We start from the raw sequence: 288,358 nt of genomic DNA, 5'->3' as shown, positions 1-288,358 counted from the left end.
AGCTTCTGAAAAGCATCAAGTTAGATAAGTCACCAGGACTGGACAAGATGTACCCCAGGCTACTGTGGGAGGCGAGGGAGGACATTGCTGAGCCTCATAAGTGGGGACGGGAGAGGTTCCGGAGGCTTGGAGGGTTGCAGATGTTGTTCCCTTTTTCAAGAAAGGGAGTAGAGATAGCCTAGGAAATTATAGACCAGTGAGTCTTACTTCAGTGGTTGGTAAGTTGACAGAGAAGATCCTGAGAGGCAGGATTTATGAACATTTGGAGAAGCATAATATGATTAGGAATAGTCAGCATGGCTTTGTCAAAGGCAGGTCGTGCCTTACGAGGTTGATTGAATTTTTTGAGGATGTGACTAAACACATTGATGAAAGTAGAGCAGTAGATGTAGTGTACATGGATTTCAGCAAGGCATTTGATAAGGTACCCCATGCAAGGCTTATTGAGAAAGTAAGGGGGTATGGGATCCAAGGGGACATTGCTTTTTGGATCCAGAACTGGCTTGCCCACAGAAGGGGAAGAATGGTTGTAGACGGGTCATATTCTGCATGGAGGTCAGTGACCAGTGGTGTGCCTCAGGGATCTGTTCTGGGACCCCTACTCTTTGTGATTTTTATAAATGACCTAGATGAGGAAGTGGAGGGTTGAGTTAGTAAATTTGCTGATGACACAAAGGTTGGAGGTGTTGTGGATAGTGTGGAGGGCAGTCAGAGGTTACAGTGGGACATTGATAGGATGCAAAACTGGGCTGAGAAGTGGCAGATGGAGTTCAACCCAGATAAGTGTGAGGTGATTCATTTTGGTAGGTCAAGTATGATGGCAGAATTTAGTATTGATAGGACTCTTGGTAGTATGGAGGATCAGAGGGATCTTGGGGTTCGAGTCCATAGGACACTCAAAGCTGCTATGCAGGTTGACTCTGTGGTTAAGAAAGCATACAGTGCATTGGCCTTCATCAGCCATGGGATTGAGTTTAGGAGCTGAGAGGTAATGTTGCAGCTATATAGGACCCTGGTCAGACCCCACTTGAAGTACTGTGCTCAGTTCTGGTCGCCTCACTACAGGAAGGATGTGGAAACTATACAAAGGGTGTAGAGGAGATTTACAAGGATGTTTCCTGGATTGTGGAGCATGCCTTATCAGAAAAGGTTGAGTGAACTTGGCCTTTTCTCCTTGGAGCAACGGAGAATGAGTGGTGTGCTGATAGAGGTGTACAAGATGATGAGAGGCATTGATCGTGTCGATAGCTTTTTCCCAGGCTGAGACGGCTAACAGGAGAGGGCATAGTTTTAAGGTGCTTGGAAGTAGGTACAGAGGAGATGTCAGGGGTAAGTGTTTACGCAGAGCGTGATGAGTGCATGGAATGGGCTGCCGACGCGGTGATGGAGGTGGATACAATAGGATCTTTTAAGAGACTCCTGGATAGGTACATGGAGCTTAGAAGGCTATGGCTAACCCTAGGTAATTTCTAAGGTAAGGACATGTTCGGCACAGAGGGCCAAAGGGCCTGTGTTGTGCTGTAGGTTTTCTATGTTTCCATGTTATTTTTGGCTTTTCTATACATTAACGAATTAATTCTACACATTAAGGTTCCTTAAGGTTGCTGTAGTCAGGGGTGGTAGTGAGGATAAGCTCTCACTACCTATTAAATCTTCCCAATGGCATGTGTCTCAAATAGCCTCTGACAACCAAGTCCAGCTTCTGGCCTTCATGTGCGGCTAGGCTACTCAGCTCAGTGGAACCGTTTCTACTGACGAGAGAAGGGGCAAAGATGGGTTACTGGCACCCTAAAACCAGTCGCTTTGGGCAGATGGGGCTTGTCAGCCATGGTTGGCAGCTCATCTAGGAGAAGGAAAACTCTAATCTCAAACTTCTGCTGCCTTGTGGCTATACCCACTTATGGTGAAAGCTTTGGAAGTAAGCCCTGAGGAAAAATCCAGAGCATGACTCCCTAAGACAGCCTTACATTGAGTCCAATGCTGACTGGCAACTCCTGCAAATGCTACCGGTGCAAACTGTATCAGTCTCTGCTGTTCCTTTGGATTCATCAGCTGTGTGGCGAGGGGGAGCCTGCTGCGGGCAACAGCTTACTCGCCATATTGTACTGCCCCAGCTTGCCTATCTGTAAACAGCTGCAATACTACGTCCATGGTCAACCACGACCAATGAAAAGCCTTACTTTCTGCACATTAATGGTCAGATATTTCTGATAATTTTTGCCAGTATTCAGCCGTATGCAGGCACAGCCAAGTCCAATTCTCTGATCATTTTTGATACTGCTAACTCTGCAAACAAGTATTGTGAAACAAATAGCAAATACTATGGATTTTGAAATGTTTGCTTAGTGTGACTAGATAGACTCCCTGCAGTAGCATGATTTTGTTTCTGTTGGGCACAATTACTTATGGTGTGGCTCAGTGATTACATAGAACATAGAAATTTACAGCACATTACAGGCCCTTTGGCCCACAATGATATGCCGACCATGTAACCTACTCTAGAAACTACCTAGGATTTCCCTAGCACATAGCCTTCTATTTTTCTAAGCTCCATGTATCTAAGAGTCTCTTAAAAGACCCTATCATATCTGCTTCCACCACCACCAGCAGTGCATTCCATGTACCCGCCACTCTGTGTGGAAAAATTTACCCCTGGGTACCTATTTGCAAGCACCTTAAAACTATGCCATTTCAGCCCCGGGAAAAAGCCTCCGGCTATCCACATGATTAATGCACCTCATCATCTTATACATCTCTTTCAGGTCACCTCTCATCCTCCATCGCTCCAAGGACAAAAGGCTAAGTACACTCAACCTATTCTCATAAGGTACATCCTCCAATCCAGACAACATCCTAGTAAATCTCCTCTGCACTATCTCTATAATATCCACATCCTTCCTGTAGTGAGGTGACCGCAAATGAACACAGTACTCCAAGTGGGGTCTGACCAGGGTTTTGTGTAGCTGTAACATTACCTCACAGCTCTTGGACTCAATCTCATGGGTACTGAATGCCAACACACCATACGCCTTCTTAACAACACTGTCAACCTGCACTGCAGCTTTGTGTGTCCTATCGACACGGACCCCAAGATCTTTCAGATCCTCCACACTGCCAGGGGTCTTACTACTTATATTCTATCTTCAAATTGGACCTACCAAAATGAACCACTTCACACTTATCTGGGTTGAAGTCCATCTACCACTTCTCAGCCCAGTTCTGCACCCTATTGATGTCCCACTGATCAATTGATTTTCACTAGCACTCCACTTTCTTCCAGATGATTCAGTTCCCACTCAACTTTGCTTGGCTTGAACTCATAGTAGACCAGCTTTACACCTGGCTTGAGATGAGTGTGTAAATTGTGCCCCACTAGGCCTGTGTAGGTGTCCTCAAAAATGACAACGCACTTTCCAGGAATGGCCTTCTGTGTTGGAAGTATCCTTCCATTTCATCTTGTGTTATCTCAGCTAGTACTTTCCTATTAAAGTTGGGATTGTCTCGTAGGTGCTACAATAAAAGTTCACTGTATTCACTGTCCACTGTATTGCACTGTGCATGCTCTTTGCCCAGCCAAATGTTCGTAAAACCTCACTTGGGCAGGTTTTAATTTTGGTGGTGCTTTTCTTAAACAGTACTTAGGTTAACTTACAAAGTGATTATCTGCAATGAATTAAATAGAAGGTACACGTTGCAGGCTTTACATGCTGGTGGTAGAGGAAATGAATTTTCTTGGCAGTGAATGGGCTGCCAAACAAATAAATAATTTTTTTCTAAGATAGTTCTGAGATTATTGAGAGTTGTTGGCACTGCCCTCATCCAGGCAAGTGATGAGTACAAAAGAGCATGAACATAAGAATTTGGAGCAGCAGTAGGTCATCTGGCCCACTGAGTCTGTTTTGCTATTTCATAAGATCGTGGCAGACGGAGTTCCACCCACCTGCCTTTTTCCCATACCATTAATTCCCCTGATACACAAAAGACTATCTAACTGTGTTTTAATTGTGTTTAGTGAGCTGCCTCTTCTGATCCCTGGGCAGAGAATTCCACAGATTCACTTCTCTCTGGAAAAAGCAGTTTCTCCTCAACTCTGTCCTAAATCTACTCCCCTGAGATTTGAGTACCGTAGGATTAATGCAAGAACTCTTAGGATGGGAAACAGCTTCTGCCCCCAGGCTGTAAAACTACCACACTCCTTGCCACCACCTAGGTCTCATTATCTATGAAAAGCCAGTAGTGTTTTGCTCTTTACTTTTTAATTTGCATCATAAATGTCCCTTATTATTTGTTAGTTTCTTTGTGGTAATATTACTTTATGTGTTGTGTGTGTGTGTGTGTGTTATATGTAGTGTTGTGCACTTTGGTCTGAAGGAACGTTGTTTCATTTGGCAGTAAACATGTGTATGGTTGCATGACAATAACTGAACCTAAACGAGGTTATATCCTCTAGTTCTAGTCTCACTAACCAGTGGAAACAACTGTGTTGCCTCTAGTTATCTATTCATTTCATAATTTTATATGTTTCTATAAGATCCCTCGCATTCTTCTAAATTCCAGCTAGTATAGTGCCACGTGACTCAATGTCTCCTCGTAGATGAACCCCTCACCTCCAGAATTAACCTGGTGAACCTCCCTTGCACTGCCTTCAAAACCAGTATATCTTGCTTCAAGTAAGGAGATCAGGAATGCACACAATACTGTAGATGCTGTCTCACCGTGCCCTGTCCTTCTGCAGCCTAACACCGCCCCACCCCCCCGCTCTTAAATTCAATGCCACTAGCAATGAAGGCCAACATTCCACTTGCCTTCTTGATAACCTTTTCCAATTCATACACAAACATTCCAAAGTCCCTCCGCACAACAGCATGCTGCAATCTTTCACTATTTAAATAATCTGATCTTCTACTTTTCTTCCAAAGTGGATGATCTCAGATTTACTCAATCTTTCAGACCATTGCTTACTCACTGAACCTATCTATATCTCTCTGCAGACTCTCCACATTCTCTGCACAATTTGCTATTCCACTCAATTCTGTGTCATCAGCAAACCTTGATATGCAACACTCCATCCCCTCTTCCAAATCATTAATGTATTTCATGAACAGCTGTGAACCCAGCACCAAACTCTGCAGAATTCTACACACCACTGACTGCCAAGCAGAAAAAACACCTGTCTTTGCCTTCTATTGGTTAGCCATCCTCTACCCATACTAATACATGAACCCAACTCCCTGCATCCTCATCTTATAAATAAGTCTTTTATCTAGCACCTTACTGAATGACTTCTTGAAATCCATGTATACGAAATCAATCTGTTCCTCTTATCTACTGTGTCTGCCAGACAGAACCATTTCTATCTAGATGTCTCCAGAGTATTGAACCATGTTACTGACTTGTGCTTGTAGTTATCCGAAGATGAGTCATTCATCACAGGATACCCAACTTCTGTGGCACCCTTGCCGTAACCAGTGCTACAGGTACAAGAGACAGATGGGATAGGGAAGTGGTGAGTGGATTACTACATTACTGCACAGTCTTTTCACTGCTAGATCCTATGTGCTCCCATCAGATACCTCTCTGGGTAATTCTCTATCTGACTGGATGATTATGAGGCAGGAATTCCAATGAAGTGGTCATATCTTTATTTGACCTGTCTATCAGAACTAGCTGGGTCTGATCAGAGCCTTGTCACTAGGCCTAAAAAGATATTGATATTGGTACTGCATTCCAATCCTGACAAAAGACTGGGAGGATTTTGCAGACTCTTTCAGTATTGAGAATACTCCTTTAGTTCTTTGATCTCTCTGAGAGTAAGTCATCCAAGGCTTTGACATGTTAAAGAAGCAGGAATCACTACTGCACATTCAGAATCAGAATCAGGTATAATATCACTGGCTTATGTCATAAAATATGTTGTTTTGAGGTAGCAGTACATTGCAATGCATAATTTAAAAATATATATTATAATAAGAAATATATACAGTATATATATTACATTAAGTACATATGCAAGAAAGAGAACAATAAAAATAGTGAGGTAGTTTTCATGGGGTAATTGTCCATTCAGAAATCTGACTGCAGAGGGGAAGAAGCAGGTTCCTAAACATTGAGTGTGTGTCTTGCAGTTCCCGCACCTCCTCCTTAATGGCAGTAATGAGAAGTGGGTATGTCCTGGGTGATGGGGGTCTTAATGACAGGTACAATTTTTTTTAAGGCATCGTCTTTTGAAGATGTTCTCAATGCCTGGCCTGCTGAGTTCCTCCACTATTTTGTGTGTATTACTTTGAGTTCCAGCATCTGCAGATTTTCTCTTGTTTGAGGTAATGGGGATTTAGGATGATTGTAGAGACAACTGGATAAATCGGCAAAAAGGTAGTTATTTACCTGAAATTGGAGAATTCACTATTCTTGCCATCAGGTTGCAGATTACCAGATGGAATGAGGTGCTGCTCCGTTAGTTTGTGTTTAACCTCACCCTGACAGTGTCAGAGGCAGAGGGCAGACATGTCCGTATGGGAATGGGGAGGGGAATTAAAACAACTAGCAGCCAGGAGCTGCAGAATATGACAGCAGACAGGTGTGGCCACCTGTTCTCACTGATCTGGAGGAGGCCACATCAGAAGCAATGGGTGTTTACAAACAAGGTCAGAGGATAAACATGTACATGCCTGTCTCATCTGGAAGGATTGCTTAGAGCTCTGGATGCTGGTGAGGTTGGAAGAGCGAAGACAGGTATTGCACCTCCTATGACTACAGGGGAAGTACCTGAGGAGAGGGAGGGATGAGTAGACAAGGGAATCATGGAGACAGTGATCCCAGCCTAAGGCAGTGGGGTGGAGAGGGAAAATATTGTAGCAGGATCAGGTTATACCTGACAGATTACAAAGGATGAGGAGCTGGATAGGTACGCCAAGTGGGATAATATATGAATGTCATTCAGAGTTTCAATGACGTTATCTCTTCTTTTGAAAAACTCTAGAGAAAATAGGCCTACTCTACTTGTTCTGTCATCATATGATAGCCCCACCATTCCAGGACCTGATCTGTTAAATCTTTATTGCATTCCCTTTATAGCAAATATATCTATCTTTGGGAGAAGAGGCCAAATTTGTAACAACACTTCAGGTAAAATCTCACTAAGGCCCTAATATTAGAGTAGACCATACTTTTTTAACCCAACGAAGAGAATATAAAACTTAACTTCGTAATTGCCTATTGCACCTCCATGTTGGTTTTCTGAAATGTGTGGACAAGAACATACATGTCAATGATCTCCAATCTCTCACCATTGAAAAGATTTGTTTCCTGCCAAAGTGGATAAACACACATTTTCCCACATTGAATTCCATCTGTGAGTTTTTAACTCAAGTTAGCTTGCTTGTATTTCTTTGAAGGCTCTTTGCATTTGCAACACTACCTGCATCCCCATTTATTATTTTGTCAGTAGTGTTGGATTCTGATGTTTTTCATTCATGGTTCTTCAGAAGTCAAGCAAGAGGCATAAAATGTGTTGCTTCGTGATCGCTTATTAAGTGCTAAGAGAACAAAGGAATTGGAAACAGAGAGTAGCAAGAGTATAGTAAGTTAGAACAAAAAGGAAGGAAAGACTAAAGATGGGGAGCCAACATGCTCTCCTCTTCTTATACCATAAAGACCTTCCATTCAAATTTGTAGATAAGAGTTAACCAATCAAATAGCCCCTATATAATAGTAGAGAAGTTTTCAGAAAGAAACAGAATTGTAACCACATGGGGACACACTGAACATATACATACAGTGACCACTAGGAAGCATGCCAAACAATTACATATATACAGGTAATTATATAAAATACAAGCAAGCATAAGGTTAAGCTGCAAAAAAAATAACATTTATGTAATCTAATCCAATATTAGCACTTAGTTTGTTGTGAAATGATTGACATAGATTGTGAATCATTGGATCCATGTACTGCTCCCTCTAACCTATCTATTGTCTTCCATTTGTTAACCAACTCGCAATCTACATTAGGATTTCATACAATGCCAAGTGTTATTATCTTCCTCTGTGATCTTATTGAATGTCAGACCAGGCTCAAGGGTCTGACCGCCTACTCCTGCTTCTTTTGTTCTTACGTACAAGATCCTCTACTGTTCAAAATGGAGTCTGTAATATGGGGTCGGGTTTCCTAACATTTATTATTGTAGGAGACATGATTAGTGTTAATCAGAAAATTCCTTGCTATCAGAATTTGACAATCAGGGATACCAACAACAGTCCAGATGGTGTACATGAAGCAGAAGCCCCTTTATTATGGAGGTGAAGACTAAATTGTGGAGAATTCCCTACCAGAATGGCCCTTGCTTGCTCAGAATTACTTATCATAATCTACGAGAGCAGCATTTTGAAAAGGTTCCTCGAGCATTCCACACTCTCCTACATATCTCCCGTTTCACAGGTTTGTCCAGTTTTGCCTTGTGTTGTTCAAGTATTCTCCAGTGATAATATTTATGTATGGAAACTTTCCCCCTTATGTTAGGAATACAAGATGGAAAGTGTCACAGAGTATTAACTATGTTCCCATTCCCATGTTCCCTGTTCTGAATCTCAGGGTTGTACATGGTGACGTATATGTAGTTCGATAATAACATTTACTTTGGACTTCCTGAGGCTTAGACAAGCGTGTTATGAAGCATATATTTCAAATGTCAGAAATCACAGCCCTGGTTTGAGTATTTGATCCCATGTGGATGATCTTTAAACAACCTGTTGTAGAGGAGGAGGGGAGGGCAGGTTGTGGGATCTCATCAGATTGCTTCTGGCAACTCCAATAGGTCCAGGCAACAAGCTGCTGACCAATCAGAGGCTTTGGTCCTTTCTGATTGCCTGCCCTTTTCCCAAGGTTTTGCTGGTACCTGGCGTCCCAGGAGAGTGAATCAAAATCGGGTTATCACCAGGCTGTGTCATGAAATTTGTCAACTTAGCAGCAGCAGTACAATGCAATACATGATAAATTCAGGAAGAAAAAATGAATATATATATATATATATATACACACACGCATATATATAAAAAATCGAATATATATATATATATATATAGAGAGAGAGAGAGAGAGAGAGAGAGAGAGAAAGAAAGATATTAAAAATAGTGCAAAAATATAATATACAAAGAGTCCACTGGTACACTCGAGGCCTTCCACAATCAAGTACAGGAGCTGGTTACCCGTCGTGGTTAAGGAAAACAACGGAAAATGTTATTTCCGAGAAATATACTTTAAAACAACCCTTCTCCCCTATCCCACTAGAAAAAGAACCTAAAAAGGGGGCTTGGGTGGAAAACGAGGTGGATTATACTCGGTGAGGTACAGAGCTGCACCTGCACCATTCCATCTGAACGTAATGGAATGAAATATGCCGTGGAGCAAATATACGACAGCAGGTAGCGCACAGAGCGCCAAACCGCTCTCAGCACCTGCCACACACGGAGAGGCCCCGGTCCTCGCCACTCGCGGCCGAGCAGCCGCGGTCAGAGCCGCAGAGGGAGGAGCGTCGTCAGCTGACCTCGGGCGAGGGGCGAGGGGCGGAGGGATTACCGCATGCTCAATGCTATCTACCGCCGTATTCTGCTGACGCCCAGCAGTTTCACTCCGGCTGCCGTGAGACAAGGTGTGGGCTGCTCCGGCGCAAATGGCTGCACCCCTGAAAGTGTGTATTATTGGCTCTGGAAACTGGTGAGTCAGGTGACGGGGTCGTTACCGTGAGCTACGGTTTTACCGGTAATGTAAGTCACTGTTGGAGAAGGGAGATAGGCAGACATCGTATCGTTTGCGTTCAGTTTAGGGATGGTTGCTTTTTGTCTATGATCGACTGTCGGATTTTATTTTGACAGTATGTGAATTTATCTTCTCTTGGAATGGGGTCATTTAACTGTACCGAAAATTCTAACAACGAGTTTCCCCATTGCATGCCTTACATGGGGATAATATATTTTAATGTACTTGGCCAACTTTGAAGTGACATTTTGACATTTAAAGTGCAGGGTCAACCTTTCCCTCGGTGTAATATTAGCAGAAAGTGAAATGAAGCCTTCAGCCATCATGTCGGGATTATCTTAATCAGTGGGCAACATTATTAGAATTAGAATCAGGTTTGATATCATTGGCATATTTTGTGAAATTTATTGTTTTGCAGCAGCAGTATATTGCAATACATTAGTAAAAACTATAAATTAAAATTATATGTAAAAAGAAATTTGAGTTAAATAGTAGTGTAAATAGAGTGAAAAATACAGAGATAGTGTTTGTGGGATCATTGTCCATTCAGAAATCTGATGGTGGAGGGGAAGAAGCTGTTCCAGAAACACTGAGTGTGTGTTCAGGCTCCTGTACCACCACCTCCTCTGGTAGTAATGAGAAGAGGGCATATCCTGGGTGATGGGGGCCCTTAATGAAGGATGTCACCTTTTTGAGGCATTGCCACTGGATGCTGTGTGGGCTGGTGCCTGTGATGAAGCTAGCAGTTTACAACTTTCTGCAGCTTTTTCTGATCCTGTCCAGCGGCCCCCTCCGTACCAGACAGTGAAGTAACCAGTTAGAATCCTCTTCATGGCACATCTGTAGAAATTTATGAGTGTCTTTGCTGACATACCATTTCTCCTCAAACTTTAGATATGTGCAATATAGCCTCTGTGGTGCCTTCTGTGTAATGGACCAATGTGTTGGGCCCAGGATAGATCCCCAGAGATTTTGACACTCAGGAACATGAAACTGCTCACCCTTTCCACTTCTGATCCCACGAGGACTGGTGTGTGTTCCCTCCGCTTCCCTGTCCTGAAGGCCACAATCAATTCTACTACATGAAGGGTCTAAGCCAATTTACAGCCATGCATACAGTGTTGATATAGCTACCCAAAGTTGTACTTTATTTATTCTAACTTAGAAAATGTCAAGTCAAACAACTCGATTATTATGAATTATGGGTGTGAACCTGCATTTCGTTGTGCTTCTGTGAGTTCGTCGAATCACTATCCCAATATCGTCAGTATTGTCAACAGTCTCTAAGTTGCAGGAATGATTTCATTGCATTATCTGACTTGCATCTGTTTTATCAGGTTTGGAGCTCTTGGTTTGGGACTGGATTTGTATTGAATTATGACATCCACACTCCTTGTGCCTTTCACACTAATTGCCCTGGTGATTTTTGTTGTATATCTCAGCTATCTTCTGATTCAACCATTGAGAAAAGGAGATGGACAGGTTTAGCAGTACAGTAGAAAAATAAACTGGCAACTAATCCCAAATGCCAGAATTTTAGAAACTGATCAAGAATATATTATATAAAAACAACTTTGTCTCTATCTATTTCTAATAGTAATAGCTTGATCTTTTCCCCAAAGGGAAATTGAAATGTGAAATTTTGGCAAAGAGGGGTAAAACACCAATAGACTAAAGGCTAGAGAAACTCAGTGGGCCACGTAGCATTTACGGATGGAAATGGACAGCATCAGCAGTTTCTTGTGCAGACAGTGGTTAAACCATTGCTAGTGTAACATGGGTGTAATGAGTAAACAGTGAAAGTAGCTCGGCAGCACCCTGCCTCATGAAATGTAGATGTTTAATGAACAGGCTAACAGACTTGGGATTTATTATTTGGGGAGCTTATTGAATTATTTTTCAATGCCCAATGCCACGTCAGCGGTGGAGAGAATCAGGCAGTTATTTACAACACTCAAGTGTGATGAGCCAAATTACAGGTTTTTAACGATAACCTTAGCTGGTTACATTTTCTGTCAATAATTGAAGCTCAACTGTCTCTTAGCTCATTATATAACCTAAAAACTGAAATAACATTCTTATTCTCTATAAATCTTTCTGCTTGATCTCTGTTTTGATTTACTTCAGTTACATGCAGCTAAGCATCACCTTGAGGAAATGGTAAATTTGTGTAAACCAAGTTTGATAATTATTAAAACACTCCACCAAATATCTTTGGTCAGACTATATGCACACTTTATTTAATTTTGTATACATATTACTTAGAATAGCAAGTTCAAATTTATCGTCATGAACATAATACACAAAATATAAATGCCCCAAAAAGTAGGTTTTTGTAGCAGCAGAGTAGTTCATTACAAATACCATTGCTGTAAAATGGAATATAGTGATTTATATGTTTGCTTCCTTACATGAGGAATTGAAACTTTCTAATCTGGTTTGAGGACCGAAGGGTGTCTGCCTGAAATGTCAACTGTACTCTTTTTCCATAGATGCAGCCCGGCCTGCTGATTTTGTGTGTGTTGAGGACATCCTTTGGTTGTATTCTTTCACAGTGTCTGTAGAGAGTTACCATTCATACACTTCACCGTGTTGGGCAGAGTAACATGGATGGTTGTGAGCCAAAAGCATATGTCGGAGTAACACACTTGAAATGCTGAAGGAGCGCTGGAACTTCACATGTGAATCCATCAATGTTTCTAGTGTGACCTCCTCTACATCGGTGAGGCCCGGTGCAGATTGGGGGATGGCTTCATTGAATGCCTTTGCTCCACCTGCTCTAACAGTCAAGATCTTCCATTTCAAATTTCATAGGAAGTTTATTATCAAAGCATGTATATGTCACCATATACACTTCGAAATTTCGTTTCCTTGCAGGCATTCACAGTAATGCAAAGAAATACGGTAGAATCAGTGGAAAACTACACACAAAGACTGATAAATAACCATGTGCAAAAGAACACAAACTCTGCAAAATAAATTAATAAATAATATTGAGAACATGAGTTGTAGAGTAAATCCATAGGTTGTGAAGTAAGTTTAGCGTTGAGGTGAGTGAAGTTATCCACGCTGATTTGGGAGCCAGCCATTTTAATTCCAGTTTCCATTCCCACACTGACATGTCTGTCCACAGCCTCCTTTACTGCCACACTGATGCCAGACACAGATTGGAAGGTCAACATCTTGTACTTCATCTAACTTCTGGTAACCTCTCTTCTCTGTCTTTTCCACACATCTTTTTGTTTTATCCTTCTGGCCCCTTTACCCCATCTCTTTCCCTCCCCTTCCTGCATAACCTGTCCATCACCTGCATCTTTCCCTGGTTTCCCATCTGGTTCCTATTATTCCGTGGTCCACTGTCCTCTCTCTCTTCTTCAAACAAGAGAAAATCTGTAGATGTTGGAAATCCAAAGCAACACACAAAATGCTGGAGGAACTCAGTAGGCCAAGCAGCATCTATGGAAAAGAGTAAACAGTTGATGTTTCTGGCTGAGGTCCTTCACAAGGACTGGAAAAAAAAGATGAGAAGCACAACTTGGAGTATTTGGTGTCTCTGGGTCTGTCCGCAGTGGAGTTCAGAAGGATGTGGGGGGGGGGGGTTGCGGAAATCTTATTGGAAACTACTGGATACTGAAACTCTCAGATAGAGTGAATATGGAGAGAACAGGAGAGTCCAGGATTCAAGGGCACAGCCTCAGAACATAGGAAGATCCCTTTAAAACTGGAAACCGTTATTCGATGTATTCCAGGTTTTTGATTGGTGGGGGGGCTAACTGTTACAATGAGAAAGTGGGGGAATGGGCTTTAAAAAGTCAGCCATAATTGATAGGCCAAATGGCTTAATTCTGCTCCTATATCATTTGAACATATGCTCTTAAGTTTAAATACTTTTTTGATATCAAGCCTTTGATTTGGTCAACAACAGTGGTGTTATTATCAAACTTAACTATGTTATTGGAGCTGTACTTCGCCTCACAGTCACGTATAAGATCAGTAGAGCAGGGGGCGAAGCACATAGCCTTGTGGTGCTGATGGTGATTGTGAGGAGGCGGTATTGCCAATATGAACTAACTGGGATCTGCAAGTGAGAAAATCGAGGATTCAGTTCCATAAGGAGGTATCGACACCTAGGTCTCAGACTAGGGGTAGTTGTTTATCAATTCTATTGTATTTCTTTGTTCTACTGTGAATGCCTGCAAAAAATTGAATCTCAGGATAGTATGTGGTGATATCTCCATACTTTGAGGTTAAATTTACTTCAAATTTTGAGGAATTCAACTATTTGACCATGTTTAGAACAAAACTGTGATCCGGTCTGGAACAAAGTGGTCTGATGAAAATCCAAACTAAGCATAAAGAAGCAAGTAGCTTATTAATGAGGAGGTGTCATCTATTTGTGCAGTTGATGCCACCTTCTATCACTTTGCTGAAGACTGGGTGGTAATCAACTGGATTTGATTTGCCTTGTTCTTGAAGAAAAGTTTTCCACATTGAACATTATTGTAAATACCCAAAAAAAAGCTTGATTAGAGGCACAGCATGTTCTTGGAGCGCGGGCTGTTCTACCTACACCTGGCATGTTAGCTGGTTCCATAACATTTGCTGTATCAGCACCCTCAGCCATCCTTTGGTGAAAATCAAATTGGCTAGAGAGTGGCATCTGTGATATGTGGATTTTCAGGAGGAAGCCAAGATTGTGATTGTGAATTTTTGTTTCTTGCCTTTTGGCTGCCTACATTTTGAGCACTCACGTCATTGAGGACGGAGAGGTTCTTGTCAGCTGTTTAATCGAGGGCCATAACTTATGACTAGACGAGGTAGACCTGCAGGGCTTCAGGCTGTTCTGGGGACATTTTATTTGCAAGTATACTACTGTGCTTAGTCACCTTAGATTTTTTTAGTATGAATTTTGTTTTAAATTTTTTTTTTGTCTTCTGCATTAGTGTGTCAGTAGAAAAGAGCAAATTTTAGATCTCCAAACATCCATTTTCCAAAAGAATTAAATGATACAGAGAATATTCCGTTAAAGAAAGTAACATATGAAGTAATGGACCACTTTTCAAATAAAAGCTTGATTACTTTGTAGGTATGTAGCCCAGTGTATGATTAAACAAAGATAACAAACAGGATGCTAATAATCAATGAGCTGAATCAGAACTGATTAACTGAAGCAAGAATGTGTGGAGTAGGAATCAAACTGGGGCAAAGGACAACCAAACCAAAAGGTGAAGGTGTGGCAGATTTAACACATTTTCAAATAATCAATTCATATACCATGGCAAGAGTGAACATAGCAACAAGACACAAGGTGGTCATCCTCCATCAACAAGGTCCCTCCCAAAGCAGAAATTTCATGGTAGATAGCAGTTTCAAGATGTGCTTACCAAGCTCTTTTGAAGAAGCACACTGGTTGGCCGCAGAAACTGAATGCAGCAGACAAGAGATACATCAAACTGAGGTTCCTTCTAAATTAGAAGTCCAGCGCTGTTATCAGCTCTGAACTCACAGAAACCACTGGAACCCAAGTGCACTGCTGTACAATCTGGAGAAGTCTTGCCTGAAGTGGTCTTCATGGAATAGTTGCTGCCAAAAAGCCATTAATCTGAAGTGGAAACAAAACCAAGAGCCTCAGCTACACACAGAAACACAAGGACTGAGGTGTCGAACAATAGCAACAAGTGCTCTGGATTGACAAGTCAAAATTTCATATTTTTGACTCAAGTGGGCTTTGTGGCTTGTCGGTAGACGAGTGGGAGAGCACCACATGGATGAGTGCAGCCACCAGTGAAGCACGGCGGAGGTTCCTTGCAGGTTTGGAGCTGCATTTCTACAAATAGAGTTAGTGATCTGGTCAGAATTAATGGAATCCTCAATGCTGACAAGTAGGTGCAGATACTCATAATCATGAAATACCAACAGGAAGGCATCCGATTAGTCTCAACTTCATTCTGCAGTGACAATGACCCCAAACATACAGCCGAGGTAATAAAGAACTATTTTCAGCACAATGAAGAACAAGGAGTTCTGCAACAGATGGCATGACCTCTACAGAGCCCTGATCTCAAATTCTTTGAGGCTGTCTGGGATTACCTGGAGAGACAGAAGCAAGTGAGACAGCCAGAGTCTGCAGAAGAACTCTGGCCAGTTCTCAAAGATGCTTGGAACAACCTGCCAGCCGATTCTCTTTTAAAACTGCATGACAGTCTAAGAAATTTGATGCAGTTTTAAAAGCAAAGGGTGGTCGCGCCAAATATCGATTTGATTTAGATTTTTACTGTTTACTGCCCTTTATAGTAACTTTTTTGATACAGTATTTAGAAACTTTTCATTATTTTTGAAAGCATCTTTGTTACAGATTTTCCTTTCGTGAGCCTAAGACTCGCTTACTGTAGATGCACAGTACTGTAGATGAAGACGACTGAAATTTAATGTAAATGAGGCAAAGGTTTGCAGAATTTATAACATATTATCTTCAGTGCAGGTCAAATTGCTGCAATTATCTGAGTTACATTTAAAAATGAGCATTTAAACAGTGGCAGACCCTCTCTTGCAGTTGGTTGCTGCCTGGGGATCTATTAATTACCAATCTCAACAAGAAAAGAGTGGATTGTTCTGGCAGAAAGTCAGTGTAGACTCCAAGCATTGAATGATATGACTGTATAATTTTTGACTAATTGCTGTCATTTTTCAACCTTCAGGGAATAATAAGGAAATATAATGAACTTGCTTCTTCCTGCTACATGAACTAATATTAAAGCTTTAAGGGATTTTGAATTTAATTGTTTTAATATTCTAAAATTGACAACCTTGCCCTATTAAAAATTAGCAAAAATTCCATTAAATTTTGTAAAAAGTAATTTTGAAGGTATGTTTAGATTGACAGATTTAAAAGTACTTTTCATGATGTTTTATTTGCAGTTGTAATAATCATACAACCAATTAGCACTTGTTAATTTTTTGAGGTATTCTTCAACTCCAAAAATTTTAAAGTAAGTTCTGATGTTGTAGGCTTTCCATTTGAATTGGTTCATGGCAGCATATGCAGTTTAGCTGATTTTGCAAAACAACTGTCTTTGTATTTTCAGGAGCCGGCTGCTAAAATCTAAAGAACAAAGGGCTTAATGTTATTTATCTGAGAACAGCCTTCATTTAGAAACTTCCAAGTTACTCTTCTCTGGTTGAATATTTCTGATACTGGAATTATTCCTTTTGACCACTGCACACGTATTAATTGATTTTGTTTTATACAATGCCAAACTTTAATTTTCTATTTGAAACATAGCCAAGTGTATAACTGCAGTTTGATAACTGACCCTCTTTTGAACAAGTTTACCATCAACTTAATGTAAATTAACTTTTTTGTACTTTCTGGTCACTTGGAATATTCGGTAATCCTAAGCAAAAGCGGCTCTTTAGGAAGAATAGTCGCATGTGTTTGCAATATTATAATAAAAATAACTCAGCAGCTACTGCAGAATTGTACTGAAATAATTTAATAGTTAAAATGAATTGCTGAATGTTAAATTAATATTTTAAGTGTTTGTGCATTATAACTAACAGAATCTTACAGCTCACTTTCCTCTTAAATCTGGCAAAGTTGTTTTGTTTCCAGTAATGCATCCAGAATGTGTTACAAAATCTGTAAGTGTAGCATATTAGTTTGTAAAATTGATTTTTTATTATCATATGTACCAAGATATAGTGGTAAATCTGTTTTGCGTGCCGTGCATACAGATCACAACAGCATAGTATTACAGTAACAGAGAAAATGCAGTGTAGGCAAGCAGTAAAGTGTAATCCATAGTGAGGTAGTATGTGAGGTCAAAAGTCCATCTTATACTAGGAGACTGTTCAACAGATTTGTAACAGCGAGACAGAAGCTGTTCTTGAACTTGGTGATACAAGCTTTTATATCTTCTGCTTGATGGGAAGGGGGATTAATGAGAATGTCTGGGGTGGGTGGAGTTTTTAATTATGTTAGCTGCTTTACCCAAGCAGCAAGAAATGTCGACACAGTCCATGGAGGGAGGACCGGAGCTCTGATTACACTGGAGCTGATGTGAGAAGCTGCTTTATGTACTCTGTTACACTTAACCTATCAAGACTCTGGGGTTTGCAGCCTACCTTCCTAATGCCACTCCTCATATTTCCTAATGGTTATTAACCTCTCCAGTTTGGCAATACAGAGCCTGACCCCAGCTATTACTCAGTAATGAAAATCACTCCTGCAGATCTCTTTCTTTCTTTCTTTCTTTTTAAATCTTTTTATTGAATAAGTATACAAAAAAGTAAGCCATATAAGCACTAATACACTGTTAGAATATAATAAAATTACAGGAGATATTAATACAAAAAAAAGATACAAACAATGTAATTTAAACATAACATACTAAGGTAACATAATAGTATACTAATTTTTATATATATATACCAATAGAGAAAAGGGAAAAAAAAAACCCAAAAAAAACCCACCGTGCAACTAACTAAAAGCAGAGCAAAGCAATGGGCTAACTTGGAACCAAGCAGAGTTAAAAAAAAAACTTAAAACCACGTCCTCAATCCCGACCTCCATTAAAAACAGTAAAAAAAAAACAAGAAGGGTATATAAATATGGAGCAAAAAAAGAGGAGAAAAAAAAATTACGTTAAATGAAAATATTGAATAAAAGATCTCCAGGTCTGTTCAAATTTAAGTGAGGAATCATAAAGATTGCTTCTAATTTTCTCCAAATTCAGGCATAATATCGTCTGAGAAAACCAAAAAAAGGTAGTTGGAGCATTAAGCTTCCAATGTTGTAAGATACATCTTTTCGCCATTAAAGTAAGAAATGCAATCATTCTACGGGCTGAAGGAGAAAGATTACTGGAAATTTTAGATAGTCCAAAGATAGCAGTAATAGGGTGAGGAGAGATATCTATATTCAATACCTTGGAGATAATATTAAAAATGTCTCTCCAAAAAGTTTCCAGAGTAGGACAAGACCAAAACATATGAGTTAAAGAGGCTATCTGCCACGGACATCTATCACAAAAAGGATTAATATGAGAATAAAAGCGAGCTAATTTATCTTTGGACATATGTGCTCTATGAACAACTTTAAATTGAATTAGGGAATGTTTAGCTCAAATAGAGGAAGTATTGACCAGATCTCATAAATCATAGAACATAGTAAGATACTGTGACTCACTTATAAGTGTACCATTAATTTACAGTGCACTATATATCACACCTTAACTGTAACTGGTTTACAAAAAATATTAATTTCCACAGCACTCTTGATTTTTGATTCCACAAATTCTCCAACAGCCTTACAATGGTTAATAATTTCAAGTTGTGTTGTATTCTTCTTTCCAATATGTTTATTATTAATTTTACATATAAGAATACAGAGTACAAGAAAAAAATATATCGATACATTATACTAATCGCATATAAAGACTCCTTATCATACAGATACTTATACAAATTATTTAATTCGTAACATTGAAATGTAAACATTTTAATTATATTAAAAAAAATCTAACCCACTACCAAGACCAAAGCTGATTAGTAAAGAAAAAAAGGAAAAAAATATTATTAGTCATCATCTGTGCTTTGACAGCAAATCAAAGGTTTTGAAAATAATTCAAAAAAGGTCCCCACAATGTTTGAAAGTCTTGGCTAGATTCAGAGATTGAACATTGAATCTTCTCTAAATTTAAACATGACATCACATCATGTAACTATTGAGCGTGAATAGGAGGGGCTGCATCTTTCCATTTAAGCAACAGCGTCCTTCTGGCCATAAGAGAAATAAAAGACAAAATGTGCAAGTCAAATGACTCCAAAATAATATCCTTTCCTCCAGCAATACCAAATATAGCGGTCAAAGGATTAGGCTTAAAGTTTACTTTGAAAAGTATCGAGAAAGTTTGAAATACTTCTTTCCAATATTTTCCAAGACTCAGGCATGTCCAAAACATATGAATGAGTGAAGCTTCTCCATTATTACATTTATCACAATATGGAGATATAGCTAAATAAAAACGAGACAACATATCCTTAGTCATATGGACCCTATAGACCACTTTAGATTGTAGGAGAGAGTGGTGGGCCCATAACGATGAAGTGTTAACCAATTTAAAAATTTGATTCCAAGTTTCCTCAGAAATTGAAGTCTGTAAATCTTGTTCCCAAAGATTTTAAATTTTATTTAAAGGAACACTTCTCATTCCCAACAACATATTATAAATGTTAGATATAGATCCATTATAAAAAGGGTTCAAATTAAAAATTATATCTAGTAGATTCTTATCAGGACTTTTAGGAAATGTACTTATTTGAGACTGTAAAAAATCTCTTATTTGTAGGGATCGAAAAAAATGAGTTTTGGGTTAACTATATTTAGTTGACAGTTGTTCAAATGAAAAAAGACTTCCCTCTACAAACAAGTCCTGAAAGCATTTAATACCTAATCTATCCAATTCTTTAAAAGTCACATCAATCATAGAGGGTTTAAAAAAAAATTAGAAAAAATGGGACTCAAAAAAGAAAATCTCAATAAGCCAAAGTATTTTCGGAATTGTATCAGAATTCTCCTAGTGTGTTTAACTACCAGATTATCAGTTAACTTACTCAGAGACAAAGGAAGTGAGGATCCAAGAAGAGAAATAATAGAAAATTTATTGACAGAGTTAGCTTCTTTAAAAAAAAACCCACATCGGACAATCTCACGATTAATGTAATATAACCAAAATGTAAGATTTCTTATATTAACTGCCCAATAATAAAATCTAAAGTTTGGTAAGGCTAATCCTCCATTCTTCTTATCTTTCTGAAGATGAATTTTATTTAATCTAGAATGCTTATTCTTCCATATATAAGAAGATATAATAGAGTCAAGAGAATCAAAGGAAGATTTAGAAATAAAAACAGGCAATGCCTGAAAAAGATATATAAATGTAGGTAATATATTCATTTTAATAGAGTTAATTCAGCCAATCAGCAATAACAAAAGAGGCGACCAATTTGATAGTATCCTTTTATGTGATTCAATAGGGTAAGAAAATTTTCTTTAAATAGATGCTTATAGTTTTTAGTAATTGTTACACCTAAGTCGGTAAATTGGTTTCTTACAATGTTAAAAGGAAGGTTAGAATTTGTTGGTATCGAATTATTGAAAGGGAAAAGCTCACTTTATGTAGGTTTAATTTATAACCTGAGAACTGGCTAAAACAGGAGAGTAAAGAAAGCGCATGGGGTAACAAAGTCCCAACATTAGAAATAAATAGCAGCTGATCATCAGCGTACAGCGAGACTTTGTGAAAAGTGTCTCTCCTTAAAATACCGGTGATATCATTACATTCTCGAAAGGCAATGGCTAAAGATTCTAAGGCCAGATCAAAAAGCAAAGGGCTCAATAGACAGCTTTGTCTAGTGCCACGTTGAAGCTTAAATGGTTTGGAATTATTAGAGTTAGTGATAACCCTAGTGGAAGGAGCTAAATAAAGTAATTTAATCCATTGAATGAAAACGGGTCCAAAATTGAATTTTTCTAAAGTTTTAAATAAATAATTCCATTCAACCCTGTGGAAAGCTTTCTCAGCATCTAGGGATACCACACATTCCGATATCATGTCAGGAGGAGAATAAATAACATTTAGTAACTGACGGATATTAAAGTGAGAATATGGATTTTTGATAAATCCAGTTTGGTTATCAGAGATGACAGATGGTAAAATATTTTCAATCCTATGGGCCTAAACTTTAGATAGGATTTTAGTATCAACATTAAGTAAAGAAATTGGTCTATAAGAAGAGCATTCAGTTAGATCCTTATTCTTTTTAAGGATAAGCGAAATGGAAGCCTCATAAAAAAGATTGAGGGAGTCTGCCCGACTTGAATGAATCCGAAAAAACTGAACATAAATGAGGTATAAGCAGTGAGGAAAAGATCTTGTAAAACTCTCCAGGAAATCCACCTGGACCTGGTGTTGTATTCTTGTATCAAAAGGAACTGGGTGATGTTGCAAAAAGTAAGCCTTATTGATAGAGTCAATGTGGCTTTTTTCCCTTGAGGAAAATGTTTGGAGGCATTTTTGCAGTTTGTATGTTACAGAGGGAATTGTTGCACGGACCCTGGTCTTGCTGTCTAATATGATTCTGCTGGAGTTTGTTCTGTACAACATAAAACTACTTAGCAGCAGTCCAAAATAAATAACCATGAGACTGCAGCTTTTACAAGTTGTCTTCATGATTCCCTGCCTTTGTACAAGATTTGGGAAACAACATTCTTTGGTTTGTATAATCCTCAATGATTAAGGTGCGGGTTGCACCTATGGCATTGATATCTAAAGGCACGAACAGCAGTGTAAATTAAAATGATCATGTCACATGAGTTCACATCAGAAAGGGCAGCTATGGAAGTTAAGTGATAAAACAAATTGGAAATAAAAATGATAGGGTCAACCATGAAATCATTAGATTGTCGCGCAAATTTATCTGGTTAATAAATGCAATCCAGAGCTGGACTTGCACTGAAAATAGGTCACAACTTACAAAGTAAATGGCGGGGGCCTGGACAGTGTTGTAGACAAGGACGTCTAGTGACATAATTCTCTAAAAAAGTGGCAACACGAGTAGGCAGTGATTGGAAAAAGACATTTGGCATGCTTGTCTTCAGTGGCCAGGGCATCAAGGACAAGAGGATGTCATTTAAGATTCACGATTAAAGTTTGTTTAATGTCCTTTTATACTTGAGAGTTGAGAACAAAATAATTGTTAGTCCGGATCCGATGCAGCACAATAGATGAACAACACAATAATAATAAAAATAACACAACTAATATAAATACATAAGGTGGTTCTATACATTGATTGTATGTCCATAAAGTGACACTAGGCACAGAAGTGTCTGTACATAAGGTGGTGGAGTGGTCTATTGGTTAGTGGTTGGAGGTATTGCTTAGCCTTACAACTTGGGGAGATAACTGTTTTTGTGTCTGGTGGTCCTGGTGTGGATGCTACATTGCCTCCTCTCTGGGTGTAGGTCAAATAGCCCATGAACAGGGCGATGCTTTATGATGTTATTGGCTCTTTACTGGCACCTTTATGTACATACTTGTTTCCTTGATGGCGGGTAGGGCTGGTGCCGCTGATGCACTGGGCAGTTTTAACCACCTATTGTGGAGCCTTCCTGCCTGTCGCGGAGCTGCTTCAGTGTCGTGCAGTGGTGCAGCTTGTTAGAATGCTCTTTACTGAGCATCTGCAGAATGACATGAGTATCGATGTGCATAGTCCAGCTCTCTTCAGCCTCCTCAGAAAACAGAGGCATTGGTGAGCTTTCCTGACTGTAGGATGTGCTCTGCGACCATGAGAGGTTGTGTGAGATGGGCACTCCCAGGCGTTTGAGACTTGTACTTTCCACTGTGGCAACCGTACTAGTGGCTGTGTTGGTAAGACCTCACTTGTGAGTATTGTGCTCAATTCTTGTTGTCCAGCTATAGGAAAGATGTCCTTAGGCTGGAAAGAATGGAGAAATGATTCATGAGGATGTTACCACGACTGGAGGCTTGAGTTTTCAGGAGAAGGTGGATAGGATGGGATTTGTTTCCCTGAATTGTAGATTCCAAGTATATAAAATCACGAGGGATGTAGATAAGGGTGATGGTGACACTCTTTTTCTCAGGATAGAGGAGTACAAAACTAGAAGTATAGACTTAAATTGAAGGGAAATATTTAAAAGGGACTTGGGGCACCTTTATCATCCAGAGGGTGATGGGTGTATGGAATGAGCTGCCAGAGGAAGCTGTAGTGGTGGGTACAATTAAAAGGTTCAAAATGCATTTGGATAGGTACGTGGATGTAAAGGTTGGAGAGGAATATGGGCTGAATGGAGGCAAAATACAACTAGCTCAGATAGACATCATTGTTAGCCTGAATGAGTTGAGTCGAGGGTCCTGTTTATATGATGTATAACTCTGTGAAGTCTGTCAACTTTAGCCATATTGGTGACTCCAAAAATACTTGTACAATCAATTAAACTGTTTATGTGCACGTGATTAGCCCCCTTCTCAAACGTCCCAGGAAACCCGGCTTGTTAGCCCGTCATCTACAGCCACTGGATCCCCCAGTGATAAAAGCCGGCATCCAACAACTTCGCACGGCTAGGATGTATACAGCTTTGGTCCCCCCAAACCCCTGAGGTTGGGACGTCTCACGCACCCAAACCCCGGTTCGTGTGAATGCTGTGCGACTTGCTGCCCCTGGATTGAAATAACAGATCGTAAACTGCATACAATTTATAAAGAAGTATATTTAAGAATGTCATTTTAAATAAACAGTTATTAAATGAAAGAAAAAAAATAAAGGGCCATTACTCTTAAACAGTCAAATGTGTACTTAAGTTGGAGCTCATCTTGAACTTGTCTGTCACTCACGTGCCTGACCCTCGGTCTGTGTGAAAGCACACACCACTTTCTGAATGTCGCTGGAAATCCATCTTGAACAAACGGGTCCCCCATGGGAGGATTGGTTCTTCCTTCTTGAAGCCATTCAGCTGCACAAAGCACCTTGTGCAACAGGGACGGCATCCTCAGCCATCTTCCCCCACCCCGCCCTTCCAGCTTCCACCGACAAAGACCCAGTGTTCTCCAGAACCTTCTCCCAATTCCACTATCCCGATTGATTGTCAACACATTCATAAGTTGAATAACAAACCTCATAGCTCAAGCTCAAACAAGCTGAAAGCAGAACAGACCAGTCTTACAGAACATGATTATGCTGCACATGATCGCATACATTCAGTCTCGTGTATGGTCTGCACTCTATAGTTGGTTTGTGACTAGATCTATTGTATTATATATTCTGGATTGCATCCTTCTTGCTGTTATCTATGCATTAGCCAATTAAAATAAAACTTCAAGTGAAGCTGATGGTGTCTAGAAATTTTGAATTCAGTTGGAATGATTGAATTTGCTGGAAATGTGAATTGGAACTCAGCAAGTCAAGCAGCATCTTCTAGAGAGAGAGAGAGAGAAAAACAGCTTAAGTATTAGGTCAATGACCCTTCATTAGAAATCTATCTCTACTTTGGTTGTTTCTTAAAGCTCTCTATTTTTGAGTCTTTCTTTTCTGATCTTTACTTTGACTCTCGGTAGATATTCGCTCCTCGTTTCTACTACTACCTCTGACTTTCCATTTTAAAGACTATTCCCACATTTCTTAATCTGAAGTGACTCTTTTCAATTGGACAGGTTGCATTTCCAGCTATTATTAAAGCCGTGCCTAACGTTCCACCAAAGGATATTAACAGTGCTGGAACTGCCTCCATGTTGCAATGCAAACGTGCAACCCAATCTGTTCTTCATCCAATTCATTCAGCAGTTTTGCAAATAGCAAGTTCCTTGTGGACAATGAGTCCTTTGCCTGAAATTGTGCGCAGTCCCATTGTCTCTGCTTTTAATGACTTTGCTAGACCCACCCTGTTTGTTGCTGCTCATCTTGCTTGTGCTGTCTTGCAGAGAAACAACTGTTTTCCTAACACTTGTGAACTTTAGTTCACTCTCTTCTTTTAACCTTCTGAGGTTATTGATTATCAGAATACAGAAATTGCCTCTGAGATAACTCATTCCAGTCCACATCTCTGGCCATATTGTCATCTTGCTCTACTACTGTGTTTCTCAACATAACAGTTGTCTGTAATCAATACTAGGATGGAAGGAATATTGCTACCATTCATAGCACAATTACTGTTCACTTGTGATCATAGTGATATACATATGTGCCTAGTCACTGTGATGCACACATCTGTATGAAGAAGGAATTTCATTTAGGAATCCACTTTTCAGAATCTGAATCAGGTTTAATATCACTGGCATGTGTCATGAAATTTTTTTGTCTTTGCGGCAGCGATGCAATGAAATACATAATAATAGAAAAAACTGAAATTACAATTTAAAAAATTATGTATGTTAAATAAGTAGTGCAAAAAAAATGTTTTTTTGAGAGGTAGTGTTCATGGGTTTATTGTCCATTCAGAAATGGGAATGCAGAGGGGAAGGAGCTGTTCCTGAATCATTGAGTGTGTGCCTTCAGGCTCCTGTACCTCCTTCCTGATGGTAGCAGTGAGAACAAGACCTGATCTGGAGATGGGGGGTCCTTAATGATGGACGCCGCCTTTTTTGAGACATGGCTTCTTGAAGATGTCCTGGATACTGTGCAGCCCGGTGCCCATGATGGAGGTGACTAGGTTTACAGCACTCATTTACTGCCATGAAAATTCATCGCAACCTTTTAGTCTGTCGTTCAGTGGCCCTTGAGTTCCTTTCATTTGCTGCTTGCATAAGCAAATGAAACATGGAACTGAAAGCAGAACTCCCTCTACTGAAAACATTGTGTGAGTACAATAATATATCAAACACCATATCATATGATTGAAATGATTCCTTAAGTGTACCCTATACATCCAAATAGGCCTTGTAGGAGGTTCATTTCCTCTTGGAAGGTCAGCTTGTTCTAAATGAAAGCAAAAATAGCAGATTGATATCCGTGGAAAGAAACAGAGTTAATGTTGCCAGCTGGTGATGTTTTATCATTAAAAATGACCAATCGGGTACAGACTGGGAAGGCTGGTTATCTAAAAATGTTGTCTTTAGGGTTGTAATGTGCTGAGTTTGGACGTGAGAGGTTATTCCATGTATTGGAAAAGTATGGGAGGGAAGGAAGGGGGGTTAGAGGGGACGGGGAATTGAAGGAATGGGCAACGAGAAGCTCAGAGCCCAGAGGAGACCACGTTTTGAGCACTTTAGAAGAGCACTACTTCACTTGGGACAAGTATTTGAATCTCTGAATGCTGGGAATACGAGCAGTAAAAGGGCAGTAAGTGCACTCAAAGGAGGCATATGAAGGGAAATAATTGGTGGGATTGGAAGAATGAACAGTTCCTTTGGAATACTGTAAAAGGTGAAGTGGTGAAGATGTACGTTGTGGAGGAAATTATGGAGAATGACCTGTTGAATGTAGTTTGCTGGGGTGAACAGTAAATTAAAAGGTTATCCTAGATGGAGGAGAGAGGGGAGAGAGCAGAAGTGTGGGAAATGCAACAGATTGATTCCGAGCCCTGTCAAGTATGGGGAAAGGCAAACCCGAGTTCAGGAAAGTGGAAGACGTCTCTGAAGTGCTGGTTGGAGTCATCGTCCAAGCTGACGTGATAGAGACAGAGACCCTCCGAATGGAATGGAGCTCAGCAGGTTGCCAGCAGAACAAAGAGCAGTAAACGAGAAGAAGCAGAGGTCTAGTAGGAGAAGGAAAGAAGTAAAGGATAAAGATGGCGTTCCAATGTGCTCGACTCTTGTACCCCATAGAAAGGAGACATTCCATTCAAATTTGCAGATTAGAGTTAACCAATTAGATATCCCCTATCCAAAAAAGGTAATACTGGGAAGCTTCCAGAATCATACAAAGAACTGTAACAGTAAGGGACACGCTGAACAATCAAAGATGCATAGTGTGACCACAATGTGTGAAAATAGTTACATGAATATAAGTAGTTACAAGCAGGCATAAATTGTTAAACTGTAAAGATAATATTTTTTCAGACTAATCTAGTGGTTCCCAAACATCGATATCACTCCCTGCCCTTGGGATGATGGGAGTTGCTAAGGGGGCAATAAAAATTGTGGTTGGAGGTGGGGGTACGCTCAGCAGCAAGGAGACAGCTGAGGGATTATAGGCTTAATTTAAGAAATATTGTATTTGATTCTCAGTGCCTCTGTTTTTTTAGATTATGAGAACACAGTCCTCTTTTATTGTCATTTAGAAAGGCATACATGCATTAAGAAATGATACAATGTTTCTCCAGAGTGATATCACAGAAAACAGGACAAACTAAAGACTAACACTGACAGAACCACATAATTATTACATATAGTTACAGCAGTGCAAAGCAATACCATAATTTGATGAAGAACAAACTATGGGCACGGTAAATAAAATCTCAAAAGTCCCCGAGTCGATCGACTCCTGAGTCCCCGATAGCGGCGGCAAAAGGGAGAAACTCCCTGCCATAAACCTCCAGACACCGTCAACTTGCCGATGCCTTGGAAGCAGCCGACACCGAGTCCATCCATCCAAAAACTTCGAGCTTCCGACTAGCCTCTCCGTACAGCCTCCTGAGCGCCATCCTCTGTCGAGCGCCTTCGACCTCGCCCTGGCCGCTAAAACACGCAAAGCTGAGGATTCCGGGGCCTTCTGCTGCGGAGATTCCGATTACCACACAGTAGCAGCGGCAGTGAAGCGGGCATTTCAGAAGTTTTCCAGATGTTCCTCCATGCTCTCACTTCTGTCTCCATCAAATCAGGATTGTGCATGGTCCCCTACTTGACAGATAACAGACATCACCACCGAAGTGGCCGCACGCGCTGCCGTTGCGCCGCCATCTTCTCCTCCTCCATCTTTGATTATAATGATCATATAATCACCTCATGTTAATCCATCATTCTCTTAGACTTTGCTTGAAGCACTTTATGGTTGTTGAAAAGCAATGTGACACTTGTGTATTTGGTATTTCATGAGAAATCTGGATTGGAGAAATGGTGTTATTTTCTGGGCTCAGACTGCACATTATTGCTGTTTCTACTGTAGTACAGTGTTAGCTAATACGATTCCCATACTGTAATCATGCAGTGTCATAATTCCTGTGAATTAGGGTATGGATTCCAATGGAGTAAAGATCAGAATATGCCCTTTTGAATGGTCTTGCCTGGATCTCTGTAGCCCATGGCCCAGCCAAAATATCGCTGCCTCACTTTATGTAAGATCAGGCAGTGTCAGGTTTTGCCTGAGCTGCTATGATGTCATAACTTTCTCGTTTATTGATACCAGTGATTGAGTTTGAATTTAAACAATAGGCAAATTGACCATGGTCACTAGTCCATATTGAAAATGGCACAAGTAAACCAAAAGAAAAATGAAGTGTAGACAGTATAGTGTGGAGTATCTGAAATATGGATTTATACTGGCACCAAGCAACCAACAGCAGACAATGTGCCTGTTACGTGAAAAGTTTTTTTTTTCCGATGTGGCAATGAAACCATCCAGGCTCCTTGAACATTTGAAGAGAATGCACTCTGATAAAGCAAACACAATCTTGGTTTATTTTCAGTCAATTGGTGAAAATTTTCAGAAACTGAAAACACTTTGAAACATGTTTGCCAACACTTCACGACAAAACTGTGATGGTTTGCGTGCTTCTTACAACATTTCATTGCACAGTGCTAAATCTGGAAAGTCCCATACAATTGGAGAAGAACTGATTCTGCCTGAAGTAAGGAAGGTTCTGAGTACGGTTTTGTGCAAGTCAGCAGACCAAATAATGAAAGCGATTCTGCTCAGCAACAACCCTGTTCAAAGACAAGTAGATGAAACATCTGAGAATGTGGAAGACACATTCTGCAACATACAGGACAACAGAATTTGCTCTGGCTGATGAGTCAGCTTGGCCAGGCAACAAGGCTTTGCTTCTTGGTTATGTTTGCTTCATAACAGATGAAAGCTTGGTTCAAGAGTTGTTATTTGCAAGGAGGCTAGAAACAGATATGAAGGGGAGTCAATAATTTGCGTTGAGTAATTTTTCAAAGAGTTGGACAGTTTGCTCACCAACATTCTTGCCTGTGCAACAGATGGGGCTCCATCAATGACAGGATGCCACTGTGAGGTTAATAATTTCTTGAAAAAAGCTCTACCTAATATATTTATGTTTCACAGCCAACTGGTTGTAAAAACCTGAATGATTAGCTGCACAAATCGTTAAATACTGGTATCACAGCGGCAAATAAAATTGTTCCATGCTCTCACTTCTCGACTATTTCGAGAGCTTTGTAATGAGAATGATGAGCAGTTTGAACGCTCGCTGTTGCACACAAGTCAGATGGCTCTCAAAAGGAAAGAGCCTGTGCCATCTTAGTGCTTTTTAAAACTGATAAAATTATTTGAAGACTCGAATGCTTCATTCAGCAATCAAGAATATTAGGCATGAAGTTGCTTATTTGTCAGGATTATTAGCAAAGTTCAATGAAATCAATCCTCAAATATAAGGAAACAATGTGAATCTTATCAAAGTCAGATAAGCAGATGGAGTTCAACCCAGATAAGTGTGAGGTGGTTCATTTTGGTGGGTCAAATATGATGGCAGAATATAATATTAATAGTAAGACACTTGGCAGTGTGGAGGATCAGAGGAATCTTGGGGTCCGAGTCCATAGGACACTCAAAGCTGCTGCGCAGGTTGACTCTGTGGTTAAGAAAGCATACAGTGCATTGGCCTCCATCAATCGTGGGATTGAGTTTAGGAGCAGAGGGTTAATGTTGCAGCTATATAGGACCCTGGTCAGACCCCACTTGGAGTACTGTGCTCAGTTCTGGTCGCCTCACTATAGGAAGGATGTGGAAAACATAGAAAGGGTGCAGACGAGATTTACAAGGATGTTGCTTGGATTGGGGAGCATGCTTTATGAGAATAGGATGAATGAACTCGGCCTTTTTTTGCTTGGAGTGACGGAGGATGGTAGGTGACCAGGTAGAGGTATACAAGATGATGAGAGGCACTGATTGTGTAGATAGTCGGAGGCTTTTTCCCAGGGCTGGAAATGGCTAGCACAAGAGGGTACAGTTTTAAGGTGCTTGGAGGTAGGTACAGAGGAGATGTCAGGGGATAAGTTTTTTACACAGAGTGGTGTGTGTGTGGAATGGGCTGCCGGTGATGGTGGTAGAGGTGGATACGATAGTGTCTCTTAAGAGACTGCTGAATAGGTACATGGAGCTTAGAAAAATAGAGGGCTATGGGTAACCCTAGGTAATTTCTAAGGTAGGGACATGTTCGGCACAGCTTTGTGGGCTGAAGGGCCTGTATTGTGCTGTACATTTTCTATGTTTCTAAGTAGTCTCCACATTTCTGTGTACAAGTTAACCCTGTTGAAGTGCAACATTGGCTTCATGACCCTTTCCAGTTTCCAAACTTGCCTGAGTTGGAAGGAAAAGAATGCAAAGCAGATGATCTTCAAGTAGTTGATGATGATCGTTGTGGTTCAGCAGTGCCATTTTCTTTTCCTACGTCTCTTCCCAACTTTCATAATTGCTTGCAGAATGAGAAAGCTGTTGTACGGAAAATGCCCAATGCCCTTGTACAGAAAAGCCTATATAAGGTAGTGGATACTGCCCAGCCACCACGGTTAGAGCCCTCCCCACCATTGCGCACATCTACCCAGAGCATTGTTGCAGTAAGGCAGCACCCATCATTGGGATCCCCACCATCCAGGTCATGCTCTCTTCTCACTGCTCCCATCAGGAAGAAGGTACAGGAGCCTCAGGTCTGGTTCAGGAACAGTTATTACTCCTCAACCATCAGGCTCTTGAACCAGAGAGGATAACTTCACTCATCTTCACTCGCTCCATCACTGAACTGTTCTTACACACTATGAACTCATTTTCAACAACTCTTCATCTCATGTTCTTGATACTTTGGTTATTTATTTGTTGTTATTAATTTTTTTTACCTGCTTTTGCATTTGCAGTTTATTTTTTGTTTGCACATTTGTTGTTGTCCCGCTGGTTGGGTGTGGTCTTTCATTGATTCTAGTGTGTTTCTTGTATTTACTGTGATTGTCCACGAGAAAATAAATCTCAGGGTTGTATATGGTGGCATGTACATGCATTGATAATCAATTTACTTTGAACTTCAAGTGTACTGTGCCCACCTGGGTGAGCTGCATAAAGACATGTCAGCGAGATTTCAGGATCTTCTCTCGATCCAAGTTCCAGATTGGGTAATAAGTTCAATCCTGAACGCTTGTAATGAGGAATTAACAGGACAGATGGAGAAGGAACTACAAAATAACTGAGCCAAAGCCAAGGTTCAAAAAATCACGTCAAGACTTTTGGTTGCAGAAAAGAATCTGAATGCTATCCTGCACTATGGAAAAAGGTCAAGGTGTTCATTATTGCCTTTCCAACATAATACTGGAGGAGTACGGTTTCAGTATAGTCATTCAACTTTTTTCAAAGCAATTAAACAGACTGCCAATTACTGAACATGAGACTGCTGAGTGACATTCAGCCTGATATTGAGAAGCTGAAATCGCTGCACCAAGCCCATCCATCTCATTGAAAGGTGAAAAAGCAATGAAGTAATGAATAGTTGGACTAATAATATATGCTCTAAAATTGTTGATAAAAGTAGTTTTACAGTAATTTAACAAAGAAATAATTTTATTTATAGCTTTAAATAGTTTTGACTAAGTTTTGCAATTATTTGTTACTGCTTTGAATTTGTAGTTTATATTTTCTTACACAGTGCATCGTAAATCAAAATCTTTATAGTTTTTATGTAATGGCAGGAAAGGGAGAGGGGGCTGCTGGGGATGTGGTCTGTGAGCCAACGTTGGTGGTAACCCAAAAAAGTTTGGGAACAACACAACACAATAGTAGTGTGCTCGCTTGAGTTGAGTATGATGTGCTCCCAAGGGGTTATTTCCTTAATGGAGAATGCCTGTGCATGACGCTGTTTAAGATGCAGAAGCTGATGCACAGGCAGTCCCCGCACAGTCCTTGACAGATCGGGGTCAGTGTCTTGTGGCATGGAACACAAAACAACTGTGGCTGCTTCACTGCTGCTGCCTTCCTCCGCTTTCACTGCCATTGTGATGTCATCAACTACTGCCAGCTCCACTGTTGTGATGTGTCATCATCTACTGCCAGCTCCACTGTTGGCGTCTTAGTTGGATCGCTCTTTGTCTGGAACCTCTCCCTTGACCGTCCTGCCATGGGTGACCCTACCAGGAACTACGTTCCAGGGGGCATCACTCTTGGAATCTCAGGAACTCACAAGCCGCTCCATTACAACAAGATGACAATCTTCGTAGAAGACTGAAGACAATATTTAAAATGTGGTCTAACCAGAGTGTAATGGAGCTGCAACATTACCTCGCAGCCCTTGATTTCAATTCCCCAACTAATGAAGACCAACACCCCATATGCCTTCTTAACCAAAAATCACACTGATCTCACATGTATCAAGGTCCCTCTCACTGCTGATTACCCTCACTCTAAGTATCCTGTTGTTCTTCACATACATGTAGAACGCATATAGAATGTGTATATGTGTAGAACATGTATAAGGTTTTCCTAATCTTACTCACTATGGGCTTCTCATGTCCCCGTCAAGCTTTTCTTAGTCCCTTCTTAAGCTCCTTCCTGGCTACCTTATTAGTCTCAAGAGCGCTGTCTGATTTTTGCTTCCTAAATCTCAAGTATGCTTCCTTCTTGCTCTTGACTTAAGTGTTCCACTTCTCAGTGGGGCAAACCTCTCCAGAACCCAATGCAAGTACTCCCGAAACAACCTCCACATTTCCATCGTGCATTTCCCTGAGTACATCCGTTCCCAATTTATGATCCCAAGTTCCTGCTCAATGGCATCATAATTAGCCCTCTCCCAAGGAAGTACTTTGCTATGCCATCAACTATGCTAAAGGTCAGCGATCACTCTCTCTGAAATGCTCACCCACCAAGAGATCTGTCACCAGACCAGGATCATTGCCGAGTACCTATGGCCGCTCCTCTAGTCAGTGTGTCCGCATATTGTGTCAGGAATCCTTCCTGGAGACACTTAACAATCTCTGCCGAGGTTGAAGACACCCATGGCACTTTTCAAAAATCTGCCTCCTGACCTGCTCCCCAGTGCCCCTGTTGCTTTTCGGTTATCTAGAGACTCTTCCCAATCCCTCCTTGTTTCTGATTCACCCACACTGACTCAGTAGATGGTCCCTCCATGACTGTCCTTCCTTTCTGCAACTATGATACTGTCCCTGATTAACAAAGCCACTCCCCCACCTCTTTTACTTGCCCCCCCCCCCCACCCTGTCGCTTTTGAAATATCTAAACCTTGGAGCATCCAGCAGCCATTTCAGCCTTTGTGACAGTCAGGTCTCTGTAATGGTCACAATGTCATGGTTGAATGTACTGATCCATGCTGTTAAGTTCATCACCCTTGTTCCTGAGACTTCTCACAGTAAAGCAGACACATTCCAACCCATCCAACTGACCACAGCTACTGCCTGTCCTTCCTCACTGTCTCTCTACACATTGCATCTACATTTACGTCATCTGCTTCAGCATCTGACCTATCCCCTGGCCAGTAAACTCTCCCCAACCTACACAAAAGGACATTGCTCCCTTGAAGTGACAAGGGAACCTGCGTAGGCCTTAAACAAGAACTGTTGCACAAAGATGTAGGCATAATTTGAATTATGTGAGTAGTTAGAGCAAATGTGTGGACTTAAGGAAGCTGTTCAGTGTGAGAACAAGTTCTCACAGGTATGGAAGTTGGTGATTGGTGGGGCCTCTGTTTGAGTGCGGAAGTCATCCTGGTATGGCACGTTGGTCCGTGGGGGTTGGATATCCATGATGAAAATCAGTTTGCTGAGACAAGGAAACTAAGGTCTGTCGAAGTGGCAGAGGACGTCACAGTAATGTGTGTAGGAAGAGATTAGACTAGAAAAGGGTCAAGATGTGGAGGTCTACTAGGACTGTCTGGCTTGTGGGTCTCTGTAAGAAGGTATAAATGGACTCAGGAATGCTGGAGTCTGGAGGGAAGAATGGAGAAACTGAAGTCAGTGATTGTATGGGGAGTGGATCTTCATTGGTAGATGAGTTGTCAACCTTTGCCAGGTTTGGGTCATTTTGCCTTGGTACCTCCTTTGGTGGGCTTGATGACCGTGTGGGACTGTTGTAAGTGGAGTGCTGCAATTTCCAAATGCTGGTGGGTTAAATGAGTTTTCGGAATGGAAGTTATAATTATGAGGGAAATTGCACTTGTCTTTTTCCAGAAGAGTCTGGGGCGTCATTTGATTTTAAAAGCTGGAAGATTTATAGTTGACGTTAAGTATATTGACATAGAAATCACCTGTGTATGGTAGAAAACTGATGTGGGGTTTGGTCTTTATAACATTTTCACCTTCTACAAAATGTCATGTTATCATCTTACTTATCCATATATCTCTGTCCTACACTGCTTGTCTTACAGGTGAAAGGTTTTGAAAGCAATGGATTATGTGCAGTAGTAGTGTGGAAATAGAGGGAATTATCTTGGTTTCTATGTTCCTACTAGATTTAATTAAAATATTCTGTAATCTTAACTGTTCCATGACTTTCTTTTTCCCCTTCTCCACTTTTCCTTTTGGTTTTCTCCCTTTATCCCATTTCTCTTGAAGGAAATGAATCATTCTACTCTACAGTTCTACCTGTGGCACCGCCGCTTCAATACCTTACCCACGCGGCCATTCTACGTGCGAGACTGGACAGTGAGTATTGCCCGACCATTTGACTGTGAGCACCATCACAGTCAGCTCCTTCTTGCCCAGTGTCCACACACTTAATAGCAGTAAGAGAACTTGGGCTAGTTCTGTTTCCCTCCCCCTGCACTCCAAGCAGTTTTGGATACCAAGGCCAATTGTAGATCTCCACTGAACGCCTAGCATATCAATGCCACACTAGACCTGGAATGTTTCTGATCTTTATGGCCCAATGCTGCCATGTAAAGCTTTACTGCACTGATGTGAAGGGGGATGAAGAACTTTTGTGAATTGCAAAGGAAAAAGGATCAATTAAATTCAGAGATTGCATTGTTTAATGCATTTACGTTACTGTTTTCTCATCACCACACTTGCCTACCTTTTGTGTTTTTTGGTCACTTTACATAATCTCTGTATTGAACAAACAGCTCTCTCAAAATTGCATAGAGGAGGTTGATAATGCAGCTGAAAAGACACTTCGTGTTTCTCTCTCTTACATTAGTTTCTATGTTTTCACAGGGGCTCTGCAATTGCGAAGATAATTGGAAAAAATGTCCAGAAAATCCCGAAATTTGCTAGAACAGTCAATATGTGGGTCTTTGAAGAGCTGATTAATAACAGGAAATTAACTGAAATTATAAACCAAGAACACGAGAATGTTAAATATCTGCCTGGATATAAACTGCCTGAAAATGTGGTAAGGTAATATTCAGAGAGTATGTCACTGATGAATTTGTTTTTATTTTAGTCTTGCTAATACATAGATATAGAAATTTACCGTTGTTATCCAACTTCCAGTATTTATGCTAAATTTTTAACATTACTGAAGGGGTGCTTCATAGTCGTCATGGACTCATTGGGCCAAAAGGCCTGTTGACTTGCTGTCTGGATGTTTCCAAACAGGATGCCGGTATGCATAACCCAGAACAAGCAATGGACCATATATTTAATCAGAACTGAGAAAAATTAAGAGAATCTACACATTTTAAGCAACACACACAAGAACTCAGTAGGGTCAGGCACCATCTATGGAAGGGAATAATCTGCCAATGTTTCGAGTCGAAACCCTTCCATCAGTTTACTTGCATTTCATTCAGTTTGGTATACTTTATTCACACTCTGTACTGGAAGGACCAAGTGCAGAATGCATGATGCCTTTGCAGAATACCTGCATTCAGTCCACTCTGAGCTGCTGCTTACTAGTCACTTTAGTTCTTCTCCTCACTCCCATTCTCATTCTGAATTATATTAAAAAAACTCGTAAGAAACTGGAGCAGGAGCAAGAGTTGGCCACTCAACTGCTGAGCTGCTACACCATTCATGACTGACTCTATTTTGACCTCTGCACTGTTTTACCACTCTCTCTTTATGCCTCTCCCCTCTCTTGATTCCTTTGCCTTGAATATATTTATTGGGTCTTCATCCACAGCTCTTTGGAGCAGAAAATTCCAAAGAGAAACAGCCAACTGAGAGATGAAATTCCTCCTCACATTCATTATTCTGAAATCATGCCCCCTACTTTGAGATAATTCCCACGGGGAAGAACATCTTTTGAGCATCCACCACGTCTATCCCTCAGAATCTTCTGTTTCAGTTAGACCACATTTCTAAACTCTAATGAGCGTGGGTTCAATCTGCTAAGCCTCTGTTCATTTTACCTCAGGAGTAAACCTTCCCTACACAGCTCCAATGCAAATACAGTATATCTATCTTTAAATATGGAGACAAAAACTCTGCACAGTACTTCACATGCAATCTCAGCCAGCATTCTGTAAAGGAAAGTACAGAATTCCCTCTGATACTCGCACTTCTGCTCACACTTGACCCCTGGCATCCAAAACACCTCATCTTCTGCCTGGAAACAGTATACTGAAGCTGTAGAAACTTGATATTGAATTAAACGATTTCTGACAACTAGCCTTTCTTATTAATTCTCGCTCTCTCTTTACAAATGTCCACGTATCTCTGCTTCATTTTGTCTCTATGTTCTCTAATCTTTCTGTCACCTTCTAAAATAATTATATTTTGTTCTGTCTCCTATCACGGATATTCCATTCTATTTTCTCTATGTGTCACTTTCTCCAAAAGTGTAAACGGAAAATACTGGGAAGGCTCAGCTGATCAGACAGCATCTGTGGAGAGAAAAAGATCTAACATTTCAGGTTGAAGGCACTTCATCAGAGAACGGATTGTGAGCTGAAGTGTTAATTCTGCTTCTTTCTGTACAAATTCTGGCTGACCCTACTAAATATTTGCAGTATTTTATGTCTCAATTTCAGATTCCTAGCATCTGCAGTTTTTCTTTTCCATTTATCAAGGAAATTAATGAGCAAGGTGCTAGGGGAGAAAGTGGGGGAAAGAAACTGATGAGATGAATCCATGATCAGCTGGCATAGACTCAATGGCCAAACGGTCATCAGCAATTCAGTCACAGTTCCTTGTTTGTATGCACCAGACATAGTGAGGCCACATCTCTCCCGCACGTCTAACTGACTCTTTTCAGTCGGTTTGCTTCCATATGCACAAGTATTGGTATGCATAGGTGCAATAAAAAAAGCCTACTTGTAGCAACATCCCAGACACGTAGGATCGTATAAGCAGCATTCACAATAACAATACCTAAATTAAATTAAAGAAAGAGCACCACTAGAACAATCAAAAATCACAGTCCATTTTTAGTGCATAGTGTTGTTAACCTCTAGTGATTTGGGCCTTTACCAATTGGTTCAAGAACTGAATAACTCCTTGGCCTTAGATTCTTGTAGAGCTTTCATTTATTGAACTAGTGCTGATACGAGTTTGTTGGGAGACTAGTGATCAGATATTTCACATCCTATTTAAAATGTATTTTACTGGGCATGTCACCTGGCATGCTGCATGCAGTAGATCTAGTAAGTTGTGGCTTTGCACACTCATTTCTGCTTATAAAAGGTAGATCACTGGATGGGGGGTGGGGGGAGGGTGTGGGGAATGCAGCAAACAACTGAGAATGTCAAGACAAACCAGGAAGATCGACCCATCAAAATTTAATCCCATGTATTGAATGATGGTATTTCAAGCCCAGTATATCTTCAATTATTTCAAGTTCTGATGAGAGCTTGAAAATCAAGAAGCTATACCTGATGGAAATCTGGAATAAGAACAGAAATAATGGAAAAAGTTGGCAGTCGGGCTGCAGTTGTCCAGTAAAATATCATATTGTAAATGGGTTATGAAACATCTAACTATTGTGGTAGAATGAAAAACATAGTTAACATTTCAGGGTGAATGCCCTTCAGAACTGGGAAGGATATTCAACCAGAAGTGTTAACTTTATTTTATTTCCACAAATTTTACATTTTACAAATTCTTTGTTCGATTGCCCAAATATCTTCCAGCCTTTCTGTTCTTACTCTCCACAAAAGCTTGTTCACATGAAAATTGAACACTTTTTTTCTTAAAAACAAGAGATTCTGCCGATGCTGGAAATGCATGGAGCAACACACACAAAATGCTGGAGGAACTCAGCTTTTGAGGCAGTGTCTATTGTCACGTACCCCGTGACAGGGATAAAGAAACCAGCAGAAATAGAAACCACTTTGGAGTCTCGTATTGCTATAAACTAATAATATTTATTAGTAACTACGCAATACAGTAATATCAAAGTAAATAAATCACACAGGTTAGCAATGATTATATAAAAAAGTAAGTGTGGAATATATATGTATGAAAAAAACCAAGCTTCTTTAAGCCTAGGGGTAAAAGATACAGTCTTACAATGTTGAGTAAAGTTCAGTTCAGTTTGTGGTATGTAGTTGAGTAGTGATAGAGAGAGAGTAAGTTGAGTCTTCAGGTGAGCTGATGCCGTCGATCTTCTCGTCGTCCTCCGAAATCCTTTACAAGTCACCGACTGTGACTTTAACCAGGGGAACCGGTTTTCCTGTGGTGGAGCCATCACCCCGGCAAGGGTGGACACATAGACAACTCCCCACCAGTCAACCCCTTCTTCACCGCTGGAATAGCAATTTGGAATCGATCCGCCTGATCGATCCTCCAAAACCCACTTTTTCTGCGGGCACAACAGTGCTCATTCAGTGTTGAGGTCATGTGTCTGAGGTCTGTATCATCTGACCTCCTATTTATTTCTCTGTGCTGAGCATCACCTGTCACTCAAAGAGTCCCTCCTTCCTTTGTCTGTGAAGAAATGCACAAGCATGCAACAAGTCCTTGAAGAAATATCAACAACCTGCCGAAAATCATGACGTCGAGTGTCCATTAAATAACACTGCTTCGGTCACCATAGCAACTTACGAGCTGCTTGGTGCTGCCTCCAACTCCAAACTCAGTAAAAATCCAAAGTTACTTCCGATGCCTTAAAGTGACAGTCCAACCGTCAATCTTCGTCTCTCTCTCTCTCTCTCTCTCTCTCTCTCTCTCTCTCCTTTCCAAACAAACCATCAATGATGAATGTCTCTCTCTGTCTCTCTTCAAACAGTTAATAGGGGCACTCCTGGATCCCCTCACACTATGAAAATGAATAACACTTTTTTTTCCCAGAAATTTCTTTCTTTGTCTGAAGATGTGCCAAGTTTTGTTTCTGTTTTTATTTCTGCACTGTGTTTGTATTTATTATTCTCCTCTGCATATAGCAATGATCAAATTGGAGGTGAACGGGTGATGTGCTCCATGACATTTAATGCTGTGTGAAACAGATTTGCTACATTCTGTACCAACAATTGCTATTGAGATTCACTGCTCCATATAGATCCTCATAGATCTTGTTTTTTGTAATGTATCAAGCTGATTTATTATTCCATAAGCTATTAGATTTGAGATTTCTTGCATTTCCTTTTGAAGAATTGCAAGTTTGATTTCTTTAAAATTTGAATTTTGTGAACTTTCTGTCATGAAATTCAAACCACCTTGTGAGAGGTTGAGTTAAATAAGATATTCATTATATTCCATTAAACCAAGTTTTTAGGGTGTGTGATTTATTTAAAAAAGACTTGCATTGATACATTACCTTTCATGACCAACATTATCATCTTTCAAAGCACTTTACAACCAATTAAAAATTTTTGTAGTCTGTTCACTCTTATACTGTAAAGGTCAGTGTGACCTTTGGTGCAGAAGAAATTTAAGCCTTATAATTAAATTCAGTGTCTCAAAGCCATCAACTCAGACTTCTAATCCCAATTTATGTTTTTGAAAATAATATTTTCAAAATCGCACCAATTTCTCTTGAAAGATTGACTTGTTTATTAAGTTGCAGCATCTCATCTTCTGTGATCATTAGGGCCATTCATTCTGGAGAGCACTGCAGCCAAAACCACTCCTATTTTTTTTTTTTTTGCACCTCAGTGCAGTCAGGATTGAGGCTGATTTCAGCTATAGCTGGGGCTGGGCTCGATGAAATTCTCCAAAGGTCGGGGTGGGTACCACACGAAGCAAACTGCAGCTCCCCAGACTTGATCGCTGAACTGTGCCAGAGCAGAGAACAACTTGATGAAGTACTGTTGGCAGAGAGCTGGCGAGCCGCAGATGAACTGCATCTGAGATCTTGGAGAAAGATGATCCAGTATTGTTATTTTAATGTTGTTTTAAATAGTAATATGTTATTACCAGGTGAATGTTAGAGCAGATTATCTATATCTGTTCACTAACAACTCTGGCACCATTATGTTATTCCCTTCAACTCACTGCTTCATCATCTGCCTTCACTTGTTGAACCAGTACTACACAGGAAGTTGAATGTGAAGCTAAACTGTCCAGAGTTCTTTTGCTTGTATTACCCAGGGGACTGTGTGTGGTACCGCCAACAAATCTGATCCTTGCACATGCATTCCCATCTGTGGAATCCATGAGTATAATGAGTCTGTTGTTTCTAACAATGGTCCCCAACCTCCGGGCCACGGACCGATACCGGGCCGCGAAGAACGCAGAGGTGCAGCGGTAGCCGGATTGCACCCAGCACATCTTTAAGAAAAAAGCTGAAATAAACAAGCTAATTAATTAGGTGCCGCCCAGCACGTAAATGTCGGCCCAGATCAGAGGCGACACAATCGGCAATCACCTCTGATCTGGGCCGACATTTACGTGCCGGGCGGCACCTAATTAATTAGCTTGTTTATTTCAGCTTTTTTCTTAAAGATGTGCTGGGTGCAATCCGGCTACCGCTGCACCACTGCGTTCTTCGCGGCCCGGAGGTTGGGGACCACTGGTTTCTGTTATAGTTGAGCACTTGTTGATAGGTTGCAATGAACATGTCTTGATGGATTTAATGTTGTGTATGTATAAATATTGTAAATGTGCACCATCTTTCTGTTTGATTATTTGCTAACTGTCATGTCATTTTATCATAGGTTGCTGTTCCAGACCTGAAGGCTGCTGTACGTGATGCAAATTTGCTAGTTTTTGTTGTGCCCCACCAATTTATCCGCAAATTATGTGATGACATTCATGATCAAGTGCCACAAAATGCTCTTGGCATTAGTCTTATAAAGGTATTTTAATACTGTAAATGATTCCTTCACTCACCTGGTTGTCACAACAGTTCTACTTGAATGTTGGGAGGGAGATTCATTCAGCCAGTGGTATCTATAAACCCAAAATGACTTACTTCATTTGTTGGTCTTCTGTTGATTTAATTCCTGATTAATTCTTCTCCAGACTTCCAACAAATCTGCACTCTTAAAGTTCATTACTCAAGATGGAATAAATGTTTTCAAGTATCTGAATTGGAAAGGAAGCAGGAAAAGTTTTAAAGTATTAAGAAACATAGAAAAACATAGAAACATAGAAAACCTACAGCACAATACAGGCCCTTCGGCCCACAAAGTTGTGCCAAACATGTCCCTACCTTAGAAATTACTAGGCTTACCCATAGCCCTCTATTTTTCTAAGCTCCGTGTACCTATCCAAATGTCTCTTAAAAGACCCTATCGTATCCGCCTCCACCACCGTTGCCGGTAGCCCATTCCACGCACTCACCACTCTCTGCGTTTTTAAAAAAAAACAACTTACCCCTGACATCTCCTCTGTACCTACTCCCCAGCACCTTAAATCTGTGTCCTCTTGTGGCAATCATTTCCGCCCTGGGGAAAAAGCCTCCAACTATCTACACAATCAATGCCTCTCATCGTCTTATTCACCTTTATCAGGTCACCTGTCATCCTCCATTGCTCCAAGGAGAAAAGGCCAAGTTCACTTAACCTGTTTTCATAAAGCATGCTCCCCAATCCAGGCAACATCCTTGTAAATCTCCTCTGCACCCTTTCTATGGTTTCCACTGGAATGGACACAATAAATAGACAGTATACTTCTGTGTAGGAGAAGCAACATATACAAGATCACATTGGCCCTTGTGAATGTTTTAGCCATTATTATCCCCTTCCTCATCCACTTCTAATTTACAGTTGCAGGCCCAACATCACAAAAAAAGCATAAAAATTGGATTTGCAAACACGTAGCTGCTGAGAGAATATTGTGGACACCCAGCATTATCTGGAGTTCTGGGATAAGAATCCCCAGGGGTCAGTACTGAAGCGCAGTGGTTATCATATTGCTTTACAACCATCAGTCATCGAGGTTGAATTCCCGCTGCTGTCTATAAGGAGTTTTCACTTTCTCCCCATGACCACGTGGGTTGCTTCCGGGTGCTCCAGCTTCCTCCCACATCACAGAGACCTGTGATTAGGGTTAGTGAGTTGTGGGCATGCTATGTTGATGCTGGAAGTGTGGCAACAATTACAGTCTGCCCAGCACAATCCTTGCTGATTTGATTTGATGCAATCAACACATTTCACTCTATGTTTCAATGTGCATGTGACAAATAAAGCTAATCTTTAAAGATCTTTATCTTTCTTTCAAAACTTTATTTTCAAAGTCATGACTATCTGTTCTCTGGACTGTTCCCGCTGAACTAAACCAGCATGCTGAATAGATAATAGATTAATATACTGCTATAGTGATGGAGTTACAAGGTAATTTTTAACTATTTTAATAATGGTGCCTCCTTTCTCTTGAGGATTATAAAGTAGCTAATAAATTAGTGTATGATAATTAATGCTTTAAATCTTGCATGTGAGCACTTACTGCACTTCACTTTTTTTCGAAATACATTGGCACAAAATCTTATGTAAAATGGCCAGTAACTAACTTTGCTGCAAACTGTGATGTTACTTTGTAATTAAACAAACAGCAAAGCTATTGCAAAGTTTTCTCATTTTGAATTTGCTGATTATATTTGCTAATTTATTTAAACTTCTTCATTTCAGGGAATTGATGAAGGACCTGAAGGATTAAAATTAATTTCTGATATAATCAGGGAAAAAATGAAAATTGATGTCAGTGTATTAATGGGTGCCAATATAGCCAATGAGGTTGCAGCAGATAAGTTCTGTGAAACTACAATAGGTAATTTTGTTTACTTTTTCAATAAATGTGCTTTAAGTTTGCTGATTTCCTAGTAAAATTAACGGGAATTTGTTATGTGCTGTGGCAAATTGCATTAGCCCTCTTGTTAAGTAAATAGTGTGTACTGTTCTATACTGCAGTAATATTTCACTTAAGGGCTTGTCACCAGTTATTCTATCGTATATTATTCACCTTTTAGGAAAGAATTTTTTTTTTAAATGGTAGTTTCTGAAGAAAATGCTGGACTCCTACATGTGCTGCTTGACCTATCGATTACGTCCAACATTGTGTGGTTTTACTCCATTTTGGAATGTTGTTTGAAGGGTTGTCTGGATTCATTATTTCACATATAATAGTTAAAATTTTCTCCCAATAATATTTACTTTGTACCTAGCAGGTAGAACATACCTGTAAGTGATGCCCAACTAACACCTCAAACTGTGAAAGGTAATCACCTCTCAGACACTTGATCTAAAAAGCACCAGTAGAACCCAGATGTAAAATATGAGTTACTAGATGACCAGACAAGTGAAGCACAGAGTAGAAGGCATTACTTTGACTCTTTGTTTGAGCTGATCTGAACTGGCATGATAGTTCAGGTTGTAATGGGACTCCAGCTATGTGCCCATAGAACTTGATACTTGATAGAAAAAGCGAATATGTAAACATAAAATAAATGAGAATGTTGCATTGTGATGAATTTATCCAAGAAAATGTTATTGGTTTTTTAGTCAAAGCACATGCATGATAAATGTCTGAAGCCAATTAAACCTATTTCGAACAAGACTCAGTGACTTCATAGGAAATGAAAAAAAAATCATATAATTCCAAAATCCAGAATGATTTCAATATGGGACAACTTCTTAACTGCAATTTAGAGATTTTATATTTTTGGCTCTTTCCTGGACTGTTTTGAAAAGGCTCTTTAATTTGTTAGGAAATTAGAAGTCATTAAGTCCTTGAGCCTGTTTAGTTATCCAAGTAGATCATGATTAAATCTTTTTTACCAGCATTTGATCCATATCTCTCAACTTTCATTATAAAAACGTACTGATCTCAGTTTTAAAGTTTTCAATTGATTAACCTTTCAAGGAGAATAAGCCACTGGAATTTTAATGTAAGATATAATGCAATTGATTCTATGAAATATGGGTTCGGTAGCATTGGCCGCAAGCTATATTTGCCAAGTTTGATGGCATTCTTGAAAGCTTTGATTATGAAGCTGGCCAGTTGTCCAACTCACAGTATACTGTCTTTCTGAAGCAGGTCAGCAGAGTAATGTGATAGACTCTTGTGAGAAAATAAAATGAATCACTGATTTTGTTTATTGCAAGAGAGATCTGTGAAGTGACTTAATACTCACTGTTTGCAGCATTGGCTTTTGTTGTTCAAGAAAGGCAGTAGAACATAATGTTACTTGTTTAGAAGAACAAAATAACAGACGTTTTTCCTAATAGGCAGCAAAAATGTAGAAAATGGGTATCTATTCAAGGAGCTCTTACAGACACCCAGTTTTCGGATAACAGTGGTGGAAGATGCAGACACGGTAGAACTGTGTGGAGCATTAAAGGTAAGAAAGCATATTGCAGGTTTTTTTTTAAATAACAAGAATCCTGCTTTTATTTTTTTAATCTGTGTGATGCCCAGTTATGTTTTGGTCTTGTTGCCACTAGGGCACGGCTATGGTCCAGGCACGGGTCAATGGAACTACTAGGGTGAATAACTGTGTGGCATGGACAAGACAGGCAGGAGGACCTGTTTCTGTGCTGGAGTCATAGAGTACCACTAGTGGTTCCGCCTGGAAGCTTACCTGCTGAAACTGTGCCTCACTAGATCTGTTACAAGTTGAGTGATTTACATTCTTTTCAATGAAAACAAAAACCTTCATTGGAGAAAAGTAAATCCCAAACTGTCAGATGCACTTGACTGTCACTTACATGCATAATCTTTACCATACCACCGATGGTTAGGAGCTCACTAGATCTGATTTTTCAGACATTCCAGCCTTTTAGGTGCAAGGATGCTTAGCTGTATAAATGATATTCCTAGCGGATTGTGTAACTGAATTGCTCTTGGTGGATGCGGATGGATTGAATGTGACTTGTCCATTATCCAGATTGTGAGCAAGTAAAGCAGCAATTTTTTTAAGGCATCTCTCTTAATGATGGGGAGAAGTCTGTCAGATGAGTAAAGCAGAGATGTTCTTTGATTCCATGATGTACTGTGGCTTGCATCTATCCTGTGTTCTGCCAGTGCTAAGCCCAGTCTACCAGACAGTGAAATAAGACAGGAGACCAATTTTCTGACTGAGGCTTACCACTACCATAAGTGAAGCACTAGGCTGGGTATAGTCCCAGGCTCCTGTTCCTTCCCTTGTGCCATCCTTATCAGAAGTTGAACTACTCTCCAATATGCTGAAGAACCAGAGTTGGATAGCTGAAAAAGTATAGTCAATATTTGTTGCCCATCCATAATTTCTTTGTTATCTGACAATCCACTTAACATTTAGTGTATTAGCTGTCATTCAATGAATGTGTTCTTGAAAACAGTTTTAAGTTGTATTGAGTTGACATTGTTTGTCTTTAAGCCATTCAATGTGCATATCCACCTTAATAATGGAACTTCTTAAAAACCTGATTATTACTTTGATGAAACTGTATCTGTATAAATTGGCACTATTACTCTTTAACAGAACGTTGTTGCAGTTGGTGCTGGTTTCTGTGACGGGCTGCTCTGTGGAGATAACACTAAAGCTGCTGTAATTCGTCTGGGTTTGATGGAGATGATTGCATTTGCCAAAATCTTTTGCAAAGGAAACGTGTCTGTTGCAACTTTTCTGGAAAGCTGTGGTATTGCAGACGTTATAACAACGTGCTATGGAGGGCGAAACCGTAAAATTGCAGAAGCTTTTGTAAAGACCGGAAAGGTACGGAAGGATTTTGTTGGCTTTTATCTGGGAAAGAAAACATTTGGTAAATTGGTTTATGTACTGAGATATAGTGAAAAACTTTATCATACCAGTCACTTTATGACAAGAATACATTGAGTAGTGCAGTGTAAAACCATAACAAGATACAGAATAAAGTGTTATAGCAACGGGGAATGTGCAGGTCGGCAACGAGGTGCAAGGTCATAAGGTGTATAGTGAGATCAAGAGTCCATACTAACATAGCAGGGAATTGTTCAATGGTTTTATAACAGGAGGATAGATGCTGTCCTACAGCCCAGTGGCATATGCTTTAAGGTTTTTGTATCTTCTTCCCTTTCAGAGGGGGGAGAAGGGAGACTGCCCCGGGCCTCTGTACTTCCCTCTGCAAATGAATCCTCAACTTCCTAACCAGAAGGCCACAATCCATGCACGTTGGAAATAACATCTCCATCTCGCTGACTATCAACACTAGCGTACCTTAGGGATGTGTGCTTAGCCCACTGCTCTACTTTTTCTACACCCATGGCTATGTAACTAGGCACGGCTCAAACACCGTCTATAAATTTGCTGACGATACAACTGTTGTTGGCAGAATTTCAGATGGTGACGAGAGGGCATACAGGAGTGGGGTATATCAGCTATTTGAGTGGTGTCAAAGCGACAACCTTGAAGTCAACTTCAGAAAGGGTAAGATGAGGGAACACACACCAGTCCTCATACAGGGATCAGAAGTGGAAAGAGTTAGCAATTTCAAGTTCCTGGGTGTCACCATCTCTGAGGACCTAACCTAGACCCAACATATTGATGCAACTGCAAAGAAAGCATGGCAGTGACTGTATTTCATTAGGAGTTTGAGGAGATTTGGTATATCACCAAAGATGTTCACAAATTTTTACAGATCTACCATGGAGAACATTCTAGCTAGCTGGTATGTGGGTGGGGAGCCACTACGCAGGATTGAAATGAGCTGCAAAGAGTTGTAAGCTCAGTCAGCTCCATCATGGGCACTAGCCTCCGTAGTATCCAGGACATCTTCAAGGAGCGATGCCTCAAAAAGACAGCATCCATTATTAAGGACCCCCATCACCCAGGTCATGCCCTTTTCTCACTGCTACCATCAGGAAGGAGGTACAGAAGTCTGAAGGCCCACACTCAGTGATTCAGGAACAGCTTCTTCCTCTCTGCCATCTAATTTCTGAATGGATATTGAACCAATGAACACTTCTCAGCACTCTTTTATTTTTACACTGCTTATTTAATTTATTATTATGCATTGCATTGTACTGGCTGCCGCAAAGTCAACAAATTTCACGAGATATGCCAGTGATATTAAACCTGATTGTGATTCTGACAAGTGCAAACAAAATTCACGGAGGGAGAGGCTGATTTCCATGATGCGCTGAGCTGTGTCTGCAACTCACTAATAAATATATGCAGTAGACATGTAAGAAAGATTGATTCCCAGTCCTTAGTGAGTTCCACTGGAATGGGAGTAGATATACTATTATTGATCTATGGAAGGGAAAATTGTCCAGGGCTCCTCCTCTCTGGTTACTTAAGTGCTCTGTGCACAATTAGTTGGACAGTGTCTATCCTCTGAGTTGAGAAAGATGATTGTAAGTATAGCCAAGCAAAAACTGATGCTTCAGGAGGAGAGGCTTTTGGAAAAAAATTCATGAAACTTGTTTAAGCATTTCCAGTTTTGCTACATTCAACTATAATGACATTCATCAAAGCAAGAAATGCAGCCACCAGTATGTCGCATCAGCATTTTTTTCATTACACTACTACCAGCATTTGTGTTTACAGTATATTGTTTTTATTAAACCTATCTACCCACAGGGAATGTAAAGAGACTGTAGAACCACCCAGTAACGTCATTTATAATTTGATTGTATAATGTGTGTTGATTTATATTCATTAGTCATGTAAAAACTGTTTGGTTATGGCATGCAGAAAAGTAAAAAAAAAAAAAAAAAAATTTGGAATTATTTGCTTCTCAGACTATTGAACAGCTGGAAAAGGAGATGCTGAACGGCCAGAAGCTTCAAGGGCCTCAGACATCAGCGGAAGTACACCACATTCTCAAACAGAAGTCAATGGTGGATAGGTAAGTCACATTTATACATTCCTTGCTCATGTATTAGGCTGGCATGCGCGTAAATACTTCTCCCTGTGGTGGATTATTTTCCTGCCATGCCTGCTACTCTTAAAATGCTACATATGGTGTTCTGCTTGGCAGACCATTGTTCTCAAAATAATATTTACTGCGCCAGTTTTTAAATATTTCTCTAAAGAGGGGCTTGAGCTACCAAGCCAATAAAAAGTGAGCTGATCAGTTTAACGTGTCATTCTAACAAGGAGGGCTCCTGAAGTATTTCCGTACACAACCCATCAAATGGAGAACAACTGTGTAGCTGTATTAGGAAGTCACTTAAATTAACACCACAGAATACATATTCTAATAGTCTAGGCCAGAACCAATAATTATTCTTGAACTACTTGAGCTACTGGATGTGGGACCTTAAGGTAGCTCTTAATATTCTCTGCTTATCTATTCTGTTTTTCATTTCCACCATCTCCGTCTTAGACGTTGTAACCTATGCTTTGTCAATTTAAGTGTTAGTTCTTAAATGTTATTAAAGTTGACTGCCATGCCTTAATATTCCACAGCCTAAGTTTGCTCCCAGAAAGAAAAGTACCGCGGATACCAGAAATTTGAATTAAAAATAGTAAATTCTGGGGATACTGCAGATCAGAGAGCAGCTGTGGAGAGAGAAACAGAAATAATATTTCAAGTTAATGAGTTTTCCAGTTTCTAGCTTCATTTGCTGTGACAAATTAACATTGTCAACAAACAAGATGCTGAAGGAACTCAGCAGGTCAGGCAGCATCTGTGGAGAAAAATGGACAACTGATGTTTCAGGTCCTGACCCTTCACCTGGACTTGACCCAAATGTTGACTATCTATTTCCTAACACTACCTCAGGCTATATTCCTTTAATTTTCTCTCAACGTGCTATTGTCATTATGCTTATATTAGTTTATTTTGTCATGTAACTTGTGTATAATTTATGTTAATTTCAGTCTATGTTAACTTGCGTTTGTCACACTTGTATTGTGCTGCAGCAAATAGCTAACTTTTTGAGAGTTTTACAGTGGGCATCTGTGCTTACGACAATAAAATTGAACTTGAAACTTGACTGCTGAATTTCTCTGGCGCATTGTTTGCTGCTGTAGATTCCAGCATCTGTCATCTCTTGTGCCTCCATGTTAACAATTTCCAAGCTCTTCATGGCTTCATTCACCCTGCCTCGGTTTCTCCTAATATGTGTCTGCATGGATTATTAGCCCTCCAACATAAGGCCTTTTCTTGGCCTTCTGTTCACCCTCAACGTGCTTATTCAGTGTCATACTTCTGCCCTTGAAACTGGATGTACATTTAATTCCAGCATAGCTTGTTCTCTTTCCACCTTTCTCAACAACCTCTTCAAAATAATTACATAGGTCTTCAATCCTAACGATCTCTGTTCAGGATGTGCATCCATATTCCAAAAATAATTTTTTTCAAACTACCTGCAGGTATGAAACATTGTGTGTATTTCATAATGAACCATTTATTTCTGCTTGAGGCCTGCCTGTCACACTTTATTCAGCACAAGTACATTTTATGGTATAACTTGCTGGAGTTGCAACCTTGAAAGCAACATCGTGAGGAAAATGAAACATCTGAGATGTTCATTAATACCAGCCTTAAGCTGGAGAGTCCAAGGCTTGGAAATGGCATAGGGTTGAGAATAAAAGCTGACTGGTACAAACAGAGAAATGAAGAAAGAAAGATTGAGGAGAGAGACCATAAAACATAAGAGCAGAATTAGGCCATTCAACTCATCAAGTCTGCCCCACCATTCCATCATGGCTGATCCTGGATCCCACTCAACCCCATACACCTGCCTTCTCACCATATCCTTTGATGTCCTGACCAATCAGGAAACGATCAACTTCCACCTTAGATATACTCACGGACTTGGCCTCCACTGCAGTTTGCAGAGCATTCCACGGATTCACTACTCTCTGGTTAAAAAATTCCTCCTTACCTCTATTCTAAAAGGTCGCCCCTCAGTTTTGAGGCTGCGCTATCTAGTTCTGGATACCGCCACCATAGGCAACATCCTCTCCACATCCACCCTATCTAGTCCTATCAATGTGCAGCAGGTTTCAATGAGATCCCCCCCTGCTGCATTCTTCTAAGTTCCATTGAGTACTAGCCCAAAGCTGCCAATGCTCTTTGTATGTTAACCTGTCAATTCCTGAATCATCCTTGTGAACCTCCTCTGGACTCTCTCCAATGACAACACATCCTTTCTGAGATATGGGGTCCAAAACTGTTGACAGTGCTCTGTGCGGCCTGACTAGTGTCTTATACTCAGCATTATCTCCTTGATATTATACTCTATTCCCCTTGAAATACATGCCAACATTGAATTTGCCTTTTTTACCACAGACTCAACCTGTAAATTAACCTTGGGTGTCTTGAATGAGGACTGCTAAGTTCCTCTGCACCTCTGATGTTTGAATTTTCTTTCCATTTAAATAATAGTCCACACTATTGTTCCTTTAACTAAAATGCATTAACATACATTTTCCAACACTGTATTCCATTTCCCAAAGAGAAACGATGAAAAAATGTTTAAGAAAACAAATGTTTTAACATTTTTATCTCCAAGAACAATTGCCACTTAAGGAAAAGACACTGCACTGTTAAATCGCAGAGCAGGGAAATTTTCTGACAACATTAATATTTATCACATAGATGTTAATTATGCAGTTAATTATGATTTAGCTTCCAATAAATGGGTGAGATTAACCTTGTACTTTTTAATAAGAAATTAATGCACAAATCTAGGCAGTTATTACAAATAATGGAGTGGGGAAGAAAGGTTTAGACGTGAGGTACTGTTTGCACCATCCAAATAACACAGCAGAATCTGAATCAGGTTTAATATCACTGGATATATCATTAAGTATGTAGTTTTGTGGCAGCAGTACAATGCAATACATAAAAATAAACTATAAATTACAATAAGAAATGTATAGAAAGCATACAGTGGAGTCTGGTTAATTGGGACACATCAGGACCAGGACATTTTGACCCAATTAAGTGGCTTCCCCAATTAGTTGACTTCATTGAAATAGTTAAAAAGGTATATCTTTAAAAAAAAGACAAACTGCTGTTTAACTGAGTAACAGATGACATATTTAAATGAAATACAGAACAACTTAGAGCATGAGCAATATTAATGGTGGTTCTCTGTCATATCTGACGATGATAGGAAACTATACAAGAGAGTTTTTAAAGCGGAAAGGCAGTTTCACTGGGGCAGTTCCACTCTTGACCTTGGAAGTCCAGGCCCTGTGGTATGAGTAGTCATCGCAACTGGGGTCATCCCTGGTTACAGGAGATGATCGTGACTTCTGTGCCTCGTCATGCCCTTCGCTCTCCACCTAGTGTTGCAGAACCGCCTTGCTGCTTTTGGATCTCACTGTAGATTTCATCCACCCAATCTGCTGGGCTGGTTTTGCCTGGTTTAGCCTGACTGTCAAAGCAGTGTACCAGGGTGTATGCAAACAGCTACTTGGAGCCACAGCTGAGTGTCCAGTGGGGGAATCAAAAGTAATACTCTTATGATGGTCAATACCTTGAAATTTTTCATGATATCATTACTTCGTTAGAAATGGTTTTATTTTCACTCCTGCCTGTTTCTGGCATTTCCAAGTCTGAATGCTTGAAACTGAAATGACCGAAACAGTCCTGAATTTTCGTCCTACTTATCTCTAGTCAACTATCAGTGACAAGATTCACTACCTTTTGAACACAGAAACATGCAACTATTTAAAAATTGTTCACTCTAAGCATGGTGTAGTGTTTAACAGCCACAAAAGAGCACATGACTGACGCCAGTTAGAAACTGACAACCGACTCCTGCCCCAATTAAGCGGCATAGTATCCCAAATAAACAAAGGAAATCCCAGCTATTTTCTCGATTAGTTTTTGTTCTTTAAGAGTTGTCCCAAATAAGTGCCTGCCCCAATGGCCAAATTAGCCAGAATCCACTGTATATAAAAAAAAAATTAAATTAAGTAAGTAGTGCAAAAAGCAAGAAAAATATAGAGGGGGGGTGGGAAGTGAGGTATGGGTTCATTGTCCATTCAGAAATCTGATAATGGTGGAGAAGAAGCGGTTCTTAAAACATTTGAGTGTGTGTTTTCAGGCTTCTGTAACTCCTCTTTGATGGTAGCAATGAAAAGAGGGCATGACATGGGTGACGGGGGTCCTTAATGGCAGATGCTCCTTTTTGACACTGACTTGTGAAGATGTTCTCTGTGGTGGGGAAGTTAGTGCCCATGATGGAACTGGCTCAGCTTGCAACTTTCTGCAGCTTTTTCTGATCCTGTGAAGTGGCCCCTCCAGACCAGATGGTGTTGCAACCAGTTAGAATGCTCTTCATGGTACATCTATTAGAAATTTGCAAGTCTTTGGTGACATACCAAGTCTCCTCAGATTCTTAATGAAATATAGCCACTATTGTGCCTTCTTTGGTCTGACTGTGGTCTTCTGATGAGGAAGTCAAAGATCCAGTTGCAGAGGGAGGTACTGAGGCCGAGGTTTTGGAGCTTGTTGGTTAGTATTGAGGGTATGATGGTGTTGAACACTGAGTTATAATCAGTAAACAGCAGTCTGACATACTGTGGGTAATGCTATTGTCCCTTTAAATTGATCAGTAGTTTTTGAAAATTTCCAATCCAAATTTATTCTGTTATCCAATTTTATACACGAACAACATCATATATTATGTTGGTGTCATCATTTGCAAGAAACAAAATAGTCATATTTCTTATTGCTGACATGTATTTGTTTTATAGAGTAGTGCAAAGACACAAAAATCTATACATTCCAAAAATAACTAAGTAGCAAAAGAAAGGAATGATGAGGTGGGTTTCACGGGTTCGCAATGGACGGCCCAGAAACCTGATAGTGGAGTGGAAGAAGCTGTTCCTAAATCATTGACTGTGGGTCTTCAGGACCTTGTACATCCTCCCTGATGGTAGTAATGAGAAGAGGGCATGTCTTGGATGGTGAGGATCCTTAATAATGGATGCTGTCTTCTTGAGGAACTGCCTCTTGAAGATGTCTTTGGAGGGGAGGGCTGTGCCCGTAATGGAGCTACCCAGGTCAATAATCCTCTACAATCTCTTGATATCCTGTGTATTAGTGGCTTCATACCAGACTGTGATCCATCATTAAAATGTTCTCCACTGTACATCTATATAAATTTGTAAGAGTCTTTGGTGGCCTCCCAAATCTCCTCAAATTCCTAACAAAGTAGTGCTGCTGGCGTGTGTTTATTGTGATTGCATCAATGTGTTGATCCCAGGAAAGATTCTCTGAGCTGTTAACACCAAGGAAATTGAAGCTACTCAGCCTTTCCTTCACTGATCCCTGCATGAGAAATAGTTCATGTTCTCTTGACTTCTCCTTCCTGAAGTCCACAGTCCATTTCTTGGTCTTGCTGTCGCTGAGTGCAAGGTTGGTGTTGTGACACCACTCAACCGATTGGCTTGTCTCACTCTCTAAGCCTCCTCATTGCCGTTGGAGGTTCTGCCAACAACAGTGATGCTATCGGCAAATTTAAAGATGGAGTTTGAGCTGTGCTTAGCCACCCAGTCATGTGTGTAGAGAGAGTAGAGCAGTAGGCTAAACACACATCCTTGAAGTGCATCTGTGTAGATAGTCAGCGAGGAAGAAATGTTACTGCCGATTCACGCTAACTGTGATATCCCAATATGGAAGTCGATCATTCATTTGCAGAGGCTGAGGTTTTGAAGCTTGCCTATTAGAACTGAGGAAATGATGGTATTTAATGCTAAACTGTCATCTGTAAGCTGTAACAGTAATCTGATATTTGTCTTGCAGTTGTCTAGTTGCTCCAAAGCAGAGTGGAGAGCTAGTGAGATTGCCCCCGCTGTAGACCTGTCAAGGTAGTCAGCAAACTGCAGTAGGTTCAGATGCTTGCTCAGGCAGCAGTTAATTCCAGTCATGACCAATCTCTCAAAGCACGTCACAGTATATGTGAGTACCACTGGGTCATAGTGATTGAGGTAGATCACCCTGATCTTCTTGGGCACCAGGAATTGCTGCTCATTCTGAATCACAATTTAATTTTGGTTACTGTTACTATTTTTCATAATTTCAATATATAGTAGATATTGTAAAAAAAAATTGGAAAGGACCATTATTTATAAAATAGAATTGAGGCGCTCTGTTTTCAGATCTTGTTATGGTTGAGGCAGTTTATAGCTATTTCATGAAGATCAGGAAGGATGAGCTTCACATTAAGATTAGTTTGCAAATAGGTTTCAATTGCCTATATCAGCAGGAGTTGCATCTTCTCACAAATGTTACATAATGGAGCAGCAAGTTAATAAATATTCAAAAACGATAGTGGACAAGTCCAAAGTGGACACTGTGCCTTACCACTGACATATTGCCACTCACCAGAGCTGAGCTGATTGCAGAGCCACTTAGTATTAAGTAAAATGAAAAAGCTGGTGGAGTTACCCTAATATTAAAGAATGGGGTAAATCAAGCACAGAGAAATCATATTTTCAGTTGGGTAAAACTGGAAAAATAGCATCAGCCAAAAAACATTGGGATATAGACAGTCAAGCAGTAGAAGTATAAAAACAGTAAATGCTGAAAACACTCAGCAGGTCAGGCAGTATTTCTGGGGGCGGGGGGGGGAAGGCTTCCTAAAATGCTAAATGTTTGCAGCATTTTCAGTTATCATTCAGATTTTCAGCAGTTGCAATTTTTCTAGTTTTCTAACAGGTTATAATTAAAACTAGTGTAAATCAGGAATTTAATTGTGCATGTAACAAGGGTATTTGAGTGAACTATGAGTGACTAATCTTGGTATAAACTGAGTAAACTAAATCAGCTGTAGAAATGTGGAGAATTAATTCAGAGTGTTTTTTAAGGTACAGTTTTCTACATGTTCAAAAATCATTGAGGGGAGCAGGCTATTTTAAATCTAATATTGTGAAAGAAAAGGGTTAATTGATCTAGTAATTATGGAGCTTTTAGGAAAAGGTAATCATTATATGACAATTTTATTAAAATTTGCAAGTGATTTAGTTCAATCTGAGATGGGACTATAAATCTGAATAAAGCCAACATCAGTTGTAGGGAAATTGCTGAAGAAGATTCTTAGGGATAGGATATATGAGCATTTGGAAAACTTATGGCCTAATTAGGGAGAGTCAGCATGGCAGGTCATGCCTTACCAATTTGAATGAGATTTTTGAAAAGGTGATGAGAGAGATTGAGTCCTACTTTGACAAAATCCCTCATGGGAGATGAATCCAGAAGATGAGGATACATGGGACCCTTGGCAAATTGGCTGTTTGGATTCAGAACTGACTTGCGCATAGAAGACAGAGGGTAGTGGTTGAGGGGATTTATTCAAGCTGGAGGTCTGTAATTAGTGGGGTTTAGTGTTTGTGACGTATATAAATGACCTGGATGTAAGTGTAGATGGGTGGGTTAGTAAATTTGCGGATGATACCAAGATTGGTGGAGTTGTGGATAGTGTAGAAGACTGGCAAAGAATATAGCATGATATAGATCAGTTGCAGGTATGGACTGAGAAATGGCAGATGGAGTTTAACCCAGATAAATGTGAGGCATTGCACTTCAGTAGGGCAACCGCAAGGAGACAGTACGTTATTACAGGCAAGGTCCTTAACAGTATGCTGAGCAGAGTTCTTGGGATCCAAGTTCATAGCTCCTTGAAAGTGGCTACAAAGGATGATAAGGTGGTTAAGAATGTTTGCTTTTATTGGTTGAGGCATTGAATTCAAAAGTCAGGAGGTTATGTTTCAACTTTATAAAATTCTGGGTAGGCCACATCTGGAGTACTGGATACATTTGCGGTCTTCCCCCACTAAAGAAAGGATGTTGAGACTTTGGAGAGGGTGCAGAAGAGGTTTACCAGGATACTGCCTGGTTTTGAGGGTGTGTGCTATCACAAGAGGCTGGATAAACCTGGTTTGTTTTCTCAGGAGTGTCAGAGGCTGAGGGGAGATCTGATAGAGGTTTACAAGATTATGAGAGGCAGAGATAGAGTGGACAGAGAGCATCTTTTCCCCCCCCAAGGTTGAAATGCTTAAACCAGAGGGCATGCATTGAAGGTGAGAGGCGGTAGGTTCAGGGGGGAATGTGAGGGTTAAGTTCTTTTACTCAGAGTTGTGGATGCCTGGTATGGTGGTAGAGACAAATACATTAGCAGCTTTTAAGAGACACTTGGATAGACACGTGGGTGGTGAAACACTAAAGGGGCTGAGGAAGCCCAGTTTTTGAGTATAGTCAAGATGAATAAATATTTAGGTACTAAGGGAATCAGGGGTTATGGGGTTACTGCAGTAAAGGTGCTGAAGGTTAAAATTTGCCAGGGTTTTATTGAAGAGGTTGGAGGGGCCAAAGTGACTATTGCTTCTATTCTTTATGTAAAATTATTGAACCTTCTTCATAAATCAACATAAATCTAGACCCAGTTTATTTTGTGGGTCATTTAAAGCTAGATTGGTTCAAACTTGAACAGAAGTTTAAGTATTTTGATTGGGCACTTGCAAATCTGCATATTTATGTCTTGTGATATGTGTTCCTAGTCCACTATCGGATGGCTTTTCCTGCTCCTCCCCTACTACCTTACCTTGTCCTCGAGTTCAGGTTTAATTGTCATTCCAGCACGCCTGAATACTGCCAAACTAAACAGCATTACTCCAGCGCCAAGGTACAAAACACAGTACCAATAGTCTCACACACACCACATATAAAATATCAATAAAATACGGTCACAAAAAAATATAGTCTAAGACCCCAAGTCCACGAATGTTGTAGAAATACAGTCGGCCCTCCTTATCCACGAGTTCCCCATGCGCGAATTCAACCAACCGCGAATCGGGAAAACCCAGAAGTTCTCTCTCCAGCACTCGTTGTTCGAGCATTGTTCGCCTCGCGTCTTGTTCGTTTGCTACTTTGTTTCTATGAAAAAATGGCTCTTGAAAAGCAATTACATGGTCAAAGCAATTCCTCAAAGGCTAAGTGCTATCTCTCGCCGAGAAATTAGAAATATTAGATCTTTTGAAAGGTGGCATGTCGCATTCCGAAGTGGGCCATAAGGTCGGTAAGAACGAATCAAGCATTCGTACAATAAAGCAGAAGAAGCTGAAATTCGTGGAAGTGTTAGTGCTACCCCACTTAGCCTCTATGAGTACTATTATGAGGGGGTTCAGCAGGAGTTTAAGGCTAGTAAGGGATGGCTGGCTAGCTATGTAAAGCACTACAGCCTCAAAAACTTAAAGATCACGGGAGAATCGGCATCGGCTGATGCCGAGGCAGCTTCAGCGTTCCCAGAGGAGCTACGATGGTTGTGTCTGTACTGAACATGTACAGACTTTTTTTCTTGTTATTATTCCCTGAACAATACAGTATAACAACTATTTACATAGCATTTACATTGTATTAGGTATTATAAGTCAACAGAACAGAAACACTGAGGGCGGCGGGTCCTGTGCTGCCCTGGGTCCTAAAGTCCACCCACACTGAGACAGGTTAAATAAGGGACTTGAGCATCCACGTTTTTTGGTATCCACGGGGAGGGGGGTCTCGGAACCAATCCCTTGCAGATGAGGAGGGCTGACTGTATGCATTTGAGTACAATACAGCTTGTCTTCTGCTGAGTGAACACTGGGGGGCAGCACTGACTCCAGCTTGGACACCGCGCCACACAACATCCAATGGAGCGCACAGATGCCACCTCTCTCCTGGGCAGCACTGCGTCTTGAGGGCTAGTCCTCGCTACTACTGAGGCCGCGCAGCTCCCCCCACCACCCACCAATAAATTAGTGAATCAGACTTGCAGCATTCTATATTAAAAACATGAAACAGGGTCTTGCGATCGCAAGAAAAGCAGCTGAGATGATCGCTCGCTGTTAGACTGCATACTGCCTTCGCACACCAATCCCTCCGATGCCTCTCTGACACAGGCAGCATCACGATTCACACCAAGTCCAGCTCCTTCAGTTTCTCTGCCTTTGAGCAACTCACCAATGGAAGGGTGAGACGAAGGAACACATGCCAATCCTCATAGAGGGATCAGAAGTGGAGACAGTGAGCAGTTTCAAGTTCCTGGGTGTCAAGATCTCTGAGGATCTTACCTGGTCCCAAGTAGTTATAAAGAAGGTGAGACAGCAGCTATACTTTATTAGGAGTTTGAAGAGATTTGGCATGTCAACAAATACACTCAAAAACTTCATAGATGTACTGTGGAGAGTATTCTGACAGGCGGCATCACTGTCTGGTATGGGGGTCTACTGCACGGGACCGAAAGAAACTGCCTAGGATTGTAAATCTAGTCGGCTCCATCTTGGGTACTAGCCTACAAAGTACCCAGGACATCTTTAGGGAGCGGTGTCTCAGAAAGGCAGCATTCATTATTAAGGACCTCCAGCACCCAGGGCATGCCCTTTTCTCACTGTTACCATCAGGTAGGAGGTACAGAAGCCTGAAGGCACACAGTCAGTGATTCAGGAACAGCTTCTTCCCCCCTGCCATCTGATTGCTAAATGGACATTGAACCCTTGGACACTAACTCACTTTTTAAAAATATAGGGTTTTTCTGTTTTTTGCACGATTTTTAAAAATCTATTCAATATACATATAGTACTGTAATTTATTATTTTTTCTCTTTATGTATTACATTGAACTACTGCCTAAGTTAACGAATTTCACGTCACATGCCAGTAATAATAAACCTGATTCTGATTCTGACCTGCAGTACTTCAAGTCCTTAATGTCCAGCTGAGTCTTGTGATTGTAAAAAATGTTTAACAAGGACAATAACACTTTCGGTTGATCCCGTAGAAGCCGCTGCGACCGAACGTATCACCATCTTATCGGAAGAATTGTTACAAACCCATTCAATCTTGTTTTTTTTTGTCATAGGTTCCCTTTGTTCACAGCAGTGTATCAAATTTGCTACGAAGGCAAGCCAGTGGGAGAACTGATATCCTGCCTGCAGCACCATCCAGAACACTTGTAAAATTGCATTAAGGTGGATTACATACGGAGTTCCTTGTGCATGGGGCTAATGCTAGTATTGATGTGTGGATCACCAACTAAAGAGATTGTATTTGAGTAGATTGCTCTGAAGTAGATTTTGTGACATGAATCGGTTATACAGTATTAATGGAGTTTCCATTATATTGCCAGTTAATGTTTGCAATATTGTGGTGGAGGGAGATGAATATTCAGTCAAAAATGCCACAGTGAACAAATGACAAAGTTTTATTAATCTGAGTGCCTATTTATAATGGAAATACTGTAGCTGATGGTTTGTATGTATGTTGGCATGAAGTTCAAGCAAACATTTATGCATAACTAAATTTAGTTATTGGGAATTGTTAAACAACAAATTCAGGCATCAAATAGCTCATGGAATATCAGGTATCACTAACTCTGTAACTTGATAACAGAATACTGTCAAACCTTAAATTTTTTTCAATAAAATGTCAATTTTATTAGTTATTTTTAATATATAATGTGAAAATCCATAATTTTAAGAGTTGTGTAATTAAAAGCATATTGATGTTAACTATAGTTAATTGCACACCTGACTTACTGTCGGTTTGAACCAGCAGCTAAATCACTTTCCCTGGTGAGATACAAATAGACCCTCTCAGATGGGGACAGTTTTGTTACTTTATATTTTGATGCGTCATATAATCTTCAAAGTATCAGTTCCTAATGATAATTCTCTTACCTCTGATCCAAAAGACCGAGGCTTCAAGCAATACTTCAAAGATTTGAGCAGTTAAAACAAGTATCCTTTTGTGCAATATCTATAATGTAAAAATTATAAACAGCTAGCTGACATTTCACCACTTTAGTTTCTCACCAGCCAGTCTGCTGATTTCCTTTCTCCACAGCATACCCCTCTCCCAAGTGAATTTTCTGTCCCAAGGCTCTCTGACTCTCGATTTCCTTTTCCCTTCTCTCTCATCTGTGGCCTCTCTCACCTCTGACCTGCTCAGAAGCTACCATTTCCATTTGAAAAACTGCAGCGTCAAAATGGACACAAAAAAAAATGCTGCCCTGAAGCAAAGGAAAAAATCATTCTTCCAAGATTCCGATTTGCAAAATAGTGCCATTCTCCCTCCCTGCCCCCACTATGCAGCATCCACTGAATTTGTAGCTCAAGCATATGCATAACATATTCTCTTAAAGCATAGCTGGCCGTTTGGCCCATTGTGTCCATTATGGCTCAGAGTAATCCCACTCCCTCACTTATTTCTTTGCAGCCTATATTCTCACATGCGCCAATTCTTATACGTACCACCCCAACTTCTGTTTCTCCTGCCGTATAGCTCTTGTCCACTAAAGACAGTTTGCAGTGACCTATTATCCTATCAATCAGAATATTTCTGGGGTGTTGGAGGAAACTGGAGCAGCAAGCAGAAACCCATAGAGAATATGCAAATTCCACACAGATAGTACTGGACCAAATCCAGGTACAGTAGCTGAAGCTGTGCCATGGTGCTGTCCTGACTGATACTTTACTCTTTTTAAAGCCTTAAGACAGATGCAGGTAAAAGCAGCTACATTACCTTTCCTGGTTTTACCTTGCAGCATGTGACGCAAGGCCCGCCCAAGGTTGGTGGGCCTTTCTTCTGATGTTTGGTACCAACTGATCAAACCAAGGCATGACTTCATGTTTCTCTTGTGGCTTGGACTGGAAGCCACAATGGATTTCCTATCAAGGGACGAGAGTGGGAAAGAGAGATCGATCTGAGTCAGAAGAGGCCAAATCATAGTATCATATAAAAGCAGAACACAGAAATGGGCCCTCTCAGCCCACCAGAACCATGCCTTGATGGTTATGTTTGCTAATTCCGTTTGCCCATATTATGCCTTTATCCCTCTAGGCCCTTCTTATCCAAGTAATTGTAATTGTACCTGCCTCCACCACTTCCCAGATATTCGCCACTTTATGTGAGGAAGTGTTTTTTAAAAAAATAACTTGCCTTATGAGGTAGGTGGTGGCTTCCCTGGACATGAAAATGCCCCCTGCTATGGAATCTTACATTTCCAGTCACCTTAATGCAGTTAATTTGAGATGGCAGTCTGGTGCTTCACATTAAACTAACAGGAGTCTTGTTTGCATAGGAACACCAAATCACAGTGGCTTTGAGTTGATGCAGATCTGTAACAGTCTGTTGGAGCAATGGAATTTGGAAAATGTACTGGTCAGTTTTCACGGCACACAATAGAATGAAAAAGCTGAGCAGACATGATGTAAAATTAAAAAATGCTGATAACGCAGCAAATTGTTGAACTAGGTCAAAGGCAGGTTTTAGAATCTATAAGTGACTAGATAAAATGAGTACAGACATGCTAATTACAGTCACAGTGAGAAACATTTAATAGCATGAAGACAAATTTGGTACGGTAGAAGAAATAGCGATAAGAGTTTTGGCTGCTAGAACTTGTGGTCAGAAAAAGTTGGTGAGAGTATCTTACACAGCTGCCTTGTGAGGTGCTGGGTATGACTTGGAGGAACACTCATTTTACTAGTTTTGATTTGAAAACCATTGCTACTGGGACAATAATTTTAATGCATGCTGTAATAGTTACCTGTCTTCAGGGAAGTGGCCTCATTCTCTGAAAAGAAATGCGGCATTGTTAGTGGCTTGCTGCACCAGGACACAGACTGAAGATTCCTGGGGGCAGGGATGGCTGGCCCTATCTGGCTGCTCCAAGGGCTGAAATCCTCTCAGGAAAAGAACTAGTTGATTTTTTTTTAAGAGAAAATAATTTGTATAAGTTTAGAGAAGCAAAAACAAAACACTTTTTTTAAAACCAAACACATTCAAATCTCTGCAGGAAGTATACTTTTTTGTGAGTTCAAATGCAAATGAACTTTAAAGATCCTTTGCCTGCCTTATGTATGAGGCTATTATTAAAATAGTCTTCACTGCAGGAGTATTGTAAATAAACATGGTCATGGCTATAAACTATGATTGTAACATATACTTTCAGACAGATCACTGGCAACATCACCAGACCACTGAGAACTTGTTAAAGGCCACATTGCCAACCTGGCTTGAATTGCAATTCAACATCAAACCTAAAAGCTGTTTTTTTTCCCCTTCTGTCTGACCAGTTGCTAACGAGATTAAATTTGAAGATGCTTTAAAGTTAATGAAGGTGGTAGATTTGAAAGATGAACCCTGAGATGTGGGAGGATTTAGTTATTCTCACATTTGCATGACTTGTCAGGTTTACAGTACAGGTTTTTCTTTAATAATCTTTTTATTGATTTGGAGAAAACATAATACAGACAAGGGGAGAATTATCTCAAATATATATATCAACAACAATGTAGACAAAAGATGAAATAGATAATATCATAATCATACATAGCAATAAGCAAATATGCAATATATAATAAAAAAAGGACAACTAGTTCTCTTATAAATTCATAGAGAGGAAAATAAACTTTAAATTTAAAATGAAGGGGAAAAAACCCCACTGAACTAAAGAAAAGAAAAAAAATGGGACTGGGCAGTCCATTCAGAGAATACAACCAAGAAAAAAAGGAAAGACTTTCTGATCAAATCTAAAACTTCAGAAAAAAATAAAGTAATTGGAATAGTAATAAATCAAATGAAAATATAAAATAAAAGGTCGCCATATTTGCTCACATTTAGAGGATATATCAAATGTCCGACTCATTTTCTCTAAACTTAAACAGGACATAATGGAGGAAAGCCAATAAAAGACAGTAGGTGGATTCGAATCCTTCCACTTCAATAAAATGGCTCCTCCTAGCCAATAAAGTCGAAAAGGCTATCATACGTTGAGCGGAAACAGGATTATTTCCTGCTTCCGATGGGATAATCCCAAAAATTGCCGTAAGTAAATTAGGTTGTAAATCCAAATCCAAGACTTTTGATAGCATTTTAAAAACACCTCTCCAAAATTATCTAGCTTTATACAAGATCAAAGCATATGAGTTAAAGTGGCCATCTCAATATTACATCTGTCACAAATAGGATCAATATTGGAAAAAATACGCACTTGTTTATCCTTTGACATATGGGCCGGATGCACTACCTTGAACTGTATCAGGGAAAGACGGGCACAAATAGATGAGTTATTAACCAAATGAAAAATATTACTCCATTGATTATCTGAAAGTGACTCTTGAAATTCCAATTCCTAAGCACGTTTAATTTTATCATTAGATATCATTCATGAATTCAATAACCGTTTATAGATTATAGCTATCAACCCTTTTTGAAATGGTTTAAACTGAAAGAGAGCATCTATCAAATTAGGTGGATAAACAGAAGGGTAATTTGGCAACAAACCACATTTAAAAATTGCTAATTTTTAAATATCTAAAAAAGTGTACATTAGATAAATCATTCTTATCCAGTAACTGAGAAAAAGACATTAAACAATCCCCTAAAAACAAATCTGAAAAAGTTATTATTCCTTTGGTTTTCCAAACTAAAAAGGCATTATCCAAAATTGATGGTTTAAAAAATAATTAAGATGGATATTGCTAGAAAGAATAAAAATATTTAACTCAAAAAATCTATGAAACTGAAACCAAATTCTTAATGTATGTTTAATAATGGGATTAAAATCTTGTCTACTAATCTTAGAAAACAAAAAGGAAAGAGGAGCTCCCAGTAAAGAGGCCAAAGAGAACCCCTTCACTGAGTTTTCCTCCAAATCCAACCATGAAATACATTCATGTATATCTGAAGAGTGAATCCAAAAAGTAATATATTGAATATTAATTGCCCAGTAATACACTCTAAAATTTGGCAAAGCCATACCACTATCCTTTTCTAATTTCTGCAACAAGGGTTTACTCAATCTAGAATTTTTATTGTTCTAAATATAAGATAAGATTATAGAATCTATTCTGTCAAAGAATGTTTTAGGAACAAAGGAAGGAACTGCCTGAAATATAAGAATTTTGGTAAAACTATCATTTTAATTGCATTAATTAGCCTATTAATGATACTGTCATAGGCGACCATTTAGAAAGTGTTTGGTGTATTCAATTAATAGAAAAAAACTATATTTATCGAGGTCGTTAAAATTTTTAGTAATTTTAATACCGAGACAGGTAAAGTAATTTTTAGCAATACTAAAAGGTACTTGATAATTTGGATCCAAGTAATTATTAATAGGAAATAACTCACTTATGTAAATTTAATTTATACCCAGAAAAACTACTAAGTTCAGAAAATATAGATAACATAGAAGGAATAGATTTCCTAGGATCTGAAATATAAATTAACAGGTCACCTGCATTTAACGAAACATTGTGTATTTTGTCCCCTCTCTTAATACCCTGGACAGTATTAGAATCTCTAAGAGCAATAGCAAGGGGTTCTAAAGCCAAACTAAATAACAAAGGGCAAGTACAGGTTTTTGTTTGTGGAACCCATAGATCAGATCTCATGTAGACTCATTAGATTGTCGATACTGAAAGTCTAGCTGAACTCCGTTTACCCTGCCCATTAAATCAGGACTTAAACACACAAGTATAATGAAAGGGAAGGACAGTGTCTTGTTCAGAAAACCCTAATTCTATATTTAGGAAACAAAATTGCATACAAGTGGTACCTGTGTTGGTTTAATTGATTACTGAGTGCAAAGATATTATGCTGCTAATTTTTTTAGACTAAGAGCCCACATTCTTCAGTTAAATTAACATCACAAATGACAGTTCCCTACTCTTTGAGCATGGCAGTGCATCAGAATAACATCACTTTCCTTCGGCATTCCAAGGGTAATAATGGGAATGAAATTAGGAACCATGCTTTCGGTCTCATACATCAATTTCTTTCAGAAAGGCTGTATGTGGGAACGGTAGTAAATATAGGTACCAGGTCTCTGACCAAGCATATGAAAACTGAACTGATTAAATGGAGCACTTCTCTTGAGCCTTCGATAGTGGGGGGGAAGGGAAAGTTTTTAATGTCAAAAACAAGCCATTCTATTCTCAGCCAAGATGCTACAAATCTAAAATAGCAACAGAAAATGCTGGAAACAACCAGCATCTGTGCAGCAATAAATATAAAGCATAAATTGGTGACTTCTTTGTGCATGAGGCTTATGTTTATACTTCTAGAACAATTTTATTTAGGCTTCAAACACCTTTTCATTCATCAAACAAGATTTTTCTATAACATATTTGAGAATTGTGATAATCAAAATCCAGTTACGCTTACGTAAAAGCACAGCTCTAGAGGACTGACAAATGTCTCCAACTGAGAGCAAAGACTATTGCTGGAGAAAGTGAATTTTAAAACACTGCCAAATAAGTAAGGTGTGCAATGAATTTGTGATACTGCTAAAAATGAACTAAAAATAAACATAAAAAATTTAAATTATGAATTAAGATGTTTTACTAATGTAATTTCTTAACTTTTTAACACTGCTGGGAAAGACAATGTCATTGTACAACATTGCACCTAGATATGATCATTGTAAACTAATATCTCAAAATAAAGTTCAATTATGCTGATTTATTTTGGAAAACATGGAATTCACAGCAAGAAGAAATTTTCAAGGCCTCTCAAACCATGTAGAGCTCTTTGTAACAATATGATACGTGTGATGACATGGAAGAACTTTTTTGAATACTATTCCATTTTCTCCCATCTAAAGTAATATGACTTGTAATATATGCAGGTATTGTTTCCACTAACTTAATAAGGAATCAATTGAGGAAATGGATTAAGTAGGCATTTCATTTTTCATTTAAAAATGGAAATACACTGAAGTTGGAACATGAACTGGGACAAGAGGAGCAGAATTGATTTTCATCGGGGGAGAAAATGATTCCACATATCTTCATTCATTTTAACCTGACTGCCTCATTTAATCTTGAATACAGGCTGCTTTTGTGGATATGTTTTCCATAATTTATCTTCAGTCCATTTGAACTACCCTGTCCCATTCATGAAGTGAAGTAATTCCATTCTATGTGAGAAAATGAAATATTCTATGAATGGAAACACAGAAGAAGGTAATTTTGCACCCCCCCCCCCCAGCACCACAGTCCTATTTTCATAATCCTTTAAAATGGTCTCTTTTGAACATCGTTATTGAATCTGGCGTTTAGTGCAATGCGATGACAGCTTGGGGTGGAGCTCAGAGTTCAATTCCGACATTATCTGTAAGGATTCTGTACGTCCTCCCTGTGGAATGCGTGGATTTTCTCTGGGTGCTCTGGTTTCCTCCCACAGTCCAAAGATATACCAGGTCGTAGGTTAATTGGTCATTGAAAATGGTCCCATTTTTAGGCTAGGTTTAAATTGGGGGTTGCAGAGGAGTATGGCTGGAAGGGCTTATTCCACACTGTATCTCTAAATAAAACTAATTTTTTTTCCAGGAATGTTTACTACATACAAACAGCTTACTCATATCACATTTTGTTCTTTTGGCACATCTGAAATCTACTATAGATGCCTACTGTAATGTTTTGTACATGTACGCAGTGAAGGATTTGCTAATAAATTACTTGTCATATCCCAATTGCCTTTGCAGTCGATAGTTTGTTTGGGATTTCAACATGTTGCTGTGAACCCAGAACCACTTAAAGACCACGTCAACACTATCTTTTTACTCCAGATTTATAGGGGAAATTGAATTTGAGTTCATCCGTGGCCTTGGTGCCACTTTCAAACCTGTGCCTATGGGACATCATGCAAACCTCTGGATCACTAGATGCTGTTATACCTCTCGGCATCTTGGCCATTTCTTAAGCATTTTTTAAAAAATGAGGCCGAGTTGCTAATTCGACACTCAACCCAGCGTGGATGGAAACCAGATTCGAACCCAGGACCACCCTCCTCTCAGTCCAGTGCTAATGCCAAGACACCACTGGCTGGCGTCTGGGTCACTAGTCCAATACTATATATGCAACTGTATCTCAAAGGATGGGACTAGATGCACAGCAGGAAGTACAATCAGTCACCAGTACTTTCACACTTATACTCACAGCAACCTCAGATTAATTCCTTAAGTTGCTTTTTTATTTATTTTATCAAAACAAATTCTTGATTTGGACACGTTAAATCAAGTATAACCTCAAACTTCTTTAAGGAGAGCAACATCTAATTTTACAAACTCACCAGAACTCATTCCTATACAATTCTATTATTTTCTGTATTTGTCATGTTTCCTAAAGATAGATTTCCAAAAAAGAACACATTCTTTTGATGTTTAACCACTAAAGGTTCAGCAGTAACTGCTTTGTGCCATATCTTGAATGAAATGTTAAACCCTGCCTCTTAAGTGAATGGAAAAGATGCCACTAATGTTAGATGGGAGTGCACTGGATGTAGGACACAGAAAGAGGCTATTTGGCTCAACCATAGAGCCTACACACCAGTCTTTCCCCATCCATTACTGAACCCTGTATTTATTCTCCTCTTCATCTTTTGACTTCTCATCTTTTTCCAGTACTGATGAAGAGTTTTGGCTTGAAACATCAACTGTTTACTTTTTTCCATAGATACTACCTGGCCTGCTGTGTTCCTCCAGCATTTTGTATGTATTTGATTTCCAGCATCTGCAGATTTCCTCCTTTTTAAAAAAAATTCTCCATTACCTTATCCAGCCCCTCTTTCAATACATCAGTAACATCTGCTTTAACCACTTCCTGTAGTTCTTAAGAAAGTTCTCTTTAATAACCTGTGCGATACTTATCTCTCAATCTAAAAGCCATTATTAACAGTGGGTCACCTGGTCCAGTGTTTGCTGCTGACCTCCGGTTCTGTCTGTGTGGAGTTCGCATTTTCTCCCTGTGACCACATGGGTTTTGACTGGGTGCTCCAGTTGCTTCACACATCCCACCTACAGGCTGGTTCATTAATTACCCATTGTCCCAACAGTGGAAGAATCTTTGGGAAGTTGATAATAACGTGGGAAGAATAGTGAATGAGGTTAAAGTAGGATTAGTATGAAAGGATAGCTGACTATGGCTATCTGTAAGAAAAATTACAGAGTTCTACTCTGCATACATAATTTGGTAATAAAATGAGCCTCCATGCTGTATCTCTCCAAGGCTCGATAACTTGAGAAACAAATGCAGGTCCAACAGCATCCGAGGAGAAGGAAACAGTTAATGCTTTTGGCTGATGATGCTTGGTCAGACGGGGGAAAGAGAGAGATAAAACAAGTTTTAAGATGCAGGAGACTGGTGAGGAGAGAGAAGAGCAAAAGTGAATGTCTGTGACAGATTGGAAGGCAGGTGACATTAAATGACACAATGGTGATAAGAGAATGTGGGGGTGGAACATGTGAAGGTACAAGGGATTAGTCAGGAAGTGCAGAATAACTCCAAAATTAGCAATGGAAAGTAAAGTGAATGCTAGAAATCTGAAATAAGCCAGGATTGCATACTTTCTGCTTATTATCACATTACTGGCTTTCCTATCTGCAAATTGGATGTGTGTTTCCCACGTGATACTACAGGGTAGTCAGTTACTACATTTCAAGGAAGCATTGCATTAATTGTAAAGCATTTTGTGACATCTTTAAATAGTGATAGCATTTATACCAAAACTATTAAAATATTGCTAAGGGTTGCACATGCTTTTTAAAGGATGCCTCACTTTTTTTTTCTGCTGCATTTGAAAATTTGAATTCATACCTGCAGTATCTTAGTTTTTTGTCAGACTATATGCCAAATCTCATTCTTCCTACTAAAATGCCTCACACTTTCAAGTACATCTCAATCCTTCCTCAACTCTCTCTTACTGGTAGGCGAGATTACAGGTCACGTACTCTCTCTGAAAAAAGTTCCTGTTTTGCAATGCCTTGGTCTTCAATGAGAATAATGGCCCTGCACACAATCCCTTGAAAACATCATGTATACTGTACCCCCATTCGGTCTGAGAGTTCACACATAATACACTAAATTTATGTTCTCTGATTGATCTTGTATCCACACTGCTCTATTCCTTTTGAGTCATGGATTTCAAAATACTAACGTATCTACTATGTGGACTTTGTTGAACACTTTTTGAACTTCATTTACAAACCAACTGCATTAATATTATCCCATTAACTTTATGCCACTTCATTCCGTAACTTGGTCATCAGCCAAATATACATGCCAGCTGTTACTTATTACTCTTTATTCTGCTGAATGCTAACTTGTGTTGTTTTGGATTGTTGTACCAGAAATGATCGCTTGTCACTTTCACTTTAACCTGATGTAATATTTGCACTTCATTTGCCTCTTCTAGTTCTGCATATCTGAAGATGACTGTAATTTCCACTTTTCCTTCTACTCATGGCATAGGATAAAGGGAATGTTTCACCTTTTATTTGTACTTCTGCATTCCCCCCCCAAAAAAACTTTAAGTCTAACCTATCAGGCAGTAATTAGCTGAGCCCTTATCCTTATATCTGATTGGGAAGCCACTCAGCCCAACAGCCCATATTGGCTCCCAGCACAACAATCCCCATACCCTCTGCCGTTCCTATCATTGATGCTTTGTGCTGTAACCAACACTGGAGATCACTTATGGTAGCTATCTAAACAACCAACATGACTTTGGGATGTGAGAGGAAAGCACAGTACAGTGGGAAAACTTAGAAGGTCACAAAGAGAACTTGCAAACTTTACACAGACTGCGCCAAAGGTTAGTATTACACGAGCTTTGAGGTAGCAAACTAATTGCTGTGTCTTGAGACACAATATGGGCCAATTATTACATTTTGTGGACATTGTAATAAATCTTAGAATGCTTTGGGCTCTTTATATGACCTTTTTAGTTTGATGCAGCTGTATTATTATACAAGTAATTTCAATCACTTTAACTCTGAGAAAATGTAAACTGAACAAACGGAATGTTTCAAAAATTTTTTTTCCACAAGTCCCTGAGCACCACGCTCCCCAGCTCCCCCCAGCTGTCAGTGTGAATGATGTTTGCGTACAAGGAGTCCTCACAGTTGAGCTCATCCTCAGCCTGTGTCCCCAGTGGAAGGCACTCATTAACAGACTGGGATTAAAATGGTACAAGACAAATCAGCCTCAAATAAAGTCACTGGAAGATGAGGCTTTGTGTGACTGGGCAGCACGACAATGTTACAATCATTGCATAAAGGAACAAATCAATATGGAGAGTGCTGTAGAACAGAGGGACCTAGAGGTACGAGTGCATGTTTCCTCAAAGCAGAGATGGGTAGACGGTGGTGAAGATGGCAAATGGCACATTGGCCTTCATTGGTCAGGGCACTGTGTACAGCAGATGGGGTGGTGTATTACAGCTATACAAGACATTGCTGAGATCATACATGTGCAGATCTATACCCAGCTATAGGAAGGATTGCATTAACTGGAAAGGGTGCAGAAAAGATGCTCAGGGATGTTACTGGGATTGAAGGGCTTGAGTTTATAAGAGGCAACTCGATAGGCTAGGGCTTTTTGACTACAGCCTACGCTGAAGTGTGACTTTATGGAAGATGGTGAGAGCAATTGCAGAAATCACTCACAGACACCAGTTAACATAAACTGGTTCAGCACAGACTGTGGATCAAATCTGGGATATCCGTGGACAATTTATATAACAAGTGACATCTTTACCAGGGCATAAGAAGACAAAAACTATTTTTAATTTCCAAGGGTTTTGAATTACAACCTCTACTGACCTGTCAATAAATGACAGACTTGTCTAATTGATTTGCAGTGAATAGGACATATTCTTTTAAATTGGCCTCATTTCTCTCTCCTTGACCTCTTTATTATTATGGCTACTTAAAAACAATCCTAATGAATTAGGATGATTGACAAAATGCATGTATGTATAAGTCATACAAAAAGGAATTGTAAAATAACCGTGGTGCAAGATGCAATAGAGATGTTATTTAACCTTCTGGAGTAGTTAATAGGCTTTTGTTCAGCATGGGAGTAATGAGCACAGCAAATGCACGCTGCAGAGGTACCTTTCAATGATTAATCATATCAAATTCCATAGTAGAGTAGATTGATATTAATTGTGTGAATTTATATTTTGAAGAAAAAGACCAGGATGAAAGCTTCCCAATGTTTGACAGGGTTTGTTCCATTTTTGACTGGTACTGTCCAGAATGCAGTTCAACTAGCTGATAATAATATACAAATTTTGGTAGTGTACAAAAGTGCTAGAGAGTTTGTGAACCCTGTAGAATTTTCTCTGTTTCTGCACAAGTAGGACCTAAAATGTGATCAGAACTTCATACAAGTCCTTTGCTTCCAGTAACTGGTGTGACCTCCCTTGTATAGCAACAATTTCAACTAAACATTTCCGGTAACAGTTGATCAGTCCTGCACATCGGCTTGGAGGATTTTTAGGTCATTCCTCCTTACAAAACTGATTCAACTCTGGGATGTTGGTGGGCTTCCATGCATGAACTGTTTGCTTCAGGTCTTTCCACAACATTTTTATAGGATGAAGCTCAAGACCGACTCGGCCATTTCAAAGCATGAATTTTCTTCTTTTTATGCCATTCTCTTGTTGATTTACTCTTGCCTTTGGTTGTGGGAACGTTACAATGTTGGGGCAAGTGAAAGTGAGGTGAAGTTACCCCCTTTGGTTCAAGAGCCTAATGGTTGAGGGGTAGTAACTGTTCCTGAACCTGATGGCACCAGTCCTTCTTTCTGATGGCAGCAGTGAGAAGAGAGCATGTCCTAGGTGGTGGTGGGGGCCGGGGGGGGGGGGAGGGTGGTCCCTATGATAGATGCTGCTTTCCTGCAACAGTGTTTCATGTAGTTGTGCTCAATGGTGGGGAGGGCTTTACCAGTGATCGACTGGGCCATATCCACTACATTTTGTAGGATTTTCTGTTCAAGAGCATTGTTCCCCAAGAGGGAAGAAGGGGGAAAAGAATATACTGGGTTAGAGGTTTAAGTGGGGTGTCACTTGACTGGAATTCATTCTGCGTTCATATTCCCAATTAATATCTGTATTATTACAGTGCCTGAAACACCTCTGTCACATAATACATGCTACAAAGATTTCATTGTTGCAAATTTGGTGAGGGCAGATGTGATGCCACCTGAGTGGAATAGCCTTTCAATTTTCACAATCTTTTAAAGAAAGGACCTGGAGAAAGACTATGAGCTCCTTGCACCTACATGTGAAGATTGACATGTTAAGCAAGGTACAAGGGTAGTGGACCACTACAATCTAGCATGTAACTGTGTGATTAGAAAAAACAGGAGAGACAAAACTGTGGAACCAAAGGAAAGATTTTTAATGAATATTTCCATTCAGTTTTTATTGGAGAGAATTACAGAAATATGAGTGTTGTTGTCTGTGACCACATATAATTAGCAGGGATAAGGCATTGAAGTGCATTAAGTTAGATACATTCCCAGAGCCTGTCCTGGTGCATTCTCAGACATTGTGGGAAGCTAGAAGAAATTGTGGAAATCCTTGCAGAGATTTTTGCTTTATGTCTGGCCACAGGTCAAGTTCTAGACAACTGGAAAGTGGTTGATTTTTAAAAAAGGGTAGGAAAAAAAAACAAGCCAGGAAACTACAGGCCAGTGAGTCTGACATTAGTAGTGGCTAAATTGCTGGAGGAGATTCTGAGATACAGGATCTACCAACATTTGAAGAGACAGAGTCTGATTCAACACAATTAGTATGGAATTTCTTTCACCAGAGGGTAGCGAATATTTGGAATTCTTTGCCACAGATGGCTGTGGAGGCCAAGTCATTTAAAGTGGATGGGTTGATGGGAAACGTCAACTGCACCTCTTCCTACAGATGCTGCCTGGCCTGCTGCATTCACCAGCAACTTTGATGTGTGTTGATGGGTTCTTGATTAGTAAGGGTGTCAAAGGTTATGTGGAGAAGGCAGGCAAATGCAGTTGAGCGGGGTAATAAATCGGCCATGATTGAATGGCAGAGCAAACTCGATAGGCTGAATGGCCTAATTCAGTCCTGTGTCTTAAGGCCTTACTGTCATAGTGAATGCTGGCCACAACTGAACCCAAGTGTGAAGGAATGACAGACTCTGTCACAGTGAGCGCTGACCGTGACTGAACCTAGGTGCGGAGGGACGACAGACTCCCATGTAGAGACAGAAAACAAGAGCTTATACATCGGAACACCAACAGAGCACTGGTGGCATGAGTGAGTGACAATGTAAAACATCATTCTAAACACAGGGACTCTGCAAAAAAAACTTAACAGGATTCCACATTAAATAAATATAGAAAGTGCAAAACCCGTGCCACTCAAAGGTCAAACAGAAAGCACAAGGGCTTAACGACTCTTGTTAGGACAACAATTAGTAAATACATATGCTTGAGAAACCTAGAAGCCCAATGCTCTACAGCAGTAGTTCCCAACCTCCGGGCCGTGGACCGATACCGGGCTGCGAAGAATGCAGAGGTGTAGCAGTATCTGGAGCGCACCCAGCACATCTTTAAGAAAAAAGCCGAAATAAACAAGCTAATTAATTAGGTGCCGCCCAGTACGTAAATGTCGGCCCAGATCAGAGGCGATTGCTGATTTCACTTGCTCTACGTGATGTTCACTCCTCTTTCCAGAGTGCTGGAGCCTTTAGCTGTTCCATTGTTTGGTCTATTTAAACGCCAGCCCAGACAGGCTGAAAAGTCAGGGTTGTCAGGATCAAGGTGACATGTTGAATCTACACAAACTTCTAATAAAGTATAGGCGCTGTCGTGCTTTCTTTGTAATGACAGTTATGTGCTGGTCCCAGGACAGATCCTCTGACACTTTTCAGAGAGAAAAACGTCGATCCTTAATGCTGAAGAATTTAAAGTTATTGCCCTTCTCCACTTCAGTTCCTCTAATGAATACTAGCTTCTGGGCAGCACCTAATTAATTAGCTTGTTTACTTTGGCCTTTTTTTTAAAAGATGTGCTGGGTGCGCTCCGGCTACTGCTGCACCCCTGCATGCTTCGCAGCCCGGTATCGGTCCACGGCCCGGAGGTTGGGGACCACTGCTCTACAGCATGCCGCAGAGGCCCACAGGGCTCATGACACTTAAGTTCTTATGGTCTTTGTGAGCAGGAAGTTGTGACAGCTCAACTCCCACATAGCTCATCACCCTCCATTTTTCTTTCATCCACGTGCCTATACGAGTCTCTTAAATGTCCTAATGTATCTACCTCTACCTCTACCCCTGGCAGCATGTTCCATGCATTTACCACTCTGTGTAAAAAAAAAGCCTCTGTGTAGTAGAGTATGTTGCAATGCATAATAATGAAAACTATGGATTACCACATGTATGTGTATGTATATGTATATATATATATATATATATACACACACACACACACACACACACATATATATATATATATATATATATATATAAAGTTGTTGGAGATTGCAATAATGAGGCATTCAGAACTGAACACAATATTGCAAGTGTGGCCTAATCAGAGTTTTTTAGGGCCGCAATGTTACCTCACCATTCTTGACTTAATCCCCTGACTATTGAAGGCTAACACCAAGACGGTTATGCTTTCGTTACCACCCAACCAACTTGTGCGACAACTTTGAGGGATCTATGGAAATTATGTTGCAGTTACACAAGACATATTCAAGATGCACGGCACCACACTTAGTGTATTGCATACAGTTCTGGTCACCCTGTAAGAGGAAAGATAATGTTAAACTCGAGGGAGTGTAGAAAATATTTACCCAGATGTTGCTTGGACTTGGGAGCTTGAGTTACAAGGAAAGGTTATGTAGACCAAGACTGTATACACTGGAACTCAGGAGATTGACGGGTGGTATACAAGACGGGCGCAGGCTGTCTTCTTCCCAAGGGAAGGGGTGAGAAAAACAAGGGGGCATCGGTTTTAGAACAGAGGGAAGAAATTTTAAAGTGACATCAGGGGCAAATTCTTCATGCAAAGATGCTGTATACTTGGAATGACCTGCCAGAAATAGTGGTTGAAGTGGCTGGATTAGCAACATTTGAAAGCTATCTCTACAAGTACATGAGTTGGAGAGTCTAAGGGCCAAACATAGGCAGACAAGACAAGTTCACTGGGCAACACTGGGCGAATTGGACCAAAGTTTCCATTTTGTTTGACTCTGTAACTCTGACTGATGCAAATAGTGATACTTTACCAATAGTCAGATTATTTGTTACAAGAGGGGAGGAATTAAGATGAGGGAAGTAACTGTAAAGAAGCATTTCATTATAAATGATTTGTTTGAGATATTCCTTTTCCTAGGTCAACATATTTGAGTAATGAGATAGGGGACAATTATAATCATACAAAAAATGTTCAAAGAGGAGCAATTAAGAAAACTCTCTTGAGCTTAGAAGAAAAAGAGGATGTCTTTATGGGCTATGACAGGGATATGCAAGGATGATATATGGAAACCAGAATCACAGACTCCAAACAAAGGACTGGAATAAGAAATTTATTCATCCAGAGGGCAATGAATATTTGGAATTCTTCTCTCAAGAATCCCAGTCACTGAGTATATCTAATACAGAATCTATTATTAACGGAGTCCTGGAGTACAGCAGATTCAGGTGACTGCACCTGCCTCAGAGAATAAAATGGGTTCCAGTTCCTTGTTGCAGGAGATTTTATGGGTCATCTTCATTCCAAGGAAATTCCTGTTGCTTCAGGCATTGGTCAAATAAAGTAGCAACCTGGGATGTTCCAACTAACCTACAGTATATTATTTGAAAACAACATTAACATTTTACACTTACAATCGCTGCCACATTTTGGATTAACAAAAATGAATGAATGGTTTTTATATTGGATTTCTTGTTTAAAGTAATTTTGATCTAGTAAATTAACCCAATTATTCTGAAGAAGTATTATAAAGCAACAGTGGTTAACAGTATGGTTTTAATTAAACTCTATTTGTACTGCACTAATACATCACTACTTTAAAGGTGTTACATGCCACAAAGTTGCCATTGTGGTATCATTGACATATACATTCAGGGTGGACAAGATTTGACTTTCTGGCTTTCAGAGTCACTTCCCTTGGATGATGCAATGGGTAGTCCTAACAAACTACTGACGAAAAAAAAAATCCCTTCAGTGAATGACATCAAATGCAAAGTTCATCTTCATATATGCAATCACCTGATCATATAATAGTCAAAAAGTTATACAGCTTAAAAAGACCCTTCAGCCCTTCTCGTGCATGCCAACCAAGGAGTATATCTGAGCTAGTCCATTTGCCTGCATTTGACCCATATCCCACTAAATCTTTTCCACCTATGTACCTGTCAAAATGTCTTTTAAATTCTGTGATTGTATCTACCACTACAGCTTCCTCTGGCAGCTCATTTCACATACCCACTGTCCTCTCTGTGGAAAAGTTGCCCCTCAGGTCTCTTCCGTCATTTTTTCTTTCTCAAATCTGTGTTCTCTAGTTTTAGACTCCCCTATACCGCGAGAAAGAAAGACCTTTCATCTATGTCCGTCATGTTTTTCATAATTTTTACTGTGGCATCTAAAGGCAGATTTTCCCTGAGAAAACAGGAACATAATTTCTAGGTCACGCCGGAGGATTTTGTAAAATGGTATAGAGTCGCATATAGAACGAACAATAGAAGAATCACTGCTGCAGGGGTTAAAATATAAAATGTGAAAGCTGAACAGAAATTCGCCAGACTGTATCTTTAAAAAGTGATGAGCAATGTTACCATTTGCAGAGGGGCGTGTAGAGACGGCGGTGAATGCTCTGTTGAGTTTACCTGACGTTATCTCAGCCACCTGGGGGAGTGTGGCCCGCCGGCTGTCCGCGCTGCCGCATTGTCGCTGGGGCTCCGAGGTTCAATACCATGGATTTCCCGCAGCTTTGACTTCGGCGCCCGGCTCCGATTCCCAGTGATACACGGGCAAAGTTTCCAAAGTTAGCGCCGTGTCCTTTCAAAGATGGAAGATCGACCCCGGACTATCAGCACAACGAGCAGCACCTACACCTCGTCTTTCGGCTCGACGGCCAGGAGCTGCGACCGGGCTTTCCTCAAGACCTTTCCCGGGCTGCTCATGATCGCCGAGATTGTAAGTGACGGCGCTCTGCAAAGAGTTTACTTTGTGTTCCGGCTGGGAGAAATCCCTTTGAAACCAGCTGGGCAGAATTTAAAAAGACCAAATCTTTTGGTTTCCTTTGACCTGGCGTGCTTTATAGTTGGTGATAAATGTAAATTTATCTTATTCAATTCCATATGGTGATTGGAGATCGAGAGACATGTAGATTTGAACTGTGCCTGGGGATAATTGGACCAGTCTTGTAGAATAACCAAACCTCCACTTTAGCTCTTTTTTCTCCCCCCCCCCCCGTTTTGAGAGATACACCATTATATACAGTATATATAATACCCGCTCCTACCTTTCTAATAGAATCAGTGATAACACTTCAGTCACACGGCTCTTAAATGCCAGTTTCACGTTGTTCTAATTATCTTTGTTTTTACGGTTTTGGTGTGACTTCCTTCATTTGCCCAATGTAATCTGGAATACGTGATGATATTTTTTGGCGCCGCATCACACCGAGGGGAGAGGCCAATTAACATGACAATTTTCTCAGCAGTTCCTATTCCCAGGACATGTAAAAATAGTCCTACGAATTTGTAATGAGGATGATTCCAAGAACTATGCACACAAGCGTTAAGGTTTTTTAAAATATATTACCGAGAATCACAAATCAGGTCAGAGACTGCGTGCATTTTCAAAGATGTTTTAATGTTGTTTCACCAATTGTCAAATTTGAACACTGGTTTATCTCCCCCCCCCCCTTTAAAGCTATATCTTGTCATTCAAAGAAAGGGGCTTCCCTTCCTCCACCATCAACTCTGCTCTCAAACGCATCTCCCCCATTTCACGTACATCTGCTCTCACTCCATCCTCCCGCCACCCCACTAGGAATAGGGTTCCCCAGATCCTCACCTACCACCCCACCAGCCTCCGGGTCCAACATATTATTCTCCGTAACTTCCGCCACCTCCAATGGGATCCAACCACGAAGCACATCTTTCCCTCCCTACCTCTCTCTGCTTTCCGCAGGGATCGCTCCCTACGCGACTCCCTTGTCCATTCGTACCCCCCCATCCCTCCCCACTGATCTCCCTCCTGGCACTTATCCTTGTAAGCGGAACGAGTGCTACACATGCCCTTTACACTTCCTCCCTTACCACCGTTCAAGGCCCCAAACAGTCCTTCCAGGTGAGGCGACACTTCACCTGCGAGTCGGCTGGGGTGATATACTGCGTCCGGTGCTCCCAATGTGGCCTTCTATATATTGGCGAGACCCTACACAGACTGGGAGACCGCTTTGCTGAACACCTACGCTTTGTCTGCCAGAGAAAGCAGGATCTCCCAGTGGCCACACATTTTAATTCCACATCCCATTCTGACATGTCTATCCACGGCCTCCTCTACTGTAAAGATGAATCCACACTCAGGTTGGAGGAACAACACCTTATATTCAGTCTGGGTAGCCTCCAACCTGATGGCATGAACATCGACTTCTCTAACTTCCGCTAATGCCCCACCTCCCCCTCGTACCCCATCCGTTATTTATTTTCATACACACATTCTTTCTCTCACTCTCCTTTTTCTCCCTCTGTCCCTCTGACTATACCCCTTGCCCATCCTCTGGATTTCCCCCCCCCTTCCGTCTTTCTCCCTGGGCCTCCTGTCCCATGATCCTCTCATATCCCTTTTGCCAATCACCTGTCCAGCTCCTGGCTCCATCCATCCCCCTCCTGTCTTCTCCTATCATTTTGGATCTCCCCCTCCCCCTCCCACTTTCAAATCTCTTACTAACTCTTCCTTCAGTTAGTCCTGACGAAGGGTCTCGGCCTGAAACGTCGACTGTACCTCTTCCTAGAGATGCTGTCTGGCCTGCTGCGTTCACCAGCAACTTTGATGTGTGTTGCTTGAATTTCCAGCATCTGCAGAATTCCTGTTGTTCTCATCATTCAATGTTCTTTGGATGTGACATTGGGTTTGTTTGCCCCTTTCTAACAATGAAAGAAGCCATAGAGTTGTACAGCATTTAAATTGGCCCTTTAGCCCAACAAATCCATGCTGACTATATATACTTATCCCATTTTTGCCCTCCCACACACCTTCACATCAGGGGCAATTTGCAGTTGTGAATTGAACTCCCAACAACTACATGGTCACAGAAAGACATGCATATCCACACAGACAGCCCCTAAAAGTCAGAATCAAACCTTGGTTGCTGGAGTTTTAGTAGTTTCATTAGAGTACCATCTACAAATGCAGGCTACCTCTCAATTGTCAGGAGAAAAATGGCCCTCAGTAGCTCCCTCTCTATCCCCTTCCTCAATCACTTGTGCTTCCTATCAGCCTACCTTTCAGTATTTGACTTTCTTTCACTCACTCATAACCACTAGAAATTTAGAATGGGTGTCACACTTCTGATGACAATGCTTTGCTATTTTCTTCAATGAAGATACAGCTGATAATTGGCCAGCCTGAAATTCTGCATTTAGGGGGTGGATGTTGTAGGACTTTAACTTGTAGGAAGTTAGAATTCAAAAAGCACAATAGGTGTATCCCCTCACCAATAAACCTTGTATTTGCTAATTTAAAAAAAACTATTTGATCGAAGATCAGCTGGTGGCGTAGAGGCATCAGCGTCGGACTTCGGGACAAAAGGTCCCAAGTTTGAACCCAGCCGGCTCCCCTGCACGCTTTCCATCTGTGCTGGGTTACGAACTGGTGATCTCTTTGGAAACTCACCTGGCAGAAGGCAATGGCAAACCACTGCTGTAAAGGTTTCCCACTACGTCAGAGAGGCATGGAGGGAAATCGTCCGCTAACCGGAGAAACTCCGGATGCGACTTACCTTTCCTTGCCATTTGATCGAAAGTTGCTAGAGTTTAAAATAATACTTTGCAACACAGCCTACTGAACTGAATTGCATTTATGTATCAGGGATATCTGGCACACTGCACATGATCTCAATGTACAAACCACGCAAAAGTATTAACATCAAGCAACACACATAAAAGTTGCTGGTGAACGCAGCAGGCCAGGCAGCATCTCTAGGAAGAGGTACAGTTAACGTTTCGGGCTGAAACCTTTCGTCAGGACTAACTGAAAGAAGAGCTAGTAAGAGATTTGAAAGTGGGAGGGGGAGGGGGAGATCCAAAATGATAGGAGAAGACAGGAGGGGGAGGGATGGAGCCAAGAGCTGGACAGGTGATTGGTAAAAGGGATATGAGAGGATCATGGGACAGGAGGCCCAGGGAGAAAGAAAAGGGGGGGGGGAACCTAGAGGATGGGCAAGGGTTACAGTGAAAGGGACAGAGGGAGAAAAAGAGAGAAAAAAAAATCTTACTATCTCTTCTTTCAGTTAGTCCTGACGAAGGGTCTCGGCCCGAAACGTCGACTGTACCTCTTCCTAGAGATGCTGCCTGGCCTGCTGCGTTCACCAGCAATTTTTATGTGTGTTGCTTGAAATTCCAGCATCTGCAGATTTCCTCGTGTTTGAGTTTTTAAAAGTATTAACATGGCCAGGCAGGGGTAATTTAAATTGTGGTGGATTAATGATTAATGATTACTCACCTGAAGAGAGGAGAGACAATGCCCAAGAATACTGCTGGTTTGATTGATGTTGGCAAAAAACTGAGGAGAGAAGGCAGGCAGATACTTATAAGGACAGAGTTAATGAGCAGATGGTGATCTTTATGGATGATCAAATTGGTAAAGACCTAGTAAGAAAGTAGAAAATAAAGGAAGGTGTTGGATCTTACTTTTATTTGTTATAATTATTATAACCATCAGCAGCCTATAAGCGACTTGGTGCAGACATTGGTCAATCTTGCTAGGACTGATGATTGGTTCCCCCCTCTCCTTCCCCCCTCAGGTACAACAGGCAGTTTTGCTGTAAGGAAGGTCACTGCAACATTTTTTCTTCATTCTCTTTGGAGCTTTGACATAATTTGTGCTTGACATACTGTGGATCAGGCATAGATTTTGATCCTCCATTGTAAATAGACACAATTATATTATATCCCACTCTCTGATGGCTTGCTGTTAAAAGTGAAGAAAAACTGCTCTGTCATTAAATAAGGGGAAAGCAATTGAAAATGCTCCTCTGTTTGGAAGAAGTGCTATAAAATCCTGCTATTTTCAGCCCCATGTCTATGAAAAGTGATGAACTGGAATGTAATTATGCTGGTTGATGGATTGAATTGCACCCCTCTGGAAATTCCACGGGGCACTCAATGGCGTAGATGGCACTTGTGCAGATTGGCACATAGAATCCATATGTAATTACGTTCTTCATTCAGTAATGCTCATCTAGAGTATCGCAGGTGAAATTGGGTGTCGTTCTTGCGTATTCCTGTTCAGTAATATGTGCAAGGGAGGCTCCTTGAGCAGGTTCCAGCCCTGTCAGGGAGCTGAACATCATTACACATCTTCTAACTCTTGACTCTCATTCCACCCTCCCCCTCCCTCTCCAGCACCACCACACTACCCCCATACTTGTTCAGCTGCCTCTTACTGAAGCGAATGTGACTTGGGTAAAAAGCCTTCATTGTTGGAATCCTGCCTCTCCAAAGGCTTCCATGATCTACGATATATAAGTCAATGATGTGGTACTCTCCAGTTGCTTACATTAGTGAAGTTGTACAATATTTAATAAGATAAGATAAATCTTTATTTATTCCAAAGGAAATTGTTGTGCAAGGTTGCTGAGTCAGAAATATATACACTCAATGAAGCCATTGAGGTATGAAAAAGAATGCAAAAATGTGCATTAAAAAGTAATAGTGCAAAATACCAGTGTGCAATGAAGCCATATGCTTCTGTACTTAAAGAGGTGGAGTTGTAGAGTCTTATAGCCACGGGGAGAATGGATCTCCTGTGGCGTTCAGTGGTGCACCTCGATGGAATCAGTCTGTTACTAAAGGAGCTCCTCTGTTTGTCATGGAGGGGTGAGAGGGATTGTCCACCATGCACTGTAGCTTCTGCAGCATCCTCCTCTCAGGGAATCCAGTTCCACCCACAGAACAGAACCAGCCTTGCTGACGGGCTTATCGATCTTTTTGTCATCGGCTGCTCGCACCCTGCTGCCCCAGACACTACAGTGTAGAATAGAGTGCTGGCCACCACCCAGTCGTAGAATATCTGCAGCATTGTACTGCAGATGTTGAATGATCAGAGCCTCCTCCGGAAGAACAGTCGGCTCTGTCCCTTCTTGTACCGGGCCCCTGTGTTTTAGTCCAGTCCAGTTTATTGTCCAGGTGAGTTCCCAGGAATTTGTAGTCCAGACGACTTCCACATCCGTTCCCTTGATGGAGATGGGAATGCAGGGTGTTTTCACCTTCCTGAAGTCCACCATCAACCCCTTTGTCTTAGTGATGTTGAGCTGCAGATGATTCAGCCCACACCACTCAACAAGGTTGTCCACCACTCTTGTGTGCTCAGCCTCTTGACCCCGGCTGATACAGCCCACAACTGCCGAATCGTCCGAAAACCTCTGCAGGTGGCTGGACACAGAGTTGTACCTGAAGTCTGAGGTGTAGACGGTGAACAGGACATTCCTCTGAGGTGTCCCTGTGCTGCTAACCACAGTATCTGATGCACAGCTCTGTAATCTCACATACTGTGGCCGTCTGTACAGGTAGTCTGTAATCTAGGACACTAGAGCATCCAACTGCATCCCCCTAGCAGGTCATATGGTGTTAAAAGCACTGGAGAAATCAAATAACATGATTCTCACGGTGCTGCCTGGCTCATCCAGATGCATGTAAGCCTGTTGAAGCTTGCCTTGTTATGATTGAGGACGAAGGAGTTGATTTTATTTGATACCAGATCCACATTTTGCCCACCATAGGTCTGCAGCTGAAGAGCAGAAAGTGTGCTGTACACCCACATGCACTTGCTAAAGCTTCTTCAATATCATTTTGGGTGATAAAGAGAGCGGGCTATTTTGGAATGTTCACCATCTGTTCATAACTGTGCAATTAGAAATCTTATTAAATGATGACCTGGGCCTGCAATATTTGCCATAAGTATTCATCAATACTCATTTACTAACTGTGCAGTGAAAAAGCACAAGAAATATGCTAGTGGAATGGAATCATTTTCAGATGAGGGTTTCATTGGCCAGAATTTCCCCCTGACTGATAATATAATGAGCTTCCTAACAGGGCAGTTCAGACTCCAAATCTTCACTGTTTTGTCCACTACCACATAGGCTAGGTCCTGTAAGGATGGCGGATTCCATCACAAATGTATGACATTAATGAACCAGATGGGTTTTAGTGGTTTTATAGTCACCTTTACTGATATTCTGACATGTATTCATTACTTTTTCTATTTAAATACCCCAGTTGTTGTGGTGGGATTGAAGACATGCCTCCCAAGCAATGGTCCAAATCTCTTGAGTACTATTTTAACTACAATGCTGCCATGACGCTGATGTAGCTGAGTCAGTGGTTTTGGGTGGAGAGAAATAAAGAAGCAGCTTAGAGAAGGCAAATTGAAGTAAAAAATTACCCAAATCTGCCTAAAAGATTGAGTTTTTAAGAAATTTATAGTGTAGGTGAAGATTTATCGATTCAGCAAATAGGATCCACGTGTTTTAAGTGCTTTCTTTACACACCTCATTATCATTTTTCTTTCCAAATAAAAATACTTGAAATACCTATTGCTGAAAATTAGCTTATTAAAGTCCTAATCATTGATATTCAAGACTGGGCAATATTTGTATGACTATGCACAAAGAAATGAAGCAGACTTCCTCACTTTTATTACTAGTGTTAGATTTGACAAAAACCTATATCAGAAAATGCATCCCCAGGGAGTTGTCTTATTTATAGTGTGCTAATTGTTATGGTTGTAATGAATCATAAAAAGTGCGTCACTTGTTTGAAAAGAACACTGCAGCTGTGGGGCTTATTTGAAATGTAAGCAATGACCGTGCACCGAGAATGAACTGGTGATGCCTTAAAGTTGGGGAACAGGGTGGGTTTAGACAAAAGGATTGGAGTACTCTTCATCGCAGAAGTGGAACTGATACTATATAATTATCTTGCTAATATCCACAGGGTTGATATTGTGTATAAATATCAACAACAATTTAAAGGATGAGTGCATTATATTAAATTGTCACATACAGAGATCAAAGTTTTTCAACCTACGACATAGAAACATAGAAACATAGAAAATAGGTGCAGGAGTAGGCCATTCGGCCCTTCGAGCCTGCACCGCCATTCAGTATGATCATGGCTGATCATCCAACTCAGATTCACCACTCTCTGTGTGAAGAAGTTTTTCCTCATCTCGGTCCTAAAAGGCTTCCCCTTTATCCTCAAGCTGTGACCCCTCGTTCTGGACTTCCCCAACATCGGGAACAATCTTCCTGCATCTAGCCTGTCCAATCCCTTTAGGATTTTATACGTTTCAATAAGATCCCCCCTCAATTTTCTAAATTCCAACGAGTATAAGCCTAGCTGATCCAGTCTTTCATCATATGAAAGTCCTGCCATCCCAGGAATCAATCTGGTGAACCTTCTTTGTACTCCCTCTATGGCAAGAATGTCTTTCCTCAGATTAGGGGACCAAAACTGCACACAATACTCCAGATGTGGTCTCACCAAGACCTTGTACAACTGTAGTAGTACCTCCCTGCTCCTGTACTCGAATCCTCTTGCTATGAATGTCAGCATACCATTTGCCTTTTTCACCGCCTGCTGTACCTGCATGCCCACTTTCAATGACTGGTGTATAATGACACCCAGGTCTCGTTGCACCTCCCCTTTTTCCTAATCGGCCACCATTCAGATAACAATCTGTTTTCCTGTTTTTGCCACCAAAGTGGATAACCTCACATTTATCCACATTAAATTGCATCTGCTATGAATTTGCCCACTCACCTAACCTATCCAAGTCACCCTGCATCCTCTTAGCATCCTCCTCACAGCTAACACTGCCACCCAGCTTCGTGTCATCCGCAAACTTGGAGATGCTGCATTTAATTCCCTCGTCTAAGTCATTAATATATATTGTAAACAACTGGGGTCCCAGCAGTGAGCCTTGTGGTACCCCACTAGTCACTGCCTGCCATTCTGAAAAGGTCCCGTTTATTCCCACTCTTTGCTTCCTGTCTGCCAACCAATTCTCTATCCACATCAATACCTTACCCCTAATACCATGTGCTTTAAGTTTGCACACTAATCTCCTGTGTGGGAGCTTGTCAAAAGCCTTTTGAAAATCCAAATATACCACATCCACTGGTTCTCCCCTATCCACTCTACTAGTTACATCCTCAAAAAATTCTGAGATTTGTCAGACATGATTTTCCTTTCACAAATCCATGCTGACTTTGTCCAATGATTTCACCGCTTTCCAAATGTGCTGTTATGTGCTGACATCTATGCTTATCAGCATATGCCAAGCAATAGTAATCCATTTACCAGCATTAGATCTTTAGTAACATTAGATTAGATTAGATTAGATTCAACTTTATTGTCATTGTGCCGAGTACAGATACAAAGCCAATGAAATGCAGTTAGCATCTGACCAGAAATGCAAAAAATAGTGTTATTTACAAAATAACTGTGAATAAAAAGTAAGTGCTACAGCACACAAATATAAAAGTACTGAGATAGTACAATATGGGTGCAATACTGCCTAGTGCTGTGATGTGAGGTTCAGTAGGGTCACAACCTCAGGGAAGAAGCTCTTCCTGTGCCTGCTGGTGCAGGAGCGGAGGCTCCTGTAGCGCCTACCGGATGGGAGGAGAGTAAAAAGTCTATGATTAGGGTGAGATGCATCCTTGAAAATGCTTTTCGCCCTGCACAGGCAGCGTTTATGGTAGATGTTCTCAATGGTGGGCAATTGGGTGCCAATAATCCACTGGGCAGTTTTCACCACACAGTGGAGTGCTTTGTGGTCCGATATGGGACTATTGCCATATCACACTGAGATGCAGTTGGTGAGTAAGCTCTTAATGGTACGGCGGTAAAAGTCCGTCAGTATCCTGGGACAGAGGTGAGCTTTCTTGATGCTCCACAGGAAATAACTGGTCAAATCAAGTTGAGATGTTAAAGGGTTAAAGGGTTGGAAAATGATTTTCAGACTCTTGTAAATAATGGGTTAAGATTGCTGCAGACTTTTGTTTGTTCTGTTCTGAGTAAGCGAGCTCTATAAATTGTAACACGTCTAAGTTGGGCAAAGGTTCGATACGAACTCGCAATCCTTGTATTACCTGCAGGTGTCAGGATGTGGTAATCTAGTTATACTTTGTCTCCAAATATGCAGAACAACGGTTGAAAAATGAGGAATTACCTCATCACGCACATTGTCCCGGTTGTCTAAGTTTGACTGCCATTTAGGGCGATGAAGGGGTCTTTGTCTTGAAATACCACTGTTGCTGGGCATGTGACTATGGGGGTAGCTAAAAAATTGTTTCCTGCATACGTGACAAAAAGGGTATTAAAAACTCTGTATCTGTGTGCTTTGGCAGAGAGACCTTTGGTACGGGCCCCCTGTGTGTGCATAAGGAGGGCTCTCTCTCTAGTAGCGAGCTACTAATAAAAAAACTGTTCCTTTATCCTCCATAGTACTGTGTGTTCTTGAATCGGGTAACAAGTAATAATTAGAAGTAAGGTTTAACAAAGTGCTCATTCAGATGCTTTGTAAATGTGAGAATACTGCTTCCATCACCTTATATGGTGTGCTCCAGATTATGATCATTCACTGGGTGGAATTCTTCCACCGATCCTCTTTATTACTTCTTAAAGCCTATACCCTCTGCCATAGAGAAAGGTTCAGTTAAGTGGTTTCACCTACTAACATCCTCTGCTCCAGAGAAAACAAGTCTCTCCTTATACTTGAATCATTCCATTCCAAACCACATCCTGTTGTATGCACACTCCTCTGTATTATCTGCTGTCCGGTCACAACTTTCCAGCTGTGGCCTAACCTAAGTCTCCTCTTCTCTTATGCTCCACTTTGGTAATGAAGGCAAGTATCTTGCACCACCCTGTCTACAACTACATGTATTTTCAAGGATCTTTGGCACTTTATATAAAGTCTCTTTGTTCTTCAGTATTCTGTAAAGCCCTACTGCTCATGATATTTGTACTACCATTGTCTGATCTTCCAAACTGCTCCAACTCACACTTAATAAGATCAGATTCATTAACCCATTGCCCCATCCAATTTACCAGGTGATCAACAAGATATCCAAAGATGACTTTTGTTGCTGTCAACAACGCCGCCAATTTTTGTGCAGTCATCAAACTTACCGATTATACTCCTGAGTCCTTGTCTCTATATAAACAATGGTCCTAGTAAAAATCCCTGTGGGACACCTCTGTCAATAGGCTTACAGTCATTCAAAAAACACCCTCCACCATCATCCTCTGCCTCATCTTATCAAGCCAGTTTTAGATCCAGTTTACCACTTGTAATGGCCTTTTGGATCAGCTTCCCATGTGAGACCTTGTCAGAGTTTTTACTAAGTTTGAAGTAAATCCTGTCAACTGTGCTGCCCACAGTACACTCTATTTCCTCAAAAAAAAACCCTCAATCTTTCACCAACAAAGTCATGCTATCTGATCAATCTAAGTGTAGATAAATGCCATCCCTCATTTCTGGTCATTTGGTACTTCACCTGCAGCTGGTGATGATTTAAGTATCTCTGTCAGGGCCCAGCAATTTTCTCCCTTGCCTTCCATAGCAGTCTGGAATACATCAGGCCCTGGATTTATCCAGCCCAATAAGACATCAGATATCTCCCATTTTAATCTTAACATGCTCTGTAATTGCATTCTTTGCTGATGTCTCCAGCTACAATATCTGATTAGCAGACATCCCACCTCTCCCGGAAGTTCCGGGAGTCTCCCGCATAATAATAGTGGCTCCCTGATGCCCGCAAATTATACACAATATCATGGAAATCAATTTTTTTGAGAGCGAGCGAGCGAGAGAAAGCAAGAGAGAGCGCGAGAGCGACCACGAGAGAGAGAGAGCGCGAGCGAGAACGCGCCATGGCAGAGTGTTCCAAAAAAAGACGTATGTTCCAATAAAACGTACGTCACCCCAGACTACACTAAAGTGTACCCCTGCCTAATAGGGGTCAAAATAATGACAGTGTTGCTCGCTGCACTGTTTGCAACAGTGACTTTTCTATTGCCCATGGTGGGTTAAGACTGTAAAAGATATGTTGAGGTGAGTTTAACAGGTGTCATTCGTTCATTAGTATAGCTAACATTATTTAAACTAGCTGGCTAGCTGCTAAGGAGCTACTCTATTGCAGACATCCCACCTCTCCTGGAAGTCGATGGTGCTGCCTCCCTGAAATGAGTTTTTGCAGGGTGGGATGTCTGGTTTAGTTAGTGACTATGGATGAGAAATATTGCTATGAGACCTTACCTGCATGCTGTGGTTCCATGCATGCATTGCCCCTTTGGTCTCCAAGAGGCTCACTTTTTCCTTGCTCTTATATAATGCCATGGGACTTTCTTTATGCCAGTGATGCTCTATCCTCTTTAGTTTTACAAGCAGCCCCTACACTTTGTATATATCTGAAGGGCCTCCCCGATTCTCAGTGCTCTGGATCTGTGGTTTGCTTCCTTTTTCTCTATCAAGCTGTACATTTCCCATCACATTCTAGTCTCCAGGTTCCCAGCAGTGAGCAGATTCTGTGGTATGGTAAGGGAAAGGTAAGACTGGTAATGGGATTATTGTTTTCCACCTTGAAAAGAATAATAGAATTGCTCAGTCAAAATAGATTTATGAAGGGATTGTGCTTGACTACTCTGTTAGAGTTCTTTGAAGATGTGACTATTAGAATAGATACGGTTTTACATAGGAGATTAGCAAACAGGTTAGAGCACATGGAATTGAGGATTAAAGTATTCATCTCTATTGAGGATTGGCTGTTGGACAGAAAGCAAAGAGTGAGACTAATCGGATTCTTCGCAGTTTGACAAGTTGTGACTGGCGAAGTGCTGCAGGGATCAGTGCTTTTGTTCCAGCTAGTTACAGTCTATATCAATGATTTGGCTGAGAAAAGTTACAACCATATTTCCAAGTCTGCTGATGAAGCTAATCTATTTGGGAATGTGAGGAGGATATGAGGAGACTTCATGAAGAAATGGATAATCTGGTTCCTCAATGTTACTTAGTTATTCCAAGTTCTAGAGTGGACTGACATGTCTGGTGCTGCTTTACTCTACATTGCAACATGGGGGCCGGGGGGGGGTGGGGGGTGGGGGGTGGGAGGGGGAGCACAGTGGTCTTCTGGTTTCCTGTCAAGATACAAAGAGCAGATGTGATAGTTGGGTGAATTGGAGTAGTTCAGGGGTCGGGTGATAAAGCTTGTTTCCAGTCACAGCATATTCTAAATGATCCACCCAGGTAGTTTACGTATGTAACATTCCCTTACAGAATGGAAATTATTGCCAGACTACCTGAGTTGTTAGCAGGCACTGTTCTTTCATTGCTTCATTGTTTTAATCAGACTGAGTTCCTCCAGCATTTTATATGTGTTTCACTGAGTTCCGTTTCTATAGTTCGTGGAATCTTTTCTTTAAATAAATTTTGTTTGTGTGAAATACCTCAATAAGTACTGCCCAAGCTCCAGCTCATAGGCTGTGCTAATATAGTCAAAGTTGAGTATATTGTCATATGTACAATAACACATTCAGGTACAGTGTAAAGCTTCCTTGCAGCAGCATTCACAAGAACAGCACCAATTAATAATAGGTTATACAAGTTTGTGTACATGAAAGAACAGAATTAAAACCTGGTGGTGTGGAACTTCGGGCTTTTGTGCCCCCTGCCCAATGGCAGCTGCACAAAGGTGGCATGGGTTCGCTGACTGACTCTGCCAGTGAGGAAGTCGAGTATCTATTTGCTTAGACGAGGTACAGAGGCCTGGTTCCTGAAGCCTGGTGATGATTTTGGATGGGATGATTGTGCTGAACACTGAGCTGTAGCTGATGTACAGCAGCCTAATGTTTCTGTCCCTATTGTCCAGAGGGTCCAAAGCAGGGAGTAGAGAGAGCCCAACTTCTGTTGAGGCTATTGACCGTCTGTTCAAAATTTCAGGAGCACAAACTCCTGTTTGTACTTGCAGAATTATAGACACTGGAAGGCAGTGCCTCCTGCAGATACTACTGATGGTGACTGTGATGTATTGTACTGAGTCCACTACTCTCTGCAGCTTCTTACATTCCTGCACATTCAAATTGGCGTACCAGACCATGATGCAATCAGAATACTTTTAACAGTACATCTGTAGAAGTTTATCGAAATGTTTGTTGACCAGCCAAAATTTATCAGAAAGTAAGGATGCTGATGGGCCTTCCTTGTAATTGCATCAATGTGCTGGGCCCAGGACGAATCATTTGATGTGTTAACAAATTTAAAGCTGCTGACTCTTTCCACCAATGCAGACTGGCACATATTTGCCCTACTTCCCCTTCCTGGAGTCAACAATAAACTCGTTCATTTTACTGACATTTGAGAGGTGGTTGTTGTAGGGCCACTCAAACGGGTGTCCTATCTTGCTCCTGTATGCTGACTCCTCTCTACCTATGACTCGTCCAACAACAGTGGTCTCACTGGTGATTTTGCATGTGGTATTGGACCTGTTCGTCTCCACACAGTCTTGTGTGTATAGAGGGGACAGCAGAGGCTAAGGTCTCAGCCTTGAGATGCACCTGGGTTGATGCTGTGAGGAGATAATGTTACCTGTTCTCATTGACTGAGGTCTGCAGTGAGGAAGTCGAGTATCCATTTGCTTAGACGAGGTACGGAGGCCTGGTGATGATTTTGGATGGGGTGATTGTGCTGAACACTGAGCTGTAGCTGATGTACAGCAGCCTGTTGTCCAGATCATCTAAAGCAGAGTTTGAAGCCAGGAGAAATCCCAGCTTCTGTTGAGGCTATTGACAGCCTAATCATAATTTCAGGAGCACGGTCTCTTCGTTGTACTTGCAGAATTGTCAGCACTGGAATGGTTATCTCCTGTAAATGACCTCATCTGTGTGTTGGGGCAGCATGATCATTTTCATTCTGCACCTTTGTCCCATTGTACTGGTTCCAGGAATGGTAGTGCTTTCCTATGAAGAGAGGTTGAGTAGATTAAACCTGGAGTTAGTTTCAGTTCATTCTCACAGTGAGCAGGATGCAGGAGGAACATTTCTCTGGCTGATGAGTTTAGAACCAGGGGTCACTCTCAGAATATGTAACGGGCCAATTAGCGCTGAGAAGAGAAGAAATTTCTTTACACAAAGAATCATTAGAATTTTTTTTTACCCTAGAGGATGGGAGCTGGTCAATCAAATTCATTTAAAATGGTTGATGGATTTCTAGGTATTAAGGTATGTGGGAATAGTGCTGAGATAAATGTAAAGCCATGTAAGTTCTTGATGAATGGCAGCACTGATCCAAAGGACGAAATAACCTACTTATATAGAAATAACCTTCTTATTTCTGTGTTGGGCATTTTGTCTCATCTCTCTGAAGTCTCATGAGGTTGATGCAACACTCACAACACGCTGGAGGAACTCAGCAGGTCGGGCAGCATCCGTGGAAACGATGAGTCGACATTTCGGGCCGGAACCCTTCGTCAGGACTGAAGAGAGAAGGGGCAGAGGCCCTATGAAGAAGGTGGGGGAGGGTTGGAAGGAGAAGGCTGGTAGGTTCAGTTGAAAAACCAGTAATTTGAAAGACAAAGGGATGGGAGAGGGGAAGCAGGGAGATGATAGGCAGGAAAACAAAGGGTAGTAGAGGGGGATACATTAGGCTGCTGTTCATCAACTGCAGCTCAGTGTTCACAGACATCCCACCCTGCAAAAACTCATCTCAGCGGGGTAGCACCATCAATTTGCGGGAGACTCCCGGAACTTCCGGGAGAGGTGGGATGTCTGCACTGTAGCTCCTTAGCAGCTAGCCAGCTAGTTTAAATAACGTTAGCTATGCTAATGAATGAATGACACCTGTTAAAGTCACCTCAACATGTCTTTTACAGTCTGAACCCATTTTGTGTTCATGAGGTTGACTCCTGTCCTTCCCTCTTGCTATCTAAGGATTTCCAGCCTGCAACATGTATGATTTTTAACTTTCCCCTGAAATATCAAAGTGATTAATAACTCAGAGGATATAAATGTTCACTGCGTATGTTGGCAACACAGATAATTTGACCAACAATTTGATAGTGTCTGAAAATATATTTTGGAATACAGTGTGGTTGTGGCAAGGGACATTTGTTCAATGTTAACAAAAAGAGCACACTTCAGATTTGTGCTCAAAGTTATAATAAAATTAAGCTGCAATTTTCCCAAATGATTTCATTAATACAAGCCATATTTCAAGCTGCAGCCACAGTTTGTTCAGTGATGATTAATGTGCTGGGACTAACCAAGAGGCCTTCGTAATCTTGGCTAGCTGTACGCTGCAGTTGTCCCAAAGCCACAGGAGCATTTTAGCATTGATCCAGCAATTAGCAATAGTAAAATCACTGCATTGTATGAAGTAGAATGGAAATAGAATATTACAAGGCAATATTATAAAATGATAGGAGTTATAGTCAAGCAGTCTTAAGCATCTCCTCTCTTTACTCTCAGTTCTGATGCAAGGTTTTGACACAAAACATTGACAATTCCCTTCCTTCCACAGATGCTCTTGACCTACTGAGTTCCTTCAGCATATTGTTTGTTGCTCCAGATTCCAGCATCTGCAGTCTCCTGTGTGTTCAGTCTTAAAGCAGGGCTTTTCAACATTCTGTGCAATTCAGATATTCGTAAAAAATATTCGTAACATCTAGGTCAGAACCAGTGGACATCTGCCAATAAGGAAAGGCCAGAAGATTCCTGCTCTCTCAGCAGTGTAGCAAGTGGAAAGTTGAGATATGTGTGACTCTACCAGTCAAATCTCCTCCTGCCTGGCAAGAAGGTTAATATCAACAATTACTTGGTAAGTGGTTTGGTCAATCCAGCCCAATATCTATGCATGTTGTTGTGTTCAGTCTCCTATTACTACTGATGAGACTCAAGGTCAGGAGATGGGACAAAGCTGGAACTCAATACACGCCTTTATTCAATAAGACCATGCAACTACAAGAATCTCAAAACCTTGATAGTACATCCCAAAGCACGACTACTTAAATAGTTAAACCAAGAATGTTCAAGATGTTGATAGGAACAATGATCAATTACTGAAAGTCATCCCAGGATTGGTTGTCAGTTGACCAGTAGGCATTGATTGGCTCACCGTAATATCTCCCTCTTGAAGAAGATTACCTGTAAGATTTGAACTGATGGTTGATTTCTGCTGGTGATTAGTCCGTCTTAAACACAAAATAATCTGTAGGTACTGGGGTCAAAGCAACACTCACAACACACTGGAGGACTCAGCAGGTCGGGCAGCATCCGTGGAAATGAACAGTCATTGTTCCAGCCCAAAATGTTGACTGTTCGTTTCCATGGATGCTGCCCGACCCGCTGAGTTTCTCCAGCGTGTTGTGAGTGTTGATTAGTCCTTCTTAGTGGTTGCAGCCTGTCACTTCCTTGTTCTGATGTTGCTTGCGGCTATGTTGGCACTGGTGGTTGGTTTGGAGGGGTAAATTGATCCCTTCCAGGAAGAGATTAAGGTTTAGCTCTGGGTTTGATGATCTGCACGACAAACTTGTTGATGTGATGACACCAGCAATGTCCATCTAAGATAACTTCATAGAGCACTTTCCCCATTTGTTTGACAATTTGACCTGGTACCCAGGAGTATATCCCTCTCGCGGATACTTTTTGACCCACACTGCAGTTCTAGGCTTGAATGACTTCACCTGTTGACGAAGGTCTGTGTGGCTGTGTTTGCGCACCTGACCATCTGCTGTCTCAGATATTGGACACTGTGGCAGCATTGCATCCAACATGTGTAGTTTTCTTCAAAAAATGCTTCAGCTGGAGACATTTCCACCCCGCCCCCCCAGGCCTGGATGTGGAATAATTTGACCTATCAGCAAAAATATGTTGAGAGCCTTGGCCGATGCTCCTTCCCCTCTTGATTTCAGAAGTGACTGTTTGAATGTATCGACAACCGTCTCTGCTTGGCCTTTGGACTGTATATAATATGGGAGTGACTCGGATGTGGTAATTCCACTGTTCCGGCAGAAAGCAGCAAACTGCTGTGAACTGAATTGAGGGCCGTTGTCAGAAACAAGTGTTTCTGCAATCCCAAAGCGGCTAAAAATCTGCAGCAGCTGTTGAATGGCAGCTTCTGTCTTGTTGACTTCATGGATAATGTTTCTGGCCATTCGCAATAGGCATCAACCAGGGCAAGGTAGGTACAGCTGCTGATTGAGTTGTACTCATTGACTTTTGTACTCAAAAGTCAATATGTACTCGACTCCAAGATATGGTAGCCTGGTGGCAGAGTTGTGTATTGGCTCCACTTGGATCTTTTGCTACCATAGACCACTGAGTCCACTGCTTGCATACAGATGTGCCTGGCTAATACACAAAGCTTCTTGCCAGGGCTTTCATTCGACTGACCACAGTGGAATTCTTTCAGTACTTTTGGAATCACTATTCTGTCTTCAAGCATTGAGCAGGAGTCCACAGTTTAGAGCAATGTATGATGTCTGTAAAATGGTATGACATTTTCCTCGACCTTGACTGGCCATCTGTCATCTAGGTATCTGGCAATAAGCTGAAACAGGTTCTGCTCTGATCTTGTCAACCGTGACAGAAAGACCTTTAGCAGCATCCAATACAGCCCTCTGGACTTTGCAATCAATTGAAGTTGCAGCCAGGACTATCTCTTCATTTTCGGTAACCTGTTGATTCACAAGTCTGGGGAGGGCACCTGTCTTAACAAGTTCCTGGGTTGATGTGTACTTGATTTCTAAATCATAAGCTAATAACGTAATTGCCCACCTTTGCAGATGGTTCGTTGTACACACTGGGATGCTTTCCTTAGTTCCAAAGATCGACAACAGTGGCTTGTGATCAGTAAGGAGAGTTAAGGCTGATTTATACTTCCGTGTTAAATAGACGCCGTGCCTACGCGCGTCATGAGCATTTATACTTGTGTGTTGGTGTGTCTGCATCGCTCTGCAATTCGGGCACGTCGCGCATGCGCACACAACTGCCCGTGCAAGGCTTCATGGTCATGGTAGTCTTTCTCGGGGTAAACAAGTTTAAAGTGAGCGTCTTTTTTCATAAAAGCGAAATGTGTCCTCCATAATTTTGGAGGTCAGTAAAGCTTTATGGAAAGCATTGTAGCCAGAGTTCCTTCCCTGCCCTTCAGTCGCCCAATAGGAAGCTACTGCAGCGTAGGAGGCAATGCGATGCTACCAGGCAGACCAATCACAGTTGTTGCGGTCTGCGTTGCCACGACGCGTAGTTACATTTTGGGAGAGGTGCGTGTCAGGCTACGGCATAGGAATCCCCGTAGGCTCTGCGTAGGGTTCACAGCTATGCCGTACCTACAGAGTCAATTTGACGCAGAAGTATAAATCAGCCTTTAAGAGTCTGCCATAAAGCATCTTGTGGAATTTCTTCACAGCAAAGATGATTCCCAAGGCTTCCTTCTTGATTAATCCATAGTTCCGTTCTGCTGTGGAACTGGCAGCCTGCATGACAGCTCTTTGAGAACCAGCAGAGAAGATGTGGATGTGACACCTCCCAACTCGTAGTTGGATGCATCCAAATGGCAAGTCTGGGTTGAAATCCGTAAAGAGAAAGTCGGATGACTGCATACTCTTCACCTGATCAAAACACTTGACCATTTCCACATGGTAGCCTTGTTGAGCAGGGCTTTGAGTGGCCCCTCAGGCGGTGCATTGCTGGGCGAAATGCTGAATAATGACTGATCATGCCCAAGAATTATCGTAAAGTTCTGACATCTATCTTTAAGATAGCACTGATGTTTTTCAGCATCTGGGTGATGACCATCCTCATCTATGATGAATCCCAGATACTTGATTGAAGAGATCAGGAAACTGCAGTTTTTTGTCTGAAGTCACAATCCAAAGCCTTGTAGTTTATACAAAATGTGGTCCAGGCATTGGCATAGTTCTGCCAGATCCATGCCCATCACAATGATGTCATCGAGGTAAGTGGTAACACCGCCAATACCACTCAGTGCCAAAAATTGCTGTTGGAAAATTGAGGGAACTGGCTTTACCCCAAAAGGCAGATGGAGGAAGGAGAACAACCGCTTATGCACCATAATGGTGAGAAGCTCCTGTGAATTTTTCACCACTTCTACCTGAAGGTAGGTTTCAGCCATGTCCAACTTCGCAAAGTAGCGACCACTGTTCAAGTTTGTGAAGAGACCTGCCAGTACCAGTAATAGGTACAGGTATGTCTCCAGAGCCACATTGAGAGAGCTGAGGACTTTGTAACAGTCTCACTATATCATTGTTTTTTTGATGATGATTATTGGAGCTGCCCAACATGAGAATTTGATGGCTTTAATCACACGGCGTTTGCAAGTGATCTAGCTCTTGCTTAACAATTGGTTAGGCTCCATATTGTACTGGTCTTTTGGGATAGAAGACTGGCTTTGTGTCTGGATGGAGATGGAGTTCTGCTTGCAGCATACCAAACCTTTCAGAAACACTGCTGCATTGTGCTGTTGCCGTTGTTGTTATGTGGTCTCAGATACTGATGATGCTATGGCATTGACTGACATGATTTGAAAGGCAAATGTCTTCATACAGACCTTATCAGGGATGTTCCAGATGACGTTCAGATCTGGCTGGTCTGCTAGGTAACACTTACCGTTGACTTGGTGTTCAGCAGGTGAATTGATGAGTTGATTTGACTGCTGGTGATTCAAGTGCCTGGCACGTGCATTTGGAGATAATGGGGATGTCTGATGCCATAATGATCTGTATTTTGACCAACGTACCATCTCCTGGGAGTGAAGTCAACTTTGAACATGGCCATTAAACTCCTTGTAGATCTTGATAGCTTTTGAAACTTCTTGTCCTTGTGTTTCACTGGCCTAGAAGACAGTGAAGGACGGCAAAAGCTTGTTTTTGTTTTGTGACCACGGCGTTGGCATTTGCTGCACATGTATTTCTTGTACTGGCAGTTTCTTGCATAATGCCATGCACCACAGTTTCAACAAGCTGTGTTTTGGCCACTTGGAGACCTGCTGATTGATATGTGGGCAATTGGAAACCGCATTGATGTGGTTCTGTCTGATCAGGTTGTAATCATCTTTCAAGTTGATCAAACTCTAACGTTCTTGAGTGGTAGCTTGCAAAGTCATATCAGGGTCTTGTTCAAGTCTGGCCAGGAGCTGTTGTCAAATGTCTGCATCACCAGGTGCTTGAAGTCCACAAATAAAAATCAGACATTAGAACTGTCATTCAGTCACGTGAACCAGTTTGAACTTTTCACATTCGCCATTGATGACTTTGGTAAATCTGATTAAGTCATCGGCATTGTGTTTAACAAGTTTTGGGCAATGTATTGAACATTGAAGGGAGATGACTGTTCCCTAAAATTGCTTGTTATTTGTCAGACAGTTTTGCCAAATAATTGGTCATGTGGGTTCTTAGGCAGAATGAAACTGAACGCTCATGTTCAGCAGTACCTAATTTTCGGAGCAAAGTGCATGTCATCCACGAGTCATCTTGACCCGAAATATACCTTTGTAACATTTGAACCATGATTCAAACGTAACTCCTGAAGAGTCATTGAATTTGAAGTTGGTAATGGATGCAACAACTGACTCACATGAGTTTTGTTCAGTGTTTGACACTGACTTTGGACTTGCTGATAACCTGCTGGTCAAGATTTCGAGTAACTTAAGCCAGGTCACCTCAAATTGTGCTTGCTGCTGTTGTAGAATTGGAGTAAGTCTTCTACTGAAATTGCCATGTTGATATAATACAGCACCTTGGCACTAATTTGTTGTGCTCACTGAACTATAGCTACAGATGAGACCTTAAGCTAGGAGACAGGATAAAGCCGGAACTTAAAATAACCCTTTACTCAATAAAAGCACACAACTACAAAAAATTCAAAACCTCAACAATACATTCCAAAACATGAATATCTAAATAGTTACCCAAGAACATTTGAGATGTTGATAGGAACAATGGCTAATCAATGAAAGTCAGCCTGGAATTGGTTTTCAGTAGGCCAAAAGGCATTGGTTGTTTGGGTCACAGTAACATATTATTACAGAGGGTATTTGAAGATTGAAACCTCTAACCTAGCACAAAATATGTGGTAAATGGGTCAGGTATAAGCCCTGCCCTACTCTATGCTCCAGAGACTCACAGCAAACATCACAGAGCACAAAACTCTCAACTCATTGGAAGAACAAATGAACTAAAATTGATTTCAGGTAGGTATCCCCAGTTCTTCCTCAGTTGGCTACACTTGGCAGGCCAAGTCATTCACGCACCCAATACCACATTCAAGTAGGCAATCTTTTCTCTGTTGGGAGGTGATTACCAGGTGATCAGGGAAAAGGATTCAAAGATGTCGTCTTCAAAATTTCCTTGAAAAATCAACATTTCCAGTGGCTCAAGGTATCCTCTAGCCCATAATTGTTCAGAGGGCAGAATGAACATTTGGGATGGTATTGAGAACCCTGTGGTATGAATTAGTGGTTCACAGAAGCCCTGCCTAAGTGGTAAAAAGAGTGCACCAACTACCTCCCTGCCTTTCAACATTAGCCCCTATTACAGTAGCTAGCTTAGAACCATGACCCCTCCCCCCCAAAAAAAACGGTAGAAATACGTCATCTTAAGAGAATGCCTAAGAAGAATTATGATTTAGCAAATTCTGGGCTGGTGACTTTTCACACAATTATATTTTAATTCATTATAGCTTCAGGAAAAAATGTATTATGTTCACAATATCTAATTTCTATTGCACACATAACTGATTCTGTAGCAAGGTTCCTCATGGACTATGTGTTTAGCATTGAGATTCCTGAAAAGAATATGAAACACAGGAGTAAGAGTTGACAGTTCACTCCTTCAAGCTTGCTTCATTCAATAAAGTATGTTTGTGTTGCCTTTATTGCTTCCCATAGCATCTCCACCGTCTTTAGTTCTCTAGGTATGCTGGAATACATTATTTTTAAATTCTCCATTCCTTCTCAACTCTGACCTCTCTTGGCCTCCTGCAGTTTTCCAATAAAGCTCAACATAGAAGAACAGCATTTTCCAGCCTGGCATATTGCACCACTCCTCAATGCTGAATTCAACAATTTTAAGTCACCAGCCTTTTCAGGTTACGTAGAAACTGGCTAGTTCTGACAGAAAGTCATCAGCTAGTAATATTTTTCTGCCTACAGCTGCTCTTGATTTTCTGAGTATTCATGGCATTATTTTACTTGTAAGCATCGATTCATGTACATTTTGGGATAGTTAATTCCAAAGATACATTTTGGAGTAAAAACAAATTAGCCATATCATAATAAAGAATGGCAACACCCTTGTTGTAAGATCCTGACCCCTGCTGCTAGAATTTCCAACCAGAGAGCAGAATCTTGCCAATATCTATCTTGTTAATGAATCACCCATCTTCACTACTAACCTACAAAAACGGATTGCACTTGCCTGGTGCAGATCACCCAAGGATGATTAAAGGCATTTCCATCCAAACATCCCATCGCAGATAGGGAGAGATGGTCGGATGATGCACAATACATGAAAGTTTCCTTTGGAAATTTCCAAAACTGAATAATATTTTGATAATCTGCTCCTGAAATCCTGATGATTCAATACCTGGCTCACAGGATGATGCTCCCTTTAAGCTCCCTTTAAGCTCCCCAGATTCACTGGAACATTGTACTGTGTGAAGACAATTAAATGTATTGTGATATTTAATAACATCCAATCATCTGGAAAATTTGCCAATCTAGCACCGTCAAAGGCTCAAGCATTACTGCACTAAAAACAATTAAGCAACCAGATTTTTAAAAGTATGTGGTAATTGATATGGTGTATTAATTAATGTTGGGAACCGGACCTTTTTTCAATGATGCACAGTAGTAGGAAATGAACAGAGCTAAAGAGCAGCACCTTTGTACTTGCTAGGGAAGTCCTTAAACTAATGAGAGGCAGTCAAAGAAGAAAGTTATAGACATAGAAAACATAGAAAATAGGTGCAGGAGTAGGCCATTCGGCTCTTCGAGCCTGCACCGCCATTCAGTATGATCATGGCTGATCATCCAACTCAGAACCCTGTACCTGCCTTCTCTCCATACCCCCGATCCCTTTAGCTACAAGGACCATATCTAACTCCCTCTTAAATATAGCCAATGAACTGGCCTCAACTGTTTCCTGTGGCAGAGAATTCCACAGATTCACCACTCTCTGTGTGAAGAAGATTTTCCTCAACTCGGTCCTAAAAGGCTTCCCCTTTATCCTCAAACTGTGACCCCTCGTTCTGGACTTCCCCAAAATCAGGAACAATCTTCCTGCATCTAGCCTGTTCAATTCCTTTAGAATTTTATACATTTCAATAAGATCCCCCCTCAATCTTCTAAATTCCAGCAAGTATAAGCCTAGTCGATCCAGTCTTTCATCGTATGAAAGTCCTGCCATCCCAGGAATCAATCTGGTGAACCTTCTTTGTACTCCCTCTATGGCAAGAATGTCTCTCCTCAGATTAGGGGACCAAAACTGCACACAATACTCCAGGTGTGGTCTCACCAAGGCCTTGTACAACTGCAGTAGTACCTCCCTGCTCCTGTACTCGAATCCTCTTGCTATGAATGCCAGCATACCATTCGCCTTTTTCACTGCCTGCTGTACCTGCATGCCCACTTTCAATGACCGGTGTACAATGACACCCAGGTCTCGTTGCACCTCCCCTTTTCCTAATCGGCCACCATTCAGATAATAATCTGTTTTCCTGTTTTTGCTACCAAAGTGGATAACCTCACATTTATCCACATTAAATTGCATCTGCCATGAATTTGCCCACTCACCCAACCTATCCAAGTCACCCTGCATCCTCTTAGCATCCTCCTCACAGCTAACACTGCCACCCAGCTTCGTGTCATCCGCAAACTTGGAGATGCTGTATTTAATTCCCTCGTCTAAGTCATTAATATATATTGTAAACAACTGGGGTCCCAGCACTGAGCCTTGCGGTACCCCACTAGTCTGCCTGCCATTCTGAAAAGGTCCCATTTGTTCCCACTCTTTGCTTCCTATCTGCCAACCAATTCTCTATCCACATCAATACCTTACCCCCAATACCGTGTGCTGTAAGTTTGCACACTAATCTCCTGTGTGGGACCTTGTCAAAAGCCTTTTAAAAATCCAAATATACCACATCCACTGGTTCTCACCTATCCACTCTACTAGTTACATCCTCAAAAAATTCTGAGATTGGTCAGATATGATTTTCCTTTCACAAATCCATGCTGACTTGGTCCGATGATTTCACCGCTTTCCAAATGTGCTGTTTGATAATCTTTGATAACTGATTCTAGCATCTTCCCCACCACCGATGTTAGGTTAACCGGTCTATAATTCCCCGGTTTCTCTCTCCCTCCTTTTTTAAAAAGTGGGGTTACATTAGCCACCCTCCAATCCTCAGGAACTAGTCTAGAACCTAAAGAGTTTTGAAAAATTATCACTAATGCATCCACTATTTCTTGGGCTACTTCCTTAAACACTTTGGGATGCAGACCATCTGGCCCTGGGAATTCATCTGCCTTTAATCCCTCCAATTTACCTAAGACCACTTCCCTACTAACACGTATTTCCCTCAGTTCCTCCATCTCACTAGACCCTCGGTCCCCTACTATTTCCGGAAGATTATTTATGTCCTCCTTAGTGAAGAGAGGTCTGCCGTGTCCTTGTTCCCCATGATCAATTCACCTGTTTCTGACTGTAAGGGACCTACATTTGTCTTAACCAATCTTTTTCTTTTCACATATCTATAAAAGCTTTTACAGTCAGTTTTTATGTTCCCTGCCAATTTTCTCTCATAATCTTTTTTCCCTTTCCTAATTAAGCCTTTTGTCCTCCTCTGCTGGACTCTGAATTTCTCCCAGTCCTCAGGTGTGCTGCTTTTTCTGGCTAATTTGTATGTTTCTTCTTTGGAATTGATACTATCCCTAATTTCCCTTATCAGCCAAGGGTGCACTATCTTTCCTGGTTTATTCTTTTGCCAAACTGGGATGAACAATTATTGTAGTTCATGCATGCGATCTTTAAATGCTTGCAATTGCATATCCACCGTCAACCCTTTAATTATTATTTGCCAGTCTATCTTAGCTAATTCACGTCTCATACCTTCAGTATTACCCTTCTTTAAGTTCAGAACCTTTGTTTCTGAATTAACTATGTCACTCTCCATCTTAATGAAGAATTCCACCATATTGTGGTCACTCTTACTCAAGGGGCCTCTAAAGACAAGATTGCTAATTAACCCTTCCTCATTGCTCAATACCCAGTCTAGAATGGCCTGCTGTCTAGTTGGTTCCTCGACACGTTGGTTCAGAAAACCATCCTGCATACATTCCAAGAACTCCTCTTCCTCAGCACCCTTACCAATTTGGTTCACCCAATCTATATGTAGATTGAAGTCACCCATTATAACTGCTGTTCCTTTATTGCACGCATTTCTAATTTCCTGTTTAATGCCATCCCCAACCTCACTACTACTGTTAGGTGGCCTGTACACAACTCCCACCAGCGTTTTCTGCCCCTTAGTGTTATGCAGCTCTACCCATATCGATTCCAAATCCTCCCGGCTAATGTCCTTCCCTTCTATTGCATTAATCTCCTCTCTAACCAGCAATGCTACCCCACTTCCTTTTCTTTCATGTCTATCCCTCCTGAATATTGAATATCCCTGAATGTTGAGCTCCCATCCTTGGTCACCCTGGGGCCATGTCTCTGTGATCCCAACTATATCATATTCATTAATAACTATCTGCACTTTCAATTCATCCACCTTGTTACGAATGCTCCTTGTATTGACACACAAAGCCTTCAGGCTTGCTTTTACAACACTCTTAGCCCTTATACAATTATGTTGAAAAGTGGCCCTTTTTGATTTTTGTCCTGGATTTGCCAGCCTGCCACTTTTACTTTTCACCTTACTACTTTTTGCTTCTACCCTCATTTTACACCCCTCTGTCTCTCTGCACTTGTTTCCATCCCCCTGCCACATTAGTTTAAATCCTCCTGAACAACAGTAGCAAACGCTCCCCCTAGGACATTGGTTCCAGTCCAGCCCAGGTGCAGACCGTGCTGTTTGTACCGGTCCCACCTCTTCCAGAACTGGTTCCAATGCCCCAGAAATTTGAATCCCTCCCCCTTGCACCATTTTTCAAGCCATGTATTCATCTGATATATCCTCCTATTTCTACTCTGACTAGCACGTGGCACTGGTAGTAATCCAGAGATTACTACCTTTGTGGTCCTACTTTTTAGTTTATCTCCTAACTCTCAAAATTCACCTTGTAGAACCTCATCCCGTTTTTTACCTATATTGTTGGTACCTATGTGCACCACGACCACTGGCTGCTCACCCTCCCACTCCAGAATGTCCTGCAGCTGCTCAGGGACATCCTTGACCCTTACACCAGGGAGGCAACATACCCTCCTGGAGTCTCGTTTGTGGCCACAGAAACACCTATCTATTCCCCCTTACAATTGAATCTCCTATCACTATAGCTCTCCCACTCCTTTTCCTTCTCTCCTGTGCCGCAGAGCCACCCATGGTGCCATGAACTCGGCTGCTGCTGCCTTCCCTGATGAGACATCTCCCCCAACAGTATCCAAAACAGTATGTCTGTTTAGGAGGGAGATGACCTCAGGGGACTCCTGCACTACCTGCCTACTGCTACGCTGTCTAGTGGCCACCCATTCCCTTTCTGCCTGTGTAGCCTTTACCTGCGGTGTGGCCAACTCACTGAACGTGCTATTCACGACTTTCTCAGCATCGCGGATGCTCCAGTATGAATCCAGTCGCAGCTCCAGCCGCTCAGTGCGGTCTGCCAGAAGCTGCAGATGGACACGTTTCCTGCACACATAGTCGTCAGGGACACTGGAAGTATCCCTGATTTCCCACATGCTGCAGGATGAACAAACCACGGGGCCGATCTCAGCTGTCATGACCTACCCAATACGCTACAGTCGCGCCACCTTCCTTGCTTCAAATAAAATACCGCTGCAGACCGTTCTCCTTTTAAAGGAACTTACCCGGCCTTACCTCACTTGGAGTGAAGCTCGTCCTCAGCCTCTGCTTGCCGAAGCCACTTGATACAAAGCCTTCCTACTCTGTCTCCCTCTACTCCGTCGCCCGCTCCGGCAAACTGCTCTCTTTTAAAATACTCCCGCTGCCTCACAGTCCGACTTAAACGTGCTTGCGCAGTCCTGCCCCGATCAACTGCCGAGGAAGATGATTATTTGACAAAGGTAATGCATTATGAACCATTATAGAGTTTTATTAACTGTTGTTGGTCCATAGGAGATTCACCAGGTTAATTCCTTGGTTGAGGTTGTCCTAACCAAAAGAATCTATACAGTTTAGGTTTATATGCCTATGAGGATGAACAGGTTTAAACTTTAAAGATTGGGGGAGGGGGTTGAAATATTTTGAAATATTTACACTAGTGGGAGAACTACAAACAAGGGGATATTGCTGCAAAATAGAGGCCAATCAGCTAAAATTGGGGTGTACACAACCTTCTTTTCTCAGAGGGTAGTGAGCAAGTAGTTTGACACTTTGAGGGAGAGAAAAAAGGCAAGAAAAATAGTGTGATGAATTACTAGATACATCTAAAGTAGAGACAGATAAATAGTTGAAAGATCAAGAGTTGTGGGGAACTGACACAAGAACATTTGAGGCCTGCGGTAGATTAGCTATTACCATATTGAATGGTGGGGCAGGCTTGAGGGACCTAGTTGACAAATCCTGTGTAATTTTGTTCTATTTTTTTTGTGCCTGTTTTTTATTTCCCTTAAGTTTCAAACAGTTTTCTGGCATATAGCGTCTTGGTTGCTCTTTGGACACTTCTTCCATTTGCTCCATATTTGTGCATAAGCCTCCTTGAACACACCAAATGAACCCTTTTCTCCATTCCCCTGCTTGGCTGGGCAGATAATGCAAATTGCTCAAAATTAGTTAATTTGGCACTTGCTAAGATTTGGTCATGGTCCTGGATGAGTTAACTTGTCACTGCTAAACTGAGCTGTCTGGACATTACAGAGTGCATTTTTATTCAATTGCAGAAGTTTTGTAAGGTGCACATTCCACTGTCAGCACTAACGAATGTGCAATTGTGACTACAATGCTAATTCTTTCCAGTGCTTGCCGTTAATGAAGAACAGTTGAGAGCACTGGATCATGTGATGTTAAAACTTAGAAATATTTGCATAGATGTGCAACACACACAAAATGCTGTAGGAACTCGGCAGGTTAGGCAGCATGTATGGAAAGCATACATGCTGTAGGAACTCGGCAGGTTAGGCAGCATGTTGGCATCAAACGGTTGATATTTCAGGCCAAGACCCTTCATCAAGACTGGAAAGGAGGACGGAAGAAGATGGAGGAAAGGGAAGGGGTATAGTATAGGCTAGAAGGTGATAGGTGAAGTGACATGGGCAGGACTGATGAAGTGAAGCTGGGAAGCGGAAAAGTAAAGGGCTGGAGAAGAAGGAATCTGAGAGGAGAGTGGACCATGAAGAAAGTGAAGGTGAAGGGGCACCAGGGGAAGGTGATAGGCAGGTGAGGAAAAGAAAAGAGGTAAGGGGGAATTGAAGACGAGAGAAGCGGGGGTGGGGGGAGAGGTGTGGAAGTTGGAGAAAACTATGTTCATGACCTCAGGTTGGAGGCAACCTAGACGAAATGTAAGGTGTTGTTCCTCCAACCTCGGAGTGAGTAATTAGTTGTTGTGAAGTGAACCTGGCACTGAACTATTTCACTCAAGATGAACCATTAATACCCAGTTGCTAAGCAGTACTTTTCCACCACAGCTGTGTAACTCCTATAATCTATTAATCGTTAACCCAAATTAATAGGAAGGATGAGCAGGATTTCACTTCAATTATTATCATAAATCTGTATCTGGACAAGGTGTGCCTCTACCACCTGTGCTTCGAAGAAGTTTAATTTAAATAAATGAGTCATTCCTAACCAAATCAGAATGTATTTGTTATACAATTTGGTACATCATAATTGATAACAGCAAAGCTACAAAAAAACAAATTATAACTGCCAGTGCCTTTCACAACAATGAAAACGACTTGGGTGTGAGTGTCTGTGGAGGGAAGAACACCTTCCTTATTAGCATTAAATTCCTCAAACTCTTGGTATAACAACAACTAATGAAGGAATACTTTGCTTTCAAAATCTTCATAAAATTTGCAAATAAAATGGAATCCATTCACTGAGAAGACAAAAATTTGCATTCAAGACTTATCTTTATATCAACGTAACCTCATTTTGTCTTTTACATTTCTGGAAGACACTGGTTATTTGGTAGACTAAAGTTCTAGTACAAGCTATTATACAATTATAAGTTTTTTCTGTTTTTGCTGAAATGTAGCCACAAGACAGAGAATTCATTAAATCACTTTTACCCTCACTGCATTATAATGATTGGTGTTGATAAAGCCTATTAATATGAACACTTATTATCTTCTGCTTGGTTAAACAGTAGAAAATTAGGATGTCTTGTGCTCAGTGGTGGCATGGCTCGAAGGGCATGTTGTATTACAAAATTTTTAAAATATAAACTACACACAATACTCCAATCTGTCCAAGTTCTTCTGCAGACCCCTTGCATCCTCAGCACGACCTGCCATTCCATCTATCTTTGTTTCGTCTACAAGCTTGGCCACAAAGCCATTGGTTCCATTATCCAAGTGTTGACATATTTGCAGGTCTACATGTCATCAGAAACCAATAAAAAAAGGTCCCCTTTATTCTGGTTTTGTTGCCTCCTGCCCATCAGCCAATTGTCTATCCATGCTAATATCTTCCCTGTAATACCATGGACTCTTATCATTTGCAGCACTTCGTCAAAGGTCTTCTGACAATCAAAGTAAACAACATCCACTGACTCTCCTTTATCTATCCTACCTGTTATTTCCTCAACGAATACCAACAGATTTGTCAGGCAAGATTTCCCTCAAGGAAACCATGCTGACTTTGGGTTATTTTGTCATGCACCTCCAAGTACCCTGAAACATCATCCTTAATGATGGACTCCAACTTCTTCCCAACCACTGAAGTCAGGCTAACTGGCCTATAAATTCCTTTCTACTGCCTCCCTCCCTGCTTAAAGAGTGGAGTGACATTTGCAATTTTGCAGTCCTCTGAACCATTCCAGAATCTAGTGATTCTTGAAACATCATTATTTGTGCCTCCAGAGTTTCTTCAGCTACCTCTTTCAGAACCCTGGGGTGTAGTCCATCTGGTCCAGGTGATGTATCTACCTTCAGACCTTTGAGCTGACCAGGCCCCTCCTGCTTAGTAATAGCAACTGCACTCACTTCTACCCTGACACACTCAAATTTTTGGCATACTACCAGTCTCTTCCACAGTGAAGATCAATGCAAAATACTTACTATGTTCCTTTACCATTTCTTTGTCCCCTATTACTACCTCTCCAGCATCTTTTTTTCAGTGGTCCAATATCCATTCGTGCTGTTTTTTTCCCACTTTATATTTCTGAATAAATACTTGATACCCCCTTTGATAGTTTTGGCTAGCTTACCTTCATCTTTTCTCTCCTTATGTTTTTTTTTACTTTGGTTTTTGCATTCCCTTGTCACCCACAGTTTCTACACCCTCCCTTTAGAATACTTCTTCATCTTTGGGATGTATCTTTCCTGTGCCTTCCAAATTGCCCCCAGAAATTCAAGTCATTGCTGTTCTGTCATCATTTGTGTTAGTGTCCCCTTGCAACTAACTTTGGCCAACTCCTCCCTTGTGGCTACCATGGAGGAATTTGATTCCCAGATCCCTTAAAAGGGATGAGGAAGTCCGCATTAGAGATATCTTTAGTATGTCAGAAGAGAGGAGCTGTGCACCAAGAGTGGCAGGAGACTAGCTGGGGTGTGGTTGTTAGGAAGTGTTTGATAGGAGTGGTCCTTATAGTCTTCTCCAGATGTGAGAAACCCCACTCATGGAAGCAGTACAGGAATGGATTTGATGAACATGTAAGATATGTCAAGGTGAGCTGGAAATTACTGAAAACATTTTGTAATCCATTTTGTAATTGAATAGTCATAGTCATACTTTATTGATCCTGAGGGAAATTGGTTTTCGTTACAGTTGCACAATAAATAATTAAATAGTGATAAAACCATAAATAATTAAATAGTAATATGTAAATTATGCCAGGAAATAAGTCCAGGACCAGCCTATTGGCTCAGGGTGTCTGACCCTCCAAGGGAGGAGTTGTAAAGTTTGATGGCCACAGGCAGGAATGACTCCCTATGACGCTCAGTGTTGTATCTCGGTGGAATGAGTCTCTGACTGAATGTACTCCTGTGCCCAACCAGTACATTATGTAGTGGATGGGAGACATTGTCCAAGACGGCATGCAACTTGGACAGGACAGAATCAGGAATTCATTCATTGATCTGCAATAATCAGTTGGGTTTGCCAAATGAGTTGGTGAAGAATATTAAGAAATAGAATAGTACAGCACTGGACAGGCCATTCACTCCAGGTATTGTGCCAATTTATATTAAATATCCTCATCCTCTTCCTGTGCATCATCCATATCCCTCCATTCCCAACATATTCTCTATCCATAAGCCTCAAATTCCACCAAGCTGCTGCTCCCACTACTACACCAAGTAACCCATTCCTAGCACTTACACTTGGTGTTTATTTATATAGATACAGTGGCATGCAGAAGTTTGGGCACCCCTGGTCAAAATTTCTGTTACTGTGAAAAGCTAAGTGAGTAAACAATGACCTGATTTCCAAAAGGCATAAAGTTAAAGATGACACATTTCTTTAATATTTTAAGCAAGATTACTTTTTTAATTCCATCTTTTACAGTTTCAAAATAACAAAAAAGGAAAAGGGCCCAAAACAAAAGTTTGGTCACCATGCATGGTCAGTACTTAGTAACACCCCCTTTGGCAAGTATCACAGCTTGTAAACGCTTTCTGTAGCCAGCTAGGTGTCTTTCAATTCTTGTTTGGGGGATTTTCACCCATTCTTCCTTGCAAAAGGCTTCTAGTTCGGTGAGATTCTTGAGCTGTCTTGCATGCACTGCTCTTTTGAGGTCTATCCACAGATTTTCGATGATGTTTTGGTCGGGGGACTGTGAGGGCCATGGCAAAACCTTCAGCTTGTGCCTCTTGAGGTAGTCCATTGTGGATTTTGAGATGTGTTCAGGATCATCCTATTGTAGAAGCCATCCTCTTTTCATCTTCAGCTTTTTTACAGATGGTCTGATGTTTGCTTCCAGAATTTGCTGCTATTTAATTCTTCCCTCTACCAGTGAAATATTCCCCGTGCCACTGGCTGCAATACAAGCCCAAAGCATGTTCGATCCACCCCCATGCTTAACAGTTGGAGAGGTGTTCTCTTCATGAAATTCTGTACCCTTTTTTCCTCCAAACATACCTTTACTCATTGCAGCCAAAAAGTTCTATTTTAACTTCATCAGTCCACAGGACTTGTTCCAAAATGCATCCAGCTTATTTAGATGTTCTGTTGCAAACTTCTGACACTGAATTTTGTGGTGAGGATGCAGGAAAGATTTTCTTCCGATGACTCTTCCACGAAAGTCATATTTGTGCAGGTGTCGCTGCACAGTAGAACAGTGCACCACCACTCTAGAGTCTGCTAAATCTTCCTGGAGGTCTTTTGCAGTCAAACTGGGGTTTTGATTTGCCTTTCTAGCAATCCTACGAGCAGTTCTCTCGGAAAGTTTCCTTGGTCTTCTAGACCTCAACTTGACCTCCACCGTTCTTGTTAACTGCCATTTCTTAATTACATTACAAACCGTGGAAACGGCTACCTGAAAACGCTTTGCTATCTTCTTATAGCCTTCTCCTGCTTTGTGGGCATCATTTATTCGAATTTTCAGAGTACTAGGCAGCTGCTTAGAGGAGCCCATCTCTGCTGATTGTTGGGACAAGGTTTGTCTGTCTGTCTGTCTGTATCTTGTTTTACGGCGGTTGGCATCCAGCTTAATGGTGCATTACCGCCACCCTCTGCTCCAGAATGTGCACTAGACATACATTCTAAATCCCTTGGGACAAGGTTTGAGGAGTCAGGGTATTTATAAAGCTTTGAAATTTGCATCACCTGGCCTTTCCTAATGATGACTGTGAACAAGCCATAGCCCTAACAAGCTAATGAAGGTCTGAGACCTTGGTAAAAGTTATCTGAGAGCTCAAATCTCTTGGGGTGCCCAAACTTTTGAATTGTGCTCCTTTCCTTTTTTTCACTGTAAAATTGTACAAAACAAAAATAATACACTAATCTTGCTTAAAATGTTGAAATGAATGTTTCATCTTTAACTTTACGACTTCTGGAGATCAGTTCATCTTCTACTCACTTAACTATTCACAGTAACAGAAATTTTGACCGGGGTGCCCAAACTTTTGCATGCTACTCTGTGTGTGTGTGTGTGTGTGTGTGTATATATATATATATATATAATATAATTTTTTTTAATGCCTCTCACATAGTTTATAAACTTCACCCCACTGATCAAAAATACATGTCCTCTGGTCTTTGACATTTCTACACTGGAGAAAAGATTCTGACTGTCTATTCTATCTTTCTCATAATTTTGAAACCCCTATCCTGTCTCCCCCTAGCCTTCAATACTCCAGGGAGAACAACCCAAGTTTGTCCAATCTATCCTTATGTCCCCTTCCCAATTGTGGCGTCTAAGTTCTCTCAACTGGTCACTAGTGAATTTTGTTAGGAATTGGAGTGTGGAGAGTGTGACCATTGTCTACAATGGCGACAATGATTTAGCAGCATCCTTACAAAAAAAAATCCCTGTATCCGGTCCTCCTATTAGTTTGATGTACTAGAAAGAACCAGAGAAGAATGATTTTGAAGGATGCCCTTTATTGTTAATGAAACAGCAGTTAGCCAATGGGTAAATCCTCAGAGGAGGAAATAAAGTATGATTTTAAAAGCGAGTATTTTTCCCAAGTTAATTATTCTATAGATGCAATGTGTATAAGTGCACTTATCTTTTTTTTTTAGTAGTAGTATGAAATAGTGAAAAATAGCCTTAGTCATTTGCTGCTCGATAGTGGAAACTGTCAACCCAGACTGGCCATTCTGAAATGTGTCTGGAGGCCTCGCGTTGCTGATTCACATGAGAATCTATATCAACTGAGCCAAGTGGATGTTAATTGCAATGAATTAACTGCCATATATCCTTGTACTGATCGTTCGTACTTTTAGCTCTGCACTCTGCAAATGGTGTAATAAATACTGTACCTGGAGAAAAATCATTCATGGGCAGTTCCTGACATCATCTCTCTCCATGGAGCTCTGACTGGCAGATGATTTAATCGGCACTGTTCACACTGACTTCTTTTTGTCCTTGGAACAACCATGGATTAGGAGTTTAAAACTGGGGAACTGACCAAACTATTCTTGCATTCACACTGCTAACCACAAAATAAATTCTTCTCTTCAACTCAAAAGAACCTTCAGAACGTTTCAATAAACTTATTTTTTTAAACAGTTCTGATCATTGATCTGAAATGCTGACCATTGTCTAAAGCTTAGATTTTTGAACAAAGTGTTCTTTTAAGGCCTGAATGTTATTGTAGAAGTGATTCTTCTGGGTCAGTGATTGTAAAATTTACTCCAACTGCTTTTTTATTAAAGGGGATATTTTATTGTGTTTTCAAACATCACAGATTTGTATTTCTACATTAAAATAAATTAGGAATAGTTAAAACAGGAAATGCAATGGATGTTAAAAGGTGAAGCTGTTTTCATATGCAGTTCCCTAATTCATTTGTTTCCCTAAACTGGGGAAAATAAACAATGAAGTGCGTTAACACAGGCAGGGCATCCACGAAAAGGAAAATACAGTCATCGTCTCAGGCCAAGACCCTTCATCAGGACTGGAAAGGAAGGGGGAAGAAGCCAGAATAAGTGCATTAGCTGTTAGCCATGGCAGTGTTTATTTCAACCACCATTGCTCCTGACTTTCTCTTTGTCACTCAGTCCCTATACATCTTTCACATCCTCTGTTTGTGCTGTCCTTCTGTGAAACTGAGAGATTCCAGGTTCCAGTGTGATGGCTCAGTTTATTTAAGATGTATTGAGTTGCTGGATTCTTGAGTGGTGATCATTGCAAAATGGAATTAAGGAAAATTGAAAGACACTGAAACTGTCCTCAATTCTCTTGCATGTTCCTCCTCCTTAGAGGGTTCCGTTGCCTCAGGTTCTGAAGTGGTGGGATGCATGGATTCTGTGCCAAGTGGGGGAGGAGCTGTGAGTCAGCTGGGGTGATATACTGCGTCCGGTGCTCCCGATGCGGCCTTCTATATATTGGCGAGACCCGACGCAGGCTGGGGTTTCGCTGAACACCAAGCTCTGTCCGCCAGAGAAAGCGGGATCTCCCAGTGGCCACACATTTTAATTCCACATCCCATTCCCATTCTGACATGTCTATCCACAGCCTCCTCTACTGTCAAGGTGAAGCCACACTCAGGTTGGAGGAACAACACCTTGTATTCCATTTGGGTAGCCTCCAACCTGATGGCATGAACATTGACTTCTCTAACTTCTGTTAATGCGCCACCTCCCCTTCGTACCCCATCCCTTATTTATTTATTTATTCTCCCTCTGTCCCTCACACTATATTCCTTGCCCATCCTCTGGGCTCCCCTCCCCCTTTCTTTCTCCCTAGGCCTCCCATCCCATGATCCTCTCCCTTCTCCAGCCTCATATCCCTTTTGCTAATCAACTTCCCAGCTCTTAGCTCCATCCTTCCCCTTCCTGTCTTCTCCTATCATTTCGGATCTCCCCCTCTCCCTCCCACTTTCAAATCTCTTACTATCTCTTCTTTCAGTTAGTCTTGACGAAGGGTCACGGCCCGAAATGTCAGCTGTTCCTCTTCCTACAGATGCTGCCTGGCCTGCTGTGTTCACCAGCATTTTTTGTGTGTGTTGCTTGAATTTCCAGCATCTGCAGATTTCCTCGTGTCTATATTTTCCTTGGAAATTTATGGTAATGAGACCATGTGCGTAGGGGCATGTTAATGAATGGTTGTTATCTTTCAGGTAGTTAACATTAGGCCGATTATGTCATATATTTCAACGGAGGAATTAATAATGAATTAGACCTTGGCTTCGGAGTATACAGATGTAAAAGTATCATCAGAGTAGTGTAACTCAGTGACCAAGAATGGAGTAACCTTGGTTTAATGTGGCAGTGTGGATCAGTTTCCATTTGTCTGTAGATGAACTCTTCTCCAGCCGGTCCCTGTTGGAGGGAAGATGCAATATTGCGGTGAGGGATAGTGTGAAAAGATGACTGGTGGTTTCTTCTCCCTTGAGTGCAATGGGCATATTTACAAGTTTGCTCAAGATGTGAACAAAGTGGGATTTTGAATAGGGAGAAGGTATAAATTACATTCAAGGGAATGTGGAGAAGGTGAGTGAGTGGGCAAGAACATAATAGAACATAAAAGTTTTTTAAAATTATGAGAGATTAAGTACCAATATTAATCAAAGGTGTCCTTGGGCATAAGTTACTAGAAGCCATCATGGAATTGCAGCAAACTGGTGAATCTTTTGGAATTCCTGACCCTGAACAACTGTGGAGGTGCAGTCTTTGAATTTATTCTTAACTGAGATAAACAGATATTAAGTGGATTGAAGGGATGTGGGCTTGTACAGGAAAAAGGCATTGAAGTAGAAGGTCAAGTTGTGATCTTGAAGGAGAGAGTAGGTCAAAGAGCTTAATAAGTTTTTTTTGCTTCTGTGTTTCTAAGTTCATAATTTGTTGTGGACCCACTGATTAGGATAGAGGTTTGCTATTCCTCTGTAGCAGACATAAACTGTTAGAAGTTTTTTTTGAAAGCAGTCAAATGAGAAGAATTTTTCATAATCCCTCTCATTGATGAAGAATGTTGGAAGTTAGCAAAGGCCATGTGAAGTATTGTTGTTTATATAATCCAGAAGTACCAGCTAAATCAGGGCATCATTTAGCATGCTCTGTTAACTAGATGTATTTTTACATTTGTAGATATTACATTTTTTCCATATACCAAACTGCAAGAAGTCAATTTAAGGACTCTTCATCAGAACTGATTTTTCTTTGAGTTAATATGCCAGTTTAGCAAGCAGTTAAGAAGGCAAATAATATGGTAGCTTTTGATGAAGGTCCCAGATCTGAAGCTAACTGTGTGTCTCCACGTTCACTACTTGAACCATTGAGTTTCCCAGCATTTTCTGTTTTATTGCTGATTTTTGAGAGTATTTGAGTAAGAGATAGATGTTTTTGCAATAATTGAATGGGACTCTAAATGAGACTCTAGCGAGACTCTAGAGCATGTGGCCAAGTGGTTAAGGCGTTCGTCTAGTTACCTCAAGGTCGCTAGTTTGAGCCTCAGCTGTGGCAGTGTGTTTGTGCCCTTGAGCAAGGCACTTAATCACACATTGCTCTAATGTCTGTGCGAGGAGTGGCGCCCCACACAGACTTCCAATCTGCGCCTTGAAAGCATGAAAACGCCCGACGCAGGCCTCTCATGGTCTGAGTCGACGTTTCCTCCCTCCCCCTAGAGAGACTGCAACTGGAATATATAGATTTGCTTTCTCACTTCAGAGAAAGGTGGACATTGGTGATACAATGGACAGAAGTTTGGCCGATTCCCCAGTGAGATGTTTATGTATGAGGAGGAATGTAGCAGTAAAACCTGGTACTCTTTAGAGTTTGGAAGAATGGGAGACCATTGAAAGAATCAATATTCCTACGAGGTCAGGAAGGCCCAAAGATGCTGAGTGGATATCTTCCCTGCCTGGACTGTCTAGAACCAGGGGATATGGTTTCAAAATAAGGAGCTTGCCATTCAGGACTGATGAAAAACAGTTTCACTCAGAGAATTGTGAATATTGGAAATCATTATCCAAGAGAGTGTGGAGCCTCAGTGTTTAGTAACCGTAAAGATTGGTGTTTATAGTAAGAAAGGTAGTCTTCAGTTTTAGTGTGATAATGATGAGTTTAATGCAGTGAATACATAAATTATATATTTAATGTAATACATACATGAATAATGTAAAGTGATGCATTTTGGGAGATTTACTAGCAAAAAGTATATACATCAAATGGAACTACTGGTGAATGAAAGAATCAAATAGAGTTCATTATAAAATCCAAGCATCTCTGAACGTGGTTGCCAACTTAAATTATGAAGGCATATGCAAAGTGAACTTTCATTAACTGGAACATAGAATTTAAGAATTGGGAGGTTATGGCACAGTTGAGTAAATTGTTAGGACACATTTAAAGTATTGTGTGTTGTTCTGGTCAACACACTATAAGAAGGATGTGATTTGCACTTACAGAGTGCAGATGGATTCACCAGATATCATCTGTGAGGAGAGATTGAATAGGCAGGGGTTGTTTACTTTGGAAAGGGGGTTGGATGTGTGTTTGGAATCTGATTTGAGGTATACAAAAATTGAGGAGAGTAAATATGGTAGATAGTGAGAAACTACTCCCACTTAGCAGAGGTATCCATGGCCTGAGAGCAGAGGTTTACGATAAGATTTGGGGAAGAATTTTTTTCTTAATTCATAAAACAGTTGAAATCTGCAACATGTTTCCTAAGGAATTGGTAGAGGCTGATATTCTCACATTTTTATAAGTATTTAGGTGAACACTTTAAAACTGCAAGTCAAATGCTTAGAAATGGAATTAGCATGAAGATGGGCCAGTTTCTGTCTGTACACTGCAATGACTCTTGATCTGCCGTGAAAATAGAGGAATGGATTGTTAGATATTATGGTAATAGGGAATTATGAGATTAGTGTAAGAAACTGGTGCTGAGGTGAAAGAACAGACATAATTACAATTGAAAGACAGAATTGGGCCAAGGAGCAGAATGGTCTGCTTCTATGTACAAGTGTTTGATGTTTTCTGAGAGGGATCAATTTTCTGTATAATATTCATAGAAAGTTGCATTCCCGGAGGCTGAGGGACATCTATTCATCTACTGGTTTGTCACCACTTATGCAGCCAGCAGCAAGATTTGCAAAGTGCTAGTGGTCTGAAGAGGAGAGGAGTTGATGAACTAAATTGCCAAGAAATATTTTGATTTAAAATAGTCTGGTAGTTTTCATTGTACAGTAGATTCTGGTTAATTGGGTTATATCAGGACCAGTACATTTTGGCCCAATTATGTGGCTGCTCCAGTTAATGGAAATAGTTAAAAAGGTATTAAAAAAAAGCTAAACTATTGTTTTATTGAGTAACAAATTATGTATTTAAATGAGATACAGAACAAATTATAACAGTATCAATACTCCTAACAGTACTGTAAAACTATATTAATTCCTAATAATTATTGACAGAGGAATTCATCCAGTGTACACAATGAACCAAACCAGTGCAGAGACTTGGTGCAGATAATGAACTGCCTACGCACAATGCTGTTGATGATTGCACCTTCCAAATCTTCATTTTCATTGTAACATTCAAGATGATTATTGTTACCTTCAAGTTCTTTGTAGTTCCTAACTTGTCGAAGTAGTGAAATAATTTCATTTTCACTCCTGGACATTTCTGGCATCTCCGAGCCTGAATGCTTGAAACTGCAGTGAGCAAAATGGTTCCAAATTTCTTATTGCTTATTTCTCACCAGTTATCAGTGACAAAAATCACTGTTTTTTGAACACAAACACATGCAGTTGATGCTATTAGAAAACTGTTCGCTGTAAGTACAATGCAGTGTCTAACAGTCACGTAAGTGCAGGTGACTGACACTAGTTAGATACAAGCTCCTGTCTCAATTAAACGGCATAGTGTCTCAAATAAATGAAGGGCATCCCAGCTATTTTCTCAAGTAGTCTTTGTTTTTTAAGAGTTGTCCCAATGGGATTTCACTGTGTTATGATAGCTGTTTTCACGGGGAGAGTTTACTGGGCTAATATTCCTGCAGTATATTGTACTTGCAGGCAGAGGGTGCGTCAGAGGCTATTTCATAAGGTGTGTTACACTGACACACCGTGAGAAGAGTAAGGTACTGCAGCAAGAAGAAAATAAATTTGAAATTGCACACTTTTCCAAAACTCTCTTAAAAACAATGAATGCCTGGCTTTCTGTATTAAAGATAAGCACTTAAAATTAGGGTTTCCATTATCTGTTGTTAATACTGAAAGCTAGACATTCATTGTTTTATTATAGTTTTCAGTTTTGTTTTGTCTCCCAGAATCAGAAGCAGGCTTATTACCACTGGCATATGTTATGAAATTAGTTTTTTTGTTCTAGTTCAAATGTCACAGACTATGACCTATCCAGTATCAACTAACTTAACCACCTATTATCAGAGGCAGTGAGTTAATGTTATACTTGCAACTTGTATGTTTGAATTGCATTTCGATAATTTCCTTGCCATCCAGATGGTTCCAAGGGTTTGCATGTCCAAATGCATTAGATGCTCAGAATGAGATTATCGCTGACATATGATGTGAAATTTGTTGTACTGTGGCAGCAGTTCAGCACAAAGACGTAACACTTACTATAAGTTACAAAAATAAATATCGTGCAAAAGAGGAGTAATGAGGTAGTGTTCATGAGTTAGCGAACTGTTTAGAAATCTGATGGTGAAGGGGGAGAAACTATTCCTAAAATGTTGAGTGTGAGTCTTTGGACTCCTGTGCCTGTTCCCTGATGGGAATAATGAGAAGAGTGCTTGTCCCAGGAGGTGAGTCTCCTTAACGATGGATGGTGCCTTCTTGGGGCACGACGTTTTGACGATGTGGGATTGTACCCATGATGCATCTGGCTGACTCTCCAACTCTCCGATCCTGTGCGTTGGAGCGATGCAAGCAGTCAGAATGCTCTCAACTGCGTATCAATAGAACTGTGCAAGAGTCTTTAGTAGCATAACAAAAATCTCCTCGAGCTCCTAATGAAGTAAAGCCACTGGCACGCCTTTTTGGTGATTGCATTAATGGATTGGGTCCAGGATAAATCATCCATGATGACGCCCGGGAATTTGAAGCTGCTTACCTTTTCCCCCAGTGACCCTTCAATGAGGATTGGTCTGTCCCTTTGTTAGCTCTCAGTTATCTAATAAGTGGCATGAGAAAATTGAGCACCATAATTGTTTCTTTGGCAGTTTGAACGGTGAACGACTGCTCAAGCACGTGGAGGTCGGCCATTGAGAACAGCGGGAAGAGTTTAAAAGGAAGACAGATTTACAGGGCGGGAATAGAGGGAGACAGAGTAGGAGGGCTTTGGCGATAAAGGGTCGAGGCCAGGGAGGTTATCTGTTTAAAATAAAGACAGAGAGTATGTGTGTGAGCAACACACATCAAAGTTGCTGGTGAACGCAGCAGACCAGGCAGCATCTCTAGGAAGAGGTGCAGTCGACGTTTCAGGCCAAGACCCGTCAGGACGAAGGGTCTCGGCCTGAAACGTCGACTGCAACTCTTCCTAGAGATGCTGCCTGGCCTGCTGCGTTCACCAGCAACTTTGATGAGTGTTGCTTGAATTTCCAGCATCTGCAGAATTCCTGTTGTTTGCGTATGTGTGTGAGGCCGGTTTTCTGTGCTCGGTGTCTGATGTGGGAGGTCCTAGAGACTCCCAGCCTCCCGGACAGCCACATCTGCATCAGGGAGAGTGAGGAGGTGATAGAGAGGAGCTAAAGGTAGGTGGTCACCCCGGGATCACAGGAGACAGAGAAGTAGGTAACAGTCAGGAGAGGGAAGGGCAAGAAGCAGGTACTGGAGAGTACCCCAGTGGCTGGCCCCCTTAACAATAAGTATTCCTGCTTGAGTACTGTTGGGAGGGGGATGGCCTACCTGGGGAAAGCAACAGTGGTCACGCCTCTGGCACAGAGTCTGGCCCTGTGGCTCAGATGGGTAGAGCAAGGAAGAGGATGGCAGCAGTGATAGGGGACTCTATAGCTAGGGGGTCAGATAGGTGATTCTGTGGACGCAGGAAAGAAACACGGATGGTAGTTTGCCTCCCAGGTGCCAGGGTCATGTCCACGATATCTTGAAGTGGGAAGAAGAACAGCCAGAGGTCGTGGTACATACTGGTAACAATGACGTAGGTAGGAAAAGGGAGGAGGTCCTGAAAATAGACTACAGGGAGTTAGGAAAGAAGTTGAGAAACAGGACCTCAAAGGTAGTAATCTCAGGATTACTGCCTGTGCCACGTGACAGTGAGTATAGGAATAGAATGAGGTTGGAGGATAAATGTGTGGCTGAGGGATTGGAGCAGGGGGCAGGGATTCAGATTTCTGGATCGTTGAGACCTCTTCTGGGGCATGTGTGACCTGTACAAAAAGGACGGGTTGCACTTGAATCCAAGGGGGACCAATATGCTGGTGGGAAGGTTTGCTAAGGCTATTGGGGAGAGTTTAAACTAGAATTGCTGAGGGGGTGGGAACAGAACTGAAGTGACGGAGGAAAGGAAGGTTGGCTCACAAATAGAAAAAGTTTGGAGACAGTGCGAGAGGAAGGATAGACAGGTGATAAGAGAAGGGATGCACTCAGTCCGATGGTTTGAGTTGTGTCTATTTTAATGCAAGGAACATCTTGAATAAAGCGGATGAGCTTAGAGCGTGGATCAGCACCTGGAGCTGTGATGTTGTGGCCATAACAGGGACTTGGATGGTGCAGGGGCAGGAATAGCTACTTCAGGTGCCAGGTTTTAGGTGTTTCAGAAAGGATAGGGAGGGAGGCAAAAGAGGTGGGGGCATGGCACTGTTAATCAGAGATAGTGTCACGGCTGCAGAAAAGGAGGAAGTCATGGAGGGGTTGTCTACAGAGTCTCTGTGGATGGAAGTTAGGAACAGGAAGGGGTCAATAACTCTACTGCATGTTTTTTATAGACCACTCAATAGTAACAGGGACATCAAGGAGCAGATAGGGAGACAGATTCTGGAAAGGAGTAATAATAACAGGGTGGTTGTGGTGGGAGATTTTAATTTCCCAAATATTGATTGGCATCTCCCTAGAGTGAGGGGTTTAGATGGAGTGGAGTTTGTCAGGTGTATTCAGGAAGGTTTCTTGGCACAATATGTAGATAAGTCTACAAGAGGAGAGGCTGTACTTGATCTGGTATTGGAAAATGAACCAGGTCAGGTGTCAGATCTCTCAGTGGGAGAGCATTTTGGAGACAGTGATCACAATTCTATCTCCCTTACCATAGCATTGGAGAGGGATAGGAACAGACAAGTTAGGGAAACGTTTAATTGGAGTAAGGGGAACTATGAGGCTATCAGGCAGGAACTTGGAAGCATAAATTGGAAACAGATGTTCTCAGGGAAATGTATGGAAGAAATGTGGCAAATGTTCAGAGGATATTTGCATGGGGTCCTGAGTAGGTACGTTCCAATTTGACATGGAAAGGATGGTACAGTACAAGATCTGTGGTGCACAAAGGCTGTTGTAAATCTAGTCAAGAAGAAAAGAAAAGCATACGAAAGATTCAAAAAACTAGGTAATAATATGAACCTAGAAGATTATAAGGCTAACAATAAGGAGCTTAAGAATGAAATTGGGAGAGCCAGAAGGAGCCATGAGAAGGCCTTGGCGGACAGGATTAAGGAAAACCCCAAGGCATTCTACAAGTATGTAAAGAGCAAGAGGATAAGACGTGAGAGAATAGGACCAATCAAGTGTGACAATGCAAAAGTGTGTTTGGAACCAGAGGAAATAGCGGAGGTACTTAATGAATACTTTGCTTCAGTATTCACTATGGAAAAGGATCTTGGCGATTGTAGGGTTGACTTGCAGCGGACTGAAAAGCTTGAGAATGTAGATATTAAAAAAGAGGATGTGCTGGAGCTTTTGGAAAACATCAAGTTGGAAAAGTCACTGGGACTGGATGGGATGTACCCCAGGCTACTGTGGGAAGCGAGGGAGGAGATTGCTGAGCCTCTGGCAATGATCTTTGCATCTTCAATAAGGATGGGAGAGGTTCCGGAGGATTGGAGGGTTGCGGATGTTTTTCCCTTATTCAAGAAAGGGAGTAGGGATAGCCCAGGAAATTATAGACCAGTGAGTCTTACTACAGTGGTTGGTAAGTTGACGGAGGAGAGCCTGAGAGGCAAGATTTATGAACATTTGGAGAGGCATAATATGATTAGGAATAGGGCAAGGGCAGGTCGTGCCTCACGAGCCTGATTGAATTTTTTGAGGATGTGACTAAGCACATTGATGAAGGTAGAGCCATAGATGTAGTGTATATGGATTTTAGGAAGACATTTGATAAGGTACCCCATGCAAGGCTTATTGAGAAAGTAAGGAGGCATGGGATCCAAGGAGGCATTGCTTTGTGGATCCAGAACTGGCTTGCCCACAGAAGGCAAAGCGTGGTTGTAGACGGGTCATATTCTGCACGGAGGCCGGTGACCAGTGGTGTGCCTCAGAGATCTGTTCTGGGACCCCTACTCTTTGCGATTTTTATAATTGACCTAGATGAGGAAGTGGAGGGATGGGTTAGTAAATTTGCTGATGACACAAAGGTTGGAGGTGTTGTGGATAGTGTGGAGGGCTATCAGAGGTTAAAATGGGACATTGATAGGATGCAAAACTGGGCTGAGAAGTGGCAGATGGAGTTCAACCCAGGTAAGTGTGAGGTGATTCATTGTAGTAGGTCAAATATGATGGCAGAATATGGTATTAATGGTAAGACTCTTGGGGTCCAAGTCCATAGGACACTCAAAGCTGCTACACAGGTTGACTCTGTGATTAAGAAGGCATACGGTGCCTTGGCCCTCATCAGTCGTGGAATTGAGTTTAGGAGCCGAGAGGTAATGTTGCCGCTATATAGGACCCTAGTCAGATCCCACTTGGAGTACTGTGCTCAATTCTGGTCACCTCACTATAGGAAGGACATGGAATCCATAGAAATGGTGCAGAGGAGATTTACAAGGATGTGGGCCGGATTGGGGAGCATGCCTTATGAGAATAGGTTGAGTGAACTCGGCCTTTTCTCCTTGGAGCAGCGGGGGGTGAGAGGTGACCTAATAGAGGTGTATAAGATAATGAGAGCCATTGATCGTGTGGATAGTCAGAGGCTTTTCCCCAGGGCTGAAATGGTTAGCATGAGAGAGCATAGTTTTAAGGTAACACACATAAAATTTGCTGGTGAACGCAGGACAGGAAGCATCTCTAGGGAGAGGTACAGTCGACGTTTCGGGCCGAGACCCTTCGTCAGCACTAACTGAAAGAAGAGCTAGTAAGAGATTTGAAAATGGGAGGGAAGGGGGAGATCTGAAATGATAGGAGAAGACAGGAGGGGGAGGGATGGGTGAACATTAACTTTGCCTCCAACTTTCACCCTGCCCTCAAGTTTACCTGTCCATTTCTGACGCCTCCCTCGCCTTTCTAGATCTTTCTGTCTCTGTCCCTGGAGACAGCTTATCTGCTGATGTCTACTATAAGCCTACTGACTCTCATGGCTATCTGGACTATTCCTCTTCTCACCCTGTCTCTTGCAAAAATGCCATCCCCTTCTCGCAATTCCTCCGTCTTCGCCGCATCTGCTCTCAGGATGAGGCTTTTCATTCCAGGACGAGGGAGATGTCCTCCTTTTTTTAAAGAAAGGGGCTTCCCTTCCTCCACCATCAACTCTGCTCTCAAACGCATCTCCCCCATTTCACGTACATCTGCTCTCACCCCATCCTCCCGCCACCCCACTAGGAATAGGGTTCCCCTGGCCCTCACCTACCACCCCACCAGCCTCCTGGTCCAACATATAATTCTCCGTAACTTCCGCCACCTCCAACGGGATCCCACCACTAAGCACATCTTCCCCCGCCACCCGCTTTCCGTGGGGATCGCTCCCTACACAACTCCCTTGTCCATTCGTCCCCCCCATCCCTCCCCACCGATCTCCCTCCTGGCACTTATCCTTGTAAGTGGAACAAGTGCTACACATGCCCTTACACTTCCTCCCTCACCACCATTCAGGGCCCCAGACAATCCTTCCAGGTGAGGCGACACTTCACCTGTGAGTCGACTGGGGTGATATACTGCATCCAGTGCTCCCAATGCAGCCTTCTATATATTGTCGAGACCCGACGCAGACTGGGAGACCGTTTTGCTGAACACCTATGCTCTGTCTGCCAGAGAAAGCAGGATCTCTCAGTGGCCACACATTTTAATTCCATGTCCCATTCCCATTCTGATATGTCTATCCACGGCCTCCTCTACTGTCAAGATGAAGCCACACTCAGGTTGGAGGAACAACACCTTATATTCCGTCTGGGTAGCCTCCAACCTGATGGCATGAACATTGAATTCTCTAACTTCCGATAATGCCCCACCTCCCCCTCATAGCCCATCTGTTACTTATTAATTATATATATATTATACTACCGCACCCCACCAGCCTCCTGGTCCTATATATATATATATATATATATATATATATATATTCTTTTTCTCTCTCTCCTTTTTCTCCCTCTGTCCCTCTCACTGTACTCCTTGCCCATTCTCTGGGCTTCCCCCCCCCCTTTCTTTCTCCCTCGGCCTCCCGTCCCATGATCCTCTCATATCCCTTTTGCCAATCACCTGTCCAGCTCTTGGCTCCATCCCTCCCCCTCCTGTCTTCTCCTATCATTTCAGATCTCCCCCTCCCCTACCACTTTCAAATCTCTTACTAGCTCTTCTTTCACTTAGTCCTGACGAAGGGTCTCGGCCCGAAACATCGACTGTACCTCTTCCTAGAGATGCTGCCTGGCCTGCTGCGTTCACCAGCAACTTTTGTGTGTGTTGCTTGAAATTCTAGTATCTGCAGATTTCCTCGTGTTATAGTTTTAAGGTGCTTGGAAGTAGGTACAGAAGAAACGTTGGGGTAAGTTTTTTATGCAGAGTGTGGTGAGTGCATGGAATGGGCTACCGACGGTGGTGGTGGATGCGGAAACGATAGGGTCTTTTCAGAGACTCCTGGATGGCTACATGGAGCTTAGAAGCATAGAGGGCTATGGGGAAACCCTAGGTAGTTCTAAAGTAGGGACATGTTTGGCATTGCTTTGTGGGCCAAACGGCCTGCATTGTGCTGTAGGTTTTCTATGTTTCTATAATACATCTATGTTTACCATGATGTATTTTCCATTTCTGGAGCTTTATCCAACAGCAAAGCTTAAGAAACAGATAAAGAAAATTAATGAAATGGTCATCAAAGCTCTTTTTGAGCAGGAATGTGAACTTTGGCTGCTGCTTTTAATTGAGTCACATTATTGCGTCATTTACTGGTGTATTTTATGCTAGTGAACAGGTATAAATATTATTGTGCAAGTGGTTTACTTTAAAATGACTTAATCCCAACTTGTTGCTTATTCAAATCCAGACCGGTGGGGGGGCGGGGGGGGGGGAATGATAATGAGCCGGGGGCCTGAAATGTGTAGATTTTTTTTAACTGAAATTTTTCTTTCCCCTCCAGGTGCTTGGTCTGCTGGTGTGGATATTAATAGCTAGTACAGAGTATTTCTCTGTTTCTGCCTTCGGTTGGGTGATGTTTGTGGCAGTCTTTTACTGGGTGCTCACAGTCTTCTTTTTAATCTTCTACATCACCATGGTGTACACCAAGATTCCTCAGATACCATGGACAACAGTGGTGAGTGACCTTTTCGATTTTTTTTCCCCCAATTTCTTCAAGGTAATACCCTTTGTTTTGTAGGTGCTGTGTTGAAGATACTGATCACTTTGGGGGTGATAGTTTCATGCTGTTACCTTCCAGCTGTACATTGCAAAAATAGATATCCTCCCTGTAGGAAGTTAGAACAGGTGGTTTTATTGAGCCGATTCTGCCTTCACTTACACATCGGTCAGGAGCAGGATTTCATTTACACAGATCTACGTCGGTCAAGAGCAGGATTTCTGCTCCTATTTTTTCTCTCTAGCTCAGAGGCCCAACTCAATTTTTGTATCCCAATTTCTGTCTTGGTTGAGGCTTGTGTATGCTGAGTACAATGTCACATTTATATAATGTACGTAAAAGTAGTGAAGCTCCATGCAGACAGCAGTAGAATTCAGTGATGAACCTGGGCTGTCAGAGGTTGTACCATTTCCTGGCAGTGCCATTGTGCCATCTCAAAGTAACTATCGTGGGCCAAGAAAAATCACTATTTTGCAGTGTTTTTATGACTTGATTCACAAACATAGCAATAGTAAATAAAACGGCTCACCTGATAGAAAGGTTGTGAGTGGTGGTAAAAATCTTCTGAGGTGTATATATTTCAATGCTAGGAGTATTGCGGGGAAGGCGGATGAGTTGAGGGTGTGGATTGACATGTGGAATTATGATGTTGTAGCAATTAGTGAAACTTGGCTACAGGAGGGGCAGGACTGGCAGCTTAATATTCCAGGGTTCCGATGTTTCAGATGTGATCGAGGCAGAGGAATGAAAGGTGGAGGAGTAGCATTGCTTGTTAGGGAAAATATTACAGCAGTGCTCAGGCAGGACAGATTAGAGGGCTTGTCTACTGAGTCCTTATGGGTGGAGCTGAGAAACAGGAAAGGTATGGCCACATTAGTGGGATTGTATTACAGACCACCCAATAGTCAACGAGACTTAGAAGAGCAAATCTGCAGAGAGATAGCAGACAACTGCAGGAAACAGAAAGTTGTGGTGGTAGAGGATTTTAATTTTCCATACATTGATTGGGACTCCCATACTGTTAGGGGTCTAGATGGTCTAGAGTTTGTAAAATGTGTTCAGGAAAGTTTTCTAAATCAGTATATTGAGGGACCAACTAGAGGGGATGCAATATTGGATCTCCTGTTAGGAAACGAATTAGGGCAAGTGACGGAAGTCTGTGTAGGGGAGCACTTTGGTTCCAGTGATCATATCACCATTAGTTTCAATTTGATCATGGACAAGAATAGATCTGGTCCTAGGGTTGAGGTTCTGAACTGGAAGAAGGCCAAATTTGAAGAAATGAGAAACGATCTAAAAAGCATGGATTGGGACAGGTTGTTCTCTGGCAAAGATGTGATTGGTAGGTGGGAAGCCTTCAAAGGGGAAATTTTGAGAGTGCAGAGTTTGTATGTTCCTGTCAGGATTAAAGGCAAATTGAATAGGAATAAGGAACATCGGTTCTCAAGGGATATTGCAACTCTGATAAAGAAGAAGAGGGAGTTGTATGAAATGTATAGAAAACAGGGGGTAAATCAGGTGCTTGAGGAGTATAAGAAGTGCAAGAAAATACTTAAGAAAGAAATCAGGAGGGCAAAAAGAAGACATGAGGTTGCCTTGGCAGCCAAAGTGAAGGATAATCCAAAGAGCTTTTACAAGTATATTAAGAGCAAAAGGATTGTAAGGGATAAAATTGGTCCTCTTGAAGATCAGAGTGGTCGGCTTTGTGCGGAACCAAAGGAAATGGGAGAGATCTTAAATAGGTTTTTTGCGTCTGTATTTACTAAGGAAGCTGGCATGAAATCTATGGAATTGAGGGAATCAAGTAGTGAGACCATGGAAACTGTACAGATTGAAAAGGAGGAGGTGCTTGCTGCCTTGAGGAAAATTAAAGTGGATAAATCCCCGGGACCTGACAGGGTGTTCCCTCGGACCTTGAAGGAGACTAGTGTTGAAATTGCGGGGGCCCTGGCAGAAATATTTAAAATGTCGCTGTCTACGGGTGAAGTGCCGGAGGATTAGAGAGTGGCTCATGTTGTTCCATTGTTTAAAAAAGGATTGAAAAGTAATCCGGGAAGTTATAGGCCGGTGAGATTAACATCAATAGTAGGTAAGTTATTGGAGGGAGTACTAAGAGACAGAATCTACAAGCATTTGGATAGACAGGGGCTTATTAGGGAGAGTCAACATGGCTTTGTGCGTGGTAGGTCATGTTTGACCAATCTGTTGGAGTTTTTCGAGGAGGTTACCAGGAAAGTGGATGAAGGGAAGGCAGTGGATATTGTCTACATGGACTTCAGTAAGGCCTTTGACAAGGTCCCGCATGGGAGGTTAGTTAGGAAAGTTCAGTCGCTAGGTATACATGGAGAGGTGGTAAATTGGATTGGACATTGGCTCGATGGAAGAAGCCAGAGAGTGATGGTAGAAAATTGCTTCTCTGAGTGGAGGCCTGTGACTAGTGGTGTGCCACAGGGATCAGTGCTGGGTCCATTGTTATTTGTCATCTATATCAATGACCTGGATGATAATGTGGTAAATTGGATCAGCAAGTTTGCTGATGATACAAAGATTGGAGGTGTAGTAGACAGTGAGGAAGGTTTTCAGAGCCTGCAGAGGGACTTGGACCAGCTGGAAAAATGGGCTGAAAAATGGCAGATGGAGTTTAATACTGACAAGTGTGAGGTATTGCACGTTGGAAGGACAAACCAACGTAGAACATACAGGGTTAATGGTAAGGCACTGAGGAGTGCAGTGGAACAGAGGGATCTGGGAATACAGATACAAAATTCCCTAAAAGTGTCGTCACAGGTAGATAGGGTCATAAAGAGAGCTTTTGGTACATTGGCCTTTATTAATCGAAGTTTTGAGTATAAGAGCTGGAATGTTATGATGAGGTTGTATAAGGCATTGGTGAGGCCGAATCTGGAGTATTGTGTTCAGTTTTGGTCACCAAATTACAGGAAGGATATAAATAAGGTTGAAAGAGTGCAGAGAAGGTTTACAAGGATATTGCCGGGACTTGAGAAACTCAGTTACAGAGAAAGGTTGAATAGGTTAGGACTTCATTCCCTGGAGCGTAGAAGAATGAGGGGAGATTTGATAGAGGTATCTAAAATTATGATGGGTATAGATAGAGTGAATGCAAGCAGGCTTTTTCCACTGAGGCAAGGAGAGAAAAAAAGCAGAGGACATGGGTTAAGGGTGAGGGGGGAAAAGTTTAAAGGGAACATTAGGGGGGGCTTCTTCACACAGAGAGTGGTGGGAGTATGGAATGAACTGCCAGACGAGGTGGTAAATGCGGGTTCTTTTTTAACATTTAAGAATAAATTGGACAGATACATGGATGGGAGGTGTATGGAGGGATATGGTCTGTGTGCAGGTCAGTGGGACTAGGCAGAAAATGGTTCAGCACAGCCAAGAAGGGCCAAAGGGCCTGTTTCTGTGCTGTAGTTTCTATGGTTCTATGGTTCTATGGTCCAGGAACACCACTGGGATTGTGAAACGGGCCCAGCAGAGATTGCACTTTCTGAGGAAGCTTAAACAAGCATCATTCCCCAGTAACATCTTAACTACATTCTACAGAGGCGTGGTTGAGAGTGTGTTGACCTTTTGCATCACAACCTGGTACTCCAGCTGCAGTGCTGTCGACAAAAAAGCCTTGCAGAGGGTGGTTAGGGGAGCAGAGAAGGTTATTGGGGTCTCCCTACCTTCTGTCCAAGACCTCTTTCAGAGTCGATGCCTCCAGAAGACACGGTACATCATTAAAGACCCCTCAACCCTCTCCATGAACTGTTTGTTCTTCTGCCATCAGGCAAACGTTACAGGAGCATCAAACCTAAAACCACAAGGCTACTAAACAGCTTCCTCCCACAGGCAGTCAGACTGCTAAATAGCTGCTCTACCTGACTCTGCTTTGGACACTTTTAACTTGCACTGGACATTTATAACTGATTTAACTGACATGTGGCTGTTGTGTTTTACTATTTATTGTTATGTTTATTATTTAGTGTTGCGTTTGTTATGTTATGATTGCACTACCCCTGAGGAATGCTCTCATTCTGCCCTGCAGAGCTGATGTATGGTTAGAATGACAATGAAGTTTTTTGGATCTTTTGAATCTTTGAATCTTGTTTCTTTTTGGTATAAATTTGAGGTTACCGCGGTTTATTTATTTATATAGCTATACTGCGCAGACTTGGCTGTTTTGGCTTTTTGAGCCAAGCCGTCTCAGCAAGCCCATGACCCCGATTAACCTTAACCTAATCGGGGGACAGTTTATAATGACCAATTAACCTAGCCGGTACATCTTTGAACTGTGGGAAGAAACCGGAGCATCCGGGGAAAATCCATGTATTCTACTGGGAGGATGTTCAGAGACTTCTGATGAACTCTGATCATAGGAACGCCCCGAACTACAAGTTCAAGTTTAATTGTCATTCAACCATACATGAATAACCGTGAATGCAGCCAAACAAAACAGTGTTCCTCCAGGGCAAAGGTGCAAAACACAGTTTTGTGTCATACACAACACAAGGCACATTTAGCACATATAAAATAGCAAGCATATATAACGTATCAATAAAATACTGTCACACAAAAACAATAGTCCAAAATTCCAGGTGCATGACTGTTGCCAAACACAATATAGCTTGTTTTCTACCGAGCGAACACTAGGGGCAGCACCAACTCCAGTTTGAACATTGCCCCACACCACCTCCGGTGGAGTACACTGACTCTGATGCCTCTCTCCCTGGCAGCTGTAAACAGGCGACACCGTGGCTTGAGGCCTAGTCCTCAATAAAGTGCTAACTGCTACAGTACCTTTCTGTATTTCATAATTGCCTCAGTAACTTTTAATGTACATCAGAAGATTATAGATTCAAAGATACACCAGATAGATAGCTAAACAAATGGCCTAGTGTGGTATTGAGCTGCACGCCATATTCGGTGAATCCCTTGCACCATTTAAAGCGAACTCCAATGTGATAAGCAACATTTATTTAACCGATAGCATTAAAGAAAACAGATTTAACTGGTCAGGCTTTCTCAGTTGTTTTCTGGGACCTTGTAGTGTAGCTAAAAAATCTTCTATTTGCCAAAGTAAATTACACTGCTCCAATCATAGTTCTTGAAGATGTATAATATTTTAAATTATCATTTATATATTCAGAATTTAACTTGATTGAGTTTTTTTGAATTAACAAAGAAGATTTGAATGCAGGGTGGCAGATGTCTGCACTGACTTTGTTAAGGCATTCGCTAAGGTAGGTCCCACATGGCTAGGCTTGTCCAGAAGGTTAAGGTGCGTGGGATCCAAGTAGTGGTGCTTTATTGTTTTGAAATTGGCCTGGTGATATTTAGAAATCTCTGACCAGAGGTGTACTGTAGAGATTCGTGCTGGGACACTTGTTAATATGTATCACAAGCTACCTGGATGTGAATGTAGTTGGTTTGATTAGTAAGCTTGCAGTTGGCTTAACAGGTGATGGTGTTGTGCATAGGGAGGAAGGAAGGTCATCTAAGTCTATGACACTTACATAGATCAGATGGAAAATTGGGCCGAGCACCGGTGGATGGAATTTGGAATCAGAATATGAATATATATTTTATATTGGTATAAGCTGTTCCTGAATGGTTGAATGTGTGTCTTCAGGATTCCATACCTCCTCTCTGATGGTAACAATGAGAAGGAGGAATGTCCTGGGTGATGGGGGTCCTTAATGACAGGTGCCACCTTTTTGAGGTATCGCTCCTTGTAGAGGTCCTGGATGCTGGGGAGGCTAGTGTCCATGATGGAGCTGACAGAGTTTATAACTTTCTGCAGCTTATTTCGATCCTGTGCAGTGCTACGCACCCGCCCCCCCCCCCCCCCCCAATACTGGATAGTAATGCCGCCAGTTAGAATACTTCCCATGGTACATCTGTAGAAATTTCTGAGCATCTTTGGTGACTTGCCAAATCTCCTTATACTCCAAATGGAATATAGCCACCACCATGCTGTCTTTGTAACTGCCGTGGTATGTTGGCCCAGGATAAATCCTCACGCGATGTTGACACCCAGGAACTTCAAATTGCTCACCCTTTCCATTTCTGATCCCTCTGTGAGGACTGGTGTGTGTTCCCTCATCTTACACTTTCTGAAGTCCACTATCAGTTCTTTGGTCTTACTGACGTTGAGTGCAAGGTTGTTGATCTATTTTGCTCCTGTACAACCTCTCTTCACCATTTGAAATTCTGCCAACTACAGTTGTATCATAAGCAAATTTATAGATGACATTTGAACTGTGCCTAGCCACACAGTCATGAGGGAGTAGAGCAGTGTGCTAGGTAAACATCTTTGAGGTGCACCAGTGTGGATTATCAGTGAAGTGGAGATGTTATTTCCTGTCTGCGCAGATTGTGGTCTTCCAATGAGAAAGTCAAGGATCCAATTGCAGTACGGAGGCCCAGGTTTTGGAGCATTTTAATAAGAACTGTAGGAATGATTGTGTTAAATGCTGAGCTGTAGTTAATAAACAGCATCCCGACTTAAGTATTAGTATTGTCCAGGTGATCTAAGGCCACATTAAAACCAATAAGATCGCAGCAGCTATAGACCTATTGTGGCAAGAGGCAAATTGCAGTGGGTCCAGGTCCTTGCTGAGACAGGAGATGAACCAACCTCTCAAAGCACTTCATCACCGTAGATGTGAGTGCTACCGGGTGATGGTTGTTAAGGTAGCTCACCTAGCTCTTCTGGGGCACTGGTATGATGGTTGCCCTTTTTAAGTGGGTGGGAACTTCCAACTGTAAGTAATGAGGGATTGAAAATGTCTTTGAACACACCAGCCAGATGGCTGTCACAGGCATTCAGAGCCCTTACTTGGTACCCCATCAGGGCCTGTTGCTTTGCGAGGGTTCACCCTCTTGAAAGACTATCTGACATCAGCCGCCAAGACACATGGTCAACCGGGTGTTTCAGGAATCCGCCTAGCTGTAGTTTTATTCTCCCTTTCAAAGTGTGCATAAAAGGTTTTGAGCTCATCTGGGAGTGAAACATCACAGCCATTCATGATGTTAGGTTTCGCTTTGTAGAAGGTAATGGCCAGCAAACCCTGCCAGAGCTGACGTGTATCCAATTCTGCCTCCATCCTTGATCAGAATTGTTCCTTTGCTCTCGAGATAGCTCTCCATATGTCATACCTGGCCTTTCTGTATAGTCCTGGATTACCAGACATGAATGTCACAGATCTGCCCTCAGCAGAATATGAATCTCCTGGTCGTCCATGGCTTTTGATTCAGTATGTTCTCATAGGCACACACTTGTCCACGCAGGTTTTAATGAAATCGATAGCAATGGTGGCGTACTTGTTCAGACTGGAAGGTGAATCTCCGAATGCAGTCCACTCCACCAATGCAAAGCAGTCCTGCATCTCCCTTGTCCATACCTTCTTGGTCCTCGCTACTTGTGCTCCAGTCGGTCCTCAGTCTCTGCTTACACTCGGGGAGTAGAGATACACCCAGAATGTCAATCGTCCTCTCTCTGGCTATCCATCCCATAGGATGATGATGGCTCCTTTCAGTCAGTTAGTGGGGCGGTACCCCACTCCTCAGAAAAGAACAGCATGTGCGTGAATGGATCTTAGGTGAGTAGGGGGTTGCACGGGTCCAGACCCACCCTCTCGACATCCCTTCCCGGATCCAGCAGCATGGTGGGGTCCAAGACGGCTGGGGGAAGTTCTATTGCAGTGAATGGCCAGACCAAGCTTCGATGCAAGGGATGCGCTTTCTGCGCTTCACGGCACGCGTTTGCTAGATGGCCGTTGACCCTACAAGAGGGTTCATCTGCCCTTTGATAGGTCCTGTTTTTTATCCTGCAGGGTGTCTAGCCACCCTCCTCACCATGCAAGCCGAACACACGACCCTGCGACAGGTAGTACTGGGTTACATGGTACCAGTAGCACTCAGACCAGTGACCTGACCAGAGTCCCAAAATGACGGGGAAGGCATCAGGGGTGCTGTTCGTGCCTGTTGATTACGTCGCTCAGTTTGTCTGGAGCCTGTTTGCCCCCGGCCTGAGGTGGGATGTACACTGGTATCAAGATGATGGCTGAAAACTCCTGCGGCAAGTAAAATGGATGACACTTTATCATGAGACATTCCAGGTTGGCTGAGCCGGACTGGGACAGAACTGCCAAGTTTGTGCACCACGAGCATAAAGCATAAGGCATACTCCACCCTCCTCTGCCATTGAAAGACTCAGCAGTCTTGGTGGTGAATTAAGAAGCCAGTGAGCTGGATCGCTGCGTTTGGAATGGCGGGAGATATTGAAGTCTCTGTGAAACATAAAACACAACAGTCCCTGACATCCCTCTAGTACAGCAATCCTGCTCTGAGATCTTTTGATTTTGTTTATCAGAGACCATATGTTTGCCAGCAGAATTGTCAGTAGTGGAAGTTGGAACCCTCTTCTCCTTAAACTTTTAATCCAAAGCGGCATCATCTTTTCTGCTGGTCCTAAAGGGGAACTGCACTTACGAATGGAGGTGGTAAACTGAGATTTGTTAACTTTGAGTACTAATAGACTTTTTTTAATGCCTTAAAACGATGTTACTTGATGTATTGTCAATGGCTGTAGCTCTGGACTTCTGCTGTAGCAGTTTAAAACAGGAATATTTGATGATTTCCGTTGGAGCTGCTCACACAAGTTGCCTTCTTAATGGCTCCCCACAAGTGAATTTAATCCCCAAAAAAATGTGCAGTGAAGTCAAATAGGGAAATGACATGTACAGTAAATGGCGGGGTGTTAAAGAACAGTGAGACTTCGGATTCCGAGTTTATAGTTCCCCAAAGGTTAGATAGGGTAGTGAAAAAGGTGTTTGGCATTCTTGCCTTTATAGTTGAGGGTAGATTGGAGAAGTTGGGACATTATGTTGCAAATGATGGGAACAAAAGTATTTAGCAGAGTGAAGTAAGCAAGTTTGAAAGAACAGTCAGGTGGTGGGGGAGGAACCAGGGTAATGAGCACAGTGGAGCTGATGGGACAGTGTTTATTTCAGTGCAAAGACTGAAAGAAAGTAAAACAGATGAATTTAGAGTCTGGATTAGTGCATGGAACTACGACGTTGCCATCATTACGGAGACTTGGTTGAACAAAGAGCAGGACGAGCTTCTCGATATTCCAGAATTTAGATGTTTCAGATCCAATAGAGAGGGATCGGAAGGGTGAGAGTATTTCACTACTGATCAGGGAAAATGCTACAGCACTGTTTAGGGAGAACATCCTGAAGGCCTTGTCCAGTGAGCCAGTATGCGGTTGCTATGATGGGGTTACACTGTGGCCCTCTCAATAGCCAACAGGAGATAAATGAACAGATATTTAAACAACCTATAGAAAGATTTATAAGCAACAGGAGAGGTGCAATAGCTGAATTTCATTTCCCCAGTATAGACTGAATCTCCCTGGGTGCCAGAGGCTTAGATCAGACGCAATTTATTGGGTGCATTTAGGATCTGTTATGGACACAATCAAGCCAGGGAAAGGGCCATACTAGACCTTGTATGGGAAATGAACTTGGCCGGGTGACCATGGAGAGTACTTCGGGGAAAAGTAATGATAAGTTAGTGAGTTTTGGATAATTACGGATAAGAATAATTCTGGACCTTGATGGATGTGGTTGGGACTAATAAAGTTCAAAGTAAATTTATTATCAAAGTATGTAAGTCCTACCTTGAGATTTGCTTTTATTGCATGCATTTACAGGGGGGAAAGAAATACAAAAGAACTTTGTGATAAATTATACATAAACAGAGAAATACTAACAATCAACATGCAAACGATGACAAACTGCAAATATAAAGTAATACTGAGAACACGAGTTGTAAAGAGTATTTGAAAGTGAATCTGTAGAACGTAGCAACACACATCAAAGTTGCTGGTGAACGCAGCAAGCCAGGCAGCATCTCTAGGAAGAGGTGCAGTCGACGTTTCAGGCCGAGACCCTTCGTCAGGACTAACTGAAGGAAGAGTGAGTAAGGGATTTGAAAGTTGGAGGGGGAGGGGGAGCTCCAAAATGATAGGAGAAGACAGGAGGGGGAGGGATAGAGCCAAGAGCTGGACAGGTGATAGGCAAAAGGGGATACGAGAGGATCATGGGACAGGAGGTCCGGGAAGAAAGACGGGGGGGGGGGACCCAGAGGATGGGCAAGAGGTATATTCAGAGGGACAGAGGGAGAAAAAGGGGAGTGAGAGAAAGAATGTGTGCATAAAAATAAGTAACAGATGGGGTACGAGGGGGAGGTGGGGCCTTAGCAGAAGTTAGAGAAGTCAATGTTCATGCCATCAGGTTGGAGGCTACCCAGACGGAATATAAGGTGTTGTTCCTCCAACCTGAGTGTGGCTTCATCTTTACAGTAGAGGAGGCCGTGGATGGACATGTCAGAATGGGAATGGGATGTGGAATTAAAATGTGTGGCCACTGGGAGATCCTGCTTTCTCTGGTGTACAGAGCGTAGATGTTCAGCAAAGCGGTCTCCCAGTCTGCGTCGGGTCTCGCCAATATATAAAAGGCCGCATCGGGAGCACCGGACACAGTATATCACCCCAGTCGACTCACAGGTGAAGTGTTGCCTCACCTAGAAGGACTGTTTGGGGCCCTGAATGGTGGTAAGGGAGGAAGTGTAAGGGCATGTGTAGCACTTGTTCCGCTTACACGGATAAGTGCCAGGAGGGAGATCAGTGGGGAGGGATGGGGGGGACGAATGGACAAGGGAGTTGTGTAGGGGGCGATCCCTGCGGAATGCAGAGAGAGGTGGGAAGGGAAAGATGCGCTTAGTGGTGGGATCCCGTTGGAGGTGGCGGAAGTTACGGAGAATAATATGTTGGACCCGGAGGCTGGTGGGGTGGTAGGTGAGGACCAGGGGAACCCTATTCCTAGTGGGGTGGCGAGAGGATGGAGTGAGAGCAGATGTACGTGAAATGTGGGAGATGCGTTTAAGAGCAGAGTTGATAGTGGAGGAAGGGAAGCCCCTTTCTTTAAAAAAGGAAGGCATCTCCCTTGTCCTAGAATGAAAGGCCTCATCCCGAGAGCAGATGCAGCGGAGACGGAAGAATTGCGAGAAGGGGATGGCGTTTTTGCAAGAGACAGGGTGAGAAGAGGAATAGTCCAGATAGCTGTGAGAGTCAGTAGGCTTATAGTAGACATCAGTGGATAAGCTGTCTCCAGAGACAGAGACAGAAAGATCTAGAAAGGGGAGGGAGGTGTCGGAAATGGACCAGGTAAACTTGAGGGCAGGGTGAAAGTTGGAGGCAAAGTTAATAAAGTCAACGAGTTCTGCATGCGTGCAGGAAGCAGCGCCAATGCAGTCGTCGATGTAGCGAAGGAAAAGTGGGGGACAGATACCAGAATAGGCACGGAACATAGATTGTTCCACAAACCCAACAAAAAGGCAGGCATAGCTAGGACCCATACGGGTGCCCATAGTTACACCTTTAGTTTGGAGGAAGTGGCAGGAGCCAAAGGAGAAATTATTAAGAGTAAGGACTAATTCCGCTAGACGGAACAGAGTGGTGGTAGAGGGGAACTGATTAGGTCTGGAATCCAAAAAGAAGCGTAGAGCTTTAAGACCTTCCTGATGGGGGATGGAAGTATATAAGGACTGGACATCCATGGTGAAAATAAAGCGGTGGGGGCCAGGGAACTGTAGAACGTAGAATCAGTTCAGAGCAGTGACTGAAGTTATCCACGCTGGTTCAGGAGCCTGATGGTTGTAGGGTAATGGATGTTCCTGAACCGGGTGATGTGGGACCGTGCTCAATAGCAGTAGTGCTTTGGATGGTGCTTCCTTGTAGCATTGCTCCATGTAAATGTACTCAAAGGTAGGGAGATATTTGCCTGTAATGGACCTGGTTGTATCCATTATTTTCTGTAGCATTTTCCATTCCGGCCATTGGTGTTTCCATGATGAAACCAGTTAGGATGCTCTACAACTGTGCATCTATTGAAGACATGCTGAATCGATGCAAACCATCCTGACCAACAGCGCCACGGTGTGGTATGCCAGCTGCACAGCCGCTGAGCGACAAGCCCTGCATCGCGTGGTGAAGGCAGCCCAGCGAATTGTCAGGATGGAGCTCCCAGGACTGGACACCACCTATTCCAGCAGACTCAGGAGGAAAGCAATCAGCATAACCAGAGACACCACACACCCCGGCCACTCCCTGTTTGACCCACTGCCGTCCAGTGAAAGGTTCAGGACACTAAACGCCAGAACAAATAGACTGAGGAACAGCTTCTATCCCAGAGCTGTGGCCTCCATCACACCACTCCCACAGAACAATGACTGAAACTGTGAGCACACACACGCACACAAATACTTGCACTAATGGCACTTTGTGCATTACTGTGATAATCTGGTGCTGCTGCAACTTATTTTCTGCTACTCATCTATTTAATACTGTTTTTCTATTACTGTCTTGTTTTTATCTACCGCTTTTTTAATTGCCTAAGAGGAAGCCAAACGGAGTTTCATTGTACCTATGTATAATGACTATAAAGGTCATTCAATTCAATTCAAGTAGAGGCATTATTGTGCTTTATTTGTGACATTTGTGTTCTGATCCAGATGTGGGAAGTCAGGGAGCCCTCCGGTGTCCCTGACAACGACACCTGCAAGAAGTGCATCCAGCTGCAGCTCCTGACAAACCGCGTTAGGGAACTGGAGCAGGAGCTGGATGACCTGCGGATCACTCGGGAGAATGAGGAGATTATAGATCGTAGCTACAGGGAGGTAGTTACGCCAAAGGAGCAGAGGACAGGAAATTGGGTCACTGTCAGGCGAGGGAAGGGGAAAGGGCAAGCAGAGCAGGGTTCCCCTGTGGCCATTCCCCTCAACAACAAGTACACCGCATTGGATACTGTTGGGGGTGATGACTTACCTGGGACAAGCTGCAGTAGCCGGATCTCTGGCACTGAGACTGGCTCTGCAGTGCAGAAGGGAGGGGGGAAAAGAGGAGAGCGGTAGTGATAGGGGACTTGATAGTTAGAGGTACAGATAGGAGGTTCTGTGGTTGTGACAGAGAATCCAGGATGGTTTGTTGCCTCCTGGGTGCCAGGGTCAAGGATGTCTCTGATCGATTGCATGACATTCTGAAGTGGGAGGGTGATCAGCCAGATGTCGTGGTGCACATCGGTACCAATGACATAGCAAGGAAGAGTGAGGAGGTCCTGGAGAGTGAGTATAGAGAGCTTGGTAGGAAGTTGAAAAGCAGGACCTCGAGGGTGGTAATCTTAGGATTGCTACCTGTGCTACGTGCCATTGAGGGTAGGAATAGGATGCTCTGGAGGATGAACAAGTGGCTGAGGAACTGGTGTAGGGGGCAGGGTTTCAGATTTCAGGATCATTGGGACCTCTTCTGGGGCAGGTGGGACCTGTACAAGAGAGACGGGTTACACTTGAACTACAGGGGGACCAATATCCTTTCAGGGAGGTTTGTTAGTGCTATTGGGGAGGCTTTAAACTAGATTTGCAGGAGGATGGGAACCAGAGTGCCAGAGCTGACAGTGTGGCTGGGGAGAAAATAAATGATGTTAAAAGTTCAAGCAAATCCGCTAATAGAAAGGTTGTGAGTGGTGGTAAAAATCTTCTGAGGTGTATATATTTCAATGCTAGGAGTATTGCGGGGAAGGCGGATGAGTTGAGGGCGTGGATTGACACGTGGAATTATGACGTTATAGCAATTAGTGAAACTTGGCTACAGGAGGAGCAGGACTGGCAGCTTAATATTCCAGGGTTCTGATGTTTCAGATGTAATCGAGGCAGAGGAATGAAAGGTGGGGGAGTAGCATTGCTTGTTAGGGAAAATATTACAGCAGTGCTCAGGCCGGACAGATTAGAGGGCTTGTCTACTGAGTCCTTATGGGTGGAGCTGAGAAACAGGAAAGGTATGGCCACATTAGTGGGCTTGTATTACAGACCACCCAATAGTCAATGAGAATTGGAAGAGCAAATCTGCAGAGATATAGCAGGCAACTGCAAGAAACATAAAGTTGTGGTGGTAGGGGATTTTAATTTTCCATATATTGATTGGGACTCCCATACTGTTAGGGGTCTAGATGGTTTAGAGTTTGTAAAATGTGTTCAGGAAAGTTTTCTAAATCAATATATAGAGGGACCAACTAGAGGGGATGCAATATTGGATCTCCTGTTAGGAAACGAATTAGGGCAAGTGACGGAAGTCTGTGTAGGGGAGCACTTTGGTTCCAGTGATCATAACACCATTAGTTTCAACTTGATCATGGACAAGGATAGATCTGGTCCTAGGGTTGAGGTTCTTAACTGGAAGAAGGTCAAATTTGAAGAAATGAGAAAGGATCTAAAAAGCATGGATTGGGACAGGTTGTTCTCTGGCAAGGATGTGATCAGTAGGTGGGAAGCCTTCAAAAGAGAAATTTTGAGAGTGCAGAATTTGTATGTTCCTGTCAGGATTAAAGGCAAAGTGAATAGGAATAAGGAACCTTGGTTCTCAAGGGATATTGCAACTCTGATAAAGAAGAAGAGGGAGTTGTATGACATGTATAGGAAGCAGGGAGTAAATAAGGTGCTTGAGCAGTATAAGAACTGCAAGAAAATACTTAAGAAAGAAATCAGGAGGGCTAAAAGAAGACATGAGGTTGCCTTGGCAGTCAAAGTGAAGGATAATCCAAAGAGCTTTTACAGGTATATTAAGAGCAAAAGGATTGTAAGGGATAAAATTGGTCCTCTTGAAGATCAGAGTGGTCGGCTATGTGCGGAACCAAAGGAAATGGGGGAGATCTTAAATAGGTTTTTTGCGTCTGTATTTACTATGGAAACTGGCATGAAGTCTATGGAATTCAGGGAAACAAGTAGTGAGATCATGGAAACTGTACAGATCGAAAAGGAGGAGGTCCTTGCTGTCTTGAGGAAAATTAAAGTGGATAAATCCCCGGGACCTGACTGGGTGTTCCCTCGGACCTTGAAGGAGACTAGTGTTGAAATTGCAGGGGCCCTGGCAGAAATATTTAAAATGTCGCTGTCTACAGGCGAGGTGCCGGAGGATTGGAGAGTGGCTCATGTTGTTCCGTTGTTTAAAAAAGGATCGAAAAGTAATCCGGGAAATTATAGGCCGGTGAGTTTAACGTCGGTAGTAGGTAAGTTATTGGAGGGAGTACTAAGAGACAGAATCTACAAGCATTTGGATAGACTGGGACTTATTAGGGAGTGTCAACATGGCTTTGTGCGTGGTAGGTCATGTTTGACCAATCTATTGGAGTTTTTCGAGGAGGTTACCAGGAAAGTGGATGAAGGGAAGGCAGTGGATATTGTCTACATGGACTTCAGTAAGGCCTTTGACAAGGTTCCGCATGGGAGGTTAGTTAGGAAAATTCAGTCGCTAGGTATACATGGAGAGGTGGTAAATTGGATTAGACATTGGCTCGATGGAAGAAGCCAAAGAGTGGCAGTAGAGAATTGCTTCTCTGAGTGGAGGCTTGTGACTAGCGGTGTGCCACAGGGATCAGTGCTGGGTCCATTGTTATTTGTCATCTATATCAATGATTTGGATGATAATGTGGTAAATTGGATCAGCAAATTTGCTGATGATACAAAGATTGGAGGTGTAGTAGACAGTGAGGAAGGTTTTCAGAGCCTGCAGAGGGACTTGGGCCAGCTGGAAACATGGGCGAAAAATGGCAGATGGAGTTTAATACAGACAAGTGTGAGGTATTGCACATTGGAAGGACAAACCAAGGTAGAACATACAGGGTTAATGGTAAGGCACTGAGGAGTGCAGTGGAACAGAGGGATCTGGGAATACAGATACAAAATTCCGTAAAAGTGGTGTCACAGGTAGATAGGGTCGTAAAGAGAGCTTTTGGTACATTGGCCTTTATTAATCAAAGTATTGAGTATAAGAGCTGGAATGTTATGATGAGGTTGTATAAGGCATTGGTGAGGCCGAATCTGGAGTATTGTGTTCAGTTTTGGTCACCAAATTACAGGAAGGATATAAATAAGGTTGAAAGAGTGCAGAGAAGGTTTACAAGGATGTTGCCGGGACTTGAGAAACTCAGTTACAGAGAAAGGTTGAATAGGTTAGGACTTTATTCCCTGGAGCGTAGAAGAATGAGGGGAGATTTGATAGAGGTATCTAAAATTATGATGGGTATAGATAGAGTGAATGCAAGCAGGCTTTTTCCACTGAGGCAAGGGGAGAAAAAAAGCAGAGGACATGGGTTAAGGGTGAGGAGGGAAAAGTTTAAAGGGAACATTAGGGGGTCTTCTTCACACAGAGAGTGGTGGGAGTATGGAATGAGCTGCCAGACGAGGTGGTAAATGCGGATTCTTTTTTAACATTTAAGAATAAATTGGACAGATACATGGATGGGAGTTGTATGGAGGGATATGGTCTGTGTGCAGGTCAGTGGGACTAGGCAGAAAATGGTTCAGCACAGCCAAGAAGGGTCAAAAGGCCTGTTTCTGTGCTGTAGTTTCTATGGTTCTATGGTTCTATCCCTTTGATATCTGAACACCAAGGACTTAAAGCTACTGACCCTCTCCACCTCTATTGCTCTCAATCTGTGTGGACCTCTGCTTTCTTCCTTCTGTTGTTGATAATTATGTCTTGGGCTTTACTGACGTTGAGTGAGAGGTTGTTGTTGTGGCATCACTCAACCAGATTTTCAATCTCTCTCCTATATGCCACTTATAATAGTATTAGGCAGAGGAAAGTAGACTTCAACAGCTGTTATTGGATAAATCTACAGTTGATATGTGAGAGTTGCTTAAAGGCTGTCTGGTCAGAACTTGGGCCCAACCTGTTCTTATGAAAGGGAAAGTTGACAATGACATGGTTCAGGAACCTCGGATGATGAGAGGGCTTTTGATGAATATTAAGTAAGCATGACTGAGATTAAACAGGGAACCAGGAGGGATTAAAGATTTTTTTTTTACACAGAGTGGTAGGTTTCTGGAGTCCACTGTCAGGGGAATGAATGGAAGTAGAGGCAATGTCTACAAATAATTTAAACAGAGATATCAAACAGGCAAGTAATGGAGGGATATGGAATGTGTGCAGGAAGATGAAATTAGTTTGGATTGACATTATAGTTGGCATGTGCATTGTAGGCCATAGCGCCTTTTCCTGCGCTGAACTGTTCTAAGTTCTTTCAAATCACTGGCTGGGCCATACTTGGAATATTGTGCTCAGTTCTGGTCGCCACATAATAGGCAGAAAGTAGTTGAGCTGAATGGAATGAAGAGGAGATTCACCAGGGTATTACCTGGACTGGATGATTTTAATCATGGGGAGGGATTTAGATAGACAGGACTTGTTTTCTCTGGTGAAGGTTAAGGAAGGCTTTTAACAGGGGACTTGAAGGATAATTTTGATTGATGTCTGGAATATATTGCTAGAGGAGGTGATAGAATCACTATTGTTAAGAGATTTCAACAGGGACTTAAATAGGTGAGGCATAGAAGTATGTAGACCTAATCTGGGCAAATGCAATGGCACGAAAGGTTGTTGTAGATGTGTAAGGCTGAAGGGGTCCTTTCACTGTAGTACAACTCCGGCTTTAATGCAAAGCTCTCTTAAGAATTGTGCCAGATATATATATATGATAATGTTAATCTATTGCTAAGTATGGTAATGATGTGTTTTTCAACTGCAGGGTTTGAGTTTTAATGCCAGTGCAGCTTTGTTGTACCTCTTGGCCTCAATTGTGGATGCAGTTTCTATTAACCAAGCTGATCAAGGAACAGAAAACTACAACTGCTGGTTAGCTTCCACAGTAAGTGCATCCCTTAAATTATCTTGGTCTTTCTTCCTCCCTCCGGGAACTAATCTGCTGCTTTTGGAATAAACATGAGCCGAGCAGTTTAAAAAGTCAGACTCCTATTGGCAAGCTAAGTTAAGTGCTGAAAGCAATGTTCAAATAAAGAATTGTCTTTGCCTTTGGGTACATTTTTTCTGAGATATGGAGACCATCCATTAAATCAGCAGTGCCAATCCAAAATCATCCAATTAATGGCTTCTGTTTGTGCAAGGCAATTCTTCTCTTGCTTAGTTAATCTGTCATTTCTACACACTCTGTACAGGTGCAATTTAATATCCAAAGGGAGAAAAAATTAAAGTGAAGTAGAATCTACACATACCTGTGACCTGCAACATGACCCTTTGAGCTACTAGCCCCCTGCTATTTCCTAGCACAGCAATCCTGTAAATCTTCATTCTTGTCTCCCTTTACCCCTGTAAAATTTTCTCTTCCATGCTCCCGTGAGTATCTTTGATTGTTTTCCCAATTACTCATATTAAGGGGTTATTTTATGGTGGTCGATTAATGGTTTTTGGTAGGAACTATCTTGAGCCCTACTAAACTTTATGTCCATCGAAGCAGCATGTCTTACCTGTTTTAACAGAGCTATTTTTAAGTTTGTACACCTCTATTCTATTCAATCAGCTCTTAACCTTCCCTGCTCTGAGAATTATTCCACAAATTAGAATGCCAAGCCTAGAATACAACAAGGTAAATGAATAAAGTTCTTTTGTCTTAGACCTTGCCCTCCTAATATGACTGTGTACTATATTCATGTGTTCATTATTATTCATAATATTTCAGTACATTTATGTTGTTTACATTCCTTCAAATCCAAACTAAATGGATTTTAATCAGATGAAGATAATTAAAATGTTTTTCTTCCTTTTTTTTGCAGGTTTTTGCTTTCATGGTCACTCTATGTTACTCTGGCAATGCATATTTCAGCTTTCAGACCTGGAGATCAAGGGACCAAGTACCTTAATTTAATGTTCCAAGGGTAAATGTTGGTAAATCGAGAAAATAAATTGTGAACAAAGGAAATGTTAAGATCTATTAATATGCTTTCCAGGCTCAGTGTTCATTATAATTACACCTATAGAAAATGTACTTAAGCCACTCCAAAGAGAATATTTAATTTTGTATTTGTGCCATCTTGTGAAGATAAACACCTGGGTTTATTTCTCTCTACTTTCCGCTGTCTGCTCCCAGTTAGGAGCACTGACGGTCCTCATCTGTTGCAATTCACAGAGGTGGCATTGCTTTGGCACAGTTGGCCACCCATTTGCCTTCAAGGTGAGTGTCGGTTTTCAATGGACAGTGAGGACCACCTCTATACTCAGCATGCACACTTCCACTAGGAGTCTGCAAATGAAAATCTGCAGGGTGAATCATAGCTAATTGTGGGTTTCTTTGGACAACTGTCCCCTACTGCTGTCCATCAAGATCAGGAAACTTGTCACCTTAATCATATCCACTGGGTCAAAGGGATTGTTTATGTCCTTTTAAATGTATTAAACCTCTTGATTATTTTTATTTAAATGTATAGCTTTATTAATGCTTGAAATAGTTTATCACATTGTGACTCATTGCTTGTTGCTTTGACTGTGTGTTTGCAAAATGATATGAAATATTTCCATTTGCCCACAATTTAAACTAATATTTTCAAAAATAACATCCTCCTTATGCCTTTAAAATAAAAAGAAAGTCGCCTTCACTTAATGTTAATTCTTCTATAATCATAGGAGATAGATCAGGATTTACGCCAAGAGTCTCCTTGCTTCTCTTAGTTTTGCATTGTACATTATGTATTGTAATGCTGAAAGGTGGCTGTTCATTAGGTTGCCCTGTCTTAAATTAGCTAAGCTAGCTGGCATTGGGTACTGATCTTTGACTTTCCTGCTTGGTTAGTCTCAGTTCCACAAAAAAGAATAACTACCACCTGAGGCTTTAACGGACACAGTTAGTGTGGTAGAAAGATAAAGATGTGCATGGTTTCACAAACAGAAATAATGCATTGTGTTGCATTTCAATTGAAATGACATGGCCAATTAAAAATGTAAGTAAGTGGCAGCCACCTTTGAGTAAATGTTTATTCAAATTGTTTCTAAATAAAATATTAATAATTAGGACTTAATGTTACTGATTATGTAAGATAGCCATCAAAAATGTAATAACCTTTCTGAATGTCATGAATGATCCTTAAAGGTCGGAAAATTTACTTTATACTTTTCACTTTGAAACAATACTAAATGTCATGTTGTACATTGATCTTGAATGTTGGTAAGTTTTAAAGAAGAAGATGGAATTTAAATTGGCAAATTATATTGCTGTATTTACTGTATGTCCTGTTTTCCAGTGTGGAGAAGAAATAAATATTTTCAAATGTTATTTCAGTATTTAATTCATGCACAAATATTGACTGAAAATTAGCTTGTTGCAGTAATTAATGTAATATTAAATGCCATTAGTCATATATTGGATACAAGCAAAAAGTTTGTACACTTATTCCAGTTTGTTAAAGATTAAAGCAAACCTCCTAAAATTAAGAAAATTTGAAATCTCTAATGTATTCAGAATAATTGCACGTCAATTTGGATTTGCTTTCTTTAAATGCCCTTAATTTAATGTCCTGATTGTTTGCTACATCTATAAAATAATGACTTCTCTGCCAAACTATCTGCTTGCTTATTTCCTGCAAGCAAAAAGTAGCTTAATGTCTGCTATGGTTTAATCAACTGTTCTCTACTGAAGAGTTATTTATTTCCTAATCATTGCTCTTTGGGGGTTTGTTCATAATTATATCATACATTAATTTTCATTAGCACTCTTCTGCATCTGTGCTTGGCACAGATATTCCACACAGAAAGCAACTAGTAAATCCTTTCATTAACACCATTCAGCATTTCCCATGTCGCATCTTAGTGACTCTGTGTAGACAGTGAAGGCCTGTGCATTACAAAACAACATTGAATCAGGGCTATAGTGCCGCTGTGGTTACAGAATTTGTAGCTATGGATTCAAACTGCATCGCAACTGTAAAGTTAAAATGAATTAAATAAAACCTGGGTAGAGGGAGACTAGAATAATGAGGAATATCTATTTGATTCATTAATGTCCTTAAGGGAATAAAATCTGCCAGCATTACCTTACATGGACCAAATGTGATACCAGACCCACTGTAATATAATTAACTTAATTAACTGTCCCAAAGTTACCTGACGAAATTATTCTGTGTGGGTGAGGTGGGGGTGTCAGAGGGAGGGAGAAAGGATTAAATGATTTGCTTTCCCACTACTCCTTCAATCATTATCTGTGGCCAATTGCATTACCCTTGATATTACCAAGAGAACAACAGATTCTCTACAGACCAAGAGTCTGTCCTGTTTAAAAGTGCAAACAAGAGGAATTCTGCAGATGCTGGAAATTCAAGCAATACACATCAAAGTTGCTGGTGAACGCAGCAGGCTAGGCAGCATCTCTAGGAAGAGGTACAGTCGACGTTTCAGGCCGAGACCCTTTGTCAGGACTAACTAACTCTTCCTTCAGTTAGTCCTGACGAAGGGTCTCAGCCTGAAACGTCGACTGTACCTCTTCCTAGAGATGCTGCCTGACCTGCTGCGTTCACCAGCAACTTTGATGTGTGTTGTCTGTCCTGTTGTTCGTTAACAGATTTAAACCATACCACAATCCACATCTGAGTTATTTAGAATCTAATGTCTCCTAAATATAGGTAGCTTGTCTTTGCGATACCGGTTAAAGAAAGTTGCTTGGTTAAAGAGCCTAGGATATTTGTGAACTTTGAGGTCAGCTATTTTAATCCTTCTGTCAGTGCAAATAAGTGGTTTGAAAAGAATCTTGAGGTCAAATGTTGACACTGAAATTAGAGCATTATGGTTCAATCTGAAACACTTGGGGATGGAGTCATGTGCTGAGGAGCGGTGTTTGGGATCAGAAATATTAGATTTCGTTGGCTGTTGTGTTCATTTAACACCAGATCAGTGAAGGAGCTGTTGGAGATGGTATGTGGGGCTGGATGAAGTACATGGAAACAGATGTGTTTTCAGGTAATGTTGCTGTAGGCACTGTGGATGAGTGTAAGAGGCAACCAAGACAGGTGTGTGAAGTACTGGTAGAAAACAGGATGTGAAGCCGCTATAGGTGATTGACTGTCATTGGTCAAAGGGAAAATGAACAGAATAATAAAGATGGTGGCAAATCTTTTTCTTGAACTACTGATGTCCTTCAGTTGAAGATACAGTACTCTTACGTTGGGTAGGAAGATCTAGAGTTCAGACTCATTATGGAGGATTGTTGATACATTTCATAGTCAAGATGGGTATGTGGCAGGGAAGGACACAAATAATCAGTGGTGTGCTTGTGTGTTTGCTGTCGTTCTCCATGGTGGCAGTGATTGCAGTTTGGGAAGTGCTGCTAGAGCCCAGACAACTGCTGTGTTATTGGTGGTGTGTGTGTGTGTGTGTGTGTGTGGGTGGGGGGGGGAGGGGGGTTGCATTCTTAGAAAACAGCCTGTGTTGCAATACATAAATGTCAGAGGTGATTTTTTTTCTGTTAGGTAGCCTAGATTTTTCTTTGATAGTGACCTATGAATCATGTAAGAGAGTTTTCATTCCCCAACCTGCTGTAATGTGGGGATTGCTTGTAGCCTGTGAGTATTTTGTTGAAGGTGACCAGTGCCGATGACGTGCTCGGCTGGTGGAGGGTGTGAACGACTGAATGTCAAGTAGGAAGGCGGCTTTGTCTTCTCAAGTGTTGCTAAGCAAAGAGTATTCCATCACGCCGCTGACCGGCCGTGTGGCTGGTAGAAAAGCTCTGGGCATACAGAGATGAGTGGCATAGCAGAGGGTATCGACCATCTCACTGATATGAGCAGCCACGGTATTTATCTGACTGGTTGAACTAATTCAATGGTTATGTCTAGAATGTTAATGGTGGGGCAAGTCAGTGATGGCTTATCGACTTCCGGCTTTTCTCTTGGCAAGCGGCGATAAAAAGAGAGGTGTCAGCGGAGCGGCCACTGTAGGAGTGACTCAGCTTTGGATTAATAGGCTTGGGTAAGCACAGGTGAAAGTTCTAGTGAGTAAGTTTCTAGTGAGTGCTTTTTCTCATGTTTGTGCGTAGCTAGGGCGCTGAGAATAGATCCAAAGTTAGTGGTATGTTCCTTTTGTAAAATGTGGGAAATTTGGAAGACCTGCAGTCTCCCTGAGAATTATATCTGCATGAAGTACATCCAGCTAACGCAGCTCCTTAGAGGCCACGATAAGGATCTGAAGCTGCAGCTCGATGAGCTTCAGCTCGTATTGGACAATGAGATGGTGATGGACAGGAGCTACAGGGAGGTGGTCACCCCTAAGTTTCAGGAGGCAGGTCCCTGGGTTACTGTCAGCAGACGTAAAGGGAATAGGCAGCCAGCGCAGAGTACCCCCTGTGGCTGCTCCCCTCAATAATGTGTACCACTTTGCATACTGTTTGGGGGGGGGGGGCAGGATTGAGGGAACCTACCGGGGGAACTGCTGTGGCACTGTCTGACTCTGTGGCTCAGGAGGAAACGAGGGGGAGAAGAGGAGTGTAGTAGTGATAGGCGATTCCATAATTAGAGGAGCAGAAAGCAGATTCTGTGGTTTTGGCAGAGACATTCAGTTGGTATGTTGGCTCCCAGGTGCCAGGGACATGATGTCTTGGATTGGGTCCATGGCATTCTGTCGCGGAGGGTGAACAGTGGAAAGTACATATTAGTACCGAAGACATAGTTAGGAAAAGGGAGGAGGTCCTGAAGAGAACTAGCCAGAAAGCTTTAAAGTAGAACCTACAGGGTAGTAATTTCTGGATTGCTGCCAACACCATGTGCCATTGAGGGTAAGAATAAGATGATCTGGCAGATGAATGTGTGGCTGAGGAATTGGTGCAGGGGGCAGGGTTTCAGAGTTCTAGATTAATCAGATCTCTTCTGGGGAAGTTATGACCTGTACAGATTGGACGAATTACAACCGGACGTAAGGGGGCGGGGAATCAATATTCTTGTGGGCAGGTTTGCTAGTGATGTTGGGGAGGGTTTAAACTAATTTGGAAGTGGAATGGGAATCAGAGTGATAGGGCTAAGGATGGGGCAGTTGGTGTGCAAGTAGATGCAATGAAACTGTGAGGAAGGACAGGCAGATGATAAGCACAAAATTGCAGTAAGATGAGTTAAAGTGTCAGGGGTGAAAAATCAAAAAGGGTGATGCATACAGGACTGAAGGTGTTGTGTCTGAATGCACTCAGTATGCGGAATAAGGTAGGTGATCTAGCAGCGCAGTTAGAGATTGGTGGGTATGATGTTGTGGGTACGCCTCTGAGTCATGGCTGAAGGAAGATCATAATTGGAAGCTTAACATCCAAGATACACATTATATTGAAAGGACAGACACTTAGGCAGAGGGGCTGTATTGGCTTAAAAATATATCAAATCCTTAGAAAGAGGTGACATAGGATTGGGAGATGCACAATTCTTGCAGATAGAGTTAAGAAACTGCAAGGGTAAAAAGACCTTGATATGAGTTATATACAGGCCTCTGGACAGTAGCCAGAATACGAGCTACAAATTATAATAAGAGATAGAAAAGGCATGTTAAAAAAAAAAAGGCAATGTTGCAATCTTCATGAGGGATTTCAATAGGAATTACTTTTTAGAGCAGGTTGTGGTTGAGCCCACTAGGGGAATGGCAATTCTGGATTGGGTGTTATGTAATGAGCTAGGTTTCATTTGATCAGGCCAGTTAGCCTGACTTCAGTGGTTGAAAAGATGTCGGAGTCTAATATTAAGGATGAGATTTCAGGGTAATCTGAGGCACGTGATAAAATAGGCCAAAGTCAGCATGGTTTTCTACAGGATAAATCTGTGGGTATTCTTTGAGGAAATAACAGGCAGGATAGAAAAAAGAGTTAGTGGATGTTGTTTATTTGGGATTTTCAGAAGGCCTTTGACCATGTACCACACATCAGGCTGCTTAACAAAATAAGAGCCCATGGTATTGCAGGCATTTTTCTTTGTGTGAGGTTTGACACCAAACAGTGGATATGAGTCATTGCACGGAGCATGACCACATTCAGCCAAAAGGTGATCAGTCATTCTCTCACACCTCTGGAATTCAGCTCTTTAATCCATATTTGACTTGAGGCTGAAATGGCTCAATGAAACCCAATTGAACATTGGTGAGAGTTATTCACCATAGGTTATTAGTGAGTTTGGGCTGCTTTCTACACTGTGAAAGACACCTTGAATTGCCCCTCTGCTGACTGAGGTCTAACTGATTGTACTGGAGTAATCTATACTACGTTTTGTGGGCACAGCACATGTGGACAACTTTCCACATCGTTCGGTAAATACTCAGTGCCAGAACTATGTCCTAACTGCCCGGGTTAGACGTGTTGCTCGCTCTAGGCTGCAACTCTTAAGACTTACGGCAGGAATCTTGTCTGACTCTATAGCGTTTGCTGGATCCAGTGCACTCAGCTGTTTCTTGGTATCAGTTGAAGAGAAAGGAATTAGCTAAGGATATGGTTGATGCTGCTGCTGGGCTTACCTTTTTGCACTCCTCATTGAGTTGGGATTTGTCGATTGCCGATAAGAATGACAAAGAAAGTAACAGCAAAGGAAGAAATGTACTGAGCAGTGAGCTTAGAGATTCTGGTGCATTATTGTTCGATGTTCCTTTTTGATCTTGTGTGTTTCCAGTCATTTCAACTTAAAGTTATGAAAGTGAGTGTGTGCGTTATTTATTCTTGACTATACTTAGATGAATAGAAGCAACTAAGGATTTGCTGATCAAGTAGGTTTCTCTCTGTGTTGGTTCATTCACCACTTACCACGAACCCAGTATGGCAGCTTTGACCGTGACTACTTGGCCAACTGAAATAGCACTGTTCTACAGAACTACTTCTGGTGATGAAAAAGGATCTAGTGCTTTCCTGCCGTATATGATGAATAAACTCCTGTTGATTTCTGCAATGAAAAGATGCTGTTCACTCATGTCCTCCTAGTCGTCCTCCTCCAATTCTCACTTTTCAGTTAGTTACGTTTTTAGTAATAAGGTTCTAAATTAAATGATCATCAGTGTTATGCTGCAATACAGTGCTGAGAATGTGTTACATAATTGGTATGTAAATCCTTTGCAGAAACTGTTGACCCTGAACTGCACCTCATTTGTTTCTCACTTAAAAGACAGTGCTGATTCAAGATGACACAATTTTGGGGCATTGCCTTTACCAGTTATTGCAATATTTAACATAGGATTGAGCTTTACAGGGAAGAGCAGGTAAAGTGGCTAGTGCAGTGTGTTGGCCATCAATCCATAAGGATTCCACCAGTGCAGTGCCAGTCTCCTAGATTAACACTTCCGTGGAGCAGAAAGGTAAATCTCAGAATTGCAAGCTTCCCCCCTAGTTAAGTATATTAATGGCCAGTATAGATCTATATCTTCAGTCCTGATGAAGGATCTTGGCCTGAAATGTTGACTATACTCTTTTCTATAGATGTTGACTGGCTGCTGAGCTCCTCCAGCATTTTGTATGTGTTTCTTGGATATACAGCATCTGCAGATTTTCTCTTGTTTGTGACCTTCAGTTTGCTTATTTTAGAGAGATGTTATTCTATCTACTGAAATCAATGGGAAAATGGGTGTAAGAAAGCTAGATCTTTCGAATTAATGTAGCTCAGTTGAGTTAACAATGCTTTGTTGTGTTTTAATTTTTAACAAACATTTTTAATAATAGTATGTTTTTAACATTTTGCTATTAATGGTACCTGAAAGGACCAAAACAAAATGTTGGCTATCTCAGATGTTGCACTGATACAGTTAGAGGTTATCAGAGGCCATTATAAAGGACTTTCTTGCATGCAGTGATAAATTATTTTGTTGTTAATCCTCATCAATATGATGACTGTGACAGATAGAAATGTAGCCCCCCTGGCCACCCTCAGGGTTGCTCGGCTCGCTGTCGTCTAGGGAAACAGCCTCGGCCCCGGCAAACTGGATAATTCGTTTGTGTGAATGCTGTGTGAGGTACCCCACCCCGCCCAAATAACAGACAATACACCAGATGCAATAAATGATATACAGTTTATAGATATTACTGGAACTATATAATTAAAAGAGAATAAAATATAAAAGGAAAATAAAAGGTGCCACACTTATCAAAGTTCAATCTCTTCGTGCACAAAACCATTGGAGCTCAAGGACCTTCTTCTTCACCCTGCGACCCCTCGGACCACCTCGACCGGCCGCCTGGGACCAACAACGGTGGTCGACCAGACGCTCCACACGAGTCCGTCTCCGTCTCCTCGCCGAACGTCCCGCTCGGGGTCCGACCCTGTTAGCGGACTCACAGCACCTCGTCCATCCTCTGTCTCGCTCTCCCGCCTTCTGCCCCAAAACCCCGCGCATACAGTATCTTCAAATACACCAAAACCATAACAACTATCCCAATTGGTTAATAGCACTTACTTATCACACTCTAAAGCAAAAACAAGCAGCTAGCGCAAACAACAGGAATTCTGCAGATGCTGGAAATTCAAGCAACACACATCAAAGTTGCTGGTGAACGCAGCAGGCCAGGCAGCATCTGTAGGAAGGGGTGCAGTCGACATTTCAGGCCGAGACCCTTCATCAGGACTAGCGCAAACTTTCTCAGCGTTTAACACAACAAAGCCGCATTCCCGAGATTAACATAACAAAGACGCCATTTTAATTAGCCTCCGCAGTAACATAAAAGTCGAAACCCCCTTACAGAAACATACAATTCTTTTGGCACCAACGACAATTCACTACAGATTTTATACCAGCTTGTGCTGGAGATATTTCATCGGTCTTTTCTGATTTTTTTTTGCCACAACTTCTTAGTCCTTTTTTCTTCTCTAAGAACAACGCCAGTTTCATCATTCCAGTTTTGTAGCTTTGAGAAGTCCCCCTCATCTCTAAATGTACCTAAAACCTTTCTGGAACCTTCACAAAGTTTGATGTGTGGGATTGGATACAATGTTCCAGTTGTGGCCTAACTAGTAAACTGTCCAAATTTTCAACATAACCTTGCTACTTTTGCCTTATGCTGTTATATATAACTGCCATGATCCAATATAGTTTCTAACTATTCTCCCAACATGACTCCAGTATAACTCAGACTGAAATAAACAACATATTTCACTGTATCTTTTGATGTACGTGTGACAAATAAAGCTAAACATTTTTAACCTTTCAGGCTGATAGGCTGGAATGTGTCTACGTTAAGAAACAGGATGTGCTGGAACTTTTGAAAATCATTAGTACAGATAAGCCCCTGGGATCGGATGGGATATACCTCAGGTTACTATGGAAATTGAGGGGAGGGTTCCGGTGATGTCATCGTTCAGAATGGCAGCTTAGATCAACAGCTCCTCTGGAAAAACGCATATTTTGCCCTGTTAATCCATCAAATATAAGATCTTTCAAAAATATCTGAATTGAGAAGGGGGACAAGAATGGGGAAAAAGAATGGAGATTAAAATAAAGCATTAATGCGGAGCCTATGGAAGGGAGAGGTACAATGAGCTGCTCTCCACGTGCCCGTGGCAGGCGCTGGGCCTCGTTCAGACGAAGCGGCAAATATGATAAAGATTCTGGAAGAGATAAGGGAAGTCCAAAAAGATATAAAATAGCAACTCAATGCCATCAAGTCAGAGCTCACCAATGTCAATCAAAAAATAACAGTGGCAGAGACTAGAATTGAGAAGGTGGAAGATCGCGTGCAAAACGTGAAACAGATACTAAGTAAGACGATAAAAATATTAAATCAACAAGAAAGTAAATTGCTTGACCAGGAGGGAAGATCGCGACAGAAAAATATCAGGATTTATAATGTTCCCGAAGGAGCGGAGGGATTGTCGATGACGGAGTTTGTAGAAAAGTTGCTGCGGGAAACACTGGAGATTCCCCCAACTATGGAGATTGAAACTGAGAGGGCACATCATGCGCACGTCTCGAGGCCTCCCAGAGACAGAGAAAGTAAGCCGCACTCAATAGTACTTAGATTCCTTCAATGCAAGAGCAAGGCGGAAATTCTATGAAGGGCCTGGGGTAAGAAGAGGAAGGTTTTGGAACAGGAAGTTAATATACTTCGATCAAGATTACCCCCCGGCGGTCCTACAGAAACAGAAGGAATATTCCGAAGCGAAACAAATATTAAAGCAAGAAAAGATTAAATTCCAAACCCCGTACCCTGCTAAACTGAGGGTATTTTATGAAGAAGGGATACAACTATATCAGACGGTGGAAGAGGCAACTACAGACATGAAGAACAGAGGGCTGTCCGTTAGCGTGGTCAAACCAAGGGAAAGTCTGGCTGAGCAGTTATCCCGATCTGCTTGGGAAATAGTAAGAGAACCGAGAAAGCAGGGGACAGGAGGAGGACGAGAGAAGGATATTAGGAAGAGACTGTGAGTTCTCCGAGGACAGCCCTCACCTCCTCCAGAAGAACCATAAGGTTTGGCTAACTTTAAAAGTGCTGATAAACTAAACAGAAGCAAAAATAGACAGTGATATACCTATCTCGAGAAATACGTATTATAATACAGGTTTCCCCCGCCATCCGAAGGTAAGGCGTTCCTATGAAACGGTTCGTAAGCCCGAATGTCGTAAAGCGAAGAAGCAATTACCATTTATTTATATGGGAAAAATTTGTGAGCATTTGCAGACACAAAAATAACCTACCAAATCATGCCAAATAACACATAAAACCTAAAATAACAGTAACATATAGTAAAAGCAGGGATGATATGATAAATACACATCCTATATAAATTAGAAATACTTTTCCACAATCATTGCCTGCACTGTTCTCTGTAGCGAAAATCTCATACAAGCGCTGTTGGCAGAAACACGGCGCAAGCGCTGTCGGCAGAAACACGGCGCAAGCGCTGTCGGCAAAAACACTCTCCAGTAACCTTTAAGCTGTGAAGCTGCCAAATCATACCAAATAACACATAAAAATACACAGCCTATATAAAGTAGAAATAATGTATGTACAGTGTAGTATCACTTACGGGAATCCGGAAGACAGTGAGCACACTGATGATGGTGTGTTAGGCTGAGTCGTCGGAGGTTGGGGTGGTGCAGTGGCCCCCACCCTCCAGGCCGCCGACCAAACCGATACCAATCCGCGAAGCATGCAGGGGTACAGCGGTAGCCGGGAGGCACACAGCACATCTTTAAGAAAAAGCTGAAATGAACATGCTAATTAATTAGGTATTAATTAAATTAATTAATTAAACCTACGTACCCTTTGAAAATTAAAGTCGTGCTTCTTCATTGCGGCCAAAATCTCACGCAGTCGCTTCACGTTCAGTTCCTGGACAACTTCACTTTCGGTCCGTTCGCTACTGCATTCGGCTTCGATTGTTATCCTTTCCTCTTCCAATTGCATCAGCTCTTCATCTATCAGCTCTTGGTCATGGGATGCCAAAACCTCTTCAACATCATCTTTGTCAACTTCCACAAGCCAAACTCACTTTGTCCATATTTCGTTCACCACGATCGAAACGCTTAATTATATCTAGTTTTACGCTAAGTGTAACACCCTTATGAGCTCTTTTAGGCTTTTCCAATACCTTAGAACTCATCTTGCTAACGGCTGCTCATAGTCACGTGTTTAAGCAATGCCGGCGAGAATGCAGTTCTGAATCTGGGGGAGAGCAGCTGCTCGAGACGCACACTGCCTTTTTTCGTAACAGTGAAAACACCTTCTGTTAGCGAAAATAGGTAAATAATGTAGGTCTTTCATAACAGCGAGGTTTCGTAAAGTGAACGTTCGAAAAGCGGGGGACACCTGTATAGATTTTATATTGCTCAATTTTTTAAAATTCATTCATTCCCTCCTTTTTCTCCACATAAATGAGAATATATACATGGGAGCAATACACAGGGAAATCATTTCTGTGTAATGGACATAGATTTTTTTACTTACTATTATAGATACTGCAGCAGGGGCCCTCAACCCACAGTAGGAGGGGCTATCCCCCATGGCTAGATGTTTCTTCTAGCTCAACCCAGGGTCATCTAGAGACCCCAGCCTTGGAATCACACTTTCGTTACCTTTTTTTAAATTATTCACGTTTCTTGGCTCTTTTTTGTTCAGGGAGTAGATCGATTAAGTTATATTCTGCAAATTTCGATGATATACTAACAGATAAATACCCATGGCTAAGGACAAAGTAAAACTCATTTCTTTTAATGTCAATGGGCTGTTGAATCCAGTCAAGTGCAGTAAAATTCTATTAAAAATGAAAAAAGAACAAGCCTATGTAGTATATTTACAGGAAACTCACAAGTGATAATGAGCATGGAAAATTAAAGAGAATGGGCTTTACTAATTTGTTTTTCTCCTCATATAAATCAGGACATAGAAGAGGAGTTGCTATTCTCATCTCAAGCAAGCTAAATTTTGAAATATTGAATATATATGCACCCCCAGAAAGTGATATTAGTTTCTTCCAGAAAATTACTAATATTATGGTAATGGAAACAGGTCTCTTGATATGCGGGGGAGACTTAAATTTACAATTACAACCGAAGTTAGACTCTTCCAATAGAAAAACTTATGAAACAAAGTCCTTACATAAGAAAGTTAGCACTCTTTTTGAGGATGTTGGTCTAATTGATATATGGAGGGACCTTTTCCCCGACAGAAGGGATTACACTGATTACTCTGCCCCCCATTCAGTATATACAAGAATAGACTATTTCATAACATTTGGAAAAGGTAAAGATAAAATCATCACCTGTGGAATTGGAACAATAGATGTAAGTGACCATGCACCTATATATTTATCTGTTGATTTTGACCTACAACCTAAAAATACTATTTGGAAACTAAATTCAAGTCTACTCAATGATCCCTATTTTAAGGAACAAATTAAAAAAAGAAATTGGTATTTACTTAGAATTCAATGATAATGGAGAGGTTTCACCTCCCATTCTATGGGATACTCTGAAGGCTGTCTTAGGAGGGAAAATCTTCATATCTTCATATAAGAGCCATATCTTCATATAAGAAAGGAATAAACATTAGAGGAATTACAAAATAAGCCAAAGGAACTTGAAAAAAAAACACAAATTGAGTTTGATACAGGATACACTAGTGGAAATTTAAAAAATTAGGAATGAAATTAGTAGTTTGACTACACAAGAAATTAGAAAAAATGTAATGTTTCTGAAACAAAGACACTATGAAAGTAGATCTAAATATATGAAAATACTGGCATGGAAACTGAAAAAAAAAGATAGCAGAAAATAAAATTCATAGAAGTGGGGATCCAAGAACAAAAGTAATAAAAAAATAAGCTAAGTGAAATCCAAGAAGCTTTTGAAATGTTTTATAAAACTCTATATTCCAAAGTTCCAGGGGGAAGCATAACCTGGATTGACACTTTCCTGAATTCTTTAGAGTTACCCACCTTAAGCAAAGAACAAAATAGAATGATGATTGCTGACATTACTGAAGTTAAACTAAAAACTGCAATTAGTAGGTTTAAATTAAGCAAGTCACCAGTATCAGATGGATATACGGCAGAGTGGTATAAAGAATTTAGAAATGAGTTAATCCCTGTTTTACTCCCCACACTGAACTGGGCTCTAAGAAAGGCGTAAATGCCACCCAGCTGGAAGGAGGTGATAATCTCAGCTATACCGAAAGAAGGCAAGGATACAATGGAATGTGGGTCATTTAGACCAATATCTGTTCTTAATGTGGATTATAGAATATTTACCTCCATCATGGCCAAACGATTTGAAGAGTTTCTACACACACATAATGATCAGGCAGATTTTGTACAACAACGTCAAACACAAGACAATATACGAAGGACACTTCACATTATGGATCATATACAAAAAAATGAAATTGAAGCAATAGTGATAAGCGTGGACGCTGAAAAGGCATTTGATTCGGTTAAGTGGAATTTTCTTTAGAGTTTTACACAGATTTGGTCTACATGACACAATTATTAAAACTATACAGGCATTATATGGCAATCCTACTGCTAGGATTAAAATCAATGGATACTTATCTAGTAGTTTTACCCTAGAAAGGGGCACGAGACAGGGTTGTGCATGGTCACTGCTACTCTTCGCATTATATCTGGAACCATTAGCTCAACACATCAGACAAAATGAAGATATCAGGGGAACTACTATTAAAGGGACAGAGCATAAATTGGCCTGTTACGCGGATGACATTTTGATCTATCTAGGGCAACCAACATATTCTTTATCTAAATTGATGCAATCCTTTGAACAATATGGCCAATTATCAGGATACAAGATCAACATAGATAAAACCCAACCACTTTCATATAACTATAGCCCACCAAGAGAAATTGAAAGTAGATATCCTTGGGCATGACAAACAGAATCTGTCAAGTATTTGGGCATCATTATGCCAAAAGATTTGGCAAAATTATCAGAATGCAATTATCAGCCTATATATATAAATTATGAAAGATATAACAAGATGGAACCTAATTCTTTTTCTTGGTCTCAGTTCAAGGATTGAATCTATTAAAATGAATATACTGCCCAGACTACTATATCTCTTTCAGACCCTACCAATAGAGATTAACCAAAATCAATTCAATGAATGGAACAAGATGCTATCAAGATATATATGGCAAGATAAAAGGCCTAGAGTTCATCTCAAAACTTTGCAATTAGCCAAGGAGAAGGGGGGATGGGCCTACCTTCTCTTAGAGATTATTATTTTGCAGCACAGTTGAGAGCTGTCATATGCTGGTGCAAACCATCATATGACGCTCAATGGAAAAACATTGAAGAGAGAATACTTTCCCTCCCCATACAGGCAAGTTTGGCTGATAACAACCTACAAAGCTACATAAATACTATTGATAACCCATGGGTGAAATGGACTCTTAAAATATGGAAAACTATTATAAAAGAATATAAACTAGAGAGAGACATTGCAATTCTTAAATAGTGTGCATATGACTCGGATTTTACTCAAATAAACTGGATGCTAGATTTGAGGACTGGACAGCTAAAGGAATAACAGCTATTTGCAATATAATGAAAGAAGGAACACTGTTTAGTTTTGAAATGCTCAAAGAGAGACACTTATTAGAAAACAAGACTTTTACCGGTATTTACAGATGCGACAATATGTTAATAGGAGGGTTAAAATGTAACCAAGGCAAGTACATGTCTGATAGAGCTAATTAGAAAAGCATATAATTCAGACAACGGTAGTAGAATCATTTCAAGCGTTTGTCAAATCTTAAAACACGTTCGACTTCATACATTGAAACAAAATGGGAGAAGGAAGGAGGAATAATTTTATTCATACTGGGAAAAATGGTTTAACTGCATAACACCTCATAGGCCTGATTTTATTCTCACAAGTCAATGAATATGTTGTAAAAAAAAGATCTTCTTCTTTCGATTGTTCTTTCTTTCCTCTCCTTTCTAAAAGTGTATATTTATGTGGAGATTTGTGACAAATATGATTATATGATATATATGTACAGTATCTGAAACACATGGAAATGTTTAATGATGAAATTCAATAAAAAATAAATTACAAGAAAAAAGGAAAGTGTGGGAAGAGATTGCCCTTTATGATTTTTATAAATGACTTGAATATGGAAGTGGAAAGGTGGGTTAGTAAGTTTGCAGGTGACGTGAAGTGTTGTGGATAGTATAGAAGGTTATCGTAGGTTACACCAGGACAATGACAGGATGCAGAGCTGGACTGAGAAATGGCAAAGGGAGCTCAATCCAGATAACTGTAAAGGTTAAAATTCAGAATATAGTTATTGTCAGGACTCTTGGCAGTGTGGAGCACTGTGTGGGGTATCTTGGGGTCCATGTCCATAGATCCCTCAAAAGAATCCACGCAAGTTGATAGGGTGGTTAAGAAGGCATGTGTTGGCCTTCATTAGTTGGGGACTGATTTCAAAATCCATGAGCTCTATAAAACTCTGGTTAGATTACACTTGGAATATTGTGTTCAGTTCTGGTCACCATATAGGAATTATGTGGAAGCTTTAGAGAGGGTGCAATTAGATTTACCAGAATGCTGCCTGGATTAGAGAACATGTCTGAGGATAGGATGAGCAAGCTATGAGGCTTTTCTCTTCAGAGAGAAGGAGGATGAGGGGAGATTTGATAGAGGTGTATAAGACCATAGATTGAATGGACAGCCAGTGACATTTTCCAAGGGTGAAAATGGCTAATACCAGAGGCATAATTTCAAGGTGTTTGGAGGAAAGTATAGGGGGATTTTCACACAGAGACTGATAGGTGCATAGAATGTGCTACCAGGGTTTGTGGTAGAGGTAGATCCGTTAGGGACATTTCAGTGTCTTATAGCATACAGACACATTGATGAAAGAAAAATGGAGGGCGTTGTGGAAGGAAGGGTTAGATTGATCTTAGAATAGGCTAAAAGGTCAGCACAACATTGTGGGCCAAGGGGCCTGTACTGCACTGTTCTATGTTCTATGTTATCACTGACATTTGTTGCTTTGCAACAGAAGTAGAGTGCACTACATGAACAATTACGTTACAATAAGGAATATAAAATAAGTAGTACTAAAAGAGTGCAAAATAGTGAAATAGTGTTCATGGACCATTCAGAAACCTAACGGCAGAGGGGAAGAAGCTAAGTGTGTCTTTAGGTTCCTGTACCTCCTCCCTGATGGTGCTAATGAGAAGAGGGTACGTCCTGGATGGTGAGGGATCATAGTGATGGATGCCACTTTCTGAAGGCATCACCTTTTGAAGATGTTCTCGATGGTGGGGAGACTAGTGCTCACGATTAATCAATGTGGTTTGTGAGTAATCCAGAGAAGCCTTGAAGATGCAACCTCTGACATTTCTCACTCCAACCATGGAACCTCTGTTGCTGATCCCCATGTGTCATGGCACTACTTCTTGTTACATTTTTTGGCTCACTGCTATCTTCCTATAAGACAACACACAATAAGGGACTTGCATTAACAGTTGCAAAAATGCTTGTCGTATCTTATTGAAGAAATCTTCTATGATTACACCATTTCAAAACTTTGTTGTATCCATGCCAACCATCACCTACCATCTCTCCTCCTTGACCTCTCTTGTACTACGTTGCCATTTCTAAACTGCATTCCTTCAAGGTGTCTATATGTTCTGAGTACTCATTTGAGAGTGATGGATGTTGGAGATTTCTGCACGTACCTTTTTGAATAGGCACCCACTTGCTACATAGTTCTACATCAAATGGCCCTTTGGTCCAACTCATCTATGCCAAAAAAGCTGCCTATCCAAGCCAGTCCCATTTAAAACAGAACAGGTTACTCAGCTAACTAATTAAGAAAAAGTCATCTTAAATCTCTTTCTTTACTACCCAGTCGACATGTGTCACCACTCTGGTAACTACGTACCTGTATCATTTATTTTTAAGTCCTACCCTGGTTAACCTGTCCAAATGGAACACCTCAGAGTTAATTCCGTCTGCTTTTCCTTGCTCGTTTCCCCAGTTTTTCAAGATACTGCTGTAACTTTAGATAACCTTCCTCACTGTCCACACCACCACCAATTTCACTGTCACCCGTAAACATTGAGTAATTGTACCTTCCAAGTCTCACTGGATGAGGTTAGTCTCTTCAATACCTCCTGGGAAATCCCGGAACGTTTTCCACAAAGGACGTTCTTCCTGGACATTTCAAACAGTCAGAAGTTCTCACATTGAGATTTATGTACGCAAGCGAGATCCGCATGCTATAATTGATACTGTGTGCATCTCAGTCAACTATCCGAAATATTCCAATTCTTCAACCACATCTTTCGGGGAAATTACCCTATTTCATAGTCTCTGGTTATTTCAAATAAGTTAGGCACAAATATTACAGGCCTCACGCAAGGTATCTGATCTGTGATTTTGGAAAACTATAGGAGTTCTCTATTCCTGTTTACGCTCCGGGGCTGCACACCGTGGAGAGAATTACCAGCCCCGGATTTGCGGGAACCTTGCCGTAGTAGCGACCAATCAATTGATACAAGCGTGCCCGGAGCCAATCAGCAGCTCGAACTTCATGAGCAAATAGTCAGGGCAACTGCCAATCAAGTGACGAGTGCGTGTTCGAACTCAGTGCAGTGAAGAGGCTTCGTGGAATTTGTCTCGGAAAGAGGATGGCGGATATGGGGAGTACACGGTCCAGGGATGGTGGCTTCTTAGATTTAGGCTTTGCAAGGTCCTTCCCTGGCCTCTTGAAGATAATGCAAGCGGTATGGTCCACCGTACTTTTACTGTCCGCGCATCCTTTCTGCACTGTTTTAAAGTCAAAACTGTATTTGAAAAATCGGCATTTCTGCCAATGTGAGTCCCACCCTTACAACTGCTCAGAGCGAAATAGTTTGCTTTTATTTATTCACCTATCACTTACGAACTTGTAGCGACACGAAAGTAGGCGTGAAGACAAAACTGTGTTTAATGAGAACTCGGTGCTAACTTTGTTAGTTTTCAATTTTTTTTTAAAGAGTGTAAGGCGCTCTAACTTCGGCATCATCGTCCAAGCCGAAGCAACATTGTCATCGTGCAAACCAAGCTTTTGGTTTGTTAAAGTGTTTTTTTTGCATATGTTGGAATAAGAATAACCGACGAGATTAGAGCGTGATCTAGTCTTGTTCCCGTTTCCGGGCAGAGCTCGAGAACAAATGCGTTTATTACGCAAACGCATCTTTCTTTGTAAGTTTGGCCTGCTGCCTATTTGGTTTATTTACACTTGTTGCGAATAGCGGGCTCGGCGAAGTGACTGCCACATTCTGGGCTGCTTTGTAAAATGCAGTCTCTGTGCGTGTGGAACTGGAGTACAGTATCGCAGAATGCAACTTGCAGGCGTCCCGAGGCTGCGCCTGTTAGCAGACCCGCGAAATCGCGCTGCCGCAGTGCGTGTCTGCCCCGCCAGACCTCGCAACTCGCAAAGTTGTAACAGAAGATGTGGAAACACTCTACAGGTTGGACTGCATCTGTGGAAAGAGACGGTGAATATTTCCGGTCCTGGAGCCTTTGTCCGAACTTGTTCTCGGATATGGCCTGCTCGTTGAAAGGTTATTTATAGTAAATGCGCCGTGTTAAGGCAGAGATCCGGAGGGGGAACACTTGATTCACATTGTTTTATGATGGCAACTGACCTCTGTCAGCTTAGTCCCGCAAATCCCAAGGGTGGAAGATGATTAGCAGGTGCGATAGTGGCAAATCTGCAAGGAATGGGGGTTTAGGGATCGTGCAGTCAGAGGAGATTTGGTTTACTTTGGCATGGTATTCCGTACAGACATCGTTGGCTGGGGGATTTGTACCTGTTCTATACCTTTCCGTGATTTAACCTGTCAAGAAAGTAAACTGCTGGTGGAACTCAGCGAATCCGGCAACATCTGTGGCTTACCACACCTCTTTTCCCTCATTCCTTTATGCTGGTTCTCTCCCTCCTTTAGACAGTATTAATCTCGAGACACAGTATGTCCACTGACCATTTCCCTGCCCAGCTGCTGCCTGACCTGCTGAGTTCCTTCTACAGCTGGTTTTTTCTTTTGCTGTTTCAGATTCCGACATCTGTAGTGTTTAGTAGCTCCATTAATCTTTTAAGAAGTAGCCTTGCATCACGTGAGTGAAAGTATACAAAAAAATCTTGCAGATACTGGAAATCCAACATTAGGAAAACAGAAAACGCAAGGAATGTGTCAGAACAAAGGGTGCTGCATCTGATACCTTTCTGCAAAGCTGTCTGTCTGAGTTGCTGAGTTTCCTGTTTTCATTACAGGTATTGCTAGCTGCTTAAAAATGGTGCATAAAAGGGGCAGTTAACAGTTGAAGTTCGCTGCTCTGCCAAACTATTCCTTCTGCCCTCCACTTGTCTTAAATATAATCTGGTGAATTCTAATGTAATTGCCCTTTCCCTTTTCTAATACTTAATTATCTTGGGGTGGAGGTGTGGTTGGGAGTGCGAGGCTCAACTGTGCCTTCCAAGCTTATTGCTTGATCTTTCATTTCTGTTTTAACTGATTAGAGAGCTTTGCCCTGTCCAAGCAGATTAAGTTTGAAAGCCAATGCCACTGTCCTTTACCAGTGGAACCACTGATAAGAGTCATTAAAGTGTGTTTAAGTTAATATATTATGGGCAGCCCTAATGTGCTGGAGGTCTGTTTGCTGGCAACACTGCAACTATTTAAAAATCTGTGAGCCTGTCCCAATGAATGAGTTGCTAAGGAGTGTATGAAACAGCTGAGAATACTGTTGTGCTTGTTACCACTGGAAATCTGTTTCTTTTTGGGGGGAGGCTTGCATAGCTAAACACTTAGATGGGGGAAGACAGTAGTTTCCATCACACTTAATATCAGAAATATCAAGAAGTCTGTGATTCCACCTGGTATTGCTGATGCCCCAGCAATAGTCTCCTGGCCGGTTCAGTAACACAGTACTGAGTGAAACAGGGAGACCTCTTTCTCCCTTATTTGGGGGAGAGAGAGCCTGTGGTATGTAGAATACCGGGTGAATAAGCAGTCTTTGGGGTACTGCAAGCCTGTATCTTCACTAATGCTTTGCTGCATGCTTGTGTGCTCGGTGGAGGGCACCAATGCCCTCGGCTGTCTCCCCTCTGCTGTCTCCTGTGTGCTCGGTGGAGGGCACCGATGCCCTCTACTGTCTCCTGTGTGCTCGGTGGATCTCCTGTGTGCTCGGTGGAGGGCACCGATGCTTTTTTTTTTTGCTGGTTGCTTTGCTGCTTGTGCATGGGAGGGGAGAGCTGGGGGGGTCTTTGGGGTTCTAGCATTTAACTGTCATTCTTTGGGGCACTCCTCTGTTTGCGAAGAAAAAGAATTTCAGGATGTATATTGTATACATTTCTCTGACATTAAATGTACCTTTTGAGCAGTCACGTTGCTTTCCTGGCAGCCATTGCATGTTACCTCAGTCACTCACTCTGCACAAAGCTGTGCAGCTCAAGGATCACTGTTTCATTGTTGCAAGAACACCAGGATCCTGTCGGAATGATGTGATGGTTTTTACAGTTCAGTTGGGGTATGTAACAGTGAATCAGCCTCTCGATGGTGTGCTAAGTGGGGAGGTGGGGGAGTGGAGTGGGGAGGTTGCCACTTAGTCCTTGTCCACCAACTTACTATTTGTTGAATTGCATGTTTGTGAGGTCAGCTATGTATTTCAGAGAGTGTTGTTAAATATAGCACATTCTTCCTGAACCTTCTGTGGCTTCAGTGATTTAGTTTACTGTGAGAGGTATTGGATTTAATATCTGTGGCAAGTGGTGAAATATTAATAATTGCTGTTTGGCCAGAGCAGGAGCCAGTGTCTGGGCTATGTGGCCTGGGCCAAGGGTTTGGGAACACTATTGGTGGGGAACATGGGTCTGTTTTTGCAGATGAAGCTATGGTGCTGTGTGTTTGTTGAAGTTGTTTAGAATTACAAGGACTGGCTGATCACTGTTTGTCATTTGCAAACCTTTGTCGTGGATAGGATTTTATAATTATCCATCTTTTGTTATGCATTTGAAGTTGTGCCCCTATCTCTCGTGAAAACTGAGAACTTGGTGTACACACTTTTTCTGAGAGGAAGAGTTGCAGTAGTGGGATTATGTTTGCAACACTTTCTCTAATTCTCATCCTTGAATTTTAGTGGATCTTGGCACTATTTCAACTTTAACAAATGCCTAAAAGAAGCACAACACTGCACAGGGGTCTGTTAGAAATCCAGCATTGGTTGTATTTAGAATTGAATTGGTTTTGTTATTGTCACATTTACCGAGGTGCTGTGGTTGCATGTCCTGATCATTACATTGAGGTAGCGGTGCAAGGGAAGAACAATAACAGTGCAAAATGAAGTGTTATAGTTATTTATATAAAAGTAACTTATATACACGTATCAAGGAGATTTATAGTCTACTGAAGGCTAGATCTGTGGTTTTCAAGACTAGTTATCCAGAACTATACAAGAAGTCCAGGTACGACCTACAGGAGGCTATTTTAAGAATGAAAAAACAACTCTGATTGAGGTTAGAGATGGAACTGGATGCATGTCATCACTGGCGGGGTTTGCGGGCCATTGCTTCCAATAAACTGAAGCCAACCATTATGAATGGCTGTGATGCTTCACTCCCAGATGAACCTTTGCTTTTTTTTGTGCACGCTTTGAAAGGGAGAATAAAACCACACCTGCGTGAATCCCTGCTGCATGTCGTAACCTCTTTCTCGGAGGCCAACATCAGAACATCTTTCAAGAGGGTGACCTCGCAAGGCATCAGTTCCGGATGGTGAACCTGGTAGAGCATTGAAACCCTGTGCCAATCAAAAGACGGGAGTGTACAAGGACATCTTCAATCTCTCACTGCTGCATTCGGAGGTTCCCACCTGCTTCAAAAGCGTGATCATCATCTGCTGCCCAGGAAGAGCAGGGCCAGCTGCCTCAATGATTATTGCCCGGGGGCAGTTGTATCTACTGTGATGAAGTGCTTTGAGAGGTTGATCATAGCTAGGATGAACTCCTGCCTAAGCAAGGACCTGGACCCACGGTAATTTGCCAATCAGCACAACAGGTCTAAAACAGGCTCTGCACTCTACCTTGGATCACCTGGACAATAGCATACCTACGTCAGGCTGCTGTTTATTGATTACAGCTCAGCATTCAACACAATCATACCCTCAGTTCTAATCACCATGTTCCAAAACTTGAGCCTCTATATATCTCCCTCTGCAACTGGATCTCTGGCTTCCTCACCGGGAGACCACGGGCTGTGCGGATCAGAAATAACTTCTGTTCCTTGCTGACAGTAAACATTGATGCACCTCAAAGGTGTGTGCTTAGCCCACTGCTGTACTGTCTACACCCATGACTGTGTGGCTAGGCACAGCTCAAACAGCATCTATAAATTTGCTGACGACACCACTATTGTTGGCAGAATTTCAGATGGTGATGAGGAGGGATGCAGGAGTGAGATCGATCAGCTGGTTGAGTGGTGTCGCAACAACAACCTTACACTCAACATCAGGAGCACTAAGGAATTGATTGTGGACTTCAGGAAGTGGAAGTCGAGGGAACATGCACTGGTCCTCATTGAGGGATCGGTTTCAAGTTCCTGGATGCTAACATCTCTGAAGATCTACCCTGGACCCAGCATATTGATGCAATTACAAGCACGGCATGACACTGGCTATATTTCTTTATGAGGAGACTTGGTATATCACCAGAACATTTGCAAATTTCTACAGGCGTACTCTGGAGAGTGTTCTTATTGGTAGGTTCGTCATCCGGTATGGAGGGGCCACTGCACAGGATGGGAAAAAGCTGCAGAAAGTTACAAACTGAGCCAGCTCTGTTGTGGGCACTAGACCCCCAGCTTTAAAAGGTGATGCCTCAAAAAGACAGGAGCCTGAGAAAAACACAATCAGTGTTTCAGGAACAGTATCTTCCCCTCTGCCATCAGATTTCTGAATGGATAATAATTCCATGAACCCTGCTTCACTACTTCCCCCCCCCCCCACACACACACTTTTTTTGCAGTACTTATTTAATTTGTCTTATCTCTCCTCCTTATTGTAATTTGTAGTTTTTTAAAAATTATGTGTTGCGATGTACTGCTGCTGCATCTCCTAACATAAGTCAACAATGTTAAACCTGATTCTCAGAACACAACAGAGTTAATTTTTCAGATTTAAAAAGTGTTTGGAATTGGGAAAAGGTTGCTGAGGAAGAGTTTGAGGAATACCGACTTGCATACGTTTTCCCTATCTCAGTGTGTTGTATATTTTTGTTCATCCCAGAATGTCCAGCTCATCCAGTAATCCCTTGAAATTTTCTTAACAATTTGTTGAAGCTGTTTAATTTATTATTATGGAAAAAATTCAGTATAATTCCCATGTTCTGTAAAACATTGGTGTAATATAGCTTAGTAGAGGTTTTCCCAGCAACTCCAAAATCCATGGCAACGTATCCATACAACTAAATTCTTTAAGATCATCTGCTTTAATTTTTAATTACTATTTTAAAAGGTGCTTTATCAAATACAGCTCTTTCTATTTTCATTTCATTCCCTTATTATTTGTGTATTTCAACCCCTACAATGATTAATGAAGTACTTTCAATGTAGGGAACTATCTTGTGGTCCTTTACATAAGCATGAAGAAAATGAACATTGAAGCATAGATCAGAGGTTTAGATGGGAGGGAAGATTGTGAGAAGAATTTTGAAGGGAAGACAGTGGAGAAATGTTGGAATTTCAGAGCAGCTTGAAGAAAATTAGGGCTGTGGATTGTGCTCAAACGGCAGAGGCAGTTGAGTTGGATAAAATGGCTCCTGAAATTACAGAATCATCAGTGAATATGTTTTTAGGTTAAATATGACCTCACAGCATTTATTACAGATGAATGTGTACTGCATATGGTGGGTAAGTGGGAACCAGTCATTTGGATTTATGCAAAGCCTCTAACGTGTACCGTGGGTACAACTCATCAAGGATACTTACAAATGACCATTTTCAGGGAGGTGACATCTATCATTAGGGACTCCAGCAGTCTGGGCCCTGTCCTCCTCTTAACACTGCCATCAGGTTCATGAAGTGGCCTGATAAACCTTCTTACCTTGGAATATATTTCTTATTCTCTCTTTCTCAACTTGCATTAACGTTGTTTTGTTTATTTTGTTGTGGAAGTGATCATAAACTTAGAGATAACTTATGTTTATCATGTTGGGAATGTCTTGTGCTGCTTCTGCAAACTGCTGATTTTCATCGCATTTATACCCTGTGTATGCATGCCCACAATAATAGATTAACTTAAAATTCAAAGAGACAGTTCCATGGCAGTTCAGTTCTGTAATTGAATGAAACTGGAGACTGAGCTGGGGGAAATACAGGTCAAGTAGGTGGGGTGTTAAGGATGATCTGAAAGAGGTAAGTCAGATGTGGTTATGGAGAAAATTCCATCATGAGATGTGGTTCATCTGATAAAGGTGCACAAAGGGCAAAAATAAAGATCTGGGAAAAGTATAAAAGTGGTAAGATGTTGGGTTGGGGAAGAGCCAGATACTGAAAGAATTTAAACACAGTAAGATTTTTAATTTTGGGCCAGCTAATTTGTTCAGTAAAGACGTGGTGATAAAAAGAATTGCTTTTCAGCTTTAACCTTCTCATCTGGTGCTAATTTCTTTATGGCATTGTTGATCTCAATCTCCACCACCTCTTCCAGTCCCTCAGTACTTGTATACCTTTGATGTACTTTGATTGTCAACTGAGGCACTTATTCAATAAAGAACATTGTATGCTCTTAAGAAACCAATTGTATAAAGTTGCTTAGCCAGGATAACAATTTGGAAAATCAACTAGATTTTGCTCATTTGTTACAATGCAGATGGTTTTGGAGAGGTTCTATCCAGAATAGCTATTGAATTTGGTGTGGATGTTCTTGATGTTGAATAGCAAGTTAATACTCCTGGTAAAGGATGTTAGATTAAGACTGTATGTTTAAGGGAGTTAGTGGAGTTGATGCTGAAGAACTTGGGGTTGGGTGAAAAATTGGTGGTGTACATATTTTTAAAAAGGTGTTTATGCATTGCTAAGCCATTTAGCTTAAGCTATACTAGTTGTATTTTTAAGCTTTTTTAAGAATTTGGTGATTTTGCATTGTCAGATCTGAGATTAAATGACCCAAGTTTCCTCAATGATGGATTAGTTCAATCAAATCCATTCTGCAGGAAATTACTTCTGCCAAGACCAGTCAGCATGTTTAATTGCCACATGAAGCTATTTTGCAGTCATTTTTTAAAACTCATTTTCACCAGGTTTCTATCACAAATTTACATAACTTGTGTATAAATGTTTGAGCTAAAGCTGTATGAGGCTTGCTGGAGCTTCAGATTCTCTGGGTTTATTTAACTTCCTTTGCACCATGCTAAAGAGGCTGTGCACCTGTGTATTTTAAGTGCTTTAAAAAAATTGTGGTTTTTACTTGTACATGCAGATTTTGTTGCCTCTGTATTTATGAAATTATATAAAATTCTCTAAACAGAAACACCTGTAGATGCATTTTTAAGTCATTTTTGGAGAAAAAATAAGCAATTTGTCACCATATGTGAGCTGTAATATATCAACTGTTTCACTTGTGGGGAATATTCTGCCACAGGAGTTTGTTCTGTGGCGTTAATAAGCATAGCCTGGAAAACAGCAATTTTCTTCTTCCACCTTCGTCAGATTTCTGGAAAAGTTTGTTTGTTTGTTGGGTTCTAAATTCTGTGTTCATTTCTGAAATAGTTTTAGCTTTACTTGTTTTTGTTACAAGTAGGTCTGGTCTGTCAACACCACCTCTTTGGTCAAGAAAGCAGAGTAGTGGTTTCCACTTCCTGTGGAGATTGAGGTGAATGAGCCCCCCCTCCCATTCTAACGTGTTTTTATAGGAGCAGCACGGAGAGTGTCCTGACCAGCTGCATAACCATCTGGTACGGGAATTGCAAGGCATCTGACCGCGAGCCCTTACAAAGGATAGTGAGGGTTGCTGAGAGGATCATAGATGGGTGGAAGAGAGACCCTGGAGATATTTATCGGGACCACTGCCGATGCAGGTCTCTTAGCATTAACAATATCTCTCCCACCTGTCCCAACAATCTTCAGGCAGGAGGTACCATGGCATTCGGGCTAGATCTGTTAGGATGAGAATTAACTACTTTCACCAGGCCATGAGATGACTGAACTCCCTGCCATCACCCAGGTCTCACCACGTATTAAGTGCCAGTAGCGTTATACACCTCCCTCCCCTTTCTAGATCTTTCTGTCTCTGGAGACAGCTTATCCACTGATGTCTACTATAAGCCTACTGACTCTCACAGCTATCTGGACTATTCCTCTTCTCACCCTGTCTCTTGCAAAAACGCCATCCCCTTCTCGCAATTCCTCCGTCTCCACCGCATCTGCTCTCAGGATGAGGCTTTTCATTCTAGGACGAGGGAGATGTCTTCCTTTTTTAAAGAAAGGGGCTTCCCTTCCTCCACTATCAACTCTGCTCTTAAACGCATCTCCCCCATTTCACGTACATCTACTCTCACTCCATCCTCCCGCCACCCCACTAGGCATAGGGTTCCCCTGGTCCTCACCTACCACCCCACCAGCCTCCGGGTCCAACATATTATTCTCCGTAACTTCCGCCACCTCCAACGGGATCCCACCACTAAGCACATCTTTCCCTACCCCCCTCTCTCTGCATTCCGCAGGGATCGCTCCCTACACGACTCCCTTGTCCATTTGTCCCCCCCCATCCCTCCCCACTGATCTCCCTCCTGGCACTTATCCGTGTAAGCGGAACAAGTGGTACACATGCCCTTACACTTCCTCCCTTACCACCATTCAGGGCCCCAAACAGTCCTTCCAGGTGAGGCAACACTTCACCTGTGAGTCGGCTGGGGTGATATACTGCGTCCAGTGCTCCCGATGTGGCCTTTTATATATTGGCGAGACCCGACGCAGACTGGGAGACAGCTTTGCTGAACATCTACGCTCTGTCCGCCAGAGCAAGCAGGATCTCCCAGTGGCCACACATTCTAATTCCACATCCCATTCCCATTCTGACATGTCTATCCACGGTCTCCTCTACTGTAAAGATGAAGCCACACTAAGGCTGGAGGAACAAGACCTTATATTCCGTCTGGGTAGCCTCCAACCTGATGGCATAAACATCGACTTCTCTAACTTCTGCTAAGGCCCCACCTCCCCCTTGTACCCCATTTGTTACTTATTTTTATGCACATATTCTTTCTCTCACTCTCCTTTTTCTCCCTCTGTCCCTCTGAATATACCTCTTGCCCATCCTCTGGGTCCCCCCCCCACCCCCCCCGTCTTTCTTCCCGGACCTCCTGTCCCATGATCCTCTCGTATCCCCTTTTGCCTATCACCTGTCCAGCTCTTGGCTCTATCCCTCCCCCTCCTGTCTTCTCCTATCATTTTGGATCTCCCCCTCCCCCTCCAACTTTCAAATCCCTTACTCACTCTTCCTTCAGTTAGTCCTGACGAAGGGTCTTGGCCTGAAACGTCGACTGTACCTCTTCCTAGAGATGCTGCCTGGCCTGCTGCGTTCACCAGCAACTTTGATGTGTGTTGCTTGAATTTCCAGCATCTGCAGAATTCCTGTTGTTAGCGTTATACTGTTTACTTTTTAAAATTGTGTTGTCAGTACACATTAGTTGTTAATTTGTTTGTGGTAATATTATTTTGTGTAGTGTGTGAGATATATGTAGTGTGTCCAGAATAACATTGTCTTGTTTGGCGGTGTATATGTGTATGGTTGAATGATAAGAAACTTGATTATTCTTGTCAGGGTCCCATTTTAAAAGGCACTAAGATTATGTACAATGAAACAAAAGCTACGTACTGGAAAAAAATAGCATGAACTACTAGAGTCTTTTAAGATAATAGAAAATGCCTGGACTAATGACACAGGGATAGGAAAAAATAAATATAAGATGTTGACATTTTGGACAGAATTGTTGTCTGGGTGTGGATAATGCTGGAGAGGCCTTTTCTGATTATCCAAGATGATAATAAACCCTTTATGTTTGACTAACATCTCTAACAACACTTTGGCCGCTTTAAGAATTCTTTCTCAATTACTAGTTGACAAATTACTGTATTCATTACATTCAGTGCATAATTTGCAGTAGTTGTATTTGAACTTTATAGTTTGCACTTTGGTGTCACATTGATGCCCATGTTAAAGAGCAACAAAGTGAACTGGATGTCTGTGATTAAAACAAGCATAAACTACTGTAGATGATACAGTATACAAATTCTCATTATTTAGATGTGGATTAACAATTCAGTTTTTCTCATAATTTGAACAACGGAAATTGTATCTAATTTGGTCTGTTAAAGTGTTAGAGAAACTCAGCAGGTCAAGCAGCATCAATGGAACGGAATAAATAGTCGATATTTTGGGCAGAGGCCCTTCATCAGGACTGGACGGGAAGGGGGAAGAAGCTAGAATAAGGTGGTGAGGGAAAGAGAAGGAGTGCAAGCTGGCGGGTTGATGAATGAAGCGGAAAGGGGGATAGTTGAGGGGGGGGATTGCAGTGAGAAGCTGGGAGGTGATGGGTAGAAGCGGGAAAAGGCTGAAGAAGAAGGAATTTGATAAGAGAGGAGAGTGGATCATGGGAGAAAGAGAATGAGAAGAGCCAGAATGAGGAATGGAAGATCTAGTCTAAAGTGGTATTGTCACTAAAATGTATGGCTTCAGCTTTTTCATTGTTGCCCTCTTACCATGTCAGTCCATGGCACTTCAGATGTCTGCTGAGGCCCTTAGGAGAAAGACTTGCTTATGTGGATGATTCCCAGCGCTTGTGCTGAAAAGCTCTGTCAGTGTGGAGGCTTGAAACTCTTACTTGGCTACAGAACCACCTGAAGTGACTTATAGATTCTCCTGACTCCATAAGTACATCACATCATCTTTGCACTAATACTATATTGAATAAGCAATTTTCTTTTTGAATTTGTTAAAGATTCTGCAGAGCTGTTTGGTTAAATGAATTGACTTCGTTACTTACATCCTTCATATACATGAGTAAAACTCTTTACGTTATGTCTCTAAGTGTGCAATGTGCAATTTATAGTAATTTATAATAAATAGTATGTACAACAGGATAGTCAAGGTAACAGAAATACAGTTGTGTCAGCGTGAGTTAATCATTCTGATGCCCTGGTGGAAGAAGCTGTCCCGGAGCCTGTTGGTCCTGGCTTTTATGCTGCGGTACCGTTTCCTGGATGGTAGCAGCTAGAACAGTTTGTGGTTGGGGTGATTCAGGTGTCCGATGATCCTTTGGGCCGTCTTTACACACCTGTCTTTGTACATGTCCTGAAGTTCACATCTACAGATGCGCTGGGCTGTCCAGACCACTTTGGCATTTATATGCCAAAACCTTTCCCTTTATGGACCTTGTTTGTCCACATGCTTACTTGTTTATGAGACAAAGAGGCTGTTGGGTCATTTGGGATCCGTGGCTCAATCCCATCAGTCTCCGGCCTCCTGCATCTGCAGCTGTGCAATATATTTTCTCCTGCATGCCAGCATGATTCCTTTCCCATTGGTATACACAGAGGGTTAATGCTGAATACAGTAGCTCACTCACCTCCTGCATGTCTTTGGAAATATGGACAGAAGTTCAAGTGGTCAAGGAGATCATGTGGAAACTCTATGCAGACAGTAGAGGGTCTCTTGGAATTGTGAGGCAACGCTGTAATTTCTGCTAATTGCAGGAGGAGTTGTAATACCTTGATGTTAACAGATGATGACTCACAGTAAAGTGATCCTCTGGTGGTTCTATTAGTTTCCATGTATTTGTGGTCAACAAATTTTGGATTACATCTTCTTCAGTAATTTGCAACATATTGGTTCTTTAAGAGTAATAAACATGCTTTGCAATTTGAAAATATTGTGAAATTTTGTAATTTTATTCAGTATGGAATGTTACTTGTGATTTCTTGTCCACACTTGTCCCGATGCACGGTTTTGACCCAAAATATTCAATTCCTTTCCTCCCACTGATGCTGCTTGAGCTACTGAGTTCTTACAACAGATTAGTTGTTGCTTGGTTTTCAAATTGTTTTTAATTGCATATTTCCTTTTTCCATTTCAGGTTGTGGTGTTCATAGCATTCCTGTGTATACGGTGTTCAGAGTGGACTCATTATTCAATCTACCGCTATTTTGAAGTTGTCACCATCTGGTTTTTTATTATGGTTTTGGTATTTTACATCATTTACCTAACAAGACTTTACCAAAAGATAACTTGCATACACTGGTCACTAACAGTAAGTTTTAAAATTCTAATAATTAACAAGTGAATTTACTGTTTAATTTTTGTTGTGAGTGTGTCTTTGAGTCCCTTGGATCTATTTGATCAACATTGGCCAGTTATATTGGAAACACCAGCTTGAGAATAAGTCTGGGAACATGGTATATGACTTTTCCTAATTTTTACAATTAGAAAAAGGCCTTTGAGAGAGTTTATATACGTATATAAAACATCTTTTGTAAGACTGGGTATTACAAAACAGTTCACAATTATTGCAACACACATCAAAGTTGCTGGTGAACGCAGCAGGCCAGGCAGCATCTGTAGGAAGAGGTGCAGTCGACGTTTCAGGCCGAGACCCTTCGTCAGGACTAACTGAAGGAAGAGTGAGTAAGGGATTTGAAAGTTGGAGGGGGAGGGGGAGATCCAAAATGATAGGAGAAGACAGGAGGGGGAGGGATGGAGCCAAGAGCTGGACAGGTGATTGGCAAAAGGGATATGAGAGGATCATGAGACAGGAGGCCCAGGGAGAAAGACATGTCACCTGTCCAGCTCTTGGCTCCATCCCTCCCCCTCCTGTCTTCTCTTATCATTTTGGATCTCCCCCTCCCCCTCCCACTTTCAAATCTCTTACTAGCTCTTCCTTCAGTTAGTCCTGACGAAGGGTCTCGGCCTGAAACGTCGACTGTACCTCTTCCTAGAGATGCTGCCTGTCATGCTGCGTTCACCAGCAACTTTTATGTGTGTTGCTTGAATTTCCAGCATCTGCAGAATTCCTGTTGTTTGAGTTCACAATTATTATTTGTTTTGAGGTTTGTTTTAGTATAGGTGCATTAAACAACATGATTGCACAGACATTAGTGAGAGAAGATGGGGTGATGAGAGAGACTAGTGAAGGCAGAACAGTGAGTGCGGTCTACATTGATTTTAGTAAGGCGTTTGACAAAGTCCCTCATGGGAGGTTCTTCCAACACATTAAGATGCACTGGGTCCACGGCGAATTGGCTGTTTAGATTCAGAATTGATTTGTGCCTAGAAGACCAAGGGTAGTAGTTGAAGGGACTTGTTCGAGCTGGAGGTCTCTAATTCGTGGTGTTCTGCAGGGATTTGTGCTGGGACCTTTGCTGTTTGTGATGTACATTAATGACCCAAATGAAAATGTAGATGGGTGGATTAGTAAGTTTGTGGATGATACCAAGATTGATGGAGTTGTGGATAGTGTAGAAGACTGGCAAAGAATACACCGTGATGTAGATCAATTGCAGATGTGGGCGGAGAAATGGCAGATGGAGTTTAACCGGGATATATGTGAGGTGTTGCACCTTGGTAGGGCAAATACAAGGAGGCAGTACACTGTTAAGGGCAAGATCATTAGCAGTGTTGGTGAGCAGAGAGATCTTGGGGTCCAAGTACACAGCTCCATGAAAATGGCTACACAGGTCAATAGGCTGGTTAAGAAGGCTTATGGAATGCTTGCTTTTATTAATCGCATTGAGTTGAAAAGTCAAGTGGTTATGTTGCAACTTTATAAAACTCTGGTTAGACCACATCTGGAGTATTGTATATAGTTCTGGTCACCTCACTCTAGGAAGGATGTTGAGGCTTTGGAGAGGAAGCACGTTGATGCTGCCTGGTTTAGAGGGCATGTGCTATCATGAGAGGATGGATAAACGGGTGGTTTTCTTTGGAGCAGCAGAAGCTAAGGGGAGACCTGACAGAGGTTTATAAGATTATGAGAGGCAGAGATAGGGAATTTTTTTTCCAGGGTAGTAATGTCTAATACCAGAGGGAATGCATTGAAGGTGAGGGGGAGGGGTGGGTTCAAAGGAGATGTAGGGGTAAGTTTTTTTTAACTCAATTGAGTCATTGATGCCTGGTATGGTGGTAGAGGCAAATACATTAGAGGCTTTTAATAGACATTTAGATGGGCACATGAATGTGAGGAAGACAGAGGGATATGGAGATTGTGTAGATAGGAGGGATTAGTTTTTTTGGGGGAGGGGGCGGGGTTGTTGATTTACCCTTTAGCTGGTTTGGCACAATATTGTGGTCTGAAGGGTCTGTTCCTGTGATGTAATGTTCTATGTTAAATAATTGTAATTTATTATTGTTGTATGTACCACGATACAGTGAAAAGCTTTTGTTTGTACTCCATCCAGACATATCATTCCATACACAGGTAGTAAAAGACAAAGTACCAATATAGTGTTACAGTTACTGAGAGAGGCAGTGCAGGTCAATACGTAAAATGCAAAGTTCAAAACTAGTTAGACTGGGAGATCAGTCATTTGTCTTTATCATAAAAGAGATCCATACAAGAAACATGACAGAGGGAGAGAAGCTATGCTTGGGCTTAGTGATACACTTTCTTAGGCTTTTTCCATTGGGATTGAGTGAGAAGTAAAACAGACCAGAGTAGGAATGGGCTGGAATAGACTGCATTGACAACTCTCTGCAGTATATTGTGGTCTTAAGCATACCGAGCTGTAGTGCATTGGGATAGGATGCTTTTTGTGGTATATCAATTTAAGTAAAATTGATGATGGTTATTGGAGATCTGCTGAATTTCCTTTAGCCTTCTGAGGAAGTTGCTTTCCTGGCCACAGTGTCCACGTGGCTGGACCAGGAACTTAAAACTTTCTAGCATCTCCAAGTCAGCATCATCGACACAGACAGGGATGTGTATTCCACCCTGCTTCCTGTAGTCAATCAACAGTTTTTATTTTTGCTAACATTGAGGGAGAGATGATTGTTTTGACACCATAACTAGGTAATCCATTTTATCAATGCCTCTTGAACCGTAAATGTTAGCCAGAATACGAGAAGGACATACTGTTGGTCTTTCCTGCCCACTTGAGAGAACTTTTAACATCATGTCCGAAAGGCAGCACTTCCTCACTATTGCTCTTTACAGATTGTAGTGTAACATGATGGAATTTGCATGTCAGGTTTATCACTGTCAATCTGATTTCTAGTTTGTGAAATACTCCTAAACTACTGTAAGTTATTGCATTGAAGCAAATGATTATTTAATTTTAGTTGTAGTATGTTACAATGCAGGATTAGCTATATAATTTCACAATCATTGGAGCTCTTGTGTTTGTGTTTACAATGTTCTGATTTTTATGTAGGAATTCTTGCACTATGTTGTTGCGACTATTTTGCTATTGATTGCATCGATTGTTGGAGCAACTAAAGCTAATGGATATGCTGGATTGGCTGCTGGAGTGGTAAGAAATACTGTATTTTTGTTTTGATGTGTTCATTTGAATTCTTGGAACATCATGCAAATATCTTATAAATAGATGCTCCCTCATTTGGGAAATGTGGTACAGTTTCAAAACTGGTTGTTGGTATTCACCAGTAAACCCAAGAGAGTTAATGCACTTTGAAGTAAATTATAGTTAATTAAGAGAAGCCAAGAAGTAGCATGATGAAGATCATCAAGTGAAATGGATGTTATAGAGTCATTGAGCACAGGTACAGGCTGTTCGGCCATACAAGTCCATGCCCTCCCAACCAGTCACAATTTCTTCCATTCAGCCTGTCTCATTCTAAACCCTGCCCCTGCATGTACCTATTTAAGTGTTTCTGAAATGATACTGTTGCTCCTGCTTCAACTACTTCCACATGCATATGGAAAAATTTGCCCCTCAAGCCCCTTTTAACTCTTTGCTTCTCACTTTGATCTACACCCCCTGGTTTTGGATGCCCCTACTCTACCGTGCTACCATCCACTGAATCTATGCCGTTCATGATTTTATAAAGGAAACCACTCACTCTTCTGTGCTCCAGGGTATAAAAACCGAGTTGGCCAACCTCTGCCTATAACTCGGGCCTTATAGTCCTGGGAACATCCCCAAATCTTTTCTGCACTCTTTCCAGTTTAACCACGTCTTTCCTATAACAGGGTGAATCAACACTGTACACAGTACTCCAAATGCAGCCTCTTCCAATGACTTTTACAACTGCAACATAATGTCTCAACTGCTATGCAAGTGCCCTGACTGATGACGGCCAGCGTGCTAAACGCCTTTTTCACCACCCGCTTTACCTGCTTTCAATGAACTATGGACTGTTCCTTCTGTTTCATCCCCCTTCAATGGATGACCTTGTGCTCTACCGTTTTTAGTTCAAGTCCTATGCTAGGTTGACTTTCTAAAGTTCATCAAGATGCTAATCTGTATTGAAATCTATATGCCACTCCTTGGCTGACTTTCCAATCTTGATCACAATCCCCTGTAATCCTTGATGACCACCTTTACTATCAGTAGCATCTCCTAATTTTGTCTACCCTGGACACATTTCACTAATTCCACCCTGTCCAGGTCCTTAACACAGGGTAGCCCAGTCAGTAACAGGGAAATTAAAATCTCCCAATAATGTAGCCCTATTATTCTTAAAACTATGAGCAGTTTCTCTGCACACCATCTCCTCAAGTTCCTGCTGAATATTAGGGATCTATAATCAGAATCAGATTTATTATCATCGGCATGTGACATGAAATTTGTTAAATTAGCAGCAATTCAATGCAATACATAATATAGAAGGAAAAAAAATAATAGATAAATAAGAAAATCAATTACAGTATACCTATATTGAATAGATTAAAAATCGTGCTAAAGCAGAAATAATACATTTTTTTAAAAGTGAGGTAGTGTCTAAGGGTTCAATGTCCATTTAGGAATCAGATGCCAGAGGGGAAGAAGCTGTTCCTGAATTGCTGAGTGTGTGCCTTTGGGCTTCTGTACCTCCTACCTGATGGTAACAGTGAGAAAAGGGCATGTCCTGGGTGCTGGAGGTCCTTAATAATGGACGCTGCCTTTCCGAGACACCGCTCCTTGATGTCCTGGGTATTTTTCATTCACAATGACCATAGGATTGACTTCCATGGCACAAAACTACTGTTCTGCGCCAGTGGCTTTCGGGCTGCCTGGTGAAGGAAGCCATTGAAATAAAACCAGAGGAAAAGAATTTTAGTAACGATGAAGGTCTCACTCTAAGTAAGAACTGGAAATTGATTGTAAACAAGGTGGGAGAGCAGATTGGATGAGGACTGACCAATCAGTAGGGCCGGACGATAGGTGTATATATACCACTGGTCTAGACGTGCCCAGGCATCATCCCTGATGAAGATGGCAGATTTTGTCATCAAACTGGTTGAAATCAATACCAGTACGTGGCTGGAAGTCTGAGAAGAGAATATTTATGTATTTCTTTCCCTGTCTTCACTGTGCCCTGGCTATCCTGATTACTAAACTTGCTTTCCCTGGCTATTGCTTTATCTTGTGACTTGCTCTGCTCAGAGTCCCAACCCCCTGCTAATCTAGTTTAACCCCACCTCCCCACCCATAGAAATTTAGAAAACCTACAGCACAATACAGGCCCGTCGGCCCACAAAGCTGTGCCGAACATGTCCTTGCCTTAGAACTACCTAAGCTTACCCATAGCCCTCTATTTTTCGAATCTGCATGTACCTATCCAGGAGTCTCTGAAAAGACCCTATCGTTTCCGCGTCCACTGCTGCTGCCGCCCCCCCCCCCCATTCCATGCACTCGCCACTCTGCGTTTTTAAAAAAAGCAACAACACAACAACAACTTACCCCTAACACATCTGTACCTACTTCCAAGCACCTTAAAACTATGCCCTCTCGTGCTAGCCATTTCACTCCTGGGAAAAAGCCTCTGACTATCCACATGATCAATGCCTCTCATCATCTTATACACCTCTATCGGGTCACCTCTCATCCTCCGTCGCTCCAAGGAGAAAAGGCTGAGTTCACTCAACTTATTCTCATACGGTATGCTCCCCAATCCAGGCAACATCCTTGTAAATCTCCTCTGCACCCCACCCTTTCTTTGGTTTCCACGTCCTTCCTGTAGTGAGGCGATCAGAACTGAGCACAGTACTCCAAGTGAGTTCTGACCAGGGTCCTATAGAGCTGCAACATTACCTCTCGGCTCTTGAACTCAATCCCATGGTTGATGAAGGCCAATGCACCATATGCCTTCTTAACCACAGAGTCAACCTGTGTAGCAGCTTTGAGTGCCCTATGGACTCAGACCCCAAGATCCCTCTGATCCTCCACACTGCCAAGAGTCTTGCCATTAATACTATATTCTGCCATCATATTTGACCAACCACCTCTCACTTATCTGGGTTGAACTCCATCTGCCACTTCTCAGCCCAGTTTTGCATCCTATCTATGTCCCTCTGTAACCTCTGACAGCCCTCCACACTATCCACAACACCCCCATCCTTTGTGTCATCAGCAAATTTACTAACCCATACCTCCACTTTCTCATCCAGGGCATTTATAAAAATCACAAAGAGATTCCAGAACAGATCCCTGAGGCACACCACTGGTCACCGACCTCCATGCAGAATATGACCCCATTTACTATTAGCAAATTTTCTGCAAGGATATTAGTCCCTTTCTAATTCAAAGTAAATTTATTATCAAAGTACATATCTGTCACCATGTACAACCATGAGATTCATTTTCTTGCAGGCATTCAGAGTAAAAACACAATTGAATCAACTAAAGATAGCACCTAACAGGGCAGATAAGCAACCACTGTGCAAAGGACAACAAACTGCAAATACAGAAAAAAGGAATCATAATAAATTAGCAATAAATATTCAGAATATGGGATAAGAGTCGTTGAAAGTGAGTCCATAGGTTGTGGGAACATTTCAGTGATGGGAGGAGTGAAGTTATCCCCTCTGTTTCAAGAGCTTGATGGCTGATGGTTAATAAATGTTTTTTGACCTGGATGTGTGGGTTCTGAGGCTCCTGTCCCACCTTTCTGATGGCAGCAGCAAGAAAAGAGCAAGGCCTTGATGGTGGAGGTCATTGATGACAGATTCTGCTTTCCTGTGCTAGAGAGCTGTGTAAATGTGCTCAGTGCTGGGGAGAGCTTTACCTGTCTGGGAAATACATCCCAACCTCTTGTATAGGTCGCTACTATCCCAGAAAAGGTCCCAGTGGTTCACGAGCTTGAATCCCTTCCCCCTGCACCAGCTCCTCAGTCACAGATTCATCTGGCCCATCCTTCTATTTCTGACGTCAGTACTACATGGCACCAGATGTCATCTGTGATCACTCCCCTCAAGTTCCTGCTTCTTAACTTCCTATCAAAATTCTGACACTCACTCTGCAGAACTGTGTCCTTTATTCTACCTATGTTGTTTGTACCAACGTGTACAATGACCTCTGGTGTTTAGCTAACTGCTCAAGCTACTTCTGCAGTTACTCAGAAACATTTTTGACCCTGGTATCCAGGAGGCAACACGCCATCCTGGCGTCTCTTGTGCAGCCACAGTATCTCCAGTCTGATCTGCTCTCTATTGAGTCTCATATCACTAACACCCTGTCTGACTGCACCCTTTCCTTCTGAGCCTCAGGTCCAGTCACAGAGGCAAAGACCTGATTATCCAGGTCCAGTCACAGAGGCAAAGACCTGATTATTTCTGCTAACCAATGAAGGAACACCTCCCTTAACAATATCCAAAGAGGTATGCCTATTAATGGGAATGGCTTATACTGACCGCCTACCCCTCTTACATTTCCTGAGGGACACCCAGCTATCTGAATCCTGTACTTTGGGTGTGACAACCTCAATAAAAGTCTTAACTGGGAAGCTGAAAGCTTAATAGATGATCCTGAGTATATCCATCTCCAGCAACAGTTCCAGTTCCTTGATGCAGCCTGTCAGGAGCTGCAGCTGCAGCTGAATGCACTTCCCACAGATGTAGTCATCAGGGAGACCGAGGTTGACTGACTTCCCATACCTTGCACAAGTAGAATGCCACTGACCTAACCAAGTGCTAAGAATCAACAGCAATATAAAACCTATTTGTGCCTTTTCACAAAAGCCTTTTCAAAGCTCCGCTCTCACTCCCAACACTGAGCCATTTTCTCAGTCTCCTCACACCGAGCCTCTCAAATCAGACTTGGCTCCCCACTCCTTCAACATCATCATCATTATCTGTTCAGTACTAACTAAAAAGCTTCAAAACCTGAGCTTCTTTACCTCCGTCTGAAATTAGATCCTCAAGTTTCCTTATCAGGAAACCGCAGTCAATGTGGATTGGGAATAACATCTCCGAGCAGGTGGTCAACACAGGTACTCCTCAAGGATGTGTGCTGAACCCACTGTTCTACTCTCTCTACATTCATCACTCTGGCTAGGCACAGCTTAGACACCATCCATAAATTTGCTGATGACACCAATGTTGATGTTAGAATCGCAGATAGTGACAAGGAGGTATACAGGAGTGAGAGAGATTGGTTGGTTGAGTGGTGTCAAAATAACAACCTTGCACACAATGTCATCAAGACCAAGGAATTGATTATGGACTTCAGGAAGGAGATGTTAGGAGATCTTGCACCAATCGTCATTGAAGAGTCAATGTTGGAAAGAGGAAACAGCTTCAAGTTCCTGTAGAGTGTCTATCTTGGGCTCAACATGTAGATGTAATTACAAAAAAGCTTGCCAGCAGCTCTACTTCATTGGAGTTTGAGGAGATTTGGTCTGATGCCAAAGACTTGTCCAAGTTTCTACAGATACACAGTGGGGAGCATTCTGACTAGTTGCCTCACTGCTTGGTATGGAGGTTCCAATGCACACCATTGAAGGAGGCTGCAGACAGTTGTACTCTCAGCCAGCTGCATCAGGAGCACAACCCTCCCCACAACTTGAGGGGCAGTGCCTCAAGAAGGCAGCGTCCATGATTAAGGACCCTCTGCTCATTACAACTATTAGAGAGAAGGCACAGGAGAAGACCTTCACTTAACTTCAACTTTTTAGGAGCAGCTTCTTTCCTTTTGCCATCAAATTTCTGAACTATCTATGATCCCATGAACACCACCACCACCTTATTCCTCTTTTGCATTGTTCATTCATTTCTGTAACTTGGACTAGTCTTGGTCTTGCACTGTACTGCTACACAGAACAAAAAAAAATTCTTGACATACAGTATGTCAGTGATGATGATTCTGATTCCTACTTGACCCTACTATTGGCTACTGCTAATTGTCAATCAACTAACAACGAGTGGATTTGCCTCTTTTAAATTCCTGTGAAGTAAAACTCACAAGCAAGCCCCGAGACCTACATTTCTTAAACTCTCCCCGTCTTGCGCCATCCCAAGCCCTGTAAAGTGAATGTTGAATATTGGCTCTTGAAGATGCAGACTCAACTAGATGATGTGACTGAACGTCAGAATGAGAATCAAATATGGATGTCATTGATTGACTTGTATACTCACAAATTTTCTTTTTCATTTTTTTTTTAAACCATGACTTGTGCTTAACCTATCACACTAACACTGGAGGTTCAAGAAACCATAGATGCTGGAATCTAGAACAATCCTGTCCTGGTGCAGAATTCTGACCTTGAAACATCAACAGTTCTTTTCCCCACGTAGAGTTCCTCCAACAGATCGTCACATCAGCACTGTTATTGCACCCTTCAACAACTCCATCACCAGTCAATTTTTTCCTCTGAAAATGGGAGCACTCCTAGTTGTTATGTTACCATTTGTCTTGAGTATTTCTTGACATTGTGCAAATGCCCATTGGATGTTAGTGGGCTTACTGATCATAGAAGATCATAGCTGGCTTTGATGAAGTCCAAAAGCAGAACTGGAAGAACACTTTGGGTCAAAAAAAACATCTGTGGACCCAAAATGTTTAAATTGATTTGGTTGGAGGCCCTGCATCAGGATTGAGATGGAACAGGAATATTTGCTATTATATAGCAGAATGTAGTGGTAGGTAAGGATGAGGTGGTTGATAGATGGAACCTGCTTTGAGGGGATAGTGAGAAGATAAAACAATGTGTGGGGAAATTACGGGTGTTGAGGGAGGCTGGTAAGTGATGGGGAGGGGGATACTCGGCCCAGGAGACACGATAGGAGGAGGGGATGAAAGAAATAAACAAAAGTGAAGAAAGCTCTTTTCCATAGATGCTGCCTGGCCTACTGAGTTCCTTCATGGGGGGGGGGGGTCGCGCTCTCTCTCTCTCTCATTTCCAGCACCTGCGGATTGTCTCTTGTTTGTAGGTAGACATGTGAATGTGTATCTGAGCAAAGTACTAGGGGTGCGAGTTACTTTAAATTTGAAACTATTAACTGTAATACTATTAATATGTAAGCTGCTCAAGTGGAATTAAAATATTCTTCCAGTTTACGTTTGGCTACTTGGTAATAGAGAAAGCTAAAGACAGAAAAGTTGGTGTTGGTGTGGGAGTGAGAAGGAGAATTAAAATCACATCAACTGGGAGCTCAAATGGTTGTTGTGGAGACAGCTTAACTGCTGTGCAAAATAATCACCTAGTGTATCCTTGACCCTTGCATTGTCGAGAAGGCCATACTGTGAGCATTGAATGCAATAGATCAGGTTGGAAGAGGAGCAGATTAAACTCTGTCTCACCTGGAAGGGTAGTTTATGTTTCGAAATGATGGTAAGTGGAATGCCACCCCCTTTTTCTCTTTCTGTACTCATGATGTACCTTTCCTATTCCAGAACTTCTAGAATGTCCTGTTTGGGAAATGAGGCTTCCCCTCTGCCACAGTTGATGAAGTTCTCACGTTTCCCATTGGTCTGCTTTGCACAACCCTCTCCCCAAGCACGATGGCAGCAGAGTTCAACTGGTCCTTGCTTCTCACCATGCCAGCCTCCACACCCAACCATCCATCTTCCCTCTTCCCGTAACCTGCCACTCTCCCTTGCAACTGAAGGATGTGTAGTACCTGAACCCTCCCTTGATTCCTCCTGCCTATCATCCCTGTCCCATCCACCTATTACCATTTCACACTACCCCATGTACTACTATATGCTGGAAGTTTTCCCTGTTCCCTGTCAGTCCTGAAGCAGGATCTTGACTCAGTATGTCAGCTTACAACTTTTGCCTCCACAGATGCTGCTTGACCTATTGAGTTTTTTCCAGGATTCATTTTTGCTTAAGGTTCAGCATCTGCACTCTTCTGTCTTGATGCAGAATATGCTGCTTCCATTTTTGAAAGGTTGTCGGGTAGTAGTTGGGGGTGGGGGGCAGTGGGGAGGGAGGAAGCTGAATTACTTTCTGCTTTGTTTGGGACTGAGAGCAATGATCTGGCCCCTAACAAGCATCTGTTTTGAGTTCAATCAATTCACTGCAGACTTGATTAGGAAGATGAAGATTCGTGATTAAAAATAATTACTCCTATTGTTTGTTCTGTTTTGTAGTTCTTTGGCTTTGCATCAACAATTCTGTATGGCATTGGTGCCTGGCAGGCCTACAAGATGTGGCGTGGTCCTCAACCATCACGTAAGGAAGCTTTCAGATTCAAAAAAACATAAAAGCTCCTCCCCACCCCCCATGTACTCCCAATCTTCACTACCTTCTAATTTCACCACTGGCTTCAAACTCGCCATATTGTGTGGGGACTTGTTTTCTTTTTTTTTAATTTTATTTTTATTTGGATAAGGAATTCACAAATATCATGTACTTTTTTGACACATATAACCTTTTCCATTTTTTTATATGTATAAAACTACAATTATTTATACATTCTTAAGTACACATTGAGATGATATAAAAGGAAAATAAACATTTAAATAGATAATTATGTACTATGGTAAATCTAACCTATTAGGCTAAGTAATGGAATTAGTTGTTAAGAAAAATGGTAATAATAGTTTCCATATAACCCTTCTGGACCATTTCCACTGGTCCAACATGTTGTATATAAGCCTATGTATCAACCATTGTAGGTGTTTATATCCTAATTTGTTCATGCTTGCTCCTGCCTGCAGACATAATTATCCAATCCCTATGTACTTATTTACTTAATTTTTTCATTTTTTTTATCCCTTTCCCAAATCTTTCTCTTTACTTGTGTTAATTCTCTATTTTCCAAAAGAAAACAAAAAAAACAAACATTTAGACTAGGGGTGCTTATGTTAGCAATATTACTGTGTTGATGAGAAGAGCAGTATAAATCATTAGGAGAGTCATCTAAAGTCTGCTCGCATTGGGGTTATATATTCAATCCATTTATTCCAGATTTGATAAAATTTTTCTTTTTGAGTTCTCAGGGAGTAAGTCAACTTTTCCATTTTAAGTATTTCCAAGATAATTTCATACCAATCTTCTAATGTAGGTGGTATTGGATTTAGCCATTTTCTAGTAATTGATTTCTTACTTGCTGCTAAGAGGGCCTGCAGCAACTTTATATCTTCCTTCTGTTCAAGAAACAATACATGCCCCAAATAGAGCGTCTCAAAGTTCAGAGGTATCTGGGACCTAAGTACCTTAACTAATGTTCTATGAATACCTTCCCAAAATAGACTTAATTTAGGGCAATCCCAAAAAATATGAAAATGATTTGCCTCCTTGGAGCCGTACCTTCTCCAACACATCACATTTGTATCTTTATATTTTTCCTGATATGGGGTCTTGAAGTATCTTATAATGTTTTTCCAACAATGTTCTCTCCAAGTCAAAGAATTAGTCGAGGACCATTGAAAGCTGCAGATTTTCCCCCAAGCCTCCTCTGAAAGTACCAACCCCGCTTCTTTCTCCCACTTCTCTTTAATATACAGTGTATTTACATTTTTAGCATGGGAGAGTGCATTATATAATCGGGAAACTGATTTACTAGGTATTGAACTGCAAGCCGAATTCAGAATCTTGAAAAATTCTAATTCTACTGTTGATAGGTCTGTATATCTACAACTCTGGTTAACATAGTTTCGTACTTGAAGGTACCTAAAAAAAGTCATTATGTTCTAGGCCATGTTTGTCCTGCAGGATTTGGAAACTTTGTAATACTCTTTTATCTATAAATGAGAGGTAGGTTGTAAGACCTTTCTTTATCCATAGCTCAAATCTTTTATCTCCTCTGTTGGGAAGGAATTCGGTATCATATGCACACCATCTAAAGAGTTTTAACATGTTATTAATTCCACATGAATTAACCACCTTCTGCCATACTTTTAATGTAAGATTTATCCAAGCGTTTTTAAATTTTTCCAACTGGGCCATCAATCCTTTGTCAGCTATTGAGGCCTGAAGAGGAAAACTGTCAACTAATCCAAATTCTATTTCCTTCCATCTAGCCTTATATTCCCTATTACACCAATATAACAGAGGGGTTATCTGTGAGGCATAAAAATAATTTCTCAGGCAAGGAAGAACCATACTTCCTCCTTCCTTCCCTAACTGTAAGGTGTTATATCGAATTCTAGGTTTCTTTCCTTGCCAAATGAAGCAGGAAATCCATTTGTCCCATTCCCTGAATTGATTATCATCCACCTCCACCGGTAAAGTACGGAAAAGATACAATAACCGAGGAAGAATATTCATTTTTATAGTATTTATCCTTGAATTTAAACTTAAAAAGGGGATAAGATTCCATCTATGCATATCTGCTTTTATCTCTGAGATTAATGGCCTATAATTTACCTGTGACAGTGTTGAAAGATCCTTCGGCAGGGTTATTCCTAAATATTTTAATGATTTAGCTTCCCACTTAAGATCATATGTATCCTGCAATTTTTTTGGATGGTGTATAATTTAGAGACCTAACCTGCGTTTTCTTTACATTTATTTTATAACCTGATATTTTCCCAAAGTCATCTAACAGTGTAAACAATCCTATAAGTGATTTTTCTGGTTCACTCAGATAGACCAAAACATCATCTGCGAATAACGCCACTTTCTGTTCAATCCCTGCCACCTTGATACCTTTTACGATTTCGCTCTGTCTTATTAGTTGGGCAAGCGGTTCAATATATAGCACAAAAAGGAGAGGAGAAATTGGGCATCCCTGTCTAATGCCTCTCTCTAAGATGAAGGAGTCAGAGAGGTCCCCATTTATCTTAATTCGGGCTGTAGGGCTGTCATATAGAGTCTGAATTACTTTAATAAACTTTTCTTGAAAGCCGAATCTTCCTAACACTCTGTATAGGAATGCCCAACTAACCGAATCAAAAGCTTTCTCAGCGTCCAATCCTACTTCCATTGTCTCTGTCTCGTTCTTATTAACCTGTTCTAATATGTGCAGAGTTCTCCTTATGTTGTCCTGTGTTTGTCTTTGTTGAATAAATCCAGTCTGTTCTAAGTGGATTAGGCCAGGTAAAAGCTTTTCCAATCTGCGCGCTAATATAGATGTAAATAGTTTGTAATCTAAATTAAGAACACTAATTGGCCGATAATTGCCACATTCTAGTTTATCTTTACCCTCTTTCGGAATAACTGAAATAACCGCTTCTCTCCAGGAAGGTGGAGTTTCTCCTCTCTGCAAGATCCAATTAAAGGTGTTAAGTAGTAATGGGGCTAACTGTGTCTTCAGGGACTTGTACCACTCTGAGGTAAACCCATCAGAACCCGGGGACTTTCCAGCCTTTAACCTAGAGATGGCCACGTTCAGTTCTTTGACAGTTACTGGTTCTAATAAACTTTAATTTTGTAAATCTGTAAGTTTAGGTAGATCTAAAAAATTCAATACACTGTCTATATAGGGCTCATTGGGGGCCCGGGGTTGGGAGTACAGCTCTCGATAATATGTTTCAAAACTCTCTTGAATTTTCCCTATTGTACTCTCCACAAGCTTTGTCTTTGGATTCTTTATTTTATGAATTGTATTGTCTGCTTGTTGTTTTCGTAATTTATATGCTAATAATCTAGCTGATTTACCTCCTACTTCATAATTCTTTTGTCTCAGGTAAAGAAAATTTCTTTGAGTTTCCAACGTATAAATATCGTCAATTTCACTTTGCAATTTCCTAATTTCCTGTTTTCGATTTGAATTACTTTTGTTGCTATCTACAACTTGAAGTTGTTTTAATTTTCCTTGAAGGTCTGCTAATTTTTGTGCATTGATTTTTTTCATGTGAGTGGTAATGGAAATAATTTTCCCTCTCAGTACAGCTTTCAATGTATCCCATAAGATCACTGGTGATGTTTCTCCTGTGTCATTAAGGTCTAGATATTCTTTGATTTCTCCCCTTAATCTCTCCATTACTTTCGGGTTATTGAGTATATGTGAGTTTAGCCTCCATAGTGTTTTCCTCATTTTCCTTTCCAGGATTAGAGACATAGAGACTGGGCTATGATCCGACAGATCAATTGTTGCAATATTACAGTTTTTTATCCTGAGTCTATCTGTATTAAAGATAAAGAAATAGTCTATCCTTGAATAGGCTGAATGAGGGAAAGAGTAATATGTATAATCTTTACTAGTAGGGTGTAATTCCCTCCAGACATCTATAATTCCCAACTCCTCCATCAATGAATTCACTTTCCGAGTCAGAGGTTTATTCTGAGTAACTATTCTTGAAGAATCTAATATAGGATTTAATCTAATATTAAAATCCCCTCCACAAATTACTACCCCTTGAGAACTGACCATTAGGTCAAAAATGTGTCTATAAAATGACCATTCACAACCTGGAGGAGCATAAACATTCAGCAATGTTATTTCTGTACCTTCTATTCTTCCTGTGATTTTTACAAACCGTCCTTCTTTGTCTCTAGTCTCTGAAATATGTTCATAATTGAGAGTACTTGATATTAAAGTAGCTACCCCTCTTTTGTGACTCAATTTATATTATGAATAAAATACATGCTTAAAGCCCATTCTTTTTAATTTTCCATGTTCAGATTGGCTCATATGTGTTTCCTGGAGGAAAGCTATTTGTGCCCTCTCTTTTTTCAATTTAGACATAATCTTATTTCTTTTAATTGGATTCAAAACCCCATTAACATTATAGGAAATTATTTTTACCAATTCAGTTTGCATTTTTCTCTAGTAGAAAAAAAACTCTCCTTTTCTAACCAAACAGTAAGCAATCCCTTCTCAGCAGTAAACCAAGACATATAACCACACCCTAGACATTTTTGAATGTGTAACATCTGAAAATTTTTCCCGACTTCCCACAGTGAGGCCTGAGCACCGACCCGCCTCAGTTCAGAGGGATAACCTCTATCTTCACCCTGTGTTAGAGGGCCCTCAGCAGTTTGAGTAATCATAGAGAATTTTCTCCTATTTATGTCTCGACCAAATTGCTATCATTCAAGTTATTCCGCCTAGTTTATTTTCAGTTACCAGTTTTCATTTTACCTTTAAGTCCAATTTACTCTTTTCAGTCATTTCTCTTAATTAATCTGCGTTCTCTGTACATTCGCGTCTGAATATTTGCAGCTTTTCCTTGTAGTTTGACACTCTGGTTCGAGTGGAGCGTCCTCGCCACACTGGCTTCCACGACTTCTGCCGAATCCTCTCCAGTAGCGACTCCGGTTGGGTGATAACTTTAATAGGTAGTCCCCGGTCCGCCAGGTCCAACGTTGCCTCCTCCACCGTAGCGTAAGTTTTTGTCCCTTCGTCGTAAAAGACTCTCAGCCGAGCTGGATACAGGGTCTGGAATTTGATGTTGTTTTCCTTCAGGACTCTCCGTGTTTCCGTATATTCCTTCCGTCTGGCAAGAATCCCCGGTGCGTAGTCGTGGTCTAAACTGATTTTACAGTTGTTCCACATGAAACCTTTCTCTTGCCATGCCCGTTTAAGCACCTCTTCCTTCGTTCTGAAACTGAGAAATCTGACCAGAATCGATCTGGGCTGGGCGCCTGCCGGAGGCTGTGGTGCCAACGCGCGGTGAGCTCTTTCTATCTGTAGGTCTTTTGCGGCCGGTATGTCAAGGTTCTCTCTAAGTAGCTTCTCCACGAAGGGAATCATCAATCCGGGTTTACCTTCAGTTCCTTCGGGAACTCCGTAAATCCTCACATTTTCCCTTCTCGAGCGGCCTTCTTGATCTATTAGTTTCCACTGGAGCTGGTCCTGCAGCTTCAGCATTTCTGCTATCACCTCCTCTGCGTTTTGTAGCTTCTCTTCAATTCCAACAATCCTCGCTTTGGCTTCATCTATCCGCGAGTTAGTTTTTACTATTTCTCCTTTAATATCTTCCAGCTGTTTGCTGTTATCTTGTCGGAACTCGCGAATCTCTCCGAGAATCAAGGACAGAGTCACCGATTTCCCCCTCATTATCTCCGTCCTGGCTTGCCGTAGGGGAGCTAGGCCCATCGCCTTGCTGCGTCTCTTTATGTTTATCAGCCTTCGGAGCGGACTTTTTAATCTTGTTCTTAGACATCATCCTTGCCCCTTTTATTAATATAGTTATGTAATATTAAGTATTTGTCTAAATTCGATTATGGGGCAGTTTACCTTCCTTTTTTTGTCGAGAGACCTTTTCCTTACACCGCCATTCCCTTGATGACCCGGAAGAGGGGGACTTGTTTTCTAAGGTAATGTCTCATTCAGGTGAGTAATTAGATGAGAGCCTGGATAACACATTATGGCAGGTGACTTAAACATGATGACTGTTACTAACTAGCTTATTTCCCAACTTCACTTAATATCCATACAATGTCCTTCCCTTGTCGGCACTAGATGACATTCCATGGATGGAAATACTGCTTTGAACACGTAATGCAAGTGGCAGCCTTATCGTTTGTGTTGCCCTGAATTTCTTATGTTATTGTGCATGGACTTTTAAACCCTGTGGTAAATAATTATCAATAATGCAGTGGGAATATTTGCAAAATGTTTCTAATTTGGATGGACAAGGCATTCAAAAATATCCTATTAAGGAAAGTAGTCAGGGAAGTGATTGGGTTAATAAGATTGGAGATTTAATTATAACAAGTCTTATTGCCTGCTTGTGGTTAGGCATGTAGCCAGGGCTTTGTAAATCAGAGGTAAGATATTTTCTTCAAACTAGGTATCAATGCATTTAAAATTTTCAGTTTAAAATAAAATGCAAATAAATAGAAAATTTATACAAAAGATTGGGTAAATTGTTTGAAGTAAGGGGTTTGAATGCTAGGGAATAGAATACTTTTCACTTCAGTTCAATGTAAACTAATTCCATTTCAGATGATGCAGACTGGAAACCTGATTTATTATGGTACAACACAATTTTCCTGAATGAGGATTTTTTTCTGACACCAATTATTTCACGCACCTGTTTTGCTAATGTGTTTACATTGACATAACTTCACAGAGCCTAAACTTCACGTGCTGTCAATTGCAGAGATTTGTACAACCTGAATTTTAGGACTTAAAAAGATAGATTAATTATTAATTATTTGAATATTATTGAGGTGACAGGAGGAAAACATTTAATTGAGCATAGGGGGAGGATGTTGGGTTGGCCCAGAAGGTGAAGAGACAAAAGATACAAGGTATGTTAGCTTAATGATTGTAGTAATGGTGGGTGTTTTTCAACTGGAAACCTGTAACATGTGATCTAGCAATGGGGCTGCTGGGATCTTAGTTTGTAAGACTTATGAGAATGTAGGTGGTAGACAATAGGAATTCACTGGAATCATAGCAAAGAAGATTGTCTAAGGTTACAGTGGGACGTATATCAACTGGAAAATTCAGTGGAGTGGTGGCAGATGGAATTTAATCCAAACAAATGTGAGGTAATGCAACTTGGGAAGTCAAAATCTTGTAAGACATATAAATGGCAAGGAGCCAGGAGCTTGATATCCAGAGACACCTGCTCCCAGAGTGGCAATAAGGTAGTGAAAAATACATTTGATATTCTTGCCTTCAGATGCTAAGGAGTTGGGACATCATGTTGCATTTGTATAATTTAGGGAATCTTTTTACCTCAATGCAGCCTATTTGGGAACAGCATCAGTGTCCATTTGATAATGTTGGCTGTCATCTTAGCTCCATTAATTATCAAATGTGTAAGATTTTCTGGATTGAATGCAATTCTTGAAGGGTAGTCCAAACTCTAGTTTTTTTTAATATATAGGTATTCTATAAGAGATTTGGATTCTGAATAGAATTATATTTATATGTTTTATTTCTTTGCAGCTGTTAATGTATAACTCAGAAGTTGGCAGCAAGCAGTTTTATCAGAAGTGTGCAGTCCAGACACTCGATTGTGCTTGACTTTGGATCTGAAGATTCATTTTGTAATAATTCTGCAAGAACATGCTTTATACTTAATATTGTCATTTGTCTAAGTTAAATATATTATATTTTATAAATGAAGTTAGTTTGTATCAAAGACAACATGAATGAAAATATTTTGTATAACAGCTTAAAAATAAGTGCCTTCCTTTTGGTTTACTATAGAATTACCACATAGTCATTGTAGTCCAAGTGTAATTTGCTTATACAGTATGTAAAACTCAACCAATCCTTACAACCATTTAGTGTTCTTGCTCTAAGTGCCAGTAAAACGCCTCTTTGTACCCTTTTACTTTTGCCATGCTGGCAAAGTTTTTGATGTTTTGGGGCAGGAAATGTGTCTGAATGACTAGTTTCTGTATCTACATCTTTGTGAATGCTGACATATTGTGTGGAAAGATCAGTATTGGTTCGCTTTGTAAATAAAATGAATCCAGTGTGTACATATTGTTGTATTTGCATCTTTTTCAAGCTCTTCCTCATCACTGGTTGATTTAATACTGAAAAAAGATGCCAAAATATTTGCAAGCTGATACAAACAACAAAACTAAAATACAGATGCAAGATATGACGAGACAAGAATACGGACGCTGGAATCTGGATGTAAAAACGTTGCTGGAGGAACTCGGCAGGTCGGGAGTATCTGTGGGAGGAAATGGATTGTCAGTGTTTTTAGGTTGTGAATTGTAATCTACACTAAGGGAGTAGAGGGGAGATGGCCAATGTAAAGAGGTGAGGGGTGGGCAATAGGTGGGGTGCAGATGGAGTCTGGTGAGGGAGAGATAGGTGGAAGGGATGAGGCTGTGATAATGGGATCATAACTATACTCCATAGCTCCTTAGCAGTCAGTAGCAATGTGTACACAATATTATGTTTTCCTCTTGTGCTGGTGAATGGTTAATTTTCAGTTGAAAGATAATACAGAAACTGGTAATGTGACATAAAATGGAACCTGTCTTACAGTCTTAAAAAGCCTGTTAAATTCATTGCTTTTATTAATAGCCTTCTCAAATTGTATTGTTACATCAAAGATACAAGTATATCTGTAGATGTGTGTAGTCCAGTTCTTTCTTTCAAATCAAACTACATTGCCACATCCCTGTTTCTACTAAAGTGCATCTCTTGGCCCTTAAATTCACTATTCAAATATTTCTGCACCTTTCACCACCTCTGTCCCCTCAAATCTGCTGCTATTTGGATTATGTATTAAATACCTCAATTTTGTGTCACCTGAAAATTTTTTAAAAATGTGTCACAAGGTTTAACACCGAAACTAGCATTGGTCTGATAACTAATCCCAGGGAACACAACTATAAAACTGTCTTCCTGACTGAAAAGGAACAAGTCAATATGAAGGGAAAGCACTGCCCATTCTGGAAATACTGGGTATGGTATGTGGCACCTGGCAAGTGAAATATTATGTTACTCCTCTCTGCACCATGTGGCGCATTGGGTGGCAACTTTGCCATGGCTTTAGCATGTTCGCCTTTTTTTTTTACAAGGCTGGGTTGCTAGCTTGATGGTCAAACCCAGCACAGATGGAAAGCGTGCAAAGAACTGGCTGGATTTGAACCAGTGGCTGCTCCCCTCTAAGTCTGGTCTGATACCCCTGGCCAGCCTGGCAAGAAAACCAAACAAAAAATTCAATGTTCAGGAAAGTGCAGCTTCTGTGAGCTTGTGCTCATCCTTCTAGTTTTTAATGTATAAATCACTATTACAACATGCCAGATAGTGTCAGTTTCATATAAATTTGACATTTGTAATTGTTTTTGTTTTAAGAGCATCAAGGTAGCTGCTGTCTATGATTTCATATCCTCTTTGGGTTGAGATCTCCAAAGATTTTCTAGCTGTAGGAGTTTTTCAGTGCTGAATGACCAACCTGATTTTATGGTTTGCACTCCAGCCAAGAAAATCAGCCTCCCATCTACTGTGCCAAGCCACCTAGTTTAAAAAAATGTTTTGCTGCAAACAGCATATGCTCTGAACTGTACAGAATAGACCCTATCTGCTCAATTTCTCCTCATTCAATCAATGCACCATTCCAGAAATGTGAACTTTGGCTCAACTTTCACTTTGCAATACTGTTTTTCTCAATTTGAGGCCCACCTTGGGTCAGGGTTGAACATGGATATTGCCTCCTAGCTGTCTACATGATGACACAAGCCAAGGCAGTACGATATGGAGAGCGAGCTTGTTGCCCATGTAGAAGGATCTCGCTCTCCACGCACTTGATGAATCCAAAGGAACAGCAGATTCCAGAACTGTGCATAACATTTCAGATCCAGGCTCACCGGGGCCACGTACAATTGACATCTATACTCTTGCACTCAAATTCCAGTGCATTAAAATTCAACATTGTTTTCTGTCCTAATTAGGACGTATAAAGTGATGCTTTAAAATACTAACACCTCAATATCTCACCATAAAAACATGTATGTTTTATTTAGCCTAGAAGAGAATTTGGGGCACAGAACAATCAATCAGAAGTGGCAGGAGCCTTCGGAACCTCGTTGCGGCAGGATACTCAAGTATAAGTCCATAGCTTCCTCAAAGCGGCCACACAAGTGGACAGGGTGGTAAAGGTGACATATAGCTTATCTTCCTTCATTAGGACAGTACAGAGTTAGCAAGTCAGTTTCAGCTTAAAACTTTTGCTGGCCCACATTTGGAGTATTATGTGCAGTTCTGGTCACACTACAGGAAAGATGTGGAAACACTGGAGGTGGTGCAGAAGAGGCTCATCAGAATGTCACCTGGATTTGAGAGTACTGGCTGTAAAGTTTGCCAAACTTGCATTGTTAAAGGCTGAGGAGGAGACTTGGAAATGTATGAAATTGAGAGGCATATATCAGTCTTTTTCCTATTGTGTTGGAAATGTATACTAGAGGAATATGGACCATGTGTTTTCTTGGATTAGATTGGCATCATGATCAGTACAAACATATTGGGCTGAAGGGCCAATTCCTGTGCTGTACTGTTGTATGCAAAAAGGTTAAATGTTGTATCTCCAACAGAAGCACCGGAAATTGCCAATCAGAAATGAAAAAGGTACTGGAACAGCAGTGACTGGCCCCTTCACAACATGAAGGGAAGGGCAGGGAAATATTTGGTTCACTCCACTCAATATTTATCCCTCAGCTAATTTACTTCCACTTTGCTGCTCTCTAATATCACATGATTAATTTTATTAATGGTTTTTGTCATCTCAAATTATCTACTTTCTGCTGTTCAGGCACTGAATTTCTTGGTCACATTTAGAATCTCTGCCCTGTCTTTGCTACATTTCTGACCATTGAATCCAATGGGGTTTTATGGCCTCACACACAGTCTCTACTCAGGCTGGACTGCTTCACTCTGCAGTCTTAACACTCGCGGTAAATAGCAGTTCTGCTTGCGGATGAAAGCTACTGTCCTGTTGCTTTTGCAAAGCATCCTCCAAGAAATGACTATATTCCCTACACCTAATTTCTGTACATACTTCAGAGAGAAAGTCAAAGAGTTGGCTCTTTGCACAGGCTATCTAATTATCCCCACCTGCCTTGTTACCCTGTGACATAACAACAAAAAGTAGTGCAATTTCACACAGTTTAATTTATTTCAGTTACAGAAGTACAAATAAATGAGTGAAATAAAAATACATATGATTATAGTCAAAATACAAATTTATTTTAAAAATCACATATGACTCATCGGAATTTACGTGGACCCAATAACCTTCCACCTGTCAATACCAAAGAGCAATGTTTTGGGTTCAGTTAAGACATTTCGCATTCTGGCCATTTATATTTTACAATAAAGGCAGTGGAGAATGTGCAGAAATAAACATCCAAATACACGGTTTCACTATTACAAATTTCTTAGTCCTATAAAGAGCATACTGAAGTAGTGTGATTTTAACCAGTTTCAGTATAAAGTGAGCAACTAAATATATTGACACTTAGAACTAATTAACAACTAAAATCATCAACAATTATAAACTGGAGTAGAACCTATATCAATTAATCTGTTAATACACTGCAATGTCAAAGTATGAGAATATTTGTAGAATTAAGGTGACTCACTGCTGTAGATTTCTTTCTACCTTATTGAAATATTATTTACATCTTATTTGATGCACAAGCAAATAATTTTAGTAAAGAACAATTGCCTCAAAAAAGTTAGTAAATGTTACTTGGACAATTACTGTCTCAACAGCTCTTTACATACAATCCAAATATCCAATTATGTAATCAATATCCTGACATCAGTTGTCCAGATGTGGGTGAAACAATTGCAATTAAGCAAAGTTAATCAATTATATAAAAGGCATTAAAATTAAACATGTCTTGCAATCATTCTCCATTAAAATTAAATTCTTTTTCCTATTTACCTGCTGAGCTCCCAATGTTATGAGGCAATACCAATTTTAACCCAAACTTGAAGGTGGAAGAAACACTGATTCAAAAGAACTACAGCCATGGAGTAGTCCAATCATTAGTTACAGCATTACCTTATTGACTGTCTGCATGGAATAACTATATCTTGTTTTTACTACCCACAACACAGCAGTGTTTTAACTCACATTCACCCTGAAGCCAAAGGCAGGTTGGTCTTACACTTTTCCCTGTTGTCACAGTTTCTCTCCAACTCTTTGCATTGAAGGTCTGAATAGTCAGATCAGAGACAATTTGTACTCGACTTCAACAGAGGGGGAAAAAGTTCCAGCTGATCTAAGACCCCTTTCCAAGAGGATGTCACAGTCTAGGGGAGCAGGTACACAAGCAAGGAAAGTTGTAAATCCATAATTTTATGTGTTTCAGGGAGATAGCTAAAAATCAACAAGCAGAAAAGACTCCAGGGTCTGTTTGAGCGCATGTTTAGCAAACCACACAGCCCTTGAATAAAAAATTATTTGAATGTAGCCAGAGTGGTACTAGATAGAAATGTATCTGCTAAAGATCAGAGAGTCTCTTATACAGTCTTTCAATACTGTTGGACATTGTGGTCATGCTCCAAATCAGTACAATCTACATCCACTGTTAGTCACTCTTTACATTGACAGAAATACATGTTTATCTTTCTCACATCAGCATAAAATATTTTAATACAAATTGATAAAAGCGTGCTAGATCTCACTCACAGACATAATTTGTCCCTTCCACCTGGAACTTGACATGTATCAATTTGCAAATGGGGCAGCTAGACTAAAATTAATATTCTTGATTTTTGTGCAAGTGTAATCAGACTCTCAAAGGTGGTGGTCTAAAACATCAACGTCTCATTGCTCAACATGACTAACAAGTGTTCAGCCACAGACACATTTACATCTACAGTAGAAAGGAAGTCAATTTTCTGTGCTGACTGCAGGAGGAAAAAAACCACAAGCCTCATTGTCCATTTCTTTATTTCCTTATACCTCTGCATCACATCTCTCACACCAACTCCCTTTGCCATTAAGCTACATTAAGGGGTAGTTTACTGAAGCCTGTAAATTAAACAAGGCAATTCATCTTTGCAATGTGGAAAGTGAAGGAAGCTCTCAGAGGAAATCCATATGTTCAGAGAGAACGCACAAACTCTATACACACAGCACTTTATGTAAAGCTCAAGCCTTGGTCCCTTGAACTGTGAAGCAGCAGCAGTAACTGCCACACCACAGTGCTGAAAATTAATCAAATATTTCTCACTCAGATTTTAGAACATGCACTTTTCTAAAGACAAAGAAAGCCCCACCCCACTAGAAATTCGCTGCTGCCATATTCATGAAAATGCTAAACATTTTTAATCTTACTGAATACTCATGTTTCTTCAGATTCTTTTTACATTCAATGTAAAAATGCAGGTTTTTTTTATTCTACCCTTGGTTTAAAAGACAGGTAGACAGGCATATACCAAGGAGGCACTCATATTGCTTTTCTTTACAACCTACTCTGAGTGGTTGATAGATGGTCAAACTCAGTATCAAGAGAGTAGAACAGAAATAAATTTAACAAATTTCATTTTATTACCCTGCAAGTTTTAAGGTAATTATATAGTCAGAGAGCTTTATTGTGGAGATTTAAATACTGAAAAGGACCAAGTTCATTTTGCAAAGTAGCAAAAAAATGCCTAGGTAAGTAATTATTTTTGCACAGCTGAAAACAGGTTACTATAGAGAAAAAAAGGACAAATTTTGGTAGATATCATGTAATAATCAGAAATACAGAGAACCACATATTTATTACCAGTAACTGCCTGGAGTTTTGCAAGTCTACAGCATTAATTAAAAAACACACTTAGTAAAGACTTGATCTTCATATCAGTTTATAAACATTTTTCTGTAAATAGTTTGTAAATGTCTACCTTGATTAAAACATAGTACTAAAAGCATTCATTATTTAACTTCATTTCTGATTAATAGCACATTTTCTAATGAGTAGTTGTTTGAAGAACATACCGACACGTGCTAAATTGATGCTATTAAGCACATCTTAAAACATACAAATTTTAAAAATTGATAAAAGCAGTATGTTCTAGTTTTCCCAACTACGTTCTCTATATAGGTTAGTGACAGGTTACCTGGTCACCCATAAGCTTTCAGTAATAAATGAGTAAATATTTTAAACTTGAAGAGTGATACATGTTCAATCTGAATCCTATGCAGATCAGCCTAGGAGGACAGAGTAACAAATTCATACACAAATAAGCTGCAATGCACCTGAAGGCGGTGGCTCGTTAATAAAGACAACCTAAAATTGCCTTAACTTACTTCATAAAAACTAGTGTTCAACCACCAACAATCTTTTTCTTTGAAGATTTCCCATGCATTTTCAGCTACGTGGAAAGTGTCTGCACAGCACTGCAACATAATGATGCTACTTACAAGCTTCATGTTAGAAATCAGACTGGCTAGTATTCTCAAAAAAATTATACTAACATAACCAATTCATTTGCAGGAACAATCTCAACTGATATAGCACTGCTCTAGTTTGCTAATTAGAAACAAATGTTTGACTATTAAAGAGCTTTCAATGGTGATATTTAATAAGGACAAAGTTTCTTGTACTGGTAATGCAGTGGACAAACTATCCTGGAATAATAAAATCCCAGACCTTTTGTTCTTCATATTGCTGCAGTCCTTTAAGAATCACATAAATTATCAGAAATATTTCAGTTGTTCAGTCGTAGACTTCAAGATAAAGCATGTACTTAAATATTGTTCAAGCAAGTTGAGTAAATTATGTAAAGAATTCAGTGAAAATTAGTGTACTTGTGTTGCCATTTTGCTTTAAACAATTATAAACAAGATTATTTTTAATATAACAAGATTGATTTAAACAATTAAAGGCACAATAAGCAAGTTAGGATGTCATTTAAATCCAAGTTTCCATAAACAAAATGTAAATTCTTCATAATAGGGAAAAGCTTCAGACCAAGAAACACCAACATTACCACAGATTACCAAATTCATTAATCTTATCCCATCTGCCTACACTGCAGCCTATTAATTATATACATAAAGGAAATGTGCTTAAATGAGAGACAGCACTTTGTCTCATGAGTTCGACTCACAACTAGAAAATGAAACACCTGACATTTAGGCCAAAGAAGATAAGAGATCTTTGAACAGTTTACTTTTGTGGATCAAGTCCAAGTATTTAAAATACACACACATACAAAACAGGTAAGTTATTTATTTTAAAAAAGTGAGGTTTGCCTCTGTAGCTCAGACAGTTGCAGGCTCATTCAATGGCTCTGTCTCTCCTTTGACATTTTCAGAGCTTCTTTTTGTTGTATCAGTTGGCCCCGTTTCTTTTCTGCTAGTGGACCATTTCTCTTCTATCAAATACAGCACAACATCCACTATGAAGGCAAAAGAAGCCAGGAATCCAAATGCCTGAAAAGTAAATGCAAACAAAGCTGTTCTCATGAAGCCATAAACTAGACAAATAATCAGTTGGAAAATATTCTCAAAACGTTAGAGCCAGCTCTCTACAAAAAACAATTCCTCAGCTCTTTCCTTAACATACTGCAATGTTCTTCTCTCCCTCAAGTATCTATTCACTTTTGAAAGCAAAATTAAATCTGATTACATCAGCACTCATTCAGTAAGTGAGCTCCAGAATCATTGCCATTTGTTGAGTCAAAAAAACTATTCCCCACATCCTCTATGATTTTGAACATTCATTTCACTGACTGTAAAAGCTTTTATAGATATGTAAAAAGGAAAAGACTGGTAAAGACAAATGTAGGTCCCCTACAGACAGAAACAGGTGAATTGATTATGGGGAGCAAGGACATGGCAGACCAATTGAATAATTACTTTGGTTCTGTCTTCACTAAGGAGGACATAAATAATCTTCCAGAAATAGTAGGGGACAGAGGGTCCAGTGAGATGGAGGAACTGAGCGAAATATATGTTAGTAGGGAAGTGGTGTTAGGTAAATTGAAGGAATTGAAGGCAGATAAATCCCCAGGGCCAGATGGTCTGCATCCCAGAGTGCTTAAGGAAGTAGCCCAAGAAATAGTGGTGCATTAGTGATAATTTTTCAAAACTCGTTAGATTCTGGACTAGTTCCTGAGGATTGGAGGGTGGCTAATGTAACACCACTTTTTAAAAAAGGAGGGAGAGAGAAACCGGGGAATTATAGACCGGTTAGCCTAACGTCGGTGGTGGGGAAACTGCTGGAGTCAGTTATCAAAGATGTGATAACAGCACATTTGGAAAGCGGTGAAATCATCAGACAAAGTCAGCATGGATTTGTGAAAGGAAAATCATGTCTGACGAATCTCGTAGAATTTTTTGAGGATGTAACTAGTAGAGTGGATAGGGGAGAGCCAGTGGATGTGGTATATTTGGATTTTCAAAAGGCTTTTGACAAGGTCCCACACAGGAGATTAGTGTGCAAACTTAAAGCACACGGTATTGGGGGTAAGGTATTGATGTGGATAGAAAAATTGGTTAGCAGACAGGAAGCAAAGAGTGGGAATAAATGGGACCTTTTCAGAATGGCAGGCGGTAACTAGTGGGGTACCACAAGGCTCAGTGCTGGGACTCCAGTTGTTTACAATATATATTAATGACTTGGATGAGGGAATTAAATGCAGCATCTCCAAGTTTGCGGATGACACGAAGCTGGGTGGCAGTGTTAGCTGTGAGGAGGATGCTAAGAGGATGCAGAGTGACTTGGATAGGTTGGGTGAGTGGGCAAATTCATGGCAGATGCAATTTAATGTGGATAAATGTGAAGTTATCCACTTTGGTGGCAAAAATAGGAAAACGGATTATTATCTGAATGGTGGCCGATTAGGAAAAGGGGAGGTGCAACGAGACCTGGGTGTCATTATACACCAGTCATTGAAAGTGGGCATGCAGGTACAGCAGGCGGTGAAAAAGGCGAATGGTATGCTGGCATTTATAGCAAGAGGATTCGAGTACAGGAACAGGGAGGTACTACTGCAGTTGTACAAGGCCTTGGTGAGACCACATCTGGAGTATTGTGTGCAGTTTTGGTCCCCTAATCTGAGGAAAGACATCCTTGCCATAGAGGGAGTACAAAGAAGGTTCACCAGATTGATTCCTGGGATGGCAGGACTTTCATATGAAGAAAGACTGGATGAACTGGGCTTGTACTCGTTGGAATTTAGAAGATTGAGGGGGGATCTGATTGAAACGTATAAAATCCTAAAGGGATTGGACAGGCTAGATGCAGGAAGATTGTTTCCGATGTTGGGGAAGTCCAGAACGAGGGGTCACAGTTTGAGGATAAAGGGGAAGCCTTTTAGGACCGAGATTAGGAAAAACTTCCTTCACACAGAGAGTGGTGAATCTGTGGAATTCTCTGCCACAGGAAACAGTTGAGGCCAGTTCATTGGCTATATTTAAGAGGGAGTTAGATATGGCCCTTGTGGCTACGGGGATCAGGGGGTATGGAAGGAAGGCTGGGGCAGGGTTCTGAGTTGGATGATCAGCCATGATCATAATAAATGGCGGTGCAGGCTCAAAGGGCCGAATGGCCTACTCCTGCACCTATTTTCTATGTTTCTATTTCAATTTCTAATCATTTTTCAAAATTCTCTCCTCTAATAACATTTGCTCCAACTGCATCTATACAATATTGACACTTCATATTTCTCAGCATGTTCAGTTCAAGCTAGTTTACATTATTTCTTCAACAAAACAGATCTAACAAATAGCTTGGTACAGGACTCAACTGAGGCTTGCCTCCTTGGCACGGGTAGCTCAAACCTTACCCAAACACAAGAGGTTCTGCAGATGCTGAAAATCCAGAGGAACACACTCAAAATGCTGGAGGAACTATGCAGATCAGACAGCATGCATAAACAGGAATAAATAGTTGATGTGTTGGACTGAGACCCTTCAGTCTCTGCCTCCAGCATTTTGTGTGTGTTGCTCTCAAATCTTACCTTCTCACTGGCTCAGTGAGATACCTGTGGAGGTATGAACACTGCAAGCAACTTGGCCTGATTGCTCGGAATAGGGACAGACACCAATCACAATGTAAGGTTGAACTTTTGGTTTGGCTGGCTTGGCCAAATACAAGGTCTAGACCACGTTCTGGGTGTGTGGGGGGGGGGGCGGGGGGAAGAGAGAGAGGCAGGGTGGAGACACGTCTCTACCAAAGGAGATGTGAGGTGCTCCATGCCTCCACTAGCCTGCTGGTCATTCTTCGGCAATGCGTAGTACCTGCTTAGCCCCCTGATCAGGGTTATATGAAGCCATGGGAGCAGGTGGTGGATGGTCATATGAGCAGCCTGTACATATGACAAATCCTGACTATGTGACCACTGTCACCAGGCACACAATCTTTGAAGAGTACTGTTAATGGCTGGGGTCACCCATCTCGTAAAGACAGTGCCCATAAGGCAGCAATGGCAAACCACTTCTGTAGAAAAATGTGCTAAGAATAATCATGGTCATGGAAAGACCCTGATTGCCCATGTCATATGACATGGCACATGATGAACGAGACCACACTCTACCCTAGGAAACTGAATTGCAGGGCAAGACACAGTTTGTTTCTTAAGCTTAGCCTAGCTGATAGTAATTTAGGAAATCAGCCTCTGCCAATGCTCCTGGCTAGGTAGATATCAAAATTAAATGATTTTCACAGCCTCCAATGTCTGTAAACCATACTTCAAGAAATAATTTTCATACAGCAGGAAACAGTACAGCCAAGTTGCATATAGTAAATAACAGGCAACTCATTTGGTTTTGTTACGTCAATTAAGAAAAAGGCTTTGGCTAGGAAACAAACCAAAACTTATTAATTGTTTAAGACAGAACTATTTGAGGGGATAAACTACCATCTTTTAATGACTAGCATGAAAGATAAGTAACACCTAGATTTTTGTGCTCAAGAATCTGGAGTGGGTCTTGGGCCAACAACCTCCTGGGAGGAAGCTTGTTACCCAAAGAGCAGATACAGAAACTAAATCACTTAGGGGGCTTCCAAAGCTCCTGGAATTGCTTCTTGATTACAATTCAATTACTTACATGACAGCATAAGGAGGATTTAAAAAAATGGCAAAAAATAAATCTTACCACAGCAGCTTTCTCCACATCAGATCCTCCATTCCTGGCTGCAAACACGATTGAGGCAATCACGAAAAACAGCGCTATTACAGCAGTATAATACAAGTCCTGTTGAGGAAAAATGATACCAAGTGAGTTCCAATTCCTTAATCAGTCAGTGTTTTATCAAAAGGAGGCTGTGCAAAAGCTTTAGAAAAATCAAGGAATTAGACAAGACTATTAAAGATGACCGACAACTATCGGGTAGTGGACGCAGTATGGACTTAACTAATGCTTTCAGTTAGGTCCCTCATGGTAGGCTCATCTAGAAGATTAAGGCACATGGGATCCACAGAGACCTGGTAGACAGGATTCAAAATTAGCTTAGCCACAAAAACACAGACGGAAGTGATGGAAAGATGTCATTCTGACTGGAGTTCTGTTTTTAATATGTAAATGATTTGGACAAAAGTCAAAGTGGGTCAATTAAGACCATAAGACATAGGAACAGAATTAGGCTATTTGGCCCATTGAGCCGGCTCCACCATTTCATCATGGCTGATTTATTATCCTTTTCGAACCCATTCTTCTGCCTTCTTCCTGTAACCTTTGATGCCCTTACTAATCAAGAACTTATCAACATCCGACCCAATGCCTCCATCGTCTTCTGTAGCAATAAACTCCACAGGTTTACCACCCTCTGCCAAAGAAAATCTTCATCTCTGTTCTAAAGGAATGTCCCTTTGTTCTGAGTCTGTGCCCTCTGGTTGTAAACTCCCTCACTACAGGACACATCCACTCTATAGAGGCCTTTCAATATTTGGTAGGGGTTTCAATGAGATCCCTCCCTCATTCTTTTAAAACTCCAGTGAGTACAGGCCCAGAATATCAAATGCCCTTCATAATGTTGAGGCTTAATATGGCATTGGTGAGGTTTCATTCGGAGAACTGTGAGCAGTTTTGGGCCCAAAGAGAGGACTTGCTGACATTGGAGAGGTTCAAAGGAGGTTCACGAAAATGATTCCGGGATTGATAAGTTTGTCATATGAAGAGTGTTTGATGGCTCTGTGCCTGAACTCACTGGAATTCAGAAGAATGAGGGGTGACCTCACTGAAACCTATCCAATGTTGAAAGACCTCTATAGAGTGGAAGTGGAGAGGATGTTTCCTATGATTGGGGGGGGGGGTCTAAAATCAGAGGACACAGCCTCAGAACAGAGGGGTGACCTTTTAGAACAGAGGTGAGGAGGAATTTCTTTAACTAGAGTGAGGTGAATTGTTGACACAGACCGCCGTGGAGGTCAAGACATTGGGTATACTTAATACAGAAGTAAATAGATTCTTGATTGGTCAGGGCATGAAGGGATACGGGGAGAAGGCAGGAGATTGGGGCTGAGAGCGAAAATGGATCAGTCATGATGAAATGGTGGAGCAGACTTGATATATCAGAGTAACTCTGCTCCGATATCTTATGGTCTTATACGTAAGATTTTCATTCCCAAGATCATTCCTGTGAACATCCTCTGGACCCTCTCCAATGACATCACATCTTATCTTAGATAAGAGCCCAAAACTGCTCACAATACTCTGTGTGGTCTGACCAATCCCTTATAGTGCTTCTGAATGACATCTTTGCTTTTGTATTCTAGTCCTCTCAAAGTAAATGGCAACATTGCATTTGCTTTCCTCACCATCAACCCAACCTGCAAGTTACTCTTTAGGGAATCCTGCGCAAGGTCTCCAAAGTCCCTTTGTATCTCTGACTTCTGAATTTTCTTCCCACTTAGAAAATAGTCTGTGCCTTTATTCCTCCCACCAGAGTGCACTTTCCTACGTCATATTCCAAACAAGTCCACAGATGACAAACATTGGTGGAGTTGTTGATCGTGAGAAAGGTAGTCAAAAGATTGAGCAAGACATAGTCTAGCTGGAAATATGGGTAGAGAAATGACAGATAGAATTTAAAGTTTAATCCAGATAAGTGACATACTACATTTTAGGAGGACAAATGCACAAGTAAATGGCAGGACCTTTAGGAGCATGAAATGCTGAGGGAACTTGGGTGCAAGTCCATATCTCACTGCAAGTGGCAAATCAGGTCAAAAAGAAGGCAAAGGCAGCAATATGCATTGGTCTACATTGGTTGGGGTGTTGAGTATAAAAGCCAGAAAGTTATGTTGCAACTGTATAAAGTTCTTTAGTTAGGTTGTATTTGGGATATTGAATGCAGATCTGATCACACATTGCAGGAAGGGTGTGAGACTTTAGAAAGAATGCAGAAGAGCTTCACAGGGATGTTGCCTGGATTAGAGAGCATTATTCATGTGGATAAGTTAGAGGGACTTCGACTGTTTCCCCTGGAGGTTGCAGGGCAAATGTAACACAAATATATAAAACAATGAGACGCATATATAGGGAGGAGAATCAGTCACTTTCATAGGGCACAGTTATCTTACAGGACATAGCTTTAAGGTGAAAAGGGGAAAGTTTGAGACAATTAGTTTTTTTTAAATGGAATAGTAGATGTCTGGAACGTACTGTCAGGGTACATGTTGGAGCCAGATTCCTTTAATTGCCTTTTGTCTGAACAATTAAGTTTGTCCATTTAAAATTGATGGAACTATGAAAAATAACTGGCGCAGAGCCGTTTTGTAACATTTCAAAGCAAATTATTCAGATTTTCCACCCTCACATTAATTACAAGAACGTACTGGTTTCCCCAGAACTCCTCCTATTTCTGACCAACACTTTGGCGCTTCACAAAATCATTTAAAAATACTCCGGTAGTCTTTTTTCACATGTATGTCAACATAGTTCTATCTCCATTAACAGAGTCTCTTTCAAAGGGTGCAGTTATCCTACAAGGCATAGCTTTAAGGTGAGAGTTGGAAGGTTTGCAGAATTTCTATATCAAAGTACATATCTGACATCCTGACACAAATGAAGAGAAATTTACTTCAATCAAACACCTCTGTTATCGGCATCAACCAAATATTCCATTTCCCCTTCAAATCCACCTTTGTAAATTCTGGATATTACAACCCACAAAAGCTCCTGTTTTCCAGACCTAGAGTAGCCTCACTGGGAACTGGAAGCCGATTTCATGCTTCATCAGTATTAGTTCAGCAAGTTACTCCAGTTAGTTTTCTCTTTCCAGAGTTAGCCCAAAATTAGGTGGTGAATTGGCAACATGCAAGGATTAAGGGATGAGCACTCCAGTTTATCCTGGCTCTTCCGGAATTTAACTATGAAAAAGCAAACAGCTCCAATTTACATCATAAAAGAATCTCAAGCATTGCAAGACTGGCTCCTGAGTTTTTGCTTGGTAAAGGGATCCCAAAACAGCTAGTAGGTTGCCTTGTTCATAGAAGGGGTTTAAATAATTTTTTGGGTGGACGCCATCAGTGCCTGAGGCTTTTTATGCTTCTGTTGGCCATTGGACATATTGATGTCATCTACACCAAATATTCAGATTGAATCTTCTTAGAAGCAAATGATTTATCATTTTCTATTTCTTACTTTTAGATCTTTCCACCTTAAGATATTCCACAAAGTTTAATGGATTATTTCTGAAGTGGTTGTATACAGTAACCACCTGTTCACCAATTAGATTCTGCTCATTCCCATTTTATTCAATCCCTCAAATTCTTTAACCTGCATTACAGGTGAACCATTGCATATTCAATATTGCACCTTAAACCCAAAAAAAAGTACAAGTTTATCTTTTTGGCAAGGATAATAAAAGCAAGTTCACTCCGTGGCCAAATGAATTTTTAAGTTTTTCTTCCTCAAGAAGAATCTTCAAAAATTGTTTCATATTTTCTTCTGGCATTATTTGTTATGAAGAAATAAGCTGTCGGCTCCTTTCCCAAATAATATAAGAGAAAATGCTAAAGACTGTAGACTTCCAGAATTTCTAGCAATCAGCAACCAACCACTCAGCTTAACAAATCCAATGAATATTTTAACTGGTTGAGGAAACAAGCAGGAGAAGGATATGGGAAGAAGATGAAAGGATTTTACATCTTAGAACTGAAAATGAATCCTCCAAACCTGGCTTTCATAAATTACAAATCTTGCCAAGGTCCAGCAGACCATGACACTGAATCATAACGACTACTATTTCTGCAACTGACTGTGAGACTATTTTTTTCTAAATTAGAATTAGCACATACAGTCAAGGAGGAACTGCATTATCAATTTACTTTGAGCAGTAGAAAAAGCATCAAAGAAATCAAAACAATGCAGCATCTGGATGAATTAAATGAACATGATTATTTCATAATGATTTCAGTATGAAAAGGAACTATTCAACTTACTACAAACGGAAAGATCCGGATTATTAGATTTCTGATTATTCCTGACTTATAAATGGCAAATTAAATGAATTTAAAATGCCATTCTGTTGTTGGGGATCACAGTTCAATGAAGTTGGTTACTGCTAATGCAAATAGTAGCATCCAGTCACAAAGAAAGATTTTTTAAAAAACCCTGTGGTAGTGGAGGGTAAAGATACAGGACATTACCCCTCAGGAATTAAATGTTATAAAAAGTGACCAGATCAATACACAGTTCCTCTTTGTTCATTCTGCTAGTAACCCACATGTTCAAATGAACAGGTGCACTTACTGCTGCAGTTTTTTCAGAACCAGAAACTTCACTGAAAAAAACCCCTACAAATTTCAAGTCCTTCAGTTCGTGCACACCACGTTAGCTCTACAAACAGCAGAAAACCTAAATTGGCACCCTTTGTTGAACTTCCCTATAGTTCCACCCCTCACTGGTTCCATGTGCTCATCGTCACTCCACCCACTGCCTACCAGCCACTTTCGCTACCTTTCCCCCTCCACTTCACCATCTGCTTCTAATTTGCTAATATGTTTTGTTGTTCTTTTTCAGTTTAGGTTCCCACCTATTAGCTATCAACTTATCTCAGCACTACCGCATCCATCACCCCAAACTGGCTGCATCTCACCATTAGCCCTGCCCACCTAGTTGCACCCATCACTTAGCAGCCTGTCTTACTCCTCCCCCTCACTGCCTTCCTCACCCTCACTGTCAATGTGATCCATCTGTAGTGATATTCCCTAACGAGCTGTAAAATTATCAACTGGCCCATCACTAGTTTGGACACAGTCAGGGTAAATAATTTAAAGGCAAAATACTGCAGATGCTGGAAATATGAAATAAAGTTATGAAACACTTGAAACATTCAGCAGGACAGACAGCATCTGTGGAGGGAAACAGAGATAATATTCAAAGTGGATAGTAATTTTGACAAAGAGTCATCAACCCAAATGTTTTCTCACTCTCCAAAAATGTTAGCTGACTTGTGAACTATTTCCAATATTTGCTTCCAACCCATCCTAATGAAACCTGGAAAAATACATGTTATATCTCGCTAACTTGATTGAGAATAATTATCTACATGCTGGTCAGAACGGGCTAATCTCTTAGGAGTTTGAAAATAAACATTAATTCATGTAGTACGAAAACTGTCTCTGGTTCATTTTGAAGCCATTGTAGTTCAATGACTAACTGCAGAAAATAAATGCCTGAATGGTACTGAATCATCCTAGGCACATTGCAAACAGGCTCATCTACAATGGTGCAAATGGAGAGGAATTCTCATGTCCACAGAAAATACACTACTAGGTAAAGGAAAAATATTAGGGAGTGGTATTTTCAACATTTGGAAATTCTGCGAGTAAAATGTAAACCCATGTTGCTGTACTTCAGTTCTGAAACAAATTAAAGATTGCCAGTAAGCCGAGAAGGTATCAGTTGGAGGAGAACTTAGAATTACTTTCAATTTTTTTTTACATATAAAAGTAGAATTGGCAGCTTTCAGCAAATGTTATGAAGAATTGCAAGGAATTAGCAATAGTTCCAGAAAATAAACTTCAAACAGTGAATCTTTTAAGCAAGCATTGTCCTTGAACTTCAGGAGGATGGTTGGAATTTCAGGGCATGAATGCAATGGAATATTTAGATTTTTAAACATAACATGATCAGAATCAGGTTTCCTATCACTGGCATACATTGTGAAATTTGATCATAGTCCTCTTGAAATGAGTGTCAGAGCCTTTTTGTATTGTTCAAAATTTACGCAAAGTTGAAACTGCTATTTTTATGTAAAATTAGCAACTTATCTTGACTGTCGCTCATCTTCGCACAAAACAAAAGGCAACTTGTCCTACAAATTTCAGTTCCATTCTTTGATTAGCAAAATAATCCATATCTACATGTATACAGTAAATAACAGTTGCACCAAACAAATACTGGCAAATAAACTTCAGCAACCCTTGCCATTCAATTATATCATCACTGTTGGTATTTTAGAAGAGCACACTGATGGGGAAACTTAATAGACTGAATCTGTTTAAGTTAACTCAATCCTTCACCTGCTATCATAATCTACATGTACTAACGTAGAACAGAATGGAACACAACTGTTCAGTCTGCCAATTCCGGAGCCTAGTTATGAAGAAACATGGATGCCTCTGCAGGTAAAATAACAAAGCCCTGAACTTGGATTGGCCTGACAGACATCATGCCTGGGAGTTCTATGAGTGTGTAAAGTTCTGAAAGAAGGGATTTTATAAATGAATAACATTCCAATGAATAAAAATTAAGGCAAACTTATGGCATGGTCTTGGCTATTTTCTCAATTAGTTTTGTTCTTTAAGAGTTGTCCCAAATAAGAGGTGGCCCTGATTAACCAGAACTCAGCATATATAGTGCTTTTTTACACCTCAGCTCTAGCGATGCGAGATATGGAACACTAACAAATAACATTCAACATAACCCCATGAGGCAGCGCTTAACCATAAAATAGCACAGCACATTCAAAGGCCATTTGTCTTGTGACGTTTGTGTCACTTCTTTATTTTGCAGGTGCAATTCAATTTGATCTTTTCACATTCTTTACCTCCATTGCGTCCCTGTCCCACGTTTAACTTTTGTAAAAATCAAAAACCATTCTGAAGCTGCTTCTACCCCCCTTCGACTATCCAATAACTACACATTTTCCATAACGAGATTAGTTATGTCATCACAGTTGTTCATGCCCCTCAATTTCATTGTAACTTCCTTAATACATTTTACAATAATCAGTTAAAGTTTACACATGGTTACATTATGCATTTTAAAAACAATGTACATTATTACTCTTGTACAACCAATATGTTTGATTTTAAAAGACCAAAGTCTTTTTAAAAAGTAAACAAAAGATATCCTCTGTTATATGATACTGTGATACCATCTTATGGAAGTTTTTATTTTATAAGATCAACAAACAAGTCACATTCAGCACAACCTCTGCTCTTTCAGTTTTGCAAGTTAAACATAGCTATCAGAAATTACACAAGCTCCTTTTGTGGTTCATTCTGTAAGTTACGCCCTTAAAACGATTTCAGATGAAAGCAACTTCAAAACCACTAGTGCAACAAACTCCTGCCACTCATACTAAATACAATCAATTTAGAGCTTTAGCAATGGCTACAACGTTCACTGTGCTATACCCACCTTGTAACCAGACTACCTGCACAATATGGTAACAGGCTGACTATCAACTTCTATTTGACATTGTAGCAATCGGAATAGAGTGGCTTTAAATGTTTTCAGAGTCACAGACAGAAAAAGACCTTTTACTTCATCTTAATCTATGATGCCCATGAAACATCTATGAACACCAATCTCATTTTCTAGCACTCAGCCCTTAGCCTTCAGTGACTTACTAACATTTTCTATAGTTTTTTTTAAAATCATAGTTGTATCATGGACTCCCTGTTCTTGCAATTCAATGCCTCAGCAGAATACACACATCCCGTATGCTTCCTTAGCCACCTTACTCATGAGTGTTGCTGCCTTTAGGGCTCCTTGGATAAGTTTGTACTTCACAGGCCGTACCATTCATTCATTGTTTAAATCTTAGCTCTATTGGTCTTTGCAAAGTGCATTGCCTCCTGTTTTAGAGGATAACTTCATTCAGTATTTCGCTGGTCAGTTTACATCAACATCACCCTGTAGCCTACAGACTATCCTCAATATTAATACTGGCACAAATTCTTAGGTCATCTTACCTCGCAAGTTCACTCATAGAAAATTGCAAGGGTCCCTGAGCCATAACCTTCAAGAAATCAACTATCAGGAACTTTAATCCTCAAAACCCCTTAACCAGCACTTTCTGCCTTCTACTGCCAAGTTATTTTCATACCCATTTTGCCAAATCGTCCTGGAATCTATAGATGCTTATCTTTTGGGACATTTTAAAAAGACTTGACTGATGTCCAAGGAAACGACATTAACCACACTAGATTCAAGATTGTTTAATGTCATTTCCTGTGCACAAGTGTAAAAGGAGGACAAAGTAATTGTTACTCCAGATCCGATGCAGCACAAAAAAACCCCATGAAAGTTAAAAAACACAATACATTTTAAATACACTAGATAGTTTATACAAAAAGATTGATTGCATATCCATAAAGTGACACTAGTCTGTTCATAAGGTGACTGACAGGAAATAATGAAGCAGTGGTGGAGTTAGTGGGTGGAGGTGCTCACGAGCCTTACTGCTTGGGGAAAGTTACTGTTTTTGAGTCACGGACGCTATGTATTCCCCCCCCACCCCCACAGGAGTGGGAGGAGCAATTCGTGAGAACAGGTTCAAAGTTCAAAGTAAATTTATGTCACCCTGAGATACATTTTCTTGTTGGCAATCACAGTAAATAAAACGAACACAGAATCCATGAAAGACCACACCCAACAGGACAAACAACAATTGTGCAAAATACAACACTGTGCCAATACAAAAAGAGGGAAAAAAGAAAATAATAACACTAATAAATAAGTAATAAATATCAAGAACACAAGAGAAAACATAAGGTGAAAGTGAGTTCTTTGGTGGGATCCTTCATGATGTTACTGACCCTTTTCCGGCATCTTTCTGTAAATTTCCTTGATGACAGGTAGGCTGCTGTCAGTGAAGCACTGGGCAGTTTTGACTACCCACTGACCCACTGTGGAGCCTTCCTGTCTGCCGCAATGCAGATTCCACACTAAGCTGCAATGCAGCTTGTTAGGATGCTCTCTACTGCGCATTTGTAGAGTAGCACGAGTATAGATATACAAAGTCCAACTCTCTTCAGCCTCCTCAGAAAGCAGATGCATTGATGTGCTTTCTTCACTGTGCAAGATGTGTTCTGAGACCATTAGAGGTTGTGTCGTGTCCGATGTGCACTCCCAGGAATTTCCACTGATGTGCCGGCAATGTAAAACTAGTGCCTGAAGTCGATAACCACCTCCTTTGTCTTTTGACATTAAGAAAGAGGTTATTTGCCTGGCACTAGGCCTCAAACTCCTCTCTGTAAGCTGTCTGATCATTGCAGCTGATGAGTCCCATCACTGTTGGAGCAGCGAACTCGACAATGTAATTGCTCGGGTGTCTGGCCAATCAACCCACCTCCCCATTAAAAATGAAAATCAATCATATGGATCTTCCCTCAAAGCCAATATTTCTCCTCAATAATGTTGATAGCAAAGATGAATTACTGAAGAAAAACTGCTTAGAGCATGTGTATGGCAGCGAATGGGCAGAGGGACAGAACGAATAGAAAAGAAGGTCTGTACAAGGCTGGGGACCCACTCCAGCCCAGTCACAAGTGGGAAATGAAATTGACAAACACATTACTGAACAAACAATTGGCAGCAATTAGGCAGCCAAATTTGTGGATGACAGAAAAATAGGCAGAAAGGCAAATAGCAAGGGGAATACAAAGAAGTTTTTTTAGAAAAGATGAATGAATGGGCAAAAATTCAGTAAACAGAGCATAATATGGGAAAACTGTGAATTTGCTCATTTTGGTAAGAACCACAGAACAGAGTATCATTAGAAATATTCCAGAAAAAACTGAAGTACAAAGGTGATTTGAAGGTACTTGTGCATAAATCCTAAGTAGCTAGTACAGAAGTCCAAGTCCAATTTATTATCATATGCACAGCTACATGTATTCACAGGTGTAATGAGAAACTTACATGTGACATCACAGGTACTTCACATTATATAAGCAGTGTTCACAAGAAAAGCAAATTAAGCACAATTTTTTTTAACAAGAAAGAACTGTCCTTTGTTATTCAAATAACAAGCCATGGGTGACAAAGGACATTAAGGACATCCTGAATGCTAAAAGGAGGGCGTTTAGAGATGGAAATAGGGAGGAGCTGAGGGCAATACAGAGGGACCTGAAAGCCAGGATCAGGGAGGCTAAAGACAGGTACAGGAGGAAGCTTGAGTGGAAACTCCAGCAGAACAACACGAGAGAGGTCTGGAGGGGGATGAGGACCATCACTAAGTTTCGGCAAACTAGCAACAGAGGAGCTGAAGGCAGTGTGGACAGGGCCAACGAACTTAACCTGTTCTTTAACAGATTTGACATTGTGACCCCTGCCCATCCCCCACAGGAGCCATCTGTTGTCGGCCCCCAACCAACACATATTCCACTCACCCCTCCTCACAGTCCTCCACCCTGCTCTCATGACTATACCCCTCCCCCACACGAAACCACCACGGTGGGCTTCACAGCTGAACAGGTGAGGAGACAGCGGAAACGTCTCAACCCAAGCAAGGCTGCAGGACCGGATGGTGTCAGTACCAGGGCACTCAAAGCCTGTGTCCCTCAGCTATGTGGAGTACTTCGCCATGTATTCAACATGAGCCTGAGGCTCCGGAGGGTTCCTGTACTGTGGAAGACGTCCTGCCTCGTCCCTGTGCTGAAGACGCCGCGCCCCAGCGGCTTCAATGACTACAGACCAGTGGCATTGACCTCCCACATCATGAAGACCCTGGAGAGACTTGTTCTGGAGCTGCTCCGGTCTATGGTCAGGCCACACTTAGATCCCCTCCAGTTCGCCTACCAGCCCCGACTAGGAGTTGAGGATGCCATCGTCTACCTGTTGAACCGTGTCTACGCCCACCTGGACAAGCCAGCGAGCAATGTGAGAGTCATGTTTTTTGACTTCTCCAGTGCGTTCAACACCATCCGCCCTGCTCTGCTGGGGGAGAAGCTGACAGCGATGCAGGTGGATGCTTCCCTGGTGTCATGGATTCTTGATTACCTGACTGGCAGACCACAGTACATGTGCTTGCAACACTGTGTGTCCGACAGAGTGATCAGCAGCACTGGGGCTCCACAGGGGACTGTCTTGTCTCCCTTTCTCTTCACCATTTACACATCGGACTTCAACTACTGTACAAAGTCTTGTCATCTTCAGAACTATGACTCTGCCATAGTTGGATGCATCAGCAAGGGAGATGAGGCTGAGTACAGGGCTACTGTAGGAAACTTTGTCACATGGTGTGAGCAGAATTATCTGCAGCTTAATGTGAAAAAGACTAAGGAACTGGTGGTAGACCTGAGGAGAGCTAAGGCACCGGTGACCCCTGTTTCCATCCAAGGGTTCAGTTGTGGACATGGTGGAGGATTACAAATACCTGGGGATACGAATTGACAATAAACTGGACTGGTCAAAGAACACTGAGGCCGTCTACAAGAAGGGACAGAGCCATCTCTATTTCCTGAGGAGACTGAGGACCTTTAACATCTGCCGGACAATGCTGAGGATGTTCTACGCGTCTGTGGTGGCCAGTGCTATCATGTTTGCTGTTGTGTGCTGGGGCAGCAGGTTGAGGGTGGCAGACACCAACAGAATCAACAAACTCATTCGTAAGGCCAGTGATGTTGTGGGGATGGAACTGGACTTTCTCACGGTGGTGTCTGAAAAGAGGATGCTGTCTAAGTTGCAAGCCATCTTGGTCAATGTCTCCCATCCGCTACATAATGTACTGGGTGGGCACAGGAGTACATTCAGCCAGAGACTCATTCCACCGAGATGCAGTACTGAGCGTCATAGGAAGTCATTCCTGCCTGTGGCCATCAAACTTTACAACTCCTCCCTTGGAGGGTCAGACACCCTGAGCCAATAGGCTGGTCCTGGACTTATTTCATAATTTACTGCATAATTTACATATTACTATTTATGGTTCTATTACTATTTATTATTTATGGAGCAACTGTAACAAAAACCAATTTCCCCCAGGATTAATAAAGTATGACTATAACTATGGCAATTAGAATTTTCAAAAAACAACTGAAGTCCATTTTAGTGCAAAGTAATCATTGTGTTGCAAAACTGTAGTGATAAGGGAAAAGATAATAGTGAAGGCTATCAGAATGTTGACCTTCATTTCACTGAGATTAGAATATAAAATTAGGAAGGCGCTTTTTGGAACCCGTGAATGGAAGAACAGTATTTCACCAGTGGCTTTTCAGATTCAGATCACTAGGTTGATCCTGGGTATCGAAGGGTTAACTTACGAGGTTAATCATTTTGGAACTCTATTCAGTTTATGTCATAAACTGTATTCAAGTACGTGAATGCTCAGTGAAATGAAAAACTTGCTTGCAACAGCGTGACAGGAACATACAATCAGATACACAACATCCACAAGAAAAAAAACACAAACTGAACAATTTTTACAAGAAAGAACATAATTAGAACAAAGAAACACAAGTCTAATGTAGTGCAAAGTAGCCATGGTTTTGCTACACTGAGGTAGGGACTAGAATTGTGTGAAGTCTGGTTCAAGAACCACATGGTTGAAGGGAAGAAACTGTTCCTGAACTTGGGATGTCATGATTCTGTACCTCCTGCCTGAGAGATGGCAGGTCCATCTTTGATAATAGATGTTGCCTCTTTGAGGCAGCATGTCATGTAGATTCTACTGATGGTGGAGATGGGTACGGCTGTGACCATGATGTCTTGGGCTGAGTACGCTACTCCAGGAGTCTCCAACCTTTTTTTGTACCGCGGACTGGTTTAATATTGACAATATTCTTGTGGACTGGCCGATGGGGGGGGGGGGGGGGGGGGGGCGCGGTGTTCAAGTAGGGTTGCAACTTTCTCACTCCCAAACAAGGGACAAAAGTAGCAGTCACATACGGGACACTTGTGATTAGCCCGAGAAAGACTACCATGACCATGAAGCCTTGCGCAGGCTTGTGTGTACGTGCCGATTTTTTTTTCTACGAATCAGTTCTGGCTTAATCTTCCCGATTCTGTTAAGTGAAACTACACTGTACATACATTTCTACTTTATATAGAATGTGTATTTATCATATCATTCCTGCTTTTACTATATATGTTAGTGTTATTTTAGGTTTTATGTATGATTTGGTAGGTTATTTCAAGTTCAACAGTGCGTGACAGGGAATGAAGAAAGGTGCAGCTGACTCATTTAATTTCCTCGCGGCCCAATAGCACATGCTTTGTGGCCCAGCGGTTGGGGACCACTGCGCTACTCTCTGCAGCTTCTAATGTTTTGTGTCTTTGAACTGCGCAGCCAAACCATGATGCAACCAATCAGAATACTTTGAACAGTACCCCGGTACAAGTGTTCGGTGAGAGAGCAACCTCCTTAATCTTCTAAGTAAAGATCCTGGTATTCCTTCCTTGTTTTTGCATTCATCTGCTGTGCTCATAAGTCATCCAATCTGTTAATATGAAAAGCTGCTGATCCTCATCATCACCTATACACCCATGTACATTGAGGCATGTTCGCTCTCCTTTCCCTACCTGAAAATCAACTATCAAGCCTTTTATTTATTTTTTACAGACACTGAATGAGAAGTTGTTGTTGAGGTATCACTCAGCCAGGTATCCTCTCTTAGTCCTGTATGCCGACACATCACCAACCTGTGATTTGTGCAGAAACAGCGGTGTTGCCAGAAAATAAGCACACGGCATTGGAGCTGTGCTTAGCAACACAGTCACATACGTAAAGGGATCTGGGCAGGGGACTAAGCACCTGCGTTGATGGTCAGCCAGGAGGTGGTGTTGGAACCAAACCTCACATTGACGTCTGCCAATGAGGAAGTGGAGGATCTAGTTTCAGAGGGATGAACAGTGGCTCAGGTCTTGAAGCATGATGATGAACTTGGATGGATGCCTGTGTGAACACCAAGCTGCAGTCAGTGGACAGCGGCCCGATGTATGTGTTCCTTTTGTCCAGATGGTGTAGAGCACAGCGAATAGCTAGTAAAAGCACATCTGCTGTCGACCTGTTGTGGCAGTAGGTCTCACACTAAGAGAGCACCTATTATCTTCAAGGGCAGGGATTAGGAGCAGACTTGGAGAAGCTAATTTCAACAAATTCTATACCTGGTGCTTTGGGCACAAGGCCACTGAGTAATCTAATTCAAAGGGGCTTAACATTGACACACTGGATAAGTTAACTGACAGATTAATTAGTGCATCTAGTTTTTGAAATCCATTGAACACATGGATGAACTATCTAAGAAGTGTGAGACTACATTTATGAACATTGATAAAGCCGTTTTAGACATTCAAAACTTCTTGGAAAGTGGGACCAGAAGGCAAGTATCAATTCCTGAAGCATACAAGGGTATTTCCATTTTACAAGCTTCTTCTGCACTTCCTTACATTTTTTTTTATTGGATACATTATTATAAAATAAAGGTAGGGAAGTAAAACTGGTTTAAGATTAAGATTTATCTGCCGAGGAGTTGGGAGAAATAAAACTGGAATTAAATCAATCAACATCTGTCCAAATTTAGATTAAAAGCTGCACAGCAACTGCAAATGTAGCTATATCCGGTAACCGTCTGAAATTCTATCCAAAAGGTTGCATTTAGTTCACTGGGCTTTACTGCAAATGTAATTGATGCTTTTGAGGCAGACGATATATTTAGTGTGTGAAAAGTTTACGTTATAAATGGGGATGAAGGAATTTATAATGGGGGAAAGGTGACAAATGAGACAAAAATAGAGGATTTAAGATTTTGAACATAAGGTGCTAAAAATAAGGTAGTTTCCTAGTTCATCTACAAATATTAAATTTTCTATATTTGAGCAATAGTAGCAGCTCATTTAGCAATAAAAACACACTGGCACTTTGCTCTGCTGATTATTCTTCAGAGAGATTTGGACACCAAGTGCGACCACATAACTGTAACTGAGCCAGATGGAGTTGTTACCAGACAGCAAAGTGACCCTGTACAAGGAGTGAGATTCATCAAAAAATATTTTTTCCACTTATTTGATGTAATGAGACCCACAGGTGACTTAGAGCAATTCTGCCCAATGCGAGATCTTTTCACACAGCACAGAAGAGCAAAGGAACTTTAATGTTGATTCTCACTTGTCTGCTAGTGGGTAAGCATTTGTCCCTCTGCCAGTTGCTGCAATCCAAAATATGTCAGGCTGTGCACTCTTGTTGAAAGAAATAAATACTTTGTACACAGAGAGGTCTGGATTTCTTTTAAAGACTTAACTGTTCATTATTTCAGATTTTTAGCTAAACCCTTTTCATGTTTCTTTCCAAAAGGATCAATATACCTATTTTCAGGTAAACTGGGTGTATTAGGCTGAGACAAAACCACGGAAATTTGAAGCAATGATAAGAAATAACGAATGTACTCGGCTTTTTAAAATATTTCATTGAGTAATATATATCTGATATATAATACATTTAACAGTGGTGACAAATACAGACTTAAATTTTGTGAAATGAAATAGTGCTGCCTTGAGTGAGAGTTGTTCACTTTTTTTTCTATTAAGAGAGAACCTTTTTGACATTTAAGTGACTAAATCTTTCTCCAGGTTACAGAGAACTCTGCTCTTGATTTTCATATCTGGAAAGGAATGCTGAGAAGCGTGGAGCAAGAAAAGCTTCTTTATCAACTTTTGATTTGTATCATCCAAATAACACAGCAGCTTTCTGTACTACTGCTAAATTCTGCAGATGGCGTTCAACTATCCTTAATGTTCAGCCATTCGATTATTAACCCAAGTCTACAAGAACATACCCGTCTTGCTTTTAATGTGGTATACAAGAGCAGTGAAATTAAACTGCAAACCAAACAAACATTCACTTAAAAAAAAAGTTGTTTCGGAATAAACTCAAGTGCTATTTTGCTTTTAATTTTGCTTCCAAGTTCCTGCTGTATTTCATTAGGAAATGATGTATCATTTCCTTTTCCTCATTTCAGCATACTTATATAAAAAAAATTATACACACAACAGCTTCAAGGTTTCTGCTATATTTGGAGATAACTTATAATATACAGCAGCAGGCAATCCTCCCATGGGCACAGACTCACACAGTAAGTTTATGGAAAACCTTCAGAAACAGACTTGCTGCCAACGATGCTGGTATTTTTCTTGACTAACTTTCTCATTCCAACAGCACTAAGTGAAAAGTTGATATTTAAAAAGAAAACTGCTATACTCAAGCAATCCTTCTCTTCTCAGAGAGGTACATTGCTAACAAATCAAATCAAATTTATTGCTGTCTCTATTCACATATACTTAATGCAAGTAACACAAATTTCCTGATAACACTCCAAGACCACCTCCTGTGTTTTCAATCAAGGCTGCCCCAAAGCTTAACCACACTGTAAAATTGACAATGCACACACACAAATTACTGAAGGAACTCAGCAGGCCAGGCATCATCCATGGAAAAGAGCAAGCAGTCGACTTTTCAGACCGAAACCCTTCAACAGGACTCCGAAGGGTCTCAGCCTGAAACGACAACTGTTTATTCTTTTCCACAGATGCTGCGTGGCCTGCTGAGTTCCTCCAGCATTGCGTGTGTTGCTTTGGACTTCCGGCATCTGCAGATCTTCACGTGTTTGTAGAATTGATGAGCCTTGATTGAAAACACAGATCAGTGGAATTCCCTTCCCAGTTGATAGTGGGTTGGTTCACATGCAGTTGAGTACTTAAAAGCATATTAATCAATAATTGTGAGAAATAGAGTTGATGGTTACAGCATTAATGCAAACAAATATGGTAAAATGGTTATTGGATTTTGCCTACAATAACAACCTATATGCTGTCAATACTGGTTTTATGGTTAAACTAGTAATCTAGAGGGCTGCATAATAATCCAGTTATTAGTTCAAGTCCTAACAAAGGAGCTGGAGAACTTAAAATTTAGTAATTAAATAAATACAAAATATAAGTCATTTACCAGTAACCCAGTAACAGTTAGCCCCCACACAGACTCATAAAATTCGACCTTGATCAATATAACCCCTTGAGGAAATTCTCCCATCTTCATCTAACCTAGCCTCAGTATTTAACTGCAAACAACAGGAATTCTGCAGATGCTGGAAATTCAAGCAACACACATCAAAGTTGCTGGTGAACGCAGCAGGCCAGGCAGCATCTGTAGGAAGAGATGCAGTCGACCTTTCAGGCCGAGACCCTTCGTCAGGACTAACTGAAGGAAGAGTGAGTAAGGGATTTGAAAGTGGGAGGGGGAGGAGGAGATCCAAAATGATAGGAGAAGACAGGAGGGGGAGGGATAGAGCCAAAAGCTGGGCAGGTGATAGGCAAAAGGGGATACGAGAGGATCATGGGACAGGAGGTCCGGGAAGAAAGACAAGTGGGGGGGGACCCAGAGGATGGGCAAGAGGTATATTCAGAGGGACAGAGGGAGAAAAAGGAGAGTGAGAGAAAGAATGTGTTCTCTAACTTCCGCTAAGGCCCCACCTCCCCCTCGTACCCAATCTGTTACTCATTTTTATGCACACATTCTTTCTCTCACTCTCCTTTTTCTCCCTCTGTCCCTCTGAATATACCCATTGCCCATCCTCTGGGTCCACCCCCCCCCCTTCTCTTTCTTCCCGGACCTCCTGTCCCATGATCCTCTCGTATCCCCTTTTGCCTATCACCTGTCCAGCTCTTGGCTCCATCCCTCCCCCTCCTGTCTTCTCCTATCATTTTGGATCTCCCCCTCCCCCTCCAACTTTCAAATCCCTTACTCACTCTTCCCTCAGTTAGCCCTGACGAAGGGTCTCGGCCTGAAACGTCAACTGTACCTCTTCCTATAGATGCTGCCTGGCCTGCTGCGTTCACCAGCAACTTTGGTGTGTGTTGCTCAGTATTTAACTGTTCTTTGAAGTGGTACACCAAACTCCTGTTTCATGAACTTAAAAAAAATACCAGATATATGATCAAGCATCAACTTATGGCAGCTGAGATGACACTGAGCTCTTCTGCTGCTATAAAGAACTTATGGAGATATGCCAGCATTAGGAGAGCTGTCCCACACAGATGGGAAACAGCACAGTGTTATGTTCACATTCCCAGATAGTACCATTCATCTCACTCCCCAGACACCCAATTGCCAACCTTGGTTTTTCTTGTTCCATTGGGAAGCCAGATCCAAAATGAGAAAGCACAGCAACAAAGTCAGTGGCATTTGGGGCTTCTGGTGAGAGGACTGCATGAATGCTCGTAGCATAGGATCATAAGGGAACTTTCTGCTGAGGAATACTCACTGTTCGCCCTCAGATGATGAATCATGCTCATCCACAGTGAACACCATTTATGTGAAATATTTCATATAGGAAGGAAGGGTCTGTAATTCATTTGGCAAGACAATCAACAACTAATAATGATTGTGTTCAACTGTCAGATAAGGCAAGCAGCTCATGATAAGAGATTCAAGACCAGGGAAAAAAAATCTGCTTGACCCAGCCCATGCCAAACTGATGACTCAGATGCAGCTATAGAAGATTGATATGATAGAGAACACAAATTCCACCACTATCTTACATTTGCAAGCTTCTAAATGAATCTAGCAGCTTACATGTTAAATGAGTAATGAAATGGATAACTAATCTCTTCTGTCTACACAATATCCACATCCTTCCATTTTTCTCTCATTTGTATGCCTATCGCTTAAAAGTCTCAAAGTTTCTGCCTCTATCACCACTCCAGGCAGCACATTTCAGACATCCGCCACTCTGGAAAAAAAAAAACACTTGCCCTTCAAATCTCCTTTGAAATTACCCCCTCAGCTTAAATGCATGCCCTCTGTATTTCGACATTTCAACCCTTGGAAAAAGATATTGTCTGCCTAGTCTATCTATGCCTCTCATAATCTTATAAACCTCTATCAGATCTCCCCTCAGCTTCCGCCACACCAGAGAAAACCAAATGGGAAAGGGGGAGAATCAGGCCATTTGACCCATCGAGTCTGCTGATATTTTATCATGGCTGGTCCAATTTTCCTCTCTACCCCAATCTCCTGCCTTCTCCTCATATCCCTTCATCCCTGACCAATCAAAAATCTATCAACCTCTGCCTCAAGTAAAGATTTGGCCTTCCCAGCTGCCTTTGGCTAAGAATTCCACAGATTCACCACTCTCTGCCTAAAGAAATTTCTCCTCATCTCCATTCTAAAAGGACGTCTCTCTATTCTGAGGCCATATCCTCTGGTCTTAAGACTCTCCCACCAGAGGAAACGACCCATGTTTGTCCAATCTCTTGTTATAAAACATAATCCAGGCAACATCTTGGTAAACTTCTTCTGCACCCTCTCCAAAGCCTCAACATCCTTCCTATAAAGGGACAGCCAGAACTGTATGCTATACTCCAGGTGCAGCCTAACTAGAGTTTTATAAAGCTGCAGCATAACTTCCAGTCTTTTGAACTCAACACCTTGATTAATAAAGGCAAGCATGCCATATGCTTCTTAACCAGCCTATCAACCTGTGTAGGCACTTTTACAAAGTTATGAAGTGGCACTTCAACATCCCTCTGTTCATCAACACTGTTAAGAGTCTTGTCTCTTCACATTTGACCTACAAAGGTGCAACACATCACATTTGGCTGGGTTAAACTCCATCCGCCATTTTTCTGCCCATATCTGCAACTGATTTATACCCCATTATATTCTTTGCTAGTCTTCTATGCTAACCACACCACCACCAATCTTTGCATCATCTGCAAATGTACTAACCCATCCATCTACATTTTCATCTTATATCATTATATATATTACAAACAGCAGAAATCCCAGTATAGGATTCCCGCTGAAGACCACTAATCACAGACTTCCAGCTAAAATAAATCGCTTTGACCACTACCCCCTGTCTACTATGGGTAAGTCGGTTCTGAATCCAAATGGCCAATTCAGCGTGGATCCCATGAATCTTCTGCATAAGCGTCCTATAAGGGACCTTGTCAAACACCTTACTAAAATCCATACAGACAGCATCCGCAGATCTACCTTCATCACTCACCCTTGTCACTTTGTCAAAAAACTTAAGATAGCAAGGCATGATTTACCCCACACAAAGCCACGCTGGCTCTACCAAATGCTTATAAATCCCACCACTAAGAATTTTCTCTAGTAACTTCCCTACCATTGACCTGACACTCGCTGGTCTATTCTTTCCTGGATGATCCATCACTCCCTTCTTGAATAATAAACATTTGCTACTCGCCAGTCCTGCTGAACCTCACCTGTGGCTAGAGAGGACATGGAGATATTGGTGAAGGCCCCAGAAAACCCTTCTCTTGCTTCTCTAGATAACCTGCGGTATATCCTATTAGGTCCCGGGGACTTATCCACCTTAATGCTCTTTAAGAGACTCAACATGACTTCGTAAACACAAAATAATCTGCAGATGCTGGGGTCAAGGCAACACTCGCAACACGCTGGAGGAACTCAGCAGGTCGGGCAGCATCCGTGGAAAAGGCTAACATGACTTCTTTCTTTACTTCAAAAATTCAATTGAAGAATGCAGAAAAGGATGCAAAAGCAGCATCAAATCTAAAAATCTAGTGAAACAGTAACGCAAGCCTGTGCATATGGCAAACAATGGAAGCAGCATGCTTTAGAGCAGAGGCTCCCAACCTTTTTTATGCCATGGACAATTACCAATAGGAACCACAGGTTAGGAAACCTTGCTTTAGAGAGAACTAAGTGGAATTCATAATGTAACTAAGTAGAAAGAACATGTTCAGTTGTGGAGGCCAAGTCATTGGGTATATTTAAAGTGGAGGTTGATTAGTAAGGGTGTCAAAGGTTATGGGGAGAAGCCCGGAGAATGAGGTTGAGAGGGAAAATAAATCAGCCATGATCAAATGGTGGGACAAACTTGAAAGGCCTAATTCTGCTCCTATGAATTGTGGTTTGAAGTGTTTCTAAAACCAATGGATTAAATCAAGGCTCTCATGGTCTACCAAATCCGTTTATGGGGGAAAAACAGTGAACATTCTGCTGAGGTGATTCATCTCCACCATTCTCAACTATCTTTCTTTGTAGAACCAATGACGGATTTTACAGTAAGGTTCTTTGGAACTAAGCTGTGCTCAATGCTGCTTGATATCCAAAGACAGTTACTGCTATCTTAGCTCCAGAAGCAACTGCCTTTTTTCTCTGTCTTTCATTTAGGGTAAATAAAGAATTAACCTATAGCAGGTGATTCCAGTAGAACCGAACTGTGGAATAGGCGGGAGGCTACCAGTGAATAAGACTGATCCTCTTTCATCGCTCTGATGCTCAAGAGCAGAGTGATGCAGCAGTAACTGGCCTGTATTTGTTCGGCTCCTAATCAATAGGTTCCAAAAGATAATCTAAACTACCTCTGCTTGAATCTAGAGTTGGGGTTGTCTTGAAACAGTGCATAGATAGTGGCTACTATCAGTGTAAATGTCTTGGGATATTACTGAAGCCTTAGCCTTTTAAACCCCTTACACTCGACGCAGTTTTAAAGATGGCAAGGCAGTGGCTATACTTCATTAGGAGTTTGAAGAGGTTTGGTATGTCAACAAATACACTCAAAAACATCTATAGATGTACCATGGAGAGCATTCTGACAGGCTGCATCACTGTCTGGTATGGGTGGGTGGGTGGGGGGGGGGGGGGGGGGGAGGTGCTACTGCACAGGACCAAGATTAGCTGCAGAGGGTTGTAAATCTAGTCAGCTCTACCTTGGGTACTAGCCTACAAAGTACCCAGGACATCTTCAGGGAACAGTGTCTCAGAAAGGCAGCGTCCATTATTAAGGACCCCCAGCACCAGGGCATGCCCTTTTCTCACTGTTACCATTAGGTAGGAGGTACAGAAGCCTGAAGGCACACACTCAACAATTCAGAAACAGCTTCATCCCCTCTGCCATCCAATTCCTAAATGGACATTGAACCCTTGGACACTACTTCACTTTTTAAATATATATTATTTCTATTTTTTTTGCATGATTTTTAATCTATTCAATATATGTATAGTGTAATTGATTTATTTATTTATTATTTTTTTTTTCTATATTCTGTATTGCATTGAACTGCTGCTGCCAAGTTAATAAATTTCACGTCACATGCCGGTGATAATAAACCTGATTCTGATTCTTTGCTGTTTCTTGAACTGAACTGAATTTCTTGATCTGGTCTAAAGTTTTCTTACAGAAGCAATGTGATCAGCATTAACTTGATTAAGCCTGGGGAGGCATTTAAAACAGAATCTGAGATATCAAGAGTAATAGAACCATCAACGTTACCATGAAATGCAAAGCTAAACTAAACCTTCTTAAATCATTGTACTTACCACTTTTTTCCAGTCGATTCTTTCCACCTTTCGTTTCAGAGAAGTGACCAATATAATTAACAGCAGCAAAGTCAGGAAGAAGGCACTGCAGCTGACAAACTCGAAGAAATAAAGTGCATGACAGATGTTGCAGATTGCCACCACCTCTTCCAGAACAAAGGCGAGAAATGAAAAGACCTATTCAGGAACAAACCAGAAGAGAAACTCAAATATACTACTTGCAAATCTTGCAGTGATACAAATATTAGAGTCACAGAATTATGAAGTCAGACTCACACAGCATAAAACAGGCCTTTCAGTCCATCACAACTATCTATACTAATCCCATTTGTCTGATTTAAATCCATTTATCCAGTTTAGTTTCTGTTAGACATTATTAGGAATATCTTCATCAATTAGAGTTAATAATAGCCACATGCAGATTAAATCACCCTCTTTCCTGTGCCAAAATGCACTTAGTTGTCAAGCTCAAGAAAACTCTTTGTTGCAATGTTGTTAGTTTTCCATTTCTTTGATAGCCAGCTTTGTGTTTTTTTAAAAAAAGACAACAAAGTTGATACTGTCCAAATTTTACATAATTTATTACCTGGGCAATTATCAGTTAGATTGATAAGAACATAAGCAGAAATAGTCCACTCAGCTCATTGGGTCTGCTCCGCCATTCCTACACAACTGATTTACTATCCCTCTCAACCCCATTCTCCTGCCTTCTCCCTGCATCCTTTGACACCCTGACTAATCAAGAACCCATCAACCTCTGCTTTCAATATTTGAACACAAGAGATGTGCGAAGCCTATGTGTAAACCAGCAATGCTAATGATCCAGATATTCCCAATAATCATCTCAGTCATGTTTCAGTTTTAAATGAGAGGATGATTTATTTTTTCCTCCTCAAACCTTCACACAATCCAATTACTTCTAAAGACGCTCAAGAATTTTTCCTACTCTACTGTGCACAATTATTCAACAGAAATAGCAAAAACATACTGAAGATTAATGGTGATAAAATTCCTCACAGCAGTTAAATATTTACTGACAGTGATATTTTTTGTTATGAGATTTGAACATGCACAAAACAGGAGGCCCAGAAGAATCATCACAGTGCACACACTGTAACTGCTGATGAACAAACCCTCCCTGAGCATCATGTATGAATTTTTTTTGTATTTCCCACTGATAATCAGTAAGTAATGTCTGACCCCAACCGCGCCCCCCCCCCCCAGCACTTACACACATTTCTAACTTGGTAGTTGTATTTTCCCAAGGTGATGGTTCTCCCAACTGTATATCCAGCTGCCCCAAGCCATCCACCATCTCATCTGGCTCATCTTCTCCTCTACCCTCCCATCCAAACTGGTAGGACTAGGCCCAACCTCATTCTCCGGTTGCACCCCAGCAACATTTTAGCTGTTGCAGGGTACTCAGAGCCAAAAAGAATAATGTGATCCTTTTGCTCAGCAAACAATTGGAATTACGCCTGCTTTCATTCATTGCTCAAACTGAGCATTAAACCTGGCTACTGAGCAATAGAGAATGAGGATACAGGTAGCTCCTTAGGTTACAACAGGACTCTATTCCCGAGAACTGTTTATAACCCAAATTGTACATAAATTGGAAATGAACAACAGCAGTGTGTGGGAGAGGATTACAGAAACACATGTGACAGAAGAGCGAGCAGGCATGAGACAAGCGGCTGTCAGCTGGCCTTGATGACTTTATACATGAGTGAACCTGCTCAGCTCTGCTTGGCACTAGCCCATGACTTGAGTGGAGGTGGAGGGGTGGAGAGAGGAAGTGCGTGGAAGTGCCCTGTTCCTTTCCACTCAACAGAAGATGCTTGCAGCCCTGCGGCAGCTGACAAATCTGCCCTGCTGGTTTGCCACAGCTATTCATTTGTAATAGTTGTCCATAGGCATTTGGAACTTTGGAAATGAGATGCATATGAATGCAAAGCACTTGATCCCAAGTGAGCACTGTGGCACCTATGACATCTCTGGCTACACACTGGAATCCAGTTGTAACCTGGGGTCTGCAAGTATCCTCATTATCCATTGTACAGTAGCCCAGTTCAACACTCAGCTTGAGCAATTGCCAATCCCATGCGCTTCTTCCATTTTTACACGCAGTGAACAAAATGTGCAGCTTGAGAAGTCTTGCCATCGTCTCTGGGGTTGATCAGCACTTGATAAATGCCATAAAAGTGGAATAGTATTGGAGAGCAACTCACTTGGAAGGCAACATGTTGCAAAAGCTGATCTTAATTCCTCAACACTTCACCCATTACTTCAAACATTTTGAGTGATTGAGTGAGCGAATGTTTCTCATTGAGTTTGAAAAAGATGCGGGTGTATTCTCTGGAAATTCCAGTTGACCATTTCCACAGAGCACCAACTGGACCATTTTATTTACACCTCCAATACTTGACAGAGTATGGAATCATAAAAGCAAAACAGAACGGTACTGTTTCTGGGGAGCTGTCATCGTGGTAAATCATCCTTTGGGCTTGAAACCATTTGGACCATCCCTCCATGATGGACTTTGACAAAGGCATTAACGAAGACCACATCAATTACACTTTAGGATGTTGGCTTTCACAGTCACAGACCATCTGGATAAAGGGGCAAGATTGGAATCGTGGGAAATTTTGAAATTAATCACTTGCAAATAAAATGAAAAGCTTTAGTTATGCTCACACCGTTAAGCAGGTGAGATAAATGCATTGAGTTAGTCTACAAAAAATGTGCGTGTGGTTAATCACGTTAAAGGCTCCAGAGAGACAGAAGGTGATGGAACACTCAGCAAAAGTAATTTCTGATATGGTTAATGTAGCTTCAATGCTGTGACAAGGCTGTAAATTTGATTGAAAACTTTGAAAGCTGGAATAACACAGCAAAGGTGAATCAACAATTTCGATAAAAACATTAATGTCAAAGCAATTTTGAGTGTAAGGACCCACAAATGGCAGGCCATATACAAATTTACAAAGTTATTTTGTGCACGTTACAGTATTTTTTTAAAGCAAATACTTCATGGCATATACTGTAGCACCACCTAGTGCACAGACTTTTAATTCATTGCAGAAAATTCAATTTGTTGACATAATCTTTAATTCATGGTTTCTGACAATGGTGAATATGATAGTTCCCCAAGATTTGAGATTATAACCCAATTTGAAAGTAGAAAGATCTAAGTGGATTGAGCAATCCTAACTACAAAAGTCACCTCTATGGCTCTGCTCAAAATGAGAATAAATGAAAAAAGTTTTTATATCAAGCATAAATTTGTGTAATATAGTCCTAGCTGTTTCTGACTTAATAATGTATTTGCTTTATTCTTAAAATGTGTAATTTTACTAGTTATTATACCCATTTATTCAACTTACAAGAAGTGTTAATTACTGGCAACTTCCCCATTTAATAACTCTCTTAATAGCTTCTGAACTGAAGAAACATTTAAGAGACAACCACATGTAGTCACATACAGACAAGACCAGAAAAGGCGGCAGATTTCTTCCCCCCAGGGAAAACAGTGAACCCAACTGATCTTTGCAACAATTTTCTGGTCCTAGTCTCATGGTTATTATTACTAATATTAGCTTTTACAATAAAATCTAAATTATTTAGTTATATGAATTGAATTTTCTCAAATGCCATGGTGGGATTCAAATCCTATCAATGGATCAAAGGCTCAGAACTACTGGTTCATTAATTTAACTATCTGGTTACCACAATGTATTGGAAACACCCCATATTATCTTTGCTAGTGCAGGCTCAAAACATTTTTTTTTAAAAAAAATCAAACCCAGTACAGACAATAAACTTGAACTTGAAATAGTGCCAAATTTTACAAAGTACAATTCCTGCAAGTTTTAAGATTTACCAACTTAACAGCTTTATACGATTTTGTCACCAGTCATAACTGAACCTGTTGCTGATTCAGTATGCGAACAGCATGGCTATATACCAAGTCTTTGTTATGGAAATTTGACTCATTGCCAGCCCCATGGACAACCATGGGAGACAATGGTGAGAAGGTCACCTTTCATAAACAATACATGCCTAGGGTCGGTATCATCTGGGGTTCAACCAACCAGGAACATTGTGATGCTTGGATGAAAGAAACCTCGATTTGAGCAAATGGCCTGTAAACACTGCCCATACACAATTGTCTATGGGCGAGAAGTAACTAATTGTACGCTGTATAAAATTATAAAGAAGTATATTTATATATTTCAGCTTTATTGAACAGCTAGTAGAAAAAACAGAGAACAATAAAAGGACCCATTACAATTAAACCTGGCTAAATGCACACATCGGAGGAGCTTAGCTTAAAGTTGCCTTTTTACTCATGCTCTGGACCCACGGTCTACGTTTAAGCACACGCCACCTTCCGAACTTTGCTCGAAATCTATCTCAAACAAATGGGCATTCTCTCTGTAGTATTGGCCCTTCCTCCTTGGAGCCATTCATCCACACGAAACACCTTGTGCAACAGGGACACTCCTTTCCACAGCATCCTCGGCCATCTTCCCTCCGGTCCCCTCTCAACTCCCGCCAAGAACCCAAACCAGACAATCCTGATTGTCTTCCCCACAATCCTGATTGGCTGACTCACATTGTTAAGTTGGACAATGTGTCCTTATTTTAGTCGAAGCCAAAACACACTTTCCAGCATGGCACACTGCTTTTACAGAAAACAGCATAGCAGTAGAAAACTTAACCGGGGCAATACAGAAAGAACCTAGAATTGAGTGAAAGTAGTGGACTGGATCATGTGTTATCTATCAGGAAAAAAATGCAACCACAGCTGGTGACGCCTTTGGAATAAAAACAACAGATGACAGTGGACGTTACTTATTTTTATAAATGCCCCACCTCCCCCTCGTACCCCATCCATTATTTATTTTTATACATACATTCTTTCTCTCACTCCCCTTTTTCTCCCTCTGTCCCTCTGACTATATCCCTTGCCCATCCTCTGGGTTCCCCCCCCCCCGTCTTTCTCCCCGGACCTCCTGTCTCATGATCCTCTCATATCCCTTTTGCCAATCACCTGTCCAGCTCTTGGCTCCATCCCTCCCCCTCCTGTCTTCTCCTATCATTTTGGATCTCCCCCTCCCCCTCCAACTTTCAAATCCCTTACTATCTCTTCTTTCAGTTAGTCCTGACAAAGGGTCTTGGCCCGAAACGTCGACTGTACGTCTTCCTAGAAATGCTGCCTGGCCTGCTGCGTTCACCAGCAACTTTGATGTGCGTTGGTTGAGATGACAGTGGAAATGGTTTGGGTCGGTGACTTGCAAAACATTTTCAATAAAGTCCCTTGTTTCAGCATTGGCAAAGCTTTGTTTCTGCAGTGTTACCTAATGCATGGTAGAAGTTATGTTAAAGAATTTAATTTATCTTATATTTCCCCCAAATTAGTCATCAACTACCACCCTCTGGCTCTCTCATAATCATCCTTAAATCAATTTCTTATGTGGGAATGGCAAGATAAGTACACTGGTGCACAATTAGTTCATACATCATACCACTAAGTGGCGGATTATAATCAAGCACTTGAGATACTGCATGACGCTGTGTCCAAACAAGAAACGGTCCATCCCAACACATTTCAAATCATAGTTGGGGGCTCCAGCCAGGCTTGTTTGAAGAAAACCATGCCCAATTACCACCAGCAGTAGTCCCAACACACTAGACCACTGTTATACCAAGATAAGGAATGCCTACCATTTTTCAGTAAATCATATCACTTGGCTGTCCTCCTCCTATCTGCATACAGGCAGAGGCTAAACAGCAAAACTCCAGAGATTAGCAAAACAAAGAGGTGATCACGAGAGGCAGGGGAGCGGCTACAGGATCGCTTTGAGTTGGTGGTCTGGGCTGTGTTCAAGGACTCGTCTGAGGGCTAGATCTGTGGCGGCCCAGGTCTGTATAAGAAAACCAGGTATGACTTGCAGAGGGCTACTTCAGGAGCCAAGAAACAATTCCGAGCGAGGTCAGAGGCGACACTGGATGCACGTCAACTTTGGCAGGGTTTGCAGGCCATTACTTTCTATAAGGCAAAATCCAACATCATGAATGGCAGCGATGTTTCACTACCAGACCAGTGCAATGGGTTTTATGCCCGCTTTGAAAGGGGGAATAAAACCACAGCTAAGAGGATCCCTGCAGCATCCAGTGACCCTGTGATCTGCCTTGGAGGCCGATGTCAGGCTGTCTTTCAAAGAGGGTGAACCCTTGCAAGGTGGCAGGACCCAATGGAGTACCTGGTAAGGCTCTGAAAACCTGTGCTAAGTAACCGGTGAGGGCATTCAAAGACATTTTCAATCTCTCATTGTTATGGTTGGAAGTACCTGCTTCAAAAGGGCAACAAGTTCTCAAGAGCAGCTTGAGCTGACTTAATGATCATCCAGTCGTACTCACATCTACAGTGAAGAAATGCTTTAAGAGGTTGGTCACAGCTACAATCAACACCCATCTCAGGAAGGACCTGCACCCACTACAATTTTCCCTTCGCCACAATAGGTCTACAGCAGATGCAATCTCAATGGCCCTCCGTGCGGCCTGGACAGTGCAAATACCCATGTAATTATGCTGTTTATTGACTATTGCTCAGCATTTAACACCATCATCCCAACAATCCTGATAGGAAAAGCTACATAACCTAGCCCTCTGTACCTTCCTCTGCAATTGGATCCTCAACTTCCTAACTGGAAAACCATAATCTGTGCAGATTGGAAATAACATCTCCACCTTGCTGACAATCAACACTGGCTAACCACAAGGGTGCATGCTTAGCCCACTGCACTACTTGCTCTACACTCATAACTGTGGCAGACTACAGTTTGTGCGACTTCAGAGCTGTGTGTCAGACAGGGCTATAAAGCAGCACTGGGTCCCCACAGAGGACTGTATGGACTTCTTCCTGTTTCGTCTGTATACTTCAGACTTTAGGTACAACACGGAGTCATGTAATCTGCATAATTTCTCTGATGACTCAGCCATAGCTGGGTGTGCAAAGGGAGGATGGGAGGATGAATACGGGGCCCCGGTGCAGGACTCTGTCAAATGGTACAAGCCGAATCACCTGCAGCTCAACATCAGTAAGACAAAGGAGATGGTGATGGACTTTAGGAAGACTAAGCCTCCACTGCTCCCTGTTACTATTGATATTGAGGACCTACGAGTACCTGGGGGTGCACCTGGATGACAGACTTGAGTGGACACCAACACACGTGATGCCAACAGGCTCAATAAACGGATTAGAAAAGCTGGCTGTTATAGGAGTCAAACTGGACGCACAGGCGGTTGTGGTAGAACAAAGGACTCTATGGAAAATCCTGGCAATTCTGGACAATGTTTCTCACTCTCTGCATGCCACCTCAGCTGACCAGAGGACCACTTTTAGTAATAGACCAAGACAACTGCGCTGCTCCAAAGAGTGCACTACGAGGTTATCCTCTCCTCGGCCATTAGAGTCTATAATGAGTCAACCTAGAGCCGAGGATGTGTAGGCCCCCTCCTGTGAGACTGTTTGTGGCAACTTCTTTTAAAAAATTCTTTCTACTTCTCTTCTAATATTTATATCTCTGCACTTGTAAAGCTACTGTGACAATGTAATTTCTTTTGTGATCAATCTATAACTGTGTGGCTAGGCATATCTCAAATGCCATCTCTAAATTTGCTGATGAATCAACCACTGTTGGCAGAATTTCAAATGGTGACAAAAAAGCACACAGGAGTGAGATATACCAGTTTGTTGAGTGGAGTCACAGCGACAACCTTGCACTATCATCAACAAAGCCAAAGAGCCGATTCTGGACTTCAGAAACAGTGAGATGGGGAAACACAAACCAATCCTCAGAGGGATCAGAAGTGGAGAAAGTGAGCAATTTCAAATTCCCAGCTGTCAATATCTCTGAGTACCTAACCTGGACGCAACTTATTGATGTAGCTATAAAGTAGGCAAGACAGCAACTATATTTCTTTAGGAGTTTGTGGAAAATTGGTTTGTCAACCAAAACACTTGGAAACTTATACAAATGTACCGTAGAGAGCGTTCTGATTGGCTGCTTCACCGTCTGGTATGGGGGTGGGGGGCTACTGTACAAGATTGAAGTAAGTTGCAGAAACTTGTAAAGTTAGTCAGCTCTATCAGGGATACTAGCCTCCGTAGTGTACAAGACATCTTCAAGCAGTGGGGCCTTAGGAAGAAGGCATCCTTCATTAAGGATCCCCACCACCCAGGACATGCCCTCTTCTCATTGTTACTGTCAGGAAGGAGATACAGAAGCCTGAAGGCACACACTCAGCGATTCAGGAACAGTTTCTTCCCCTTTTCCATCCGATTCCTAAATGGACATTGAATCCATGTACATTAACTCTCTACTTTTTAAAATAAATTCTGTTTTTTTGCACTACTTATTTTAACTTATTAATAGACATCTATCTACTCAGTTTCTCCCCTCTATATGATCATGTATTTCATTGCACTGCTGCCGTAAAGTTAACACACTTCAGAACATATGCCAGTGATATAAAGCCTGATTCTGAACTTCATGTCCTATCATTGAAACAATCCCACAAACTATGGATCCACCATCAAGGACTCTTCATCTCATGTTCTCAATATTTATTGCTTATTTATGGATTTATGTATTTGCAGTTTGTCATCTTTTGCACACTGATCGAATTCACAAGTTGGTGTGGCATCATGACTCTTGGATTTACTAAGTATGCCTGCAAGAAAATGAATTTCAGGGTGTATATGGTGACATATATGAACTTTGATCATAGATTTACTCTGAACATCAAACACTGGAACTGAAATAACCAAACATGCACTTTTTTCCATAGTTAATATTGTCTACTAGAAGAAGCCCAAGCTCATCTTTCGGGTTCAGTCATCGCATTACAAGCTTTTCCAAATCTGTTTTAATCTCAAAGACTAAGAATATCCACAGAGTATTTCGTTTGTACTACTAGCCGACTGTGATAAGACAGGATTCAAAGATGTGTGCTTATTATTAAATATACACAAAATGTCAGAGGAACTCAGCAGGTCAGACAGCATCTATGGAGGGAACTAAACACTGAACATCCTGCATCATCACCTTCATAACTATTTATCCTCTCCATAAGTGCTGCCTACCATGCTGAGTTCTTCCATCACTTTATGAGTTTTGCTCAAGATTTCCACCTTCTGTGAAATCTCATGTCTATGTAACATACATCTTGGATTAGTGGCATATATTGTCAATGTACATAGGTGATCTTGACTAAATTAAGTAACGGTTATTACCGTCAAGCATCAGGATCTTGAACTACAAGCGATAACTCCACTCACCCCAATACTGAACTGCTCCCATAACCAATGCACTCACTTTCAAGGACTCTTCATCGTGATTTTATCTTTTTTGTGATCGCAAGACAATGCTGGAATTTAAGACCTTCAGCTACTGCAGGTCCACCCAATCAGCAAGCTGCTCATCAGTAGACGAGCTGGCGTCAAGAGTTCGTGTGCAAAGGTGGCGTGCTGCGTAACAGCGGGTGATTGTCTTAGACTTTTTATCATGCGATCGCAAGACCTTGTTGAACACTGATAATGTAAGATGCCGCTGGCTCCCTGTCCTTTTTGTTGGTGCAACAGGTGGAGGGGGAGCTATGTGGTCTTGGTAGTAGTGAGGACTGGGCCTCAAGCAGCATGCTGCAGTCCAGGAGAGAAGACGCCGGAGGTGGTGTAGCGCAGTGTCCATGCTCAGTTGGGGACTGACATCTATTAGTCTGCCCCCCAGTCCTCCATCGGTAGAATAACAAGCAGGATTACATGCGTGTGTTCATCTGGGAACTGCCAGGAACTGCTCTCCCACACCCCCTTCCACCATTCCCATTACCCCCTCTCATCTTATCTCCTTATGTGCACATCACCTCCATCTGGTGCTTCTCCCCTTCACTTTCTTCCGCGACCTTCTGTCCTCTCCTATCACATTCCCCCTTCTCTAGTCCTTTATCTCTTTCACCAATCAACTTCCCAGCTCTTTCCCTCTTCCCTCTCCCAGTTTCACCTATCACCTATCACCCTGTATTTCTTCCCCCACCCCGCCTTACTCTGACCTCTCATCTTTCTTTCTCCAGATCTGATGAAGGTTCCTGGCCCAAAACATCGACTCTATTCTTTTCCATAGATGTTGCCTGGCCTGCTGAGATCCCCCAGCATTGTGTATGCGTTTGAAGGAATGACACAAATCAGAGAGAAACAAAGTGAAGACACTGCTCTTCCAAAAGCTAGCATAGCCACAGCTAAAAGTTTCAAGACATGAATAAACAACTTACTAAATGAGTCATGTCCTCATTTAATGGTAAACGTCTAGAGGGAACAGATGGGAAATACCATACCTAATGACATTGACATATTCAGGAAACTCTTCTACCAAAATGAAACTATTATAGTTTGAGTCAACTTCTGTATTATACAGATAAACAATGTCCAATGCTGACACAAACATGTCCACATTTCTAATACTGAACACAAAATTAATTGGAATAGAATGCAGAGTCATCACTTCAGTGATCCCTTGCAAGTTGAAGAATCCAGTCCAAGATGGAATTTGTTACTTCCACGACTTTAAGTCAAAGTCTAAAACCGTAATAGCTTCAACACTCCAAAGACTGCCATAGTTGAATGTGAACCATCACTACCACTTTCTCAAGGCAATATAGGGAAGGGTAATAAACACCGGCCTCTCTCTAATATCAAAAAACAAAATCACCTACGGTAGCTCAATAGGGTAACATACAAAATATACTAGAACCTGTTGTTGGCCAGAAAGAATGACAATCTACAAATCAGTGAATTCAAATGAATCAAGGACAGTGGAAGCAGTTTTTGTTCTTGCCGCATGCTTGGGAATGGATGCTGCCATTTTGTGAAGACACTATTCTCCGTTTTCTGGGCTTGATCAATGTTTTAAAGAAGACACAATGATTCTTCAGGTAATCTGTTAGACTGGAGATCATTTCCAAATAAGAAGTTATTTGTGAGATGTTCTTTGGTTGGCTATGACATGCAGGTTTGTGAATGTTGGGGTTGTTGCCTGCCTGAAGTGATTAGAGCTCATTGCTAATTGAGAACAAAGAGCTATAAATTATCAACTGTCACTTGATGGGAAGAGGATAACAAATGGATGCTGGCTTGGAGCAGAGCCAATAACAAGGTGTTAAAGGACGGACACATGGCCTGTGGCCAATGACACTGGAATGCAATATTTGAATTGATAAGGAATGGATGTAAGAGTGGATGCTTTGTGTCTGCTGATAGCGGTAACTTCAAAGAATAACCATCGCAGATACAAGCGTAAGCAACCCTGTGTGAAGCACGTGGTGAGTAAATTGGGACAACGAGGAACGCCTGGCCAGCGTAAACTCCTTTGCCCGGGCAATACCTTCGCTATTCTTTGACTATTCAGGAGAGTCAGGGATACTTAGTGGGTGTGCACACAAGGTATCTAGTATATGAATTCACGTACTTGTTAGTTTGAACAATAAAGGTACTTATCAGTAAATACAGATCTCCCTGTGCCTCACTAAGCATCGTTATAAGTAGAAGTAGTACTTTTTTTACAGCACTGCACTTAACCAATTATCAACTCTCTCTCAAAACTGGAATTTGAAGATAGAAAGTTAGAAGCTCAAAGATCAGATTTAATCCAGTTCCTGTGCTGTACTCTTCTATGCTCTATGTTCTTAATACTAGATGAAGACTCCTCATCTAAAAGGTAATTTATTTTTTCATAGGAGTAATAAACATCAAAAGCTTTTAGACTCAGATAAAAATGTCTTATGAATATTAAAAAAAAACACACCAACCAATAAGCAACAAGAAAATTGTAAGCTGCCCACTTGGTTTCAATTCGTGCTTTGATCAATAACAGGTCACTGAGTCAATGCAAAATGTTTAGCAAGAATAAACTACATCCAGTTACCAAGCCGAATACACAATGTCCCCATCTTGTGGTTTCCTACAATCATCTTTTAATATTCTGAAAAGAATTCCCCAGAAGGAAAAGTACTCTAAAACTCGCCCCTAAACAGTTTGAATTGTATCTGCTGGCAAACATAATAGACTGTAGTTGTAATAAAATGGAGACTGCAGTGTCTGGTTGGGTACAGTTGTGAACCCATACAGACATGGGGAAAATATGAGGCACCAAAGATCAGTACTAAACACAAGTCACTAAAACTCTGAGCAATCAGTAGTAACAGTTCTACAACTTTTAATCTTTTAAACTTTTAATTTGTCATATTTTATATTTTTGACCAATGTACCATGTGGGAATTTGTAAATGATCTAAGTTACCTCTTCAAATAAGTTAATGAAAGTTACGGGAAACCACTTTCCTTCTACTGGCTGAATCTAAGGGGAGGTGATGACAACACGACCATAAGACATAGGAGCAGGATTAAGCCATCTGACACATCGAGTCTGCTCCGCCATTCAATCGTAGCTGATCCTTTTTTTAAAATCTCCTCCTCAACTCCAGTTTCTGGCCTTCTCCCCGTAACCTTTGATGCCATTAATCTCTGCCTTAAATACAGCAAATGACCTGACCTCCACAACTGCATGTGGCAACAAGTTCCACAACTTCACCACACTTCTGCTAAAGAATTTCTCCACATCTGTTTCGATAGGGCACCAGTCTATCCTGAGGCTATGTCCTCTTGTCCTAGACTCTCCCACTATGAGAAGCATCTTTTCCACATCTACTCTGTCTAGGTCTTTCAACATTTGAAAGCTTACAATGAGATTCCCCCGCCCCCCCCCCATCCTTCTGAATTCCAGTGAGTACAGACCGAGAGTCATCAATGTCCCTTGTATGATAACCCTTTCATTCCTGGAATCATCCTTGTGAACCTCCTCTGGACCCTCTCCAATGCCAGCACATCTCTTCTAAGATGAGGGGTCCAAAACTGTTCACAATACTCACCAGTGCCTTATAAAGCCTCAGCATCACGTCCTTACTCTTGTATTCTAGACCTCTTAAAATGAACGCTAACATGGCATTTGCCTTCCTCACCACCGACTCAACCTGCAAATTAAACTTCAGGCTGTTCTGCATCTGTATCTCAGATTCCTGGATTTTCTCTCCATTTAGAAAATAGGCCACAAATTTATTTCTACTACCAAAGTGCATGACCATGCATTCTCTAACATTTTATTTCATCCACTTTCTTGCCCATTTTCCTAATCTGCCTAATTCCTTCTGCACCCTACCCGTTTCCTCAACACTACCTGCCCCTCCACTAATCATCTGCAAACTGGGCAACAAAGCCATCTATTCCATCATCTAAACCACTTATATACAGCATAAAAAGAAGTGGTCCCAACACCAACACCACTAGTCACTGCCAGCCGACCAGAAAAGGATCCTTTTATTCCCACTCGCTGCCTCCTACCAATCAGCCAATACTCTAATCATATCAGTAACTTTCTTGTAATACCATGGGCTCTTAACTTGGTAAGCAGCCTCATGTGTGGCACCTTGTCAAGGCCTTCTGAAAGTCCAAATATACAACATTCATTGCTTCCCCTTTATCTATCCTAGTTGTAATCTCCTCAAAGAATTCCAACGGGTTCATCGGGCAAGATCTTCCCTTCAGGATACCATGCTAACTCTGTCCCATCTTGACCTGTGTTACCAAGTACTCCATAACCTCATCCTTAACAACTGAATGCAACATCTTCCCAACCACTGAGGTCAGACTAACTGGTCTATAATTTCCTTTCTGCTGCCTTCCTCCTTTCTTAAAGAGTGGAATAACATTTGCAATTTTCCAGTCCTCTGGCACCATGCCATAGTCCAATGATCTTTGAAAGATCATTTCTAATGCCACCACAATCTCTAACGCTACCTCTTTCAAAGCCCTAGGGTGCAGTTCCTCTGGTCCGGGTGACTTATGTACCTGCAGGTCTTTCAGCTTTTTGAGCACCTTCTCTTGTAACAGTAACTGCACCCATTTTTCTTCCTTCACACACTACAATATCAGGCATACTGCTAGTACACACTACACCATCAGGCATACAGGCATAATATAGGGAGAATAAACTGAGATTAAAGTGCTATTGGTGTGAATGGGTGTAAAATGATTAGTTGGACTCGGTTAGCCAAAAAGCCTATTTTTGTGCTGTATATCTCTATTCTGATTGTGTTCTACTAAGATTAAAATTTAGAAGTGATTCAAATAATCTGCTCAGAGTTAATCTAATTACAGTAACAATTATTTGTTTTATCCCATTCTTCCCATTTTTAAAGAATAAGGTAATAGTGTTGGTGGTTATCCAAGACTCTGGTACTGGTTTCATGGTGAGACATATTGTAGGGAGACATTGACAAGCCTCCAATTTCTCCCCCTGGTTCGCACAGTCTGAGAGTTTTCCTAACCCATAACAACCTGCAGACTTATCCTCTTAAAACTGCTAAACTCTTAATACTCCCTTCTTTTACTACATCTATTCCAGACTAAAATCTTATCCAGATCCCCTACTTTTACACACTTTTTCAACGGCTATTGTTACCTTAATTAATCTCATTTAAATCAGCTTGTGACATTTGATTATAATTGTCAGTATTTTCTCCACAGGAGGATGGATGAACATTTACAATAGTAACTTAATTCCATGTTTCTGGAATCTTTCAAATTCATTTCAATCCTAAAATCTGCCAATTTTGGTCATTAAGACTAGTCCACAAGTATTTGTGGAAAGTGCCCATTCTGCCCCTACAGGGTTGTTTTGTATCTCCATACTAATTGGTGAATTATTTACTCCAACATTGCCAACACCCAAATCTAGATCCTTCACCTAAGTAAACAGTTTTTCAGCATCAAATATGCCAAATTCTTTACAAATACTAAACATTCCAATGGTGAGATCACAGCTCACTCTCAACTGCAGAAAATACAGACTCAACCTAAACATGTTGCTGTACAAGTGTAAGACTTTACAACAAATAACTGGGGTTCAGGAGGAGAAGAAAAACGGATCAGCCATGATTGAATGGCAGAACAGACTCGATGTGCCAGATGGCCCAATTCTGCTCTCATGTCTTATTGTCTAATATTTTTAATCCATTATGCTATACCTGTACAAATGATGTACTGCTTCATTACTTCACCTCCGCCATAAGCTACAGCTAGAAAGCCACATCTATATCCTGCTGCTCTCTAGTTAAACAAGTACAAATGCACACGTATAACATTTTGATAGCCCAAATGATCTTTTCTTCACTTGGTCGTGATCTGACCAACTCTGATCACATCATGATCTTATTCAAATCAGAGTAACTAGAGCCAGAGGCAACCCTGACCTAACTGTAACTTTTGAGTGAACAAATATTGAACTACTGGCACTATGCAAAAGTTAAGAACTTTCAGTATCATTTCCATCTATTTCACAACCATGTTGTGCAAGTGCAACAGCATCAAAGATTAATTAATTATACTCTAGTTGAGATAAGATATGTTTTCACTGGCAAGATGCTGCAATGAGAGAATGAGACAAGGGTCTACAGGACCACTGAATTGCCAGCAGAAACAGAAAAGTGTTATAAAATTTATATTCTTAGGAAAATGGCTAGATCCTGGAGTGATCCAAGATGTGGAGTGCACAGCTGATAGGCAGATGAAGCTGATTTCACAGTATCTGTTAAACATTGGAGGTTAAATAAATTAAATTGCAGGGCAGAGGAAATAGAAAGTGCATGTAAAATTTATATTTTTTTTTCCCCAAAGAGCCAAAGCTGACAAAATGGATCTTTGATACAATTTCATTACAATGCCACAAGCAAATCTGCATTTTTACTTGGAGTGCTGCTAGCAGAACTTCTCTTTGATCCGTTACAATTTGTGCTGCATGCCATCCTCTCCCCTATCTCTTTCATTTATACAGCATGGAATCCATGGCTGGTACATTGCTCTCAGCTAGGCCAGAGTATATGGTCAAACCCATTATACCATTCGATATAAATGAAACACAAACAAACCAAACAGAACGTGCAATCATCAGCATGTATCCCTATTTGATCTTGTAATGCAAGGGAAGTCATAGGTGAAGCCAATGGAGATAATTGGGCCAACACCAGTTGGTTGAGGAATTCCTGCAGCTGGGATGATCGACGCCCAATATCCACAACCATTTTTTTGCTTTAGGAGACAATATGATTCAATTGTTTTCCCTTTGACAGACATGGCCTTTTACTAAAGGATAGATCACATTTCTCTTCTCTTTTGTGCACAGATAAAACAAGGGGAAATAATATATATATATTTGGGATTATAGATGGGTAGACGTCAATACGGCAATTCTACTGAAGCTGTTGGAGGAACGGCTACTTTGACAGAGAAGATCTTCGTACTACTGCCAAGATGCTGTCTGGTTCCTTATCAGCACTGATCCAGTGTCATTTCCTGAACTCGTTTGGAGGAAATTTAATTGCCAGATGGCTGGTTTAAGTGATGGTGGGAAATGCCTCAGTCTTACTTCTTGCAGCAACATACTGGATTCCACCATTGTGGTGGCTGAAGGCATACTTGGAGCCACCTCCACCCATTCGTTATTTAGCTGACCTTTGCCTGATCCGCTGGCTTGACTGTAATGATATAATGTGGGGTATGCGAAGCCGTGATGTTGTAGTTCCAGATATATATATATTGAGCTATACCAGGTCTGTTTGGAGTTTACCCTTCGTGCAATACAGCATGATGCAGGGTGTCATTGTGATGGCAGGACTTCGCTCTTATCCGGTTTATAGATACATTCTTCAGGGTCACCCAGGACTGCTGCTTGGTCAGCCACTTGAGACGGCTGATGATATTCCCCACTCAGGATATACTCTCAGCCATTGTTAGTTTCAATGCTTCAAAATAGGGTGGCGGGGGGATAAACATGCAAGGGAGGATGGTAGGTGAAAATAAACTAGATTTCCTTAGTCATGCAAATGATGTCACTTATCACAACACAAGATGACCCATCGGTTCCATTTCTTACAACTACCCCCCTCCTGTTTCCCTATATTTCTGCAACTTATCCTCTCCTAAATTCCCATAAACTTTTTTTGAGTTTAGCTGAACCAAGGTGTAACCTACAGTAGACAATTTATTTACCAGCACATCTGTAGGATGTGGGAGAAAACTACAACACCCAAGATAATCTGGTATTTTTTTTGTCAATATCATTACAAAGTTAGTTCATATTCATCTCAAAATTGGTGATGGGATAGGGAGTGACAATTTAATTCTATAACTGCTGTTGAAGGATTTGAATTTGCATCCCTGAATTTCCCTGGCAAGAAATAACAGTCACATTGGAGGACCAATATGCAGTCACTGGCCACTGCTACACCTGCTTGTTAATCAGCCAATCACACTGCAGTACCTCAATACACAAAATTATGCAGACATGGTCAAGAGGTTCAGTTGTAGTTCAGACCAAACATCAGAAGAGGGAAGAAATGTGATCTAAGTGACTTTGGTCATGGGATGATTGTTGGTGCCAGATGGGAATGATTGTTGGTGCCAGACGGGGTGGCTCGAATATCTCAAACTGCTGATCTCCTGGATTTTCATGCATGTCTCTAGAAAATGGTGCAAAAAACAAAAAGGCATCCAGTGAGTGCAGTTCTGTGTGTAAAAATGCCTTGTTAATGAAGGAGGTTAGATGAAAATGGCCAGACTTGTTCAAGCTGACAGGAAGGAGACAGTAACTCAAGTAACCATGTGTTATAACAGTGGCGTGGAGAACATCATCTCTGAATGCACAGTAACATGTCGCACCTTGAAGTGGATGGGCTCCAGCAGCCAAGTCTGGCAATGCTGTCTTAGTTGTTGGGCCACGAACATAAACTCAATGGCTACTTCATTAGGTACAGGAGGTGCCCAATATAGTGGCCATTGAATATAGATAGGGTCAGTAATAACTCAAACAAAGAAGGGGAGTTTCCAAAGTGTGGTCAGGAGAACATTTTTCAGCAAGTTACTGGCCCAACAATTAAGGCAGCATTGGTAGGCTTGGCTTCAGAAAAGAAGCCAGGTCAAATGGAGCAAATGGTGGTCATATCATGATGTTGAGAGGATCGTTGGGGTCGTTCCTCCACACATCTGAGATGCTTATCAGGAGCACTGCAAACACACAGCCTTTAGCATAGTCAAGGATCCCTCCCATCTGTCCAACAATCTCTTTGCCCCCCTACTAGGCATAAGGTACCGTAACATTAGGACAAGAACTGTTATGATGAAAAGCAGGCCAAGAGAAGACTGAACTCCCAACTCCTCTTACTGGCATTGCATGGTGTAGACGCGTTCGTCCAACGGCTCCGTTCTTTTTAAATTACTGAATCCAATCTGCTTTGAAAAACTTACTTTTGGAGTATTATGACGTCTCATGCTAAAACTTCAAAAAAAAGAAGAGGATCCTTCTGGGACTATGGAAGCTAAAGCGGAGTTAATTTAGAAAGCTCAGAGCGAAATGTCTGAACAACTTTCCGATGTATGTTTAAAAGTTACCACAGAGCTTAAACAAATGGAGATTCTGCTGCAGACTTCGCAAAAAACCTTACAGGAACATACTACTCAGATTCAAGAACATGAAGATGCTTTAACCAGACTGGACACTAAGACGGATGAATTAGAAAAGCTTGGAGATAAACAATCGAAAATTGTTGAATCTTTAATGAGATTGTCGCTTTGGAGAATAGATCAAGAAGGAACAACATACAAGTTTTAGGTCTTCCTTAGCTGGTCGAAGGCAAGCAACCTGCAGAATTTTTTTTGCAAATCTGTTGGCTCATTTGTTTTCTGATGTTTTGGATACTCCACCAAGGATAAACCGAGCACACCAAATTCTAGTGTTTAGACCCGCCTCTCAACAAAAACCTCGACCTGTGATAATTGCTTTTCATGATTTCCAAACTAAGGTTTCTATAATTTACCAATTTCGTTGGTTAGGTATGATTAACTTTGAAGATTACAAGATAAGACCGGCCAAAGATTATTCACCTGAGGTATTAAACGAACGTTTTAAGTATAAAAAGTTTATGGCGGAGTTATACACCAAAGGCTAAAAACCTTCACTAAATTACCCCGCTCACCTCAGGATCATTTTGGAAAATGGATCTCCTAAGTGGTTTCGTTCGATTGAGGAAGTGCACGATTTTCTTCAGGCCAAATCAAGTCCAGAAGACCAATTGTTTATTACTGTATCATATAAATTACACTTCCTTAGCTTGACCTATTCTTCGTTGTTGGATGTTTGCAATCTAATGGTTTAGTACGTCTTTTTTTTTGAACAACTCTCTCTTCTACTCTCGTATACTCCTATAATTAGTTTCTGTTCTTATCGTATTTTCTTTGCTGAGTTAATTTTTTTTCAACATGATGTTTTGAACTCTTCTTTAGCTCTTTAGAATAATATTTAGTCTATCAACTCCAGAAGTTTAAATGTTTATTTCTGCTTCATATAATCTTGTTCCCTCAGTTTGACTGATTAATTCGTTGCAATTGTGCAGCTTATTACTTCTCTCTCTGAATAATTCTTTTTTTTTGATATATTTTCATAAATAATTCTTTTTCTCTTATTTTTTCTGTTTAGGACTTAACTTCAGTAAGTTTTCTTTATAATTATTTTTTGCAAACATTATGCTTTGATTTTTTTAGTTCTTCTGAAGGTTATTTAGTCTAGGTTGGAATTCATTCTGTACTAATCTTTTCTTCTCCTGGAGCTTTGCCAGTTGGATGTTGGGGGAAGAATTTATCAGTAGATTAGCTTTCGCCCTCGCTTGGGTGATTTTTTTTCCTGGGAGGGGGTGGACGGGAGTGGGCTGCTTTTTTCTTTTACAATTTAAAGTGGTTCATAGAGCCTATATGACTAAAGATAAGCTCTCTCGTTTTTATTCAGATTTTTCTCCATACTGTAATAGGTGTAATGTCGAAGAGGCCTCTCCAATTCGTATGCTTCAGTCCTGCCCGCGGCTTGATAAATTTTGGAAAACAGTATTTCAAAATTTGTCGGAGATTTTTAAAGTAAACTTTAAACCCAACCCTCTGACTGCCTTGTTTGGCATTGTTGGAGGAAATTATTTTACTCTTAAGCCAAATGATTTGCATATTTTGGCTTTTATTTCTCTTTCAGCCAGAAGAGTTTTGTTGCTTAAATGGAAAAATGCCACTCCGCCTACTCATACCCATTGGTTCATTGATGTTATGTCATGTTTAAGTCTAGAGAAGAGTAGGTGTTCTATTTCTATACCTAGACAAGGTTTTTTCCACATTATGGGGGCCTTTTTGGAACTACTTTTCACAATCTTCGACTTGTTCAGCAAAGATGATGGCTATTATGTGTTTCAATTTACGACTATATGTCAGAGATTTTTTTCCTTTTCTTTTAACCAAACAGCTTTTTTTTTCCTATTTTGTTATGGGGTTTTGATTTTGCTTTAGATTGGAATAAAATATACCTTTTCAATATTATGGTTAATTTACTATACATAGTTATGGGGAAATTCCATCTTGTTTCTGTTTCCATAATGCATTTTACGCAAGTAATCTATACAAGTAATTAATAAAAATATTGAAAAAGAAGTCTGAACTCCCTATCGCTACCCAGGTCTCATCGCATACTGTATGAAGTGCCAGTAGTGCGTGTGTGTGATACGTATTATGTTGTGCACCTTGGGCCGGAGGAATGTTGTTTTGTTTGGTGATATACATGTATATGTTTGAATGACAAACTTGAACAGTTAGGGGAGAGGATATAAACATCTGGCTTATGCAAATTGTAAAAGCAAGGCAAAACTGTAATTGAACAATAGGAGGCCTTTAAAGTTGAAACATTTACACATCAGTCTTGGCATATTCCCCTGGGGGAGGAGGGGGAATAGGGAAATTAAAGCCAGAGCTCCATGGATGATCGAAAAGAGAGCAGGATAAAAAGGATGTCTGGTAAAAGTGCAAAGTTAAAAAAAAAATGACAGCAACAAATAAATTGAGAACAGAATGGCAATGAAGATGAAAAGGAACTCAGAAATAGAAGTACAGCAACAAGATGCATTTGAGTGATTCCTATGGATATTGGGAATGTTGTACAAGAAGACTTTAAGCAGACTGAGCAAATGTATCCTGTCCAGTAACAGCCATCAAACAAATTGTCAGTAATCCTACATACAATGACTTTGACAAATAATAATTATCTTCAAAGCATCATTTACTTGTTCCTGTGCAGCATTTCCCTTCAATGAGCAGTTGTATTTATTTTCACATATGCCAATAGGAATGACATAAAATGCAAGTCAATCTCCTGATCAGCCCACATGAACAGGAATATCCATACTATGAATTGTTCTATCTACTTCAGTGTGGCAGTCTACTTTTAGTTGTGGTCTCGACTAAATGCCTTAATTTCTTTTAAGTGATGAAAACTAGCAGCAAGATAATTCAGCATCTCTACCCAATTATCCAATCCCTTCAAGAGTATAACAAATGCAATTCATCACTGATATCTTGTGTCAATTGCTACCAGTAAACCAAATCGATAATGTTTTTTTTTATCAACTACAGCTCAGCATTTCAATACCATCATCCCCTCAAAACTAATCAATACGTTCCAAGACCTTGGCCTCAATACCCTCTTGTGCAACTGGATCCTGGATTTCCTCACTTGTAAACCCCAGTCATTTCAGATTGGAAACAACATCTTTTCCACAATCATGTACCACAAGGTTGTGTGCTTAGCCCTCGGCTCTATTTGCTTTGCACTTGGCTAAGCACAGCTCCAATACCATATTCAAGCTTGCTGACAACACCAGTGCCATAGGCCAAATCAAAGGTGGTGTTGAATCAGCATACAGGAGGGTGATTGAAAACCTAGCTGACATGTGTACTGGCTGCAGATCGTGAGTTTTCAGATTCAAAACTAACTGAAACATTATGACTGCTCCTTTTTGAGATACAATTATAGAAAGGCAAAAAAAAAAAACACCCCAGGAGGAAGCCATCTGGATTTAAGTTCGCATTGGCTCTCCAGAAGTAATGCAGCTAGTTGCACTCATTCCCCATTGTCCACCAATAGATTCTCCTTCAAATAATCTTTTTCCAAAAATTATGATTGAATGAAAGATAATGTGCTCCAGATGCTAAACATTCTACATAAAAAAAACATTCATTATCAGGGCATCTTTCGTTCTTCTGACAAAAACCTTTAATCTATGTTGTTTAGTTCTAGCCTCTCCCAACAATGGGAGCAATCTCTCACAACCTCTATCATTCCATTTTAAATATATCAAACACATCTCTTAAGTTTGGCACAATGATTTAATAGGTGATTTGATTTTCTGGTGGTGCTCCAAGAGGAAGAACCGTTGACATGACAAACTGACATCTAATACGTAGTTTCCTGGGGAAAGCACTGAAATTTCAGCAAAAATTTTGTGATTGAACTTTTAGTAGCGCTTGAACCAACACGTTCTCACACAAAATTTCCAAAAACAGAACCATTTAGCCTAGACTGTTTATTTCTCTTTTAGCCAGATAGAGGTGTGAACAAGTTCGTCCACATGCCAGAGATCTTCGTATTGATTTCTCCCCATTCTCATCACAAGAAATTACATAGGTCAGGGCTCCAGGCAACACCATATAATGTCAAGATAACACAGGCACAATTTGTACTTAGTATAATGAACTTCCCAGAGCTTCACCTTCTTTCCCTGTGTTAATTATACAGTTGGCTTGAAAGTATGTTGTCAGTCAATATACAAAAAGAAAATCTGTACTTCAGTTATCCCCCTATAGAACATTTTCTGGAGAACTGCTTGGATTTAAAAAAAACATAAGTGAATCTCTATGGAGGTTAGGTTAGATTCAATGAACTTAATATTAACCCACCCCACACACAAAATAGGAAATAGCTGTAAATTTGTGGGATTAGTGAGATCAAATCTCATGTTGTTTATAACCACGTCACCATAATGTAGGAAGCAACCTTAAATTTTCAGTCTTGTAGGTGGGATACAGGTATAATATTTAAATCAGATATGCAGGGTGAAAATAAGGACAATAAATTCAAGCCACTGTCACTAAAGGTATCCCAGAGCTCAAGGAATGAGACAAAATGAGAACAACTAGCAGCTGGTTTGAGAGATCACTGTCTTAGCAAGATGCAAAACAGGATACCTACTTCAAGGATATTGAAAGGACTGGTTAGAGTGGACATAGAGAAGTGTAATCTGTTCTACTCCAAGTACAGACCGTGTCTGAAGGTTGACAGCAACACACTGATACTCCTGCCAAATCATAGAAAATTAACATTTTGTATTTCCCATAACTTTTTAAAAATGATATTCATCTACAAATAAGAGCACTGCTATCTCAGCTGTGCAGGAGGAGTGCCATGACACAAGGCAGCAAGAAGACTCAAGATTGAGTCATAGATCTATGATGTTATGATAGTTCTGAGTTTTCATTCAGCAAGTGGCTTTCCTGGAACTCAACCAACTCTATTCTTTCACTGTGCAGAGAACACAGAAATATCAGCAGCTGACACCAGACAATGCAAATAAACTCTGCCTAATGCAAATGACCAGTCATGTATTTTAGTCTTATGGTAACATGAGCAAAGTTGACCTCAACCTATCAGCAACACTTAATTGGGAGGTTTCAGAAATAAAACATGTTTCAACTGGTTTGCACCAGCACAGAAAGATCTACAGAGGATAAATTACTTAGCTAAGGCTTACAATTTTTGTTGAATCTCCTAAGTCAAGAGCTGCACTAGAATGAAGATACATACATTTCTGAACAAGAATCTCTTCTGCTCAACAAACATTTGAAAAATTTGGAAGTAGTGGCAGCTGATTTTTCTTAACATTCACAAAATGTGGGCTTCAATGACAAAAGGGCATTTTACTCAAGTCTATTTATCCTTTATCAAGCAATGAAGAATAAAGTTGAGTCACTGCAGTCCTTACTGTCAAAATATATCAATAGTATTATTAAGGTGGAGAATTTTGAGAATGTTAGTGTTTTACTAACGAAGGAACTCTGCTACATTTCCAAGTTAAGATAATATGGGACTTGTAGAAAGACTCCCTGTCCCTCCCAAGGTGATAAACAGAAGATATGCTGGAAATCCAAACACACATGAAATGCTGGAGGAACTGAGCAGTTCAGGCAGCATCTATGGAAAGGAATAATCAAGTCAATGTTCGGGGGCTTGCTCAGGACACCTTTCTTCAGGACTGATAATGGAGGTTATGAGTTTGGGAAATGCTGTAAAATTAGTAGTAGTATTGTAATAAAATGGTTGGTTCTGTAGTGAAGGGCATAAACGTTCAACATGGGCTACTTTCTCATCAAATGTGCTGAGCTTGAGTGCTGCTGCAGTGGCATGTGCAGAGAATTCCATTCACTTCCTGACTTAGACAGAGAGAAAGGATGTTATGATCAAATCTGCAAGTTACTTGGCACTGGACATCTGAATTCTGACTCCCTCCCACAGTCATAATATCCAGAAAGCTGTAAAAGAGACCGTGAGCACTGGAAAATATGGTTCTCTTTCTGCATTAGCACTTGAACCATACCATGTCTGAACTTAAATTGTTCGTCATGTGAGTAAGCAAACTATATGCCGCAAGACATCCTGCTTCTGAATGGATGTGAAAGCCATTTTCAGAAAGGGGAGAGACTGCAGAAATACCTGGATGCTGAGGTGCTGATCTCCTATGTTACAGTGACCCTTAAACTGAATGAGCTACCCAACTCAAGACTGAACTGCAGCATTTTTTTTTATAACAGTTCTGATAATTAAGACACCAAATAGAGTTTGCGAAAATTTTATTGTTTACTTTTGGATCTGGGTGTCACCAGGAAGAATGATATTTATTGTTCAACTATAAATATCCTTGGTGGGGTGGTGGCAAACCAGCTTCTTGAACAACATCCTTCTGGTAATGGCATTTCCACAGAGCCGTTGGGGATAGGAGTTCCAGGATTCACACACATGATAAACAGTGACATGTTTCCTGTTATGGGTGGTATGCAACTTGGAGAGGAACCCATGCAGGTTTAAAGTAGCTGACTGGGTGCCAGTCAAGAAGGTTCATGGTTGCACTCAAGTTTGTTGGAGTTGCAAATGTAGAGTATCCTACCATACTACCAACTAGTCCCTTGTAGATGGGGGAAAGTTTTTGGGATGTTAGCTAAATCACTTGCTGCAAGATATCCAGCTTCCAATCTCCTTTAATAGCCACAGTATTTACATGACTCATCCAGTTCTGTTTCTGGTCAATGGTGATTTGCCTCTGTAGTTGAAGATCAAGTTTTCATGCTTCAAAGGTATTGGGCAATGATACTTGTCATGTACAAATCTGAAAGTTATCCAAGTCGACCTGCATGTGGGCCTGCAATGCTTCATTTGCGGGTGAGCTAAAACACACAATGTTTAATTCAAAGCAGCAAGCATCCATTCTCTGACCAGATGATGGAAGGTCAGTTTTTAATGATGCTACATAAAAAAAATTACCCTGGGTCACTGTCCCAAGAAAATCTCAATGACATTATTGGGTTGGACCTCCAAGAAATTCAAACTTCATCTTTTGGAACATTTTCTCCTGATGCCACATTTCTCATGTGGTTGCAATAAAAAATGTGAACATTCATTGGCTGAGCATGGTCTGAATTTATGAAAAGTAAATAGACTATTACAGCCGATCTTACAAAAATATGGCAACACACACACATGAAGTACTGGAGGAACTCAGCAAGTCAGACAGCATCAATAGAGGGGAATAAACTGTCGACATTTCAGGCAGAGACCTTTCATTAGGACTGGAAAGGATCAAAATAAGTTACTTTCATAAAAAGATATGCAGTCTGAGACAGTTTCTTAAAAAGAAAACCTAAATTTCCAAAACTCATGGCCAAGACCTCTACGACTGGAAAAGGAAGGGGAGATGAGCCAGAATAAAAATATTGGTGGAAGGGGGAGGAGCTCAAGCTGGTTGGAAATAGTCAAGTCCAGCTGAGAAGGGGGAAGGGAAAATGATGTGAGAAGCTATGAGGTGATAAATGGATTTGTCTCCAATTTGCATCTATAACATTGTTTTGTACAGCAACTGAAACTATTTCTTTCAGTGATGAGACACAGCTGAACAGAACTGATAAATTCATGTGCATTAGGACAATATTAGTACCCATTTAACCTGAGCAATGTAGGAGAACCCAAACAACTAACAGTGGTATCATCAACAAACTTAAATATGGCATTGGAGCGGTACTTAGCCTCATAGACACAAGCATAAAGATTACAACAGTGGAAACAGCGAGCAGTTTCAAACCCTTGGGAGTGCACAGGCACATCTCACACAACTTCTCATGGTCCCAGAACACATCCTACACAATCAGGAAAACCCATCAACACCTTTACTTACTGAGGAGGTTGAAGAGAGCTGGACATCCTACTACAGATATGCAATGGAGAACATTCTAACATGCTACATCACTGTATGATGCAGAAATTGAACTGCAGTGGGTAGCAAGGCTTTACAACAGGTAATCAAAACTGCCCAATGTATCACTGGCACCAGCCTACCCCATCATATATACAGAAAGGTAACAGAACAGGGCTAGTCACATCATGAAGGAAGCTACGGAGTATCCATGCTAGGACCACCAGACTCTAACACAGTTACTTTCCCAAAGCAGTAAGGCTGATCGATACCTTCATCCACTAACCCACCCCACAACACCCGCACCACCATTACTTTATCATTTCCTGTCAGATTCAGTTTATGTACAGACACTCCTGTGCCTAGTGTCACTATGTACATACAATCAATGTACAAGCCATCTTATGCATTTATATTTATTGCGATTATTTACTGTGTTCTTTATCTTATTGTGTTTTATGTGCTGCTTCGGATCCGGAGTAACAATTATTTAGTTCTCCTTTACACTTGTGTCCTGGAAATGACGTTAAACAATGTTGAATCTTGACTAGATCAGGGGGCTAAGCACACTGCCTTGTGGTGCATCTACACTGATAGTGATTGTGGAGGAGATGTTGTTGCCAATCTATAACAAATAAAGCAACTCAAATAAAGAAACTTTGATTCTGCAGTCTTACACAATGGAGAATGAACTCTCAGGCTTGCATCTTAGACGCAAGAGCAATTCATTAACTAGCTAATTCAGTCTGGATTGTGAATTATATTAACAACAGCTGGCAAACTCTAATGTACTTAGAATGTGAAATGGCAATGACTGAATGTAACCAGCAGTTGTGAACTTTTGGTACCTTATATTTTCCTCAATTAAGCTCCTACAAAATTGGTACAGCTGCCTGCCCCTTGGCATGCAAGTACCATTCATCTCCTGATTCTAACACAGTGATGACTCAGACATAAACTAGGTTCAATTTTCCCCCCAAACACATTATACCATGCTACAAATTATCTATCTACATTTGATCCTAGGAACAAAGTATGTTGGGAAGAAACTTGACAAGACAAAGATATCTTAGATGGGGTAAAGAGAAAGAAACTTTCCAGTTGTAGATGACCCAAAACTGGGAACATAGAAGATACAAAGAGAAAAACAATTTCAACTGGCTGACGTCCAGAATTCACTGTCTGTGAGAGCAGTGAAATCAAGAATCAATTACTTTCAGGAAAGGGAACTGCTTAGGCACTCGAGATGGAATAACTTACGAGGATGCTGAGAAATGGCAGAGTCTTGGGACTGACAAGATGGCTCCTTTGGAAGCCTATAAACTCAAATGAAACAGATGGCCTATCACTGTGGTAGAAATGGTTAAAACTAGTGTCTGATGGGATACTTGACCATTCTGGAACAGCTGGGCTTAAGACTGCTGACGTATATCGACAATAACCTTGGATGATAAGTGCAGTACCACGAACTCCAATTAATAAGATACTAGGCCCCTGGAACCCAGAGGAAGGATGCGCCTGGGGGTAAATTATGAGCCCTGATAATAGGGAACAAAATGAAATGTTAGACTCCTGCTGAGAGAATAATTGACATATCTTTTCAATGACTGATCTTGTACTGACCATGGGATGCCAAACAAAGTTATGCGAAGTTGTTTGTCTTGTATAAATATGAGCTCTATACAACCTAAAAATCAGAGTTCTGGTGGCGGTGGAGATTGCTGCAGACTCTCCATGACATCATGTTAATAAACTCTTAAAACAAAACTGAAGTCACTCTGGTGTTCTTAGTGTTTCCACAACACTCACCATACTCTAATAATTCTACTCATCCTTTTTCAATACATTTACCTAATAAAGAAATATTTCAATTTTAGAAATTTCAACTGACTACACTTCCATGGACATTTTCCATGTGCATAGAAGTTGGAAATTAGCCATCATTCTTCTGAATGAGTTAGATATTATCTTGAAATTGATCTGGATTCCCCCAGCAGCTTCGCGGCATCTATCTGACCAATTCAGGTAATCTCATTTGGCCCAATGTACACCAAGAACAGAGCTGTATAATTAGCCCAAGCATTTGCCCTTTCCATAACTGCAAATATCCCCCCATAATATTTGAAAGAGGAATGAACAAATAATGCAAATCAACTTCCAGACTTTCACAAACAGCAGATTTAGAGAAGAAAAAAAGTCCTGACAGCTCTGATAATTTTTCCAATTACTTCCATTTACCAATTCCTTGATTGATAAATCATTCAAGATTTTGCACACCTCTGTTAAACCTCTTCTTTGCTCCAAGGGAAATAACCCACTGTTTCCATTCTCTACAAATAACCAGCTCCTTGTAACATTCCAGTAAAACATCTGTAGTATCAATCTCTTTACTATTTTAAAACATCAACCGACCATTAAACATCTAAACAAGAGAATATAAGCCATCAAAAGCAATTTATCCTTATAACTACATTATTAAAGTCCTAACATCATTCTGGTGAATCTCCAAACTCAAACAGGTGCTGTGTGTATGTGTATAACCACTGTATTTGTAAATCAAGGGAATGCCAAGAAATAATTTACATTTAAAGCAGACATGGCAGCTGCAGTATGAGCACAATGATCAGCTGTTTACGAGAAACAGAGCAGTCTCTTATGGAGCACAAAACTCAATTCCAAGATTCACAAGCATGAATTCAAACACCCTGATGCAGCATTATAGACACACCCACTCTGAGATACATTATACACCAGCTGGAATATACAGGTGCATCAATATCAAATTCACAATCCTGCAACAACTGTCAAAAATATGCTACATTTCTTAGGAACCATCCCAGCAGTGAGTTGCATATAACGATGGAGCTGGACTTACTGCGTGCCGTTGTTGCGTTGTCGCCTGGACTCGCTGTGTACCATAGTTGTTCTGAGATGGTGCGTGGTATGAGTGATTGGCTTGGACAATTTTATTGTGATTGCAAGAGCCTGTTGGATATCTGTATCATAAGTCCAGTTCATTGGTGAGACTGACAGCGGGGGAGCTGTGTTGCCTTGGCTATGGCGAGGACCAGGCCCTCGGCGTGGGGTCACCTGTTGCAGTCGCTCAGGGGAGGAGATGCTGGAGGTGGTGTGGGAGAGAGCAGAAGCCTCAATGGGTGCACTGGAATCTGCACTGGCTTGGGGGCTGGACCTTAGTGGCCCCAGAGGAACACTTCCATTTGGCTATATTCATGTATTGTATAGCTGAATTAACTTGAACTTGAGCTGAAATTCTTCATACATACTTTGACCAAAATGGACAGGCAACTTTTACATCAGTAATAAAGTTATACAACAGGCACTGTACACTAGTTATTTTAAAAAAGTATTTATTTAGAGATACAGCACAGTAACAGGCCCATCTGGCCCAGTGAGTTTGTACCATCTATATGACCAATTAACCTACCAACTGGTACATCTTAGAAAGACGGGAGGAAACTGGAGCAGGAGAGTGTACAAACTCCTCACCAGAGAGCAGAGCAATTGAACCCCGATCACAGGTGCTGTAGTCATGTTACACTGTTTTTCCAGTCATTTAAAGAAATACTCGAGGCTTATTTTAGGCCAATACAGAAGTAAGCAGAACTATAAAAAGTCAGGAAATACCCATACTAATAACTGACAACTACTACTGGGATTCACATTGAATTTCCCCACGTCAAAAGTAAATGTCAAGTAACAAACAGTATTAAACAATGAAATTTCTAAACTGGAAACCATATCAAGATTTTACAATTCGAAAGATTTAATCTGATTCAATTATTTTAACATTTTCCTCCCACTTCACCTCTCTACAATCAATTGTCAGAGCTTCCCATATTGACACAAAAATCTAGAGACAACATGGGCAGATATTTGCCTAGATGGGGATGAAATTGCTGCTGAGATTAATTCTAATTGAGCCCAAGATATATATCCTTTTAATAGGGATCATTGGATACCAACCTACAATAGGAATTAACCAACATTAGGATGTCAACCATCTTCAATTGATGATAAAACACTGATCAGAAGCCCTTCTAGTTTATAAACCTGATACTAACTGAATAATCAGGTCAAGGGATCAGAAGAGTTGATGAAGGTTAACATGCAGCTCTGTTTCTCTGATTTTCCTTCGGTACATGGAATATCTCATTACGAATTGCAAGAAGTTGTCCTACAGTCCACAATACTTTGCTAAAAAATAGCAGATTTTTCTGAACTATAGTATCATGCGACAGGAGTCACCACAGAGAACTAAATATTTGCTTTGCAGACAGGTTTAGCAAGTTCCTTATTTTGTACAAAATAAATAAATATTTATGTACGGTTATCCAACTCACCTTTGTCACATGCTCCTACCCCTGATCAGTTGGCAAACAATTCAGTAGAAATATGCACACTTTGGTTTTCTGTGTACAGAGTGCTGCATTTGAGCTAAGACAACAAGTGAGCCTAACACAGAAAACTATTTACAAGAGTATGGTTGGGACTGGTCTGTGGATTAGTCGGGTTGGAAAGTGGTGAAAATATGGCTTACTGGGCAGTGAAGGTGAAGGGAAGGAAAGCAGTGCACCATGAATTGGACCGTTTTTAAATTTAGATGAATTCAAAAGACAAGTGATGCAACAGCAACAGCAGCAGGTAGAACTTTCTAGAGAAAAAACAAAGCACCTCTGTCAAGCCATTACTGAGAACTGCACATACAGCATAAAGCTCAAAGAGGTCAGAATTTATACATCTCCTTCGGATGCTTACCAAATTCAACTGGCTAACCAAGTTTACTAACCAGTATTAACATTTAATATAATTATCTTTAAAACAACTATTTACATTTCCATTGTATCTAGAAAGTCGTCACACACTGCTTCTGAGGATTGTGCTGTTAGTAATAAAATTGCCTACCAAACCACCTGAGGTTGTTAGGGTGGATGAGCAAAAGCTTAAAGGGCTATCTTAAAAGGGAAAAGCCAGGTTAAAAGATGAAGTAGCTTAAGAATGGAGTTTCAGAAACCCAGGCTTTGCAGATGAAGGTCCATCTGTGAATAATAGAATACCTGATTCAGGGGTCAGAATTAGACAAATGCAGGGTTCTCACAGTTATTGAGCTCGAGATTATAGAGTTAAGGAACAAGAACATAGAGACACTGGTGGCATTTGGATAACAAGAGCAATCTGTTTCTTCTAATTGCTTTTAAATAAACTGAAGGACTTGTCATGGGCTTCAGATTATTTTAGGGCAATGAGAAGAAATAGATTGACCAATACCTCTACAATGATGAATGATCTGACAGTGCCAGTTAGAGCACAAACTATAATTTCAGATCTAAAGAACAAAGGCAGGCTCAGGAGCACGGAGACACAAGTAACCACAGATCTGGAGCAACAAACACCCTGCTGTAAGAATTTAGCAGAATGTTGGAATATCGGTGTGTGAATGAGAAGTAGAAATGGGCAAGAGATGCATCCTTGGAAGACAAAGGCGAGAGGAAAATCAATTCTATGGGATGCTATAAGATTAATAGAAATGCAAAGGTAAGTGCTCAATGCGATGGAAAGGTTTTGAAGAGGTTAGTGTAGCCAACTATGTCAAATCTAATTAAGAATGATTAAGAGAAACAGATTACCTTTGCCACAACAAGTTTTACAACAGCTATGATAAGAGGAGACATTGTGGGAGTATTCCGAGAGTATTAGGCAGGAGCTAGGGAAAGTTGATTGGAAACTGCTCTTTTTAGGCAAGTTCACATCAGATGTGTGGAGGTTGTTTAAGGACCAGTTGCTGAGATTATAGGACAGGCATATTCTGGTAAGAAGGAAAGACAAAGACAACAAAGTAAGGGAACCTTGGATGATGAGAGAGGTTGTGAATTTAGTCAAGGGGAGAAAAGATATACATGGTTTAGGAAGCTAAACTCAAAAAGGGGCCTTCAGAAATATAAAGAAGCATGAAAAGGAAATTAGGAGAGCAAGGAAGGGCCATGAAAAGTCCTTGGCAAATAGGATTAAAGAGAATCACAAGGCATTCTACACGTGCATCAAGAATAAGATGATAACCAGGGAAGGGATAGGATCATACCAGGATAAAGGAAAGAAAATTTGCTTGGAGGTGGATGTGGGTGAGGTCCAAAATGAGTTCTCTCCATCATTATTTACCAAGGAGAAGAGGATAAGAAGATGAGTGTGGAGCATGCTAATATGCTAGGGCATTTTGAGATAAAGGAAGGGGTAGTGTTGGGTCTCTTGAAGAACATTAGGGTGAATAAGTCCCCAGGGCCTGATCAGATATAGCACTGGTAATTGGAAGGGACAAACGTTGAAATTCCTGGGGCCTGACCAAAATCTTTGCTGCTTCTGTAGCCACAAACAACATCCTGGAGTATTAGCGGGTAGCTAATGTTGTTCAAGGGAAAGAGGAATAATCCTCAAATTATAGACTGTTGAGTCTCACATCAGTGGTAGGGATATCATGCTTAACCAACTTGCTTGAATTTTTCAAGAAGAATGTGATTATTAATAAAGACCGGATGTCTGTGATTAGTGGTCTGCTGCAGTGACCTATACCAAGACCTCCGCTGTCTGTGATATATATGATGAAAATGTGAGTGAGTAGGTGGGTTAGTGTGGTTGCTGATGAGAAAAAGCTTGGTAGCACTGTGGACGGTGCAGGAGGATGTCATAGGATTTAGATCAGTTGCTGATATGGGTGGAATTTAATCTGGGCAAACGTGAAATACTGCAAATTGGGAGTTCAAATGTCTAGGGTAAGTACACAGTAAATGGCAGGATGCTTAAACTGCGGACCTTCACAGGCTCTCACAACGGCCTAGCATTTTCGATATCTCCAGGAGCAGCCTGCAATACTTTGGGGTACAGCCCCAAGGACGAACCTGATTCCTCCGTGGTCTTGCCGACTGCAATGTTTCAGGAGATCAGAACGTCAAGGCAGTAGTGTCCACTACTGTCGAAATAAGCGATGCTGCAGACTGTAACACGAACAGTGAGCTTTGGTCTCCTCTCTCACTGTGGCAGGAGCGATCTTTCTCTAGAGAGATACTGAGAGATGTCAAACTGTTGGGATGAACAGTGGTTCTTGATGGACGCTAGATCATGGTCTCTCTGGGAGCTTGCTAGGCGGGTGGTGTGGGGCTGATGCTTTTGCTGAGACGGGTGGGGGGGGGAGGTTTGATGCTTTGTTGCTGCTTGTGTGTGGGCCGTGGGAGGGGCGCTTTGGGGTTCTAACATTTTCCTGTCATTCATTCTTTCAGGTTTTTCTTCTGTTTTGTGGATGTCTGCAAAGAGTAAGAATTTCAGGCTGCGTACTGTACTCACTCTGATGTTAAATGGAACCTCTGAACAGGATTGACTTTCAGACTAATCTCTGGGTCAAGTCCCTATCTCCCTGAAAGCAGCCGCACAAGTGGACAAAATGGCAAAGAAGGCACACGTTAAACTTGCCTTCATTAATCAAGGCAGAGTTTGGAGGTGGTATCAGAAGGCAAGCATTTAAGGCTGGGGAAAGTTGATAGGAGATGTACGGGTCCAGTGAGTGCCTGGATTGTGCCATTGTGACTAGCGTCGAAGGCAGTTGCGATAGAGGTGTTTAAGAGTCTTAGTTAGATACATGAATATGCAGAGAATAGATGGATATGGATCATGGGGAGAAGAAAAAAAAATGTGTAATTAGGTGTTATTGGCTTAATTAGTTCCACACAACACTGTAGGCTGAAAAACTTGTTCCTGTGCTGTACTGTTCCAAGTCCTGTAACAATAGCAACTTTATACCATGACAATGACAAAACCCTGACTGGACAAATAGAATCCCAGAAAAAGTGGACATGAATTTGAGAGCTACAACATATTCAAGGTGGTTGGAAAGCTAAAAGAAGTGGCGGTCTCACATAGTGAAAGGAATGATTTCTTTTTGAGATGAGTGACAATGGCAGATTTGAAGGAAGTCATTAGCTTATCAAAAATCAAATCAATATGTAAGACATAGGGAATTGTGAAATTCCATAGTTCAATTGGAATATTTCTTGCAATGCTGAGCATGCCTGCTGTAACATGGTCATTTTATAGCCATGCTTTCAATGGAACTTGGGGATTAAAGTCTGTGGTAATTAGTTAATCATATTGTGTCTGAATTGTTTATGTGCATAAAAATTAGAAACCCTGCTGGCAATAAGCAAAAAATAAAGGCATGAGAAAATCTACTAGCCAGAATGCAGAATAAACAGAAGATGTGTAGCATTTTACAGTGTTAATCATTCGATAAACAGATAATTAAAGTACTGCTTTAAACTGTTCTGAGCTAACATTTTCCTCTCAAAGTCTAATTCCATTCTTCCTTCCTGCTCCCCTCCAATCTGATAGTTGCTTAGATAAGTACCAGTTTATTTAAATACTTTTGTGGACTTCCTTTAAATAATGGACTGTGTCCTATGGAATTCTGAATAGTTTGACTTTCAACTCTTCATAAAATTCCTTTAATTTTGTTTTGCTGTGACCACTGGTAAAACCAATACTTCTCTCAACAGGATCCTTCAGAATCCTTTGTATGTACAGTATATTCAACATCAAATCATAAAAGTGGTTGAATTTGAGTCTCATTATGCCCTCATTGATTACAGACCCTTTAACACCCTGATAACAGAAAGAAGCATAGATTAATCTTCCAAAATTGGATGGAAAACAAATTACATAATGTTTATATAGGTAAAATGGGAAAAATTCAAATAACTCCTTTAAAATTGTTTTTAATTCATTACCTTTTCATGAATGGAGCTGACAAGAGCATTACACATGAAAAAAGCTATGATTGCGCAATTCTATTTATAACAAAGTCAAAGAATTTAAACAAATTCTTCATGTTTACACTCCCAGGTTTATCCCCTTGAGGGGTAAATTATCCATTTTGAAAAATCCCCTTAGCAGATGCTTAATTTCTCTATCCCTCCTACTTCTACTTTCCCATTTAGTACTCGTAATTTAGTATCTTACACTGAGATCATGAATTCTGAGCTTCAATTGCTCTGAAATACTTCATCTAAGTTTCCATGTTTTGGCTGTTAACATGTGCACAAGGAAGGGGTTGAGAAATCACAACCAACTTCTCAAGTGACATTCACATGGGATCTGCAGGATAATTATTCCCATCCTTAGCATCGGCACACCAAATCCAATTACTGTTATCACTGATCAAATCAATTAGTTTTACAATGACTAAGCACACACATGGAAGCTTCCCAGCATTTACACACGGAAAACCAATAAAATAGCTTGTAATATCACTTTTGTTTATAAGCCTTTATACACACATACAAAACAAAAATATTGAAATGTAAAATTTAAATATCATTGGATAACTTAGTACACAATCATGACAGCATAGCACCATCACCGAAAGTTCAGCAAACCTCACCCCACCCTCTTGACCCAAACCTTACAAAATAATGGTTCATTTGAACTCTGTTTTCTATTCCTTTCCAATATCAACAACTTTTACCTTTAGATAGAATCTTGTGCGTTTATGTTAGTAAGCAATTACTTGTGGTGTCAAACACAAGTGAGCAAAGGAAAAGCTTACAATTATGCAATGGAAGATTCTGCATCAGTCGGAAAAATGGACTATCTGACATCAACACAAGATGGCAAATACAGTCATGAAACAAGAGTCCTGACTGTGATTATGCAAGGTCATCCGAGACTGAAGCCCCAAATGAAAGGATAATAAATTTCAGTTTCCAAATAATGATCCTTTTGACAAGCAGGAATATCTAGACAACATGTAGGCTGATGCTGGAAGAGCCATTAGTATGAAATATATCCCAGCCATTGTTTATCTCAAACCAAAAGCATTATTATCACTAAATACTACACCATCAAAATCAAATTAAGCCTTGGTTCTACATGGATAAGAGACTGGGCACAACCAATCACAAAATTCCCAATTTCCAAAAGCCTTTCCATCATCTACAAACAAATAGGTACAAGTGTGATCTTGCACTGTCTGCTTACTTTATTGAGGGCAGCTCCCACAACACTATTGAATCTCAGCTCCAGGAGAAAATGCATCTGCCTGATTGGTTCCCTTCTGCCAGCTCACTCCGTAAGGTCATGACTGATCACTGACCTCAAGCACCATTTTCCTGTGTTTATACCATGGCACTTAAATCCTATAATATCTAAGAAAAATCATTATTCTTAGTGACCAAGCCTCTGCAAGAATATTTGGGAAGAGAATTCCAAAGATTCACCCTCTTCAGAGTGAAGAAACAATTTTCATCCTTGTCTTCAATGGCTGACCCTTACACTCTATAATCATGAGAACACAAGAAACAGAAACCTCCTTGAGCCTGCTTTCCTGTACAGCAAGTTTATAACTGAGTCGGTGCCTCAGATCCTCTCCACATATTCCTCAATCAGTGTGCCAAAAATGTAATCAACCTCACCCTTGCATACAGTCAATGAATATCCATAGCACTCTGTAATTTAAAGAATTACCATTCCGTGTAAAACACTTCCCATCATCTCAATTCTTTATAGTTGTATCCTTGATGCTGCATCTAACTTGAAGTCTTCAATCCTGAAAAATCAACCTCCCAGCATCAATCTCATCAATTTTTCTCCAAATCCATTATATCTCAATAAGATCATCTCTCGTTTATTTTGAACTCCATCAAGTTTAAGACAATATTAATGATACTCTCCAAGGTCACTCATCCCAAGAATCAACCCTGGAAATCCATATTTGAACAGCATCCACAAGAAATTATAGACACCAAAATGGCATAGAGTACTAAACACAAAATATTGCTATTTTGTGGTGTGTTGCTCTGGATTTCCAGCATCTACAGAACCAGAAATTTCTATATTGCAGGAGGTTACTTTGACCTAGGGCTGCCTCAAAACAATCCCATTCCTCCACTAATTTTGCCCTGTAACTATATTCCCATTAAGACACTAAGCACTCACCCAGACATTAGAGGCTATTTACAGAGGTCACAAGGACGATGTAGGAGGAATCCACAAAAGTTGGGGGAAACCCATGCAGTCAGGGAAAACACACAGGCTCCACTCTGACAGCACGAGGTTAGGAGTGAACCTACATCACTGGGACAACAAAGCAGTTCTATAAAATGGTATAATCCCAAAGACATAAACAATTACAACATGCACTTAGTGTTGTGTTCTCTTCCTCTCACACTGAAGTCAATATGTCTTTACCTTCCCAACTGCTGTTCCAAGTACAGTCATGTCATGACACTGCATACTAAGCTCCCCAAAGACACCAACATTTACCATTTTCTCCCATTTTCACTATTTTTTCCTCCCAAAACAATTTCACATTACCATCAATTTTCCCACTCATTTAACCCTTTGAAGGATCCTTCCACCTTTTTAACATCTTGTCTTCCCCTAATACCTTCCTGGCTTGAATAATTTGGGACAAAATCCTGAATCTCCCACCGAACAGCAGCACAGTGGGAGTACATTTATCAAATAGATCACAGATCAAAGCAGTGGGTCATCATCATTTTCAACAGAACGATCAGGAAGGGCAGTATGTAATTGGCCTTGCTCACAACTGTCACATCTCATCCACACGAATAAAAATCATGGACGTACCAGCCTGCTTTTAGTACTCTGCAAAGGTTGCCACTGCCCAGGATGGATTATACAGAAGATTTATTTTTTTTTGGGGGGGAGGAGATTCTACACATTTGTTTGCACAGCATATATTACAGAAATATTGGTAAAGCTCGTTTGGAATCAAAGCAGTTAAGAGAAACCTTCAATATAACAAGTTGGCAAAGGCACGTATTCTCATATTCACTTCCAGAACTTTGTTTCGGAATTAGGAGAATGCTACTCAACCTGCATTAAATTTTACCTCAACCCCCCCAACCCCATGTTGAAACTTTGTATCTTTACATTCTTGAGAAACGTAAGGCCGACAAACGCGGGAGGTTCACGCGTAACCGAACTTTGAGACCAAAAGGACTCACCACTTCCAACACCTTCGCAATACATCTTTTTTTGGAGTAGTCGGAATTACAGAAGCCCCCAGTACTCTGGATCGGCTCGGTGGTTCTCTCGTAGACCTGGCCCACCTCCATGGTTCCGTTCCCCGGCGCTTCCCGCTGCGGCATTGTGTCGCTGAGTATTAAAGAGGCGGCGGCCCCACCAACACACCCTCAACCACTTCCTGTACAAAACAAAATCCCCACGAAAAGATCACTAGTAGTTTTTGTCTTTAACGAAATCAAAACAACGCGGACTTTCCTGCAATCGGCGTCACGTTCAATTGGGTTTCCTTCTCTCAAAGATCCCTTACAACGATTCGGTCGCTAAAATGTGCATTTTCAGTACTATTCTGACCTCTAGGCCGATTGATTTTAACTCCGGGGACGCAAAGTTCGCAGATGGTCGCCTGTTGACGCGCGGGGAAGGAAAATCCGAGGCTGGGCAGGACAGAGAGCGAATGAGAGCTAAACGACCCGTTTAACCCGCTCTCCCCGCAACCTGGACACGCAGTGAGAGACCCCCACCCACCCACCCACCCACCCACCCAACCCCACTTACAGGCTGGCTGATCGCCCGCAACCCCGGTCAGCGATGCGCGTCCTTGGCACTTTCCTTGCGCTTCCCCCTCCCCCAAGTACTGTAGCTTCAAAATCCACTCCCTCTCTCGCTTCACTTCCTTGTTTTAATTTCGTGCAGCACAAGAAGCCCGACCCCTCGTGGGACTTTCCACTCCCAGCTCGTTTACGTTTATCAGTTGCCTTTGTAAACTCGCGCTCAAACTTACCGCTTGTCCCTGCGTCACCTGTAAAATGGAGAATTAGGCTGGTTGATCAAATGGAAACCGATTTAGTATCTGGAGCAGCCAGCAGGAGATTTAATTCTAGGAAGCAGTTGGCGCGTTGTGATGATATAATGTGATGCAATTGTTTTGGTTTACAGACGTACGAATTAGAAGAGTAGACCCCTCGATGATTCAGTCAAATCAAGGTTAATATAACAATACCCTCAACTGAACTGTTCGTTCCCGGTAAACTCCTTCACTTTCGGTTTCTTGATGCAACGTGTGGGTTTTACAGGAAGCCAGTGCTGGTGGGAGGAGTGAAGATGTGAACTCTTGCCGCGTTATTATGCGAGGCCGATTAATTTACTCACACCGCGGTATCACAGCTCGGCACGTCGGAGTTCAGTTTCGGCCTCATCTGTAGAGTCTGTTCATCCGCCCCGTGGTTTGCGCGAGTTTCCCCCCGGATGTTCCGATTTCCTCCTGCGGTCCAAAGACCTTGGCCTTTGTGAATTGTCCCGTGATTGGGTTAGGGTTAATTTGGGGTTGTGGGGCACTGCGGAAGGGCCTACTCAGCGTTGTATCTCTAAATGAAAACATCCTGTTGTCACTGATTTCACTACACAGATAACAAAGTCGGTGAGATTCCTTTGTAAGTGAATATTAAAATAAAATGGTGGAAATGAATGATAAAACTTGGGAAATATTAGAAAATCTCAGCTGGGCAGGCAACCATCACTGGAAATAGCGTAACTCTTCATCTTTTCAGACCTCTGCAAATGTACTAAGCAGTGCTGTGGTGTTGTAACAGCTCTGGAAAAATCAGGATCACGGGGATCATTATATTTGCCACAAGCTTTTCTTATTTCTTTAACACAAAATACTCTGCAGATGCTGGGGTCAAAGCAACACTCACAACACACTGGAGGAACTCGGCAGGTCGGGCAGCATCCGTGGAAACGATCAGTCAACATTTCGGGCCGGAAACCTTCGTCAGGACTGTAGGGGGAAAGAGCAGAGGCCCTGTAAAGAAGGTGGGGGGGAGGGTGGGAAGGAGAAGGCTGGTAGGTTCCAGGTGAAAAACCAGTAAGGGGAAAGATAAAGGGGTGGGGGAGGGGAAGCAGGGAGGGGATAGGCAGGAAAGGTGAAGAAGGAATAGGGGAAAACACAATGGGTAGTAGAAGGAGGCGGAACCATGAGGGAGGTGGTAGGCAGCTGGGGGAGAGGGCAGAGTGAAATAGGGATAGGGGAAGGGAGAGGGAGGGAATTAGTGGAAGTTGAAGAATTCTATGTTCATACCAAGGGGCCGGAGACTACCTAGACAGTATATGAAATGTTGTTCCTCCAACCTGAGTTTAGCCTCATCATGGCAGTAGAGGAGGCCGTGTATTTATATTTCTGAATGGAAATGTGAAGCAGAGTTGAAGTGGGTGGCTACTGGGAGATCCTGTCTGTTTTGGGGACGGAGCGGAAGTGCTCAATGAAGCAGTCCCCCAATCTGCGTCGGGATTCACTCTACTCCCTCCCCCAGCTGCCTATCACCTCCCTCATGGTTCCACCTCCTTCTACTACCCATTGTGTTTTCCCTTATTTCTTCTTCACCTTTCCTGCCTGCTTCCCCTCCCCCACCCCTTTAAATTTCCCCTTACTGGTTTTTCACCTGGAACCTACCAGCCTTCTCCTTCCCACCCTCCCCCCACCTTCTTTATAGGGCCTTTGCCCCTTCCCTCTTCAGTGCTGACGAAGGGTTCTGGCCAGAAATGTTGACTGATCATTTCCATGGATGCTGCCTGACCTGCTGAGTTCCTCCAGCGTGTTGTGAGTGTTTTTTATTTCTTTATTCTCTTCGCATCTGTATTGATCCTTCAAGAAGAGCTGTATGTAGGACTGCATTACATTCTAACACTGAGGGGCAGGCTGTTGGTGGGGCGACAACAGTTCACATTATAAACAGAAGCTCCTGGCAGCAGCAGAGATTCAGTGGGCCAATGGGGACATCACATGAGATTTCCTAAGACAGCGGGTCAAACTTCTTATTCTTATCTCCCACATTCAAAACATCTGGGTGATCGCCAGTGACCAAAAATTCAGTCACAAATCTTAGAGCAGGTGACTTGTTTCCGGACATCCTCAGATCCTTCAAATCAGTGATGTTGTGAAAATGCTTACCATTTGTCTGAATCAACGCAATATTACAAATTGCTCTCATGAAGCGCAGTACCATACAGGGCAAAGCCAACATTTGATTGGCACTGCAGCAGCCTACACCACTGGTGCATTGTGATTGCAGTGTGTGTCATATACAAAATGCATTACAATTACTTGCCACAGCACCTCCCAAAATTGTGATCTCCATTACTGAATACAAGGGCAATGTGGACATGGGACCCTGCACCAACCGCAGGACACTGTTTGGGGCTGCTCAAAGGTCAGGCTTAGGATTTTACCCTGCTGTTATGAAGCTATCAGCCTACGTTCCAGTGACAACCGGGTTATTATGACAGGGTTCTAATCCTCAGAATTGTTCATAACCCACATAGTTTGTAAATTGAAAATGCAGCCCTGAATGGGATTCCCAATGGTAGGAAGTGCCTCAGAGCTGCTGCATCCGGCAAACCTATCCCACCAGTCTCTCATACACACATGTGTATATGTGGGCTGTGCATACTGTAAATCAGGCATTGGTAACCTGGGGATGCACAGCAGAACTAAACATTCTCATGTCAGTTCTAAAACTATTATTAACTTATTTTTCTCCCACCACTAACCCTGCCTGACTCACTGGGCATTTCCCATAGAATTTATTATACATTATTTCCCTTTGTTTTATTTTAACTGCCTTTATTAAATTATCATCTAGGTGGCTTCATGAAAATGTTATTGCCACAGCAATCCTGCTTCACTGCTCCGTCCCATCAGAGATAGCCCCTTTTCCTTACCTGTCCTTCCCCCACATTTTCTACAAACTAAATCTAACTTGTTTTCTGCCATTTCTAGCTCTGATGTTGTATCTTTGTGCCTCCTGTTTCTCTTTCTGTAACTGCTGCCTGACCTGCTGGGCATTTCCAACATTTTCTATTTCTATTGAAGAGAAGGGGAGATAACAGCTTTCATCAAGAACTGGCAAGAGAGATGCGGGATCCGGGCTCTCTGCTAGCACATGGAGCAGATGCTGCCTGTCTCAGCAATGGGTGGTTGCACTGCTTACCTCAGGAAGTCTCTCCACGTAGAGTTCAGGTGATTCATTGTTGGATTTAGACCTGGTTCCTGATTGTTTTCTGTGGAGGGGGAAGCTAAGGGTTTGTGACAGATTCCTACAATAGTTATGTCAGCTATGCACACTATGAACCAAAAGATTAGGCACATGGAATCCATGTTGACTTGGTAGTCTGGATTCAAATTGGCTTGGCCGTAGAAGATAGAGGGTAGTGTTGGAAGAGTGCAATTCTGTCTAGTATCAGTGATATTCTACAGGGATAATACTGGGGTCTCTGGATGAAAATGTAGGTGGGTTGGTTAGTAAGTTTGTAGGTGACACACAATTTGGCAGCTGGAGTTTAATCCAGACCAGGGTGAGGTGTTAGAGTTTGGGAGATCAAATAGAAGAAGAGAGTATCTGGCATGTGTCGGGACCTTTGGAGTACTGAAGTACAGAGGGATCTTGCGTTGCAAGTCTATAGCTTCCTGAAACTGACATCACAATTCGATAGCTTGGTAAAGAAGGTGTATGGCATACTTGACTACATCAGTCAAGGCTTTGAGTATAAAGTTTGGAAAGTCATTTTGCCTCTGTTTAGAAACTTTGAATAGGGCACATTTGGATTATTGTGTGCATTTCTGTATGCCTCATTAAAGGAAGAATGTGAAGGCTTTGCAGGCAAGTTGGTTAGAGTTGTTCGGGTGGGTTTAAACCAATTTGGCAGGAGGATGGGAACTGGAGTGATAGTGCTGAAGATAAGGTAGTTGGTTTACAAACAGAGGCAATTTGTAATGAGACTCCTAGCAAGGAGAGGCTGATGATAGGGGAAAATTGAGTCAACAGGATGAGTTACAAAGTAAAAGGCTGACCAAATTGAAAAGGGTGTAAATAGGACTGAAGGTGTTATATTTGAATGCGTGCAGAATAAGGTCAATGAACTTGTAGCACAGTTACAGATTAGCAAGTATGACGTAGGCATCACTGAATCTTACTGAAAGAAGAGTATAGTTGCATGATGAATGTCCAAGGATGCGCATTGTATTGAAAAGATAGGCAGGAAGGCAGAGGGGGCAGCGTGGCTCTGTTGGGAAAAAAAATGAAATTAAATCATTAGAAAGTGGTGACATGGGGTCGGAAGATGTTGATTCATTGTGGAAAGAGCTAAGGAACTGCAAGAGTAAAAAAGACCCTGTTGGGAGTTATATACAGACCCCCTCCCAAACAGTGGTAAGAATGTGGTCTACAAGTTACAAAGGAAGATAGAAAATGCATGCTAAAAGGTCAATGTTACAATAGTCATGGGGGATTTCACTATGCAGATAGATGGGGAAAATCAGGTTGGTGTGGGATTCTGAGAGGGGGAATCTCTGGAATGCCTATGAGATGGTTTTTTAGAACAGCTCATGGTTGATCCCAAGAATGGATCAGCTATTCTGGATTGGGTGTTGTGCAATGAACCAGAATTGATTAGAGAGCTTAAAAGTCCTTCGGGGAAAGTGATTATAATATGATTGTATTCACCCTGAAATTTGAGAAGGAGAAGCTAAAGTCAGACATTTCAGTATTAAAGTGGAGTAAAAGGAATTTCAGAAGCATGAGAGAGAAGTTGGCCAGAATTGACTGGAAAAGAACACTGGCAGGAATGATGGCAGAGCAGCAATGGCTGTAATTTCTGGAAGCAATTCAGAAGGCACAAAGAGGAAGAAGTATTCAAAAAGAAAGGTGACATAACCATGGCTAACAAGGAAAGTCAAAGCCAAAATAAAAGCCAAAGAGAGGGCGTATAATAGACCTAAAATTAGTGCGAAGCTAGAGGATTGGGAGGCTTTTATATCCTAACAGAAGGCAACTAAAAAGTAATTAAGAAGGTAAAGATGGACTACAAAAGTAAGCTAGCCAATAATATTAAAGAGGATACCAGAAGTTTCTTCAGATACATAAAGTGTAAAAGAGAGGCCAGAGTGGATATCAGACCACTGGAAAATGATGCTGGAGAGGTAGTAATTGGGGGGGGGGGGGGGGGGGGATAAACAGAATAAATATTTTGCATCAGTCTTCACTGTTAAAGACACTAGCAGGATGGTGGATGTTCCAGGTGTCAGGGATCATGAAGTGTGTGAAGTTACCATTACTAGAGAGAAGGTTCTTGGGAAACTGAAAGGTCTGAAGGTAGATAAATCACCTGGACCAGACGGTGCACAACCCAGGTTTCTGAAAAAGGTGGCTGAGGAGATTATGCAAGCACTAGTAATGATCTATCAGGAATCACTAGGTTCTGGAATGGTTCCGAAAGACTGGAAAATTAGAAAATTACATATGTCGTTCCACTCTTGAAGAAGGGAAAGAGGCAGAAGAAAGGAAACTATAGGCCAGTTAGTCTGACCTCAGTGGTTGGGAAGATGTTGGAGTTGATCATCAAGGATGAGGTCTCAGGGTACTTGGAGACACATGGTAAAATAGGCCTTATAGGTCAGCATGGTTTCCTCAAGGGAAAATCTTGCTTGACAAATCTGTGGAATTCTTTGAAGAAACAAGAAGCAGGATAGACAAAGAATCAGTTGATGTCGTGTACTTGGATTTTCAGAAGGCCCCTGACAGGGTGCCACTATGAGGCTGCTTAACAAGCTATGAACCCATGGTATTACAGGAAAGATTCTAGCATGGTTAAAGGACTGGTTGATTGGCAGGAGGCAAAGAGTGGGAATAAGGACAGCCTTTTCTGGTTGACTAGTTGTATTCCACAGGGGTCTGTGTTGGGACTGATACTTTTTACATTACATGTCAATTATTTGGATAATGACATTGATGGCTTTGTTGCAAAATTTGCAGATGATATGAAGATAGATGGAGGGGCAGGTAGTTTCAAGGAAGTAGAGATAAGGAGAATGGGCAAAGAAGTGGCAGATGGAATACAGTGTTGGGAAGTGTATGGTCATGCACTTTGGTGAAAGAAATGAAGGGGTTGACCATTTTCTAAATGGAGAGAAAATGCAAAAATCTGAGGCATAAAGAGATTTGGGATTCCTTGTGCAAGGTTCTCTAAAGGTTCACTTGCAGGTTGAGTTTGTAGTGAGGAAGGCAAATGCGATGTTAGCATTCATTTCAAGAGGACTATAATATAAAAGCAAAGGTGTAATATTGAGACTTTATACAGTACTGGTGAGGCCTCACAAGGAGTATTGTGAGCAGTTTTGGACCCCTAATCTTAGAAAGGATGTGCTGAAACTGGAGAGGGCTCAAAGGAGGTTCGTGAAAATGATTCCAGGATTAAATGGCTTGACATATAAAGAGCATTCGATGGCTCTGAGCCTGTATTCACTGAAATTCAGAAGAGTGAGGGGTACCCTCATTGAAACCTATGGAATGGTGAAAAACCTTGTTAGAGTGGATGTGGAGAGGATGTTTCCTATGGTGGGAGGGCCTAAGACCAGGGGATATAGCCTCAGAATAGAGGAGGGTCCTTTTAGGATGGAGATGAGGAAGAATTTCTTTAGCCAGAGTGAAAGATTCCTAATAGGTCAGGGCATGAAGGGATATGGGGAGAAGGCAGGAGATTGGGGCCGAGAGGAAAAATGGATCAGCCATGATGAAATGGTGCAGCAGACTCGGTGGGCTAAATGGCTTAATTCTGCTCCTATATCTTATGGTCTAATGGAGAGGGTGCAGAAGATATTAACTGAGTTGTTGCCTGGGTTAGGGAGTATATCTCTATAAGGAGGGGTGGGACAAATTTTGATTGTCTTCTGTGAAACATTTTAGGCAGATGGAAGTGCATAGCTTTATGAAAGGCATATATAGGGTAGATATAAAGTTAAGATGACAGGGGAATGTTTAAAGAGATGAATGGGGCATATTTTTTACACAGAGAAGAAAGGTACTGGAACAATGGTTAAGAATTGATTGCTATCATAAAGGAAATGGAAGATAGAGATAATTTTTTGCAGGTAGCTAGATTTAGATAGTCCCCCTTGATTGCCAAAGAAGTCTAATATCTCAAGTTGTGAAAAAGATAGCTGTTCAGACTTCAATTTAAGCCCTTTTCCTCTCCACTAAAATAGGCAGTTGGACACAATTCCTACCAAATCACCCATGAAAATCTGCTGTCCCTCACAGTACAGTAAGTGGTTTGCATAACATTCCTCAAGTTCATACATAAGTTGCATGGTCTCCAACAAGAGTAATAATGGAGGACAGCTAGTTCTAGGATGACAATTTAAAGAATCTGCATGAGGAAGTACTTAAAAAGAATTATTTGAAAGAGCAGCTCGTGTTTGCAAGAGACCTGCCCAGATGTAAACTGGTTTCTAGTGTCCAGGACCAGTGTTGTGTGAGTCCCAAGTCTGAAAACACTGTATCAACATAATATGAGAGAGTCAAATTCCCATTTAAATGCAAGAAGTCCTATACAACAGGTGCTTTTGACAAACCTTCCTGTAATCTATTACAACCTTTATTTTGTGTCTTTTTTTTAAATCACTTATCACGATCAATACTGATTCAAATTCCTTACTGCTGGTTTTATAATCAGTGCTACTCCTACCCTGCGCACCGCACCCCCCACTTCCCCCAGTCTCGCTCTACCCTAATCTCACACTTTTCCTTCCTTTTATTCAAAAATAAATGTTATTCATAAAAAAATATATACAATAACACTATTCATGGGTCTGTTTACATTCATAGTGTTCTGTCTATATATTCAAAGTGTTAACTGTTCTATACATTGGTAATGTTAGCACATTTTGTGTATAGAGCACTATTGCCACTCGTCTGCCCTTCTGGGATGATATATAAAGTGTTTGAGAGGCTACTACCCCAGACTTAGGACCTTAGATTTAGCCCTTCCCCACAAAACTTTTGCCTTGGCCGCACTGAGCTTCAGTGTATCCTTCAGCGTGTACTCGTGTGGCCTGGAATGTTCCAGTAAGCCACAACCCATTAGGGATATTTTGCTGTAACAAGATCATATAATGGAAGACTAACATGTTTCAGGAAGGCCAAAGAGAATCTTGCACTGAGCCGGTGATATTCTGGCAGCACGTGATGTGTCTTGGGGATGCCTCCCTGAAAACAACCTGTACATTAGAGTCCTCTATCACACAATTTCATGGAGCTTTTTTCCATTTTATCTCTTTTTTCCAAACAAATATCCTGGAATATTTAGTTCCCAAAATTTGTAAACAGACAATCACATCCCTGGAAGACTATTCAGTCAAGGTGATTGGTCCCCATTTGTGCTATTCATTTCTCTCTTGTTAGGAATGCTTTTGTCTATTCAGATGTGATTTCTTGGATTCATATTTAAGAACATTTTCCTCTGATTAACTTTGTTTCTGAGTGCAATATTATTGTTATGTTTATCATTTCCTGTCTTGTACTGTTGCTCATAGAAACCCATTATGAGAAGCCAGCATACCAGCAGCCAAAGACAGGTATATACTAATCTGTAACCAATGATAAGTTTATGGCCAACTGTCATGAGGAAAGCAGATGGAAGCAAGGAACTGAGCAGTTTTCAACCAGGAATCTAGGGGTAGCAACCTTGGTATAATTAGTTATTCTAAACAACTGATCCCAACAAGATCTGGGTTAATAAAAGCCCATGAAAGACAATGTTCAGTGATATACTTCCTGTAGTGAAAATCCACTTGAGAACTAGGTAATATGCTCTTCAGTTTGTTCCAAAGTTCCAGACAATACTACTTAAAATTAAGTATGTTTTTAACAACCAGTAAATATGATATATTGTCAGAAACAACAGTAACAGTTTTGACTTTTGCCTCCTTCATTCTCTCTTCCTTCTTTATTCCCAGGTGATGGTCAGAGACAAGACCAGTATTCATAGCTCATCCCCACACCTGCTCTGGGGACTGGATTGGTCCTCCTCCTAAACCATCACTCTCTATGTGTTAGGTATAAGAATTTGAACGATGGGACAAAAAGGAATGATGACACCTCTTAAATTGGATTGGTGTATAACAGGAAAGGAACTTTCATTAGTTGATATTCCCATGTTTTTGCTTTACATTGTCCTTCAGGGTCATATGTTTACAAGGGGCTACCAAGGAAGCATGGATAAAGTAAATAAAATACTTTATAGTGTTGGATTTACTACTGGTCAAGCAGACTGCTTGAGGGGCGAGAGAGGGGGGAAAGGGTGTTGAGTTTCTTGAATGTTGCTGTAGTTGGATCCATCTGGAGAAATGGAGAATAGTTGAGAACTCAGCCAGCTCCATCATGGGCTCTAGTCTCCCCAGCATTGAGGACATCTTCAAAAGGTGATGCCTCAAAAAGGTGGCATCCATCATTAATGATGACCATCACCCAGGGCATGCCCTCTTCTGATTGCTACCATCAGGTAGGAGGTAGAGTGCCTGAAGACACATGCTTAACCCTTTAGGAACAGCTTCTTTCTCTCCACCATCAGATTTCTGAATGGACATTGAACTCGTGAACACTACGTCTATTTTATTGCTTTCTTTTTACTTATTTAACTTAATTGTTAAAACAATATTTCTTATTGTAATTTATAGTATTTGTTATTATTATGTATTGCAATGTACTGCTGCTGCAAAACAACAACTTTAGCAGCATAAGCCAGTGATATTAAACCTGACTCTGATTCTCACCATTTCCACTGCCGGCCGCTCAATGGGGACTGGTGTACGTTTTCCTGAGCTCCCCGTTCTGAAGTGCAGTATCAGTTCTTCGGTCTTGCTGATGCCGAGTGTAAGGTTGTTGCAACATCACTGAACAGCCAGGCTGTCGCACTTCTGTACCATCTGTGATTCGACCAACAACACTGGTGTCGTCAGTAAATTAATTTATGGTGCTTGAGATGCACTTAGCCACACAGTCATGTGTAGAGAAGGTAGAACAGTGGGCGTGTCAGGCTCATTTGGATGAGAATCTGCAGGGAATGGTTAATAAGTTCTCAGATGACACTAAAATAGGTGGTATATTGATCATCCAGGTAAATGACCTAGAATTGGCAAATAGAGATTAATTCATATTAGTGCAACATGTTGCATTTTGTGAAGACAATTGGGGGGGGGATAGAACCTTCATGGTATTGGTAAGGCCCTAAGGACTGTTGTAGAACAGAAGGTTCTAGAAAGTGGTGACACAGGTAGACAGCAAGGTGAAGAAGATTTTTTTTTGCACATTGGCCTTCATCAGTCAGGGCATTAAGTGTAGAAGTTGGAGTGGTATGTCCTGCTTAGCTTTGGTTGCTATGGTGTAGTAATGATTCCATCGAGCTAGAAAGTGCAGAAAAGACATAGGCAGGAAGTGGGATGAGGTCCTGAAGTGTGAGTTTCGGGAACTAGGCAGAAGGCTGAAGAACAGGACCTCAAGGGTGGCGTTCTCAGGATTGCTGCCAGTGCTACGTGATAGTGATGGTAAGAATTGGAGGAGATGGCAGTTGAATGTGTGGCTGAGGAGTTGGTGCAGGGGGCAGGGTTTTAGATTTTTGGATCATTGGGATCTCTTCTGGGGAAGGTGGGACCTGTACAGATTGGATGGGTTGCTCCTGAACTCAAGGGGGAGCAATATCCTTGCAGGTAGGTTTGCTAGCATGGTTCGGGAGGGTTTAAACTAATTTGCAAGGGAGATGGGACCCAGAGCGATAGAGCAGTGAAAGAAGTGCCTGGAGTAAAGCCAGATCTAACATATAAAGAGGCTTTGAGGAAAGAGAAGCAGAATAAAGGGTGTGAAAGTAGTAAGGCAGAAGGGCTAAGGTGCGTGAACTTCAATGCAAGAAGCATCAGGAACAAAGGTGATGAACTGAGAGTTTGGATACATATATGGAATTATGATGTAGTGGCCATTACAGAGACTTGGCTGGCACCAGGGCAGGAATGGATTCTCAATATTCCTGGATTTCAGTGCTTTACAAGGGATAGAGAGGGGGGAAAAAAGGAGGAGGAGTGGCATTACTGGTCAGGGATACTATTACAGCTACAGAAAAGGTGGGTAATGTAGCAGGATCCTCTTTTGAGTCAGTATGGGTGAAGTCAGGAACAGGAAGTGAGCAGTTACTCTATTGGGAGTATTCTATTGGCCCCCTGGTAGCAGCAGAGATACCGAGGAGCAGATTGGGAGGCAGATTTTTGGAAAGGTGCAAAAATAACAGGGTTGTTATCATGGGTGACTTTAACTTCCCTAATATTGATTGGCACCTGATTAGTTCCAAGGGTTTGGGCAGGACAGAGTTTGTTAAGTGTGTCCAGGACGGATTCCTGTCACAGTATGTTGACAGGCTAACTGGGGGAATGCCATAGAAGATCTAGTATTAGGTAACAAACCGGGTCAGGTCACAGATCTCTCAGTGGGTGAGCATCTGGGGGACAGTGACCACCACTCCCTGGTCTTCAGCATTATCATGGAAAAGGATAGAATCAGAGAGGACAGAAAAATTTTTAATTGGGAAAGGGCAAATTATGAGGCTATAAGGCTAGAATTTGCGGGTGTGAATTGGGATGATGTTTTTGCAGGGAAATGTACTATGGACATGTGGTCGATGTTTAGAGATCTCTTGCAGGATGTTAGGGATAAATTTGTCCCAGTCAGGAAGATAAAGAGTGGTAGGGTGAAGGAACCATGGGTGACAAGTGAGGTGGAAAATCTAGTCAGGTGGAAGAAGGCAGCATACATGAAGTTTAGGAAGCAAGGATCAGATGGGTCTATTGAGGAATATAGGGTAGCAAGAAAAGAGTTTAAGAAGGGACTGAGAAGAGCAAGAAGGGGGCATGAGAAGGCCTTGGCAAGTAGGGTAAAGGAAACCCCTAACGCATTCTTCAATTATGTGAAGAACAAAAGGATGACAGGAGTGAAGGTAGGACAGATTAGAGATAAAGGTGGGAAGATGTGCCTGGAGGCTGTGGAAGTGAGCGAGGACCTCAATGAATACTTCTGTTCGGTATTCACCAATGAGGGGGAACTTGATGACAGTGAGGGCAATATGAGTGAGGTTGATGTTCTGGAGCATGCTGATATTAAGGGAGAGGTGGTGTTGGAGTTGTTAAAATACATTAGGACGGATAAGTCCCCGGGGCCTGACGGAATATTCCCCAGGCTGCTCCACGAGGTGAGCGAAGTGATTGCTGAGCCTCTGGCTAGGATCTTTATGTCCTCGTTGTCCACAGGAATGGTACCGGAGGATTGGAGGGAGGCGAATGTTGTCCCCTTGTTCAAAAAAGGTAGTAGGGATAGTCTGGGTAATTATAGACCAGAGAACCTTATGTCCTTGGTGGGAAAGCTGTTGGAAAAGATTCTTAGAGATAGGATCTATGGGCATTTAGAGAATCATGGTCTGATCAGGGACAGTCAGCATGGCTTTGTGAAGGGCAGATCGTGTCTAACAAACCTGATAGAGTTCTTTGAGGAGGTGACCAGGCATATATATGAGGGTAGTACAGTGGATGTGATCTATATGGATTTTAGTAAGGCATTTGACAAGGTTCCACAGGGTAGGCTTATTCAGAAAGCATGAGATCCAGGGAAGTTTGGCCAGGTAGATTCAGAATTGGCTTGCCTGCAGAAGGCAGAGGGTCGTGGTGGAGGGAGTACATTCGGATTGGAGGGTTGTGACCAGTGGTATCCCACAAGGATCGGTTCTGGGACCTCTACTTTTCGTGATTTTTATTAACAACCTGGATGTGGGGGTAGAAGGGAGGGTTGGCAAGTTTGGAGATGACACAAAGGTTGGTGGTGTTGTAGATAGTGTAGAGGATTGTCGAAGATTGCAGAGACATTCATAGGTTGCAGATGTGGCAGATGGAGTTCAACCCAGAGAAGTGTGAGGTGGTACACTTTGAAAAGACAAACTCCAAGGCAGAGTACAAAGTAAATGGCAGGATTGATTCGAAGAAGGAGTCTGAGAGTCTGAGTGGGAGTACCGAGAAAGACATTTTTGAAATTTTCGTTATTTTTTTTTCTCCAACGGTGTTCTGAGAGGCGGGACTGCGCAGGCATGTGACGTCGGGCAGTGCAGCGCGGCAGATTTAAAAGGAACAGAGCCTCATAGAGCGGGCAGTGTAGTTTGCAGGCTGCGGAGTGAGCCGGGAGCAGAGTGAAGACTTAAGGGCTTCGGCTCAACGGGCTTAGGCGGAAACAGGCGAGGGAGGTTTGGCATTCATTTTCTGTTGTTATTTGAGGAGAGGGGCAGTATGAGTGTGAGGGCAGTTTGCTGTTCTCGGTGTCGGATGTGGGAGGCCCTGGAGTCTCCAAGCCTCCTGGACATCTACATCTGCGCCAAGTGCATCGAGATGCAGCTCCTAAGGGACCGCGTTACGGAACTGGAGCTGCAGCTCGATGACTTTCGTCTGGTCAGGGAGAGTGAGGAGGTGATAGAGAGGAGTTGCAGGCAGGTGGTCACGCCGGGGCCACGGGAGGCAGACAAGTGGGTCACGGTTAGGAGGGGGAAGGGGAAGAGTCAGATAATAGAGAGTACCCCGGTGGCTGTGCCCCTTAACAATAGGTACTCCTGTTTGAGTACTGTTGGGGGGGACAGCTTACCCGGGGGAAGCGACAGTGGCCGTGCCTCCGGCACAGAGTCCGGCCCTGTAGCTCAGAAGGGTAGGGCAAGGAAGAGGAGGGCAGTTGTGATAGGGGACTCGATAGTAAGGGGGTCAGATAGGCGATTCTTTGGACGCAGTCCAGAGACCCGGATGGTAGTTTGCCTCCCTGGTGCCAGGGTCCGGGATATTTCTGATCGTGTCCAAGATATCCTGAAGTGGGAGGGTGAGGAGTCAGAGGTCGTGGTACATATAGGTACCAATGACATAGGTAGGAAAACGGATGAGGTCCTGAAAGAATATAGGGAGCTAGGAAGGGAGTTGAGAAAAAGGACCGCAAAGGTAGTAATCTCCGGATTACTGCCTGTGCCACGCGACAGTGAGAGTAGGAATGCGATGAGGTGGAGGATAAATGCGTGGCTGAGGGATTGGAGCAGGGGGCAGGGATTCAAGTTTTTGGATCATTGGGACCTCTTTTGGCGCAGGCGTGATCTGTACAAAAAGGACGGGTTGCACTTGAATCCTAGGGGGACCAATATCCTGGCAGGGAGATTACCGGGGGCTACTGAGGTGACTTTAAACTAGAATGGTTGGGGGGTGGGAATCAAATTAAAGAGGCTAGGCGTGAGGAGGTTAGTTCACTACAGGGGGATGGGAACCAGTGCAGAGAGACAGAGGGGTGTAAAGTGAGGGTAGAAACAAAAAGTACTATGGAGAAAAGTAAAAGTGGCAGGCTGACAAATCCAGGGCAAGCATTAAAAAGGGCCACTTTTCAGCATAATTGTATAAGGGCTAAGAGAGTTGTAAAAGAGCGCCTGAAGGCTTTGTGTGTCAATGCAAGGAGCATTCGTAATAAGGTGGATGAATTGAAAGTGCAGATTGTTATTAATGATTATGATATAGTTGGGATCACAGAGACATGGCTCCAGGGTGACCAGGGATGGGAGCTCAACGTTCAGGGATATTCAATATTCAGGAGGAATAGACATGAAGGAAGGGGAGGTGGGGTGGCGTTGCTGGTTAAAGAAGAGATTAACGCAATAGAAAAGAAGGACATAAGCCGGGAAGATGTGGAATCGATATGGGTAGAGCTAAGGGGCAGAAGACGCTGGTGGGAGTTGTGTACAGGCCACCTAACAGTAGTAGTGAGGTCGGAGATGGTATTAAACAGGAAATTAGAAATGTGTGCAATAAAGGAACAGCAGTTATAATGGGTGACTTCAATCTACATGTAGATTCGGTGAACCAAATTGGTAAAGGTGCTGAGGAAGAGGATTTCTTGGAATGTATGCGGGATGGTTTTTTGAATCAACATGTTGAGGAACCAACTAGAGAGCAGGCTATTCTGGACTGGGTTTTGAGCAATGAGGAAGGGTTAATTAGCGATCTTGTTGTGAGAGGCCCCTTGGGTAAGAGTGACCATAATATGGTGGAATTCTTCATTAAGATGGAGAGTGACATAGTTAATTCAGAAACAAAGGTTCTGAACTTAAAGAGGGGTAACTTTGACGGTATGAGACGTGAATTAGCTAAGATAGACTGGCAAATGACACTTAAAGGATTGACGGTGGATATGCAATGGCAAGCATTTAAAGGTTGCATGGATGAACTACAACAATTGTTCATCCCAGTTTGGCAAAAGAATAAATCAAGGAAGGTAGTGCACCCGTGGCTGACAAGAGAAATTAGGGATAGTATCAATTCCAAAGAAGAAGCATACAAATTAGCCAGAGAAAGTGGATCACCTGAGGACTGGGAGAAATTCAGAGTTCAGCAGAGGAGGACAAAGGGCTTAATTAGGAATGGGAAAAAAGATTGAGAGAAAACTGGCAGGAAACATAAAAACGGACTGTAAAAGCTTTTATAGATATGTGAAAAGGAAAAGACTGGTAAAGACAAATGTAGGTCCCCTGCAGACAGAAACAGGTGAATTGATTATGGGGAGCAAGGACATGGCAGACCAACTGAATAATTACTTTGGTTCTGTCTTCACTAAGGAGGACATAAATAATCTTCCAGAAATAGTAGGGGACAGAGGGTCCAGTGAGATGGAGGAACTGAGCGAAATACATGTTAGTAGGGAAGTGGTGTTAGGTAAATTGAAGGGATTGAAGGCAGATAAATCCCCAGGGCCAGATGGTCTGCATCCCAGGGTGCTTAAGGAAGTAGCCCAAGAAATAGTGGATGCATTAGTGATAATTTTTCAAAACTCGTTAGATTCTGGACTAGTTCCTGAGGATTGGAGGGTGGCTAATGTAACTCCACTTTTTAAAAAAAGAGGGAGGGAGAAACCGGGGAATTATAGACCGGTTAGCCTAACGTCGGTGGTGGGGAAACTGCTGGAGTCAGTTATCAAGGATGTGATAACAGCACATTTGGAAAGCGGTGAAATGATCGGACAAAGTCAGCATGGATTTGTGAAAGGAAAATCATGTCTGACGAATCTCATAGAATTTTTTGAGGATGTAACTAGTAGTGTGGATAGGGGAGAACCAGTGGATGTGGTATATTTGGATTTTCAGAAGGCTTTTGACAAGGTCCCTCACAGGAGATTAGTGTGCAAACTTAAAGCACATGGTATTGCGGGTAAGGTATTGGTGTGGGTGGAGAGTTGGTTAGCAGACAGGAAGCAAAGAGTGGGAATAAACGGGACCTTTTCAGAATGGCAGGCGGTGACTAGTGGGGTACCGCAAGGCTCAGTGCTGGGACCTCAGTTGTTTACAATATATATTAATGACTTGAATGAGGGAATTAAATGCAGCATCTCCAAGTTTGTGGATGACATGAAGCTGGGCGGCAGTGATAGCTGTGAGGAGGATGCTAAGAGGATGCAGGGTGACTTGGATAGCTTGGGTGAGTGGGCAAATTCATGGCAGATGCAATTTAATGTGGATAAATGTGAAGTTATCCACTTTGGTGGCAAAAATAGGAAAACAGATTATTATCTGAATGGTGGCCGATTAGGAAAAGGGGAGGTGCAACGAGACCTGGGTGTCATTATACACCAGTCATTGAAAGTGGGCATGCAGGTACAGCAGGTGGTGAAAAAGGCAAATGGTATGCTGGCATTTATAGCGAGAGGATTCGAGTACAGGAGCAGGGAGGTACTACTGCAGTTGTACAAGGCCTTGGTGAGACCACACCTGGAGTATTGTGTGCAGTTTTGGTCCCCTAATCTGAGGAAAGACATCCTTGCCATAGAGGGAGTACAAAGAAGGTTCACCAGATTGATTCCTGGGATGGCAGGACTTTCATATGAAGAAAGACTGGATGAACTGGGCTTGTACTCGTTGGAATTTAGAAGATTGAGGGGGGATCTGATTGAAACGTATAAGATCCTAAAGGGATTGGACAGGCTAGATGCAGGAAGATTGTTCCCGATGTTGGGGAAGTCCAGAACGAGGGGCCACAGTTTGAGGATAGAGGGGAAGCCTTTTAGGACCGAGATTAGGAAAAACTTCTTCACACAGAGAGTGGTGAATCTGTGGAATTCTCTGCCACAGGAAACAGTTGAGGCCAGTTCATTGGCTATAGTTAAGAGGGAGTTAGATATGGCCCCTGTGGCTACGGGGGTCAGGGGGTATGGAGGAAAGGCTGGGGCGGGGTTCTGAGTTGGATGATCAGCCATGATCATAATAAATGGCGGTGCAGGCTCGAAGGGCCGAATGGCCTACTCCTGCACCTATTTTCTATGTTTCTATACTTGGTAGTGTGGAGGAGCAGAGGGATCTGGGGGTACATGTCCACAGATCCCTGAAAGTTTCCTCACAGGTGGATAGGGTAGTTAAGAAAGCTTAGGGGGTGTTAGCTTTCATGAGTTGAGGGATAGAGTTTAAGAGTCACGATGTAATGATGCAGCTCTATAAAACTCTGGTTAGGCCACACTTGGAGTACTGTGTCCAGTTCTGGTCGTCTCACTATAGGAAGGATGTGGAAGCATTGGAAAGGGTACTGAGACTTACCAGGATGCTGCCTGGTTTAGAAAGTATGCACTATGATCAGAGATTAAGGGAGCTAGGGCTTTACTCTTTGGAGAGAAGGAGGATGAGAGGAGACATGATAGAGGTATACAAGATATTAAGAGGAATAGATAGAGTGGACAGCCAGCACCTCTTCCCCAGGGCACCACTGCTCAATACAAGGGGACATGGCTTTAATGTAAGGGGTGGGAAGTTCAAGGGGGATATTAGAGGAAGGTTTTTTACTCAGATAGAGTGGTTGGTACGTGGAATGCACTGCTGAGTCAGTGGTGGAGGCAGATACACTAGTGAAATTTAAGAGACTACTAGACAGGTATATGGAGGAATTGAAGGTGGGGGTTTATATGAGAGGCAGGGTTTGAGGGTTGGCACAACAATGTGGGCTGAAGGACCTGTACTGTACTGTACTATTCTATGTTCTATGTTTAAAGGTTTACAAGGATTTTGTCAGGACTTGAAGGACTGAATTATAGATGGGTTGAGCAGACTAGGACTTTATTCATGGAGCATAGAATGAGGGTTGATCGTATTGAGGTGTATAAAATCACGAAGAGGGCATAAACAGGGTAAATAGTCATAGATCAATAAGCATGGATACAGATGCTTTGGACCAACATGTCCATGCCGACTACGGTGCCTCCTGGCTAGGTCCAATTTCATACATTTGGCCCATATCCCTCCAAGTCCTTCACCTCAATGTGCCTATCCAAGTGTTTCTTAATGATATTGTATCAGCCTCAAGCACTTCTGGCTGTTTGTTCCACATACTCACCATCTCCTGCGTGAAAGAGGTGCCTATCAGATCTCTTTGAAATGTTTCCCCTCTCACTCTAAAGCCATACCCCCTAGTTTTGGACTCCCTTCCCTGAAAAAAAAACCTGTTACTGTTCACCTTATCTATGTCTCATAATTTGAAATATTTCTATGAAATTGCTCCTCATTCTCCTGCATTCCAAGGAATAAAGACGTAGGCTGGCCAACCTCTCCACATAACTCATGCACTCTAGCCTTCACAACATCCGTGTTACTTTTGTGTACTCTTTCCTGTAACAGGGTGATCAAAACTGTACAGTACTCTAAGTGCAGCCTTAGCAACAACTTGTACAACTGCAACATAATGTCCTAACTGCTATACTCAATGCTCTCACTAATTAAGGGAAGTATGCTAAACACTTTCCTTACCACCCTGCGATGCTGCTTTCTATGGGTTATGTATTTGTTCTCCTAGGTCCCTCTGTTCCATTATGCTCCCTAGAACCCTACCATCCATAATGCAAGTACTATGCTGGTTTGACTTTCCAAAATGCATCACCTCACATTTATTTATATTGAAGTTGATCCCCCACTTCTCAGTCCACTTTCCTATTCAAGATCCCTTTGTAATCTACAATAGCTTTCTTCACTGTCAGCAACGCTTCCTAATTCTGTGTCATCACCAAACTTACTGATCAAGTCTTGTGCATCTGCATCCAAATTATTTATGTAAATAATGAATAATAAGGGTCCCAACGAAGATTCCTGCAGCACACGACTAGTTATCAGCCACCATTCTGAAAAACAGCCTCTAACAAACACCCTCTGTTTCCCATCTCTGAGTCAATTTTGAATTCTAAAGTCCAAATAGACATTCCCTTTCCTACCTTCATCTACATCTACATTCTTGATTACTTCTTCTTGGAACTCTAAGGTTTGATAAGCACGACTTTCCCTACACAAAGTCATGCAGATTCCTTTTAATCAGAGTCCATCTATCTAACTGCTGGTCCATCTATCCATATCTCTGAGATTTCCCTTCAGTAACTCTCTCACTACTGATGTCGGACTGATCATGCAAAAAGTCTTTTTCCTTGGGTTAGGAAATCAAGAATGTGATGGCATAGGTTTAAGATGAGAGATTTAATAGAAACCCACCCGACCCAGGAGGTAGTCCATATGTGAAATGATTGCCAGAGGCTGAAATAGCTACATTACCATAATTTAAAAGCCAATTGGAGAAGTATATGATTTGGACAGGAAGGTTTGAGAAGAATATGGGCCAAATGGGATTAGCTTAGATGGGAATTTTGATTGACATGGACCAGTTGGCCTATTTTCATGCTTCGATGACTTTGTAATTGTTCCTTTCTGCGCCTTGTGACACATCCGGCAGCAACCCTGCCATATCTTTAGCATTTTTGTCTTTTTTACAAGGCCTAGTTGCTACCTTGACACTCAACCCAGTACAGATGGAAAGCTTGCAAGGAGCCAGCCAGATTCAAATTTGCCGTGAGGTTTGGTGCGATGCCAATACACCACCTTTTGATGACTTTATGATCCTAAAAGAACAGGCTAAAGAGTAACAGTAAGGACCGAGACTACTGTGGAACTCTTATAAGACAACTCCTTTTGATGAGCCTGGACTGGCAGATTTTTCCAATGATTGGATGTTCCTTTAACTGTTTTGAAAGAGTTGTTAAATAGTAGTATAATAAATTTTCCAAGAGGGAATTTGGAAAATATATCTGGCGTCAGTTTACAGGGAGTGCAGGAAAGGGGGCTCTGGTGAGTTTAAAAGGACAGGAAGCAAAGCCTCAGTGATTTTATATGTGGCAAACTTGGCCAAGGTGAGTATCATTGGAGTGCAAGAGATGGAACCCAAGTGATTTTAATGGTATCATTGGAAGTAGTCCTAAGAGTTTCAAGGGAATGTAGGCAATTGGAACCATGACTTCAGTGGGTTCAAAGAAAGTACGAAAAACAGGTCAAGGTGTATTAAAAGAAGCAATGGAATGCAAATTCAATTAAGTATATAAAGAAAGTAGGAAATGGGGCCAGAGTGAGTTTAAGTAATTATTAGAAATGGACTCAGGTAGCTTTGAAAACAGGACCCTTATGAATCGTATGATGAAGCCTGGTGTACTTAAAAAGTACAGAGAATAGGTTCTTTGTGAATTCAAAGGAAGCAGGGAAAACAGACACCCAGTTAATTTAAAGGAAGCATGGAAAACAAGCCCTGTATGTTCAAAGAGTGCACAGGAAAGAGAGTTACAAGAAATGCAAGGAAAATGGGACCTCGTATTTAAAAGGACCACAGGAAATGGGACCCAGTGTGTTTAAAGGGATGGCAGGAAATGGACCTCTGGTGAACTAGATGTTGAACCACCAACATTTCTGAAGAATGACACAGATGTTCATTAAAGTTTGACTGTAGTAAGGCCTCTTAGTCTACCACATCTACACCGATTTGTGGACACCCATCTATATTAGTCCCTTCCAGCATTTGGCCAATAGCCTTCTATGACTATTTAATTCAAGTGCTCTCCTGGACATCTCTTAAATGCTCTCAGTGACTCTGCTTCCTTCCTCTATCCAGTAGGGCATTCCAAGTACTCACTCCTCTTTGGGTGGAAAGCTTCCCTTCAAAATCTCATAACCCTTACCTTAAATCTATGACCTTTAATTTTATTCAGAATTAGGAAATGGAACTCTGTGTTTAAGAGCTGACATAAGCATGAAGGGCATGC

General features: G+C 41.3%; 4 protein-coding genes across 8 annotated transcripts; 3 read left to right on the top strand and 1 right to left on the bottom strand.

Annotated features, from left to right (window-relative positions):
• The first annotated feature begins 9,537 nt into the window (after window positions 1-9,537).
• Window positions 9,538-66,072, top strand: gpd1c (glycerol-3-phosphate dehydrogenase 1c). 2 transcript variants are annotated; one of them, XM_072253700.1, is made up of 9 exons: window positions 9,538-9,712; window positions 34,996-35,085; window positions 35,596-35,773; window positions 41,418-41,558; window positions 43,332-43,470; window positions 44,928-45,040; window positions 46,163-46,396; window positions 48,403-48,509; window positions 59,466-66,072. In XM_072253700.1, the coding sequence occupies exons 3-9, from the start codon at window positions 35,666-35,668 to the stop codon at window positions 59,560-59,562; spliced, it is 939 nt and encodes a 312-aa protein (XP_072109801.1). In that variant the 5' UTR covers window positions 9,538-9,712; window positions 34,996-35,085; window positions 35,596-35,665; the 3' UTR covers window positions 59,563-66,072. The 2 variants fall into 2 exon arrangements, with proteins under 2 accessions (XP_072109801.1, XP_072109800.1); XM_072253699.1 differs by lacking the exon at window positions 34,996-35,085.
• Window positions 66,073-77,303: 11,231 nt separating this feature from the next.
• On the top strand, window positions 77,304-145,491 carry cmtm8b (CKLF-like MARVEL transmembrane domain containing 8b). Its single transcript, XM_072252018.1, has 4 exons — window positions 77,304-77,574; window positions 125,103-125,276; window positions 142,967-143,086; window positions 144,009-145,491. The coding sequence occupies exons 1-4, from the start codon at window positions 77,446-77,448 to the stop codon at window positions 144,093-144,095; spliced, it is 510 nt and encodes a 169-aa protein (XP_072108119.1). The 5' UTR covers window positions 77,304-77,445; the 3' UTR covers window positions 144,096-145,491.
• A 16,758-nt stretch (window positions 145,492-162,249) lies between these two features.
• Window positions 162,250-194,376, top strand: cmtm7 (CKLF-like MARVEL transmembrane domain containing 7). Of its 2 annotated transcripts, none has more exons than XM_072253698.1 (5): window positions 162,250-162,414; window positions 174,800-174,973; window positions 178,089-178,187; window positions 186,192-186,273; window positions 193,835-194,376. In XM_072253698.1, the coding sequence occupies exons 1-5, from the start codon at window positions 162,319-162,321 to the stop codon at window positions 193,846-193,848; spliced, it is 465 nt and encodes a 154-aa protein (XP_072109799.1). In that variant the 5' UTR covers window positions 162,250-162,318; the 3' UTR covers window positions 193,849-194,376. The 2 variants fall into 2 exon arrangements, with proteins under 2 accessions (XP_072109799.1, XP_072109798.1); XM_072253697.1 differs by lacking the exon at window positions 162,250-162,414 and adding an exon at window positions 162,900-163,170.
• Window positions 194,377-197,509: 3,133 nt separating this feature from the next.
• LOC140195422 (CKLF-like MARVEL transmembrane domain-containing protein 6) lies at window positions 197,510-267,503 on the bottom strand. Of its 3 annotated transcripts, none has more exons than XM_072253695.1 (5): window positions 267,166-267,503; window positions 266,363-266,562; window positions 227,851-228,027; window positions 205,458-205,556; window positions 197,510-201,788 (listed from the first exon to the last, which is right to left on the bottom strand). In XM_072253695.1, exons 2-5 carry the CDS (start codon window positions 266,504-266,506, stop codon window positions 201,618-201,620), a joined length of 591 nt encoding a protein of 196 aa, XP_072109796.1. In that variant the 5' UTR covers window positions 266,507-266,562; window positions 267,166-267,503; the 3' UTR covers window positions 197,510-201,617. The 3 variants fall into 3 exon arrangements, with proteins under 3 accessions (XP_072109796.1, XP_072109795.1, XP_072109797.1); XM_072253694.1 differs by lacking the exon at window positions 267,166-267,503 and adding an exon at window positions 266,940-267,044; XM_072253696.1 differs by lacking the exon at window positions 267,166-267,503 and adding an exon at window positions 266,736-266,835.
• Between the last annotated feature and the right edge of the window lie 20,855 nt (window positions 267,504-288,358).

The sequence above is a fragment of the Mobula birostris genome, chromosome 3 (assembly GCF_030028105.1).
Source record: "Mobula birostris isolate sMobBir1 chromosome 3, sMobBir1.hap1, whole genome shotgun sequence".
Classification (NCBI taxonomy): domain Eukaryota; kingdom Metazoa; phylum Chordata; class Chondrichthyes; order Myliobatiformes; family Myliobatidae; genus Mobula; species Mobula birostris.
Note: the sequence above shows the minus strand (reverse complement) of the source record. Positions and strands in the feature narration are given on the sequence as shown.

Coding starts and splice junctions, on each gene's coding strand:
- cmtm7 (XM_072253697.1), top strand. CDS start 163,012: ATGCAACTTGCAGGCGTCCCGAGGCTGCGCCTGTTAGCAGACCCGCGA. Junction 174,974..178,088: donor GCATACACTGGTCACTAACA/GTAAGTTTTAAA, acceptor ATTTTTATGTAG/GAATTCTTGCACTATGTTGT. Junction 178,188..186,191: donor CTGGATTGGCTGCTGGAGTG/GTAAGAAATACT, acceptor TCTGTTTTGTAG/TTCTTTGGCTTTGCATCAAC.
- gpd1c (XM_072253699.1), top strand. CDS start 9,669: ATGGCTGCACCCCTGAAAGTGTGTATTATTGGCTCTGGAAACTG. Junction 45,041..46,162: donor AACTGTGTGGAGCATTAAAG/GTAAGAAAGCAT, acceptor ACTCTTTAACAG/AACGTTGTTGCAGTTGGTGC. Junction 48,510..59,465: donor CAGAAGTCAATGGTGGATAG/GTAAGTCACATT, acceptor TTTTTGTCATAG/GTTCCCTTTGTTCACAGCAG.
- cmtm8b (XM_072252018.1), top strand. CDS start 77,446: ATGGAAGATCGACCCCGGACTATCAGCACAACGAGCAGCACCTACACC. Junction 77,575..125,102: donor TGCTCATGATCGCCGAGATT/GTAAGTGACGGC, acceptor TTTCCCCTCCAG/GTGCTTGGTCTGCTGGTGTG. Junction 125,277..142,966: donor AGATACCATGGACAACAGTG/GTGAGTGACCTT, acceptor TTTCAACTGCAG/GGTTTGAGTTTTAATGCCAG.
- LOC140195422 (XM_072253695.1), bottom strand. CDS start 266,506: ATGCCGCAGCGGGAAGCGCCGGGGAACGGAACCATGGAGGTGGGCCAG. Junction 228,028..266,362: donor TTGCGAAGGTGTTGGAAGTG/GTGAGTCCTTTT, acceptor GTTCCTGAATAG/GTCTTTTCATTTCTCGCCTT. Junction 205,557..227,850: donor GAATCGACTGGAAAAAAGTG/GTAAGTACAATG, acceptor TTTCCTCAACAG/GACTTGTATTATACTGCTGT.